Consider the following 236,252-nt stretch of genomic DNA (forward strand, 5'->3'; position numbering starts at 1 on the left):
CGTATGGGGGGCCATTGGATTCGATCTTGCCGAGATTTTTTTTTTCTTTCTCCTCTCTCCCCTACGTACGCTGACGGACTTATCACGAAGCCGTAAAAAAACCACAAGTGCTGGATTTGCTTTTTTCTTAATTGAGATTCAATCATCTATTTTCTTTTAAATCAATTGACAGCCGCATCGGGGGTAATACCAAATTATTTATTACCCAAAGCGGTGTCCCGGATCTCAAAATCTTTTTAGGGGGGGGGGCTCCGGTTCCGCTCCCGTGCCGTCGGCAGGAACGATTCAGGTCCTCGGGTGGCACATGACGGCTCTTGCCAAAGAATTGGGGGTGGAGGCGGGGGTGGGAAAGGACGAGGATGGAGAAGTGAAGACTTCATCTTCAATTACAATCCGAACAAGAGGCGGTGATGGCGATGGCGACGGCGACGGTGAGGATGGAAAGCAGGCGGTGGTTGTGACGAGTCGGCGTGCGTCATCGAGTTTGGGGAGAGAAAGGGCAGGAGAAGGAGAAGACGGTCATGATGAGGATGGAGATGGAGATGGTGATGGAGATGGGAGCGGTGGAAGTGAATTGAAGGATGATGCTGATCAACACGTCTTGACTCTATCGCGGGCAAGGTGCATTGCTCTGGTGGCCACGGTCACTGGCGCTGCGTTTCTCAATGTGAGTGCAAACCTAATACATGACATGGCCTCAACTCCACGGCCTATACTGGGCATCAATCGCTGACCAAATTACAGACCCTCTCCCTCCAGAGCGTCGTCATCATCCTCCCCACCATCGGCCGCCGTCTCTCCATCCCCGAAAGTCGACAGCAATGGATCGTGTCCTCCTACTCCCTTGCCTTTGGCTGCTTCTTGCTGTTCTGGGGCCGCGTCGCTGATTTGTATGGCAAACGTCTCATCTTCATATGGGGTTCCATCTGGGTGACGGCGGTCATGGCGGCGAATCCCTTTGTCCCCAATGAGATTGGCTTCAACTTATTTAGAGGTCTTCACGGCTTGGTAGGTTTTCTTATATTCCGTCTTGGACTTTGAGCACTGCTTACCATCTACGGCAATTTTAGGGATCTGCTGCGAATGTACCCACTGCGATTGGCATCTTGGGTGTCACGTTTCCTCCAGGCAGAGCAAAAAACTATGCCTTTGTTGCATATGGTATGACTACGATTACCTCCTTAAACCATACTTGTATGAGCTGTACTGATCTTATCCAACCGTCTCTCAGGCGCCGGTGCCCCTCTTGGAAGTGTCTTTGGAAACATCCTGTCTGGCTTCATCGCCCAATATGCTGACTGGAAATGGGTTTTCGGGGTCCTCGCCATCATGGGCGCCATCGTTTCCATCTGCGGCATTCTCTTCATTCCTGCTCCTCCGCCGTCAGCGTCCAGCGCCAGCAGAAAAGGCCCGCCTTCGATTGACTGGATCGGTGCTACTCTCATCACTATCGGCCTTCTTGCTCTCACGTTTGCTCTTACCGAGGGCAATGTTGTCGGGTGGAACACCCCCTGGGTCCCCGTCCTCATCGTCCTTTCCATACTGATCATCGCTGCCTTTGTTGTCTGGCAATGGTACTTGGAACGCAGATTAACGTCTGCTAAACAAGAAGAATCGGATGCCGGTGTTCTCGAAGAAGGAAACGCCGTTTCATCGCCGTCAAACTCACGCCGCCCTTTGCCACCAACCTCGTCTCTGACGCCGCCACTCATCAAAGTTTCCATCTTCCGCAATTTCCAATTCAGTGCTGTCATGATCATCATGGGCGTCTTTTTCGCTTCCTTCAACAATTATCTCATCTACGCCACCTACTACTTTCAAGAATACCAGGGCCTATCTCCCCTACAAACCATGCTGCGGTTTATCCCAACGGGTGTGGGCGGCGCACTCGTTGCCATAATCGTCTCTCAGCTCCTCGATCGGGTTCCCACCGTCTTCATCCTCATAACAGGCAATCTGGCCGTCTCAGTCGCATGTCTCCTGTATGCTGTGCCCATTTCCCCGACGACTACGTACTTTGCCTGGGGTCTTCCTGCTATGGTCCTCTCCGTCGTTGGCGCAGACACTACGTGGCCATGCCTTACTCTCTTCACGTCCCGTGCTCTCCCCAGAGAAGATCAAGCCGTTGGTGGTGCGCTCATCAACGCCGTTGGACAATTCGGTCGATCCATCGGCCTCGCAATCAGCACGGCAACTCAAACCGCTGTCATGGCCAACGCCCGTGGCCTCCCCGTCAAGGACGTCGGAAACATAAAGGCGTGGGACCCAGCATCTCTGAAAGGTCTGCGTGCAGCTTCTTGGATGAATTTTGCCTTGGGAATTGCGTCTTTGGTCGTCGTCTTGATAGCCTTTCCGACGCTGGAAATTGTGGGCAAGGCGGAGCCTGCGGCGTTGAAGAAGCAGAGCGAAGGTGTTATTCGTAATAATGGTGACAGGGGGAGCGAAAAGAGGGAGGAAGCTGCTGACTCTGAACGTAACAGGGTATGATTTTTTTTATAGATCTTGGTTTTTCTTTTTACTTCTTTTCCCCTTTCAGCCAATTTTGCATTTTGCATTTTGCATAGAACGATACGCCATAGAGCTTTTAGAGTAGCATGACGAGAGACGAGAGTTACTTCCCCCTTGGAATAAACAGAGGCAGTTACGATTAAAACAGCTGTATATATGAGAGATAAGAATTCTTAATATGCGTCTATGCACTAGTGTCTATTATGATGCCTTATTTGCTGGTATCGTCCCCCTCGTTTCCAACTCTACTTCTTCTGGGTATCATGCTGTGTATCATAAAGGAGCGTAAAAATCAATGAGAATGAGCGACCAGGACAAATGAAATCTTCTCCCCCCAACCCAATGAAATGCTCAAAAAAACCGGTGATAAACGCCCCAAATCACTGCAACGAAATCTCACCTCCGTCTCCCCGACGCCTCCCTCACTGTCTCCTGGAGATGTCAATCTCGATTTGGTCAAAAATGTCCTCCTCCTCCTCCTCCTCCTCTTCGCCTGCATCTAGATCATCGCGATCCCTTGCCATCTTCGCAAGCTTCCTCTTCACGGTAGGATCCTGCTCCATTTCCTGCCACAGCTCAAGGTCCCACTCCTCGGCATTGCCGCCGAGCCGCTTCTTCTGCCATGGAGGCCAGTGCCACAGGCCGGCGACCAGCATGCCGCGCTTGGCGGCCTTGAAAAGCAGTTCAATCATGCCCATGAAGGCGAGCACGATGAAGACGGTGGACCACCACACGGCGTCGGCGCCCCAGAGCTTGGTGAAGGTGTGCCGGATGTCGTAAACGCCGGACGGGGTGGCTCCGTAGACGCCGTCTAGGAAGGCGAGCCATGCGAACCAGCCGGCGGTGGTGATGAAGAAGCAGGCCATGACTACGGCTGACTTGTAGTGAGTTTCAAAGATGCTGTTTGATTGTTAGCAATGTTTCTTTTTGGTGACGCTGGTAGCGAGCGATAAGGGGGGGTAGCAAGTGAAGAGAAGGGATTACTTACAATAACTTCCAGTTGATCCACAAGACACCAACTGTAAACACCAAAGATCCAATGGCATACAAGTTTTCATCTTTGGGAGCGGGCGACACCCATCCATAGCCAGCCCAGATGCCGTTCCAAGTAATCACACCCTCAATGGCAGCGAGCACCATCCATCGCATGTACTTCCAAAAGTTGAGACCCATGTTGCGCTGGCCGTAGATGTAGAGCTCAGGTATAGCCAGCAGGGTTTCTGCGCTGAGATCCTGTTCCCAAATACCCATGCAAATGGTGCACAAGCTGGTAAACAGCGTATTGAAGACGGTCAAACTGGCTGACTGGTAGAGCGAAGTACCAGTATAGCCATTGTATCGCTGATATTGCGCCGCAGGGAGGTAAAAGAACATTTCTTTCCAAAACGTGCAGACGATAAACTTGGCAGTACGGACGTAGTTCCATCTTCCGTGGACGAGGAGCAGCCGCTGCAAGAAACGAAACTGTGCAATGGCGTAATCTGCCACTCGGGCGGCCTGAAGTCCCTCCTTTCCTGAAATGCCAATGCCGACGTGACTGGCCTGGATCATGGCCAGATCGTTTGCGCCGTCTCCAATTGCCAGAGTCAGACCCCGACGATTCTTGCCCCTGTACGACTTGAGTTTGCCTCGGACAGTTTGAACCAGAAGCGCCTTTTGGGCTGGGGATGCGCGGCAGCAAATGACGGAATCCACGAGAAGCATAATGGCAAAGAACTGCATCGACAGGGCTTCCGATTTTTCAACAACCGCCAAGGTTTGACCATCTATGACGACAACACTGTGGACTGAACCGGCGTGTAAATCTTCAGCCATGGCTGAGAGCTGCGTCTCGAGAGATCCCTTTGCGACATCCAGGATGTACAGATCGGAACCGGGGCGGCAAATACGGGCGGAATGGGCAATATTGATGGCCGTTTCTCGCTTGTCTCCTGTCAACATCCAGATCTTGATGTTGGCCCGTCTCAGCCTGTCAATGGTTTCTGGCACGCCCTTTTGCAGCTTGTCCTCGATCGCACTGCCACCAACGAGCTCAAATGCTTGTTCAATCATCTCGCCTGCAGCTTCGATTTTCTCCTGCCGATTGGTAAGACTGGTAGTGGCGTCGTCGTAAAGCTTCTTCCAAGACCTGTACTCTTGTTCTGATACGAATTTCTGGGCGAAGAGAAGAGTTCGAAGACCCTCAGTTGCGAAATCATCAAGGTGCTTGAAACACTTAGTAAACACTTCGGATTCGTCAAAAATCCCGGAATCTTCCAAAAAGGCGAGGCGAGGATCCAGTGGCGGCGGTGCATGAGGCGACATGGGGCTGAGAAGATGGCGATTTGCGATATCAAATGATGCTCCACGTGTATTGACATTGATGGATGGGCGTGGGCGATCCTCGGACCGACGAGTCAGCTTATTGAGCTCGAAAGACCTGCTTCGGTTCATTGACGGCCGGTTTACGCTTCGATCCCTAGTAATGGCAGGATTGCGGCGAACACTCAGACTGGGTCTTCCACCAAAGCTGTTTCGGGGTTCGAGCTGCTCGCTGCGACGGAATCTTTCATGTTCAAGATCAGCGCTCTGGCGAACCTCGGTTGCCTTTTGCATGGCAAGCGAGGACAGCCTCAGGCGAGGCAAGATGGCCGAGTCGGCGCCTTTGCAAATTACTGAGATGCGGCCATCGGGATATCGGACGACAATGGACATCCTCTTCCGGGCACTGCTAAATTCGATAATGTCCAGAATGTCATACTTCAAGCGCTCAACAGTCCCATCGGTCTGAGTCACTTGAAGCGTTATTTGCTTCGAATTTCGTTGAACCACAAAATATCCCATTTCCTGTGCAGCCCTCACCAAGGCGAGTTCATCCGGGGAGGAGGCCTGAAAGTCCATCTTTCCATCTTTATTCTCCGGCAAACATGAGTGGCATAGCGCCATGGCAAGCAGATACTCCTTTGTTTTCCTGGTAAAAGCTGAATGCGGCCGCGATTTCATGTATTCAAGCAAGTCTGAGGTGTTGACATCAGGCTGGATATGGTCAGGGCGGCCCGTTGATCGCCACTGAGATGAAGATCGTCTTCCTCCCATTGACGGTCTTGGAGACATTGGTGTGTCCATAGCCTCAGGGCCGTCCTCGTGGATTACAACAGAGAGACGGTCCCTTCGATAGACTGAAGGGGCCCTGCTTGGGAATTCAACCTCTTTAACAATTGACGAAGCACTATCAGATCCATCCGTCTGTGGTTGCGGTTCCAAATCCATCTCATGAAGCCAAACGGTACCGGCAACGCTGATTTTGCGAAACTTCATGACGTTGTCTGTGAGCGTGCCTGTTTTGTCCGAGAAGATGTATCCGACCTGACCAAGATTTTCGAGGATAGTGTTTGTGTTGCATCGTGCTGGTGTATCCGATTCCTCATCATACATGTCGATATCCGAATTCAAAAGAAGCAATTGTCCAATCTTGACGATTTCCAGACTTACATAAAGAGATAGAGGAATAACGTTGTTGAACATGATAATAAACGCAATGATAATCTCGTGGAAAGGGACGCTAGCATCCTTCAAGTACCAGGAATGTCGCTCGGTGCTCTTTTGCCAGCGAATATAGCCCATTGATACTCCAACAGAAAGAATGACGACGTAAAATGCGAGTGTGATGACAATTCGGTTCACTACCCTCTCCAGAGCAGGCTTCTTCGCCTTTGGGTGCCTGTTTGAGTTCATGCGTAGCTTACACTCCTCTCCAGTGTTGAGCACAATTCCGATGGCACAGGTTGTGTTTCGAAGAACGCTGCCACGATACACTATTTCGCTGAGAGTTAAGGGTACCGCTTTTTCGTTGACGGTTACTTTTCCGTTGAAGTTGAACAGATCCGGGTTTGGGTCCTCGGCGACGAACTCGGCGGCACACTTGGCAATGCCTTCAATGGTGTCACATCCTTCGAGAGCATGGCAGACTTGTTTGCTCTTGAGGTTCGTCTCGCCATCAAGCGCCATAGTATCAACATAGGCCAAATTGTTTTCGCCATCGCTGTAGAGAAGCGCAATATCGGCAGGCACAGGTTCGTCGCGCGAAAGTCGGATGACGTCTCCAACTTTGATATCGGCCCATCTCGTCGGTACCCATCGGACATCTTGAAACTCTTCAGCGGGAACAGCTGGAGGCTCAATGGTCGTTTTCGTATGGAAAGGGTTAAATCGATCCAAAAAGTGGTCTGGCCTAGTCTTTCCAGTGTACTTGTCCTCCTTGCCGAGTACCGTTGCAAAGTTTGCGTTTTCAACCTTGTCCAGCCGGTGTCTTCGATAGTCGTCGTAGCCTTCCTTAAACATGGTCAAGCACACGAAGAAGAGAAGGGGAAGAATCGTCGTATAGGAACCGGTCGTTGAGAGGCCAGGAATCTGCAGCCAACTAATTAGGTACGGAAACGGAAGAAGCAGGGTAACAAGCAGCACATACCATTTGAGGAATTCCAACACATAGGAAATAGAAGTTGCCGACACGGGTAAACTGGAAGAAGAGCTGCTTGGGAACGAAATTCCACAGTGTATAGCGGGAAGTGCGAATGCTGTTGGAGATGTACGCCTGCCCGCGCCGGGTATCGATCAAGGGCTCGTCATTGTCGAGTCGCAAGGGTATCTTCCTGCCATCCTTTGAGGCGGCCAGCTGGCCTCGCTGCAAAATAGGCTCGACGACAGCCTTCTGATAGACCGAATTGGCGGCATTGCGAACGCGCTGGACGACAGAGGTCTTGGTAGGGGGGATTGCAGCTTCGGCGCAGCTTCGAGGGTACTCGGCAAGGCTGCTGGCCTCGTCGGACGGGGTTCGTTTTAGACCATCGGCCATGATGGCGCGATGTGAATTAAAGAGATCGTGGTCAATCCCCAGGAAACCTCCTTTTCCCCCCAGATAATCGATAAGCGAGAGGAGGTTTGCGACGCTAGATCCCGACTCAGTCGACACAAGCAACAGCTGATATTCTCATGCCGAGAAAATGCCCGACTGCGGCTTGGGGACCGGTCACGCAACGAGGTTGTGGTCTGAGCGACGGCTAAAAGAAAATGGGCGTAAAATTCAACACAAGCGCAAGGGCGTGCTCCGTATAACAATAATACCAATATCGGTACCTAACAAGATGGATCCGAACGGGACGCTGTACAGTACAGTACTGTAGTATTTCCTTAACGACTGACGATGGCAAAAATGCCAGACAAAGGACGGATGAGTAGCGATCGAGCGTTTGCCGCAGTAACGAGCGAGATGGGATTTTCCGATACGGCCAGCGTCGTCGCAAAACTCGCGGCGCGGAATACGAAGAATGACAACAATGATTGCACCACGACACCATCTCTGGTGATGGGCTCGTCTTGGTGGCAAAGGCTAGCGACGAGAAGTACAGGGGGCGGGAGACCAGTCCAGTTACAGAGCAGCCGCCACCTCGACGCAAACAGACAGCCGACAGGTTACTGGATGAAGGCCACTAGCACCAGCAGCCACAGGTACTAGCATCCACTGTAAAGGCCCGTCTGGTGGTTGCAGTAGCGTCGCAGGCCCTTCTGAAGGAATTTCCACCACGTGGGGCGCTGGGGCTTATTGGACGGCCCTTTTGGTGACGGCGTGATGCAACATGTCTGGGGGCGATGCAAGGCGGATGTCTTGACTCGGGGGGCTATTTGGAGGCACAGGCAATAGTTTCTCCGTGAGTTTATGCTACTGTACTCGTATAGTACTTACGGAGTAGTCGAGTCCCTATTGCGATGCTATATCGTCGACTAGGAGAAGCAGAGGCCGGATGAAGTTTTAGAGTTTGCAGCATGGAAAACTCCGTGCCTCCGCCTATTTACAGGTACCTAACTAATACCTAGTAATCGGGCCTCGGTTTTTGCTGACGCGTACAGTAACCTCCTCCATCGGCCAACGTCAAACCATGTCTCGTCCCCACAAGTCTCGTGTGTCAGAAACAACTGAACTGCCATGCCAAAACACATGGCGACGAAGTTATGACGGCAAAGTACAAGGTACGGAGTAATTGATCTACACTCGGTGCGCCATCTGGGAACTCATAGTACCTGCCGATCCCTACCATGTACTTGTACAAAGAAACTCAATCCGTCGTCGAAAAGAGTGCTCACTTCACTGTCTCAGCTTCACCGTGCGATCCAGATTTGTCTAAACATGAGATAAATGTATGTATTGTATTACCATGTAACTAATTACCCATCACGTGGATCTGCAAAGACATCAAATTGAAACTTCCAATGGCTCCTGTTTCCAGAAAAATATTGCTTCCATGACGTCACCCATTATACAGTATCAAAAAGGAATGGTGAGAAACTGGCCTGGATGCATGCCGGCTTCGGCATTCATCAAGGTTCTCTTCCGTCCACAATGCACGCAAGCAGCCGACGGGAGGGAGTCTAGATATATAGACCTTCTCCCGCACATTGTTCCAATCATGATGGATGTTATTAGATCTATACAACCTAGGATACCTGTTGCTATAACTAAAGAAACCCACTGCCGGATCGATCGATGCAAAAAGAACCTGCACATTCCGAAATTCAACCCCGATATTGCCCCCTTACTACCATCCAGTAAAAGAGGAAGTCATGTTGTTCTCAAATCTCTAAGTGAAGCGTCAGACAGCGCAAAAAGCAGACTCCAATTCAACTTGCTCAGCCCCAAGGCGGTTATGGTCGCCTCCAGCAACAGTATGAAAAAGTCGATTGTACGACGGCCGTAAAAAGCAATGCAAGATAAACAAATTTGCAGTGTGTCCCCTCAAGAAAAAGCGTGTATCATTTTGTTTGCCCCCAGACGCGAATATTGCCAACCTCTAGACTCTGCTCACACCTGGACTTGCGGGATGTTCTCCATCTTGCCGCCCTCCTCAAGCCATTCCTTCTTGATTAGAGTATCCCGGTACGCAAAGAGAAACTTGTAAGCCGTCTTGACTGTTCCATCGCTCACACCAGTTTGCTTTGCAATAGGAGCCGAGGGGCGTGGCTCCCCCATAAGGTGGCAGGCCATGTAGATGCACGCGGCAGCGACGGACAGCGGTGATCGGCCGGCCAGAGCAGAGATGTCGGTAGCCTGCTCTGCAAGATCCCGAGAGATCTTGGATATCTTCTGCTGGTTCTTGAAGCCCAGCTGGGACACATAACGACCACAGAGATCCTCGGCGCCAACAGACGTGTTTTCGTAGTTGGTGACGGTGTTCAATCCAGTGGCACCCTCGCCCTCAGTGACTTGAATCTTTTGCAGAAAATTCTGTAACTGCTTAAAGACTCTGCCAACCTCCTTCTTACTAACACTAGTTAGGTTGAAGATTTCTCGGAAAGTTCGGGGCACGTTGTTTTGTCGGCACGCGATGAAGATGCACCCGGCAATGACAGCTTCCTGGGGCTTGCCCTTCATGAACTTGTGCTTGTCCACGAGTTTGAAGATGTGCTTGGCAGCATTGGAGACATTCGCTCCCATATTGATAGTCTCGCAAAGGGCAACAATCTCCTTGTACGCCTGCATCAAGCCCTTCTGAGCCTTGTCTGCGTTGGCGTTGTTTTGGGTGCGGGACAGTGCCTTGTGGGCTTTGGATTCGGAAAAGGCGACAGTCGTGGCCAGATGCTGGCCTTCGACAAATTCATCCTGAGGTCCACCAACACGGCTTGGATCATCACCTCCTTGGTCGTCATTGGCAAACGTACGCCACTCAGACCGAGTATCGATGATGCGAGTGCCGACGACAACACCGCAGCTCTGGCAGACCATGTCTCCGCTCGAAAACTCCTCGATCAGATTCGGGGGGTATTCTTTGCAGTCGGGACAGCAGAGCACATTGTTCAGGTCTTCTTGAAACCCAGCTGCATTTGCAGCCGCAGTTCCATTTGCATTTCCGCTCGGCAGCGGTGGTGGAAACATTTTGGACTGGTAGGGCTTCGGCTGGTAGATGTTGCTGATCTCGTCAAAGACTTTTCGTGCTCTCTTCGCTTCCTTTCTTCTTCGCCGCAGTTGCTGCCTCTTCTTCTCTACTGTTATTCTTACGGGGGAGTTTGTTTTGAACGAGGACCCTCTGATCCAGAGTTGATCGTTGAGGACTTGGACAAAAAGCGGTGAATGCAGTTTGACGGTCGCGAGCCCGATGGCTTGAGAGGGAGGGAGACTTTGGCTGTAGCCTCCGACGTGACAGCAGAAACTTTATTCGTCGGCAACTCGACAGAATATCTCCTTCTGCTTGTCCTTAATTAGGGATTTTCTCTTGTAATTTTTATAATTTTTTTTCTTCGTTCGGGGCGCTAGACGCGGCGAACACCGTCGGCTTGCTGAAGACCTGCCGAAGGGCAAGAAGGCAACAAAAGCGCGACGATCTTTTTTTCTTTCTTTTTCTTTTTAACTATGTAAAGGGAGCCTTCTCTTCGGCCCAAAAACACCCTGTAGCGCTCGTGCTGTTGGGTGAGCAGGCGAAAAAAACGTGAAACGGAGATGCGTAATCAAATGGTCTCTGCCGGCCGACTTTTCGGAACCAGTGAAGGCGTCTGAGGTTGTATCGACAAGAAAACTCAGAGCATCGATTAGTCGGCAGAAGAAGCGGCTAGATTTGCTCCTGCGAGCGTGCTGTGAAGAGCAGTGAGCGGCGTGAGGGAGCGTGGTCCAGCTTCTGGCGGCGAGAGAGTGGGAAATAAAGACGTTGTTTGGGAGAAAGTTCAAAATGAGCGGCTGGGTGAGGACGGCCTTGTATTGTATGTCAGGCTGGAACAAACTTGCGGCCTGGTGATTCAGGTGGCGACGGGAATCTTCCAGCGATGACTCAGCAGGTAGCCCTTATGTAACACCGTACGAACTTGAAGATGCTAACTAGACCCATGCTGAAAGAAGCAGACAGACCAATCGGCAGTTTCTGGTCCTGAGTCATAGGCACAGATCGCGGCATCTCTTTGTTCTTTGTTCGTTTTATTCTATTTCAGTTTATCAAGTGTCCAATCACCTGTGCTGAAGCTCATTTCCCTTTCATCTTCATCAATCTTCAGCCCCCGCCAATCGAATCCTTGATACGCAATGGCCTCAAGCGCAGGCGCCGGCCAAGAGGCCCTTCCACCAGTCAATCTCAAGCCTTTGTTGACCAAGCTCTGGCCGACTGACACTGAGGTGACACCTGATGAGATCGCAGATGCAATCTCTCATTTCTTCACAAATCAGGTGACTGAGGCTCAGACAGCGTCTCTTCTTATGGCGCTTCACTTCACAAAGCTCGACTTCAAGGCCGATGTTTTAGAGCGCTGCGCCTATGTCATGCGAAAGGCCGCAGCGCCGATTCCGGTCCAGGAGCTCCAGAGTGTCATCCAGGCGCGGGGAAGAAAAGAGGGCACATACAAAGGCGGCCTGGTAAGATTTTGCAATTCCAATTAATATTAGTTGTGATACATGAGTACTATGTACAAAAAATATTCTAACTATTTCAAACGCAGTGTGACATTGTCGGTACTGGAGGTGACTCCCACGACACCTTCAATGTCAGCACGACTTCATCTATTCTTGCCTCGTCGCTACTCTTGGTCTCCAAGCACGGCAACAAGGCCAGCACGTCAAAATCGGGCAGTGCTGACATGGTCAACTGCATGAAGCCTCGGCCGCCCATTATCAGCGCCGTCAAGCCCGATACCCTGGTCAAGGTCTATTCCAACACAAACTACAGCTTCCTCTTTGCGCCAGTCTTCCACACTGGCATGCGCTACGTGGCGCCTATCCGAAAGCAGCTCCCCTGGAGGACAATTTTCAACAACTTGGGCCCGTTGGCTAACCCAGTCGAAGACGTGCTAGAAGCTCGAGTCATCGGCGTCGGAAGACGGGATCTCGGTCCCGCGTTTGCCGAAGCCTTGAGGGTTGCCGGGTGCAAGAAGGCATTGATTGTCTGCGGAGAGGAGGAGTTGGATGAAATCAGCTGTGCAGGCAATTCGCTCTGCTGGATGTTAAAAGAGAAATCCCCAGGAGGCGAAACCGAAGTCGAGCATTTCAAAGTCCACCCCAATGACTTTGGAATCAGCACCCACGCCCTAAAAGACGTGTCTTCTGGAAAGGAGCCAGAGGAGAATGCCGAGATTCTGGCCCGCATCTTGCAAAACCAGCTTCCCCTGGATGATCCGGTGGTCGAATTCGTGTTGATCAATACTGCAGCCCTTCTTGTAGCATCTGGCATCTGTGAGGCAGATACCAGCGACATGGGCTTTGGCGATGATGGCAATGTCATCAAAGAACGAGGCCCTGGCGGCCAACGTTGGAAGGAAGGTGTACGAAGAGCCAAATGGGCCATCACAAGTGGTGAAGCCTGGAGACAGTGGCAAGCATTTGTCGAAGTCACCAACGAGATTGGTAACTGAGCGCTCTGCAGGACAGGGCGAGAATAGCTTTTTTGTTTTCCGTAGGACCCCATGGCTTGGACATTTGTGTAAAACCAAGAGAAAAGTTCTGTTACATCCCATGACTTGATAGCGATTGTTTTTAAGAACGAGTCCACGACTGGTGTAGTTGATGGGGAGCGCGCGAGTCCCGTTTAACCTCGTACCTCATCGGCAGCGACCTTGTAGATTCGAGGGAAACGACTGAATGTGGCCGGCTAAGGGGGGGTTCTGAGCGCCGGTCGAGCTCGGATGTAGCAAGGCCGAGATGTGCTTGAGATGGCGGACCAGCATCCAGACGATATTCACCAGCGGAGCCATTCGAACCGGTAGAATCCTTTCGTGAGGGCGGTACAGCTGGATTCCTTAAAGCCGGGTGCGTTGCAGCTGGATCCCCTAAAGCTGGATGCGCCACAGCTGGATGAAAGTCGAGCGAGAGGGATTGGTTCTCGTGTAGCCTCGCCTCCCATTCCTTCCAATCTGCCTTGAGGCCGATCAACGATTCCTCATCTCGCGACGGAGGGGGCAGCGGCTCCTCGGTTTCTGCAGTGGTTTCTGCAATGGTTTCTGCAGCGGTTTCTACAGCCGATTCTGTAGCGGGTTCGGCTTCTGTAATGGCTTCTTCTAACGGGTGAGAGACTGGACGGTATAGGAAATGAGACGAGGTGCGGTCCAGCGGATGAGGCGCAGTATAAATCGAGCCAGAGTCCATATTCAACGTCATCATAGAGCTTCGAGTCGCAAGCGATTTCCGAATCATGGCCTGCCTCTGGGCGTCGTCCACCTCGGAAACGGTCGACATGATGCTTTTCCTGTAAGACTCTCGCGTCGTTGTGGCAACTGAGCTTCTCTTTCTCAGCTGGCTGTACTTTTGGCCTTTGCGATGTCTGATCACCAAGAAAGCAATGACTCCGGCAGTGCAAGTTACGCCGACAATAACGCCGACAATGATGTATATCATGGTTGTCTTTGGCAGCTCTCGCCGCGATAGTGTCGTCGGGTGGTCCATGGTGGCGGCTATCTGTGAGACTCGGACGATGAGGTTTAGACGCTGCATACCTGGGTAAAGAGAGTACGGGGGAGGTGAAATTCGAGCAAAGATCCGGAGCGCCGTATATAAGAGTATCCTCGCACAGGAGAGAGTTTATCAAAAAACGGGTCGAATTCGTATCGTGGTGGTACTAGTAGCGCTTTTGCGAACGAGCCACATTCAATTACAGCCGTAACGCCATGGTGTAACGCAAATCATCCAGGCTGGCGGCCGGTTCGATCGCCTGGGCCGTTGGGCGCTGCACAGCCTCGAGACGCTTCCAAAAGGCTTTTGTTATGTCCAGAGTTGACTCGGGAGCAAGGCTGGCGGGAAAGCCTCCAGTTTTGAAGTAACAGAACGAGCAAGCATTTTGCGTCACTGACGGTGAGCTAAGCCGTATTGTGCACTGGCGATATTGGCAGAGCAACAGCGCGGATAATACTATGTATTAATAGAAACAGACACTATGAACGGGGATAGTTGCAGGTACTGTGCAGTATGGGCGGATGGGGGGCGGATACGACGCTTGACGGGCTTTTGCGCGCATCTTGATCATCCCACAGCCAAGTGGAGACGCCCGAGTTGCTGAGCAGCAAGCCCTTGTTATTCTTCCCCAGTAAGCAACTTTGTGCTTCTGCCGCACTGCTTCCTACATACTGTATGTGCATGTAACAACGACTATGGCGGTATCAGTAAGCGCTGCGGCCCGGGGATCATGGTTGCAGAGCCCGTTTGGGAATCGCCTCGCCTGGATGGCGAATAGCCGGCAGGATGTGAGGCGTCCGTGTCACCATAAAGCGTCGAGTTTAGCCTCGAGAGGGCCAAGCGTCACATCAGCAACGGCGGATGCAACGCCGACTGTGTGGCCGTGCTCGCAGCGGTTCTTGATTTGGAATGACCCGGCCAAGGGCTCCCATATTGAGTGTTGGTTGAAGGGAAATGGTTAATTTGGGGTCGAGAGAGAGACAATGGATGGTCCGAGTCGACAATAGAAGATGCCAAGGTCGCATGGACGGCGGGAAATCAATAATTCAAGCTGTTGTTTGCTACGGCAATAAACATTGTGCTGTAATACGAAGTGCTGTACTATTACCTCGTATCAACAGACGGGGGCAATATTTCCTCTCCTGGCAACCGCGAAGATTCGCTAGCCCACATGCAGTTACAAGCAAACCGCTCGCTACTATGTACGCCGTAAAGTCTGAATAAATACTAAGGAGTAGACTACGGAGTAATGATTCAGCAATTATATTCCGTCAATGCCTACCTATCCAAACTATCTTTCCAAGACGGCCCTCCGGCAGCTACTGTAGCTCTTAGGTGAGCCGTCACTTGGCAACCTACGCAATAAGAAACAGGGTGCTGTCGATAGTTTTGTCCGGCGCTTCGTGTCGACACTAGCACCGGTACATGTATCATTACTATCATTACTACCATTATTATCATTACGATCATTACCACAGTTACCAGCTGCGCTAGTCCGTTGATGTATTTCGTGCCTGGAATCGCAGCAGCATGCGCGTGCTCCTATTTATTCTCTCAGATGACTAACTCAAACTCATGATGCCTCGATGGCTGCACTCGCTCCTCAGCCACTAAGCCACATTCGCCCACTAATATGAGCCGAATACAGCCGACCCCAGGGGGGTTTGGCTCAAAACAGCAGTAAATGGGCAATTGCTGGGCGACAAACTCCACCATCAACCAGCTATTCACGATCCATCCCAGGCGATACCGGCCGGTAAATGCACTTGACGACGCCTGATCGGTAGTTGACCTGCTTCTTCTTTTCTCTCCTCCTTCTTTTACTATTCCGATGATACGAAAACTCTCCAAGACGCACCCACCATAATTACATATCACAATGTCCCAGATCCGGGGCAAGGCTGTTTCAGGCCTCGGCAGACTCTCTCGCTTCGGCTCTTCGCCAGCTCAATGGCTTAATTCAGCAGCACATGGCATTCGCCGTTACTCTGCGGCTGCCGTCAGCGGTGCTCCTTTGCCTCTCGAGGGCTATCGAGTGCTAGACATGACTCGAGTATTGGCTGGTGTAAGTTGGCGTCTCACACGTGTGCACTGCATGCATCTACCTGGATGCGTATAAATAGATGCACCCGCAAATGCCTACCTAAGTAACCCCTGGCTAACTTGCTTCAGCCATACTGCACTCAAATTCTGGGAGATCTTGGGTAAGCTTGTCCGACATGACAGTCTGCCTTGTGTGGCCAACATTGACGCATTAGTTTAACGAATTTTCAGCGCTGAAGTCATCAAGATCGAGCATCCAACGCGAGGAGACGATACCAGAGCATGGGGCCCTCCATATGCAAAGTATAAGCCGGAATCTGGGAGAGAAGGTCCCGGTGAATCTGCTTACTTTCTAGGGGTATGAACCAACTTGACGGTTATAGACTTGGACAACTGCCGTGACCAATGGAAGCTAACCTCTTGTAAACTCTCTGTTTTTTATTTTTAGGCAAATCGCAATAAGAAATCTCTGGGACTATCATTTCAGCACCAGGGTGGAGTGGACATCTTGCATAAACTTGCAGCAAAATGCGACATCCTGGTTGAGAACTACCTCCCGGGCACACTGAAGAAGTACTCAATGGACTATGAGACTCTACGAAAGATCAACCCCGGACTCATCTATGCCTCTATTACGGGCTACGGCCAGACGGGGCCTTATTCCAACCGTGCTGGCTACGACGTCATGGTCGAGGCTGAATTTGGCCTGATGCACATCACAGGCTCACGGGATGGCCCGCCAGTCAAAGTGGGCGTCGCTGTCACAGACTTGACCACGGGGCTCTACACCAGCAACAGCATCATGGCAGCACTCTTATCAAGAGCCAGGACTGGAAAGGGCCAACACATTGACGTGGCATTGAGCGACTGTCAAACAGCCACCTTGGCCAACATTGCAAGCAGCAGTCTGATAAGCGGCAAAAAGGACAGCGGCAGATGGGGGACTGCTCATCGTAAGTCAATGGCACTTTACCAGGTTTCAGATTCAAATGTGCTAAAAGCTTCACAGCGTCCATCGTGCCATACAGAGCGTTCAAGACAAAGGACGGAGACATTCTCATTGGCGGTGGCAACGATCGGCTGTTTGGTGTCCTCTGTGACGGCATTGGCAAGCCGCACTGGAAGGACGACGCCAAGTTCAAAACAAATGCCGACCGAGTTGCGCATCGCAACGAACTAGAGGCCGAAATCGAAGCCATCACACAACAACGAACAACGCAGGAGTGGCTCGAGGTATTCGAGGGCTCCGGAATGCCTTACGCCGCTATCAATGATATTCAGGGGACGCTCAACCACAGCCACACCAAGGCTCGTGACATGGTCATTGAGATTGACCACGAATATTGCGGCCCAATCAAAATGGTCAACACGCCTGTGAAATGGTCCGAGACCCAGCCCATTGTCAGGACTCCTCCTCCGGTGCTGGGCCAGCATACAGATGAAATCCTCAGCGAGCATCTCGGATTAAGTGAGGCGGATATTACTGCGCTGAAGGATCAGGGAGTGGTGCGATGAGATGCATGAAAAGTTATGAAAGCCATGAGAATCATATAGGATTGCATTAGACATCACTTAGATTATGAGCGATGAATAAGACTCATTTCTGTACAGGGTATCACGGATTGTTTGCTTGTTTGCCTGTTTGCCTGTTTGTCTGTTTAACATCGGCGAACAAACAATTGTTGGACGAAGTTGTAAGCACGGAGACTTATGAGCGACACTGTGCGCATTAGGTGATGTGCATCATGTGATAGATCACATGATCCCTCCTTCCGTCTTTTCCAGCCTCTCACGCTTTCCGAAAATGGTGCCTTACTGACCATCGTCAGACGTCAATAAACCATTGCAAACATGTTTTAAATTCATCGGGGGGGTTTTTATTTTCCTTTCTCTTTCTCATTAATAAAAATTCTGTGGGTCATTATACGTGCGGGCACACAATTTCTCACTTCGTCTTTGTAAGAGCATGTCATGAGAAGAGCTCTTCTCACTTCATACGCAATAAGCTTATCGCACTATACGGGTAATGCTCAAATCAGAACGCGCAATGGAGACGCCATTATCGAATAATGTTCCAATTGAGTCAAAAGATGAGGATACCAGCATGCGGGATTCACCGGCGGCTGTTATTGTAGAGCCTGGTCCGATTGTCAATGCCGACACTGAGAATGGATGCGCTCCAAGCTCGATACCACGGCCTTCGTATACGCTACAGTTTCCATCCGCGTCGTGGATCCTTGATCTTATTAAGAATGATGAAGAGCCATCAAGCTCAAATCCCTCGAATAAATCAGAGGCGGTTCTACAAACAGAAGATGAAAGGAAGGATGTCCCGAATGGGCCTAATGGCTCAAGCATACGCGACACGCTCACAATGCCCATATCGCCAACTCACCTGCCATTGGGCAGCGCAGCGAATATCATTGCGGCAAATCAGCTTATTGGAATGAAGAGGAAGCGAGAGGATAATGAAGAGGCGGATGATTTCACTCAAAACACAATGTCACTTCCCATACCTGCTCCAACACCAGCGGTAACGCTATCGGTAACGGAGATACCGGGTGCTGTGCGATCAGACATTGAGGCAAAGTGCTCCAAATGTGATGAAAGTTCGTTGGGATCAGACAATCCGTTCATTCCCTGCAGCAGTTGTTCCAGGCTGTGGCACCAAGGGTGTGCATCGTTATTAGTGGAAACGGAGGATATGCAGCAGGCTTCAAGATTCATGTGCCCTTCATGCTTGAGCATGAGTGACAACGATGTGGCGAATCATCGCACGGGATATTCTCAACAGCAAAATGAAATAGAGAGACGGCGAGCAAAGAATTTGGCGGCTCTCCCAGATGACGTCGTTCCACCCAAAGAAGAACTCGTTGGATTTTGGGCAGGGCACGCATCAGACGCGGCAGTAAGTTCAAACTCAAGCATCCATGCCTAGAGAAGCAAACTAGGTGGAACTAATTCAACATCTGCAGTTAACGGAATATTTCTATGGGAAGACAAAAACAGAGGTGTTGAATATTCTATCATTCTGCGATCAGCTAAAGCCACAGTTGCTGGTCGACATCATGGTCTCTGTCGCAAAGAAGCATCCCGATCTACCCATGTTTGACTCTCCAAGTTGGAATGCCAAAGCGATGAGCGCCATTTCAGCCAGGTCAAAGCATTCACATCAGAGCTCTCGATCCGGTACACGGATGCGGCATGGTCACACTGTGCTGGAACCCAGGGTGAAGCACAAACACAAGGCTTCTAAAAAGACAATCAAGATAGCATCAATCCCTAAGGAGGAGGAATCGCCGTTGACGGATTATCGAGATTCTCTTCCGCCCATGTGGCCAAAGGCTGGTGAAGGCCTGTACGCAAAACTTTCTCCAGAGGATGAAGACCGGGCGTTTTTGTTGGATGAGAATGACGAAGAGGCGTTTAGTCATTTTGGGGTGGATAAATTTGGCAAGCAAATTGCGATTCCTGTAAGTGCTTGAACGAACGGGGTTTATCATGGGCTGTTAGGTGTTTCTGTGGGTAATTTAACAGACTGTACTACTATACTACAACGATGCTGTATCAATACAGCAGTTGATCAAGGAGTCATTGTTCAATATAATTAACTATTATCGAAAGTCGGAATATCAAGGGCCAATGAGCAAGGAAAGCAATGCGAAGTCTACTGCATTGATATATTAATCCAAACTAACTATACATTATATTACTAAATACCTCTAAACTCTAGAATAGGATTGCTTCACTCATAAGCACCATCTTGACATTGATCCAATTCCTCTTTTCCCCCGTCAACCAACACCGCGCTCTTTTATGCAAAATATCCATATCGCTCCCGCTCCAAAAGCAGGACTCTATCTACAAACATGCTTCTTCTGAAAGGAACCCAACTGTCAACTCCTCCACTCAACACAACTTGCGGTTGGTAATTTAGCAAGTGTACTTGTACTCGGAGATGAGAGGAGTGTTGAGCTTGAGGCTAGCGCACAGCATGTCCTTGACGACAAGGTGGGTGACGGCCTTGATGGAGCTAATGGAGAGGATAACATCAGGGAGGATGGTGACGCCGACAAGGCCAGAAATGCGGCCACCGAGAGCACCGACGACGTCAATGTAGTTGTGGCAGCCCTTGGTGCTGAAGGAGACGCAGTCGAACTGGCAGGTTCCGAAGCCGAGCAGGCAGGCGGCGGACTGGAGCTGGGCGAAGACACCAGTGGTCAGGGAAACCTCGACATCGGCGGCGACAGCAGCGAGGCCGAAGGCGTTGGTGTTGAAGATGACGACGGCTTCGGCCAGAGTCTCGATGAAGAGCGAGGCGAGGGCGGCCGAGGTGCTGCGGAGGGTGGCGCTGATCTTGGAGGTCAGGGAGATGTCGAGCTCAACATCGAGGTTGATGCCCAGGCCCAGTGCGGAGATCTCAGCTTCGATCTCGGCCTCGGCGCAGAAGGTGAAGGTCTCGATGGTAGCCTGGCACCAGGCGTGTGTGGCATCGTACTTTGTGAACTTGGTGGGCGAGATGGCGCAGAAGGCAGTGAGGGCGACGGTCGAGCCCGAGGCATCGCACTTGGGCAGCGGCCAGGCGCCGACGAGGGCCGAGCCGGAGCACGACTTCTGAGTGGTGTCGTACTTTTGGCCGGGCAGGCACGAGCAGGCCTTTGTCCAGGGGCTGTAGGCCATGGGGGCAGGGCACTTGAAGCCGGCGGCGAGGCTGAGGGCATTGTCAATGTCCGTGGCGGCCTCGGCGAGGATCTTGTTGCCGAGCTGGACGTTGGATGTGTGGGCCGAGCAGGCTGGGCTGGTGACGGAGGCGGCCATGGCGACGGAGGCCAGAGAGGCGACGGTTGCAAGGAAATGCATTGTGAATGTTATTGTAGTGATGATTCAAGCTGAAAGGATTGACTTGGGGTTGTCGAAAGGGATGACTGAAGCTGAAGGCTTTTGTGGGAGTTGTGGGATCTGAGAGAGAGTTGTGGATGAGGATGAGAAGAACAGGACGGGAATGGGAGATGATCAACGGTCCTTATATACACGACAGATATCACGATGATGCTCCTTTTTTCTTTCTTCTTACAGTATAACATGACTCTTCCATCTTGGTGTTGGGCTCCCCTTACTACGGACCCCTAATGGGGCGAAGGCAGACGAGAGATGTCGTTCTAGCGAAGAGAGGCCTTTGCTTCTTTCGCTTGTGTAGTTAGCTTGGCAGTGGCTCTGGATAGAATTGCTGCTAGCACAGTCCGGCAGTTGGGGAGCTTGGTATTGGAGTGCCGGTGACAGGGGGAAGCATGGGTCGGCCGCTGTCAGTTGGGTATTTGCCGAATCCGAGTTGCAGGTATAAGTGTAATGATCATGTGTGGGCGGTGCCGACATGGCATGCGGCTGGTTTGTGCTTTCGGAGGCAGTATGTGAAGAACTTAGATGAGCGGCATTATTCGTCTAGATAGTGTATTGGTTACCTCGATATTCTCTTAGGATTATATTGCATGTTGTATAGAGCATGACAGTGTTGTATTGTTTAATCATCTATATCCACGTATGTCTGCTTGTACTCCTTGTAAAGTATAATGATGATGGTCAGTGTACATGTAGATGGCAATTTGACGTCTCTGTCATGAAAAGACAGTGACAACTCGAGTAGCGTATGAAATTACTCGACACGCGGCTCTGCGTATGAGCCCCCTTCCCCTCCTACTAGGTGTATCCACCGGCTTCTTCTCCCTTTGACCAGCAATCTCGCTCAATACTGAGATGTGATAGACTTGGATAGATGTCTGCTTGGCATCTGTGGTAGTACATGTGCCGGCGTGAAGCTAGGTGTAAGAAGACAAGTCACGTTGAATGCTAGTGGTGTTAGTCTGCCACAATGTCTTGGTTAGCGATTCAGACGCTACATTCAATATAATTGAACGTTTGGGTGCCATTTAGAAGCTGATGCGCTATCATGTCTCAGTTGGACATGACTATCAGAGACATGCATATCGCCGGACTCGTGGCTAGACCTAATAATGCTGCATCTTATTTGATACATATCCACGCAGCTAAACGTGGCGTTGACTTACATCGAAATGAGCCATCAAAGAGGCTCAAAAGCATCCCAGCAAAAAAACGAAAAGAACAGGAAGAGGACCAAAAAAGAACAAGACTGTTTTTCTCCCTTGTCCAGTAACCAGGGTTCTGCCGTGCCCCCTCGCTTGGTTTTTTGGGGCGAAGCGCAAGGGGTCGGGAAAATCGAGGTGTCAAAAAATAAAGCTCCGGACAGGCAATACGGGATTCAAGCACAGAGTTGCGTCCACTATAGTTCCGAAACGGCTCACATACAGCTTGGGTATTACGATGATGGCACATGCACAATATCTCGCTATTGTTTTTTAACCTCTCTCTCGTTTCTATTAATCTCCCTCGGACATGCCCCAACGTACGAGTAATGGCGGTATCGCAACGAGAAATGATGGCTCATGAATACCCACCCCCAAGACGGCAATGTTCGACATGATCAGTTGACTTTCCTCGCACAGACTCTTGGTGAAATCGTGACCGACAAAAGATGAAACTCCATCCCGATGACCCGAATCGCAGATCCCCTCTGTCGCATTACCCAGAGCTTCGATGAAATGACGTGCACAATACCAGCATTAATCATTAGTGCAGTTCCACACATGTAATACAAGACCATCCTCTAATGCTTCAAATCTTGTCTATCAATATATACTCATACAAGCAGCAACGCCACTTACAAGCATCAAACATCATAGAATCAGGTGCTCTATATCCCATCGCTAGCTAACATTTTGATCGACGTTCCCCCTTCGCTTCGTATTCCGCTTCTCCGGTTCCATCCTAGGCCATTTTTAATGACCCCTGTCTGACGTGCTATCACCGAGTTCCCTCTCCCGCACATCCGATTAGGGGATGGATCCTTGTCGAGTCACGTCAAGTTGAGAGCTGGGTTTGGTGTGGGGATATACACAGTAGAAAGAGCTCGAGGGAGAGTTGGGGCTCGTATGGGTAAAAGAGGTTGCTTTTAAATCGAATCAACGTACTATTTGGAATACAAGAATTACGACTAACATTACGGAACGGGTGCGGCGAACCGGACTTTCTGTATTGCCAAGTGTTAAGAGCAAACTTGACTACAGAATAAAAAAAAGCAGACTTTATCTGCATCCATAGCTTCGTTCTCCGCAAATTCTATAACCCAATTTCTGTATATTTATTTCAAGAGCTATGGATTCTAGGGTAACATTTTACCAAAAAGGGTCACACATCTCGGCTCAGACTTGCCTTTAACGACGTCACTGCTACCGACTCTCTAAGAATCAGACAGGTCATGCATCTGGACAAAGGGGTTAGCTGCGGGCAGCAAACACGCAATCGTTCCGTTGATGCGGCCTGTGGCCTTTGTAGCTCGGAAGTATCTGTTTTCATCATCACCGCCGAGACCTGCCCTTTCTGCCTCGTGCTCTCTGCACAAATCCATGCGTCTCCTTGCGTTGGTGTAGTTATGTGTAAACGCAATCATATATACCTCAAGGAAGAAGAAGGGTGGTGCCCTTGACCCTGCCGCTCTCCATCTTGGCAGTTCGCGCTCCAAATTGAATCTAGAAAAAAAAAAGATGATTAGTTACAGTCTGCAGTCCTTGGATACTTCATTGAGCCTGTCACTTACCGCTCGTTTCTTCTCCGTCGCCACAGAGTGCATACCCAGGCTGTCAGCCAAGAGGCGCAGCACCCTCTTCTCGGGCTCCAAATCACATCCAGTCCCCTGGTTGTCAAAGTCGCACTTCTCCCACGCAGGCAGCTCAATCGCCCACTTGACAAGGCTCTCGTCCAGATATGGAAACCTCACCTCTTTGCTCCAATGAGCCATGACCCTGTCGTCTCGCCCCAAGTTCCTCTTGCCCAGTCGGCCGACGTCTAGTTTCAGTTCGTCTATTAGACCTGGATATCCGCTTCGTGTAAAAGCGGTGGCGTGCCGGACATATCCGCCAAAAAGCTCGTCCGCACCAAGCCCCGATAGCAGCACGCGGGCTGTTGTGCTATACGATTCAGCCGCTTCTAACTCCGAGCTCAGCTGTCCCATCCCCTGTCCTCTTGCGGCAAAGTACAAGGCACAAGCAATCGAGAGGTCCATTTCAGTATTATGGGGGTATATGAGGTCTATCAGCTCTGCTCGATGAGCGCACGTCTCCTCATATGGAACATTTACCTAGACATATGGGTTAATATTTGAGATTCACTATTGGCTTCACCTCGCCACCAAGCGTTGCTAATCCTTACAGTAACAAATCGCCACTGTCTTTCTGGACAGACAGTTAGCAGCTCTGCAAATGACTTTCTCCCAGTCACCCTGTCAGGACACAGCTCATATAGCTCAGCGGTGGACAGGTTTTTGTTTTGCGAAGCAATCCTGGGATTCTCAAATGCCACGTTGATAAGATCAATGGCTTGTCCCGGTGGCATGATGTCACTGGCAATTCGGGCCAGAACCGTGCAATCTAGCCCTCCCGAAAACAATACTGCAACTCGCGCATCTGACGTTTCCGCCATTGGCGGTCTCGGAACGTTTAGAACTCTAAACTGGAGCGATTGCATCAAATGGTCCCGTAGCTGTGCTACTGAGATGGACTGGCTGTTCAACGGAGCTGTCGTAGCAGTAGGGATGGCGGCGTTGAAAGTGCCAATACTTGATACCTGATAACATGAGTAGCACGAATTGCGGTTGGCATGTTTTTACTCCTAGTAGCCTGTGAGAGCGCCTCTATGCAAACTTACCAAGTCTTTGTTCTGGTCCCAGTCATGGCGAATGGGCATCAGCTCCTTTGGTGAGCTTTGTCCATCCAGCTGAATAGTATAACAGCCATCTGCTTCAACCTCGGCCCATCCCACAGCAGGGGCTTCTGCTATGCTGGAGAGCAGGAACTCATCTCCCCTTTTCAGCAGCAGTGACCGACGCCCGAGGCGATCTCGCCCATAGTACAGCTTCCTTGCTCTCTTGTCCAGGAAGATGAAGGCAAAAGGTCCCTCGATGGATCGCAGGGCGCCGAGGACACTATCCTCGCTACCAAGGTTACGGCTCGCGGCCGTCAGCAGGGCCAAGACAGCCTCGCCATCGTTGCCCTCGACGGGCTTCCCGCCGAGCTTCCAGGCCTCGCCGTTCCAGCAAAGCACGGATCCGGATTCCGCATCCTCTAAGGGCTGCTTTGCAACATGGTCTCCGCGCAGAGACAGAACCGTCGAGGTCAGGGTCAAGTGAAGAGGGCTCTCGCCTGGACAGAGCTGCACCTCTACGGCTCCAAGATGGTCAGGGCCGCGGTTCCGAAGCCTTCGCTCGAGCGCTGGAGACAACTGGTGGCGACCTGCATCCGCTGATATGGCGGCATGGATGCCGCACATTGTAAGGCGCGTGGGATCTCGATAGTGACAAGGATTAATTCGAATTCGAGTCGCGATAAAACTCGGGCTAAGAGCTACCAAAGGATCGGTTGGTGCGTGCGCCACACACCGCCGCTGGTGCTAACGCTAAGGTGCAGTGGCAGCGCCACACATCCTTGATCCTTCAATATTTCCCCAGCATGTCCTCGATATTGCTTCGACTTCTCTGCTCCAACATTCCAGTCATTGTTGTGCACGATTCTTGGTTCCTGCAGCAATAGCAGCAGTTGGATTGGGTTTGGTTGGGATGAGTAAGCAGTGACATGCTATAATCCTTTACTGCAACTCTATCTTGATGCCTCTTAGTAGCTATGCATAACTCTGATACAAATACATGTACCACGAGATTCGAATACTTGACATGTATTTACCTGCTACATATAGTAGATAGGTAGGTAGCAGCTGGATAGCGTTATTTCCTATTAGTTACTGTCCCGAGCCTCTTCATCTCCTCCTTTTCTCTCAGCACGATAATACCGCCGGCAATCTGTAATGAGGCGTCCTGATGAGCTCCACCACCTTATAGTATCCCAGTGTTCCTTATCTTCTTCCACTACGTACGGCCAGCCCCTAGGAATGAAGCCCCGAGCTCTCATGAAGAACAGATATTGTAGTGAATGTAATCGAATCCGAATCCAAGGAGGGAATTCCACTGCTGGACTCTCCTCTCCCTCCTCAATCCGCATTGCGGTCTCTCGATCCAAGATCCATAACCAGGTCTTCCGGAGGAGCTCATCTGTTGATTTTTTCACAGGGTCAGATTTTTCACGAAGAATCACTTCCGGGGGATCTTCCGGAAGCTCCTCGAGCATTTTCAAGACTCTTTCATCGATGACCAAGCAAGTATCATAGCGGGCGTGTCTCCGGCCCTCGTCCCAATCACACGCATCAAAGTCGATATTAAAAGATTCCACTCGGGAGATGAAATCGAGGGCAACAGGGGTGAAATCCTCGCTCCCTTCCGGCCCAGTGATTACATCTTGAGCGTCTGGGTATTCTTCCACAACTTCATTATACAGTCGCGCCGCGAGATCATCACTAATGTCAGGCCCGGGCGGTGGAATATCTTGTGGACGCGGGGTGCTATATCCTCCTCCATTGTCATAGCGCGACATCCTAGTCTGCCATCTCATCCATTTCTCAAACCGATTCAGGCCCTCGGCGAAACGGGTGTCCGTCCCCTCACCAAAAACGGCACGGTAGATAGTGAAACCCCAGCCAAACGGGATGCGGGGGTCAAAAGCTCTGGGAAGGATGAGTTCGAAGTCCCCTATCAAAGGGTTCTGTGGGTAGGCGTGGATGAACTCCCACGGAATGGGCTCGAAAGTCGGCAAAGGCTTTGATGGTGTCATTTTTCATGAACCAGTGTGATGAAGGAAGCGGATGAAAGGACGGGAGGGAAATGGTGAGGAGTTGTATAAACGAAGAGTATAATATGCACCTCGGCTCTACACGCTGACTCTTCGTTTGTTAGACCCAACATCAATACTCGTACATTACTAGTACCACTCAGGCAGCAGCCTCTGCCAAGAAACGCGCTAGATGAAAAGGGGGGCGGGTACGTGAATTTGTTCTCGCTACAAGCGCACTTTTGATGGCATACAATCACACTTTTGCACGCGAGGACACACGTATGTAGCTCATTCGACAACTACTGCAGGGTCAAAATAGAGAGTGAAATGCTTCATGTTACAGGTATCCACCATTCTACCAAATACAACTGCGTGTATCGTACACCCTCTCCTATCTACAGCTTAGAGGGCGTGCTGGTATTTGCGAGGTACTTCTTCGCCTAGATTCACAACGGATTAGTTTCAAATTTGGCTGAGGGCATATCGACAATGGATGAACAGATGGACCTACCTCGCCAATGGCATCGTACTCTACGTTCCACTTCCAAAACTCCAGACTACTGAATTCGGCATTCTTGTCCGGCACAATCTTCTCCAGCACACTATCGGCGTGCGAGACGCCAATGGCATGCTCCGTCCTTCCTGACAGATGCTTCGTGTTCCATCGCGAAAACGCCTTTACGCGCTCCCCTCTAGGCTTGCAAATAGCCTGCCAGGCATTCACAATCTGCGGCACTGAAGCCGAGGAGACGGCGGAGAAGAGGAACTGCAGCACGCCAATGTCCTCAATAATAGTCGAGTACCCCTGCGCGGCGTTGGGATGCATTGCGTGAGCGGCATCGCCCAACAGCACAATCCTGCCGGCCTGACTCGACCAACGTGGCAGGTCGGGCACTTCGGCGACTCGCCAGCGGTCACAGGTCTTTGCAATGCCTAGAGCCTTGATCATGTCGCTGCATGCATCCTTGAAGAAGCGGCGCACAAACTCAATGTCGCCCTTTTCGTCCCAAAGGCCCTTCTGGTCCGTGTCTCCCTGGATGGCAAACAGAAGACCGATCCTGCCGAACTTGGAGCTATACCGAGTCACGGCAAAGCCGCCTTCACCCTTCCAGGTGGTGATGTTTGAGTTTTCCGTCAGCTTCATCGAGCTCGGGTTATCGGTAAGCTCGGCGGCAGCCATGTCGAAGCTGTAGAAGGTAGTGTGGTCGACAATTGGGTCCCATTTCTCGGCAGGGCCAAGGTCTGATAGCACGGTACGGCGAGTGTGAGACTTGATGCCATCTGCGGCCACGAGAAGATCGCATACAAGCTCCTCTCCGCTCTCCAGCGTCACAGTAGCCTTTGTTTCGTCATCTGAAACTTTTGCCACGTTTGCGCTGCATCTAATCTGTGCTCCGGCTTGAACCGCTTGGTGATGAAGCAGCTTGACAAAGGCCCTTCTGGTGGACCCCAAGTCGGCATGCTCAGGAGCGTCAACGACGGTGGTTCGGATCTCTCCGGTGTTCAGCTCGCGGTAGGTAACGGACGGTGACCTGTCGCAGATTTGTTCCAGGACTGGCTGGAGTCCCCAGCTCTGAATGACCCGGCTTGCGCTTGGCCTGATGCTGATGCCGCCTCCCGTAGGGTTTAGCTTTGGGCTGCGCTCGAGGACTAGGACATCATAGCCGCTCTTTGCAAAGGCATAAGCAGCAGTGAGACCGCCAAGGCCGGCTCCAATGATGATGACCTTCATGGTGAAGATGAGGTTTCAGTGTGGGAATGCGTTCAATGTATGACGGTGTCCAGTTGCGGTGTCTGGAAGAGCTACACCGAGAATTGGAGTTTCGGAACACTGTTAGCGGATACAATGTCCGTATTAGGAAGGCCGTCCAAACGCGTATAGAAACGAAGCCCCTCCGTATTGGAGAGAGTGGTTTACAAAACTTGTTTGCAGTGTCTTTTTACCGTATTCTGCTCGATACTTATATGGAAACCTCATTGCTGGGGTCAGGGTATTCGCCAGCGCGGCTGCTTCCTCGGCTCTCCGTTGCTACGTCGTTTCGTATAATCTCCGTTCATTGTTGATACCCGAGACTCTGACATGAAGCTGGCAAAGCCCAGCTTGAAGCTTATATATGGTTCAAATTTGAGTTTACACCGGCTCTAATGACTTAGCGCTCCTGTGAAGCTGTGGCTTTATAAAAGATCCAACATATCGCGCTCTGTAAGCGAGAATTACCCCAGACAAGACTCAATCCTTTGTACCCTTCATGTGACAGGTGTGGCTTTCAGCCTCGGCAACAGCCTATCCATCCAGACGGAGAGTACAAGGAGAGTACCTGGTAGCCGAGATTACTCATCCAACCAGAGAAACATGGAACTTGGTAAGATGGAACCCTTTAGCAAGTTAGGTAAGCGATGCTGCTGACTGGAGTTGGCATTGAGTTGATGGTTTGCCTCAGAGCAATTACATAAGGGCCAGACACCAGTCATGTCCATGCGCTGCTTTACATGTACACTATCTTAGACAAAATAACCAACCAACAGCGTCCAAGATCTCACGTCAGCGTCTTGCAGCTCTAGCAAGCGTCTTGATTTGTGCGTTAGTTGATTCTACTGCGGTGGCTCGAAATAGCCTCTCTTGACTAAGTGGATTATGGCTGTGCTCAATGCCAGCACCGTAACGGCTAGTCTGGCTCCAAAACGTGCGGCGGCGCTGCATCCCGTCCTATTTTTGGTGCCACTATTTGGGGTTTTTAAGCTTGATAAACCACGCCTAATAATAGCTGGGCACATTTTGGGCATAACGACCAATATCGAAGTCAGATTATAGTTGACAAATGACATTGGGCGTTCTTCAGGCTGGGTGAATATAAAGTACTTGGTTCCTACTTGTGAAGATCTTGATCCCTTTGAGTTATCAGCACTAGCACCCTAACTTCACATCCCCTCCCTTCTCCCAACACGCCTCTCTGAAGCATCCGTTTCTGTATTTCCAAAAAGGCAAAAAAAAAAAAAAAAAAACTACAGTCCAAAATGCGATCTTCAGTCTACGCCGCTGCTTTCTTCTCCCTCGTCACCTTGGGCTTTGCAGCCGAGTGCCACCCCAAAGTTGATCCCATTCCCACCTTTTCCCTCTCCGATGGACGAAACCTGCAGAACGATGTCCACGGCAACCAGTTCCAGCCTCCTTTGGAATTCCCTCTAACCATCGACCCGGCACATACCGCTTCCTTCAGCGTTGGCAGCGCCATTGCCTGTATTGAGAACGCCTATTCGTACGAGAGCACACGTATTGGCCAGACCGACCTAGCCAACGCTATCCAGAACATCATGGACGAGTGTGACAACGGCGATGGTACCACCAAAGGGTAAGTCTGGACGAGTAGACAGGTCTTTTGTAGACCATAGAGCTAATTGGTTTGTTCCTACAGTGGCAAGGTCGACATTATTGGCGATAATGGACTTCCCCTTGAGGTCCTGATTCAGGACCGTTCGCTTGGCTGCGAGAACTAAAGCCAGTTGACGAAAATTTGTATCACGCTATTATACCCTTTTCTTTCTTTCTTTCTTTATGGGATTACATATTCAGCGGTTCTTGTAGCATAGGCGCAGGTGGTCATAGAGCGGGAACCATAAACTTCTATAAAACTTGATTCTCACTACGCCATACCATAAGATGCTTGAGCTTGCCACCGTGACTTTTTGACCCCATTTGTTGCTTTAGCTTTAATACACATCCACAGCTTTCCCATTTCTCATGTTTTCCCTTGCTGCATTCACATCCGCCTTTGTGTGTGTACATGTATAAATACCTGCACGTATATACCAGGTAGGTACATGTATAGTTCTTAGAGCCTACCCTATATAAGTATCTATGTAAGTAGCCATCCCCCCCCGGCCAAACAAAAAGCTAAAAGCGCCCACCAGAACTGCCATCGTTGGTTGAAATGTGAGCTTGAATCGCTCTTCTCATTACGTGAATCATTACATTGACGTAGTTCAAAATCACAAACGAACCATTACTCCTGAAGAAAGAAAAACAACAATAACAGGGAGGTTCGTTCCAGGGGAATCTATTCCTAATTCTTCTCAACCCTTCGGCGTTCTATCAGCAATGGCCTCCACGTCGGTTTAAACTTATGGCTACTTATTACAAACACACTTGATGAAATTGATTGGTTCAGCGAGAGTAACATAGAATCATGCAGCAAGCCTCCCGTCATACTAAAAGGAATGCAAGGTCGAGTGGAGACAATGCCATCCACCGAGTACATGCGTATGCAAGCAATGTCGCGAGGCAGATAAATTGAGCAGCCCGGCTGTCCATTTCGACTTGTTTCTTCTTCTCTTCCTCTCTTCCTCTTCATCACCATCTACAATAAATCTCTCCCGGCAATACAATACGCGTATTAAGCATCATTTCTTTGACAATATCATCTCTGCAATCACTATGGCTGCCAAACCAAACAACCCACAGGCCTTGGCTGAGTTAGCACACAAATATAGGGATCTCGGCAGATGGGCTTCCAATGTTCAAACCCCCCTTGCCATGCGAGTACAAACCATGCAAACTGGCAGAGAAACTCACGACGACGTCGAGTTCAACCCTGAGCAAACCAACTCTCGTCTTTCACAGGGAATGGACTTGGAGACTACAGATGCTGTTGTGTACAGAATGGACAGGCTGGTGCAGGATCTTTTGGCCTCCCGCAAAGATCTGGAGAACGAAAAGAGAAAGACAACGGACAAGGATGTCGAGATCGCTCAATTGAAACAAGAGGTGGCCCATCTCCTGGACAGAGCTCACGAGGAGGGGCAAAAGCGAGAAGCAGCAGAGGCTGAGATGCGGGAACTTGGGCGAATGAGCGTGGTAAGCTCAGTAAACTGCGAGGAAGTGGATGAATTGCGGCGGCTGTTGGTGTTTCACAAGACGAATGGGGAACAGTTGTCGAGGAAGCTCAGGGACTTGCAAGCCACCTACAAGGATCTTGAAGCCCAGCTGCAGGTCACCGAGACGGCGCTTCAGGAGCAGATGTCACTTGTGTCAGGCTTGGGTATATGCGCACACGGAGACAATAGTAGCGACTCCTAGGACCGAAGAAGGCAACGCTAGGGGGTTATGCGGGCTGCAGTTCTTGGTTGGTGGCTGGCAACGATAGCATCTGTTTTACATGCAATGACACACGCGAGGGAGATTTCTACCTGTAGCCAATACCTGTAGCCAATACGAGGACAATGTTATATTCAGCACTTCTGTTACTGAAACGGCGTTGGCCGAATCCATGTAAATTGGCTGAGGCGGCCATGTGAAAAGTTATGGATTGCGGTGATTGGCTGCCTAATGGGAGTCGGGCTGCGTTGAAGGCCTCCCGCAGTATGTCTCGCGGCAGCCATAAAATTGGCCAATTTACCGGATTATTGAGCCCAACCCCTCATCTTCATACGCGAGAGACATTGGGCTTTCCTTTGCATGCAGGGATTGAATTTGTTGAGGGTTGGATGGCTGCAGACTCTGGGAGGCCGACAAAAATCATCCGTTGAGCGGTTAGCTACATGTTCGCTACACGCAACGCACATGAACATCCAACTCCTTGCAATCCCCAAGACATTCCCCAGGCAAATTAATCTTTCATCTTTACTTCCCAGACTTGAGTTCACGGAATTCACACAACCATACGCAAATGTCCGATACACAGTCCCTCTTTTGGATGGACATTCAGCCAAACATGCCGCATGACGATCTCATTCGGGCTCTGATGAAAGAATGCGGTTGCTCTAGGAAGAGAGCTATTACTTTATTAGAGGTACCTATTTATATATGCTGCAAGGTTACCCGTCCTTTTTAGTAATACTTTTGTAGATTTGCAACAATGATGTCGAAGACGCCAAGAGACATCACCAGGTCTTAGAATCGTACACCAAAGACTTGCAAGACGAATCCGCATCATCAACTCCAGTATTATTGGAGTTTGGAAAAAGTGATGATGCGTCCAAGAGTCCGTTACAGTCAAGATCAAATTCTGTCATGTCCCATAGAACATCCTCCGATATGGGATACAAGAGTGAAGCCGAAGAATCCACAGATGATACACATGAGGACAATCATCCTAAAGAATGGGATTTTACTTTGCCTCGTCTGCCTCGGCTGGAAATCTCTACAGAAGACGACTTTAGCCCCGATAGCCTCGCCGCAGCCATCCAGCATGGCGCCACGGCGTCTCGTATTCGAAGCTATTTAACCATCTACGACCCTAGGCTTCTTGGGCAGGATATCAATGCCAACGTCATGGGGTTCCCTCTCATATTCTACGCCGTTGCATCAAATGACGAGGACATGGTACGCCTCTTGACCGAATTTGGGGCGAGTGCGAGTGCAGTATATGAGGCTTCACGAGTCCCTCTTTTGGCCTTTGCCATCATGTGCAGCGAGACGTTGCAGATTGATACTACAAACATGGTCTCCGTCCTTCTTAGCAAGGGTGCTTCCGCTCGTGTTATTCCTATAGACTTATTTACACCATACTTACAGGATGTAATCGCAAGCTCCGAGCATAAGGGCCAGACGCCGACCGATGGCTGTGCAGAAGCTGCCTGGTGCTCCCAGGCCACAAAGGCCAGGCTCTCAAAAAACATCAATCTTACCCAGAGATATTTTCTAGAAAAGTCTACGAAAATGAAGCCTCCTTCAACAAAAAGGCGACAGATTGCGCGCATCAAAAACTGCCAAGAGCTGTTGGGCATCCCGTATTTCCTTGTTGGCCAAACCGTTGCCACGGAGCTCCTTATCCAGAGACTGCTCACCCATCTCATGATGCCTATGAAGCAGCCATTGGTTTTATGCTTTGCTGGCCCCAGCGGCCACGGAAAGACCGAACTGGCACGCCAACTTGGTCATCTTCTATCCCTGGACTTGGAAGTGGTTGATTGCACCACTTTCACTCATGAGATGGAGTTGTTTGGCCCTAGACGACCATTCGTCGGATACGAACAAGGTTCAGCCGTCAATAACTTTCTTGCCAAGAACTCTGGAAAGAAGTGCATTGTTTTCTTGGATGAGTTCGAAAAAACCACAAAGGAAATTCACCAAACTTTGCTGCTTCCATTTGACAACGGTAGGGCAACCAATTGACGGAGATCGATGAAGGAGCTAATGTGCGAGAAAGGCGAATACAGAGACAGACGCAACGGCGACAAGATCAATTGCTTGAATACAATATGGATAATGGCTACGAATGCGCTTGATGATGCCATTCTTGAATTTTATGATCATAACGAAGGAATCGCTGGCGATGACATGGAAGAAAAATCTCGACTACTCAGGAAGCTCAGCCAACAGTTGCAGGAGGGATTTCTCCAGCAATTTGGCGCAAGTCTACCTTCTTTACCCTTCATCAGAGCCCCTTTTTTTCGGATAGCTAACTTAGACTCACAGGCACCTGTGACAGGACGCATCTCGGACTTCATTCCCTTGCTCCCGTTCTCCTCTGGCGAACAAGCCGTCATCACACATAAATGCCTGTTAGGGCTGGCGCAGGAGCTACGTCTGCCGATACAGCTGTCTAAGAGCCCATTGGAACGGCTTATCGGCGATCTCAGACTGCTGATTCGCCGGGATGGTGCTGTTTGCTCGACTCTTGCAAAAGCACACTACCATAATAAGCTGGGGGCGCGTAGTCTCAAGGCAGGCGCGGAAAAGGTGAAGCGAATTGTTCTAGATGCTTACCTTGATGACGACGAGGAGATTGAAGAACAGAATAACTTGCGCGATGTAGTTATTGACGTGGATGGTGGGGAGATTGTTGGCAAGATTCTGCCTACTACGAAGACTGGTGCTTAAGCATGAGAGTACTTCCATTAGATTATCATAATAAGAGCCAACTTGTTTGATTTGCTAATAAAAGAGGCTGGAAGATGATATCATCCTTATTCTTACTGTCACGTCCTGCACTACGCTTTCTTGACTTGATACTTCAAGGTAGCTGTATTATTCAGCTAGCGAGGCGACAAAGCTTGCATACATTCGACAATGCAGCACAAAGTCTGACGTGGCAATAGTAGCTAGTTGAATCAAGAAGCACTCATTCGCGTTGGTTGACGGGAAAAGGCCATGACGTGTCAAAATGTTACACATACCTGTATGTACTGTGGCATACGCATTGAGGCGAGGGGCATTGATGAGGATGCCGGCTAGGCGGTGAAGAATATTGAGCGTGAATGAATGTGCACGATTCAAGTAAGTGAATTCACGTTGTGGTTCTTCAAAGTATGTATTGATAGGGTAGATACCGGGCGTGTCAGATGTTTGCTGGCTACATGCATGTAGTCGTAGCGGCGTTGAAATTGGCCTCATAGACGCCATTTTCCTTTGATTCACTCTCAAGAGACTCACCGATTTCTTCTGTCTTATCGGACACCTACAGTGAAACTCCAGTTACTGTTGTTAGTATCTTTGTATCCGAAGTATGCAGGCCACCAGCAGCCATGGTGGTCTCATGCCATGGTATGAACCCGTCAACATCCCCAACAGAAATTCGGATTCACCCTCTCAAAATCGAACTCGGATTACTGATACATGGTGGCTAATTCGGGAGAAAGCTTTTTTAGGCCGCCGAAAGCGCATAAGTCTAGCGTACATTCACTTCCTGTATGTAGGCATGCGTGTAATGTGGCAGTGGGAGGCCTACGACTGCATTCACAAGCGATGTTAATTTATCTGAGAGTGGGTTGTAGTCTTCAACGGCTCATTATTTTATGTTAAATTGAGCTCAACTGGTAGAAAATTGTTACCACAACTATATATTGTCATACAATTCCCATCTTTTTTCGTTTGAATAGACTGTGCATCTTCTTCAAGCTGCGCAAACCAAATCTTCACGCCATGGAGGACCATGTGGTACCAGCCCTTAGGCGGGCCGCAAGAATTGGTTCCTTGTACGATGCAAGGACCGATAGGTTTCTAAATGCTTCGATTTTATCTCCCGGCCTATCAAATATTTATGTTTCGACACAGCCAACACCTCTGACGGAAATCACCATCTCCAGCTGCGCTTCGTATGGAGATGTATTTAAAGATCTCCATATCGACGAAGCTACTGCAATCAACTTCCTGTCTGGAATTCTTGATCCCCATGGCGCTGCAGTCTTTCTCCGCGACTTTGTGGCAACTAATGGAAGAAAGCGTGCCGCCATTGTTCATCAAGTGTCAACTGTGCGGCAAACGCTGGTCAATTTACCCCAAGCTTTCAATTCGAGCGGCGACTCAACTCCTTTGCAAACCAATGACTGCACTCATGTTGTGATTGGTATCAATTGGGGATTGCAGACAATTGTCGCTGCCAGCTGTCCCGCCTCTAGAAAGTCAGAATGTGAGGAGGCGACTTTTAACAGAGACCTAGAGCTTTTGACATCGTCCATTGAGTCAGGTTATCTTGCACGGCAATCCCCTTCCAGCATGAGCCTTGAAATGGAACTCTGTAACGACCTCATGCTATACAGCGACGTCTTTGAAACAGAGGGCCTCACCATGGAGGATGTGTCTGGAATATGTGATTTCATACGCCTCGTGCCAGCTCATATTCGGCAAGAAAACGGCGGAAAAGGATGGCCAGTCGCATACAGCATGATTCCTGTCACGACACTTTCATACTTCATGCTTCTCCCGCAAGCTTTTCGGTACAGCCTGAGACCAATCCGAATTGACTATCTCACCAACTTCATACAGCTTTTCGACGATTTTGAGGCCTGCGCAGTTAAGCTCCGCAACTACTATACTTACCTGGTAGGCCACCTAACGCATGTAGCCAAAGGTCATGTTGACGAAGTCTTGGCCTCAATCATGTACCTGGAAGACGGTATGAAGTGGATGTCCAACCAGCTTCTTCACCTCTTGCCCGATGTGCGTCGGGGGACGCAAGACCATTCGACTCTCGTTGACTTATATCACCAAATTGCCCTTGCGGAGCCTACACCCAAGCAACTCTCTGCCAATGCTGGACGAGAAACTGACAAGCTCGAGTTCATCGCTAGTGTTGTTGCTCAAGGCGCAAATTACATAGGTCATAATGGACTTTCTCTCGAGACGGTCAAAAGATCTTACGAAAACACTTGCTACTATGTCTTTCACTTTGATTCGGCCGCAATGGAACAAAAGAAAGAATGGAACGACAACTTTACCTTGCTATTGGAATTGCTTGGTCAGCGAGATGATCGGATGCCCGTCTACATCATGGACCATGATGCAGTAGACTCTCAGATGTATGGCGGGATGCCACGAATTTCTCAGTACAAAGGCGAAGATGAGCGTATCCTAGATGTGCTCGAAAACCGCCAGTTCCTCTCCTCGAAATGCTTCGCTCGATGCTCTGGCGACAATATGGATAAAAACAAGTGCCAACGGCCAGTCAAGAGACGTTTTGTCAAGATACCTTGCCCGAATCCGGGATGCGATTCCAATCATTCAGAATGGACTTGCCCACAGTGTCTCACAGCAATCGAATATGGATTCAGTGACGACTTCTTCTACTGTGACTGCGGCCGTGATCTCTTCAGCACCTACGAGTTCAAGTGCAATGACCCCAAGCATGGAGCCGCTTATTACACGTATGATGCGGAAGAGCTTCGCAAACTTTTGGGTAAATTGAGCGAGGCTGATTACATCAATATTCTCATTCTCGGAGAAACGGGTGTGGGAAAGTCAACTTTCATCAACGCCTTTGTCAACTACCTGTCCTACGCTACGTTGGATGAAGCAAAAGAAGCTGACGGGCTCTCTTCCGTCATTCCTTGCTCATTTTCTCTCCAAACAATGGACAGGGAGAATTTAGAAAAGGGCATTCAGGAATATAATGTCAAAGTCGGCGGGCGTGATGATGAAGCAGATGGATCAACAGGGAACTCGGCGACGCAAAAGTCAGCTGTGTACCCGGTCACAATTGGAGCAAGAACATATCGCTTGATTGATACGCCGGGCATCGGAGACACCAGAGGTCTCTCCTACGACAAGGAGAATATGGCCGATATTCTCAAAACGATTAGTTCTTACGACAAGTTACATGGAATCCTGGTGCTTGTCAAGTCTAACAACGCTCGTCTGACTGTTACATTCAGGTTTTGTGTAAAGGAGCTTCTTACTCATCTTCATCGGAGCGCGACCAAGAACATGGCCTTTGGCTTCACTAATACACGGATCTCGAACTATGCGCCCGGAGATACCTTCAAGCCCCTGAAAGCTTTACTTGACGGTCACTCCGACATTCCGATAACTCTTTCAACGTCAACAACTTATTGTTTTGATTCGGAGAGTTTCCGCTACCTCGCAGCCTATAAACAGGGCATTCCGATGACCAACGAAGAAGAGTTTCGCCGAAGCTGGGACCACTCGAGTAAAGAGGCGCATAGACTTCTAAACTATTTTGCATCAACTCCGCCTCATTCCGTCACCAGCACATTGAGTTTGAACGGGGCACGCAAACTAATACTGGAGTTGACAAAGCCCATGGCCAGCATCTCAGATTCTATCAAGAAGAACATCCAACTGTGTGAAAACCAGAGGCTCGAGTTGAATGACACGAAGCTGACCGCTAACAATCTTCGCAAGAGGTTGCGCTTAGAAAGAATTCAGTTCAATGCTAATAAGCTGAGCAGACCTCGCACAGTTTGCAAAAATCTCGACTGCTGTGACTTCAAAGACAGCGGTCTTGATGATGGGGTGGTTGTCACTATCTACAAAACGCACTGTCACCCAGAGTGCTATCTTGGAAATGTCACGGAAGATGTCGTCGCCGATCCTGGTCTCATAAATTGTGCGGCTTTTCAAGGCAAAAACACTTGTCAACTATGCCACCACCGCTGGCAAGAGCATCTGCATGTTCTCTATGAACTCTCTGAGATCAAAGTTCAGGTCACAGATACTGAAATAGAGAGACAGCTAAGGGCCAATGCAGACGACATGACGTTGCGTCAAATTGCCATCGCCAGACTAGACCAAGATATTGAGGAGTTCAACCTGGAACTTGACGAGATTCGACGCGCAGCGGCTCGTTTTTGTCTATTCCTGAGAGAAAACGCCATCACAGTAATCAACGATGCCACTTTGGACTATCTTGACATGCTAATTCAGGACGAAAAGGGAATTATCGAAGCTGGCAGGCAGCGAGGCTTGTCCATGGATTCCAATCAGAAACGCCTCCAGGCCCTGAAAGACGACAGACAGATTCACCTGGAGTTGGTTGAAACGTTCAAGCAGAACATGATTGATCCCACCTGTCCGGAGGATATGCTGCTGGATGAGCAAGGAGTTGACGCCCTGGTGAAAAGGCTGTACGAGCTGAAGCATTTTGGAGCCAACTTGAAGCACATCAAGTATGTCATAGACTCCTCGCTAGAAGAGACGTATCGGGAGCGACCATTTCGCGTACCAACAGTCAGCTCTCGCAAGCACTACGGGAGCGGAACAAGACGCGACGCCACTTACGGCCACACAGCACAAGGATCGAAGAAAACCCATGCTTACAATATGGAACGATCAGGGGAGACTGTTGAGGGCCTTCAAATGGGGCCCTGGTCTGTTGATCCATACCGTACATATGCAAACGCGGCTGCGTCTGGGTTGAGCCATTCGCACAAACGCACAACGCAGTCAATTCTCGGTCACTTTGCCGCACTTTGGAGGAGACGATAATCGGCGGGGGAAAGCGGCGGATTATTATCGTTGTATGGACTGTACTAAGTCAGATTAGCAGGAATAGAGTGTGCGCAATGAGATGTTATCCTGAACTATATGTATAAGCCTACCCAGGCAGCAATGATGTCTGGTGATATTAAGGTGTGCCAGCAGCCGCCATTCTAAATCTGCTCTCCAGGAGCAGATATGCTCTGTCACTTATTACTTGATTACTAATAGCCCGACTTGTAGTCACGAATGAAACAGAGCTTAGCAATAACTATCCAAGGAACGAACTAACATAAACGACAGAGATGTTCGCACAGTCAACCCCAACGAGAGGCCCTGTGAATCAAGCGTACAAACTTCATGAGCCTCTGCTCTTCTATGCTATAATCTTCCCCATCTAAATCTTTGAAACTTTTAATCACAGGGTCTAGAAAATATTCTGCCATCTTCTGCATGTTGTAAGCTGGCGATGATTCCAAAAACCGTGTTCTTTTATCCCAGGTTGTGATTAACTCATTCAGAGTCCCCCGAGTCAATTTTCTCATGAAAGGATATATAGCTCCAGGGAAACCAAAAATTTGAATGGCGGCCTCCATCTCACTCGAGCGTATCATACTGTTCACAGAGGATGACATATGGGCATTCATAATGGTTGCCTTGACAGTGTAAAGGTGCATGGCGGCAACCCCAGCGGCTAAAGCCGTTGACACGCTTGCGTTTGTTTGAAACTTGACGCCTGAAGCACGGCTTGTAATCTCAAGAACTGGATTCGCCTTGGAGCTATTGATCTGTATTTGTTTCATTATGGCATCGGCACCGGGGAAGATGAACCCCTTGTGGGTAGAAACACTGCCATCTGCATGCGCAGCGGCAACAGGAAAGGCGGTGTCTGACCAAGGACGGGTGAAACCACCATATTTTTCGAAAAACTCATTTTGAGTGACCGGGTAAAACATCTGAATTTCATGTACTTCAAGGCCATCCAGAGCGTGATATACTATAGTAAACACAAGCAATCAGTATTGTTCCTAATATCACCGGTATAACAGCTGTATGTGAAGGGGTATGTGACAAGGAGAGGTCTTACAATTGTCGGGAATCCCCTCTTTAGACCAAATATCGGCCATTTTCCATGGCATGCAAATGATGGTTGCCCCATTTTCTACTGCAGCTTTGATGGCCTAATATATTGTCAGTACATGTATTTATTGGGTCACTGGCGCTTATTAAAGCAATCTCGAGTTACCTTTGCAATTATTTTCCTGTCAATATGACCTCCGCTTTCCTTGAGACTTTTCGTCGGGATTCTGATTGGGTAAATCTTGGCCATTGGACACACATGCAAAATCATGTTAGCCATAACTGTGCCGTGGCCCTTCGCTGACGTGGATGGAGGTCGTAATTCTCCTCCCTTTTCAACGGTGTCATAGTCGAAACTTGTTCCAATTAGAACTTGGTTGTGTAGCGTCTCATCCACCATGTCAACACCGTCATCAATCAAGGCCACGACAACATCGTTTCCTGCTAAAGATGATATTTCCTCCTCCTCTTCACTCCCGTTTTTGACCTCCTCTTCACTCCATTTTTTGAAGTTGCCTAATGTGTTCTCCCAGAAAGGTTTCATCGCATTGGCAAATTTGGAGGTAGACACCAGCCACCGTTGAGAGCGATCATCGTCTGCAATTTCTATGATATTCACGCTAATCTCACGAATTTCTGCATGAGTACCACAAGGGTGAGACTTTATAAATCTCTCAAGATCCGCTGAAAGTATGGCTGCGTTTTCAGAACAACTCTCAATATATCGGGTAAGATCGGCTATGGGTATAGAACTACGGGCTTTGGTGGAGTTCTCTTTGAGCTGTTTTTGAAACTTCTCGAGATTCCGGGCCGTTAGATTACCGGGATCAATTTGCTTGCCTTGTCAGCTGGGACTGTTGAAAATTGATTGGCTGGAAGATACATACCTCATTATACTCAGGCGTATACACATGCAATACCTTGAGGTTTGGTAGCATTGGCAAGCCTTCCATCGCGCTCCATGCATCAAGGATGGAAACGTTGCCACTCCATCTTAGCCACAGCTCTTTCAAGGGGTTTTCCTCCGAGGGGTTTCGTGGTGTCACCAATCCCATTTCTTTACTCTCAGGCCATGCATGGAGAAGGATGTCAGGGTTTAGGTCCAACTTCCGCCAATCAAGACGCTCAACCTTGAACTGCCTCAAGCACCACTGAATAACATCAACTACTCGGTAGCTATCACCCCCGCCGACTGATAGTTTTATGATATGACGGACCCCTTTGTTATATAGCCATTCAAAGAAATATTGTATGGCAGGATGAGCGGGAAGCTGCTCTCGATTGTTCTCGGCTTCCCTTATGATGTGGGTCTCGCACTCTTTGAACACCCTAACGCCTGGTGGAAATGTTCCTGGGAGACACGCGCGATAGAGTCCATGGCTGGACTCAGGCACCTCGAACGCCGCATCGGCTTGTGGGAATGTCTCGGGCCGCAACCCGAGTTCAAGTTGGATAGTGCGCTTGGGTATTTTGAACCCTAAGTCGGCTTGTGGAAAGGTTACGGATTGTAGCGTAGTATCGAATTTAAGACCGGTTTTGCTGTCTGCGCCAAAGATTTTGAGGAATCGATCCCAGTCGAGTACAGTTGGCAAGTCATCATAGTTGAAGCTGATTTGGATATCTAGGGACACATGTCAATCTAAGTAAGCATAGATATCCTATGTACATGTAACTTACCATCCTCATTTTCACCATACAGGAAGCGGGTCGTCTTTTCATGATTCCTTGTTCTCATGTAGTGTTGTTTCAGTAGCGATGACATTTCCTGAAACACCGTTTCCATTGATTTCTCTTCATTTCCAGTAGTAAAGTTGCCTCTATCATTGAGTACATTGTTTCTGTCGTCTTTCTGTTGGTTTTGATCAACCGCCTGACATAGTTAGTCACCATTGGTATTCACTCCTGCACAGGGGGCCCGTACCTTTCTTATCTTTTTCTTGGATCTTAGAGTATTCTTGGATCCAATAAACATTTGATAGATCGATTGTCCGTTCATGTTTTGTTGGTCGAGAAATGTCGTCGGAGTTGTTTCAGAGCTCCGCTGAGTAGCGTTTTGGTCCCGATTGATGAGTAGCCTAACGATTTCAAGTCCCTCGGGGGTGCAATACTGATATGCCGCAACATGATGCATCGGGGTATTCCCGATTGTGTCTTTTGCAGCCAATCCTTCATCGCTAGTATGCTCTATAAGCATTCTTACCGTATCGAAATCCAAGTCACGCTTGGTGCCGTGCAGGGAGTTGCTAAAGAGTGTGTGCAGAATTGTCATACCATATTTGTTCTCCTGCAGAATTGCCTTGTCAAGATATTCTTTAATTGTCTTTTTAATTGGCTCTTCTTCGTTTGCATTGTTTTTGTAGGTGGAAAGTATGAAGTGAACAAATTGAAACACAGAATGTCTGGCTGCTAATTGTAGAGGGTTGCATCCTTGTTGCTCTTGGTGAACCAGGAGTTGGGGAAACTTCTCCGCCACCTTTTGAACAAGTGGTTTCAATATGTCGAAATCCGTATCATAGAGTCGAATCTTCTCGACAATCAAGTGGAGCAGGTTTCCCGAATCGCCGCATTTCAGGCTATCTTCACTACTGTGGGCAGCAAGAAATTTGTCGACATCAATATTTTGATGTGCTATCGCTTGGTCCAGAATTTCCTCCATGGTCTGCCACTTCCAATTGCCAGCAGACCGTTTGTTGGTAGGTGCAGGGGTTGATGTTGCAGGTTGCCCAGCAAATCTGAAGATTCTGAGTTCTGCTGAGTCGAAAGAATTGATTTGAACCTACAAAAAGGACATCAAGTTGATCCAGGGGCCATACAACATATTATAGTCGGCCAAGATGCACTGCAATCTATTTTTGCCTTGTGCAGGTATCAGTTTCCGAACCAAAGATCCTAGTAGTATACATGCATGCTCACTTACGCCATTCAACGTTCCAATGGTGGCCTGAAAGAATCTCAAAGAAAGAAAGAAAGAAAGAAAGAAAGAAACCTGGAATGAGCTCAGTGCTGTTGAAACTAGCACTCACTAAAAAGAACAAAGACATGTTTTCATGATTCTTTTAAGGGAAATTGCCATAGTTAGACTCAATGAAGTAACAGTGTTGCTAAATTGATATGTGCCCAAATATTTACTCTCTCGATGCGTTCAAGCCAAGTACAAAGGAATCCCAAGGAATGGCGCGTGGCGCCACTGTGTGAGGCATGAGGCAAGATACCGATTCATCAAAGGAAGTGGAGAAATGGCTAGAGACAGCTCAAAGGAGGTACCACAAGGCCATATCTACTCGTACTGCATGTTCTAAGGTATCTTCTTTACAAATAACTCCTGGAAGCTGGGGAAGGGGGGGGGGGGGTTCTATCTTTCTTTCACATGTACGTGCGTCGGTAAATGTCACTCCCCATGCAGCAGCCAGACGGTGGCCCGATAGGACCCCAAAGGAATTATGGTTCTGCAGTCTTTGAAACAATTACTCACGAAAGGAAAGACTGAGGCGAACAAAACGTGTTCGGTAACCGTTATGCTAGCTTGATTGTGATGAACTGGCATTTTCACCCATGTCAAAAAAAGCGTCACATCACCCAGGCCATTGAACTCTTGTTCGAAGGCTGGAGTCTCGATGTCGGACGGGTCTATTTGATTGGGGCATACAACTGAGCGCCAACAATGCAGCATGGGACCACCACAAAAGAGTTGACGCAAGCATCGATGTTGGCCAAGGAATCAGCACCCATGCGGGCGCCAAGTTGGAGAAGGATATCAGCAAGTATACTTCGGACGCTGCGAAGCTGCATGCTAGCAGACTGATTATTAACAACCTGCCTTCATACCGCAAAGCAAAATGGGCCCTTTTTGAAATCGAGACAACGAGGACCGGTATTCTAGCCTCTCTCAAAGTAGCGGTGCTTGTGTCAATGCCGCAGCGAAACCTATTTCATCGTCGGCCCAGCCGCGAACTCAAGACGGATATCATGACAATACTCGTGACTTGGTTCAAAAGGGAGCCAGAACCAATTGGGTAGCCTTTCAACCAGAGAAATTTGAACAGGATGCGAGTTCAGGCGGCAGGGTAACGTACAGCAACACCGAGCTGGGAATGGAAGACCTCGACAAACTCGGGGGTGTGGCCAGCACCACTTTTATCACCAATGGGCAAAAAAAGCACAAAGGGATTTGAATGTAGATTTTTGTCGCCAAATCTGTGTCCTGATTAAGTTCAAGCTCATCCCGTATGTTGTTTTTCAAGCCGCACAAATCTTGGGCGCATGTACTAGATAATCATTTGAGTTAATGTAATAACGGTGTTACTAAATTTACTTGTGATGAAAGACTGGCTCTCTCCATTAGATCAAAGTCGAATACAAAGGAATCTCAAGGAGTGGCGCGGGCGCCACTTGTGACACGTGGAACAGAGCTCCTGTTCATCAAAGGGAGCAAACAGACAGATGGTCAGACCTAAAAGGAGTTGATTGTCTCCACTAATGGCCTGACTGTTATGTGAGAAATACTTTTTGTAAAGCAGGGATAGTCACAGTCACATGTCTGTGAGTTGGTAAATGCACTCATTCCATGTAACAGTCTGGCGAGTCTGTGACCTTGCGGTCGATGAAGCATAAAAAGAAAAATACTACATAAGCCAAAAAAAAAAAAAATTTTACGACCAAAGCGGTACGGAACGTATTTTATCAACATAAGGTGTGATAAGGGGAAACGTATGGTAAGACAAATCGCCTTCACACAAATCACACGGGCTCAAGCAAAATGGTCGGCTAATGTTTAGATTGAATGCATTTACACTGTAGAAAGTGCAAAGCAGCAACTTTCTGATTCATAGCCATAGAAAATGGTGGACTTCTTTCAAATCATTCCGCACTTTCCTTCCCAGGAGCGAGACTTTTGCCTCGGAGGGGTTGATCCAGGGGGCCTAAAGAGATGCGAATATGTTCACTCAATCAAAGTTGCGGAAACGTGAGATGAACTATGAGAACACCAACGGCACATGGAATTAATACTTTGTATGCAAACATGTAGCTACCTTTTTTCTACCGTGATATAGATCTTCTATTAGGTGCTTTGAATGCAATACTTTTTTATCATAGCGCGACGAATACAACGGGGCAACTCTCCATTGGAGTGGCCACGGCACGTACAACATAGCCGGTACGTGTTGACGCCGTTCATTTATGTGAATGAGAATCTAATTGAAAGAGAGTCCGAACTTGTTCATACATGTGCATTTCAAGGATGAAGACACTTCTTGGGGAGTGATTGTGGTATTTAAATAGCACCACTCTCTGGCCTACGCTTCCCAGAGTGACATCTGCAACTTCCCCATCGACATAGGGAAAATGGAGTTGAATGAATCGTTCTTCGTTGGTGAAGCTTCGGCTCCCATATTGGAAACGAATAGCTCCGCAGAGCCGGAATTTGGAATATCAGAGTTTTGTTCTTCCATCAGAGCAGTAGACCACGAAGATCAGGATGACGATGAAGATGCGATGAGTGTCATTACTACCACAACAGACCGGCTATTGTCTGGAGATCCGCCACCTTATTCAGAACAGCGCACACTTGGCTTAAATATTGTCCGACACCTGGGATGGTCTGGTTCCAAGGTGTATGAATATGAGTGAGTACATGCATTGGATCAGGATGCACCTGGAGCGCAATGGATTGTACTCACCACATGGGGTAGCATTATCACGGTCCACGGGATACGTGATGTTTATAAGACTGCGTGGATCGACAACGATAACAGCTGGTGGGTGAGGAGCAAACTCTTCAACAAGCGATTGGTTAGGCAGATCGATTACTCTTATGAGATCAGCGAGGAGTCAGGCTTGTACACAGAGAATTCCATCCGACGCCACGCTGAAAAACTTATTGCCGCCTACTCAGAAATTCGTGGCGAGCTCGAAGATGTAGATCTGGAGCATTCAAAGGAAGCATCTAAGGAGAGAGCTGACAGCCGAATTGATAGAGTGAAAAATATCGTCCTATTATATGGATCTGCCACGATCTTGGAGGTACGATCGTGAAAGAGGTAATTCCACAACCGCACAGGAGTGGCCTCGGAGGTTCCAAGCTTGCTAACGCATTTTCATCAGGCTCTTTCTTTGGCGATGGCCGACCCCAGCAGATACGGAGAAATAGCCATGTTGACAACATGTATTGTGGGTTGCCAAGAAGCATCTCGAAGCCGATAAAGGACATTGACTCTTCTAACAAAGAATATCTTAGATGTTTTTGGGCACTCCACACCAATGCAAATCTATCAAAGATCTCGAAGATCAGATATTGCAGTTGATACAGTTACCTGGTCCCCATACAATCAAGAATTTCCCGATGGAGAAGGCCAACTGCCTCGCCAGCCAAGTCAACAGAATCAATCAGACCTTCTCTTCCACCAAGCTGATTGATCGTGCCGTCATTTTCAACATTTTCACCCAAACTTCCGACGAGACATCGGACCATGATTGCAGCCTTGCTAATGACCGGGGAAATCATGGTACCCCCAACGCGCTGGAAGTAGTGACTCCTTTCCGCGGCTCTGCGCACTCGATCGGCCTACCCTACGCAGCTGCTGGAGTGTTTGCCTTACGCACAATAGGTCATTTAGACCTCATCAAGGGCGGTACTCAGGATGAAGATTGGCCATCTCAAGTGTCGGCTCTATGTGACACGGCGTACGGCGGTAAGCGCAACTCTTGATGTTACATGCCTACATTATTCACCTTCTAACATTACTTGTGCGGTTCAAGCCTTCAAAATCAACCCACATTTACTCCCGTTGCAGACAAAGTTGCTTTCGATAGCTCCTCCCACGCAGCTATCACAAATATTTTGCGATCAATCAAGCGTTTGGACTGTCGTCCTGGGTCCCATTAAAGAGCGCCAAGTGCTCGAAGAAATCTATTATCCGACGAAAGCCAAAATCATGCACTTGCATAGCAACGGAGATCCAGTAATGAACATTTCCGAGATCTCTCGACGCCTTTGCGCCGGTTATAATGTGACCCACGATAACTGTCGAGAAGGGCATAGATAGACCAACCGGGATAATCATGTACTTTAAGTTCGACTCGTGCGACTCTAGATACAATGGCGTTTCAGCCATGCTGTCGTATTTCATCAACTTCTTAGCTTGGCGCAATTAGTCTCAATTGGAAGTATCTATTTTGGAGGAGTTGAAATTTCTCAATGACACCAAAGCTTGGTCATTGGAAGATCTTTATCACATCTTTTCTATATTGGTAGCTAAATTTCGCAATCGCGAGCTCACCATCTTCATTGGATGTTTTGATCACTGCCCTAAAGACGAACGGAAGTGGTTAATAAACCGCATCTTAGAGGAGAGTAGCTACAGTGATAAGGACTGCAAGGTCATTATATCGACTCCCAACGAAAATGGCCTTGGAGTAGAGCTCAGATATGGGACGGCATACTATAAAGCTGTCAAACAAATCGATTTGCATCATGAGTACCGACCGAGTGTCATGAATTCACTCACTACAGGGCTTCGTTCTTCCTTGAACCACCTGATAGAGAGACGGCCGACCTATGAGAGCTTTCAACCGGAACTTGAGGCTCTTCTCAAAAAATGTAACCGCGCACAACATTTAGGATATATTATCTTGAACTGGCTTGGGAACTACTACGAGGAGGGATCTAGGTATAACATCTCCACAGTATTAAAGAAGCTCCCGCAGGTTACTACGAGAAATGTACTACAGTTGTTTGTTTCTTCGTTGGATCCAAAGGACCAATTGAGGGCCGCGAACATCTTCAATTGGGTTAGATATGCTGCGGAACCGTGGACCCCAAAATCTCTAACCGAGGCGCTTGCCCTGCACCAGTCTTACGGAGAAGACAGAAGACGGCCATTGTATAAAATGCGCAGGCCACAATGCCCCAACGTTGGTACCATGGTTGCTCCTAAGAGGTCTTGACCCTACTTACCAGTGTCGATTTGGAAGTATCCTCCATAAAGCTGCAAGAGAGGGGTTTCCCAGAAACCATCAGCGAATTGCTAAATCAGAGGCTCAAGTCTATCAACCTAAATCTCACATATCGCGATCGCGGAGTAATTGAGTGCGAGAGGGGTCTCACGCCTCTGTGGATTGCTTGCAGAAACTTCAAACCCGAGTGCGTCGAAGTTCTTTTGAATGCTGGCGCAAAGGTTCCATTCCCGCTTCGTCCGAACTGGAGGGATGTTTTTGATGACTTGATGCGCCTGGGAGGAGACTCGGAAAAGGTCACGAGCTGTATCAGGCTGCTGCTCTCGACATCCCATTGTAAGCTTTCGGAACTGGCCGCAGCCAAGATCGATGATGGAGGCGGTACACTACTACACCGCATCAATAGAAAGACGGTAGTATCCGTGGTGCAGCTGCTGCTTGAGATGGGATTATCCGTGGAAACGCAAGACCAGTCTGGATACACGCCTTTGGCCATTGCCATTGCGAGCGGCAATGAAGGAGTGGCCAGGTGCCTCATCGAGCACGGAGCCGCCATCAACACCTTGAGCCCCCAATTCGGTAGCATTTTGCATCTTGCATGCGCCACTGGCTCCTTGGGCTTGGTCAAGCTGCTTCTGAACGCCGGTGCCGACCCAAAGACTGTCCATGCTGACCATGCCGAATCGCTACTCTATACAGCTGTTGGCATACGAGACGGCGTTGCATGCAGCGACATGGTGCGGTACTTGGTAGATGAAGCTAAAGTGCCAATAGATGCATCAGGTGGTCGTTTCCGCTATCCCATCATCCGAGCAGCCATCTTAGCTCAGGGGCTTGCACCTAATAGTATTCGCATTGGTATACTCCAATATCTCATCCGACGCCAGGCCAGACTTGACGTTGCCGACTCTGAGGGGCGTCGTGCTGTGCACATGGCGTCGAAATCGCCGTGGGCAGACAGCCTACGAGCTCTGGTCGAGGCCGGCGCTGCAATAGACGTTCGAGATGATTATGGACGCATGCCAATCCACTTTGCAGCATCAGCAAGACGCAGTGACTGCCTAGAGTATCTCCTCGGCATGTCCAACGACGTCGACGTAAATGTGGCGGATGCTGATAATTGGACGCCACTGCAATGGGCAGCAAAGGCCAGCAGGCCATGTCTTACCATTGTTTCTCAGTTACTCGACAAGGATGCCGATCTATGGCCTAGAGGTCGTGCTTGTGATGACCATAATGGCACAATGTCCTGGTGGTCAGCGTTGAAGCTAGCCAAGTTTACGGACAAGGACAGTGAATTCATTGAGTGCCTCACTCCCAGTAATGGAAGCGACAAGATAAAGCAGTGGGACGTATATTTGCACGAGAGCAGATCCGGGCATCCAAAGTTACTAAGCTGCTGGAGCTGCCTTACGGTAAGTACATGAATTCTTATTCCCAGCATAGAATTAGGTGGTGGAAATACACTGAACCAAAGAGAGATGCTAACGAGTTGATTCTTACTGGATATCGTGGGTTCCTATTGGACACAAACCGGGTGCAACCACAGTATCCGGTACTGCTTCAAGTGCTACGAGCACACAGTCGACAAGTTCTCTTACAAGGTGCATGGGCCATTTTACAAGAGCGAAGAGGACGATGGCGTCGCTGAAAGTAAAGCCAGAGGAGATGCTTGCACAAATGTTGACTACAATTCTTATTTGAACCATGCTTATCTTGAAGAATTTGGCAACAAGACGTTTCATAGAGACCCAGCGTTGAATGCCCAGTAATTGAAGGAGTACCTCGAGATCCCTTGGTATGAACGAAGACAGTGATGGTACCATCACGCAATGGTCTGGTCCTCACTGCTTTTGGTTCCTTGTTGAGCCAATAGGGTGTATTGGCCACCGTTTGGTGAAGAAGGCAAAGTAACACATATTGCGAAACGAAACCCTTTACGTGAAACTACTGAGCCCTGGGAACCCGAGGATGCATGAGCTTTCTTTTCGTTTTGTTTTTATTCATTTTTCTTTTTCTTTTCCTTCCCAGTTTTGTTCACATATTAGTTTAGTCTACTTCTTTTAGTTCTAATTCGTTTAGCCCCCCTTTCATTCGTTGCTGAAGCATGTCCCTCATCAATCTGATCAAATCCTTCCTTGTGATGTACAGCCCTCCCCCTTGCCCCTGTCCAAAGCCATTCAAATTTCCATACACATACTCTGTCACCACGCCGGCAAGTGTCTGCATATCTCGTCCGTTTGACCAGCCTTTTGTTCTAGCTAGCTGAGTAAAAAGACTCATCATTATCATTGATTCGCTGACGTTCGAATCGTCCTCGGATTCCAGAAGCTCGATGTCTTGCTTGGCTATCAGATTGCAGAGATGCTGCAAGGCAGACTCCGGGCTCATGGGAGTGAACATTATCTCCGTGGCGAAGCGGCCCCGTAGTCCGGCATTGACCTTCATGAGATGGTCCATGTCCTGCGTATATCCGGCCATGACAATGACCATTTTACGGTAATAGCGTGGCTTGGTCATGCAATCGACAATCTCTCCAACTGCCTCATTTGTAAAGCTATTTCGGCCACCAGATGCCAGGCGATACGCCTCGTCGATGAACAAGACTTTTCCCAATGACCGTTCAAACAGTTCAACCACCTTTGGACCAGTGTGGCCGACATACTTTCCTATAAGGTGGGTTGCGGAGCACTCAATCACTTCATTGGTGGAGAGAAATCCCATGTCATAAAAGATTTGGCCAATGATGCGAGCAGTGTGCGTTTTTCCAGTGCCCGGAGGACCCTTGAAGATGTACGTGAACGGGATGATGTTTCTAGGATCCTTATTGTTGAGTCTCAGGTTCTCAGCAATGCGCTGGTAGGTCTCGAAGCGCTGGATAGTGTCTTCAAATCCAATAAGTCCGTCAAAGAGCGCCCGGCATCTTTCAGCGGCTGTGGCGCCTCGGTTATATTTGGGATCGAAATCCTCAGGCTGAAGCACAATATCCATCATCTCAACATCCGTTATCTTCGACATCCTCTCCCTGTGCCTGACCTTGGCCTGGTTCAAAAAGTTGACGACATCGCCACCATTACCGAAGTTTGGTCTGTCTCTTGCCCGGCGCAGGAGTTCTGACACAACCTTCATGGCTTCTGGTGAGGCCCTGATTCCGTCTTCCTCCATCTTGAGGTTGAGAATCTCTTGGAGCCGGTTGTCATCATAATCATCGAACCGGAAAGCTTCCTCGAGAGGAAACCGACGTCTCAAACCTGGATTGCACTTTTGGAGCATATTCTCCATCCTATCTGGGTATCCGACGAGGATCACGCAACGATCTTCACCCGGCTTGTTGTGGATCTTGGAGACGAGAATGTCGATACAAGCCAGTCGGAACTCATCAGATTCGTCTGATCCGAGCTCGGCGCCATGGTAAAACATATGCGCGTCGTCTATGATCAAAATCTTACCTTTGGTCGAATCAAGAATGGCGCTGGTCTTGGTCTCTGATTCACCGATGTATTGGCCGATGAAGTCGCCAGGGGTCTTGTAGATGACCTTTCGGCTTGAGACCAACCCAATGTCGGCCAGGATTTGACCGTATAGCTTGGCCACAGTTGTCTTTCCTGTGCCAGGAGGTCCAATGAAAATCCTGTTCAAAGATGTCTTGAGTAGCTTCATGCCGTTAATCTCCCTTTGATAGTTGATTTTTGACCGGCTGAGGAGCTGGTTGACTGCAGTCTTGATATCTTCCAGCCCCGCCATCTTTTGAAGCTCTTTCCATGCCTTGCTCTTCGTTCGGACGTCCTCAGGCTCAGGCCCAATGATGTCCTGCCCAGTCAATAAGTTTTCGTCTGGCAGAGGCTCAGTCCACGAGTCCTCAATCTCTGATAACCTCTGTCGAATGCGGGCAGAGTGCCGCTCAAGTATTTTTCCATATGACAGACGAAGTTCGTGTACGTTTCCGAATCCAGTTTCCTCACGGCCACGGCCTACACGCTGCGCCAATATGCGCGGAAATGGTCCCAGAGGTCCTTGTTCCATTTTGAACGAGTTTTCAGCGACCATTCTAACGAATATTCGTCTGAGCTCATCATCCGTGTAATCTTCGAGCTGCAATTGGCGTGGAAACAGCCACCTAGCGGCTGGAGAACTTCCCAGAACGGCCGGCATGCGATCGAAAGAACCCGAAAGAACAATGACAACTTTCTCAGCAAGGTCTTTCAATATCTCCATTAAGTACGCGCGTGAGTCGCCATCCGCAAATTCCACATCGCTGATATAAAGCACCTAATACAAACTTAGTAAACTGTCGAAGCATCTGGTTTGCGCATAGATATTGACTTACGCCTTTTGCAATAGCGTCTTTGAGTTCTCTCATGTGTGATCTCGAGGTGAGCGTGTGACCTGATTTCTCTACAAAAACATGAGAGCTCGAATCCCGGCCCCAGACCTCGCAGTCACGGAGAAACTCAAAGTAGAGCTTTGCCAAGGATCTCTTTCCTAAAGGTACTAGTCAGTAATTTGCTAACATAGGATGATCCGACATCGTGAGCTTGATTATGTGAGACCGGTGATATTCCATGCTTCAAGATAGTGTTCTCTTTTCACTGAGAGACGGGGTTGCTGTAATAATCAAGGCGAGAGGATAAGCTAGATAGTCGGCTTACCAGTTCCTGGGTTTCCCATTAGCACCAGATTAAGATCCTGTCGTCTCAGACGCCCTTGCCGACTGCGCGACGCATCAATCATGGCTTTCACCTCCAAAAATACCATCTTGGCGGACTCTAGACCAACCATTTCCATGACTTTGTCCAGGGCGTCGCTCTTCCCCCCTAGCCTCTCTTTCTGGCGTATCCAATCTTGTTTTGCAAATGACTCCACTGGGAGTTCGTCAGATGCTGGTGTGTCGTCTAGAGAAGGAATATCGTCAATAGAGCCACGACGAGAGCTTGGCTTATTGTCAAAGGGATTAAAATAAGGCGATGCAGGCAACGCTATGGTGGCAGGATCAACTTCAGGTTCGTTTCCAGGGCTGGATTCAGTCTTTTCTTCAGTCTTATTCTCATTTTCTGATTGTTTTTTATGTGCTTCTTCATCAAATAAAAATGTAATGTCCTCATCATTGTCGGAGTTGGTCTGATCTTCATCTTCTCCAACGACATCTTGAGATTCGGTTTTTGTTGTTTCGATGTCTTTGGCTTCACTTTCCTCGCCATTCGTAGTAATCGCCGACTCTGGTTCAGTTTTAGCAGCAGGCGTCTCATCGACATCTGGGCTTTTTTCACTCTCGTCGACTGGCACTTGTGCAGATGGCTGATCACCCGCTACCGAACAGACATCAGCTACTTTTGGGTCATCCACTTCCGAACAAGTGGATTGTTCTGAAGGAGTGTTGCTTTCATCTGCGTCCTCAGATGAAGTAGTCACAGGAGTCACACACGGGAGCTCGCTGTCCGTATCGTCCTGCACGCTTGCTGTATTATCCGTGTCCTCGACATTTTGGTCTGAAGCCTGGGGTGAGAGAACTTCGTCAATTGCAGCACCTCCTTTAACAAAATTAGAGGCGTCGCTTCTGCATTCCGTGTGTGGCTGTTGGTCAAGGACCTCTCCCACGTTGCCATCCATTGTAGAAGGACCACAGGGAAAGGCTTTGGAATGATGTGCTTCAATTAAGATTCAAATTCAAAATTTACAGATGAGCACAAAGATCATTTATGAACGGGAAAGAAGTAAATAAAAGTACGTAAATTTATACTTCTACTCCCCATCGATGAGTCAATCGGTGTATTAATCCAACTCAAGGGAGCCTGTCAAACAAGTGAGCACTCAAGCTCAAGCATGCCAGTCGTTTGCCCGGATTTAATGAGACTAGTAGCTGCTGCCTAGTTATTTTCTATTCACGTCGCTTCATATAAGATGGATAGTAAATTAGTTATAAGCAAGAGGTGGCTGAGGTAACAAGGATCTCAAGACAGGGCCCAATCACCGCGATCATTAATCTGTGCGGACAGGTGATAGGTGATATTGTGCGACAAATGCGCCACACAGCCTGCCAGCGCATATCAGCTCAATTGGCGTTCTGGGTCGCCAATACTATGCAGTCCTACAAGGGAGGATTCATGTTGGGGGTGCTGATGCCTAAATGACTGAGGAGTGGGCAACCAATCGTCGCTTACTATTCTCCACACGAGGATGAAATAGATGCAGTAGTGATACAAATGAGGCAAGCGAATAATACAAATATTGCACTTGCGGTGCTGATATGAAAATGTTCGAACTTCATTTCCTCCGAGGCACGCCGCATTAAGATGCGCCCCAATCTTTTATCCGCTACATAGCAGGCTGCAGTTCTCTTATCAAAGGCGAATAGAGGCAGCGTGGTATATTATCGCTGACAGTGTCTTCTAACGTCTAACACCAATGCGGCGGGTGATGGGCGAGATCACTCACATCATTACCCCCTCACATTGACAGACAAAACGATTTCAGTTTGAGATCACTCAAGGAGCAATTCCTTTCATCAATGAATTTAAGAATTCCTCTATTTTAGAACAGGATCCAGAAGTGTTATCTTATCTGGATAGTCAAACTCTTGCCTGCTTGATACAATGCATCGTATATTGTAAGGTTTTCAGATCACATAGATTCATATACTTAGTCCCACCGTTACTAAGCAGATGAGAAATGGTTTGTGGATGATATCGAAGCAGCCGATTACTTATGGGGCATTGCGTGTTTTAGAAATATAGTTTCCAAACGCTGTTCTGTGAGATGATTTATGTTAATACACCTTCATGTCGACCACCGAGCGCCATGGTGAAGAAGAGAGCCATCAAAGAGGCAACCTCAATGAGCCCAGTGTATCGTTTTCCTGAACGGATTCGAGGAGGAAATTATTTTCTATCCATTCTTGGAAACAGGCAAAGCCTTGAAAATGATCATAGTTATCCATAATTACCTCCGAGCTGGAACCGGATCTTGATGCACGGCACATCGCACCATGCAGTCTCTGAGCTCCAAACGCTTTTGTGACAAGGCAATAAGCGTTTGAGCGAGCGTACAGGATGTCACAGGTATCTACCAGCTATATATACTATACTTATACGATCGCTATACGGATAATATTTGTCTGCATATCCATTGATAGACCAATTAGGCATCTTACATTAGCAACTTGCCGTCAATCAGCTCGGAAAATCTTAATTAGTGTAGATGTATAAATATTCCATGTCAAATGAGTATATTATCCATAATCTGCATTCTTGATAGGCTTAGTTTGCTCATGAGATTGGCCTCGAATATTATAAAGTGTCAAGCCTGTGATCCATTTCTTGCTTTAAATAGCAATTATTCGTCATCAATGCCTCGTCACATGTCACTTCCCTCAAGTGAACAGCATTGGTAAAATGCACAACGCGAATTTTAGCCAAAACGGCTGGATACTTCTTGCAGCAACCGCCGAATTATCATGTCCTTTTACCCAGATTGCAGACGCACATGTAGCTTTACTCTCTACACAAATAATTCATCTTTCTAGCAAACAATCGGGCCGATCCAAATGCCATTCCTGGAGAAATGCAGACCGATGGCGGGTACTGGTGTGATGAAGTGAGGCAGCAAACGAGCTCGTGAAGAGGTAGCAATATCTCATTTGTGTATATGTGCATTTAGGCAATTATTAAAGCAGATCTAGATGCCCACCCAAATGGATAAGCTAACTCGTAAATCGTATTGCGCCTATAAAGCTTGGCTCTCTGATACAACATGCTGCTTACATGCAGCATCTGATACGAATAGCGCACTCTCGTAACCACCAGTCGCCATCTTTTCAAGATTAATGAAATCATACCATCGGTTACATGGCATTAAAGATCATCGGTATCTAAAAATACCATTGATTGGTAATATGCGTTTAATCCCTTTGTAGAGCCGAGAACATGCTGGGTCCATGCGGAGTTGCATTATTCCTACCGCCCCAGAACAGAATTATATGTAATCAACATGCAATTTCTCCTCGCGGAAATATAACCGTGCAATGTCTTGTGCTTTTGCATCAGATGGTTGGCATAAACAGCGCGGATAAATGGTCCTTAGGCTCAATTTCGAACGTCTTCTCTCGTATCATGCCAAAGGATGCGCGAATATCTGACCAAATTTAAGAAACTACTCGTAAAACACAGCAATTACTCCTGTCTACAATGCCTCCTTCAAAGCAGTAGTTAGAGGTAATCTAGAATAGAAACTTGCTGCGTTTCGGCACCTCGCTAAGACGCAGAGTTTGTTATACTTCGACCTTAAAAGACTTAAGCTTACTGCAACCTTCCTAATCTAGACAATATACATCGGACAGCAAACATCGAAACTCTTCCACCTATCGGCCATGGGTATTCGATATATGGAGAAACCAATATCTGATATGTGTGTCCATTGCATAGTAGATGAAGCCTTTACAAGTTAACATCAAATATATATCTATACATATAAATAGAGAGGCCTACCAATCTGTCTCAATCAACCAATCCATCACTCCATCCCTTCTCATCACCTCTTGAATCAAGGAGCAACAAACCCCATCTCCACCATGCGGTTGACAACAGCAATCTTCACCACCCTTTGCCTCGCCTTCTCCGCGACAGCCGATCAGCGAATCTGCTTCCCCATACCAGGACAACCAGCCACCGTCCCTCAGTCCATCCTTGATCTCGATCCCCAAATCAAGGTCGACTGGGGCAATAAACTCTGCGCCCAGTCCACCTTTCCATCCGAGGCACTACAAATCTCCTACACCGCCCTCGAGGACGGAATCCTAGCAGAAGATGGTCACATCTACGGCGTCGAGCTTGTACGTAACTTATCCATTGGGCAATCGCCGATACCAATACTAACTTCCTGAGTAACAGGCCCTTCGCTTTATTACATCCGAGCTGATCTGCACTGTACGTTTCTCACGTATCTATTGAAGGTCGTGGCTAATACTGACATGTCTTAAAAATGATAGAACCTTGTCAATGCACTTCTCGGTGTCGGAGCTTGCCCAGGCGGTGGTCTTTTTACTCTCAGTGGCCCCTTTGAGCAATGGTCATACCTCGTCGCCCTCAATTAAGTATTTGGTGGACCACAATGTAAATACACGTACAATTGATCCCATTTCTGTGCTACCCGGTGCAAAATCTTTATTTCATCGTTCATATAATGGAATACTGTCGAATAACAAGTTTAGAGACACAAGGTGAAATGCACAGCCAATGAAGCCGTGTACCACTATATTCATCGGCTACATTGCCATACCTTTCTCACCAGTGTTATCATCCAGGTCTGAAAGAACATGTCCATATTATTTCCGCGACGGAGTACGGGGTGTCACTTATCGATCCCGGCTTCACCGGCCCTCCTCCCGGGGGCGAATACAGGGGGGAGCGGCGATGGCGTCCGGGTTTCACAGCATTTTTAACACCTCCCAAGGCCTGGATAGGTGAGCCTAGAACCAACTACAACCCAACATCGTAGCTACAGTTACATGTACATAAGCTGATGCTGCTAAATAGCATTATACCACTAGTGCTCGTGTGCAGTCAATTATGAATTGTGAGAGACATTACAACTTATCGTCTTTTCATGCTGCCAGCGATAGCAAACGGTACAAGGTCGTTATTTCATCGCTTGTAGAACGGAACACAGTCAAACAACAGATGTAGCCGCACAAGGTGGAATGCTCAACTAGTGAAGCCATGTACCACTCACTATCCCTCTACTTACTTCATCAGTCTTGTTTGTTAAATTAGGCAATCCATGTAGCATCTTGCGATCTATATTGATAGGAATTCGTCGACTACCTTGCCGTAATTTCCCGTCAATAGTCTTCATCCAGACCTGGAAGAATATGTCCATGTCTAATTCCACAACGGAGTGTCACTTATCGGGGTTTCGCCTGTCCTCTCCGACGAAGGATGACGGGTAAGGGCGGGTAGGGGCGGGCGTGAAAGTCTTCACAGCAATTTTAACCCCTCCCAAGGCCTAGTAGACGAGGCGAAACCGACCACAATCCAGCATCGTAGTCATAGGTATGCGGATGCTGTTTGACATAGCGCCACTGGTACTCTTGCAGTCAATCGTGAGTTATGAGGCAAGCTATAGCCAAGGGATATGATACATAGTGTTTTTATCTTCAATATCACCGCAAAATGAGGACTGGATTTAAACAGAATCAGTGTAAGTTACAGGTATTTATGCGACGCCAATATCCGCAAACTCCAGCGTACAAGTCCTCACCCATTCCCTAAACCAATCTATACACAAATAGCACAACTTCCTTCAACAAGCAACATCCGATATGGTGTAGTGGCTAACATCGCTCGCTCTCATTAAGACCCGAGCAGCCCTGGGTTCGATTCCCAGTATCGGAGTCCAATTTCTCTTTTTGCCCCTTCCGCCCTCCACCACCTCTCTCTTTTTTTTGCCACCCCCATCCATCTTGGCCTACATTAGCGTTATCTCTCTCCCATCACGCGACGCGATTTGTTCCTATTCGTTCGAAAAAAAGTCTACCACTGACACGGCCTAGATTCTGCGAAAGGGTTATCATCTACTTCACGTCCCCACCACTCAACGAGTCAAGCGACAACCATCCGCTTGATCTCAACATCCGATATGGTGTAGTGGCTAACATCGCTCGCTCTCAACTTCAGTTGAAGATCCGAGCAGCCCTGGGTTCGATTCCCAGTATCGGAGAATTATCTTTTTGGCACCTGAGAACAAGCCAACTGTTTGGGCATATGATAATTATTTTTTTCTACCAAGCATGGAACTACTACACATTCACCAATCACATAAAACATCAAGTCACAATGGCACATACACAGAGAGGTGGGATAAATCTTCTATCATTCTTATAGAGTTGAAAAAAGTCAAACTTTACCCCTGCAAGCCAAATATCAGCGTCTCAAAGGATCGCAGTGCTTGTCAATGTCCATATCCAACCCAGCTGTTTTTCCTCCTCTGCGGCCCGTATGGCCAAACATCCAGCTATGTTTCAGTGATTCCTTCCAACATGAAACACCCACCCAGGTGGAAATGAGAATGAGAATGGAAAAAAAAAGTCAGAAAAAAAATCTTTAATACACAAGGCAATCCTTTTATCATTAAAACTGCCGAACCCTTCTCATAAAGTCGTTAAAAAAACAATAAGTGTAGTGGTGAATGAGTAAAGTGTTGATAACATCTTGTACAATGGCAAAGACGTTGTGGGGATGGTTCTGTCAATCTTTTATTTTGAAGTCTTTAGATGTCAAGGTTGGTCCAATCTATTTGCTGGAAGATGTCTGGCTGAGTGGTTTGAGAGAAGCCAAGATTCGCGCTTGGAATTTCGGTAAATAGGGATTGGAAAACATCCGTCTTGTCCACTGTCGCCGGGAAAAGCTGAAAGTCGGCGCCATCTGCGGCATACGACTCGTCAAAGCCTTCATCAACCTCGCGCAGTGAGGTCGGGGTGTACAGTACTGCATTCTGCTGCGCATTGGGAGAGAACTGCGGTTGGCCCAAGATGGGGACAGTGGCGCAGGGCTGGGGTTGGGCGTGATAGACCGGCATCTGCTGAGGCATCATTTTGCTGTAAACCTGCTCAGGAGTAGGGAGCTGGGCAGGAATCTGTACGTGGGCGGCATAGATATCCTCATCATTAATGATAAAAGTGGAGCCGTTCTGGTAGGGAGGGTACTGCTCGTACGAGGATGTGGCAGAAACGGGAGAGGGGTTCTCCAGGACCAGGTCCATAGCATCAATGGCGTCAGGTTGCACACCGTAAGTGGCGAACCAGTCGGCATTGGTGGGGTAGAGCGGGAAGTCGCCAGTCATGCCCTGATCCTGAGGAGGCGTGGGAACGCTGTAGCTGGGCGTGGTTGAAGGAGTAGAGACGGTGCCAAGAGGAGGGGTCTGCTGGGCAACGGAGCCGTTCTGGCTGGGGGCCTTCTTGCCGTTGGTCTTGGTGCGGACATAGGTCCAGCCGTGAGCCTTCTCCATGTGCTGCTTGCAGTTTGACTCACGCTTCGACTTATACGGGCAAGGCTTGAACAGACACTCAAACATGGCTGGGGCATCCGAGTGCTTGTCATTGATGTGGCGGTCCATTTCCTTCTCAGTGGGCCAGCCATAGTCGTGGTACTTGCAAGTGGGGATGGGGCACTTCCAGGGACGAGAGTGAGTCTTCTCGTGCTTGGTGAGGTCGCAGGGGCGCTTGAACTCCTTGGTGCAGCCAGGCTCGCGGCATTTCTTGGGAGCCAGCTCCTCAGGGCTGGCATTCTTCTTCCGACGGGCCATGGAGCGCATAATCTCCTCCTCGTCCTCGCGCTGCTCGCTCAGGGAGCGCTTGAGCGGCGTAGGGGATTCGGCCATGTCAATTACCTTTCCGGTGGCCATTGAGATGGCAGTGCCGTCCTTCTTGATGCGGACAAGCTCAGCAGGGCGGCCATTCTCAGCGATGCCGCCATAGAGGCGAACCTCGTCAGTTCTTGACGGGGCATTAGCAGGGCTCTCCAAGTCTACGAGAGGTATAAAGCGCGGTACATACTGGTCAATATCCATGTCGTCGGCAAGGCTGCCCTTTTCCTTGATGGCAGCAAGTTGCTTGCCGTACTGGTAGATCTGCTCCTTCAGGTCGATAAAGTATCCGTTAGTGTAAGGTCGGTCGCCGGGGCGAATTTGCTCGCGGTCGGTGAGATATTCGACTGTGGCCTGAATGCAGCGGACGGACGTGAGGCAGAAATCAAGGTATAAGGCGGCGGACTTGGCCTTTTCCTTTTGACGTAACATCCGATAAGCATCACCCCAAACACCATCATCTGTAAGAAGTCGACTTACCGGTGCCATAAAGATCAAGGTCTTCTCAAGATCTCGCAGGCAAATAATTTCCTTGGATCGAATGCGTCGGGGCACATCCAGAACGATAGGCTCAAAGTCCTTGAGCGTAGGCTTCTCCAGTAGGGGGCGGAGAGTGTGTTCGCGGATGCGGTTAACAGCGCGGTGGCTGAGGCTGGGAAGCATCGCGGTAGTGCTCGAGGCGGCCGACCTTGTCAGGGCGGTGGCCTGAGGCTTCTTTGTTGATTCAACGGCAGTCTTGTCATTGTTGGAGACGACTGAGCTGCCAATGCCGCTGTCGGAGGCATGGTTTCTTGTGCGACGAACAGAGCGCGGGCGTAGAACCCGTCGCTCAGACTCGGTTTTGTTCATTGCGGGGTCGACGACCGGAAGGTCGAGGAAGCCGCGAGGGACAGGCAAGCTTGTGTCCCGGAATGTCTTGGCCCGGGGGCTCTTGTCGGACAGCGAGAGGTCTTGAGCTTTGGAGAGGGCCTCGTCGATATCGTTCAGAGTCATAGCAATACGACGGCGGCTTGCGTCGACGACATCATCAAAGTCAGATTGTGACCTCGTAAGCCGAGGAGGGACGAAGTCGTCGTCTGAGGATGAAGCGTTGGGAGATGTAGGAGAGTGGAAGGTGGCACCCTTTCGGAGGACCATGGCCGTCTTAAGAGACAAGCCTTCACAGTCGGCTCCGGTACGAGTCACCGGAGTCCTTCTGCGGGGGTTCGTTGAGAAAGACATGGCTGGCTTAGATCTGGATTGTCTTTTTTTTTTTTTACTTCCCTAGGTGGGGAAGATGTATGAGATATGCCACAAGAGTCCTAACAACGTAGCAACAAGCGGTTAGCTCCCTTGTCGATAGACAGATGTTACAGTGAGGCTCTTTGGGAGGGTCGATAGGTGTGTGAGTCACAGGCCCGAGATAGACGAGGGCTATGCAAACACCGAAAAGGAAACGGCAGATTTTGAGGCGTCAAGGCCAGCAGGGAAGGGGACAGGACAGATATATGAATAAAGAAAAGGGTAGCCCATACCAATTAGCAGGCTCAATGTGTATGGGCGGTCGAAACCCACAGTGCTGAATGGGCAAGCGAACCAGTGGCGGCTGTCAATGGAAAGCAGACAGTGTCCAGACGATCAATCTCGGGCAGAGGCAGGCTCAATTGCACGCTGATGTTTGGAGGCGTAGTTCGCTTCGAGCAGGCTGTGCACGAATGATGCCGGAGGAGGAGCAATAACGTCTTGAGATGAGATCTGATGAGAAAGGAGAGATGCGAAGTAGCCGGAGAGATGCGAAAAAAAAAAGCCTCGACGGAAGACGGGGCGCAAATTGGATATATGAACGCAAGGACTCGGCACAGACGGGGGAGGAGTAGACCAGAGAGGACCCGAGACAGCTCGAGGGAGTGGAATGGAAAGCGGAGAGCCGGGGGGCGTGTGCGCGAGAGAGGAGTGCAAGGTGCAAAGTACGAGCAGCGGTACGAAGAGCAGCAGAGCACAGGCAAGTGACGAGGGAAAACGAGACGACAGGCTCGCTATGTGTATGTGTACCACTCGAGAGGCCGCTGGAAATGCTGAGAAACGAGGTCGAGGGATGAGAAGACGACAAGAAATGCAGCCAGAAGCGGCGTGATTAGAAACCAGGCGGACTCAGCCCACCGCAGGCTGCTGCCTAACAGGCCGGCCTGTTTAGGCATAGCGCGCGTGTGGGCTGAGGCGTAAGCGCTGCGGAGGAGGCGGATCCCTGTCACTGAGGTTGCTGGAGATAGCGAGAGCCGCAACGGGACCTGGAGCACTAACAGAACTCCGCTGGCGCAGCGCCGTCGCAGCGCCATCGATCAGTAGCACGCCTCTAGCGGTGCTGCTGTAGGTGGCTGCCAGTGGCTGCGAGCGGCGTTTTGGGGGCCGGCACCTGCACTGGCGCAAGGGAGCCGGCAGAGGACCGGCTACCCGTGATAGCAGCCCAGGTCTCGCCGCTATCGCGAGAGACAAGACGCCATCTCTGCTCCCGTGTATTCCGGGTCGGAAATCAGCAGCGCAGCAGTGCGACCTTGGCCGTCCGGACGAGTTCCCCGGCTCTCGAGAGCCAGAAAGCCAGACTCGTCTTCCGCCAGTGTATGAGGTCAGTCGGAGCGCGTTGCTAGCAGCTCGTGCTAATTACTGCGCTGACAAAAAGGAGACAATGCTATTATTACTCCCTTGCATCGCGGTACAGTATGTACTCGTACGAGTATTACTGATATTAGTAATTACCTGTCTGTGGGAGACGATAGACAAGTATTATTAACTGCATCCTCTTTCGATCCTGTCTTGTCTGGTCTGGTCTTGTCGTAAACAGCTTCCCAAGAACGCGGGTTGCAATCGCCAGCGCCACAGACGGCGCAGAAGCAAACGAAAACCAGGGACAACCTCTTCCCACTCGTGTGACCGTTGGTGACGTGCCGACAGTGCGAGGTCGAGCACGGCCTTGAGCCTATCGTGGAGCCTCGCGCAGGTGCAGGGGTCAATTCATCTGAGTTGGTCCTTGTCTGGAGTGTGGCTTGCTGCTTCGACCCGCAGAAAAGGGCCAACAATGCCCGCTTGGCTCGTCCTATTGCTTCGCTCGAGGCCCTTGCTTGTTTGCTTCTTCGACTTTTTTTTCTCTTACTTGACTTGTCTGAGCTCTCCCTTGCATCTGCGCCACTGGGATTAGTTCCCCCAATGCTCCCCTGCCAGCGACTGAGCCACCGCTGGAACGATCAAAGTGCATGAAGTGGTTGAATGAGAGGGCGCCATCCGGGGACTTTTTCCTCTGCAAAAGTGGCTCCAAGCAGAGTACAAGCACAAGCAGCGACAGCCAGCAAAGCAGTGCGCTGCATTAGTACCGTGGTGTGTACTACGTACGAGTACATGCAGCATGTAGAGCAACGAGTAAGATTGAATAATGGCAGCGCCCAGTATGGAGAAGAGCAGCTTGAGTGATGTAAATGAGTCCATCTGGCTCTGGAGGCGCGCTATCCGCTTTAGGCAATCACCGAAAATGCCCAAGCGCAGAGACGCCCAGCCCATGGCTCGATGGCCCGCCTATCAGAACGGCCGCCCAAGTTGCGTGCTGCTGGCAGGTTTCTGCGACCTGCTCTTTTGTGTGTGGTTTTTTCTATTTTCTTCATTTTACTTTTTTTCTTTTTTTGCTCATGACGGAACACATCGTTCGGTGGCCACTTTGGGGTGGTTAGTGCCGGCCTGCTGGAGCGGCTCAACCACTGTCCGTGTACTTGGCAAGTCAGGGATGCTTGGTCTCTATTCGTTGATTGTCGTCGCCATCAGGGCCATCCGGGTGTCGAGCCGTAATACCTCTTGGATCTCGGACGCTACAATAAGTACTAAGGTATTACTCGTACATGTTGCAAATGATCCACCCATGTCCATGTCTGTATTCCGTATGTGCGACTCAGTATTGCTGCTTCATCTCCTCCATTCGAGTCACCTACCTGCTGTACAGCACTGCACATGCTCCTACACGTAGATACCTTAAGCACTCCATCCGCATCAACTGATGGGCAGTAATGCATTCATCCTTCCATGCATGGGCCCTGACTCTGGACGCTCTTCCTATCCACAGTCTCACTCATTCACGCTGTCTGTTGGGCTCGCGTAGATGCGGCTCTGTCTCAGCAACCAAGCAAGCACCTGTATGCAGCATCTTGGAAGAGCTCAAATCTCAGGCCCCCCCCTGTGCATCATGTAGGACAGTGACAATGTGCTGTGCTGTGCTGTCTGATGCATGTCAAATCCGGCCAATGCCACATGTTCCTCTCGATCCACACATAGGGCTGGACAACCAAGACGAGGTTGGGAGATGCATCTCTACGGGCTTGACTCATCCCCCTGCCGCCAACCAACGCAGATCGATTCGTCTCGGCCAATGACTTGGCCGCCGGCAGCATCACGGTATCAGGAGCCTGCCTCAGGTATTGGCCGCCGCTTGTCACAAGCGCTGCTGTGCTCTGCTGTCCCATGTCGGTACAACACCCGACATGTACTGTAATGCATACGGGCCCAAAGCATGCGAGAAACAGGCCATCGCTTGCTCCCCCTCCCGTTCCCTTCGGCCTCTCGTTCTGTTAGCACATTCACATTTGATCCATTCTACTGTACTGTACAAACCATGTCCAAGCCACACATGATCTAAAATTCCAAAATCGACCAGGAATAGGCGTGATGGTGCATCTACGAAAGTACCCTTTTTTTACGTCGTCTTCTTTTCCAGCCAATCACACATCTTCATATCGAGCAGCCTGCCAAGGCACCCAAATTTCAGAGCTCCGTACTCCGTATTTGTTCCCAGTATGACAGACGGCAAGATTGGGTCGTTTGAAAAGCGGGGGACTGGGACTTGGCTTGGGTCAAAATCCGGCTGCCTTCACAAGCTTTTGCAGGGGGAGCGCGGCCCCCTTTGACTTGAGTTTGCGGCTCTGCCCAGCGATTTGGGGCCCTTTTGCAGCTCCCACTCTAACGCCATCTGGTGGGCTTGCGTCGGCTGGTGATGCAATCCTGGGGTTTTCGCTCTTGGTATTTACTGGCACAGTCCAGCAGTAACACTCTATTTGCTGGCACTTTTTTTGCTTAGCTTATCGTACCCGAGAAGCGGCAACGTTGACGTTGACGGAATCTGGCGCGCAAGGGGTTGCGTGTCCGCTTCTGTGCGACTCCATTCCTCAGGCAGTCGAATTAAATCTTTGGAAATAGCAGCAGCAGCAGCAGTTATTTCGTCCATATTCACACCCCCCCCTTATACGCAAGGCACCGAAATTATTTCCAGGCAGCTTCAATATTCCTTGAAGGTTTGCGATACGAGAAATGGAACTATTCGAAGCTGAAACCGAAAGATTTTTTTCGTTTCTTCGAGCTGGAGCTGAAGCATCGTGATGCGCCCCTGGTCGCTCTGGCGATCTGGCTAGCCTAACCTACACCGACCCTTGACACTCCCGATGCGATGGATGTGGCTCAAACCGACGTCTATTTTTGGCCGTAGAGGGGTTAAACTGAACCAGAATAGCTTGTAGATGTTGCTTTACACCAACTGTGATCATTTCTTGAATGCTCAAGTAACCTAGACGAACTAGCTCTTTATGGATGACAAACGGTTCAAAACACCAAAGTGCACGCGGAAGCTGTTCACGCGAGGTTCATATATCCAAACCACGATGAATGCATTCATTGACCTATTAATGTCGACAAGGATGAACATCTCCTACATACAATAAAAGTTCAAATTCACTTTCAACTGTTCAGGGCTTCTTCATTACAATCAAGGCACGTTATGATGCAGTTCAACTTCAATATAGGTATCTAAACATGCCTCCCTCTCAGACAAACGTAGATATAAGAGCATTGCGGTTCTGCCATCTCGTAGCCATCTCGTCGTCTAGTGGTGAGCTCGATATATTCAAGTGTCTCCCTGAAACTTTCCCCTATCCCTTTGGAAATATCCGAGCCACAAATGCCTCTATTCAACCGACCCCAGAGGTCTTCCTCATGTCCACCATTGGTTCGACGCCTCTCAACCCTCGTCCGCCGCAGGCTGTCCGTCACCATGCCTGACCGAAAGTCTCCATCTTCATCGGCCGCAACTCTGGATAACAATACATCTTCTACACTAGCAGTCTCAGACGCTGTCCCTCTGGAAGCATCATCCGCCTCCATCTCCAATGACACTCCCACTCAGAGCGTTGACCAAGACACACAGACAAATGCCGTAGAGCTGCATGACGATCCCACCGATGAGGATACCGAATGCCACTCCAGATCCACATCTCCGCCATCTCCATCTCAGCCCTCACCCGCTTTCACCTTCGCAGTCCTCGACGACCCCCCTCCCACCCCCTATTCCCACCCCGATCCCCTTCACCAAGCCATCTACACAACCTACACTCCCATGCCCACTAAAGAAAGACTCCAAAGACGCCAAGAATGCATCTTCCGCCTCCACCGCCTCCACCAAGGCCTCATCCAAGACCCCTTTGGCGAATGGGCCGACCTCGCCCACGGCCTATACGGCGGCACAATCCCCCCCGAATTCTACCTCACCTCCGCCCCCTTCACCCTCTACTCCCTCCGCGGCCGTGTTCGCCTGCGATACATCCGCACCGCCTTCTGCATGCCCATTGACACCACCGTATGCCAGATCGAATCCTTCCTTAGCCGCAACCCTTCCATCGTCCGCTATCTCCTTTTCAACGTTCTGCCTATCCCCGATCATGCTCACAGAGAAAAGTCCTGCAACTACCAGATACACGTAAGCCATCCCACAAGCCAGAAACGCAATAAGCATTTGTTGCACGCTATCAAGCAGCTGGACTGGATCGATGAGACGGTCGACTGGGTGGCCAAACTGGCCCGGACGGAAGACGAGAGGACCTTGTCTACGCTATACAAGGCGAGAGGAGTCGAGATACTGCCAACTGTGTGGAAGAAGATGCTGGAGATGGAGGAGAAGTGGAAGCCAGGTATGGAGTTGTCCAAGTTTCACGCGCGAGTTGTTGCACATATGCAGCGGAATCGTCCAAACAGCCTGCTTAGCAACATCGTCACGCCCCAAGATATTGTGGAAGATTCATAATAAGTTTTCAAATAATGGGCTGTGGAGAAGCAAGTGCTATATCGTTTACAAAAACAATTTGAAAGGGGTAAAATGTTATTATGGAGAAGGTATGATAGCTTGTCATGTAGAGATAGTGTATACTATGTTATGCGCGAACAATATTCAAGAATGCTAGTTGCCATATTGCGTTACATTTCACTTCTAAAGAACCAATTCACAACAGATACCCATCAGCTCAACAGTACTCACACATGAGCCCACCCGTTCTCAACCAAGACCTGCATCTCGTTAATCAAACAAAACTCCCCAGGCTCCCGATTCCCACTCTTCTCCTTCTCCCACCGCCCCACCCGCGAGCTCACCACCCACCTGTCAAAGCTCCATAGCGTCCATCTCCTGATCCTATTCACCCACAGGCCGGTGAAAATATCCCATCCAGACACCCAAGACCTGCCCGGTGGGTGCGTCGCAGCGTAGGCAGGGTAGTTATAGCCGACCCTGACTCGTGGGTTGACATAGACGCCTTTGGACTTGGACAGCGGGTTGTCGGCGTGGATGAGGCAGCATTCGGAGCCTTCCAGGTGGTGAGCGGCGAGGGAGTCGGGGACGGCGCGGAAGCGAAGCTGAGTCGATGATACAAAAGGCTCGGCGGGCATGACGACTACCAGATGTTTAGCTACAATACGGCCAATGGGGTCGACAACCACCAACCTATGCCATTCCAGCAGCTGGTAACGGGAACTGCGTCCATATGGTTCACCAGCGCGTTTCTCGAGTCCCTGGCCTCAAAGTATGGCCACGTCTGCATGTTGTGCGCCCTCCCTTCAATGTCACGCAGAGCAAATGTATCGTAATACAACGGTGGCTTCGAAAAGTCCAGAGAGCAAGCTGCAGCGTAGTTTCCGCGGTTGGTGTCCAGTAACGTCAATACGTCCTCGACCTGTCCACAAGGTTAGTCAATGTGAGCCTGTTCCCCAACCTCTGTCATCTTGATATAATTACCGTAAAGACCACGTCGTTGAGGAACAGCACCTTGTCAAAGGTGATTCCCTTCTTGCTCAGCTCAATCAGGTCCTGTATCGTCTTGTTCCTCAGCTTTGCCAGATAGGGAATCCTTCTCAGTTCCCTCTTCCCCCTCGCTGTATCGATCCACCCTTCCCCTCTGTCCTTTTCGGCCTTGGATATCTCGTCGTAATGTGTCGTATCTGATACCTCGACCCGTCTCGGCACGTTTCTCTTCTCGAGCTCGCTATCCAGGTCTCGCAGCGCCTCCTTGCTGTCGTCCCAGCTGCCGCTCTCGTAAACGCTCACAAACACATTGTCGGCGCCAAACGTCTCCGTAAGCTGAATCACCGCATCGTTCCAGTATTCTTTCAGCACTTTCGCGTTGTTCCAGTGCATGCTCGCAATGTATATCCTCTCGCGTGGTCGCGCAGCCCCTCGGCCGCTGCGTAGGAGATATTCTCGGTCTCCATGGACGATTTTATGGTGGATTCGGAGTACGTCGAGGAAATTGATCATGAGTAGGAGAAATAGCACCACTCTTGTCGTTCGCCAGCGAATCATTCGACGGACATACAGCCTGTTGGCCTCTGAAAGCAGCATCGTTGCCTGCAGACGTGCTGGTCAAAGGTGAAGGAATGACAAACACATGCACGAGATCAGATGCTCGCTAATACAATGAAACAATGGCTATTACGCCAGCCCATCGCGCCAATTCACAGGCGCGACGCGGCGATTGGTTTGTCTAGACTTGCAGCTTGACAAGCTTCCTGATAATGGCAAGTGTAGTTGTAATTGTTGCGAGTTCATGTCAGCGGGATGCTCGTCCCAGCTTACGTAACAAAAGGGTGGACAAAACATCCACTTCATCACATTTCAACTACGTATATCTTTTGCTCAAGCTGCTGTGAGCGGAAAGGAGTTTGTACGTGGTAAAAAAAAAAAAAAGTCCTCTGATTATTCTTATTTAGCAAGGCGGTAGATAATGCGCCTTGTCTTCTTTCTTACCAACTCCATGCTCCTCCCAACTTCCTCCCCTATTATTATACACAGTCAAGCATATTGCATCATATAACAAGCGTCGTTCACATGCTTTTTTACGACAACCGACGACACCTCGCAGGGACCATTCATCGTTTGGCTCCAATTTATCTTCCCCTGAACCAATTGTTCCTCTTCAACATCATGACTAGCCTTTTGAGAGCTGCACCAATTTATTTGGCAAAGTGAAGATCATATCCAAGCCACTTTCTCCGGTTAACTTCGTCGACAGACAGTCCGGGATAACCATATGTCAAAGGCAAGAAGAAGTACCAGCTGGCGGCAGCGACAGTGAGAATCACAAAACAAGCAATCCAGGCACCGGCCATGCTCTTGCCAGCAAACCGCTCACGAGCAGTAATGTGTCTCTTAGGTCCGGAGGCTCTGGGGTTGGTGGCTCGAGAGGGCTCCTCGTCTGCCGGATCTGTGTTGAAGATGAACTCAACAAGGGATCCTGTGACCAGGCAGGACGCCAAATGAGCAGGCAGGTAGTGATGGAGGAAGAGCTGACGTCCCATAAGGAAGAATGGGAAGTAGTGAGTAGCCCAAGCCAGCCAGAAGAAGCCAGTGGAGTTGTACAACCTGGAGCGAGTGCCTTTTATCAAGAGTTAGAGTACCAACACGGGGTTATTGATAACGAGAGAGGGAAGTATAAGAACACTTACGATGGTCCAGGGCATCGATGCCTCGACGCAGAGAGACTTGGTCTGCTCCAATAATACCGGCAAATACAGCCAAAAGACCACTGGCAAGCCACCAGCCAATAGGGTTGCCAACAAAGTAGATTTGCTGTCGCGTATCATTCTGTGTCCAGAAGCTCACACCTCGGAGGAGGAACGGCCAGTGATAAGGCTGGCTGGAGTACGGGTGGCTGCTGGTCAGCTTGTTGTTGTGGTAAAACATGGACCTCTGCAGCTCAAACCACTTGCGGAGGAACGGCAGCGACTTGACCTTGCGCTCCTCCTTTTGGCGACGGGAGTGGTCTTCGGGGAGAGACGGGATGTCTTCGGCAATCCACACGTTGGAGCTCGGAGTGATTTGCTTGTTGCCATTGATTTCCTGCTGCCTGTACGCCCACTCGGGAAGAGGAGTGGTGTGAGTCCACATGGCAACCTTACTGGGGAAGTGAATGAGCTTGAAATGGCTGGCAATAGTCTTGAAGTCTTGGTTGGGCTTGCCTCCCTCGATTCGGATCTCGAAGAGAGTGTCGTTAAGGCGATCACCATATGCTTCTTCAGCAGACACGGCGGTAAATTCCTGGTTGGTGGGATAGTACGGAGAAGCGACATCGTGGGAGAGCAGAATCTTGTCCGTGACGATGTGTCGAAGTCGAACCAACTCTTGGTTCCTTACGATGCGGCCGAGCTTCTGATCGTTGCTGGCGGGGATGATTTGCCAGTAGTTGTTTGTGTCATTGTGGGGGTAGCCAGTGACCTGCTGGCCTTGGCTGGAGATGCGGCCATCATCATATCGCAGAGGATAGGTGTCGAGGTGGCTGTGAAGGTATGCCTTGGTCTCCTTGTGCCTGATGGTGATGGTATCATAGTACTGGATGTCGACAGCGCTTGCCAGCATGACGTTGTCGCTCAAGGTCTCTTGGAACTCTGGAGACATGAAGTCGTCACCAGGACCGGATCGAGTCAAGACGGCAAAGTGCACCTGGAACCAGAAAAGGTAGAACAGGAAGGGAAGGATAATGAGGCCAACGGCGCGGGCTGCAAAGTGCTTTCCAAAGAGCGGGAGGCTGATGGCCCCGCCGGGTCGCCTGATATCCAAAAGCTCCCACAGATCAATGATGACGGCAGAGCCAATGGTGACGAAGGCGAAGAGACCAACATACTTGGTCGAGATATCGCAAGACAGCGCAAAGCCAGTCAGGACAAGCCACTTCCACCACTTCCTGCTAAACGGCTCGTGTCGCAGCTTGTAGAACTTGATGTAGAACAAGAGACTGCAGGCCATGGCGAGCACCAGCGTAGCGTCGAGGAGAATGAGACGAGTCTGGCCAATGTGCGCATTGTCCAAAAGGATCAATCCCGTAGCGACGAGGCAAGCAGGTACACTATAGCCCGATTCCCACATAATCAAATACGTAACAGACACAGTCAATGCGCCAAGGAAGGCGGGCAAGGCTCGGAACGCGACATAGGGGACCTTGTTGGCAATGTAGGAGTCGCCGATGTTTTCGAAGTGGAAGTGGCCGTCATATCCAACAAGCCAGCCAACGAAGGCGAAGAGCAGCTTGGCGAAAGGGGGGTGCACATCGAAGAAGTAGGTTCGCTGAAGGTAGTAGGAGGCAAACTATGGGAGAAGTCAGCTTTGATGCCATTGATTATTGATTATATCAACATGGCATGACGATGACGATTAACCCCTTACCTTTCCAAAGTGCACTTCGTCAAAGACAACCTCGTCGGGGTGGCTGATTCCCCAGAACCGAGTGACGAAGCCGAGGATAGTCACAAGAGTCAGGGCAACCCTGTGCTCAGTTTCGCCTCTTTGGATGTTCTGGCGCGACGATGCTGCCGCCTTGGACAGCTTATCGAGCTCGACCTCGGGGGCAAATGTAGCTTCGGAAACCGGCTGCTTGGACGCAACGTTCCGCTGCCGCAGGCTCGGCGGCTGCGGCGTTGGAGTTCGAGCCATGGCTCTAGGAGGCTTCACAGACGAGCAGTCAGCACTTCTGCAGTGATGCCAGATCTTGGAAACATCAAGAGCTAGGGTCTGTGCAACTTGGCTGCATGTCTCGGCAGCGCAACGAAGTCGAACTTACAAGAATTTCAAACTGGGCTCCGCGCTGGCTTGGAGAGAGAATTGGAGAATTGGAGAATTGAAAAAGGAGTCAATGAGAGAATAGAATGGAAGAGGAGAAGAAAAAAAAGGATTCGCGAGGCGTCGTGCAGCGAGGCCCGGGTGAGATGGTTGAGCCTCCCGTAAGTTGGATTGGACCAAGTCGAGCTGAGGCGAACGTGTCTTTGTTCCCACGACTCGAGGCTGGAGCCACTAAGCTGCAGGGGTTCAGCCACGCCAGTCAATAATACGTAGCAGTGCCTAATAGTTTATGAGCCACCTGGCAATATTGGATTGAGAAGAGATTGATGCAAATTTTCTGCGTTATGATGCGTGTCCTCAATATTTATTCATTTCCGTCAATTATTTCTGTTATAACGGTTAATTAATAGTAAATAGCCAGTACTGGGTAAAATGCACGTTTTCTTGAACACGGTGTGCGTCCATTTGCATCTTCAAGTCTCAGCCCTTTCCCCCCATTCACATGCCGGTTTAACGGGAGCTATTAATATAATACACTGCACTGTATTACGCCGGATTTGGCACTGCGACGCCGCAAAAGGAGAGCTTCAACGGCTGGCCCTATGAAATGATTGAAATGCTGCGTCAGCTCAACATCTGAGACAGTCCGCTATTGGTAGCCAGCAGCCGGTAGCGTTTTATTGCATTTGCGTTGGATTCATATATGTGAAACCAACACAATCATGTCCCTTGTTGGCCATGCTGCGCCCCTCGCTTACTTTGATTTGAGCGAGTTGTTGAAGCTGACAGGAGGGAATGAACATTCAAGTCAAAAAAGGTAGGTAAGCAAGCTCATTACGTAGGGACGCGAGATTATATAGGTATGTTTTCCACAACATTTGCTTGGCACCCTGATTAGACATCTTTTGGACCCTTGACATGGGTATAGATAGATAGATCATTGCGTACTACTATGCTTGATAGAGATCAATGCCATTGAATACAGACTCAAACACGACTGGATGTAATGCCTAATACATCCAACATGCGCCCTACAAACCATAGCGCGCGCCCTACAGCAACAACTGCCGTAGCAAATCATTGGATCATTACTAAGGTGCTCCCAAATGCCTCCACAGCGCCTCTACTTTTTACCTCGTTGGGCTGGTAAAACCCGCCACGTCAATTGAGGGCGGGGAAAGCAGCTGCCGGCCGTCGGAGGGGTCCCGGTCCAAGCTCAGCAAGCTTTACCTACTAAATGAACTCATAAAACAACAGACTTCAAACTCCCATCTTCTTGTAACCTCTCCTCCAGACCCAAGAATCCAGCCCGAATCACCATCTCCTAACAGACTTGTAGGTGCCCATGTCGCTGTCAATCTCCCGCAGCCTTGCCCGGCCCCTAGCTAGAAGCCTAGCTGCGTCTCCTCCAGCCTTGTTCGCTGCAAGACCCAAGTTTACACTCGTCACAGCTTCCGTCAGATCCAAGTCCACAATGGCCGACCAGACTATCGTCTACACCAAGGATGCCCCCTTCCGTAAGTCCAAATCGCCGTCTGCAGCAATCAACCAGTGGAGCTAGGAACTAATCATGGACGCAACATAGCCCTGGGCCCTTATGTAAGTTCTCACATACAGATACTAGACATATAACATGAACAATCATCTCATATGTATAAAACGCAGTCTCAAGCTATCAAGACCCCCGCGGCCATCTACTGCTCAGGCCAGATTCCTCTCACCGCCGAGGGCACCCTGATTGAGGGCACCATTGCCGACAAGACCAAGAAGTGCTGCGAAAACCTCGATGCTGTCCTCAAGGAGGCCGGCTCTTCTCTCTCCAAGGTTGTCAAGACCACCATCTTCATCTCCGACATGGCTCACTTTGCCGTAAGTACCCATTGAAGTCAAAAACACTCCGCATCTCATTGCTCATCGTTTATAGGAAATGAACGGAGAGTACGAGAAGTTCTTCTCTCACAAGCCGGCACGAAGCTGCGTTGCCGTCAAGACGCTCCCCAAGAACGTCGACGTTGAGATTGAGGCCATTGCCCTGCCATAGAGGGCTGTAGAGGGAATGTTGTAAAAGTTTTATATAAATATTTTTACACGCTATTACAACCCAATGAGTTAAATACACCTGCGCCGGTTCTTTATATCTTGACATGCAGCCAGAAGCCCAGTAGCCGCCATGGCCACCTGTAGGTAGCTACCGTATAAAGAAGACGTGCAATGTAATCCCCAACTATCATTAACTCTAAGCGTTCCAAATAACCACTCGTCCGTCAACACCGCTTGCTGGAAGTAGTTGTTAGCCTAGACATCGGGGGGTTAAAGAGGGAGCTAATGTACTTACAGCTAAACTTGGTAACTCTGCCACCGGACACCTCATAGGGTCTAATAGTGGAAATTGTGTTCTGGTGAATCGTCTTCAACTGCGTGTCATCCTTGACTTTTCCCTTGAGGTCCATCTGCCTGAACATGTTCAAGGCAGACTCCTCGCGCTGCTCACCATGACCAGCGCTGCCCTTGGACTCGACAGTCCCAACTAGCTGCCAGCCGCCTTCGCCTCCTTGGAAGCGGAACGCCTCACAATCGTATCCGGCGGCGATAATCTCATCTTCAGCTTTCCAGATCAAGCTCTTGAAGGGAAGAAGCTGGGTGGGAACGCTCAAAACGGCCCTGGGGGGCTGCTCTGGACCACTGGGATAGACAACCGTGATGCTGCTGTCGTGGGCAGCAAATGCAAGGGCATTTCCGCTAGGAGAAAATGACACAGAGTGAACCCAACCAGCAGAGTTGTTCAAGTATTCCCCGCAGACGGTGTTGAAGGGCAATCGCTCGCCCCAGACACCAGGCTCGGGACGCTCGTCAACACCCTTGACGAAGGCCGAGAACACTCGGGCATGAGCATCGGTAGAGCCGGCTGCGAGGAGCACAGAGTTGGGGTGCCAAGCAACGCTGGTGATGGTACTGCGAATCGGCTTCTTCAAGTGCTTCGAAACCCACCAGTCGTTTTCCTCCTCAAAGTAGCAGACCGCAATCACGCGATCGCCGGAGCCTACGGCAAACTTGGTCTCGGAAGGCGACCATCGAACAAACGTGGCGGCGCGGCTGATTCGAAGAAGGACAAGAGTGGGCTTGTATCCGGTAGGAGAGGGCTCCCAGACCAGCGCATTTCGATCTGCGAAGCATCAGTCAGGAGTTCAAAGGAGGCTGGAAAGGAGACACGGCGGGGACGAACCCTGAGAGCAGGACACAATGCGGCCGCTGTTTGGAGCAATGTCGACACTGGTGACGGTCTTGTCGTGGCCCTTGAGCACATCCTTCAGCTTAAACGCATTTCCAACCTTGCCGTACAGCTCGACGGTTGAGTCGCGGGCAACAGCAAGAGTTGCGTGGTCGGCCGAGAAGGAGTGGTCGGCAATGGGGTTGTGGAAGAGGTGGTGGACTTCAGGAGCAGCCATTGTGTCGATAGGAGTAGCTCTCTACTATCGCTGACGAAGAGGGAGAAACTGGAGTTGATTGGGGAAGCTTGCGCGTATGAGTTGGAGAGGTCGAGGTTGTAGCAACGAGATGGCGGGGTGACGTTGCTGCTGCGAGTACGTACATGGCGCCCCTGGCCGTCAGCAAGTGGCAGCCAAAGTCGGGTACCTGGTACTTTAGCAACCAGGAAGCTTGGGCCACACGTCGCTCGCAAGACCAGCGGCCTACTCTAGTACCTAGCAGGGAACCAAAAAAACTCCACGCTCAGATCAATCACATCAATCACCGATACAAACGACGACCCGGCAAATCTCCGACACGACAACGAGCCACAGGAGCGCTGGTTTATATCTCCAGACGACGAGACTTTCTGCCGCCTTCTTTTTGAAGCACTTGGATACGCCTGAATAGCACAATGGCGTCGGCTGTTGCTCCTCGCGGACTCGCGCCAAACGCCTCTCTGCCCGCCAAAGTGCAGCCGATCCCTCCCAACCAGACGTGAGTTGCTCTCTGCACTCCGAATGTATCATGTTGTTAATTAAAAACTGTATAGTCTATATGTAACAAACCTCCCATCAGCCAAGATACAAAAGCCAGACCTGCGAACGGCGCTCTACATGCTCTTCTCGACCTTCGGACCGGTTCTCGACATCGTGGCCCTCAAGACAATGGAGATGCGTGGCCAAGCACACATTGTGTTTCGCGACATCCAGGCTGCGACCCAGGCAATGCGATCATTGGATGGACAGACCTTCTTGGGCCGGCCAATGGTGCGTTTTCTCCCGATTCTACAAGCTCTGTTGACGACTTTGTGATTAACCCGCTCTAGAAAATTCAATACGCCAAATCCAAATCGCATTTCGTGGCCAAGCTCGATGGCACATTCAAGATTCCAACGACAACAGCCGGTGCCACCATTGTGGAGCAGACCGAACTACAGCAGAGCATCTTCAACGCACCGCTACCTGGAACGGCTCCCGAAAAACCCACAGCGCCAGCTGCCACCCAAGCTGTGAAGAATGAGGAAGATGAAAGTCGCGGCCAGAAACGGACTCGCGACGAGGAGGATGAGGAGAGTGAGGAGGACGTGGCCATGGAGGAGGACAGCGATGACGAATGATTTACGCTTGCTCACGACGAGGCCGCCCCAATCAAGGACGAGGGTTCCTCCGTCCAAACAATGCCGTTACTGGGTGGCCATTTCCTTGGGCACCCACAAGCCGACGCAACCCCCTACCAAGCCGAACCAGATCATGAGATAATTCTCCCTTGAACATTGGAAGCTGGATATAGCGTCTCCTAACAGGCACGGATGAAGAAAGAATGAGGGGACCCCGGTGATGGGGTGATGCTATAGGCAAGCTGTTAGTGCGGCCGGACCGACACTAGATTTTTGGATACCATAATTAACTTGTGCAAATAGAAATGAAAACTCACGTCTGCTGAGATGCCTCCGATGCCTCCTACTCCTCGACGGAGACCATCTTTATAGTTGTCAGGAACCAGGCGGCGGAAGACGGTGTCGATATTGAAAGCAGGCTCGTCTGAGGGGAGATCGTGAAGGCTGAACCAGAGGCACGGAACTCTGTATGTGGGGTGTAGGTGTATCTCGTACGCTACATAGCCGAATCCCGGCGTCGCCTTTTGTTGTATGAGGTTCTAAGAAACGTGTGAGCACACTCACGATGTAGCAGCAGCAGTAGTAGCAGTGGTATAAGCCAGCATACCGCATCAGATTCTTCAGCATCAATCATGTCATCGTCTGCCTGAAGAAACCCTTTGTCTGTATTGTGATCTGAAATTGAAAAGCCGCCCAAGTCGAGTGATATGTCTTCTGGGTCTACCGTCTCCTCCAAGGGGCGGATTATCTGAATGTACGTTGTGTATCCACTTGAGGCTGAATATGTAAGATCCAGAGATGTGCACAGTCTGAGCTTCCATTTCTTCCTCATGGGCCCCAGAGTTGCTCTGCAATACTGGCTATCAAAATGATGGCATATCTCGGAGAACTCCTCTGGGCTGAGGAAGGGAAATTCTTTGATGTCCATGTTTCTATACTTGATTTGCTGAGGAAGATATTATACCTGCCCACTCGACAGCTAAGTAAGGTAGGTACTAGGTAGTCAGAATCCAATATTTTATTACTTTACTGGCCACACGCTTGGCAAGAAGTTTACTGTTCCTTTTGACTTCTTCGATGACAAATATTGAACGTAAATGCAGTGATGAGGCTGGAAAGTGGGAGATGTGCAACTAACTTTGAGTCAAATCCCGCTCTTGTCTGAAGTAAAAAATGTGCTAGGGCGCAATGCCGGTGAATACATAACTAGAAGTACTAACTTATCGAAAGAAATGATTGATAATTAAAACGCCTTGTATACGAGATTGTGCTGCTGGGAAACGTGTATAAACTTCGAGACCTGATTTCGAGTTTGCAGTGTGGCACGTCCCCTATAATTCCCTAGCGCAAGTCCACCACGTACTGTAGTTGATACAGAGCGACTATACGGAGTACCTTGCCATACAAAGGGAGGAATGTTATTCCGCGCGTGGGGGATTGACGACCCCCCCCCCCCCAATGACCGCATAGAGCAGTATTCGGGGTAATTGGCTGGGCCCGCATCAGAGCTACCGGCCAGGCGCCGTGATATAATAGCGACAGCTTCTTCCAGATTGTTCTCCCATATCGTCTCAACACAACAGCGAAAATGGCTCCCAAAACACTCATTGCGCCGTCAATCCTGTCGGCTGACTTTGCACAGCTCGGTGCAGAATGTGCTCGCACCATGGAGCAGGGCGCCGACTGGCTGCACGTGGATATCATGTTAGTTATGATCACTGTTGTCAGTATATCAATCGCCTTGAATCGGCTGACCAGTAGACAGGGACGGCCACTTCGTACCAAACATCACATTCGGAGCCCCTGTTGTGGCAAAGGTTCGACCGCACGTCGAGAAGCCGACCCAGCCCGCCGGTCGAGGCACATTCGACTGCCACATGATGATTGCTGAGGTACATCAGATCCTGATTCCGCAATTGACTTATACACAAACAATTCGTATTGGCAAGGATATGGCTTCTTTAGCTTTGCAGCTAACACTGTGCTTCAAAACAACAGCCTAAGAAATGGGTCAAGGAGTTCAAGAACGCCGGCTGCGATCTCTACTGCTTCCACTACGAAGCTGCCTTTTCGTCCGCCGCAGAGTCTCCCGAAGAAACGACCGATAAGAAGACCAGCCCCAAGGAGCTTATCCGATATATCCACGACAACGGACTCCTTGCAGGCATTGCCATCAAGCCTGACACATCCGTTGATGTGCTGTGGGACATTCTCGAGAACCCGGATCCCAAGGAAAGACCCGATGTAAGCTCCATTGCTCGCAACATTCTCCCACAGCTTATTATGGGCTGAGATATCACAACGGAAAGCTAACGTATTTGTCAATGAAGATGGTTCTAGTTATGACAGTTTACCCCGGCTTTGGAGGACAGAAGTTCATGGCCTCGGAGCTGCCCAAGGTGCAGGAGCTGCGAAAGCGATACCCCGAGCTGAACATTGAGGTTGACGGAGGACTCGGCCCCAGCACCATTGACCAAGCCGCCGATGCGGGAGCAAATGTCATTGTTGCAGGCAGCGCCGTCTTTGGAGCCAAGGATCCGGCCGAGGTCATCTCGCTGCTGCGGAGGTCGGTGGACACCAAGGGAGGCAAGCTGTAGAGGGGGCGAGGGTTGGATTTAGAAGATCGAATATCTGCACGAATAGAAATAGCGATTGCTCAGCCGTGCCTGGATCGTCTACAGCATCTATCGTGCATGTCTCAGCTGTGTCTCGCATCTTATATGAATACCTAGGTACATGTACCTATGAATAGAGGCGCTTCATCTTGTGTGGGTCTGGATTCAGCCAATGGCCAGCCACACACTTGGCTGGGATTAAACCTTTGGACTAAATCAACGATACAACCTTATCGATTGGAGGTGACATGTCCTTTTACTGGCATTCAAGGAGCCCGCTCTTAGCCAGGACCCCTAGACGGGCTCGTGTGCGTGACGGGCTATTGCCTCTTTTCTCGGCTTCTTCTTTTGTCGAAGCAGCAGTTTGAATTACGAGCTGTTTCTTTGTTTCTTTTTCTGTGTGTTGGCCGTTCAATCGCTCTCCCTCCGGCAAACACCCCCGGCAAATACGTCTCGCTCCTCCCGTCATGACCCCGTCGACCCAATGATCCGCGACCCGTTCGGCATACACAGCAAAAACGTATTCAAAGCTACAGCGTTGCGAGCGGCGCAGAATATCCGAGAGGCAGCGACGCAGGCGAGCGCAAATGCACTAGAAATGTCCTTTTCTATGCCCAAACACGTGCCCGACTTTGGGGATCCCAGCCGAGCGCTCGAAGACCGCGCCTGGGCCGCTCTGTCGCGGAGAGGCGGTCCAGGAGTCCTCAAGAGCGGCTTGTTCGAGTCGGAGACACTACCTATGTACAAAGACAAGCCGTATGCTTATGCGCCGTCAATGCGACTTCGGCCTTGGTGGCGGCGCAAGAAGGTGCTAGGGGCGATAACGGCAGCGGTGGTGTTTTTGCTATATATCACGGGCTTCTTCTCAGGCCATCCCGAGGCCAAGACTTCTGGCTCGGCATTCTCTTGGTTGCGCCTATCTCAGGACAGAGACCACGTTGATTGGGATGAGCGGCGGCAGAGCGTGGTAGAAGCCTTTGAAGTGAGCTGGGACGCCTATGAACGCTATGCGTGGGGTATGTGATATTGATGGCTCGACATCTACCATGGGAGTGTTCCTGTCTTTTTGCTAATTACTTTGTGTGGCGTCAGGCAAGGATGAGTTTCACCCGGTTTCGAAGACTGGCAGGAATATGGCTGCAAAGGGTCTTGGATGGATCATCATAGACTCTCTGGACACCATGATGCTGATGAACTTGACATCACGCCTGCAACATGCACGAGAATGGCTTTCTACATCATTAACCTGGGAACAAGACCAAGACGTCAACACTTTCGAGACCACCATCCGCATGCTAGGTGGGCTGCTCTCTGCCCATTATCTATCTACCGAATTCCCTACCCTTGCGCCCCTGGCTGAGGATGACGAAGGAGCACCCGGAGAAGATTTATATCTCGAGAAAGCCAGAGATCTGGCCGATAGACTGCTTTCTGCCTTTGAATCCGACTCTGGTATTCCATATGCTAGCGTCAACTTGGCAGAGTACAAGGGCCTCCCATCTCATGCCGACAATGGAGCGTCTTCCACGGCTGAGGCGACGACTCTTCAGCTAGAGTTCAAGTATCTGGCCAAGCTTACTGGCGAAAAGAACTTCTGGGACAAGGTTGAAAAGGTGATGGAAGTTGTCGATGATAATCACCCGGAAGACGGCCTTGTTCCCATCTACATTTACGCGACGTCGGGTGAGTTCCGAGGCGAGAATATTCGACTGGGAAGCAGGGGTGACTCTTATTATGAGTACCTCATCAAGCAATATCTTCAGACGAACAAGCAAGAGCCCATCTACGAAGAGATGTGGGATGAGGCTCTTGCGGGCGTGCGAAAACACCTGGTGACATACACGGAGCCCTCCGGTTTCACCATCATCGCTGAGCGCCCAGACGGCTTGGAGTATCCAATGTCGCCAAAGATGGATCACTTGGTTTGCTTCATGCCAGGCACCATTGCCCTGGCCGCCACCGGTGGCCTCACCGAGGCTGAGGCGCGGAAACTGCCCACCTGGTCCAAGAAGAAGGACAACGACATGCAACTGGCAAGGGAGCTCATGCACACCTGCTGGGGCATGTACAAATACATGAAGACGGGCCTGGCGGCTGAAATCACCTACTTTAACATTCCAAACCCACCGCCGGAGGAATCAGCACCGCATCAAGCGCCAACCGAGTTTGACGAGGATCCTCATGCCAAGTGGCGCAAGGACTTTATTGTCCACTCTAATGATGTGCACAACCTGCAGCGCCCGGAGACGGTCGAGAGTCTGTTCTACATGTGGAGGATAACGGGCGATGTCAAGTACCGCGAATGGGGCTGGGACATGTTCAAGTCATTTGCCAACTATACTGCGGTGGAAGATCAAGGGGGCTTCACGAGTCTGCTCGATGCCAACACCATTCCCCCAACGGTTAAGGACAACATGGAAAGTTTCTGGCTGGTAAGTCGCGTATCTTCTCATCTTTTGTACTCTCCTTTTCTCGTCATGAGTTTATGGTTGCTAACGCGTGCATGCTCTTTGATCAGGCTGAGACACTCAAGTATATGTACCTCCTCTTCTCGCCAAACGACTTGTTGCCGCTGGACAAGATTGTGCTGAACACGGAGGCTCATCCGTTCCCTAGATTTGACATGGGACCGCTGTTCTCCACTGGGTGGAAGAGAAAGCCTCGGGATGCGAGCAGCAAGACGACCAAGACCAAGACGACTGAGCAAAGAGTTGGATGAATTTGAATGAAGCGGGAGTGGCATCAAGGGTATTGAGCTTTCCTACTGCATATTTGGCGTTGCAGCATCGGGTTCATGTTGGTACGGATTCTAGCTTATATAGACGCGATCTCTATAACCTTCCTCGGTATATAAAGCACGACATGTATATGACGTTGATTTAGTATGCTTTGCTTACATGCATTACTCGCCCCAACATGTTGATGACAGCGTCAAGGTAGTAGTATAATCCTGCCAGGGCGATTACAGCAGTCATTTGTACTCGTACTGTACTATCAATGCCTGGACCCTGGAGGATCACAGCAAACGAGGCGGGGGAGCGTTCCTTGCCACGTGGAGGATGCTGACGGCAGGCGTTCTAGGGGTCATGGATCAAGGCCTGTAAGCCCAGACCGTTGGTGGCTTTTGGTCCGTTGAATGATTGCATCAGGCGTTATCGCTTGAGTTTAGCGAGGAGGCGTTTGGATTCTGGGGCGAGTTTTTGAGGCGAGTCAGTGGGGGCTGCTTTCCATTGCTGCTAGTAATCGCAACTAGGACATGACAGTGATGATGATGGTAGATAGTACCTAAAGTACCTATATGTAGATATTTGTTCAAGTTATTGAATACAAGACAGTACCTCTGAATGAAGCCATGTCGACAATCCATACGATGCCATTGTACGTTTTATTGGCATTGACGGCTAAATGATTGCCAGCAACAGCGTGCTGATGAAGCCATTGGCGGCCCCCTTATCGGCGTCTCCACCCCACCTGATTCCAGCGCTCCCCCCGGTTTCGACCCTGGCAGGCAGATGCAACGCCATGCTTCCCCGTTTGCCTGGAGTCACATCGCATCGTGCACGAGCATCAGCTGTTGGCGCTACCAGAAGTCTCTTTTTGCCGTGCATGGACCATGGATGATGGCATTGGGTGGGTGATACGTGATACAGGGCTTCACACAGGCATAGTGCACTGTAGATAGCAGCATGGGAGATGATACGGTAGCGCAGTGCTCGTAACCGGGACTATTTGCAGCAAGTAGTCTACAGTATAGCATTCATTCATTCGCGGTGCCCCCCATCCTTGCAAGCCTCGACTTCGTACGGCGACCGAGGCAGCCAGCGTCGTATCCCGCTGGTTGGGAAGCCCGATTAGCATCAGATCTGCCTGTTGTCCATGCATCCGTCGAGCAGAGGCCGATGCCATGCAGCAGCAGCACAGCAGCTTCAGCCCTACTTTTTGTCGTACTCGTATGGACTTGAAGCAGTACGGAGTACATCTGACGTGTTAGTAGAGCCATTGGCAGGATTATCGGCGCCACGGCCAACGCGGATTTGGTCTCCATCTCTCACCATGTATAGTCCTCGCTCTGGGCCCGTCTACGGTCCACGGCTTGCAGAGTCCTTGTCTCGTCTGCGCCACCCTTGTCCGACAAGATAAAAAAGGCACCACCGTTGAATCCTCTAGCCATTTCCATCAAATGGTTTTATCCACCTGTTGCTCTGTTGCTGCTGCTAGTATTGCCGTCCAGTCCCATTATTACTGTACAGTATTACTAGGTAGGTCGTCGTTCTATTAATTCGAAGCCCCCCAGCGTCAAACTCTCTCTTTTCTTTCTTGTCACTGCTACGCCACCACGCCTTTTGGCCGGGATCTGGAACAACCTTGCCGCTCCATTGGTGACGACAATCCATGCGTGTGACGCTGCCCATGCAGACTCACGCACTCGACTCTTGAGCTTCTGCATCTGCATGTGCATGGCAGGGCAATCCGACACCCTGGCTCTGCGAGTCGGTATATCGAGCCGAGGCGACGACACCCCGAATTAACTCGAGACACACGCCGTTTCCTCCCGCCTCCTCCTCGATCCCGCAACATACCTAGCAAACGACGACGACCGACGACGACCAACGACAACTACTGCTGCTGCTTACTCTAATTACAACACAAAGAGAAACAAACGCTTTGATCGCATCGTCGCCCTCGCCGCAGTCTTATCGATTGCCGGCGACCCGCTCCTCTCCCCTTGCGCGCAAAAGGGCAGAATGGCGCCGCCGCGAGACATTGAGCTCAACCCGTTTGGCAACTACAAAATCAAGGAGGAGTCGCTGACTCACGGAAGCTCCTACAGCATGCGGGAGCCAAACTACGAGGATGATGTCAAGGAGCCGCGCATGGACCGCTTCATCAACAGCTTCAAGCGCGACCCAAACTCAAAGTTCTTCCCCAGCAGAGACCTCGACGACATTGGCCCTCTCGAGAGCGTCAGGAGACACAACAATGGCTCGCCCTTTTACGACCTGCGCCGCGCTGCGCTGGCGACGGCGCATTCCAACGGACTGTCGAGGAAGCTCAAGGGCCGCCACTTGCAGATGATAGCTATAGGGGGCTCCATAGGTGCGCAAAGCATTCCCTCCATCTCAAGTATATACCACTGAGTAACCTTGCTAATCCGCGTCTAGGTACCGGTTTGTTTGTGGCATCCGGCAAAGCGCTGGCTGCGGGCGGCCCAGCGTCCCTGTTGCTGGCTTTCTCCATTGTCGGCGCAATGCTTTACTGCACATGTCAGGCGCTCGGCGAACTCGCCGTCATCTACCCCCTTGCCGGTTCATTCTCTTCGTGGGCCACTCGTTTCCTTGATCCCTCTTGGGGATTTGCCTTGGGTTGGAAGTAGGTGATCCTCCTATGCTTATGATGCTATCCAAAAGGTGCTAACCATCGCCTTTTCCTAGCTACGCCATGCAGTGGCTGACTATCATGCCCTTGGAGATTATTGCGGCATCCCTAACCATTGGATTCTGGGATAGCCATCTCACCAGGGCCATTTTCGTCACTGTATTCCTCGTCACCATCGTCACCATCAACATGTTTGGCGTAAAAGGTTATGGTGAAGCCGAGTTTACGTTTTCCCTGATCAAAATTGTTGCCGTCATCGGCTTCATGTAAGTTGAGCAAAAGCGTGACAGCCCCTCCTATGGTCTATTCTCGCTAATCGGCAATGTCTCAGCCTCCTCGGTATCGTCTTAAACTGCGGCGGGACTCCCACAAGCGGTTACATCGGCGGCAAGTATTGGCACGACCCCGGCGCTTTCAACAACGGCTTCAAGGGCCTCTGCAGCGTCTTCGTTACTGCGGCGTTTGCCTTTACCGGAACCGAACTCGTCGGATTGGCGGCGGCCGAAACAGCAAACCCGAGAAAATCGCTCCCAACAGCCATCAAGCAGGTGTTTTGGCGCATCAGCCTCTTCTACATTGTCGCCCTGACGCTGGTTGGCTTGCTTGTGCCCTACAATGACCCAAAGCTGACTGGCTCCAACAACAACGCGGACGCCCACGCCTCGCCTTTCGTCATTGCCATTACGTCGGCCGGCATCGATGTTCTCCCTTCGGTGATGAACGCCGTTATCCTCGTCGCCGTCCTGTCTGTCGGCAACTCAGCCGTCTTCGGTTCCTCGCGAACCCTCGCCGCCCTCGCCAATCTCGGTCAGGCCCCTGAGATCCTCGGCTACGTCGACCAGCGGGGACGACCCCTCGTTGCCATCCTGGTGGCCGCAGCTTTCGGCCTACTGGCCTACCTCGCCGATCTCAAGCAGCAGAATTCGGTCCTCGACTGGCTCCTGGCCATTTCAGGCCTTTCGTCCATCTTCACTTGGGCTTCCATCTGCCTCTGTCACATCCGCTTCCGACGCACCTGGCATGCCCGTGGCCACCATCCTAGCGACCTCCCCTTCCAGTCCCAGGTCGGCGTCGTGGGCTCCTACATTGGCCTCGGCCTCAACATCGGCGTCCTGGCAGCCCAGTTCTGGGTCGGCGCCTTCCCCATCCGCACAAATAATCAGCCTAACACGCCAGCGTCGCAGGCTGAAAACTTCTTTTTGAAGTGGATGGGCGCACCAATCGTCCTCATCTTCTTCTTGGGCCATAAAATGTACTACCGCACGAGCTACGTGCGCATCAAGGACATGGACATTGATACCGGAAGAAGAGACTTCAATGTCCCCATCCTCGTGCAGCAGGAAAAGGAGGAGTATGAGACTTGGCCGAAGTGGAAGAGAGTCTACAAGTTTTTGTGCTAATATTTTTTTTCTTCTTCTTTCTTTTGCCTCTTTTCTCGCACAATATATACCTACCTATCTGAACCTGAATATGCGGGGACTTGTTTATTCTTGTTCGAGGTTTTCAAAGTTATCTAGCAAGGCGTTTTGGAATTTGTATTAGAAAACCGAAAATATCTTGGTTATACTTTTGAGTATCTATTTGTATCAGATATATTCCGTCAATATTACGATTGTAATCAATACTTAATCCATGCAAATGCCGGCCCGTGACCGAACTACATCAACATTATTATATAGGTGGCTATTAGTAGCGGCTGTCGCAGTATCTTCCTTTATGTAAATATAAGGCCCGGGTTCTGTAAAACCCCAATCGTATGCTCTATCTGACTCTGAGCTTTCTGACATGGAGCAGTCGTGTAGGGCTGAATCAATTTCACAGCATTTTTAAGCCCTCCCCATGGCTTCTGCTTACCCTTCCCCTCTTTCCATTACCAGCCTTTACTTTTTTTCACAGCATCTTTTGCCCTCCTGGGATCTTTGTTCCCTTCTCTCTATTGGTTGTGTATTTTCTTTAAGCTTTCGCCTTCGTCCTCTTTCATTGGCTGCACTTTTATACAACAGCACAAGCCGCTTCATAACAGTGAATCCAGTAAATTTCTTTTAGGATAATATCGCGTTGATAGAATTCTTCAAAATTCTACAAAGACAATCTCGTATATACTTTAATCTGACAATTCAAATCACAAAGTACAATAGCCAGGGCCATCGAAACAGGCGCATACATGGAATGAAACAGCTCAACGAAAGAACAAAAGGGCCCTGACGATAGTCATCACGTATGAAAAAGAAGAAGAAGACAGAGAAACGTCTTAAAGACATGAAATAAGATATATAATATGTAAAAAAGGACTCATGATTCATAAGCTGCGTCCTGCAGGGCATTAAATCATACATACTAGCGCCCATGGGTATCGCAAACTCTTTTGTTTCTCTTTCTCCCACCACACACACACTCCCCCACTCTAACCACTTACAAAAGAAGAATATTCTTGTCGCAGAATCAGAAAAAAGATATGCGAGAATTTACAAGCGGTCCCAGAAGCTGCTCTTCTGCGTGCCGTGGGTCGCTTTCCGAGAAATGAGCTGCTTGTGCGGCTCGGCCGCGTCGTCGCCTCCATACAAAAAGTCTCTCTGGGCACCCTTCTTGCCTCCCATGCCGTCGCCTGCAATGTGAATCTTGGAATCGGGCTGAGGCGCCTTGCCGGGTAGGGCTCTGTTTTCCTTCTGTGCGGCGGGTTGTTCGTCCGAAATAGACCAGCTCGCGTTCATCGTGTTGACGACCTTTTGGAGGCTCTCGGAAACGGCGTGGCGCTCCGCACCGCGAACGGGAGGCTCGTCCGTCATGGTGAAGTGAGGATCAAAGTCCTTGCCGCGGTCCTTGCTGACATTGGTGATGTTGCCCAGGGCACGGTTGGAAGGATCCTCTGCCTCACGGTCAAAGACGTTGTTCTTGAGGCCCTCGCTGCGGATTGCGCCTCTCGTCTTAGTGGCGATGCGTCGCTCCTCGGGAGGAAGTTCTCCGTCGTCCTGCAGCTCGAAATGGGTCTCAGCATCGCGTCGTGCCTTTCCAACCGGGGCCTTGACAGGCTCCGGTGCCTCCCCTGCATCCCAGTTGCGCGCTTCGGGGTTAGTTCCTTGTCCTCGGCCGGCCTTTGCTTTGACAGGGGTGGTGAAGTCGTCAAAAGACCAAGTGCTGTCATGCTTAGACTTGGGTCTCGGGGCTTTAGCGGTGGGCTTTGCCGAGCTGGGGCGGGATTCTTCGCTCTCTTCAGAACCATCGGCCAAGGCGAAGTGCTGGTATTTCGCCGGGTGAGCGCGGATGTATCTCTCAGGCTTCTCGTCGTCGTCAGATTCATCCTCGGGGTGCTGCTGTCCCTCAAAAATGCGAATGGGCTGGACATTCTTGCCGGCATTCATCTTGTGGGGCGACATTGAGCGCCTCTGGTGGTCATCCCAGTGCTGGGGTTCGTCGGTCAAAATGTCGGTAAAGGCACGCTGCTTGGGCTTTGCGCCAGCATAGGGAGAGACAATGCCTGCAGGCTCGGTATTCTCAACATCTTCTCTGGAACCAAAGAGATGCAGAGAAGCATGGGGATCGCGCATAATGTTGGTCGAGCTGTTGCGGTTCTTGGTGTGCCCATTGCTGCTCTGGGCCTGAGTTTGAGCAGGGACAAAGCCGGACGACTTGACGCAAGACTGAATCAAGCTGACCTGTTCCTTGCCGTCTTTGATGGGCCAGTTGCGTCCACTTTTGCCGATGATCTCCAGCTGCTTGAGAAGCGAACCTTGGTCCCACTGCAGGCGGATTTGTGCAATTTTGCCATCTTCATCGAACGACACGATATGCATCTGTTGATTGCGCCAAGAGCAATTGAATTAGCCACGCGACGCAGACTTTGATGTCGGTACCGGGGGAGAGTAGCTAGGCAAAGCGCGACAATGGATATGTTGGATTTGGATACTCACAATGGGCAGAAAAGCCTCGTGATCGGCGATAAAGTTGTCGTCGAGGCCGGGCAGGTACGCCCCGCCACTGGTGACGAACTCGATACAAGTATCGACCTCGACAGCGATGACATTCTGGCCGTCGATGAGGTTGAGGACCTCTTCCTTCTTCTTCTTGACCTGCTTTTGTAGGGTGTTGAGGTGCTTGATGATCTCGGTGGCGCCGACAAAGGACGTGAGCGTCGTCACATAGTGCAGAGAGGCCTTGTCAGCCAGCAGCGACGAGCTGGGCGAGGCCAGGAACTGCTTGTAAGTGGCAGCCATTGGCGCGACGAGAGAGGGAGTCCAGAGAAAAGAGAAAAAGAGGTGAGAGTGTCAAGATGTGATGCGCTCGAGGCAACGATGGTTTGCGCTGGTGGGCTGTGATATGATGCGGTGTCCAGATCCCTCGCGACAAGCACGCTGAGGATGGGAGGGCACTGGAGATGCAAACGAGCGAAGCAGTTGAGATGAGCCGTCAAGGAAAGAAACGAAGCTCTCTTCAGACGGGACAGGTAGGGTACAAGTACGAGTTGAATCTGCACTGCAGACCGGAGGGAACAGATCAAAACAAGCTACCGCTAACTCGGCGGGGGTTGATGTGGCTTGTCTCGATTGAGGAGGACACAATGCGGTTTGGGGTTGAACCAGTGAGGCGCGCCCCAGTCTGCAGCGCTGTTGCTTCTAGGCTTCTAGGGTGAGGCCCCTGTAGAAACGGCTGTAGCAAGTAAATGAAATGAAAGGACGGATGGCGACCGCGATTCTGCGGCAACAAGGGGCCCTCCCAAAGCGTTATCCAGGCCCGGCTTGGGGCTGTTACTCGTACAGTACTTTGGTCTGCGTGGGTGCATGCAGTGGAGTCTTGGTCTACGAGTACTTGTCAATTGATATGGACCCTCGCATATTGAGATGCAAGAATGTCTCTTTACTGTTCTACTGATGCTGGTTGCGGTCTGATACTGCAAGGTACATACATTAGTATCATGGAGATGCTGCTGGCTTGTCCATCTCACTTGTAACTTTGACCGGAGGCGGCTACCTGTACTTCTGGGTACTTTTTCTCTCTGTTTGTACTATCCATATTATTTGTTCTAGGTTCTTTCTGGTCCCGTCTCAACCACTGCTTGAGCCAACGGCGACACGCACAAGGTACTTGCTGCCATAACTCGCAACAAACAACCTGAAGTGCTGCACGGTACCCATGAGGAGGGCTCACGCAGGTACGTAAGTCTACCTGACTCTGCCCGCCGTCTCATTGGTGAATCTGCCGGCGAACCGTGGTCACGGCGCGACTGACGCGCAGCAAAGCGAGGGGCAAAGCGCGGGTTGAATGGAGGGGCAGGTCCCATGCAGGTACCTCGCAATACTTGGACGGGGACTAGCACGTGTGAGGGCGCATTGATCTCACCAGCTCCTTGAATGTGCTCACCACCTCACCTTGGCTGTAAGTGCTGCAATATCAAACAATGGTTGAAATGAATCTTGCCATTGGCGACATCACAGGACCAGCAAGCGGCCTTTCGCTTCGACATCTCCAAGCCAAATCTCCATTCGTATTGCCTCTAACCGCGCATCCGTCACTGAGATGCGAGCCCCATGGGAACAACTGCAATAGACGAGGTTGGCACGGAGCTCCAAGAGGGCCTGAGCTTTAGTACTATGTAGGCTACTGTACGGGTTCGGCAGCTAAAGTTGCTTTCACGACCGACCTTGATCATCATGGTTTGTTTGCTACTAATCTACTAGGTGCTTGGTATGGATGAAGAACCAACTCGGAGTGCTGCTCGTAGGCCATGATCGGTACCTTAGTAGCCACCAGTGTGAGATTCAAGCGCTGTACGAGTACACATGCGTGCTCCTCTCCTGTCATATAATACATACAAACAAACATGAGCGCAGCAGTCCATCTCGATTCCTTTGTACTCCATAATCCCAACTATACCGGACGGAGGACATCAACGCGACAATCACGGTCAAGGTCGGCTCACGATAGGTGCGAAATGCCCATGCCCAGTAATACGGAATATGCGGACCCCTGGCGATGGATCTTCGCTCCACCCGTGTTTCACCTTATCTGCAGCGCCCAAGAAACGCGTCTTGCTGGCTGGCACATTCTAAGCACTACAGGTCAGGACGCATGAATGGATGGAACAGAAAGCAGTTTAGGCTGCATCAATGGGCTGTATCATCGACAATCCGGTGTTGTTGTGGTGGTGGTGGATGTGGCTGCAACGCAAACTCCATGTACTGTAGGTACCTCCTACTACATACGGCCTGTTAATTTGAGTGCCGAACTCCCACTGCCTTTCTCACCACTTCGGAGTTTCGCACCCTGTCTTTGGTGTACAGACCAAGCACAACGCAATCAAAAACTTGTCCCATGCCGCAAACGGCCATGAGAACAAGGGGATCAACCCCCAGCAGACCGTATTTCGCACCAGTACGGAGTACGGAGCGCCTTACGAGAATCAAGACGCGTTTGCATCATATCCGCAAGACGGGTCCCTGCAACTTGGCACTCGGCGCTTGCATCTCTCTTCCATCCATGTACAAACAAGTACGGAGTACATGCCCCATATCGATAGGGCGGCGCCGAGACACCGATGCAGCTGTTGGGTACTACAGATCTCTGTGATTTAGCGCGGGCTGGTTGAATCGCCATGGAGACCAAATTACCTGTACATTGGAGTGTATGGAGTCCTTGTTTTGCGTTTGCATCGCCATGTGAAATGACACATTTAGGCCAGTAAAATAGCCTTTTGTCATTGATAGATTGGATGCTTTTCAGCGCCCGTACACAGGTACAATGCACTTGGCGGTATTTGTTCTCAACACGGCAGGTGTGGCTGAAGCTTGTACAAGCTCCGAGCAAGCCACAGCTCGAGCTTGTAGTGATTGACGTGGCCAGCCGGATGAGGCACTTCGGCATCAGATGTGGCGACTCAGCCCCAGCCAAAAATGCGCAGCGCCACAGCTGGAGCCTACATGTAACCGTTCATCCACAAGCTGACGAATGGTCCAAACGACGTTTCGCAAACAGCCCAAAACACGCATCTCTTGGATCCAGGAGCTTCAAGGAGAGCGCGAGCCTGCTGCATAGCGATTGCCGCGTCATTTCCTCGGCCATTTCCATCGCCGGCTCACACTTTTGGGGCCTAATCAGCGCCATTCGGCCAACCGTTTACACCACGATTAACAAGGCCCCTCCTACAACCACCTCGACAAAGACGTCTAGCTTCATGACATCTCCAAGCAACGCACCGACAATATGATGAGGCTCACAGCCAGGGCCGCGGCGCCGTCATGGCACTTTCTGCTGCTGTCCCTGCTATGGGTTTTGGCGCTCGCAAAGGACGGGCCGAAGCTCTCAGTCACAAAATTCGACCACCCGCCCTTGGGCCTTGCCTACTTCGAAGACAGCGACATTATCGTCTTCCACGATGTCGCTGCAGGCATCATATATCGATCCAGCGATGCCGGTGTCAATTGGGACAAGGTCAAAGCAATTCCCGACGGCGATGCCTTTTTGCTCACTACGCACCCGTACGACTCCAAAGTCGCCTATGCCCTGACGTTGGGCAAGACGCATTATAAGACAGAGGATCAAGGCAAGACCTGGTCCAAATTCGAGACCAAGGCCGTCCCCAGTCGATTTCAGCGCGAGATCTTGGTATTCCACGCAGAAGACCCGAAGCGAGTCATCTTCAACGGCATGGAGTGTGACGGCATCTTTTGCGACGAACAAGCCTCTTATACCATAGACAACTTCAAGTCGGTCGAGCTGCTCCGTGCCTTCACAGCCGGCTGTTGGTGGGCTAAACTATCCCCGGAGTTCACCACCGGCGATAAAGATCTAGATAAGAAGAGAGTGCTCTGCATCATCAAGGATCCTTTTTCCCTCTTTGTGGAAGACCAGCGACTGGTCATCTCTGACGACTTCTTCGCCGTTGTTGACAAGGAGGTGCAAGAATTTGAGCCCAACATGGACACCAACAAGGGAGTGGGCGGCGTGGCGAACGTTGCTGTCGTCAAGAGCTATCTCCTTGTTGCTACCTCGTCCTTCCAGAGTGACGAGATGGCATTGTATGTCTCTGACGACACTCTCAAATGGCACCGCGCCATGTTCCCAACCAGCGACAACCATGACCATTCGCACCAGATCAACCAAGAGGCGTATACTGTTCTAGAAAGTACAAACTACAGTATCCAGATTGACGTCTTGACTTCCTCACCCTCAAATCCCATGGGCGTTCTTTTCACAAGTAACTCCAATGGCACATTTTTCACCGAGAATGTTCCTTACACCAATCGCAACGGCAAAGGACATGTTGACTTCGAGAAAGTCCATGGCATCCAGGGAATATTCATCGTCAATGTGGTAGAGAATGGCGCCGATGTCGACAAGAAGGGCGCCGAAAAACACGTTATTACCCAGATTTCCTTTGATGATGGCAGAACCTTTGAGTCTATTAAGGCCGATGGCGACAGGATCCACCTCCACTCAGTTACCGAACTCGATAACGTCGGGAGGGTCTTCACAAGCCCAGCCCCTGGACTTGTCATGGGCAACGGAAATACGGGCAAGACTCTGGGCAAGTTTGCGGATGCCAACCTGTATGTCTCAGATGATGCCGGCATGACGTGGAAGGAGGCTTTGAAAGGACCTCACAAGTACGAATTTGGTGACCAGGGATCGGTTCTTGTTGCCGTCAAGGATTCCAAAGAGGATGACGTTTCTGAATTTTCGTATTCTCTGGACCATGGTGAGCACTGGGAGTCGGTCGCTTTGCCCAACAAACTCGCCGTCAAACCAGCTATCCTCACAACCACGCAAGATTCGACCAGTCTCAAATTCCTCCTCATCGGCGAGAAGGACAGGGCCTACCATATGATCGTCATTGACTTTGAAGCTCTTAACAAGCGGACTTGCGAGGATAAAGATCTCGAGGACTGGCATGCCCGCGTGGATGATGATGGAAAGCCAACTTGTATCATGGGACACAAACAGACGTACCGCCGCAGAAAGAAGTCGGCCGATTGCTTCATCAAGAGCAACTTCAAGGATCCCGTTGCCACCACTGAGGACTGCGAATGCTCCGATGCTGACTTTGAGTGTGATTACAACTTTAGGAGGGATCCGGATGATAACAAAGTATGCAAACAAGTCGGACCAGTGCCGTCTCCAGACGGTGCCTGCAAAGACAAGTCCGGTAGCTTCAAGGGCTCTTCTGGCTGGCGGCTCATCCCTGGTAACACTTGCAAGCGGACCAAGGGCGAACAGAAAGACGATCCGGTCGAGCGCAAGTGCGAGGATGCCGCCGTTCCAGGACTTCCTCCGGCAACTGGAGATGTGACTCATAAGCAATTCATTTTTGACACCAAGCTTCAAGATTTCCAAAAGATTTACCTTGACAGGAGTGATTCCAGTTCTTCCGACGACGAAACCGTTATTGTCAGACCCGCTGAAGATGAAGGAAACGGCCGATTGAAAATTGAGCAGAAGCTCTGGCTGTCTAGCGACCACGGCAAGAGCTTCAAACGTATCTTGGAGGGCGAGAAAATCCAGGGCATCTATCCCCACCTATACCTCAAGGATCTGGTTTACTTCACTACCGGCAGCGACAAGGTCATTTATTCTCTTGACCGTGGCAAGAGCTTTCACAGCTTCAAAGCACCAACAGACCCTGGTGATAGATTCCCGCTGAGCTTCCATCCGGACAAGAGAGACTGGCTCATCTGGGTTGGTCAGACCTGCGATAAAGTTGGAGGTAAAGAGAGTTGTTTCAACGAGGCATCCATCTCGATTGATCGTGGCGACAACTGGAAGACAATGCTCCGCTTTGCGGAGAGGTGCGAGTTCACCGGTCACTCTGCATACAAATTCCGGTCGCAGAAGCAAGTTGTCTGTCTTGCTAGGGAAGAAGAGAACAATGATGCGCCGTTGACCATCATGACCAGCGACGACTTCTTCCAGGAGGACAAGTCCATCTTCAAGGATTCAGTTACCAATTTCGCAACCATGAACGAATTCATTGTCGTTGCCGGCAGGGACCCAGAAACCGAGGATATGCACGCTCTCGCCAGTTTGGACGGCAAGCACTTTGAGAGAGCTCACTTCCCATACAACTTCCACGAAGGTCACGAGAACGAGTATACGCTACTTGACAGCTCAACCCATGCCATTAACCTGTTCGTTCGTACCGAGAGTGGTGCCGACCGAGAGTATGGCTCAATCATCAAGAGCAATTCCAACGGCACATCATATGTTCTCAGCGCGTCCAACGTCAACTGTAACGAGGAGACGTACGTCGACTTTGAAAAGGTCGCAGGCCTCGAAGGTGTTACTCTGATCAACGTTGTGACAAACACCGAAAAGGGCCAGAAGACAAAGGATCTCCAGACCAAGATCTCTCACAACGACGGCTCCGAATGGGGTTTCTTGGCGCCACCTGCCAAGGATGTGGATGGAAAGGCCTATTCTTGCAGCAGCTCCAAGGGAGATGAGTCGTGTGCCTTGCATCTCCATCACTATACCGAGAGAGATGACAAGCGAAAGACTTTTGCTGCGGCTACTGCCGTTGGTCTCATATTTGGCATTGGCAACGTCGGCTCCAAGCTTGGCGAGATTAAGAACGCGGATACCTTCATGTCAACTGACGGTGGTGTCTCTTGGAAGAATGTCAAGAAGGGCAGCTGGTCATGGCAATATGGAGACCAGGGCTCGATCATCGTCCTGGCGCAAAGGTACACGCGCAACAACCCAGTCAAGACCCGCTACGTCTCGTATTCTACAGACGAAGGCAACACATGGAAGAACTTGGAGTTTGCCGACTCCGACGTGTCACTCCTCGACATTACTACCCTGCGATCTGGCACATCTCGCAACTTTTTGCTTTGGTGCAGATCCGGCCGAGGCAAGCTCTTCTCCGTTAACCTAGACTTCTCCGGTTTGGCCGACAAGCCTTGTGAGCACACCAAAAACAGCGACTCTGATTATTACCTGTGGTCTCCCAAGCACCCCCTGCAGGATGACGATTGTCTCTTTGGACACGTCTCCAAGTACCTACGAAAGAAGACAGATCGGAAGTGCTACAATAAGCAGAATCTCCAGCGAAATTACGAGTACGAAGATTGCGCTTGTAGCCGACGAGACTATGAATGGTAAGGAAAACACATGATTTGTTCATGTTTCATACGAAAGTCATCACATAGCTAACATGTCTGTATTAGTGATTTCAACTTTGAACTAGATAACCATGGACAGTGCCAGCTGGTCAATGGCTTCACCCCCGTCACTGGAAACGAATGGTGTGAAAAGAACCCCAACGCGACGTCGTACTATGAACCGACAGGCTACCGAAGGGTTCCCTTGTCAACTTGTCGCGGCGGCAATGAGCTCGACAAGACGTCAACAGAGCATCCATGCAAGGGCCATGAAGAGGAATTCAAGAAGAAGCACGGCACATCCGGCATCGTCATTTTCTTTGCCGTTGTCATCCCATTTGCTCTGGCCGGCATCATGGGCTGGTACGTCTACCGCAACTGGAACGGCAAGTTTGGACAGATCCGCCTTGGAGAGAACACATCGACCTTCGACAGCGACCAGCCTTGGATCAAGTACCCCATCATCGCCGTGTCCGCCGTCGCCGCAGTGGTGGTCTCCTTGCCCGTCATGGTGTCCAGCTTGGGCCGCTTGGTAGGCAGCTCCCTTGGGCGGTTCGGCCAGAGGAGCGATGGCAGCTGGTTCTCAAGAGGCGCAAGGAGGTTCACGACGCGCGACAGCTTTGCGCGTGGACGGGGAGACTACTCGATTGTGGATGACGAAGGCGAGCTCCTTGGCGAGGAGAGCGACGAGGAAGTGTGAAGGCAAAGGGGATAGAGCGCGAGGGGTAACGGGGTATACGACAAGTGTACGAAATGGGCGGCGTCCGTTGCGGGAACTTTACAAAAAGGATTTTAACCTATGCGGAGGAGAAATGTGTTGGGATTATAGCTGCATGCTGCAATCTCTGTTTTTAATTAGCGAGGTTCCATTGCCATTTTTAGGATATTGTACATGCTATATAAGGGGGAGTTTGCTTCAATGCTTCCTACGAATTCTATGTAAAAATGAGTGGCGTATGAAGCCCATGTATCCTGATGTATGCCGTATGCATAATATCTACACAAAAGTAATGCCTAGCTACCCAACAGAGAGACAGAAGCCTGGATTTTATCCCGTCTATCCATCCACCGCCAAATCACATCGAAGAGGCCTCCCTGATTCTAAATCAAGTGCATCCCAAGCGGCCCAAATACAATTCCCTCTTTATCCAAGACATACATACATACATATATACATTTATAACATACATCCATAAAAGCCCAGTCTCACAATACGATAAAAAGAAAAGAAAAGAAAAGAAATCCCGCATATACACAATCCCGATATTCCAAATGCCCCCCTTCTCTCATCCCTTCAACTGAAGAAAAAAAACCTCCCTTGCATCCCCTCCCCCCCTAAACAACTTGCATCACGACGCCCATCTTCTTACATCCATCCGGCTCAGAGATGTAAATCGCGATCGACCTAGAAAAAAAAAGGGAGAGCATGGGCATTAGCGTAGGGCGCAACATGTACTCGTATGTGATAGATAAGAGAGCGCCAAAGTGCATATGGGCTTCACGCGTGTGTTGCTCGTGTCGCCGTCTCCCTTGCATTGAGCTAGTTCTAGTTCATGTAAATCTCAGAAACGAAACAAGACAGACAGTAGTAAGTGAACTAAACTCTGGACTAAAAAAGAGCATGGGGGGGAGCCATGTATGAGGGAGCAAAAGTCACTTCTACTGCAAGGAGAGAGAGAGAGAGAGAGAGAGAGAGAGAGAGTGTGTGTGTGTGTGTGTGTGAGAGAGAGAGAGAGAGAGAGAAGACAATCAATGTTCGACAACAGCATCAATAATAAGGACACTATATTATATCGGCCCTCACCAAGGGCTTCTCATAACTTTTCAATTCCATCCCATCGCTCGTCAATAACAAGATCTTGGCTCTCGACAAATTGCTTTCCGTCCAAGTAATTCAACCAATCCAATATTCTTAATCCTAAAACGCCAGCCAGAAATAGAACGCTTCTTGTTATGCTAGATAAAATAAAATGAGTGTGTTCGTGACTTTTTTGCAGATTACAGCCAACCAACATTTGGCTCACCCCCGTTATATGTTCTCATACTAAACGACAAAGAGACTGACAAAACTTGTAAGAGAACATATTGTAAATGAAAGACAAACAAAAAAGTCAGGGGTATATGTGATGCATGCTGTATGCTATAATGAGAGATATGGCTTTGGAGGAAATGCAAGTTGTAATGAGGGAATGGGCGAATCAAGATATCCTTGCTTGTCGAATACTTTCTTCGCCCGTAATTGAATAGCTGAGTTAGCGTAGCAAATCCAACGCAGCCAACGAATCGGTGGTAAACCCCCCTCATGACCGGCGGACTCTATTCCAGAAGCGTTTTACCACATTGCCATCATTATTAGCAGCTTCTTGGTCCATAATGGCGAATTGCTTCTCGATATCGTCTTTGGGGTTGGCAGCTCGAGAATATGATCTTGGCTGAGCAGATCCGTCATGCGCGTGCCCCTTAGATGATGGTGGTTTTTGCCAGCCATACATCTGCTCTTCGTCGGCTCGAAGATCAGGTCGGGTCAGTGTCATCCGTAATGTCATCTCGCGGGACGACGCAGGCGCCTGGGCGTAGTCCACCTTGGAAGGCCAGACTCCCTCATGAGGTAGTCGTGGAGAAAGCTCAACAGGTGGCTGATCCAAGCTCTCCGGTGTTCTCGGAGAGACTGTTTCGACGGGTGATGTGGGATCACTGATGAGAGACTCTGCATCATCACCAGCTGAGTTATGCATCTTGTCATAAAACTCTTGGCGTGACCACGAACGACCGTGAGGGGTATCCTTCCCCTGCATGTCGTTGAGAGATGGAAACCCAAATTCAACAGCCTCATCAAACTTGTGCGGGGAAGCAAGGTACACACGGAGCTTCATGCGAGCTTCGGGATCCTGATAGTGAGATGGAGCTGAATCAATCATGCTCGAGTCATCAGGCATTTGGGCCTTATTTGGTGACATTAGAGACAGAGCTCTAGATCTCCGACGGAAGTGGCCAGAGGGGCTTGGTAGAGAAGGTACTACAAATTGCTCGCTCAATGCGGGAGAGGCCATGGTTCCCTTGGTTGCTGGACGGCTTAATTGGGAAGACGGCCGGCCAAAAGAAAGTTTTGAGATAGAAAGGTGGCGAGGAAAAGCCATTCGCTTCTTCTTCCCTTGTTTGGGGCTCGACTGGTAGTCATCCAAACGAAGATCCAACTCATCACTCTCATCAAGCCATCGAAAGCTCTCCATGATTGAATCTGGTGTAGACTCGACGGCAAGAGCCCTTGTGAATTCGTTGTTGGGTGAGCTACTCATGGCGGGATGGAACTCGTGATAGAAGGGTTCGTCCAGATGGCTGCTAACTCTGGGAAATTGTGATTGTCGTTTATTTATCTTGACAAAGGCCTCGTCGGTAGCATCCAGTATGATGCTCTTATGGTGTGAATTGGATGTATTCGATCGTCTCTCTCCGTTGTCTGTAGGTCGTCCGTGAAGCGTATCTGCCTGATTCGGGTATAGTCGAACGGAACTCGATCGAACGCGCGATTGCTGATGGGATCCAGAGATGAAGGGGTCGGAAGCAAGTTCAGACTTGGATCCCGGCTCGCAGATATCTTCCTCGCTTGCAAAAGTCGATATGGAATGGCCGCAGGAGTGATCGGAATGTCCAGCACAACAGGTCTGGGCAAAGCGTAGCCGCTCTAGGGTCGAAAAATACTGGAGCAAAAAAGATAGACGTCAGAATGCTATCGCCCAAGAATAAACCAAGATAAAATAAAACCAAAGGCAACGACAAAAGGGGCGGCCCAAGCAAGTATGTATATAACAGAAATGCTATGGGTGTTATTGAGAAGCTAGTGAGGCGACTACCTAAAAGGCGTATCCGTAGTCGGGTGAAATCAGAGCTGTCCTAGCTCGAATGAGGATGGCATGTCTCAACTTGGGAACGAAGAACCATGGTGGTGGGGAAGCTTGAAATCCAATACGGCCAAAGTAGTGATGCTAGTACAAGTAGCAATACTAGTTGGCTTGGGTGCACTCGCACCTTGATCAGGTGTTGGGGAGGAAAGGGGGTGCTGTACTCGTATGGGTAAATCTGCTTTCGCCCTGCAGACAGACTCCATGCCAGGTACGGAGCACACACACGGCGTTGGATCAAAACACACTGCGGTATCTTTGCTCTCGCCAGGTTCTAACAGCCCAAGACTCCCTCTTCCGGCCCAGTACACGCTGGTTTCATCGTGAACTGGCATTGGTGTGCAGGTGATGATGCCAATATCACAATGGAGCCAAGCGTGACGGTTTTGAGAGGAGCTCACCTGAGCTAAACTGGCAAACGACGACTGATCAAGCCAGCTGCTAGACATGGCTGAAAGCATAATTGAGCGCACCGGAGACGGCTAACAGGCGCCATGGAACCCAATTTGTTGCTCGCGCGGGGCGACACGACACTAGCTGTGCTGGGATGCCAGGGACGGATTCAGCCGTTCCGGCGCCAATGGCTTGTCACCGGAATTAGTGAGTGCAAGACGAATCCGCATTGCATTGCATTGCATATGCATTGCATCGCGTCGTCTAGGCTAAAGCACACGACAGTGAAGGGAACAAGAAGGTGACGGAGAGCGAGGTATCGGGAAGGAGGACGAGAAGACTGCTGCTTGGTCCCAGCCAGCATCCTTTCTGCCAATCCATGCTCTTTTTCGCTTGGTGAATCCCTTGAGACGCAAGACAGAGCTATTCCGACACTCGTCGAGCTTTCCGTCGACCAGGAAACCGTATGTGTGATACAGCCAGTCGACTAGATTGCAATTGCCAGGTCCATCATCCAAGTCAGACAAAGCATGAAACCAGCCACTATTGTTAGGTACTGTACTCTGAAGGCCAGATCCAATCAACACCTTGTGCCGTTGGCCCTGTCTCTCCCTCTCATTTTGCCTTGCACTAGCTTTTTTTGTGCATTCATCTGCGACACAAACTAGCGAGCACAAGAGCCTCTTGAAACCACATGTGCAAACACATGCCTGTGTTGAATGCAGGGCAAAGCCAACGTCGAAAAAAAGAAAATCGGTGTACGAGAACAGCTCCAGGGCTATTTTCCACCGCCCGATGGGTGAATCAAAAGCGACAACAACAGCACGAATGCAAGAGAGAACAGCCACTTACTTTTCTTCGAACTGTGGGCGGTAGTGCTTCGAATTCCTCGCTCGTCAAGCTCGTGGACGACGGTAAACTGCTGTGGCTTTCGGACTGAGGCTGCTGCGACGAACTGTCAGGTCGTGGCAGCTTTTTGGAAGACGAAGGGCTTCGGCTGCGGTCCCTCTGGTGACTCCAGTCTCGCATATGGCTACGGGAAGACACGGGTCGTTGCGAGTCTGGTAGGTGCAGCATCTGCTGTCGCGGATCAATATAGTGGCTCTGGCGGCCTCGATGTCGATATGTCTGAAAACTTGGGTGGCAAGAGGTTATCGTATCCTCATCTTCATCTTCGTCCCGCTGCCCCTGCATAGGCTGCAAGAACTGAGGGGGAAGCTGCTCCTGCCGTGACCGACGCTGGGTAGAAGCTCTCCTTAGACTCATGCCACGTTTCAAAGATTTGGCAGTGTCTGGAAAGGTTATAGATTGAGTGCCAGCAGGCGCCATTGCTGATATGGGAGCCATGACTGCGAGCTTTTGGGAGCCAGGAGCTTAACCAAGTTCCGGCGAGAGAGGGCAAGACGAGAGAGAAGAGCTTCCGTGCTAAGTAATGAAGACACAAGAATTGAGTCAGTGCACGTATGCCTTTACTGTAAGCTTTTGAGATTGGAGATGGAAAATGAGAATTGTCGGAAGCTGCGTGAAGGAGGAGGAAAGAAAGATAGTCGGTTTCCTCGCTGGTTAGAGTGGCATCGCAAGTACTCGTATTAGCATCACCGCACAGAGCGCAAGTATCGACCGTCTAGCCATATCCATGAGCGCCTCCGCGGCCCACGTTGTGTTCCTGGCGTCGGCTGCAACATCCCTGCCGGCCAAGATAGAGAGCTTTGGCCAGCTGGCAGCTCGAGCCATAACCAGCACCAGGGTTCCTCGTTGGAAAAGCCGCTGGCTCCAGAGGGTACGAGCAGCCGTCACATCTGGGGCAGGAACTGCCAGAGCCAGAAACGGCTGGGCGACAGGGGCCAGTGATTTGCAGTGGAGAGGCCGCGAGATTGTGCAGGCTGGGGTTGCGCAATTGTGTGAGTGAAGTGCGGATGGGAGGATGGGATTGGTGGCAGATGGCGGGGGCGGTCAGTGCTAGCAGCAGCGCCTATGTAGAGTGCCCTCTGTATCACGCACCAATGATGGACTCGCCGTCTGGATACACGCTCTGGCTGGCAGTGTGATGGCGCCCATTATCATGCGCCCGCGGAAGTAATGGGGGAGTCACTTGTCACATTCTTTCACCTGACTTGGAGGAGGATGCTGAGGTGCTGTTTCATGCAGCCGAGTGTCGACGCAGTTTGAAGCTCCAGACCCCGGAGAAGGGATTGACAGGAAAGGAACAGCATCACAACCACACTCACCACCAGTGTCGCCATGCGAGTATTACTCTAATCTCTAATCACCACACAAGCACTGACTTGCAGGAGGGAGGCGCCATAGGACGACAAATCGGGTAATCAGAATGCTGGCAAGCGCCAGGGCTCGTGGGCGGCGCCGTGTCCGCTTCAGACCTAGTCCTCCGCACCATCCATGGTATCGCGAGGCTACCGCAAGCCAGAAGCGTGCTTATTTTGGGAGCTCAGGGACCTGGCGGGGGCAGCATGGGAACGTACGAGCAAGCGAAAGTCGTTTGTCGCCAGCCCCTGCAACTTCTTTCTCTCTTTTCGTCAGTCTCCAGGAACCGCCGTTCTATCGACGAAACCCGCTCGGCCTAGACGAGGCTACAACCGCCGCTAGCACGCAGCCCAGCAATCCTTGGTGCACACACGATATCAGGACGGAAATTGACTAGAGATTTAGCCAGTGGCTGAGATGGGCCCCCTTGCCCCTGGCAATGAGCGGGAAGTTGCTGTCAAAATGGTCACAACTACGAGAGGGAATGCTGTGCGACGACACCTTGATATGGCATGATATGATATGCATCCCTTGCGCATCATGGAATTGGATATGGTGAAATTATGCGTTTGCTACTGATCCCTATCACTGCAGATTGTACATTGCAAAATTGCGGATATTTCGCCTCATGGATGATGGAGTGCCATTGTTATTACGTGCTCGCGCGCAACATACCAACAAGTATGAATTGACGTGCGATATGGTTTGCAACGGCTCCTCCAATCCAACTACGCTTCACCATTATACCTTGCCTTTCCCTCCTCGTCCAGATGCTGCCGATCAGTGCCTCTCTCATCATCGCCATGCACGGTGCACCGCACACACCAGTTGCTTCTCTTACCTGAAAGCTCAGCCCATCAGAAGGCCCTGGTTCGGCATTGATGTGGGGGATTAAGCAGTGTACAGTTCGAGCATTGTAGAACATGGGCAAGCATTTCGTACCTGCATGGCAATGCTTAAGACGCGCTGGATTTGAACTGGCCCATCGTCGTCCTCTTTCATTTACTTGCCTAGCTCTGGGCGGTCTACGTGAATATTCACCATCATAGCGTCTATTCAACCCCCGTCCTCTTTGCTACACTGACAGCCATATTCGCAATGCAGTTTCTCCTTTGCTCTTAAAAGAAGAAGAAGGAGGAGGAGAAGGAGAAGAAGAACAAGGGACAGCACTAAAAAGGTGCAGTGGGTTGAGTGCCGGGGTCGTCTCATTTGCTATATTTGTGCTACGAGCACTAGCACACACCACCATCGGTTGCGCCAAATTCGTGCCATGACGAAGCAACCGCGTTAAAAAGACGATCACAATTACAGAGTACGGACTACGGAAGACATCGGTAGCACGTCAATCCAGACTCGTCGATCTATCGGGGATTGGGAGCATGGAACACTCCTTAGGCCTTCCAGAAGTTTATCCCAAGGTCCCTGATTGTCAGATCAGCAGTCGATCAACGGCAACTCTTGTCCTCTATAGTACCGCACTGACGACATCTCATACGTGTGAGACACTACTATTGCCCATATTATCCTCTTGACATGTGCATTAGACCCTTCTCTCCCGTTTCCTTTCCCTTTATCGCTCCGGTACTCCGTATACTAGGGCGATATTATACTCGGTTATAATGGCTTCTCGGCACGTCTATGGAGACCCCGCCCAGGGAGTCTAATGAGGTGCCGCAACTCGACTCGACGCCGGTTACGAACTCCAAGTCGGCGGCATTCATCGTCTATTTAGCGTCTGCGGTCCACTTGGTGGGATACGTGCATGTATGGATCGACTAACAGGGCATTCGGAACGATTTGTCTCTGCATCATGAACACGTGCTTCGGGGAGTGTTGCGTATATTCATTTCCCGCGACACCCCTCAAATAGAAAGTCTCTCATTAAGACGACCCATACGGAGCAGAACTGTCTATCTATAGACAAGACTACATCTAGCTTCGGGGCTCTCGCGAGGCTAGCCTTCGCGTCTTTCGGTACTAACAGTAAATTTCGCGTTTATGTATCGTATATAACCTAGGTAATATTTATGAGAAGCTGATAAGAAAAGGGGTGTGGTTCTCGAAGACCTAAGCTGAGGAATTGCAGTAATCGTCTAAAACACGATAGATGCGTCACAATTCGAATAACGTGAGAGAATTTAAAATATGCAACTAAAATACGATGGGAAACCAGTGAGAATTATAGATAGCTCCTACATAAATGAAATAAACATGAACGAAATTTTTCCTACCGTTGTAAAGTCTTTCAAAATTGCAGAAGCCAAGATATTTCCCATACTAAGCGTCCTTATCATTCATCAAACACTTTTCCCGGATTTAATAACCAACTACATAACGCCATGTCAGTGAATTGAAACCAATGTTAGAGCACAGAAGGAAACGTACTGCGGATCAAGTGTATCCTTCAAAGCCTTCATGACCCCAACTGTTGGCAGACCTAACTCCTTGACAAGACATTCCTAATTGCCTCTTAGTTTGCTGCAGAGAGAAGCTGGATCAAGATGTTACATTACCTTTTTCCCAATACCAATGCCATGCTCGCCCTGCAAGGAATTGTTAGTAGTGCTACAGAAGAATGAAAGAGACGATGCAGTTGACATACTGTTACGGTTCCTTCCATCTCAACTGCCCTCTCTATCATAGTATCAACGCAGTCTTTCACCTTTTCCTTGTCACCGGCCTTGTCAGGGTGGTAGAATAATGCTTGGTGAAAGTTTCCATCTCCCGCGTGTCCTATCACCCCATTCCAGATACCGTAACCAGCTGCCCTAGCCCTGGACTCTTCTGTTCATTATTTAGAGAGATTATAAGTGAAATTAGATACGAGGTGCGATATTGGACTTACCGATTAGATCAGCCATACGGGATATAGGCACCGCAACGTCTGTTGCCCAAAAAACGGAGTCCTTTGGCTTCGCTGCAAAAACCGCGAAAAGGGCGCGTTTTCTGGCTGACCAAAGGGAATCTATTTCTTTTTGCCCACTCACACTCTCAAAAGTTCTAGAACCATGTTTTCGACATATAGCTTGTGCCTCTTTGGCGCTGTCCTTGACGGAGTTCACGGTACCTGAGAACCTAATCCCACATGTTAGACACTTTGCCAACTTCACACAAAGCAGAGGAGGTTTTTCACGTACTTTAGAAACAGAGTTGGGTTTTCGTCCCACATCCTACCTTCGGTTCCTCCATTTTTGTTTATGCTCCGCATTTGCTCTTCGTCCATCAGCTCCAAGGCGATCAAGGGGAGGCCTGAGCGGACCATCGTGGACGCAGCGGCGGCCGCAGCATGGATCGAGCCGAATGCTGCTGTAGCGACACTGAGATTAGTCGGCAGTACGGCTAGCTTGAGCGTGGCTTGAGTGATGATGCCAAGAGTGCCTTCTGATCCGGTGAATAAGGAGTTGAGGTTGTATCCCGCCGACGTCTTCCTTGGTCGTTGCCGTGTTTTGATGATGGTGCCATCGGCCAAGACTACCGTCAAGTTAACGACATAGTCCTTCATCGTGCCGTACCCCATAGCATTGGTTCCGCTGCAGTTGGTGGCCACCATTCCCCCTATGAAGGCGGTTGGACCTGGGTCAGGCGGTAAGAAGAGGCCACTGTCTTTAATCTCTTCATTCAATACCATCCAGTTGACCCCGGCCTGCACGACAATGTCCATATCCTGTGGGTGGAATTCGACAATCTTATTCATCTCACACATATCAATGCATATTCCAGAGAAAGGAGAGCTAAAGCTGCCCTCAACGCTGGATTTGGATCCGAAGGGTGTCATTGGGACTCTGTATTTGGTGCATATCTTTGCGATTGCTGACACTTGCTCTGTCGACTCTGGTCGCACAATGGCAATTGGCCTCTCATCCGTATTTGATGTTGAGAATTCAGAATAGCCGTGGTATTCCAAGTCATCTGGATCGGTGCTCACTGCTTCGTCTCCAAGCTCACGACGAATTTCATCAACGGCCTGTCGATATTTCATTAGCTATCTTGAGACATGCATCTAAATGATATACCCAACCAACTCAACTTACTTTTAGCATTGTCTTCTTATCAGCATACTTGGATCGTAGGTGAGACTGCTTGCTTGTTTCACTCCATCTCGGTGCCGTATTCCCGTTTGGACCAGATGCCGACGAGAGCCTCAGTGTAGACGCTGAGGCGCCTCCAAGCAATAGCCCAACCAGCAAATAGGTTAATGGTCTTTTCTGGTATCCTTGCGATTGTGTAAAAGATGATGTAGCCCGAACACCTTGAAGTAGAGGCCGCAATCGGCGCAGAAGCAATGCACTTGAGGGGATGGGCCTCATGATGAGGTAAGTGTTTCCAAGTGGGATGCCTACAAAGGAAGATCACTACGATTCATACAAAACTGCCACTTTTCACATTGAAGGAAATCGAGACTGAGAATGAACGAAGCAAAAAATTGTGGTTCGGGTGGTAAAATCTTTTGAATAGAAAGCGGCAGCGATTTAAGGCTTAATATTGGGTACCAACTCCTCAATAGTTGATGCGGTACAACCATGCGCAAGCTTACACATTACGTCAACATCTCCAAAGGGGATTTCTAGATAAGATGTTGGTATCAAGGCTCGGAGAAAAGCTATCTTAACTCCAGAAATAATGGTATTACAACATATTACGATTTAATTCCTAATTGAAGCTTATATCAATACAAACCGACTGTTGGGTGTGAGTTTCAACCAGCTTGCTCTAGGGTAGGTCGGTACCTCCTTGTGGGTGTACAAAGTTTCAATCTCAATTATGCCGATATTCATCCGACGCAGCGCCAGCATCGCCTTCATCATTAAACTTCAACCTTCATGTGAGCGTCAGCGCTGCTTATATGCATCTACATGTTGACCGGTTTATTCCACATCCGGGCTTCTGCCTGTTAGAACACCTTTCCATGCCACGCACGTATAATAGACCGTCCGGTGTCCGTGAATCATTGTTACGCCCTCTCAACGCGTCTCCCGCCAACTGTAGGCATTTTGACCGCCCTGAGTCGTAGGCTCTTCACTTGCCTTGGCCTGCGCATACACGCATCGTCCCAATGACGGAGGAAAAAATGCCTCTCATGCTGGATAACACCGTGCCAGTGGATCTAAACGATGTGGACGATCTGTTTGGTGATGGCGTCGGCCTGTCGCTTCCCGATAGATCCCACGACCGGCCGCTGTCACTCAAGGTTGATGACGTGAGAAGCCGTGGCTGCTGCCAGTGCGTATCTGTATATCCCCTCTCCTATTGCTACGTTTATGGCTGACAGAGAGTTTCAGGACTATCGCCTGGTCGAAAAACGGAACAGTTTCAGCTATCACGCCGGACGGCCAGTTCTTGCAGCACCGCTTCTTGCGATGCAACCCAGTCGACGGCAGTTGGGACCTCAGCAAGCCGACGACATGTGAGATTATCAAAGGCTCTCCCGGCATCCCTCTGGTTCACCTGGAGTGGGGTTCAGCAAATGTCCCGGAGCTCGCCGTCATTGATGCGGTGGGAAGAGTTGTTATTGTTAGCTTCTCTATATCTCTTAATCACCCTTTCGTCACGAGGAAGTACGACACCGACTCCATCGATGATGCAAACGCTGTGGTGGGGGCACATTGGCTAGCAGTTGCACCGCAGAGCCAGCAGGTGAGCAAGTCGGATCTCGGTATCAATACACCCAAGGCACTGACTCTGGTGAAAGAAATCCTACAACGTCATGTATGGGCCAGCAACTCGAAATGGCAATTCTTACCAGTATGAGAGCTCGTTTGTCCACGCTGGCGGGCCAAGTCACCCTCATTCATCCAAGAGCGCTTTGTTCTGTGTCACAATCAGCGGCATGTTGAAAATGTTTTGGTCCCAAAACAACAATCGAATGGAGGAGACGACGATGGAGCTTGAGAGTGTAAACTCGCTGGACGAGCTGGTCACGCATGCGGCCCTTGCTTCTGACAAGAGTAAGACTCAAGACTAATTTTCTCTACACTGATTGACGCCTGGTGCTAACAGCATGATAGGATATCTGCTTGTTGCTGTTGCGACCTCATCAAAGCAGCTGAGGCTGCTGAAAATAGAGATTCAATGGGGCGGTCCAGGTTCGCAGCCTGACAAAAACCCTCTACCACAGAACGCTCGATTGAGTCCTTCTCTGGTCGAAAAGCACCTCGCTGCCACAACGTGGCTGCAGACGGGCTCTGGAGATGCCAACAATGACGCTTCCATGGCAGAGCTATCTCACTTGCACGTTCTTCCTTCCATCATTGACAACACAGGCAAGAGCACCGTCTCACCCATGATTGTCGCCATCAGGACGCGCACGCCCACCGCTGGATCCTATCAGACAGCTCAGACCATTATTGATCGTTGGGAGGCGATATCTGAGCAGCGACATAATCTTCACCCGGCTTTTGAGCAGCTGGGAAATCGAAGGAATAGTGAAGTCCCCGAGCAGACGGCCCATACGCGGCTGCGTAAACTGGAGCCAATTACGATTAACAAGGTGTTGATCAACTTTCAGCCCACCCAATTCGGAAAGGTCTTGGTTTTGACCATGTCTGACGGCAGCGTTGAATACCGAGATCGATTCACCTTTGAGGAAATCTATACGGCAGAGGATACTAACAAGGTTATGAATTTACGTCAAGTTGGCTGGACTTTTAGCGACGATGGCCCATGCCAACAGGTTGCTTTTTCCCCAACTCACTGCTCCATGGTCCAGATGTCAGACGAAGGGAAAATCCAATGGTGTAAGCTGCAATACCCGCTTGGAGACATTGGAAATTCCCTCCAAGAGGTCCGTTACGGGGCCACAGTAGCGGGCCTGACGGTGGCGGCGGCATCCGCCTTGTGGCACCAGTCCAATTATGACGACTTACTAGCCATTGTTGCGCCGTATACATCCAAGAGACGGTTTATTCACGATTGGGTCAGTGAAATTATCAAGGTCCTCAAGATTCAAGTCGATTATTCTGAAGAGTTGCACCATGATTTGCTCATGAGGAATACGCCGCTTCAAAGTTGCCTGAGTTTCATGAATAGCCTGGGATTCAAGGGGGAGAATCATCCAAGGACATTTCAGGGCAAGTTCGCCATGATTGACCTTAATGTGCGCAACGTTGTCGTTCTCACCACTCTCGCACTCAACACGCCAGTAACAGTGAGAGAGAAGATGAGTCCTATGGATGAACACGGTAAGTTCTCATCTCTTCGTACCTTGATCAAATGATGATTGCTGTTATACTGACGCGCCGCAACAGAGGTCGTAGAAGCATTAGTTGGTTGCGCCAAGTGGTCTCTGGATCTGCTGTCGTGGCTCACCGACAGCCTATTTTCACTCATGAATGACAGTGAGTTTATCGCGAGGCTAGAGCCCAAGCGCTTTGGGGAGTTGACGCCATTTCTTCAAAAACGAAACGACGTATCGCTGCACCTCTTACTCTCATCATCTAGCAGGAGCTTTCTTATATGTGTTTGCCGTAGGATTGCTCATTTAGAGTCGCTGAGTGAAAGGGCCATTGAATTTTACCGAGGGCAGTCGGCAAATACGGAGCAAACGGGTGTTCCCAAGGCGTCAAACCCTAAGCTCCAGCAGGCATACCAAAAAATGCAGCACATTACAACGTCTAGCCTCGTTAAAGTCGCCGATTTTGAGAAACTGCTCAACGTCCTCGGCGCAGACGTTCGACAAGCATACCAGGCGTTTCTCCCAAACATGATTAAGAACCAAAGCCAGAACATGGCTCCGCAGGGGAAGCAAATCGACATGGCTGTCAAAGCAGCGCAAGTCCAGGTCGAGTTGAGTATGCTTCTGGCCGCAGGGCCACCGGGACCTTTCTTACCCGTTATCAAGAAGTTCTTCAACAAAGACCTCCCTGCATTCAGGAGCATTTGCGATCCTTCAAAGCTCTTCTTCGCGAACTACGATCTTCTCGGTGTTCAGGAAGACGATTCTAGCTTGGGGCGTAACGGTTCAAGGTTTACCTATGTCGATCTGTTCAAACGGGTGGAGATGAAGCTCGGAGCTCAACAGTGGAGGAGATGTACCCGCTGTACCTCGGTGATGGAAGACGTGTTTGGGACTCGTCCTGGATTCATCTTTGTCTTGGGGCAACAACGAAGATGTGCCTGCGGCGGTCTATGGGCATTATTACCAAAGGGAAAACTGATCTTGTAAGGCATGCTATGACCATATAAGGCAACCAGGGCATCGGTATCTTTGATGGGGTTTTGTTTACAGCCGGCCATGGGGAGTAATTCCGCTTAATGGGCGAGCGGAGTCTTGAGCATTGGGACTTGGAGTTTACAGATGGAGTTTTGTCTCTACGTCTACATGGGGTTTGGGCCGAAAGGGAGATTGTTCGCGATAGAATGGATACATATGTATATAATAATACTTGGCTTTCGGGAATGTCCATATGATGTACCCGGAATGCTTTACTAGCTGGCACCTGGCCAATATTGGTGTACGAGTATTACCTTGACTTGATAGTGTATTACCTTGACTTGATAGTATATCCCTTGTGAATGAGTAGAGATTCTACACGGCCCCATTGTAAATACAATCTCTACTCGATATACACACCTACTACATACAAGTAGGTAGTATCCCTAGTAGGGGACTGCTATTCTTCCTCTAATCATCGGCTACTACGGCTTCCGGGCTAAACCAACATGCACACAAGAAATGCCTCTGTACGACTCGCGCACAGGAAAAATGTCCCGCAACTGCCGAGAGGCGCAAGAGGTCATTTCACGAAGGTCGATTTCCCAACGGCGATCTGTGTAATCTACTGCGCATAAAGGCTGGACAAGAACAGGCCTAGCACCACATGCCTGGTGTCACCTCTCTACAGCCCTCTTGGACTAGCCCATGGCTGATTTACAGAGCTAGATGCAAGCTAGACATGATCATCAGGACAGATAAGATGAAAAGGCCAGCTAGAAGAGGAAAGGAGCAGCGGGCGCGCCATCAGTGTGCCCGTTTTGAGTTGGTGATGTGACGGGCTAGATGCCCCTTTTGGAGTGATGGGATTAATTAATGGATGCCTGGGGATGGATGGAATCTGGGGGGGGCCTTAAACTCTCATTTAATCTCACTGGGGCCTTTTTTGGTGTTCGATAGGCTTGTTGCTCGTCACTGGAGATGCTGCTGTTGTTGTGATTTGTTGAGGATGGTTCATGTTGGCTCCAGAGGTAATCTTACTTGGGGTGTTATTTTGCCCAACTTGAACTAAATACTACCATGGCTAAACAATCCCACCTAAGCTCTTGTCAACGGCCAACAGGAGCCGAAGTTTGCGCCATGGCAGGATTGGACGGAAAACACCGCTGCAGGTTGACTTGACGGAGTCCTAGTTGGGCAAATGATGGACGCCCTGGCATGCTGAAGACAGAGCTGAGAACGAGGAAGCATCCGGCCCTTCTCTTGTGTCAAAAGATAGATAGGTAGGTAGATTAACGCATTGACCCTTTTCGTTTAGGGAGGGAGTGTGTCGGGGGACCTGTACGACAATGTATATTCCAAAGCAGAGAGTTTAGTAATAGTTACAGTACAAGCTCTTGTGTGAAGCTGCGTGTGTACGAGTATAGGCTAATCTTAGCATTTGAACATGTAATTAATGCCAACACCATCGACTGAGCTAGGGGGATGAGATCGCGCTGAGGCCACCAGGTGCGCAGTGAGGCGCCTCCAACTTGGGAAGATGGCTTGATGTGCCCTGGTGTATTTTACAGTAGTAGTGGATGCGTTGTGCAAGATGATCAAATTACACCCAATAGATAGTATAACCAGTTCGAAAATGGGATGGGCGGCAAAGCTGGAGTTTGTCCCAGCCAGTCGATTATTTGGCCCGCCACCGAGGTGAGAAGCGAAGGTAGCACTACCACGGGGGCAGCCAATGGAATCGCTTTCCGCGCGCCAACAGGCCAGGTACTGGTACTCGCACTTTCAATACTGGCATTAGCTTGGGGGGAGACCGTTGGATTCCGTTGCTGACGGCTGGCCGCATTAACGCCGGGGGGAAGTTCGCAGGCGAGATAAGGCTCTGGTCCGTGGTGTTTAATGTACCAGATGTATCCTTGATTGTTACTGTCGAACATGCCAACTGATGGCCCAAGAGTCGGTGCCGTATTTAGCACATTCTCCGGGCTGGAGAGAACATTAGAGCTGTCTCGGTACCTGCATCTACAGTAATGCATTGCAGCTAGTGGCTCATGCAAGACAGGGCGCTAAAACACCTGCAAAACTCTGTGTTGCCACTTTGCCTGGACGAGCAAGTACTCGCACCATCAGGGCGTTTAGCAAGGAAACTCGGTGAGATGGGATGGATCAGTTGCATGTCCAATGTCGCTCCTTGATTGTTCGCACGCGCAATCGGCGCAAGGGGCGGCTGAAAAATTGATCCGGCTCGCCTGGCCCCGCCGTGCTGTACCTGTACCTGCACCTGCACCTGTGAAGCTTCAAATTGTATGGAGGTACAGTAAAGTATTGGATGGGCTTTAATCGATGTTTCGCGTCAAGTCAGGGCCACTGGAGAGCCAACTAGCGGCCGCTGTTTCCCCTGGGCCAAGGAGCGCTAGCGCAGGTACCGGGGCGAAAACATGCCCTGGCTAAAGGAGAGGAGCTCGCCAACGAACGTGCGCAATTCGACCTCCTTATTTGCTTCTGCTTGGACATGCGACAAGTGGCATCAGGCTGTGCACTTGGGCCGTGGATTGGGCCAATTGGGCGTTTATTTTTGGCAATCGTCTTGATTGATTGCGCGCTTCTGGCAGCCGAAATGCCCGGTCAGCGCGATCCATTGCTGGCGCATACATGCATGCGCCATCTGATCAGCTGGCATCGTGAAATGACGGGCACGTTGGTTGCTCGCCAATCAGGACTGAGCAGTGATGAGATAGATAGTAGCAGGCCAACGCATGATGAAGAGGCGCTAATGCTCATCCACCCAGATCATTATCATATTGGCCATATCATATTAGTCCATGCAAAAAAAAAGGCCAGACCAGACAGAATCCAGTAACAGGTAAAGTCAATAAAAAACGGTCCGTCCATCTTCATCAGAACCAGGGGGTCCAGTACTGTACTTGTGTACCTGAACAGCCACTAGGCAATCAATTGAAATGCAACCTCCACACCCTCGCCTGCCCCACAGCCTTGGATGTCTTTTTCGAGCCTCGCTTCTCCCCTTTCCCAGCAACTTTTGGCTCACCGTCGCCGACTAATACGGGCCTAACGCCAAATCCCCCCTCTTGCTCCGGGGCCCTACCTCGAGTAGAGTTAGTGGCGCTGCTGTTTTCTTGGAAACGCCGTCTACCTCTCTTCGCCAACCGTCCCTTTCAGTCGATCCGATTCATGGGCAATTTTAACCTGCCACCGGCGTTAAGACTCGTGAGCGTTGCTTCTGGTGGCCGGCACTGCTCTTCGTACAGTACTGTTACTCGTACCTCGCTTGTTGCCCATTCTTCGTATAGTATCTCGTCCGACTGCTAGCGCTCGTACTCGCGGACCCCCCACGACGCAATTCAATATCATGGACGTCGCATCGCAACCTGCCAGCGGGCCCGGAGCCATGGCGTCGATCCTGCCAAACTCTGATACACAATCTGCTTCATCTCAGGCCTCTCCACATCCATCGCCGTTGCGGCATAGCACCACCCACGAGGCATCAGACGAAGACGAAGACGACGACGAGTACTACCGGGAGTATCACCAGGACTACGACCAGGACTACGACCAAGCGTACCACCAAGAGTACCACCAAGAGTACCACCAGGACTATCACCAACAGGAGTACCACCAACAAGAGTACCACCAGGACGACGGCTACCACCAGGACCAAGTCCAAGACCAAGACCACCATCTCCATCTCCAGACCGACAACCACCCCGGAACAACCGTTGCAACCACCACCACCACCAACACTGCCGCTCGTGTTCCTCCGGCTGCCATCCGCACTAGCATCGTTGCCAGTCACAGCCGTTCCCAGACGCTTGACTACGTAGATACTTCTGCTCCCACCCTCATCTCTCCGGTAGTCGCCTCCTCTCTTCCCTTTCGCTTCTCCGGTCCCATCAAGCGGAAGCCCGTGTCCAGCGCCGCGGCGTCGTCCTCGCTTGTCACGCAGTATCTTGCTCAGGGCTCGCCTCAAGTTCACACCACCACCATCGAGCTGCCCAAGCCCGATCACAGATTCGCGCGGTCGCCATCCGTCGATAGTCCCACCTTCTACGAGTACCCTGCCTCTGTCAAGGCCTCGGTACAAGCTCCTCACCAGTGAGTATTTCTCCTCTCTGTCTCTGTCTTTCTCTCCCCTCCCCTCCCTCTTCTCCTCCTTCGCTCTCCTTCGTTTTCTACTACACCCCGCCTTGTCTAGAAGCAGATTCATCGTGCCATTGTCCAAGTAGAGAGTGCAGAATCTAACTCGAATCCCCTTCAGACAATCCCAATCCAGAACAGCGCCGGCGCCAAGCGACGACGAAACAGTTACTGCGTCGGGAAACAATTCCACCCACGGTGGGCCTTCTTCCGCTGAAACAGCTGACACGGAGCTCTCTGATGTCCTGTCAGTGTACGACGATTTGCTCCCGGATCTGACTCCCGACGGCACTCCCGACGGTGCTTCTGTCAAAGCTCACAACCACATCACGGACGCCACCTCCGACGTCGAGTCCATTTACGACGACAACTCGAACCCTCCTCCTTCTCCCCCCATGTTAGCTCCAATCAAGCACGCACCTCCGCATCTACGGCTAGAAAAAGTCGACCCCTCCATCAATACAGGAGAAGGGCCGCAGACATACATAGACGACTCGCCACAGTCAGCCGCAATAGACGGGTCGCCGAAGCTGAACAAACCGCTACCGCGGTCGCCAGGCGCAACCTCTCCATTGGCCTCCATTTTTGGTTGGGGAAATCCTTCACCTTCGGTCACAGACTTCTCCTCCCTCCCCTCCCCGTCTCCTTTGTCACCGACCGCTAAAGGTTCGGCCAATGACAATCGACGATCAACAAACAGTTTATCATCCAGGCACACAAAGTCCAATGCAACAACAACTCTCGCCCAACAACGTCAATCATTCTTCTCCACCCACTCACCACACATCTCCCAAAATACAGCTTTGGTTGACGAGATGGAGGAAGAGCTGAAAGCCATCAGCTCCGAGTTGGCGGCATCTATCCGCCGCGAGATCGACCTGGAAGATCTGGCCGACAGGCTCCAGGAGCAACTCTCCAACGCCCAGCCGGCCGGCAGCAAGAGAACGAGCGACTACTTTTCCGACTCTGGCCATAGCACAGCCAAGCTTGGCGAGCTCGATGTGAGCCGAGACGAAATTGAAAAAGTGCAGAGGAAGTCAGAACAGGAGAGAGCCGAGCTCCGTCTTGAATTGACATCTAAATTGCAAGAAGAGAGGGAAAGGCGAAAAGATCTCGACCAGAAGATTAGGCAGCTCCAAGAGAGAGCATCCGAAGTGGACGTCGTTGAAATCAACAACATCGATGCCAGCGAGCGCATCAAGGAACTGGAAAACACTTGCGAGGAGCTCAGGCGGAAACTGTCTGAGGAGCGCCAATCCAAGGCCAACTTTGAAGACATTCTATCTGCCCTCAAGGGTCAGCTACAGGAAGCCTCTGATGAGCGAGACAACCTCCGCGATGAAGTCGTCCCGGAGCTAAAGGCGCGAGTCGAAGGCCTAGAGGCGGAGGCTGCTGAGTATGCCAATTTGACTTATGAGTCCTCCAGGATGCAGCAGGAACTTCACACTCTGAAGCGCGAGAACAGCTCGCTGCGCAATTCCATGGCTGGCGGCTTGGAAGACCTGCCCTCTAAGCGAATGTCGGTAATAGGCCTATCAGGCCTGTCCGGCCTGGGCGGTTTGTCTAGGTCAAACTCTGTGGGACTCGCGCGTTCAAACTCGGTTGCTAACCCTCGAAACCGGGCCCCTCCCGGAGTTGGTGGTCTTAAAAGAACTGATAGCTTCAAGGCTGCTGCGCAGACCGAATCTCGAGAGACTTTGCTCGAGCGACTGAAAGATGTGGAAGAGCAGCGCGATGCTCTTCACGGCGCTCTCAAAAGTCTCTTGGAACGACACGAGTTCCAAAATCGGGAGTACCAGAAGAAGATTCGCATGTTGGAGAATGAACGCCAGCGACTCACAAACGTGTCGCCAAGAAAAGCTGGCTTTGAAAAGGACATGTCCAAGCTGCGAACCGAGATCAATCTCCTGCGACGACGAGCTGAAGACGCCCTCGAGCAGAAGTGGCAGGTTGAAAAGGGCCTTGGCGGTCTGAAGATTGATCTTGACCGTGCTGAAGAAGAGATTCAGTCTTTGCGTGGTCTCCTCGAGGAGAACGATATTCTGATCCCCCCCTCCCTTGCTCGCCAGAGCAGCTCTAGCGACTCTGCGCGAGAGCCCGTTACGTCCGAGTCTCTTCGAAATGCGTACACCGAGCTGCAAGCCTCGTATGCCGAGTCTCTAGAGCGCATTCGTCAGCTGGAAGCGGACTCTGGCTCTGACGATGAGACCAAAGAGGCCATGGCGCGCCTGGAACAGTCGCTCTCCGCCGCAATTTTAGAGCGTGACGCAGCCAAGAGGCAGATTGACCAGCAAAATATTCAAATCAATGTCCTTGCGGCCAGCGATGCCGGATCAGCTGCAGCCGACAGCACTCTGGCAGAACAACTCAAGGAGTCTGCCGAGCTCATCGAACAGCTCACATCTCAAGTTCGACAGCAGTTGGATACCAACAGCGAGCTGCGAGAGCGTCTGGAAGCTGCCGTCGCCAGGGGAGAGGCTGATCGCAAGACCAACTCTCAGCGCATTTCGGAGCTCCAGGAGCGTCTCCGTGTTCTGGAGGACCAGGTCGTCGCCGCCCAGACCGCGTCTGAGGACCGCGTCGTCCGCCACGAAGAGGAGATTACCAGACTGCGTGAGGCGCACAACGAGCAGCTGCGTCGTCTTCAGGCCGACCCCTCTGGTAGCTCCTCGCAAAAGTCCGGCCCCAAGCCGCTGCTGAGCACTAAGGCCATCCCTGCCAAGAGCCTTGAGGAAGAGGCTGATATGAAGACGCTTCGGGCACGTGTCCTTGAACTTGAAAAGGCTCTTGCGGAAGCCGAGGATGAGATGCAAGAGGTCGTGGCTAGGATGAACATGGCTCAAGTCGAGGTCCTCAACCTCCAGGAAGACCGTGAGGCCGCAGTTCGGGAGACTAGGCGACTTGAAGAACTGCTGAAGAAGGAGCAGTCCAAGGCCAGCTTTGGTGGATTCTTTTCCGCTCGAAGCTGAGAGGCGTGATTTGACAAACGAGTCATGCTAAAGCCGCCCAGCGCTTTTACCATAATATTAATAGAAGAGGTGGAATTAATGGGATACGTCAAACAGCATTCAGCGATTGGAGTTTGCTTCTCATTTTTCTGGGGTTGCTTTGCATCTGCATGATGATGGCATTATACTGACGCCTAATAGAGCCGGCGGATGTGTGGATTTGGTTTTTTTTCTTCTTCTTCTTTCTTCTTCTTCCTTTTCTTTGAACAAGAAGTATTCGAAATTTGCTGGCGTCTCAAGAAGCCATCTAGGAGTCGGGAGTTTTTCTATTTCGCGTGGTTTACTTAAGAACATTCCAAAAAAAGAAGACAGTTTTACACATGTTTTTATATACAGCACAACAACTGTGGATTTTTGGGCACTACAGCCTGGGAAAAGCTTGAAGCAGTCTTGCATTACAAAGCACACCGTTGGAGAAACTGCATGGGGGGGATCTTATTTTGCATACCTATACTATCTGGAAATGCTTCTTCCTAATATTTGTTTTACTACTGTGGATTAAATTGTGGACGTGTATATAGATGCTAGTTTTGCAGTAATAGCAGATTGCAATGTGAATATTATCGATTAACAAAGAGAGAGAGTTTGAATGAGGATACAGTGCTCCTACCTACCTTAATAGATTCCATGTTGTTCACTCCTGCCGACTAAGGTAAGATGTTTAGATGCAGCTTCTACACTTGTAAATCAGCTGGCTTTCTCTCTCTTCTCCTCTCTTCTCTCTTCTCCTCTCCTCTCTTCTCCTCTCTTCTCTTCTTGTCTCCTACTTCTGTTCTCTTCCCATTCAACAACTATCATTTATCCAAATCACATTCCAACTTCAACAACTATCGCTTATCCAAATTATAAATTATCTTGACCAAACATTCTTTCAATCATCGTCACTCACGACCACGTGAAGAGCTTTCAAATATGACATCAGTAGAATTCCATGTTCAATACTGGGTCCTCTCCTTCGTGTCTCTCCTGGCGCAGCCGCTTCGCCCTTTTCTCAAGGAGCTTCTTTCCGCCGATGATGACGCACAGGGCATCTTTGAGCTCGCCGCCTCATTCTACAGCCTCTGGGTTATCCTTTATATGATCGAAATGAGGGCGCGTGCCCTGTACCGACCGGAGGCCCACCCGCCGCACCGTTAGAACCAGCGGCCAGTAAGGAATAGTTAGAAACAGGCACTGGGAGCCTTTGGTCAGTGGCTTTGGTTGGGAAAAGATTGGATCTTTGAAGCGGGAACGGCGCTCATGTGTCTGATTGTGGGAGATTTGGCTTTATGGGCAGGCGGTGTTGCCGAAGAAGGGGTACGGGAGAAGCTTGTGAGGGTGTTGGCAGCGTTTATCTATATTGGAGCAGTTGATCCGGTCTGGAACCTTGTGAGTCCTTGCCCTACTTGAGTCATTGAACATATTGATTTGATCAAATTGTGCTGATACAAGCTTGGAACAACAGCGGCACAACTCTAACATGATGCTATTTGCAAGGGCAACGCCAAAGAGAGTGGCTCGGAATGCGGTGCTTTCGGCTGCTTCCATTGGCGCACTGGGTGCTGCAGTGACATTGGTCGTGTTTGCCTGCACCCGCAAATGGCTGAATGTTATCGAGTTTTGGTTTGGAGCCACGGCTACACCTCACCAGGTCGTTGTCTTGTTATGGCTTCTTGCGCCATTCGCGGACATGGGAGAGACAGTAAGTCGATTTTGATTATGCCGGGTTGAACCAAGGCTGACCTGAGGTGCCTAGCTGTACTATTTGCCCTATTTGCTTTTTGGGGGATACAACTCGAACAATCATTGCGTGTGGCAGGTGATGGCGTATGGACCGCTGTGGAATGCCATGATGCTGGAAAGACTGTGGGCGGTATTCTGGTTCTCGACGATGCTTTGCGGCGTGATGGCTTACGAGGTGGTGAGCGGATTGTTGGGGAATGTGGAAGCGTCTGTTTGGAAGAGCGCTTGGAAGAACATTTGGAGGTGGAATGAGACTTATTTGGTAGCCTAGCCGGGGTTCTGGTGTGTATTGAGGAGGCACATGGCGAATATCACAGCGAGTAACAGCGAATAAAAGCGAATATCATGGATCTGTCGAATGACATGACACTGGATCCGGCTTGACTGTGAAGTTGAGATTGATCCAGTTGTGTGCTGTATATGGATGGCTGAGCGCTAATTAGCAGGCCTTAGGCTCTCATGTGGCTCAACGCTATGGGTGCTGTTGCCTGGACAGCCCGCTATAAGTGATTGACACAGTCAGCAGCTCTACAGCGCTCTCACAAGCATCCATTTATTCCGTGCACAATCAACTTCACTGAAACAGCAACACCATGTGAGTGACTCAACTGTGCAAGCAATAGCCAAAGAGACTCTGTCAACGATTGAAGCTCGAAGCTCTGAGCTGCTTCCATAACAGCAAACCATATCCGCTGCAAAATTATCAAGCCCTGGGTGCATAAGTCTCAAGGACGCCTTGTCTCTTCACGCTCCTTGTTCGCGTGTAATAGCACAGGCACAGGCACAACTGCAAGACCATCTATCTACCTGTTAATCCGCTTCTAAAATGGAAAATATGGAATCCAAGGCGGCCTATTTCAACCAGCTCTCAAGTCTCTCCCATATTAGCAACGGGATGCGCAACGATGATGCTTTCGATGCGCGCGAGGAGAGACAAAGAGAGCTTCATCGGGACTTCTTTCGGCCTGCGCTGAGCTTACATCCCCCTGATCAACAGGGCCAAACCCAAGAAACCGAGCAAAGAGCACTACAAGATCAAAAATCTCGAAAGCAACGAGAGGAATCCCTGCCTAAGAAATCAAATCGGCTGCAGCATCTTACACCCCGAAAGGTCATGGCCGCGCCTCGGCCTGCGTCTGGAAAAGTCATTAAGGGGACTGGACCGCGAAAGCCGAGGCCAAAGGGGCGGCTTGGCGCGCTGCTGGATAATGCGGTAGATGTTGTTCAAGAAACGCCTTCTGTGGACTTAGAAAAGAGAGGTAAGGAGGTGATTGTAGTCGAAGACACTCCTTTGCTCCTTCGGAAGTCGGCGTCGTCGTTGAAGAGACCGTTGGAAAGTGCCTCTGAGGAATCATCATCACCATCTATTAACATCAAGGCTGGGATGGCGACCAAGGCAACGCGCGGCAATAAGAGGGGGCGTATCTCAGCACCAAGCGTGCGGCCCGAGGATGAGCAAATATTCAAGGGCTTGTCGTTCTTTTATGTCCCAGACAATGATATTGCGCCAGCGAGACGGTTGCGGATTAACAGAGCCAAGGAGTTTGGAGCTTCATGGACGAGAGACTTGATGACTGCTACGCATGTCGTGGTGGACAAGAAGCTCGAGTACAAAGATGTTGAGAAGATGTGGCCGAAGGATGGATTTGGGGGCCGGACGCCGCCAAAGGTAGTCACCGAGGACTACCCTCTTGACTGCATCCAGTTTCGTGCCATTGTGGATGCTAGCCAGCGCAAGTATCTTGTAAATGGCCAGCCAGAGGTGGAAGAGAAGGAGCAGGAGAAGGAGCCTGAGCTTCCTACTCCTGCTGTTGATTTCGGAGCTCAAGCGAAATCGAAGTCGAAATCGAAATCGGCAGTGAGCTCACTGCCGCTGAAACCGCAGCATCATAATAAGGGGAAGTGGGATTATGTCCCACGGAAAGGGACGCCTTCACAGAGTGAGGAATCGTCACTGAGCGGTCGCCCGACGAGGAGCAGGACTGGAGCTGTGGCGGTAGATTCTCAGCCTGTTGTGATTGACTTGGACGATGTTGGCGAGCCCAAGAAGGACGTATCAGACGGTGATACGGGAATACAGACCCATAGTCCGTCGAAGGGTAGTGACAAAGCCGGCCATACACCTTTGTTACAAGATGAGTTGTCCGAGTATATATCGATGATGCAAGAGTTTAAAGATTTACCACTGGATGTCGATGAAGAGGAGGATGCTCAATCTACGGCCAACGAATCAGATGCTCAGTTGGATCTCGATCATCGGTCTGGATCAGAGAACGAATCCCAGCGGGCGAGGAGATCATCTAGGCGGGCTCGACCAACCAGCAAAGCAATAGCGTTTGAAGACCGATTCGCGTGTAATAGAGCTGGAAAGAAAGATGCCAACCAAGATAATCCAAACGCACGCACCATTGAGATATTGCAAAAGATGAACGGCTACTATGAGAGAATCAACGACCATTGGCGGACAATAGCCTACCGGAAGGCTATCAGCATTTTGAAGCAGCAGAGCGTCAAGATTACCACCGAAGAAGAAGCATATCGGCTCCCGAGCATTGGTCGCCGGCTAGCACAGAAGATTGAGGAGATTGTCACGACAGATAAGCTACAGAGGCTTGAGTGTGCAGAAGAGGATCCTACAGACCACGCCCTGCAAACGTTTTTAAAGATTTACGGCGTGGGGAATAAGATAGCGGAGCAGTGGATTGCGCAGGGCTGGAGAACGCTCGAGGATGTGAAGCAGCATGCAAAGTTGACACCTAGCCAGAGGGTAGGCATGGAGCATTACGACGACTTGAACACTAGGATACCGCGCATGGAGGTGACCGCGCTGGGTGACATTGTCAAGAAGGCGGCGGCTGAAATCGATGCGGCAGTGCAGCTTATTATTGGAGGCAGCTACCGGCGAGGCGCCGAGAGCTCTCACGACATCGACTTGATTGTGACGAAGCCGGGGACCGAATCTGTGGCAGAGCTCAGGGCGTTTCTGAGCAGACTGATAGACCAACTGGAGAGGGACAAATTCCTGGTAGCTCGTCTGGCGTCGTCTCACGCCGGCGGCGACGGTAGCAAATGGCACGGCTGCTGCGTGCTACCAGAGATCAAGGGCCTCAACGACGACACGGACGAGAAGAATGGCGAGTACCGGCCGATCTGGCGAAGAATCGATTTCCTGCTGGTGCCCGAGGCGGAGCTGGGCGCGGCGCTGATTTACTTCACCGGCAACGACATCTTCAACCGCAGCATGCGGCTTTTGGCGTCCAAGAAGCGCATGCGGCTGAACCAGAGGGGGCTGTACAGAGATGTGCTGAGGGGTCCGAATCGAGCCAAGATCACGGAGGGGGAGCTGGTGGAGAGTAGGGATGAGAAGAGGATATTTGAGATTTTGGGGGTCAAGTGGCGGGAGCCGTGGGAGAGGTGGTGTTGATGTTTGGATACGATGATGCTGGATAAGTACCTAGTATTATATGGTGGGTTGGTGGTTGACATTCTTGAGAGTATTGAACTATATATGGACGGCTAGTTGAATTGTCCAGAGGAGCATTTTAAATGTATAACATGGATCGTTTAATTTTCGGTAGCTGTGATGCAATATGACATGTGGATGGATGACATGCAGTAGCACGCGGAGAGGGAATCACATGTGAAAAAGCAAAATCGTGGGGTAAAGACCTGGAGGTGGCGTCCGGTCGAAACGAGATCCCTCAAAAGGATCAGATCAACTCGACGGAAATCTACCAAGAGCTGAGCTTGCTGAGCTCCAGGCGGGGATTTCCATTTTCCAGCGGTCTCCAGTGGGCAAACTCCAGGGGGACTTCTCGGCGCAGCTCCACGCAGCTCCACCCTCAGCGTCTCCAAAAAGTGACGTATTTGGTCATTGCTTGCTTTCTCCGGGGTTCATAATCGGGTTCCCCATATTTTCTTTATCGCACCAAATCCCGACCCGAGGCTCAAGTCATCAGCAGCCGATCCAAGCCAAGCCGAAACCCTTTTCCTTTCTACATACAAACGTTGAACTCTCTTTCCTCTCCCCAAACCTCGATCTTATTCGCACCGCCAGTCGAAAAATTCCCCAATCTTCTTCCTTCTCTTTTTTTTACTTTGCTATTCTTCCCTTCCCTTGGAAGAGCGCCGCTTGCGGAGATTCTCGCGCCCGACAGATAGTGTCCGTGTTGGTTCATTGACACGGGCGTCGATAGCCGAGGCACCATGGCTGCCTCGTGGATGTTGGAAGAGTGGAAGGTATGGCGATGCGACTCCTCCCCGGGTTTTCGCCTCGGATTGACGCGAGGGGGCAGAAGAAAAGCAAAAGATCAAGGCGACTGACTCTTTGCAATAGGCGTTTCTAGAGGGCATCGTGGTGGACCCGGCGTACCATGACATTTTGTCGCTGCTCAAGACGGCGCGTAACGGCGCAGTCTACGGGACAAAAGTGCGCTTTCCGCACGCGCTGGTGTGAGTATTCATAGTGGTTCATGGAATGCATCTTGACCGAGATTGTGCTAATGCGTGCGATGCGACAGGATGATCTTCCTCTTCCGGTCCGGAACGTACGTATTCCCCTGGCGACAATCCCGATGGCAATGGCGATGGCGAAGCTATACAGACACACGTATATATGTACATCAGGTATTGACTCGAGCTTGAATAATAGGTTCCGAGAAAAGGCGTCATTGGTCTTTCGGGCGACGAAGAAGCACGCCATGAACCTGGCCAGGTTTGCCTCCATATACAAGATCACGATGCTGGCGCTGAAACGCTTTGGATCCACACCAGGCAAAGAGGGTATGCTGCGTTTTCCTCTTTCTTCTCTCTCTCTCTCTCGCTCATATATATCCCAACCTGTCAATTCTCCTACTCACACATTGCCGCGAACAGGCCCCTACGACTCCTTCTTCGCCGGCCTCCTTGGCGGCTACATCGTCTTCGGCCAGCGCTCCAAGCGCTACGGCAAGATCTCGTCCGTCAACCAGCAGATTGTCATCTACATCTTCGCTCGCGTCGCCCTGGCCCTAGCACGCATCGCTATCAAGCCCGGCCACGGCCTGCCCGTCGTGTCGAAGGAGCCGCTGCATTCCCAAATCACCCACTACGCCTGGCCTGCGTTTGCGTCGCTGTCGTGGGGTATGGTCATGCTGCTGTTCAAGTACCACCCGGAAGATCTGCAGTCGAGCCTGCGGAGCAGCATGACTTATATCTACAAGGACTGCGACAACTGGGACTCGCTGAGGACTTTGATCTGGCATAACAAATAGAACACGTGAAGGGGATCGGATCTATTTTAGAGCGTGGTCTTTTCTTGGATTTAAATAGGTATGCTGCCGGCGTTGATGTGCACTGCCATTTGTTCATAATGGTTTATTGGAGGGCGTTTTGCTATATGGGTGTCTCGAGAGTGGTATAGCGGCAACAAATACATGGCATGAGACGGATGAGAGAGAGAGCATTGGACAGGTGTTGGTCTTGGTCTCGGGATTCTTTGCATTATATACACTTGAATGAATCCTAGTTCACCACTTGTAAAGAGCCCCCAATTTTTTTTCGGTGTGCAAGCTGGTATAGATCCATTCAATAGTTGAAATTAGGTGATGGATTATCATACTCATGGGCTTACATCTACAGATGGATCTTCCATCTTTGGTGGTTTTAGCGGTCTTCCGGGAGCTACCCCGCTATAGCTCGGCGCTGCCCCGCCAAAACCACCTTCAATTCAACTTTAGGCAAACATACGCATCGACGCTCCCTCAACACCATCTCCATATACGCCAACCACAATCTCCATCCGCCATGGCACCCAATCCAAAGCTCGCCGCAGCTCTCTCCGCCGCAGAATCAGCCTCTGGCGAAAAGGGCCCCCTCTACGAATCCATCCTCGCCGACATCCAGGCTCTCGCCTCGCCAACCACCGCCGCCGATCTCGATGCCGTCTTCGACTCCTTCTTCGGCCAGAGCCTCGGCCTCGTGGCCTCGCGGTCCTTTCTAACTGCCTTCATCGCCGCGCTCAAGAGCATCGAGAAGGAGAGCCTGTGGATCGAGGTCGGCAACCGCACGCTGAGCAGGCTGGCGGCCCAGCCGTCGTCCTTCTTCGATGCAGCCGCCACCATCTACGAGCTCGTGGCCACGGCCCACGAGAACAACGAGGACTTCCTCGATGCCGCAAAGGCCCTCGCCGAGATTCCGCTGGATAGCTCACAGCGGAAGGTGTCGGACGCGGATAAGGCGCGCGTGTGGGTTCGCATCGTCCGGAACTACCTCGAAGTGGGCGATGACACCGCCGCCGACATGTACATCAACAAGCTCAAGAACATCATGCACACCGTCTCGGACCCGGATCTCAACCTGCACTTCCGCCTCTCGCAGGCCCGCATCCAGGACGCGAAGCGGGACTTCCTCTTTGCCGCCCAGCGGTATCACGAGATCAGCTTCTTCCCCGCCGTCGCCGAGGAGGAGCGCCTTCACACGCTGAGCATGGCCGTCAAATGCGCCATCCTGGCCCCCGCCGGACCCATGAGGAGCCGCATCCTGGGCCGGCTGTACAAGGACGAGAGGTCAGCCCAACTCGAAGAGTTTGGAATCCTGGAGAAGATGTTCCTGGACCGCCTGCTGTCGCCCGCCGAGGTGGACAAGTTTGCCGAGGGCCTGCAGCCCCATCAGCTGGCCACCACGGCCGACGGATCGACCGTTCTCGCAAAGGCCGTCGTGGAGCACAACCTGCTCGGCGTGTCGAGGCTGTACAACAACATCCAGTTTGGTGCCTTGGGCTCCCTGCTCGGCCTGGACGCCGACAAGGCTGAGGAGACGACCGCACGCATGATTGAGCAGGGCCGGCTGGTTGGCCGCATGGACCAGCTCGAGGGCATCGTCCGCTTCGAGGGCGGCGAGGCATCTGGCGAGAAGGGCAGCGGCCGCGCCGAGATTGTCGCAAACAAGGAGATGCGCAGATGGGACGCCAACGTCGAGAGTCTGGCCGAGGAGGTGGAAAACGTCATCAACTCGCTGCAGAAGGAGTTTCCCGTAATGTCTTCCCCTGTTCTCTTCGTCTAGCTTTCCCCCTCTCCATTTTACTAACTTCTATCAATATCGATATAGTCCTTTGTTGCGGCGAATCTTGTGGCCTAAGATTTCCAGTGGGAAATGATTGGAGAGGGCGATGCAAACCGGCACCGGCGTTCACAGGGAGAAATTCATAGGCGTCTGGGATGATTTTAATGTGGCAATGATATGATACAACGATAAAACACCTGCGGGGGCTTCAAATCCCTTCTTTATTTTTCATTCTGTTTCTTCTTCTTTTCCTTTACCCTTTCCTCGCAGGTACGCATTTAGACTACACTCTGTTAAAAAGAGCAAGATGTTATAAAGGTGCTAGCTAGCTACATAGCTAACATTTCAATCCGTGACGTGACTCCCCCCTTGTATATAATCTCGAGATGCTTCTTTCGTTGGGAGGCCGCATGCCGCAGCCAGTCCCAAGAGACACAGGTTGCCCCTTTATGATACGCCCCGTCGATCCCACGTCTTCCATATGCACATCGCTTATTGTACACACATCCGGTTTGTCAAAGGAAGATTTAAAAAAAAAAAAACACAAGTCCCAAGATCCATTCGTCCGTTCACCCATATGCATTATTCATTGTTCATCCCAGTCCACGTCAAAACGCCTTTCTCCCCTTTCCTCTTTAATCCTCAATATCGTCATCACTCAGGACCAGCTTCTGCTTCAGCATGCCTGTAACTGAGCCAGCTTTTATGCCCATCCTCTTCTTCCGGGGAGTGGCCTCTTCAGATGGCTTGTCCGTCGCCCACGTCTCTCCCATAGCGACATCCTCGTCAGCGTCCGACTCATCGTCCGGTGCTACGTTCACGCCAGAGAACGAAACAATTTTGTCGAGGTCTCGCTGCCGCCCCGCCGACCTGCGACCACGAGCAATCTGTGCCATATACGGGAGCCGGTCGAGAAGTAATTCACGGCGAGCCGTGCTGCCGAGTGTAGGTATCGCAGGGCTGTCGCGGGTTTCTTCTTCTTGATGGGCAGCTTTGGACGTAGGCGTTACGCCCGCTTGCTTCTGATTCTGGCCCAAGGTGCCGGAAGGTTGATTGCGGCGAAAGATACTAGCCCCGTCTATGATATTCCTCATCGGAAGTTCGGCTTCGCCCCTGAGAACTTTCCCAGACCAAACATCGATTAGACCTTCAATCTCTTCCTTTGTTCGCCAAAGCTTGAGACTCGTGGGGTAAAACATCTTGAACGCATCGCTGCCCTTCTGCATGGTCCACGTCTTTCTCTTGACGGGGTTGGGTAGGGAGAATAGCATGCCGCGTACTGCAACCTGAAACGTTATTTCATCCTGGCGAAGAACATGGCTTGCCGAATCCCCAAAGTTTCCACTAAACCCGCCCCGTCCACCAAAGAAGACATCTCGGGAAGGACTGAGCAAGTCGGCCAATGAAAGGTACTCAATACATTCGTTGACGTAATCCATGGGAGTCGAAAGATCCATCGGATCTGTGCCTTCGCAGGATAACACGTAATTCTCATGAAGAGCCGAGATGAATGTATGTGTATCGGTACCCGTCTCATCGATTAGTGAATCAACAGACACCAGTGATGCCTTTGGCCGTGAATACTGCGAAAGATAGCTCGGTAGCTTTTCTGCAGGGTCGTTGGATGGCATGTCGTCTCGCTTATTGTAGACTACTTTGCCGACGGCATGGAAGATGCCCAAGCTAGCTTCCCGCTGAGATATTTGTTCGAGGCTCTCTTCTTCACCACGTGTGAGGGCGATGCCATCTTTTGCTCCTTTCTTCTGCTTCGTAAACGTCACCTTGGATCCCCAGTCGGCATCTTGATCTCCTTTTAAGCAGAGAAACTCGAGCGATGATACAGCGCTGCGAATGTCTCCAATCTCACCGAGCCGCTTTAGAACCAGCGGTCCTGGCGTTCGTCTACGCCCCGACTTTCGTGACTCTTTTTGTACAACAAGCTCCAGCGCCTTTGCTAGTAACGAAGGAGCTATCGCGTTGAACTCGATCAGGCCAACCCCCGGATGGCGCAGAATCTCCGGTCCCAGTAGGCGATGGGCAGTCAAGCTATCTGCTGAAGCAGACGTTGTCGTCAGCAGCGTCTCCGAGATAACAATAACAACAGGTGTGATCGGCTCCGTTCGTTTCTGCTGTCCAAAAGTATGTAGGGACGGCGTTTGTGTTGCCAGATACTGGAGGATGGTGCGCCGAAAGGAAGAAAGTGCAGTCGAGCTCCTAGAGAAGGTATTTGGAAACTCTTCAATAAGAATAATCTTCTTCGCATTGTTATTGGGGGGCTGCGAGGCGTTATTTGAGCTCGCCGGTGTGGGTGATGGCTCAGGCTCCTCCAAGTCTAAAGCGCCAAACTTGCCTCCTCGCCCGAGGAAATCCTCAAACTGCGCGGATGCCGACACAAAGCCCGTTGTTGAGTTGCCCGCCGGATTATTCCACTCCAAAATCTCGGATCCCATGTCGTTTGCCAATAGACGAACCGTAGTGGTCTTCCCAGTGCCGGCAGCGCCTTTCAATATCAGCAACCGTTGTCTCATTCGTCCTCCCATGACATCCTCAAGCCACTTCCTAACGTCTGACACCTTTTTCTTGTGTACGGCAAGTTCATCTAGGTTTCGTGGGCCGAATCGTTCTGACCAAGGACGTAAATCATCGTTCAATGTATCTATAGACGCAGGTCGACTGGGCTTGAGGAATCTTTGGCTCATGGTCAACGAGCCACTGGGCGCAGAGTGGGCGACGCCGCTGGCGCCTTTCAATCGCTTCCTCACATGTTGCCCAACCAAGCTGGAAGAGCTTGCTTTGAGCTCTGATATCTCGTCGTCGTCGGAAATAAGGTCGGTAATCGGATCGTCTATCGGTTCCGTCCTTCTGTCGGTTCCCAAGCCAGGTCGTGCCACTTTTTGTGCCTGCTTGGAAAAGAGAGTCTTCAAATCTGCCGTCTTTCCCTTGTCGTCAACTTTGCTCGCGGCTCTGGTCTTCTTAGGGCTGAAGCTCGTGCCATTCTTTAGCGATCGCGACGGCCGAAGAGGGCTGCCGTTGTTGGAGGATTGGCCATTAGTGGTCCTTTTTTTCACAGGAATCGGGGACGCAGTCGGCGCCCGTATCTTTGCCGGTGAGTTTGGAGAAGATAGAAGGAAATTCGTCAAGGTATTGGCCTTTGGCTGCTCGGCTTCATCGTCGGACGCCTCAACGGTATTCCGCCGGCGACGCTTCGCAGGCGGTGCCATTAACGCGACTGAATCATCCGGGCTATGAAGATTCCATACAAGCAGACAGTACGAGGCAGAGCACAAGTCAGAAATCAACTCAGCAGCGGCAATATGGGCGGCTGATATGATATAAGAGTGCAGTATGGGCTTGATATCTGAAGAGAATGGGAAACAATCTTGGGATGCCCAGCTAAACAAGTTGTCCACGTACAGTGCAAAATATTAGTGCTAATCGATTAACACTGTTTTTATCGTTAGGCAGTCGCTACCTAGGCAGCTCAAGCTGAAAAAGCTCAACACCAGGCATCAGCGCTGCGCATCAGAACTTGAATTGTCCATGAGTATGAAAAGGAAGAAAATCAGTTATTCCAGTTATTCCAGTTATTCAAATTTCACGCCTTAGCCTATTAATACTTTGCCACGGCTCGCTCATTACTCCATGCCTCATTTTCCAATCTGCTATCCTACCCAATTAATCAACCAGCAAATAACATTCGCCCACACTAATGAACCCAGCCGTGGAAATTGTCAACAAAAGTCACCGCAGCTCGAAGATAGCGCTCGTGAACATCGCCCCATGTCCGAGCAGCCTCTCTTATGGCTCGTATTGCTGCAGGCAGCAATGTTAGTATCCATTCGCAGCTCTCTATGGCATTGGGGAATGTAGCCGTACCTTTAACAAAGTGTGCGTCCTTTGACCATGCCGAATTCAATGCTTTGTCTTCTACGTATTTCCAGTTCTTTCCCTTCAGGTCACTCTCGACGCTGTCAGGATCTGGCAATGGCCGGCCCTTGATGATGAATACGGCCAACACGAATAGCCACCACTCTCTGACGAGAGTAACGTGATGTTTTGGTGGCAGGAATGGAAGAAGAATCCGTACAGCATGGCTAGTGGTTAGCAGGTGGACGAAGAAGAAGTCATATGCGTGGGTTCCCGGCTTGACGGTAGCCACGAGCAACGCAACGGCTGCCTCTTGGGACAGTTCGAATTGTTTCTTAGGGTCGTCGTCAATATCCCATCCGTTCCAATACTCCAGGAGGAGGGACTCGTTCTTGTCGAGAAACGCTTCCATGTCGCTAAGTGGAAGATCTTCTGGCACTTTGCCGAAACGATTATCCTTGGACATCTGGATCAGGAGATCCAGTGGCGACCGCGACTTCAGCGGAGATGGCTTCGTATACGAGCCATTGTCGAGATACTTGTGGAAAAAGTTGTATTGGACAGAGGTGAGGGCAAGCGCCTCCATGGCAACCTCTTTGCTGTCCACCTCATATGCATAGCCAAGGTGAATGAGCGGATGGCCAACTATCAAGCATTAGCATGTGAGCAGCAGAACGCAAAAGGCGCTTAAAGGAATTCCTACGGCCGCCTATCAAGCCATGAAACAGCGGCTCTTCGCCACTGAACAGAAAATGCTGCAATTCCTGCTTCCAATCGTACGCAAATTCCATGGCAAGCTTATCCTCATAATAATCCACAAAGGCCCGTTGATACTCTTTGTCCCCAAGGAAGTCTCTCCAGTCCTCATCAATCACCTCAGAAGGGGACGGCTCCCAGGGCACCAGGTCTTTGATCTCGTTATTGTAAATGTCATGCAGCTGGTTTTCATTTGCCCCGAGCAGATACGCCGAGCTGAGGATGTGAACATTGTGATTGTCAAACCGGAGGTCATTCCAAAGTATGGCATAGTTTGCATGATTCGCCTTCAATAGGTACTTAAGACAGCGAGCCCGCCTGTCGGCATGAGTTTCAATGTGATGGATTTCCACGGATGGCAAAACAATGGCCTTGGCCATGGGCCTGCCCACGAGCAGGCTCGCACCTGGAATATACGAGAGAATACCAGACATTTCGGAAGTGATTGGGGAAGAAGGAGGAGAAGCAATTTACCGTGCTCTTCTGCGAAGTGATGAGCCCATCAATTGTTGTGTTGGGGCGAAGAATACAACAACAAAGTACTTCCGTGACATGGATCCCATGGAATCGTTCCGCGCAACTAAGATTTGTGGGGATGGCATCATGGTGGAGCTTCTACTGTTGCAGCTGCCGAGCCATTCAGTGACGCAACAAGTCACGCGTCGCGTCTTTTCAAGCCACAGGCGTGAAAATGTTCAGCCTCGGCCTCAGCCTCACCCTTAACCTTGAATCACCTCCAATAATCTTTCTACCAATTCACAACGCAAACAAGAGCCGCGGTTAGCAGAAAGATGCCGGGCTAGCCATGGCGCAATCAGACACCGCCGTTCGCTCCATATATGCCGAGCTGCTCTCAAATATCAGACAAGTGTCAGTTAGAGCCACGCTGTCATCACCATCGGATGCGACGACCAAGGCCGAGATTCTTGATGACGCCCGTCGCATTCAAATTCATCATCAGGGCGAAGTAAGAGCACTAGACCTTCCAGCCAGTGTCCTGGTACGATCTACGATCCCCATTCCAGAGAATTCCTCGCAGGACCTAGCCTGGAGGCTTCCAGTACCAGCCACTGAGACACACCTGACAAGATTCTCTGCCGAGAATCAGTCAGTACCTTGGAGCTCTACGGATGTCAAAATCGGCTCTTGTATCAGCTGCCGGCATTGCAGTCACAATATTGTTCAACCAGGCCGCATAAAGTCATGGAAAGATTTACCCAGCGAGAACTGGGCAGAAATGATGGAGTTCTGGCACTGTCACAAGCCTCATGACCACGAGCATCATGATGGCGAGAATCTGTCCAAGCGCGGCTACGGAGCTAATAGTGCAATTACTGCTCAGCCGGAAGTTGGCTTTGTGGATCTCACCTCCTTTCTGTTCTCTGAGGCGGACTGCGATGGATTATCAGTAAGTATTTACCAGTTCCCCACGAGGCTCTCTGCCTTTTAGAGACGGCGGGGAAAGAGAAGGTGGCCTAGTCGAGTGTACAAATACCTCTCTGTGACCCGGCCACCGATACAATTCCCCAAGAAGAACGCATTGCTTTCCCCAGTTTCATTCTGGGCAACTCTGAGGCGTGTACCCTTCTCTAGCGAGAACGGGTTAAGCATCCGAGGTGTTAAAGCAGTCTCTTACTTTTCATCCAGTTTCCAGAGATGTGGGATTCAGGAGATTAAGGGAGATAAATCTTTAAACTTTGTAGACGTGACTGTGTTAGACATCTTTCGGGCACGTAGGACGGTTCAGCTTACCAGCAGCAGTTTTCGCGCCCTGATTCGGACACCTCCTTCGACACCAGCAAAGAAGCCATTGATGGTACCGATCCAGTGAGACCTTTACGTATATTCTGCAAGACTTGCCGTGCAGAAGTAGGAATATATAATGCCCTGGCAGTATCGGTAACTCTGTTCAAGTGGCAAGTAACGTGCGAAACTGGCTCACCCAGCCAATCCCCGAGCAGCTCAGAGTGCCTAGCAGCCACTCTAATAGCCACCATATCACGGTCGGGCTCATCTAAATCTGTTGTGGCGTCACATACGCTTGATACTACCCCAGAAGGAACACGGTCGGAACTGCCTCAGTCTCTCCACCTCTGGGTGCTCAATGCCAATGTTGTGTATTCTTCCACCATGCGCGAAGGAAGACGGACGGCGATCAAGGTTCTCTATCAAGATATTGATATAGAAGAAGGGAATAAACTTGTGGATTCGATGACCTCAGGTGTCCAGGAGATCAGCTTCCCAGGAGCTGCTATCAGCACAGCTCGTCAAATTCTCCGGGAAAGTAACAGCTTATTGCCCGTCTCTGAGCGGCTATTTCAGCAATGGCATGTTGGTTTACTAGAACGTTGGAAATAGACGAACAATTCATAAATTCCGCCTCTAAGGCTTACGATATCTTAATTCGCATTCTTGACTTAAATTAATTTAGCTTTCGTGAGCCAGAACTGAAGGACCGTGAATCGAGAGCATATACCATGTATTACGCACTGTGCCTTTTCACGCACACGTGCACATTGGCTACAGTGTGCTTTCTATATTGGCACTGACAGTAGGCAGCACTTCTGGTTGGATTATTAACCTTAAACCCGAACCTCCTCCTTTACTTCCTTGTTTATCTCGCAACATTTTCACGCAACACCACATTATCCTTTCGAAATGTGGTAGTCGAGAATTCCGAAGGAAAATTCACAACATCCAATCCTTGGCATTGTCACATGCCTTTGGTTTCAACTTGATGACGATCAACACCGACATCACAATGCTTTCACAACAAGTTACATATATTCCTGTCGGATGTGTTGGAGTTTCACAACACGAAAGCCATGTCAGTGAAGAGGATTGGTTGTCAATAGAACACCGGACATGGAGAAGTTTCTTACGGCATAATGATCCTCTTAGCAATGGCGGGCATGTCGTCCCATCTGATACGCCGTACATCAATCAAGACCTACAGAAGTCGCTCCTCAAGTCTCCAAAGCTTTCACAATTGGGCAAGTTATTTTATGCTCGCTGGTGCAAGCTCGAATTTTGCGTCAGCACCTTGAGCGAACAGCTAGGAATCGTCAGAGTATACTTGCTCCCAGATGATGCTCTGCGCCGCTCGGTAGATCGCTCTGATCCAGGCTTGCAGAAGGCGAGGCTGCAGGTACTTCGCTCTCTCGATTATTCACCATGTGCTTGGAAAGCTATCAGGGAACCGGATCAGTCAGGTCGCCCTATCCTAGAAGATCCCAGCTCCATCGACAATGATAAGAATGTCTCGCTCTTACAACTATTCAACACAATTCCCTCGCCTTGCCCAGACTTGAACGCTGTCGTTGAGCCATACACACAGGATGCAATGTATAATCTCATGGAAAGCAAGGTACCAGGACTCAAAACTGAGTTGTATCCCCACCAAAGGAGATCCGCAGCTTTGATGCTACAGAAGGAGACACAACCCGGTCAGATACTTGACCCTCGACTGCTACATCTAAGAGACACAAGCGGCTCCCATTGGTATATGGATCCAGTAACAGGTGTGGTCCTTCTGGGGCCACAATATTATGATGGAGTTTCTGGGGGGATTCTAGCCGAACAGATGGGATCAGGCAAGACGGCCATTTGTCTTGCGCTGATACTTGCGACGAAGCATTTACCTACAAGCCCCCCTGACTTTTACAAAGCGGGTGAACCGCCAGTCAGATCAAGGATCGCATCTCTCGCCGATATGGCAGCGTCATGTGCCACACGCCATGCCGTTCCCTGGAAATCCCATTTCGAGGCGTGGAAAAATCAGCACGGTTATGAATTCAGCCACTGCAACGACGTTCTTTCAAGAAATTGCGGTTACTATTTTCTCCCTGCTCCAGAGCCCCGTCGCGTTGGACGAAATAAAACTCCATGCCATATGCCACCCAAGCAGATCCATCTGAGTTCGGCATCTGTAGTTATCGTTCCTAACAACCTCGTTGCACAATGGAAACAAGAGATTCACAAACACACCGAAGGGCTCAAGGTACTGATTCTAGGAAGGAAGGATGAAACTCCATCACTTGAAGATATCGTGATGTGTGATATCCTCCTCTTTTCTCAGACAAGATTTGAGATGGTTCACAAACAGTTTGCTGGCGTCGACGGCTCCATCTTCTCATCCATCCACTTCAAGCGATGCATCGTAGATGAAGGACACAAACTTGGCAACTCAAAAATGAGAAACAGAAGCAATCTCTTGATTGGTTTGGATTCAATGCATTTCTCCTCTCGATGGATTGTCACTGGAACTCCCTCTCACGGCTTATATGGAGTGGAACAGTCCAAATCCGCCGCAACACACGCTCACACTCCGAATGGCCAACTTCCGGCTTCTGATAATAATACGAATCAAACCAACAAATCTTCGACTGATGAAAAGAATGATCTCGAGCGGATTGGAGCTATTGCCGCTATGTATTTGAAAGCTCGGCCCTGGGCGAACACGATAATTGAAAGTGGCGATACACTGGCTGACTGGAGCACCTATTTAATGCTCCCAAAGCACAGCCCTAGAAGTCAGGGTCGATGGAATTGTTTGGAATCTACACTCAACTCACTCATTATCCGCCATCGTATATCAGAGATTGGCACCCTTTTGCCGTCTGTGAACGAGAAAGTTATTGTTCTTGACGGTTCGTATCAGGACCAGCTGTCGCTCAACTTGTTTTCTATGATGATAGTATTCAACTCTGTCCAGTCGCAGCGGGAAGACATGGATTACTTTTTCCACCAGAAGCAAAGAAAAGCACTGATACAAATTGTACAAAATTTGAAGCAGGCGAGCTTTTTTGGAGGATCTTTCTTTACTGTTGATGAAATCGCCAAGTCTGTGGAAACCGCCGAGAAATTCTTGGTGGAGCGGAAGGTTCCTATCAGTCCCGAAGATGAGTCGCTACTTCAAGAAGCCATTCAGTTTGGCAATTCGGTAATGAGAAATAATCTAAGAACTCTAACGAACCAATTCCACGAAATGGCCGTGGCGGTTACGGGGTTTCCTGGTAACGCTGGTGAATCTTGGTCCCTTGATGGCGCATCTGCAGAGAACGGCATATGTACTTCTACAAGCATGTTGTTATCCCTTCAGAAGCTAATTTACAATGCGGCTAGAAGTGAGGAGAAGCTAAACTCTCTTTTGAATGGCGAATTGATCTCAGAAGGCACACTCGAACGCACCAAATTGCTAAACGCCGCAGCTCCTGAGAAAGGTTCCAAGTCAAAGGAGAAATCTTCAGAGACACTTGCTGGTAATACTAAATTGGGCGATGATAGCCCGAAGAAGGCACGATCTCATGGTGTTAATGGGATTGAACCAAGGACGCTCGCTGCCGAAAGCTTTGCTGCTCCTCTTGAGCAGACGAAAATAACGGCGACTGTATCCGCAAAACTCTCGTACTTGATTGACAATTTGGTCAAGTATCAGGAAGAGGAGAAGATAATCGTCTTCTACGAGAATGAAAACGTAGCATGGTACTTAGCTAGCATGCTTGATGTGGTTCGTGCTTCATTAGCAAATCCGATGAAGTCGGGAACGCGCTGACTTTTAACAGCTTCAAATTCAACATTTAATTTACGCCAAATCTTTGAAGGCAGAAAGGAGAACGCAATATGTCAATACCTTTAACCACAATGAGAAATTTAGGTGAGTGTCTCTCAATGCCGATTTGCAAGATTTACCGCCTAATCAGACGTAGAGTTCTCCTTATGGATATTTCTCAGGCAGCGTTTGGTCTTGATATGCGAGAGGCGTCTCGAATCTACTTTATCAACCCGGTGTTGAATCCTCAGGTCGAAGCACAGGCAATAGGTCGTGCCCGACGAATCAGTCAGAAGAAACCAGTCTGGGTTGAAACCCTTGTGCTAAAGAATAGCTTGGATGAAGTCATCCTTGAGCGCAAGGGACAAATGACTCAGGCAGAACATCGCCATATTAAATCCATTCTGGATGTGCGTCCGATCTTCAATTGGATCAAGAACACTAGGATTAGCCCAATGGCCTCAAACAACGACAACTACACCTCACAAATGGCTATGCTTCATACTGCACAGGCCGTATTTGGTCGAGGTTTCGGAGTCACAAGCCACCCAGACGATGATATCATTTTAGATGAGAACCGCACGCCGAACAAGATATTGCCGGTGCATCAGAAGAAGAGGCCATATGAGGCTGGTCCAGGAAGCGAAGGAAAGATGGCGGATGAAAGTGCGGCGATATCCAAGCAAGAGGTGATGTCTCAGCCAGCTAGGCGAGTTCGCTTTGCCGTTGACTGGATTTGACTAGAGGAAAGCTTTGTTACACAGCGATGACTCGGGCCGGCTTGCAGGTAGGATTGTGATACCAGCCAACTGCTATTTTTGAATCTGTCGGCATGAACTTGATTTAGGATTAAAAGGGATGGTCTGTGTTATCATAATAGTTTGGCGAATTCCTGTATGTCGCCGATGGTACGGCCATTTACTGAAACTTGCACGCGAGGTGATTCATCTGTCCGCTACCCGAATAGGTTTCACTCTTATTTTTTTCCCTCCTCATTGTTTCTCCTACCCTTCTTTTGGGAGACAACTTTGCAGAAGGGGGTGCAAGTATGCCACTAAAATCATTCATTCAACACTCGCATTCCTGTCATCATACAACGAAATGACGGGCCTCTCTGGTCAGCAAATGAATCCTTGTGTTAGCTGGGAGACGCAGAAGACAGGTGAGATCTGAGCAATCGTCTAAAAAAACGCCTTACTCCAAGCTGAAAGCGATTCCGCCAGGCAGCTAGAAGAATATGATCCTACCTATTACTCACTCATGTCAGCCATGACACACTTCTCCAGGCTGAGACAAACCACGGGATTGGATTGTGCCTCGCGCCGAATAAGAATCTCGAAGAAAAGCGCCGGTGTGCCATAGCCCACGTGTTTAGTGCGCCTCTCGGCTGGGAACCAGTGACAGCCGCACATAAACGCCCTGCGGCTGAATCTGCATCGACGGATTGCTCTCAAGCTGATCCAGGGCACGGGCCTCTGACGGCCAGGCACAGTACTATTACGCAGAATCCAAAGGCGGCGGCGGCTGAGATGGTGAGTCTAGGCCTTCAGCCCCGAATCTAACAGCAATAACGCGCTCTACTCATAGGAGTCGAGAGATTTTGTGTGATTGGGCTCCACCAGATGTGCAAAGGAAGAAGCGAACAGCGAGTATTCGCGAGGCATCCGGGTGGGATGATTTGCTCATACTGTACTGATACGAGTACTCACGACCGTCGACAGCTGGAATTGGCCATCAAATGAATCCCCATCCACCATCGGTTTCTTGTCTTGGAAGTGAGGGCCGGCCAAATCATCCCAAAACTGCCCTGTCAAGGATTTGCTCACTAGTGCTAGTATTGGGCATTTCCCGATCCGGGCAAACACGAATTATCGGCCGCTCCACCCCATGTCTCGGGTGAAAAGGGCAAATTATAAATACGAATAGCGGGCCAGGAAGCAGCTTTCTGTCCTACCCAGCACTGGGATGGGGTGGCTCTTTGATTAATTCCCACAAATTTGCCCCTGGATCGGTGCCTGTACCTGGCTCGGCAGTCGACCCTCAGTCTGCAGCGCGAGCACATGTACCTGCGTCAAAAGTCTCTAAACTAGGGACAGCAAGGGCACTTAGGGCAGTGATTCGTGGAGCTGGCCGTCAGGGTATTAGTCGAAAAAGTAAATAAAAAAAAAAGGAGCTTACCTCTTCGTGGTAGCAGGTGAAGACGAGAGAGAGCCTGGCCTGGGCATTCGTCATGGGTGACCACCCCGGGAGAATCAATCAAAAAGATGTGCTTCTCCGCCCCTTTTGCCCCAGGCTTCGCTACTACTAGCCTGCTCCTCCAAAGCCCTTGAAGGGGACGCTGATCGTTCAGCTGATCGTCCTTACATTTGGAAGCTCGACAAGCGAAACGTGAGAGAGAGAGAGGAAGAGTGAGAAGCAAAAAGAGGTCGAAAGAGGCAAACTACCCCAGAACCAACATTCAGGCTGAATATCACGGGGTTGTTTAATTGCTTTCTCCACGCGTTACTGCTGCTACCTTTTGTACGCATTTTTTTTTTTTCTTGCATGATGAGCTACGTGCTAGATCTTTATGTGCTAAACTACAGCGAGACCCGGCATCATGACTTCGACGGCCACCATTAAGGCCTTTCCTCTCCCACCGGCCTTCACCGCGGCGGATCTTTATTCTATTGATGAGGCTTCGGACGGCAGCGCAGATGCAAAGAGCAATGAGCACGTGTCACGCATGGGTCGAAAGACAAGGGCGGCGAGTCAATCGTCGGCGCATCCAGTGTATCCAGGCCCTCAAAACGCATCAAGATTCCAGGATAGATCTCCGGAATCCTTCCACACGACACTGAAGCGACCCAAGAAGCTAGCAGGCACGTCTGGAAACCCCGGCAGCGGCGGTGGTGGTGTTGGTGGCAGCGGCGGTAACAGCAACTATACGCCGCCGACATCTCCCACAGCTATTGCTCATGAAGGAATCGCGGGTCCGAGGAGGCGGGCGGCTTCAGCAGGGAACAGGATGAACTTGAACACTTTGGAGACGAGCAGCTGGGTGCGCGAAAGTGTCTACCTGTCGTCCCCGATTCGAACTGCCTTCAGGCCTGACCGACAGCCTGGTGAGGTCTTCAGTCTCTTGCCTGGTGAGGTTCTCGACTTGGTCCTCCAGGCATTGAGGAGGTTGCACTTGGATAAGAATAGTGACAGTTGTGCGACGTGTATGATGCGCGATCTATGCAGCGCCGCCCTTTGCAGCAAGAGATGGTATAAGCACGCCCGCGCCGCCTTGTAAGTGGCCCTCTCATGATAGTTCTTTCTATCCTTGCTCTGTCGCACGTCTAATCGTTGAGGGTATACAGATATGAAGACATCCAGCTAGTAGGCTCAGACTCTGCCGCACACAAGAAGAAGTTTAAGCAAAACCAAGGCAACCGTATGGCCATGCTACGACGCACCCTGCGCTCCAACCCAGACATCGCCGTCTTGGTACGCTCGTTGAAAGTTCCACATCCAGAACCGCCGTTGAATTGGTCCGCCTCGAAGGGCATGCAGTGGCTAGAACAATACGAAGACCGCGTGGCCACGCTGATAATGGCTTGTCCGAAGCTGGAAAGGCTGTCGGGCCCAACGCCAAACTACGACCACTCGTTCAAGAAGATCTTCCACGCGTTGTCGACGCGGAAGTCACTAAAGGACATGACTTGGATCATAGATCCTGCATCCGTACCGCCACAGGGGCAGCGTACGGACTCTCCATCTAAACAACGGGTGCAAAGCGGCCCTTCTATGCTGGAGCCATCTCAAGGAGGCGCATTCCTGGGCAACCATCGAAACTGGTCCTCTTTGGCCAGGCTGTCGATACTCTGCGAGCCCGGCGCCACGCTGGCTCCTCATGGGCTCCTATCAAAAACATTAACTTACCTCCCCCAGCTCCAACACCTCCACCTCTGCAATCTCCCTCCCAACGCCTTCAACGATAACAACCTCCTCTCTCTGCCGCCACTCAAGTCCCTGATTCTCTCCCGCATCGTGGGCATTACCTCCAATGGCCTCACATCCTTCGCCACCCGCAGCAACACGTCGCATCTCCAGCGCCTCGAGCTCCGCAACACGCCTCTCACGTCTCTCCCGGCCCTCGCCCGCATCTTCTCCTACCTCCCGGCCCTCAAATACTTTTCTCTCGCGCAATCCTTCCCCCCCGTGATGCCCGAGACCGACTCCTTTGCGCTCTGGATGATGCCCTATCTCGCCTCGTCCACCATCGTCAAGCTCCACTGGGACATCACCAGCCATCCCGCTACCACGAACACCGCAGATGACATCCTCGCCCGTAGCATCGAGGCCGGGGGTTTCCCTGCTCTCACCACACTCCGAACCCCCAACGACCCCGAGGGCCGTTTCCAAGCCCTCTGCCGCCCCGTCGAGCAAGTCTGCCTCCCCAACGACCGCTTCTTCCGCCAACACGGCATCGGCAGCATCCCGGCCTCCGGATCCTTCAGCGCTCCCTCATCACCAATCTCCCCGATCCACAAATCCGCAACGACAATGTCCCTCCCGTCGACCCTCTACGCGCCCCCTTCTCCCGGGACCGACCTCCAAAAGGCCCGTCTCGCCGCCCAGGCGCGCCTCGAGGCCGCTCACGACATCCCGCGCTTCACGTTCAACATCACCGACGACGACGGACTCGTCAACCAGACAATCGGCGTCGTCGGCTTCGTCGGCACCCTGGGCAGCAAGATATCATATCACCTACTGCCCGATGATGGAGCCACGGACGAGCAGGGCGGCCTGGTCGACGTGATTGATCTCGTGGGCGATGGCGGAGAGGCGCTCGCCGGCGGCAGAGAAGGATGCACGGGGCGCTGGAATCAGAAAGAGGGCGAGGTGGCTGACAAGAAGGAGAAAGAGAAGTGGTGGCATACCGAGAGAGGGAGGTGGCGGCGGATTGAAGCCGCTTGATCTATGTTTTATCTTGTTTTGTTTTGTTTTTCTTAACAGAAGCTTTTTTGATTAATGGCAGGGGGGAATTGGGTTTGGCTTCATGAGAAAGAAAGGAGTTCGAGAGCGGTCACGACATCATGACAAGAAACAGTATTAATATCTACGCTCCTTAGATTGAAAACATGTAATCACAATGGAGACGTTCAGTCAAAGATAATCATTCATGTGTATACCATGTGCACAAGTGCAGTATACAGCAAAGCCGATATATTATGCGGTAATAGCAGTAGTAGAAAACAATTACTATGCAATTATGTCTAAAAAAAAAATGTGTCATGATTCATTCATGCTTGCTTGTTGCTCGCTTGCTAGTTCTGCATGCTTGCTTGCCTTGCCCTCCTTCTAACAAATCGTTCTGTTCAGGGCTCTTAAAGCCATTCCCTTGTGGTACCTTGTCCTGACTCTTCGTGGCGTCATGCCAACAGGCGGTATGCCTAATTAAAGAAAATCCAACTCTAATGTGTTTGTAGACTCTTTAAAAAAAGAAAAGAAAGAAAGAAAAAACCGAAAGCGCCGAAATTTCAAGCCTCGAATAACTGAATAAACTTTTTAATGTTCAAATATGTGATGAAAATAAACAAAATAAAGCAGACGAGATTGTCGCAGAAGATGCCTCAGTCATTCGTTAAAAAAGAAGGTGGGAGAAGAAAAGAGAAAAAGGATGAAAATTATGAAGAAAAAAAGGAGAGGAAGGAGGAAATTAAAAGAAAGGCGAAAAGGAGAATCGCGTGTAGAGACTAGAAAAATCTACCCTTCTTCTTGGGAGCAGGCTTTTTCTTCTGTGATTCTCCCAAGATATCATCAAAAGTGGTTCCGGATGTTGCGGCAACTCGGGCGGGAGAGCTCGGTCGCGAGACTCGAGGGGGGTTCATGCCCACGAGATTGCCAACAGACGAGCTCCGATTGGAGATGCGGCTGCTTGGTGGTCGTGGGCCAAGAGAGCTGCTTCGCTGGTGAGCACCAAAGATATTGGGCGGCTCCAGAGGCACAGGCTCCAAGCCCATCATGATGCTAGAGCGGTGTGCAGCGCTCGCGCGGCGAACGCCTGGCGAGAGATTCCGCGGTCGAGGACGCAGCTGGGGCGATCCAGGAGGCGGCGATGGGGTGCTCTGGCCAGAGAGGGCGCCCAATCCGTTGTTGAGGACGCCATCGCTATCCTGGAAAATTGGGCGAGGAGGCTCGAGAGGTTCCAGCGCTGGCTCCTCGAGCGGCGGGGTAGCCGAGTTACCCATTTCCTCCCAAATCTTTGCAGCCAGCCAACAGTGACTTCGGTGATATATGGCTTCCACGCTAAACATGACTGCATCCGCAGAGAGTTCGACGTACCCGCCTCCTCCAGCAACCTCATACCACATTTTTCGGACCTGTTTGTCATCAACCCAAGGGGGGTTGCCAATAGGCGGTTGGCACAGGAAATATTCTACTCCTTCTGCAAACTTGAGATCCGGAGCATCCACGACCAAGGTAGGGAGTGATTGAAGGACAACATAGAGGAAGAGGAAATAGCCAATGCGCTGGTCGGCGAGATCTTGAGCGTTCTTTCCCTTGGCCTCCCGAGCCTCAAACTCCTTGAAGGCATCAAGGAACGGAAGTCGAATGCTACTGGTATCGTAGTTGTAGGAGTTATTCAATACCAGAAGCATTTCCGGCTCCTTGATTTTCTTGTCGAACTTGGCTTGCTCTCTGGGGGAAAGGGTGTTGTATGTCTCGAGAATAGCCGTCATTGATGGAATCAGAGGGAGATCAAATGGAATAGGAGGTAGCACTGGGGGCCTGGAACGGTCAAATTCAGACTCAATGTTGCGGAGAGCCGATGTCATCATCTCGTCAGTTTCGTTAGAAACCGTCGGTACTTCGTCAATGACTCTTGATGTTAGGCTGTTCCGATCCACGAGCAAGTCGTAGAGGGCACAATGGTCTGAATACAAGGTTTTCAGCACAATTCGGTTCAAACCGCTCTCCGCAAACGGATTCTTCTTGCTACTGGCTTTAGGTGGCCAGCTGCCAAATGCCGTCCTGTAGTAGTTCAAGACGAACTGCCTCATCCGGTTAAACGAGTTCCGCCAAATCTTGAAGCGAACATGCTTCAGCTCAGGAATAGAAGACGAATTTGCGATACCCGCAAAGAGAGACGGGAATTCAAACTGCTCGAGATGTTCATTCACATTGTGTTGGCGGTTAACAAGGTCCAGATGAGCCCTTTCTAGGCGCTGGCGGGTGATGGGAGAAACCAGCTGAAATAGGGGCAGGCGGAGATCCATGATGGCTGAGTATTTCCCTGCGGCATGTGCAAAGGCCTCGTTATAGAGCTCGACAGACCGCATACGTTCACCCAGGATAAGGGCCTCCAGTGTCTGTTCTCGGCTATGACGACAGTCTCCAAAACCCAATGACTCCGAGTAGAAGCCAAAGCTCAGGTCGACAGCATTGCCGAAAGAATAGCCATCAGCGCTTGAGAAGCAGAACTCCTGCAGGAGATCCGAAATTTGGAGAAAGGCATGAAACGTCCTCGGCCGTTCTGGTGTTCCCACGAGTGGCTGGCCTGTGAGGAAGGCGAATAGGTTTCGAATTGCAATCAAACGTTCCAGCTCCGCCTTTGAGTTATCCACGGGCACTGTCAACGAAGTTGACGAGGCGTTTGAGGGTGGAGAGGGGAGATAGAGGTGTAGGTAATCCGAAGAGTTATCAAATGGAATCGTTGGAGATGAGACTCGCGAAGCATCATCGGTGCTAAGGCTATCTCTCCCAGTAGAGTTTCTAGCCCTGGCTCTGGAGACCGTCGGAGACTCCAGTTCTGACCGGATAAGTTCGTTGAAAATAAATGAAGAGCTCACAGTAAATTCTGGAACTTTAAAGGACGGTCCGCGCCCGGTAGATTTTGGGTACAAATAAACAAGAACTGCGCCGTTCTCATTCCAGAGTTCAGGAACCTGTGGGTTGTCGCGTTAGCCATTGTCAATCAGTGTTGAATAAAGGGTGTAGCTGTGTTTTATACCTTTTCTCCATTCTTCAGGAAAGCCGGGTTGTATTCCGTTTTGTTATCTTCAGATATGACCCAGGCAGCCAAATTGTTGCCATGGTTGGCGTCCATGGAGTTGGAGCGGGATCTACCAGGCATCCAACTTCGTCGTAGTTTTCTCCTAGTTGGACTCTGGCTAACGCCAGACACGGGGCGTAGGTTTGTGGATGTAGACAACCTTGACCCATCTATGAGTGTAGAGTTGACTCGTGCGGAGACACTTCGTCCTCTGGGCTCAGGCAGAGGGGCCGTCTGTCGAGTTCTCAGACCTTGCATGGGAGGAAGAGAGTCCTTCCGCTCTGAATATGATATGCTCCGCTGTCTGTTTATGTTGATATCGACATTTCCACTTCCATTTGGTGGCAGAGACTGTCTGAAGGGGTTCTCGCTATTCTCGATCGAATTGCGGTTCGAGCCAGCGCTCTCATCAATGGCCCCAAAAGACGATGTCTCTGGCCCGGGCGACGGTGGAGTAGGATCCATAATGACCGGATTGACTCTGAGCTGGGATTCGATTTGGGAGTCAAAATCGAAAGCAGGAATGGCTGGGACCGGTATATCATGGTCAACGACTGGTGTATTCGTTGCGGAATAAACAGAGGGAGAAGGTGGTGTGGGGTCCATGATCTGCGGAGTGACGTCGGCTTCGTCCAGGGGGCTAATGATATCAGACTGTGGCATTACGAGCAGCGATATCTGAGATGACACGGTTGGTGTTTCTGAAGAGGGATAAAACACTTGGGCCTTTGGTGGCATCGGAGGACTGTGTTGCGGGGGCGGAAAGGATGATGTATCAGAGTGCTGGTGGTCTGATTCAAAAAGGGTTGGGCTATCATCGGCCATGCTTGAGGAGCTAGTTGATTCCGCTACCGAGTACAATGGCGGCTGAGGAGGAGGTGGTGGAGGCCCCGACGGGGGTGGAGGAGGAGGATCGAGAGGCGCAGGAGGAGTGTCGAAAGAATTAGCAGGAGAAGGATCAAAAAAATCAGTCGGAGGATCGAATGAAGCAGCAGGGGCCGGTGGTGGAGGCGGAGGCGGCGGTGGTTGTGATGGAGGCGCCATGTTGGCGATGGGCTTCCTCTGAATAGACATGGGACGCTGGTCTGTGGTTTGGATTGTAAGCGACGGAATCAAGGATGAGATTCGAGTGCTCCAAGGTTTAGGCTTCGATTTGGCCCGTGGTCTGGACGAAGGCGGTTCGGGATCAGAGCTCCTCTCGACGACGGGCTCCAAGATCTTTTGCGGCCCGTCAGCCGGCTGCGAAGCCGGGGCCTGGCCATTGTCGCGGAGCGCCTTTCGAACAGACGAGTCGGAATCGGATTTTGGTTTCAATTCGGGGCCATTTTGCGAATGGGATCGGAAGGAGGAAAGAGAAAGAGACGAGGGTAGAAGAGTGGCTCGAAGGGACTTACTCGAAGTCATATTGGGCTGATATGACCTGTCCGTCCGCAGCAAGCAGCTTGCTACGTACGTATCAGAACAGCAGAGGGAGGGCTCTTGTATATATCGAGCGAACAAACGTCAAGTGGAGCGTGCAAGTGGATTTCGATTTGTCGAGCAGGCAGCGCGTGTCAGAGGGATGAGCTGCGGCAGCACAGTACAGTACGTACAGCACTGGGACCAATTCTGAGGCTGGATCTCGAAAGCTCACACCCCCTGTGAGAATATGAACTGCCCGGAAGAGCAAGAGGAGGCGTCTAGTGTGCGAAGCTGTCGGCAAAGACGTCGGAACGAGATTCGACTGGTCCCGGAGGCGCAGAGCAGACAAAGTCCGGAGAGGCGTGCGGAACGGCGTTTTGTCGACAACGTATTACTGACTCCTCGTGGTGTCTGGATCGAGTTGAGCGACGGGGCTTGAGGCTACTTGGTGGGGACCCGATGACGTTTTTTTTCTCTCGGCAAAGGGGAGTCCTTTTTTTGGGTACCTCAGCAGGGACAGGGAGCAGTTCTTGTGGAATCGTGTCTCATCGCTGACTAGCAGAGCCCTTGTCTTCGTATCGACGGTCTTGGGGGGGGAGGACGACAGCAGATGCGCAGCCCAGCCGGTGGCCCAGAGTATGAGTATATATACCGGCGCGAGTAGAGGCCAGAACAGACGCAGCGTTTGGCACGATGGGGCCTCCGTCAAGGCGACGACGATTCGGGGTATATCATGAAATGAGGCGGCTGTTTGCCCGTCATCAGCACCTGCAGCTGATGGGCTCAGTTAGTACAGTCGGGCCCAGAGAGAGGGCTGCAGCACCTGAATTTGCCCCATTGTCAGGAACCCCAGCGCGCACATCTCGGAGACGGCCCACTCCCTGCGTCGCTATTTTTGATCCATGGACGTCAAATAGGGTCCGCCTGGTGGGACACACGGTCCTGTTCAGGGGTGCGTTAATGGGACATGACGCTGAGTTTTGTGCGCCATGATTCGGAGAGAAAAAAATCATGGTTGCACTAGCATTGGACTAGGCAGCTGAACAGCAAATGAGCAGCTGCCCGTGGACTCGCTGCGTTCCTGCCATTGCTAAAAGCTGCCTGTTGTCGGTGTACCAGAGCGGTAGGAGGTACAAGGCGAGGTTGGAGAGGTTGGAGAGGTCGATGTGGTGGCTTCGTGGTGGCTGCACTGCACAAAAATAAGCATTTGATGGATTCACACGCCCGCAGAGGAAAATGACGCCATGCGCGGACCATGACAGGTGCGCTGAGTACTGAGTACTACAAGTTCCAGGTATCACTGATGCATTGGTTACCTCCTGTTTAGGTGTTGACAGTAACACCCGACAGTACCTAGATTCCACCACTGCTACAGTAAATTGCTGAGCTGACCATGATGACTGGTGTAAACCCGTAATAAAATCACACAATGCTCGGCATCCGTATCCCGCATTTCGCAGCAGTAGGTACTCGTACGGTGATTTAGCAGGCACCTTACTGTACGAAGCAGAAGCAAGGTAGCACTGCCAGGTCCCAATACGGACGTGCATTGCTGGCACTCCCAAGGTAAAACCGTCCCAGGGGGCCCGGCAGCATGTACATGTAACCTCAGGCCCCCGTACAGGGCCTCGTCCAGCCAGTACCTGCTTCCAGAGCTGTGCCACGTTCCTTCTGGCAGCTGCTCAGGGTCCAGCTGAAGCATCCCCGTACCTGATGGCAGGTACCACCTCCAAGTACCTCTTACCAGGCATGTACATGGTCAGGAGATTCCTGGTAGGGCTTTAAAATCAGGATCTCCCTCTTCTCCGCTTGCTGCACCCTCCAACGTCAGCCCCCGGCCCTCACACAACATGGTGCGCAGATTTGCATCTTGAACATACGAGCGCCTAATAAAATACGTGCCGACCCTGCTGTGCTGGGATTTGTATTCCGTATACGCGCACTCATGTCCAGATCAAAGGGGGCTGATGCGCGCGCGCATTAGTCGAGTCGTAGGAGTTCTGGAAAAAAGGAGATTAATACCCACGGCTGCGCCAATCTGATTATTTTTCTGCTTCCCTGCGTCGCTGCTGTTCTGATTGAGTTGAGATCCAAGCGTGCAACTACTAACCGAAGGTAGTATTGCTCGGTACTCGCGACCACCGTCAGGATCCATGACTTGGTCCATGCCGGCCTTCGAGAAGAAGCGCCGGGGAGGATGGATACTTCGTACAGTTCACCACTCGAGCAACGAGCACCGTATCACAGCCTCAACACGTGGGCTGTCCCCTCTCGGCACTGCCATTGCCAATAATTATTTATAAAGGTATATCCCATACGGAGTACAAGTATGCACAAGCACCCCATAACGCTTCGTGTCGGCCGCGAGCAGACGGCAAGCCGGAGGTTTTTGGAGCCCCAGAGCGCGCGGCCTGTGCCGTATATCCTTCTTGGAGTCCCTTCAGAGGAGACAGTTGACAGAATAGCGTCGTACTCGTATGCCGTGACGATCATGTTCGTATTTCTCCAGACGTTTGACGTTGCCGCGTGGCTCAGTCACTTGATTTACATGTTTTATCGCCACTACGACTGCTGCACGGTGCCGATTGCAGGAATGCTTCAGGGTTGCATTGCTGGCTCCGTATTCAACAAGCTCTGACAGTCAGTATTCCTACCGGGGGGCACTGTTACGAGCGTTTCCAAAAGACTCAACTGAGCAATTTTTTCTCCCTCCATTTCATAAAAAAAAGGGGTGTGTTTTTGCTCGCTGTTTTTTCCTTTACTGTCTCCCCCTCAACAAACAAACGGCCGAGTATGGGAAACGTCAGGTCTGCGCCACAAAACATTATGGGGACTGCGCCCAAGCCATCAAACCTTGCCCTGATTATTAAGACGACATAGAGACTCTGATTCGAGGATCGCGCGTCTTTTGTTGAAGCTGTGTGTTGCTGATAGCCAGGCGTCAATCTTATTCTTAACCCCGCCTAGTACTTGATGCTATTTATACCGTTGCTTCCAATGCTAGATGAGGTGAGATGGGCGTGAACAACAAAAGGGGTGGGTTCATATATTACCACAGCCGCAGCAACGAAAGAGAAAAACAACACATCGTCCGCCAGCAGTCACGGTTGGGATTGGGCTGTGGACTCTTGTTTTTGCCTCGAGCCGTGTGTCTTTCCGCGCTTTCCAAGTGGAAACACCCGACGACAATAACTGGACACTATGTTACCCGGGACCGGAACTAAAACTGAACTCAATCCGCGCGCACTGGTCATGGACGCGGTTCCAGATAATCCGATTAGTTGGCGCGGCGAACAATTGCCTCAGACTAAGGACAAATCTCTGGCATGTTTTCATTGCACACAAGAGCTAAGAGGGCGGTGCGCGCTACTCTAGTCGTAGTCTGGTTTTGCTAAGAGGTTTTCCGCCGCATTTTGTCAGGGCTCGCTTGAACAAGTTCAGGCTCGCCAACCAAAGGATTAGAGAGCAAGGCGAAGGTTGCTACGCCCGTGGATGTGACGCGTACAACTAGTGGTTGAAACCCACGGGCCATGATCCCAATCATCTTATCCACCGAATAAGCTACAGCGAAGAGCCGTCGTCGAAAAAGCAGCGCCAAAGGGCTGGAGCTCCAGGCAACTCGAGGCTACCTCTCTTCTCCACCATCAACAAATCCATCCCATCCTCTGCATCTACATCTGTCCTTGTACCGGGCCCAGGATACTGGAATCACAAGCCAGACCCACATCTCGAAAATTGCCTAATTCGGTGGAACCGCCTTTCGGCGTCCAATCGATGGTGCAGCGCGTAAACGAGAAAATCCAACGGAATTTATCCTCGCTTGATTAAAAAAACATGGCAAATCCTATGGCAAGCCCGGCGTTTTATTAGAATTCATCTGCAACCTTCTTATTTAGCGCCTACCGAATAGTACGTTTAAGCTCGAGATTCTTGGGAGCGTGTCTGTCCCTGATTCGCAATTTTTTACTCTTGCTTTCTCTCTTCATCTCGTATCCCGCAACAGCCTATGAGCTGGTGGAGATGTAAAAAAAGAAGAATCCCGGCTAAAACAAACACGCTTTATCTTGTTGTCTTTTCCTATCACAGGAATAAAGCTGCAAACGTAGCGTCCCCTGGCCCCCAAAACTTAAACCTACCTGCCTACTAGCACGTCTAGCATCCGCAGTAAGCGATTCAAAACGCCCTTCAAAAATACACGTTTTGCTCAAATGCCCATTTCTATTCTCTTCTTTTTTTTCCGCAGCTGTACACTACTGCAGCCCCGCAACGTCATAAATGCAGGAAGCAGGTAGTATGATAATAAATAATAAAACGCATGCCCCGATCCACACAAGCTACCTAGTATTCTATCTCACCTTACCTTTTAACGCCCTTCTCTCCCCCACCCCGTATCAAACAGACGCCCAAGAGGGCAGATCGTAGATCGACAAATCTGACGCGGGCAAACGCAAATCAGGATTTGCTTTTCCCTGGCCCCAAAAAAACACAAACCACCCCGACCAATCCGGTTTCTAAAGCAGTATAGCGGCCCTCTCTAAGACTCGGGCTAGAGAAAGTAGCACCACATACTCTTACACCTTAGCTCTTTGGCAGGGAGACAAAGTAGCAAGTGGCAGAGCAAGGACCGTAAGTCGTAAACGTCGCCCAAGTCCGTAGGTCATCGGCTCTGTTTTTTTTTTAGAAGCCAAAGAGAGGCCTTGTGCCCAACACCCTCTTTAAGTAGATCGTTCGCCCCCCCGGTTCTCGGCCGTATTCCTTGGAAAAAACATGTTTTTCTTGTGACAGAGTTTTCCCTCTCTCCCTCTGGCAGTTCTCACTGCCTCGTTTCATTTTTTTCATTTCTTTTAAATCGATTCTTCACCATGTTGGACATGTCACTCATCAGCGCCGGGAAACATTTCATGTCAACTCTATCCAGCGTGATCACCGATTGAGCGGCTCTTCCCACGGACGCCCTACCCGACCTCTTCCCGCGCGACGGGAGACAGAGTTTATCAGGACAGAAAAAGAGTTTGGAAACTCCCCAATTGGTGCCCGCAGTCATAAATCAGAGAGCTGAATAACTGGAGAGTCCCCAGGACAAGAGTTCGGCCGATTTTCAGCACCGTCCAACTGGTCCTGCTGTCGTCTGCCCCGCGATCCGAGGTCGAGGAGGAGCATCTGGCCTCGCCTCGCCAATCCGCCCTTCCAATCCGCCCCTGCGCTCCCACAGGCCATCCGAGCAATCTGCTGGACAAAACAGGCCACATCCGGACCAAAATGAGTGTATTCGGCTCTGCCCTCTCCATGGATTCGCACAATCATCCCATTGGAGACGTCCGGAGAGTCTCGCGGGGAGTCACCTGACATTCGCGCTAATGGCCCAAGTCCTGGTCGGTGGTCAAAATCGGTGAAAGTAGGGATTGCCATTGGCCAGAAGAGAGGGGGCCCACAGGCGGATTGACCAATCAAGTCCCCAGCTTTCACCGAGAATGCACATCCGATGGTGGTGTAAGTGGCAGGACGAACCCAGAGTCCCCTTGGATGCCAAATCTATAATTCTCTTGTGTCAGGCAGAGTTCCTGAAGCAGACAAATCTTACACAAAAGACCTGGGACATTGGGCATCTTCACCTTATCGTCCATCTGACAGGAAGCCACCTGCTTCAATTCGTCCTGGTAGCTAGGCAAGGTCCCACTGCGTCCCGTGACTTACACGGATATCAACATGGATTTCCCTCGGGACATGACCCGGATGGAACTTGAAAACCCCCGTCTCTCCCCTTCCCCGGAGCTAGAGGAGCTCTTCCACCAGGTCTTCGACTGGCAAGCCTACTCCGGGGACGCTAAGACATCTGATCCCTCTTCCCATCACCACCTCCGCAAGCAATCCCTTAGCAGGATCATCACCGACATCCCATCCTTCATTAGAGACCTTACTCTTGAGTCCGATAGGGATTTCTTCGACATGCCTTCGTACTCGTCTGACGATGGACTCACGTCTGACTACTCGGCCGGCCAGACTCCCCCGGACCTGGTCCAGGGTGGCAGCACGTCGCCCTCCGACCACTCGGGGTCGTCTCCCTTCCTTGAGCCACTAGACGATGGCCACTACCACCCGGAGGCTTCCCTTAGGGAGGTTCAAGCTCAGGACGATGAGTGGACCTACCCGCAGACGGACTCTTCCAAGGGCATGGTCCAGGGTTACCCCCATCACCTTCAAGGCCTAGATGATCGCCTCAAAAGGGCCGTCGACCAGTCCTCAAAGCTGAAGCGTCGACGATCTGGCAATGACCTAGAGAAGAGACCACGGCAGTTGGTTGACCCCGGCCAGACGGCAGACGTCCGCAAGAGTGGAGCCTGCCTGCCATGCCGTGTGTCTAAGACCCGAGTAAGAAGTCACTGTACCTCCCAGGTCCCCCAATTGAATGACAGGAAAGCTGAGATTATTCTCTCCCAGTGCCATGATAGTGGAGTCTGCCCAACGTGCAGGAAGGCGTTCCCAGACCATTCTCACCTGGCCTGCACTCGCGCCACACCATCCACGTTTTGGCCCGTAATGGGCAAGATCCCCGGTATGTGGCGCACGGCACAATGCAAATTGTGCATCATCTGAACAAGCCGTTGGCTCAGGGTATTAACAGTGCAATTTTTGTGTAGATGTTTGGTCCACCAATCCCAAGGACGAGGAGCAACTTTGCTCCGGCCCACGGTTTTACACTGGAAAGCCCCGAGAGATCTCGGTCTTTTTCACCCCGGACACCAGCCTGCCGGCTCTGCGCGCCACGGTCCAGGCCTACCGGTCGCAGGGGGGCTCTGAGGAGACGGGCAGCCTGACAAAGGCCGACTTCCCTCGGGACTGCGTTCCGAGCCACCAGCTTCTGCAGAGATGGGTTGAGAACCAGATCCAGACTGAGCAGAAGTCCGACTTCCAGCAAGCAGTCCAGAGCTTCGTGCTTGCATACTCGGAAGAGGGCTGGGGACTTCCCAAGGTATGAGCCAATGAAAACCCTTTGGGACTCGTCATCACCGAGCTAACCGCTTCTCGCAGCATGACCTCGTCAACAAAGTCCACAGGATGAACTGCTTCTTCCGCATCTGGAAAGCAAGATCGTTCTGGTGCCTGGACCCAACCAACAAGCTCACAACTCTCCCGCTGTCTGTCCAGGCTCAACTGAGGAACATTGCCCGACGAGCAATTTACTCGCTGGAGCATGACATTCTCAAGGAGATGGACGAGTGCATTGCGCAGCAACTCCCAACAAAGACGCAGGACAGAATCGCCATCTGGGCGAGCATGTGGCTGCTCATTCTCATGTACCGAGAGCTCCTGCAGGGTTTCAAGACCCATATCGGTCGCCTTGCGAGCAACAAGAGCGAGTCCGCCCAGAGCAGTAAGTAACCCCAAAGAAAGATGAAAAAAAAAAAAGAAAGGAAAAGAGTCCCAGCATGAGTACTGACAAGCTTGCTAGTTGCCATTCAGGGACAACTCTATAAGCGTCTCGCGGACAGCTTCTTCCCACTCTTGGTGGTGTTTTACCACTACCAGTTCCGAACAAAGAAAAGCTTGGAGCTGTCGCTGGACTGGCTCAAGTCTCCAACTTACCCTGCTGCGGCATGCCATAGCAGAGCGATCCGCGAGGCTGCCCAGCAACTTCTCGACTCTCGCAAAGAACACTGTAAGTTGGTCCTGGAGAGCCGCACCGCTCGTTGTCGTTTCATTGTAGCCCTGCTAACACCTGTATCAGATCAGAAACTGCAGTCTTCAAAGAGCGAGATTGATCAGCTGCTGTGCGTCTTCGTGGTGAACCACGAGCTGAAGAAGATGAATGCTAGGAAGCGCCCTTCCAAAGCTAAAGGCTCAAAGCACGCAGTCGAGGACGATTGTGATGATGATGCCGAGTAGATGATTTGCCCATTCTATAAGGACATGCTTCATGAGTTACGACTTGATGACAAACAAGAATGCAAATGGAACATTTTGACTAGGAAATGATGAAAAAAAATTGGCGTCCAATGTTTTGGTGTTTGGGGGGAAGGGGTTTACGTCTTCATGATTTTTCTTTCTTTCTTTTGTTTTTGTTTTGTGCTCACCTGGAGAAAAATTGAAAAGTTAGACAGTATGAATGAATCATGATTGAATGACTATTTGTGTTGAGATCGTCTTGGTGGCCTTTGCATTGATCTTAGCCGCAGAGTTGACATGGTCGATGAGATCCTCCCTGTTGACACGTCTGGCAATTTCGCTAGCTAAGCCAATCTTCAACAAAACTTTGTCCTTCTTGCCCTCTCTCTGCTCGACGCGTGACTCGAAGCTGTGTAGGGTTAGACTTTTGGTCATGGAAAAGTCAATGCATGTTTGGGTTTGAAACTTTACCTGATAGCGTCGAACACCTGGCCCGCTTGTTTCGGCATGACGGGGAAGATGGTGGCTAGGACACTTGCGACGGCACCAAGGTACTGGGCCCAGAAAGACGAGCCGGCACCCCTGTCGTCGAGTATGCCCTGCAGGCCCTTGTGCAGCTGGGCATCAAGAGGCCCGAGGCTGCCTCCCCATCTCGCGGCGACGCCAAGGCCAAGGAGCGCGCGGACAAGATGAGTCAGGCCGGGGCAGTCGGTGTCACGAGAGACGGCATCGTGGACGGCAAAGGCGGTATTGGAGTCTGCATCATGGCCGTGGCGGCTCCAGACTTCTCTGATGAAGAGCATGCCCGCACCGGTGTTGAAGATGGTGGGGATGCGGGCGTGGGCGAAATCTGACGGAAGAGATTCTGATAGCTTACTCAGAATGGCTTCAAAGACTTCTTTTTCACCATCTTGTACATTGGCAAGGACGTCAAGAGGATTGCTCTCTCTGATTTCCCGAGGGAGCTTCATCATCAAAGCGCCCTGTCGGTTGGACCCCCCGCAGAATGTGACCCAGCCGAGGTATGGGACAGCCTCGACGAAAGCCTCGACGACGGTAACAATGGCAGGGAACTGGTGTCTGCGTCGCTTGGACAGTCCAAAGATCTTGCCCTCGTAGTTCTGGTTCATGTGCAGCATTCGGGTCGTCTCCTTGAACCGAGAGCCGCGAACAGCATAGGTGTTGGACGACGAGATGGGGTAGGGGCTGATAGGGTCGTCGTGCATCAGCATGCTGCCGTAGCCGCGGAATCCGCCGCCACACATGTAAACATCGACGAGGATCTCTTCCCCCCTCTCGTTTGCATCCTTGATGGCTTGCAGAGCGGGAAACTTGCTACATAGGCTGGCGTATAATTTGCCAAGGCCATCCCTCAGGTTAGCCGTCTCAGTAGCTTGCACATGCTCGGGGTGTTCTTGTAGCACACGCATTAGCTTTGCAGCACCATAAGGCAGACTTCCCCCGGCACGAGCTGCTTCTATTTCGTAGTCTTGAGTGTTAGTGTCCACCCAAGTCATCTGCACGCTTCCGCCTCCAAGGTCAAGGAAGAGAGCACCACCGGGAACGCCTCCGAGGCCGCTCCTCGATCCCATGACGGCACCGAGGAGCGTTTCAACGGGGGGATCAAGGATGGAAACAGTCAGTCCACCAGTGGCCTTTGCGATGGTATCCAACATATCAGGGGCGTTGACAGCCCGACGCATGGCCTCGGTGGCAAGCATCATGATATGTTGGGGAGGGACATCGTGAGAGACAGCAAGGTGATGAAAGCGTGCTATGGCAGAAGACACCGACTCTATGGTTGCGGCAGGAAACACAGGCCCAGAGGGGGACGGCGTCAGGGCATCAAACAGCGAAATGGCCTCTCTTGCAGAGTAAACCGGGGTGAGAAGACGAGTACGGGGAGGTGCCAGGGAGGTGATGCTGAAGCGGATGCCATTGCTGATGCCACTGTCAGTGCCAGTGATTCAACCAGAAGAGCTCCAGGAAACTAACCTGCCCATGTCAACAACGGCGTACAGGTGGTTCTGCTCATCGGGGCGCCATTGGGGGAGCTTCTGGGACAGATTGTCCAGCGTCACAATGTTGGTGGCCGGCATGATGTAATAGCGTCGGCCTTGTTTTCGTAGTCAGAGTCTGATGGCGCCTCCCCGTCAGCAAGTCGGTCAAGAGAATAGAAACAAAAAATCAAATCAGATCACAATGCGTACAGGTGGCAATACAATACGAGCGCTAGCCTCGAGACACCTGTCACAAAGCGAAGGCGATGCACGATCTGGGTCGATCGGTCTGAGGCCCGAATGCGACGGGATTCTGGGTTGGCAAAGGTTGGTTGGAAAAAAACCTGGAATCCATGCTGGCGTGGGGTTTCAGTGGATAGTAGCGGACGGATCCGAATCTCCGACGCCTGGAACGGGTACCTAGCGGAAGGGCACGCGAGACGGGCTAGGGGAGATCTCGAATCTGGAGTCTCGAAACGCTAACTCAACGGCTAGAGTCACGGTTTGCAAGAGGAGGAGAAACGAAGTTTTCTGGCAAGCTCTTTTTTTTTGCAAAGTCGGGGGAGAGGCATAGATGCCCAACAAGACCCCCACCATATATGTATTCGCAGCAAAGCTCATGCACTTCATCTGACATCTGGCGAATAACCCACAGGCCGTGCAGCCTCGACCAATCGATGCCGCCATTCACCTTGCACACAGAGGCATACGTGGAACAGCGTCGTCCTGTCCATGCCGTCGCCCTACATAGACCGTACATGTAGTACCTAGTACGAGTATAGTATCTCGTAACTCGTGCTGCTGCCGTTGCTCCATTCTTCCCATTCCTCCATTCCTCCATTCCCACCTACACGCACATACATGCCCCCCTTCCCCTACACCTGCTTGCTTGGCTTGCCTGCCTCCCACTCAGCGTCAAAGCCCAGCATTGACTCACGCCTGTCTGTCTGCCGCAACATGACGAATGACTGTGGAGCGGCACCTGCGAGGTTGTCACCGGGCGGACGCGGCTGACCCCGTTCCGACGAGACTGATTGGTACGAGGCCACCACCCGGAGACGAGGATGGGAGGACGAGCAGCCCCTTTGAGCTCGACAGACAGGTCCGATGTGAGTTGGATGCACATGTCGGTCGATGGCATCATCTGGGTTTAGTGTGCTCAATCCCCCAGCGGCGTGCATAATCGCAGTGCATCGTGTCTGAGTCTGGCTCGTACAATGAATGCATCTCCCATGTTTTGTACGTGGACGTGCATGCTGTCGGAAGCTTGTCAGCGACTGCAATACCATGACAAGGCCACAGGCACGAGTATAATAAGAAGGCTTGAGACACGTACCACACAGACCTACATGACGGCAATGTACATGTATGGAGCTTCTCAGCACCTGTAGGAACTCATCAATCACCACCTCGTCTGCACCTGTAGCAGCAGCCGCAAGTTGCTATTCGTTCGGCTCCGTGGCCCTAGATGCCGCCTGCGCTGGGGTTACATGAGACAATGCACTCGGGAGTTGTTGTTGGGAAGAAGTGGGAATGAGCAAGCACTCTTCCCCATCTATAGCAATAGGTCGATTCAGAAGCATTTTCAGCCCCAGAGAACAAGTCGTGTGTAATCTCGGGCCCTGCCAATGGCACGGAACCTGCTTCCCCCCACACTGCCGGAACGCAAAGCCGCCTCGTAAATGGTGGTGTCGCTTGGGGACTGTGCTGTACATAGTACAGTTATTCGTAAGGCATGCACCAGTTGGGTATGTGTGTTGTTCGCGCCCACATGGACATACATATGCGTGCTGATAACCCCTCAACGGCAGCATCAGCGCGCTGCAACCAAACCGGTGAGGAGGAGCAGAATGTGCGACAAGGAGAGTAGGCAAGTAGGGTAGGCCAAGGTTGATTTTCTTGATAAAGGATGGGTCATCTTCGGTTGGAGATGGACATACGGAGTGCCTGGTGGTATATAAGAAAAAGACAAGTTCGTATGAGGGAGCTGTCATGGTAGTTGACTTTCCGTTTTGAGTAGGGGGCGATGAGCGATGAGCAGTGTGGCGCGCTGTTTTCTCGCCCAACCTGTCCGTACTTGGGAGGTGGACTTTTGTTGGCTGATGCCCAAGGGCCGCAGGTACTGTACCACCACGAAGATGGCGTCTGTCTGTCTGTCTACGAGTACATGTACTGCTGGCGAAAATATAGTAGTACTTATGAGCAGGTAACAGGGAGCCACTGCTCAAGTAATACCACCTACCTAGGCAATTAGGTATCCCATGATGCCTTAGTACCTAGTAGTAATAGCAACTCTAAAGGCGTGGGCCTCTTAGCCTTCAATCTGCCCCTCGTTCCTCATGGCGATTAAACCATTTGCTACTGATGAATCCGACGCGTCTTGTTCCCTCGAGGTCTGCTCCTGTACTGTACTTGTATTGCAGCACCACATGTGCTTTGTTCCTGTACAGCACCACGGAGGCAAGGCTCCTCAGCAGCCTATCCGAAGCCGCTCTCTCTTTTCAACGTATCAGGGGTCGAGCCCATCTGTCCTCGTCACTGCCCAATCGCTCGCCGCATGTCCGGCACGGTCTCATTGGAGAATCGGGTGCTCAACGTGCGTGCTTCTGACTGGCAGCGATATGCTCCAATCATGAGTGGGCCGGCTGTACCCGCTGTCTCTCTCGCTGCCATTGTATCGTACATGGTCGATATTCGCCGAAGCTCTTGCATGGCGGCTGCGACTCTAATGTGAGGATCCCGGGTTCCCGTCTTAAAGTTAACGTTAATTTCGGTGTCAATGGCAATGGCAGCTAGTCTTGTCAAAAACAAAACACATCCTTGGCCGCATCAATTGACGACGTCTGTCGACTGATCCCTCGCTCCTCGTCTGAGCAACCTGCATCCAATCCCAGCGTCCAATCAGCATTTATGTCCCCATTGGCTATCGGCCGAATGCCATCCCTCGCTTGCTCGCTTAGATGATAGCAGGGCCCCGCTTTTATGATGCACACGTTTTCCCCTCAGACGCGTTTAAACGCGTTCTTTTCGCGAAATTGCACTTTAGCGCGCTGAGCCCAGAATTTTTTCAAGCTCTTGTCCTCGTACTGAGCACAGCCCTTGGGACATTCTGCAACGACAAGTGATCAATCGCAAAGCTGTCGTGGCTGCCATGTCATGGGTGAGAAAAAAGGCCGTCATATCTCTCTTGTTTGGCCCCTTCTTTTTCCCTGGTACGGGCGCAGTACTTGTACATCTGCGCTGGCAATGAACAGCATGCCTGCGTGGGTGGTCTTACAAGCGCCTCCTGTCTCAACAGCCGCGTGCTCTTGTACATGGAATTGTTGCCAAGGTGTGCACACGTGGGATGAGTGCTAAGATGGAAAACATTAGTTCAAGTTGCAGCAATCAGCAGACCAAATATAGTATTCGTAGGTGTAGAATTCCTTCACAGTGCGGCCTTGCCCAGACTCGGGGCTGCGATATCCACTTCCCAGACCCTCGAGACCAGAATTCTAGCTCCCGTACGGAGCAATCCGCGCACTTTACCCTCTCCTGACCTTCCCCTGATGCCGGTAAGGCTTCCGAGCCGTGCCATTGTTAGACGTTTTTGCGGTCCTACTAGCAATCTTTTCCCGGCCTGCTAGAGCGAGGGAAGGGAGGGGCTGCAGAAGCAGACGCAAGAGGCTTCGGAAGGGTAAATCTTGGTCCTTTTCCAGCCGGTCAAGCTTTTTGGTGGCATCCAACTTTTTGGCAGCCAAGCTCCACCCGCTCGCCTTTGCAAGCTCTCGCCGCACTGTCTGCAGTGTGTGACCAACCAAGATCAGCTCCATGCGGGCGTGTGTGCGAGTGCTTCCCAGGACGGTGATAGTGACAGCGGACGAGCCCTAGCAGAAGCAAGCCGTCAAATGTCCCACCCCTGGCCGAAAACACATGACGCGAAAGAGGAGGCACCGTGACCGGCATCAAGACGCTTCAAATCGAGCCGTCCCCCTTTGCGCTAGGCCTGACTTGTCGCTCTCACGCCACGAAGGAGAGCAAGAGGGAAGAGGCCACATGGGACGTCTGGTACGCTGGTACCTATTGAGGAGCGTCGTCGAGCTTGTGAGCTGCGGGAATAGTAGTTGGTTCAAGTATTGTACGAAGTAGCAGCACTAGGAACTAGCTCAGCTCTTTGAACATCCGAATTCGTACTTGCTCGTTTACAACTCCAAGGGGGAGATGGGGCGTGGTCCTTGGGGCTCGTGGTTGTGGTCGACAGACGGTCAACGTGCCATGCCCTTGTAGATCTGGACTCTTGCCGTCCGTCTCCTTGTTTCTTTCCGTACTTTGAAGCGATATTGTTGATACTGTACTTGAATTATAGCACTGTATCCTCCGTGCTCCGGGATCAAAGTCGGGCTCAACGTTCAACCGCCGCATGCTTCAATGCGTTGGACCCTGAGGCAGAATGGCAACTGGCAAGCATCTTGACTTGTGTTTACACACCAACCTATCAATTGATCCTTCAATTTCAGGGTCAACCAGGGCTCTCTTCGCCTCCTAATCGTCCTCAAGACCCTGACTGCTCTCCTTATCACTCACTGGAGCCGACGGTGGCATCGCATCCGTTGGGCCCAAAAATCGCCGGTACGACTTTCGGGGGGCGTGCGTCTGAATCGGCATACAAGTACATGTACCCTGGTGGACGACGTCGAGGGTTCGAATTTTTAGCTCAGTTGAGCTGTACTCGTACCACAAGCTGCGGCGCCCGTACAAGTACACGGTGCGCCGGAAGCAGCAGCAGCTGCTGCAAGTACTGGTACCGCAAACGACGCCCAGAGGGCCCGCGCCACCCGCAGCTTGGCTCCAGCAGGGCCCGCCTCCGCTGGACGGAGGGCTCACAGTGGCTGTTTTTGGCTCTGGGCTGCCCTGTCCGTGGCCCGTCTAGCGGCCCCGTTAGTGGCCTGCGCTGGCCGATGCGCTCTGCTTGCGCTGCACTCCCCACTGCCCTACATACAAACCCAGCACCACCCTGTCGCCCGCTTCTCTCCCCCGTTTCTTCTCCATTCCAAGCACTTTGCGCCGTTGCCTTTGAGCCCGCGATCCCGCCCGTGGGGAGAGGCTGAGTCTGTGATTGCGAACAGCTGCATCGCACTCGCCAGCTGCTGGACCGCCAGCGTTTGCGCCTCAGATCGCCCGTGGACGCTTTCCTTGGTCTCGAAACCCCTTGCCTCGCTTCACCGCACCCGCCAGAGCCACAACAGAAACCAATATCCACACCGCGGCGACCAGGGAAAAGGGACCCAAAGCCCATTCTCGCGCGCCTCCTCAGTCGCGACGACGTTCGCATCAGTTACTGTACATGAGTGCTTCATACTGCTCGACGAAACTCTTCCTGCTGGATCCGCGCCGCTCCTTCGGGCGCATTCGCAATCAGGGCGCATCAGCTCGACGACGCTTCAGACGGAACAACAACAACAATAACAACAATTGCGTTGCTTTTCGCCCAACGCATTTCGACGCAGTCTATTCGCGCTCCTCAACCACGCCCCGTTGCGCAGGACAATTAAAGGAGGAACAAAAGAAACAGAGACAGAATTAGAAAGAAAACATTGGACAAAACAAAACAAAACAAAACAAAACAAAGCGAAACTTGCAACAAGGCGCCATTCCAACCTTTCAAGACATCACAATTACGCTTCGCAGCATTATTGACTCAGTTGGTGTGCGCGCGGCATCGTACATTTAGCGCTGCCTCTCCTCCCTTTTCAAACGCTCCTCGTGCTCGCATCCCTACACGCCAACTCCCGCAATGCCTCCCTTGCAATCTCTCATGGCGCCCAGGACACGGGGGTCTCGCAAGGCTGCTCGAGGTCCTAAAACCCCAGAGCCCTTCGCGACGACTGACATTCGGCCCCCTTCTCCTCCGCGACCGCGATTTCGACTTAGGCGACGTGCTCCCTCGTCCAACCTTAAGGCTCCCACCCAGCAATTCCTCGCGTCCGTCGCGACAGCAGACGTACCCATTCCAAGCATCGAAGAGCCTCGTCTCCTCGACGAAGACATGGTGGATACGCTCAGCACCAGCTTCCCTCAATTCAACCCTTATCACTTATTCCCCGACGACGGCGACTTGCCTCGCGGAAGGACCTCTTCACCTCCCAAGACTCCCGCTCCTCACGCTATCCCCTCTCTATCACCAAAGCGATTTCCCAACTGGTCGCTTGACCAGGCCTATAGCAGCCTTGAGTCGAGCCCAGAATGCGACAGTCGGCCGTCAACGGCGCAGTCGACACAGACAAGCAGCTCGCTCTTTAGCCGCTATTCGCTGAATTCAGACAACCTGAGTCAGTACAGCATTGATGCCGACGACATCGACCAGCTCGGTCCCTCGTCAATAGAAGACGGCAGCAAAACCATCAAACCCATTCGCGCTCCTACCGCCTCTAGCAGGCGCTCGCGCAAAGCCCCTTGGACCAGATCAATGAGCCAACACCTCTGGTCCGTCTACATGACCTATCTACAAGATCCCCACGTCACTCCGTTTCACATCCCCAAGAGTGGCATTCCTCCTCACGGAGTATGTATGCGCGTCGCCAGGGAAGCAAAGCGGAGTTGGAAAGGCCCCAAGTCGCAGCAGGCCGATCATAGCGGAAGTGCGACACCCACCGTTGAAGCGGCGCCGACGTCTTACGTGCAGTGGCCGCACAGCTGCGCAGCGACTCGTGCTCATCTGCGAGAGCTCTGCAAGGCCAGCGCGACCAGTGCTGCACGCAATCATCGCTACATGGGCCGCAATCCTACGCCTTTCGGCAGGACAGCCAATCGCGTCTGGAACCGCCGAATGGCACCAAGCCGCTCTCAGTCCGCTTTCTCTGGAAATGACATGGCCCTGTCCCTGGCGGTCAGCACGTGCGAATCGATGCAGCCTCATGGACCATTGGCTCAGCTTACCGGATCTCAAGATCAGCCATCCATGGAGCTTTTCGCACCGCCAACATTGATAGACGCCGCTGCCCCTGCGCCAGGCTCGGGAGCTGCCGGTGCGGACATTACCCGGCTGGGTTCCCCTTTCGTCGCTAGAAGCTACGGTCCCAGCGCTTCCAATTCGCTTGCAGACAGCTTTGGCATGAGCTTGGAGCCACAGGGCCCAATAAGCAGTTCTGTGGGGACTCGAAGGCGTAGCCTGGGCTCGCCGGCTAGGCTCAGCAACAGCCGGGGCAGCAATCAGAAGCGCAGATCCAAGCAGTCTGTTGCCGTCGAACCCAGGAGGAAGCGTCCTAGTCTCGGCTCGGACTTTTGGGTTGATCCATCCAACGATGGGGCTTCGACTCAAGCCACGCCCTCGGCCGAGTTCAGCTCCACCGCTTCGACCCAACGGGATGCACTTTTCATTCCCCGGACCAACTTGCAAGAGCTCTTTGAGGCATCTCATCCTCGTGCCGCCTCCCCGCCCCCATCATCTTCCTCTTGTCCCGAAGCTGAGAAACTCGACGCGGCCTCAAATGCACCTCAAGGAGCTCCAAGCCTAGGTCCGAGCCTTGCTCCTCCTCTCGCCGGTGCGCCCGTTAGACTCGGCTCTCCGTTCTCCGCAGCCAAGGCGAGCTTCTCCTTCCCGGGCCGGCGGTCGGCAAGCATCTCCACCATCGACTTTAGCATCATTCGTAGGCCGTTTGCTACTGTTCAGCAGCCCATCGAGTCTGAAAGCACGTCTCCAAAGTCGTCTTTACGAAGCCGTCTCGCATACATTGACGAGCGGCTCAAGGACTTTCGCCGCCGCGACCACCCTCGCCGGCGGTCTCAATCGCCCGCCTAACTTTGTTGCTTCTTCTTCCGGTTCCCCCCTCATATTATATACGGGATATTTAATACCTTGAACGGTCTTCGATTCATCGAATCAAGAATCCTTTTTTGTTTTACGATACTCTCAACGCTATATCAACGACCTATGTCCCGCACAATATACGATTTGCAACTTGGGCCTTTTCGCTCAAGATCACACCGCATGTCCACTTAGACGGCAACGAAATTGCTTTTTCTTCTCTCTTTTCGGACCATCATCTGTCTTTGTCTCTCACTATTCTTTTTTTTTTCCCCCTCTTGGAATACGTCTTTTATTTTCCTTGTGATACCCGATATATATCAACCGGTATATATCAGAGTACCGATATCCCGCAAATCTGTTTTGTTTACATCTCAAGCAACAACCCCCTTTTTCAACAAGGGCGACCATCTACAACGAAAATATACCACACGCTCACTTAACGAACTCACTCCTTGACGAATCAAAATGCTTTCTTTTATTGATATGAAGCCCCCGCCCCATTGGAGGAAGTTGTCCTTTTTCGGATCCGAGCGCCTTTTTTTATTTCTCCGAAATTGCTTCCATGGAATGACGTTATGATTGAATGACGGGATACTGAAACCCGATGTGAAACAGTACGGAGCAGTCTCCCACCCCCACAAAAGTGTTGGAATTTTTTCTTGCTATTTTTGTCCTTTCTTCTTCTTTATTCTTTATTTTGCTGCTGAATTTGAGTTCATTTGCAAAGCGACCGGGGGACGTATTTTGTGTCCCACCTCTTTTCTACTTCGTTTCTTTTGACCTTTTTTTTTTTTTTTTCAACTCATTCCCGGTGTTTAATGTCAAATCTTCATTTACTTGATTTTGATGGAAAAACGGACTAGGGGCGATGAGGATTATCATGTACATGGCAGGTTTATCCCTTCAAGGGGAGGGCTAGCTGGTGTTTACTCTTATTTATTTTCACTGTTTTTTCTCGCGAGGGAGGTTTATACAGCCTTTTGAGCTGAGTCTGGCAATTTTTTTCTCTTCTTCTTTTTAGCTTTCAGGCTTGATGATATATGATATAGCATGTTCCAAAAAAAATGAGAAAAAGTACTTCTTTTTTCAACAAGTACCTAATCGCCATGGTGAAACGCAGTAAACAAAAAAAAAAAAACCGCGATGAAAGTATATAAATAGTACCAATTGTACCAACTTGCGATCATTAAATCTCTCTAAAGCGTCTATAGGATATATAATATTTTCAACATGAAAGCGTAAAAACCCCAAACCCATCATTGTTTCATAAATCCACCCATTATTACTCCCGTGATATATAAAACTCCCCCATATGCTCATAATTCCAGAAATCCCTCCCAAAAAACAAGTCGTTTGAAATCGCCTTTCCCACCCTCGCAGCCTCAAAGCTAGCCCGCATCAAAGTCTCCGATTCGCTAGGCGCATAAAACAAAAATAAACCTCAGCTGAGCCTTGCCTTAATATGACCTGTTCAATGGCACCATGACTGCCGATCCACCCAATCATCTGAAACCTGAAGTGCCGAATTGTTTCAGAGTCAACTCCCCATTGAGCCGGCGCCCTTGTATAGGCGAATGGTACGTTGCACCCCATGCAGAAGGAGGGGAAAAAACAACCCCCAAAAGTCGATGCGAAATAATCCATGTATAGCTAGTACTATTGCTTCACTTTGTGCACGCGTATCAGGAAAACTTTGACATTATCGAGCTCGCTATCGAGTGTGGTATGCTTGGCAATTTCTCCTCGTCGTCTCTGCCGCTGTTTCGTGAGAATAGAGACCTTGGCGCATTGCTGCTGCTATCTTGGCGCTTATGCCTCCATCTAGGCCTTGGGAGATCCGGCGCGCTCATCGCTCTGCTTGGTGCCCTGTCCATGGCATGAGGACAATGGCCTTCGCCAACGGCAGACCTATGCGAATGGAAGGAACACTCCCGAAAGCCAAACAGCCGTCTGTTGTTGCCCAGCTGGTTGGCTGAGATGCGGAGCTGTGGGTTCTTGAGCTGGACGTCGTGGCCGGACTCCTTCATGTTTTCCATGTGTTGAGCGTAGTCGGCGGCGAATTCGGGTAGTGACTGGAAAAGCGCATTGAATTGCTGGGGATAGGATGTTGTCAAATCTTGACCCGAAAACTTGGGCTGCCCGCCTACAGCCAGGCAAAAGGCAACCATAGCAACGGCCCATCGACGAAGGCGTATCGACGGCCCTATTTCGCATTCGGTGTAAAGGTAGGCAACCAACTTTGGGGGGACGTCCCAATCGTATTTGAGATAAAGGTCTTGGATGGCATCTATGGAAGCATCCTGTAGATAGCCGAGAGAGAGCTGTGAGGCAAAGAGGTGGAGATGAATGATTGCCCAGTGAATATCGAGGGACTCCTTCTCACCCTTCTTCTGTGCTGAACCGATGACGTCTTCAAGGTATTCGTGAAAGGTTTCTGGAGAGTGTACCCACTCGACGAACAGACCAAACATGGCAGGCGATTCGCTAGGAAGCCATAATGAGACTGTTTGTGAATGGAAAGGATCTTCAATACGCTCTTGGAAAAACGGAGAGACATCGCAGAGTAGCTGGCAGTTGACTTTGAAACGGCGCTTCTTGGGCCCAATGAGGATAGTGGTCAGTCCAGAATTATCTGGCTCTGGTTCGGGCGTCGGTGGTAATTCCTTGTCGAGGGTCTCCCGGCTTATAGTCGAGATCCGCCGATTGGTCGAATCCGGTCTCAAGGTACCGTACATGATATTTTTTCGGGGTGGCCTCGATGTAACGGGGTCAGGTTGATTAGTAGAAGACTGAATATTGTTGTGGATGGCAGTGCAGATGCCTCAATGCAAAGGCGAAGAGAAAAAAAGAGCGAAAGATCAGAGGTGCTGAAAGGGGGGGGGGTACAATCCAATAAGCAGCAGTAAGCTCGTTCCGAGCTCGCACTGGTGTGGGTGGGAACGTTTTATTAAATATATCGAGTCGAAGCGAGAGGAAGCGATGCAATGCTGCGGCTTGGTGAGGGCGACTATAAACAGATCAGGCGCAAACAAGTCGTCAAACACGAGCATCGACACATGTCTCATGAAAATACGCATCAGATGACAGGCGGATTGTATGAAACACTATATATGCCCAGTGTCGAAAACAGACGACATATTTCGGTGATGGCCGTCAATGCCCTACACCTCCCGAGTATACCAAACGGCAGGGCCATCGTGTAACGGTAACAGTGCTGAGAAGATGGTGACCCCCTCCAGGGGTGGCAGCGAATGTGTATACGAGTACGTGTGTGCGTGCGTGCGCCTGTGTGCGTCCGTGAGCAAGTCGACACAGGCTGGCCTTGTCTGGCCTTGCCCCCGGTTTGGGAATCTCCAGCTTAGGTCGGCGTCAGGCTGACCATTAGTCGCGGCAGTTTGTTAGCAAGGCTTAAACGGCCTTGCTACTGAATCTAGGTAATTACCAGCCGGGCACGATGTATTGCAATATTGGTCACACAGGGCGTGGGTGCCCGATTTGGGGGCGACAAGGCATGGTGAGATCCGCGTGATCCTCCACTGGTCCTAGGAGCTGAGCATCGTCCTTGCGGGCTCCATCTGTTTCAACAGACCTCAAACGCAGAGGGCCGTTGCCGCTAGGGAAGCCAGAGGCACCGGTTGGCGTGTGCGCGGTCTCATCCATGCCGCCCAGTGTCTGGATCGCCGCTCCCACTCTTCAGTGCGTTTGGCAGACTCGACGCGGCATTTCCCACAAGTCGACTCGACTCGACGTTGGCGCCGCGCCGGATTCTATTTGTTCAGTTCGTCTCTCTCTTGCTTCGTATTCCACAAACCCCCCTGCTCCTTGTTTTGCATCAGGGCAGCCCGTTTCGGGTCTCTCTCGAGGCCAAGAACAAGTAGCCTTTCACAAGGCATAAGGCAGAGCCAGGTGCGTGCAACAATGCAATCTTAAACCTGCGCAGCTATTGGTTAACAAATGTCAAGAGACCGTTGGATGGGGGCCAGCCTTGCCGTAGCTCCGTATCCCCCCTCGAATCTATTTTTTGCCTCTGGCCACCATCTCATTTCGTTTTCGCTTGCCTCCGGAGTTATGGAGAGTCGGGCATCCGAAGGCGGCCGATCGTGTGGGCGCCTCCAGAGCGTTCAAGCAGGATGATGTAGCACAGTATGACTGAAAATAAAATGACGGGGGAGAATAAAAGAGGATGCGGAAGAGAAGATACACTGCCTGTCCCTGCAGAGAGCAGGTGATCGGCATCATCGAAACGACAAGGCTTGTACCGGTACATGTATGAGTACTTGACATCATCATAGCGGCTGCATAAGGCTCTGAGCCCGCTAGCTATGGGTCAGCCACCCGCTGAAGAGCTCCGACTTTAGCGCCCTTCTGCCCCGAAGAGGATCAGCCCCAGGACCTTCTAGAGCTCCTCTAGAGGGTTCCAAGCTTCCCCTTCTTACAGCTGAAACCCCCGCAGGCTTCGGCTGCACGACCCCACCACGGCAACCCCGTAGTAGCTTCGAGTTGTTGATACCTGGTGATGCTATTAATGGATTGATTGGCATGGACTTCTTACATCAGATTGATGATGCTTGATGTATTCACGGCCATGATCGAGCCCGTCAGTGCTCACAGATGCAGCCTCCCTCTAGATTTAAACGCATCCGATGCCAAAACAGAAGCCAGCCACAAGCCGTTTGTCCACCTGTCTGTAAGACGTCAACACGGCAAACTCGTGGCATGCATCATGCATCAAGCCGCTAATATTATGCTTAACGCTACGATCAAGTGGGCGTCGCTTATAGTCTGGCATAGAACTTTCTAGCCTCAGTCGAGACCTCGTGCAGGTTGAACTTTGTTTTCATTCAAAATATCATACGCTATGAGCGTTTGGTAGTCTACCTTGCCCTCTAGTCCATAATGGGGTTTTGTCCCAAAATTGCTCTCCAAACCACATTAGTATCTTATGCAGATACGTGTTCGCGTTTCCACCATGAATCCTTCCGCCTCAACTTCTAAAACGCCATGCCGTCCCTTGGTTGTTGAAACGATTTACCGAAACCACATGCCTGAGCAGCAAAGTAACGCAAACCAATGCAAAAGAACCCATGCGCCGCTGCAGATGCCTTATCAAGATGCCAAACTCCCCATATCCGGATGGAGGTATATAAAAAAAGAAAAAGAACAAGAAATAAAAAACGTGATGGGTGATGCTGAAAATGCTTCCAAGCAATGATTGCGAAATGCCAATGATCTGTCTCGGACCCCCTCCTCCCGATTAAGACTCGGGTGAAGCAATATCACACCTATGTAACAAGCCAACAAATGAAAGCGACGTTTTCTCATCACCCATATGATCGGTGCTCTCGGCCAGTGCATTCCCCCTTGTCTCAAACCGGCTTGATTCTGGCTGGGATGTCCACGACGTCAGAATCCGTGCCCGTGCCCGTGCTAGTATCGTCATCAATCTGCATGGGATCATCAGGTGTCCCTTGGTATGTCCCATGTGGAACTCCTTGGACAGGTGCTGCTGTTTGGCCATATGCTGGGGCTGGTGGCCGAGAACCCGTCGACGATGCTGTAGGATCAACCAGTTCCGCAGTAGCCGAGGAGGCCGATAGCCCTCCCATTTCAGAGAGGGGAACTCTCGCACGCGGCGATTCCCCAACTTGATTCGTAGCTTGCCTCGCGTGCCCATCATCCATGCGGGCCTTCTTCGCAGAATGGGCATAATCGGGTGAGCTACCATTCCAAGAGCGCTCCACATCTGCGTTGGCACGCCTCTCACGGAGGCGGATTCCATACTTCTTCCTGGTATTGCTCTGTTTCGTATTGTATCGATTCTTGAGCTTAGCCAACTCCTCTTCACGCTTCCCGGGTCGCAACTGCTCTGCTTCTCGCATTAAGCCAAGATAGTAGTCGTCAACTGATTTCATTTCTGCATTAAACTTTATTCGTTGATCTGGCGAAAGCTTTGCGTAGGGGTCGTTGACTGAGGGGCTTGCATTTGGCACAGAGCTCATCGTTCTCCGATTCGGGGTTACGCTTGACTTGATGATAGCAGGCGCGGGATTGGGTGCCTGGCCGGGCGTCATATGATAATTGGGAGCTCCATGGTTGTTGGGTGGCTGATTTGGGGCCATCTTCTGTAATGCCTCTCTTTGTCTTAATAGCTCCATGACATGCAATCTGGTCTCTTCGCTATGCTGTCCACAGACATTGCTCTTTGTGTGATATGCGAGGCCGCCTGGGCTTTCAAATTGGGAGCCGCAATGAACGCACGTATCTACGCCAATTGTCCCGGATGGCTTGGGGATTTGGCACTTGGCCTTTTTCGAATGCTGATTGATTGTGAATAAAAGCATTTCTTTGGCATATGGTTTGGGGAAAGGAACACACTTACATAGCTAAGGGCATCTGCACTGCTGCAAGGACGATGGCAGGTTGCACAATACATTATCCCGGTTGTTTGGTTTGGAATCGGCTGGCTCGCAGCATTTACAGCTGGGATTGCAGCCGTTGGAGACTGAGAAGGAGTAGAAGGTGACTGGAAAGTGATATTCCCATTTAGCATAATGGGGATAGGGTGTTGACTTTGCGGTGCTCGATGTGGCAGCTCAGGCTGCTGTGGGGGTCCTGGACCTAGATGCGGTGGCATCGGAGGTGGGGGGGCGCCGCCATGCATTTGGTGTGGTGGCATTGGTGGTAGCGAAGTAAGCAGAGCAGATATAGATGGGATAACACTTTCGCCTCCCGAGCCGGGTTTCTTCTTGACGACGTCATTGATGTGGTAGCCAAGGCGCTCAGCTCTGGCTAAGGCGTTGATGAGATCTTGCGCGCCGATGGTTTCCAAGCGCGTGGCCATGACCCTGTCTTGGAACTGTATGCCGAGTTTCGGACCAATGAGGTCTGCTATTTCGTCAAGATCCTCGCCGCGAAAGTGGTTGGCGATCTCCCGTTTTGACGACTTGAGCACCTTTTCTCCAAGCTCTTGCATAGTTCGGCTAAGGACTGTAGGATTGGAGTAGCTGATTGCGGCATTTGCCTGGAGGATTCGTTAGAGCGTGGTTCATCCATAACAGAGTGCAAGAGGAACATAAGAGCAATGTAACATTTGACAAAGAGATCCGCGTGTAGAAGTAGAAAGGCGCAACAGACTCAAGGTTACAGAGAGAGGGAAGGGAGAAAAAGAAGAGAGAGCGGGGTTTCGAATAGCATGAGACGAAAATGACAGCACAGCTGGTGGGCTCAGAAGAAGGCGCACACAACTTACTATAAAGCCACAGTGATAATCTGACCCAACCAGACACTTGTGCCAGTTTTCTCGAACCACCTGTCGAACTACCGAGGCATCCGTGTTCTGCACCATGTCCATGAGTGTCTTGTAGGCCCTGGCCTTTTCCTCGCTGGCAGCAGGCTTTGTCGCCGCAGCACCGGGTCGTCGGCCAGGTTGGCCAGGTTGACCTGCTGCCGGCCCGGACAGCGGTGGTGAGACGACATGCTGCTGATAATGGTGATTCGGGACAGCAACTGAGTCGCCTCGCTCAGCCGCTAACCCGCTGCTGGCACTAGTAGATGCGCTCGTACTGCGCGCAAGGGGCGAAGGCACAACGTTTGGCGACGATCCTGCAGGCCTTCCGAGCACAGGAACTGGCGGGGTGCTGTCCGTCACAGCGTTCGCCACGGCGGGCGGCTGGCTCACGGGCCCCATGGCTCCCGCTGGCTGGTCTGCTATCTGGGCTCTGATGGTTGAAATGACGGACGCGATGCCCTCACGCGTCTCGTTGAAGCGTGCCGCAGCTGAAGCTTCTGGATTGAGAAGATCCGAAGTCACAAGTGGAGGAGAGGCCGCCATGGTTGGCGCGCATGGGGGATAGATAAATGGGGGAGACAAAGAAAAAGAAACTAGAGAAGGGGAGGGAAGAAGGAAGAAGAGGAACTCTTGTTATGCACGTCTTTGGAAAATTCACCCAACCAACGCACAAAAAAACTAGTCGCCTGATACTGTTGTTAAAATAACGAAATCTTGCTCGGAACCTAAAGATAGCTAACTCACCCTATGCATGCAGCTCAAAGAAGCTAACCTTCTGTCAAAGTTCACCTTTAGTTCGGAGCAGGGATGCGCTCGGAATTGCCAGCCCACGAACAGAGCGAGAGAGATCGCGGATTCGCTGGTTCTTGCATTTAATCAAATAAAAGGGAAACAAAGAGGCTTAGAGGAGTGGGCCTTATAAGCTATTAGTGCCTGAGAAACTAGGCCGCAATGTGCATCGACTCTATCTATCACTTTTTTAATGAACTCGGGCCCACTTAGAGCTATGCGCTAAGGCCCCCCTATTGCAGACTCGGTTTACCGTATAGAACGAGAACTTATACGATGGAACCAACAACGAGTGGTATTGCTTTGCTAATGTACCAACTAGCTACCGGACAAACGCGCCATTGCTGGTTAGAGGTAGTGATGAGTACCTGCAGTAGGTACCTGCCTACAGCAAGGCTCAGAGAAGAGGAGAGTTGATGCACAAAACCCGCCTTACTGGAATTAATTACAGTAGTGATTGAACGAGTGAATCCATATGAGTCAAGAATGGGTGGAGGACAAGAAACAAAAAGTCAAATAACCCCTGCTTGTACACTACAGCACCTAGTTGGGTAGGCTGCTTTTTAATACCACCCAAGTACGGAGTACATAATACTACCTACTAAGTATGTATGCCCGCTTTGCTGGGTCGAAATCCTACATCGTATTAATAGTATAATATTACTCAGCTCCACCTCGAACCACACTCAGATAGAATGCTGTCACAGCATCTGCAGGAGACTTGCGGATTACTAATTCATTAATTTATTCTCCACGGGGTTTCCTACTCAACTACTTTATTAATGTTTACCGTCTGACATAAGAAAGCTAAAGTGTATCTGTTTAGGGAATATACCAGCACTATTCCATTCGTCTTCGCTTCCCCAGAGTTGCAGCACGACTCGTCATCGGACAATTACATGTATGGTGGACGAGTCAGCCCGTCCCGTCTACAAGGTACCTACCTGGTACCTATAATACTACCTAGGTAGTATGCACTTGCTGGCAATACTACCTAGGTACCTGGTAGTATGCACTTGCTGGCAATACTACCTAGGTACCTAGTATGCACTTGCTGGCAATACTACCTAGGTACATACCTACTAGGTACGTCAATGGTAATAATGCAGCAAGGTGTACATTAGGTACTATTCCAATACGCTTTTTAGGTATTATAGTTTCGTACTCGTATATACTATGTTGATTGCTCATTCATTGCTGCTGTGTAGAAACCTCTTCATGCTGTATAGGTGCTAACTTGCTATGAATACTTGTGTGCGTGCTTACTCTCAACTCCTCACTCTTGCATAGCTGCAAATGCATGTCATCAGTCAATAATAGACCCTTCTCAGCAAAGTCCCCGACCGCGAGCACAGCCAGAAACCATTCCCCATAGAGCCATCAACCGCGAGCAAAGCACAAAGCTCCAGAAACCAGGTTCGCAGCCAGTCCGACAGCATCCTCAAGCGACTCGATCTTGTCCTTCCGAATGCCTCGCCCAGCTTGGTCTTCTTCCTTGACCGGGTCCTCCCATTCTGGTGCTTGTTTCTTGACGCTGGATGTGTATTCGTCCGCCCAAAAGGTAGCCTTGAGCGCTGCCGCGTCCATTCCCCACCTCAGAGATGCTCTCTCCAGGAGGAAATTCACCGACCTCCACCAGTCGCATCGCAGCTTAAGAGGCCGAGTGTACCGTCCCTTACCGCGTTTGTTGAGCATCGCCCGGTGAGGCGCAGGGTAAGCGCCAAAGAAGTCCTCTCGGGCATATCGAGGCAATGCTCGCAGTCGAGACAGGCGCTCCATGATAATTTGCTGGCGTTGATAGACGAGATAAAAGTACCGCTGCTCCCACACATCATTGTTCCATGAGCGCTTGCCATTTCGGACTCTCTGAAGGTACGGATATGTGGGGATCTCAGCCAGTCCAGCATCCATGGCTTGCTGGTGTCGTTCTCGCCAGGCGCGGAAGCCGGCGTCGCTGTGGTGGATCTGCGTCTCAAAAAGAACTATGACATCGTCCAAGTCGCGTAGGAGTCGACCCTCCTGGATGTGATTGTGGCAAGGCAGATTATCCCATGGCCCAAATAGCTTGGTACAGAGGGTATCCTGCGGACCCCATTTGGGATGGACAGGGGGGAGGTTTTCCGTTGTAACGAGACCCGCAGATGGAATGCTCGCTAGGGGCACCGCGGTGCCTTCAGCCTCTTCCGCTTTCATCTCGACGCAGAACTGATAATGAAAGCTAGTTGAATGAGGGTGCAGATATAACGATGTAGGGATCGGGGCTGAAATGGTGTTTATGGATGAAATATACCTGCATCAACATGCACCGAGTACAAGTACTCTGTCAAAAGAAGAGGAAAAGCTCACGAGCCGCATAAAGATGGTTTATATCTGTTTCTTCCGGAGAGGGGGAGGGAGCGAGGGGGAACATCCGGCAATCGAGCAAGTTCTATTCACTAACTTGACTTCTGAACAGCTTTGGCTGCCAACAGGCTGTGCAACCCAGTCAATCCATGCCGAGATGATATAGATGATGGGACAAGAGCCGGGTGGTTTCTTGCCCTTTCGTTGTCTACAGAGCTATGGAGAAGGAGCAAATACTGGCGGCCCCTCTTTGGCAGGCGAGCTCTGATTCACTGCCAAGGAAATGACCAGATGATGTGACTTTGTTTTTCTTAGTGTTGGGTATATTCAATGATTCACCTTGTACGACCATGCCATGACTAGCTACATGTACCAACGAATGGGGGCTCATTCATCTGTTGGTAAATACCTATTCCGGGATCAAACGCCCTTCACTTGGGAGGCACCAAAGTCTAGATTCATGATTCTTGTTTTGATATTATTGGGTATACTACCTAGCCCAGTAGAATTGGCTACCTACTTTACCACTTCCCTAGGTACTACTTGATACCCCGATAGTACCTCGCCAAAGGTTTGTTGATACAATGTAAAACAGGCCCTCCAAACGCCTCATGCTCTCCAGCCATCATTAAAGAATCTAGGTGTAACTTTCCATTAGGGCGTAATCATGTTACTGTTTCCATTAATGAACCTGCAGGTCTAGGAAACAGTATTTTACTCTCCAACGCAGGCAATCATCAACTTCTGATAATCACCAGATGTCTCTCCTCTGATGCGGGCGGCCAGGGGCTTCTTGTATCGATGCAAATAAGCTCCCTTGACGTTTGCAAGCTCGTTCCGATCCCAGTGGAAACGGATGGTTCGGGAGATGAGGAGGTGATCTTTGGTGCCCAAACCAGCCATGGAGTCCTCCAAAAGCTGTGCAGCGTGCATATATTTGTCAACAGCATGGCGAAGCTGAAACAAGAGCGCATCTTTCATGTGGCCAGAGAATTCCTACGGAATATTAGCTCATGCTCAAAGCAACGGAGAGGTTAATAGAATAAACAAACGCAAAGGGGTACTTACACTCTGAATTACGGTATCCAGGTCACGGTTGAACTTTTGCCTGTAGGTATGGGCGATGGCTCGGATCTGGTTGTCGTTTCTGGTACTCAGAATGCTGCAGACCAGAATCTCGTCAGTGCCGACCTTGCCCTCGGTCGACCTGTAGATGTTCATGACGTCCTCTTCCACCTGCTGTGGATTTACTGGTGCTGAGTCCTCGGCCCTATTGGCAGCCAAGACTATCAAGAAGTGTCTCTCCGTCTTCAAGCTCAATTCGCCCTTGACATCGCTCTCCAAGCTTCGTCGGAATGTGTGCTGATACGCGCTCTTGATAGCCTTCAGATCGGCGTTGGATCTCGACAATAGGATATCATTCATGACGACCTCCTTGGTTCCCGGACCAGCCATGGCATCGAATAGATTATGAATATCAGCCAGCAGCGGACCACGGGCGAGCTGCACCAAACCAAATTCGAACCAACTCCTTGTCTCGCTCTTTATGTCCTCTACCAGCCTGCGCTTGAACGTGCGCTCATAGGTTGATCGGATCAGATCAATCTGCAGAGGGTCTTTCCGTGACAGGACATTAATCAGCGTCTTTTCATCCGTTCCAAAGCCCTTCATGGCACCGCGCAAAGCCTGGGCGTCTGCGTTACCATCCCATTGAATGATCTGCGGGGCACCATAGCCAGGAGACGGCGGCGTAGGCTGTACAGGGGGAGCTCCATATGGAGCCGGGGGAGGGGCACCGTAATGCCCTCCGTGCTGCGGAGGAGGAGCCCCATGTTGGGGAGGAGGCGCTCCATATTGTCCTGGAGGAGGCGCTCCGTAGGGTTGTTGGTGTTGAGGAGGAGGGGCCCCGTATTGCTGAGGCGGCGGCTGTCCGTAAGGCGCTTGTGGTGGGGGATACTGGCCTGGAGGGGGCGGGGGAGACTGGTAATATCCTCCTTGCTGAGGGGGAGGATACTGGCCGTATTGCCCTTGCTGAGCTGGCGGGTATTGTCCATGGGGAGGAGGATATTGGCCCTGTTGAGGAGGAGGATACTGGCCATAACCCTGGGGAGGCGGCGGTTCTGCGATGCGTCAGATTGCGATCATGGTGCGAGGCCAGCAAAGGATTGCGCGTCGCCGCCATCGCGCAAAGGCGTGTGACCGGAGACAGCTGTTTTCCACTTTGCAACCGGGAAAAAAAAAATCCATCGGGGAGGCTACTTACGGCCGTAGGGCTGGCCATATCCTTGATAAGACATATTGCAGTGGTTGGTTCCGCGCGGCGAGTTCTGTGATGAAGGCGGAACGGTGGTGACGTCGTGCGTAACAGATGCTGTTAAAGATCAAGTTCCCAGGCGGACGAAGGAACTGGGTGAAATCGGCTTATGTACCTTTTGTGCCGCCTGCCTACAATATGTGCAGGTCCGATCAACTAGCCGCAAAGTTAGCAGCAAAACGTAACGAGCTTGTCGCGCGAAAGATCTGCCTTGCGTGACAATAAGCAAATAAGGTAGAGCCCACAGTTCATCCCTGGTGAGGCATTAGCCCTTATTGGCGAGGAGGAGGGTCGTGGCTGTGTACTTTGGTTCGTTGGACGTCATGCCGCTGTGAGCCTTGCACATCACCTGCCGCCGCCACAGATGCAGATGAAATTGCCGCTGTGCCGGAAGTCGAGTGTTGCATGTTTTGAAATCAGTTGAAATCATTTCAACTATTGGACGTATTCGCTGCGTTATTCCACACTCTGCATCCACTGATTAGTGTTGGTGCTATAATCTCCGTAGCCTGTACGGAGTAGGAAACATGGATGATTCCACAATCAGCACCACTGCAAGAATATGTCCGACTTGCCTGGTGGACCGTCCATCAGCTTACCGGGCTGGTCCTCGCTGCCCGGCACTTCAAATCATCAATTCGACTCCTTTTTAGCAGACAACAACTGATGCAAGGAGATTTTGATAATAAGCTTCTTTTGGCCCTGGTGGGTCGGTTGCTGTGGCATGCAGTCATCAATCAATGCAAGGGACGAGGAGCTTCTGTTTCGCCGTGTGGCGGGCTTTGTTCGACATCGGGACACCGCCACACATGTTGCGCAATGCACCATGGCTGAAAGACTCAAACGCCACAGCCGTGGCTTGGAGATGAATCAAACGTCGTGTCTTTGATGGACAAAGGACCTGGAATGAGCATGGATGGCGTTGACCTGTAGATGCGCAAGGATAAAGATAGCACAGCCGGGAGCCCCAGAAAGTCGAAGCCACAATGTCGCGTACGTATTGCCTCTCCCTTGGCCTGTTCACGTCATGCGACAAGTAATTCAAAGCTTCTTGTAGAGCGGCAGACCTAGAGCGATGGATGGATCAAATGTCAAGCAGCTCAACAGCACAACAAAGTCAAGTTTATGGTATTACTTGTACTCCGTACAGAATACAGTATTGACTCGTGCCCGACATGGAAGTGACTGGGCCCCACAACCTTTATTTTTTAACAACATCCTTGCAACCATTCAAAGGTTGCGGGGTGGCACCACGTTGCCACAGCCATCATAGATTCCAAGGTTGCTGCTTACACACTTCCAAGGTTGCAGGTGGTGAAGAATGTGTAAGCAACGGGGGACTCACGCTGTAACTGTAACAGTGACAGTGCTATCAATGGATTCAATAGTATTTCGGGAGGGCTATCCAGTACCCCCAGCGACTAAGAGTTCCTAAATGTCGTAACAACGAACGTATCTTGATCTTTTATCACCATTACTTACCTATATGGATGCACGGTTCCTGGAGTGTCTGCTACTATCGCTATGATCTGCTACTATCTATCAATATATTCCTCTACCATCTGCCATCACTACTACCCAGGCCGCTTTAAATTCCATTAAGAATGGATCCATGGGATTTGATGCTAAATAGTCACTCCAAGTCCCTATATTTCCCCAAATCTCCTCTCCTCTACAGCAGAGCACTGCCCCACTCTATGGGCTTACTGCTGTACCCTGGCGCTGTCGATTTGGCGGCCCGATCCCGAGACCAGCCTCCGGATTTCCCAGCCACCAGCCATCGCATTTCCAACTGCCTTTATAGAATTCGGCCAAGGTGGCACCGCCCAACATGCTGCTCTCTCCCTTTCCCCTCCTATCACATTCCTCCATCCAGGCAAACCGCTAAGCGATCAAGTACATCATTTTGCTCTGCATTCCTCGTATCTTAGCCGCGTTCAGCCTCCCTGCATGCCTGCCTTATAACAGCTTAAGAAGAGCCAAGAGAGAAGAGAAGCTTCGTCAAGATGCGCGGCGGTGTCTCTTTGATCCTTGCTCTCTCCACGTGCCTCTCCATAACGACTGCTCTTCCTCAACCCGCTCTGGTTCTCCGAGGCTCGCCAGTCAACGACCACAAGAAGCCCAAATACTCTGTTGTGCCGCTTGAACCAGGAGAGGGAGAGCCAGGCGGTGGGAACGGGGGAGGCGACGGTGGAAATAATGGCGGTGGAGGAGGAGGCGGCGGCGGAGGTGGAGGTGGTGATGGTACCGTCACGGTGATTGAGACTGTCGTCAAGACCAAAACACCTGCTACGACGGTCACCCAGATTAAGGCCTCGACGGTCACCCGCACCGTCCCGACGACGGTGTCGATTGTTGACATTACGGCAGATGTGACCAAGACGATTACCGTCACTCCCTCTCCCGCCTCCACCAAACACTCCACCAAACATCGCACAACCACTGCGTCGACGACAGTCACGACTCGACCGTCATTGACGAGCAAAACATCGAAGAGCGCCTCTACCTCGAAAGCTGCTACTTCCAAGGCCGCTACTACATCATCACGAGGCACCACGAGAACAGCGCCCTCGACTTCAGCGTCCCCGGCTTCAACGTCACAGAGCAGCTCTCATCACGCTACCTCTTCGACGCCTCAAAAGACGAGCACGTCCAGTACAACTTCCACCGCAGTAATATACCCAATCCCAACCCTCTCGGCGCAGACCAGCTCTACGACGTCGTCTTCTTCCTGGGCGACCACGACAGCCCTGTCGAGCACTAGCTCTACCTTTACCACTGCCTACACTCCTTCATCTTCTAGCACAAACGACAATGGCCAGTGGCATACTACATACCCTGCCTGGAACGGGACAACCCTGCATCGTTTCAGGTGAAAGACATGATGAAGCAGCGAGATAAGGCTTGTGTCTAACATACAATAACATACAATCGTACATATTGAAACTTCAAGGGACATATCCAGCTTCTATCAAGAAGCACAAGAAGATACAACAAAAATATTCAGGAGCTTAGATTGCGTGGCGTCAAAGTTTCTGGATTTTTCTGCCTTTTTTTTTTTTTTTTCAATCCTGCACTGTTTTCTGTTTACCGAATAATGATAATGCTGCCAAAGATGAATGAAACCGGATGTTTGCTTGGGGAGCCTCACTTTCGCCAAAGAGCAAACTTTCGAAAGAGGTGGCAGGGGTTCTCTCCCGGCTGCTGCAACGCAAACCAAGAGCTGGGGCGCGTTGCCGCTTAACGTACAACTCATGAGACGCTCGACTACAAGTTGGAAATGAGGATGAATCTAGCTTTACGCAACGAGCGAAAGATGGCTATGTAGCGATGGAATTTATGTTTTAGATTGTCGATATTTCTACTATCTATGATGAAACTCAAGTTATAAGCAATCAATGATACCCATTTTCATGTGAAACACGTGAAGCACGTTCAGCTGCCATGGCGCCGATGAAGTTTGTCCCTTGTCAGATCACGGACACCTGCATGCAATCATTTCTTCGCATGCACCCGCCCGAGACAATATTAAGCGCCTCAGCTGATGCAAGACAACAATCTGAGGCTTCAGGGCGAACAATGACAATCATCTCAGGTCATCCACTTTCTTTTCCTCGATCATATTTTCCTGGAGCTTTAAGTACCTAGGTAGGTCAACAACCTACTTCTCTCTCCCCTCTCTCTCCCTTATCCTGCATCTACATCTACTTCTCTTGGAGACTGATAAACTAGATTCTATCTTGTTGATGTGCTATCACGGAGTGTTTGCGTTGAGTTCCTGAATCATATACAATCTGTACGTCTAACCACCAAACTGGCCATCCATTGTGTGTCTAATATTTTCGACTAGAAACGTTCTATTTCCCGACTTTGATACCGTCATTTCACAATCGATTACACCCTAGCAACACATCTCCACTCTAGAATGATGACTTCTCCCTCGAATGACAGCGATGCAAACCTGGAGACTATAGTGGTGGCGTCTTGTCTAGGGGGAGGCATGCTTCTCGCTACAGTTCTCGTCATCACAGTCATGCTTGTGAAGAGGAGGGCACAACGGAGGAAGCTTCAGGAGAGGGATCTCAAGATGGAGGCCATGGAGGCTTGGGCAAGAGGGGTGTGAAGAAGGGGATCATAGAGCAAGGCAGGGATTTCTTTGTTGCGATGGAAAGGCAATCGAGTGAGGCTTTTCGGTTTGATCTTTACGATATTGCATTATAGAGTTACAACAGTACAGCATTTGGCAGCTTGAACAATTGAAGCCATGATTCACCACTTGCTGAGAGTGCATCACGATCGCCATCGATTTTTCACCAGGTCTTCATGTCGCGACCGTCTCGCCCATTCAGAGACAAACCTGTGAAGCTACATGTATTCAGCACATGTACAGCGCTCCAATAGAATACATCCACGTCTAAGCGGACCCCACAAGGCACCGATTCGCTCAAGATGCCTCCTTTCAGACTTTTTGTTGTAGAAAAGCATAATTCCTTTACTTGTACTCCTCGCTCCCAAGGGCGGCGGTATTGAGGCTTTCTATAACTTTGGTGGGCAGAACCGCTTTACATGCAGTGGGAGATAAGACACTCTCTCCGGTGAACACTGAAACTTGCAACCACTCACATACTCACCCTCAACAAACCCTTGCAAACACCATACGAGTACATCTGACTCAAGCAATCATACTTTCTCCCACCAGCATGAAAGATAGTGGACCTTCGGTGCCTCGCTGGGCACTTTTGGCTCCTGCAGCTGCTCCCCCGATTCTCACATTCGACGAACCCTCGTTGGAGCTATTATCTCGCACCGACTCGCACAACAGCTCAGATCCTCGCTCAAATCCTCCGCTGTTACAGCCCGCAGGCGGGATGTGTTCTCCAGAGGGCCAATGGAATTGCATGACAACTTCGTGGCAGCGATGTGCAAGTGGCATGTGGAGCGCCGCTGTTCCATGCGCGACGGGGACGATTTGCCAGCCTTTTGGATTAACGGATTTCATTACCATTGAGCACGAGGCGAGTGCCAGCGACAGTCAGCCAGATAATGGCCATGCGAGTGATGGCAGGGCTGGCGATGGTCATGATAGGAGCGGAAAGAAGAGCCTTGGCCTCAGAAACTCACCTAGCCTGGTCTTGCTCGTTGGGGCACTGTTAACGGGAGTTTCCTGGGGGTTTCTGGCATGAATCGAGACTGGCAGACTTGATGATAAACGGGCTAAATTTAGCCATGATAAAAGAACGTGAAGACGAACTCAGCTAGCTTCGACGGAGAGGGGAAAGAGAGCGGCGGTAAAATATCCGCCACAGATTCCATGCTTCAGGCTGTGTGCATTCGGCATATTTACCGGTGGGAAGGGTGTATTTTTAGATACAGATTGAAATGATACCAGCAAAATAATAAATGGAATACCGCAACGATTATACATTAAAAAGAGTGAATTACTCTACATGAAGCTATGAACCCTAAAGAGACACCAATATACGAAAGAGACAGATGTGTACGGAGTTCGCGCACGCTTGAAGCTCAAACTCCGCACGCTATGTATAACTTCGTGATTACATAGGTATTCCCACTTCCAGTACCTCGTCCGCCTCATGAAACTCGGCCAAGTGGTATCGAAAACATGTACTCCGTACTTGTACAATATAGACGAAGTGGGCTTAGCCGGCCATGCTTTGCAAACTACTCGTAACTTGACGTATCTGCGCGAAGCAAACTTGCATCCACGTTGCAATAGTTGCGCGATGGAAGCGGAAGCGGATCCGCATGAAATCCTGTTGGCGCCCGCTGCTCGACTCCTCTTTTTGGCTGGTAATCGGGAGTCTATAATCCCCCCCTTTCCTTTTCAAAATCCTCGGCCATTAAGCTTGGGAAAAGAATCTTTGCTGGTTCAGCTGCAAAACAGGGAAATATGGGGTCAAAGGGAACCATTATCGTAACGGGGGCCAACGGCGGACTTGGCTCCGCCATTGTGCAGAACATCCTCGGCACTCCGGATCTGGCCTCCAACTACACCGGCGTGTACGCGGTGCGAAAGGTCGCGACCGCGGCACAGCTCCAGGCGGCTCTGTCCCGGGCCCCGTCAAATCACAAGCACGAGGCGGTTGACCTCGACCTGGGCTCGGTGGAAGATGTCAGAAAGGTGGCCACGGACATCAACGCAAAGGTGGCCAAGGGCGAGTTGCCCAAGATCCGGGCCCTGATTCTAAATGCTGGATATCAAGATCACACGGATATTGTAAGTTCGACTCCATTGTCAATCCTGTAGTAGTCAGCTTGGCATCATCGTTCGGTTATTGAGGCGGCATGTTCCAGGTTATAAGTAAGGATGGCTTCGAAATGTCATGGCAGGTCAACTTCCTCTCCAATCTGATCCTGGCGTTGCTCCTCCTCCAGAGTATGGATGAGCAAGAGGGTCGCATACTCGTCATTGGCAGCTGGGCCCATAAGTAAGCATAAAACAAACCACACACAAAAAAAGAATCACAAGAGAAACCCCAAAGCTAAAAGAGCTCTGCAGCATTGACGACAAGCGCAACGACGTAATGACCGCATACAAGGATCCCAGATATACAACTTTGTATCCGGGCGTGGATGCTCTCGCCAAGGGTGAATGGAGCAGACCGGAAGAAGACCCAACGACCAACTCGGGCTTTCGTCGATACGGGGCCAGCAAGCTATGCGTCATAATGCTGTGGTGAGAAATACAATTGTTCTTTTTTTCCCTTTGAGATCCCAAGGAGTCCACAACTAACAATGCTCTTGCAGCGAGGAATTAGCAAACCGCATTGCAAAGGACCCCAAACTGAGCAACATCTCCCTCATCGACTTGGACCCTGGCGGCATGCCCACCGGCATTGCTCGCAGAGGGGGTTTCCTCCTGAGCTTCGTCGTGATGAAGCTCGTTTTGCCCACCGTCGCCAACGTCAGCGTATGGATGAGCCCCAACGGCATGCTTAGGACTGCACGGAAGAGCGCTGCAGATGTCATCAGAGCTTGCTTCGAGCTCGAGGCTCACCGCGGCGAGGCATTGCATTTGGACGGCTCGGCGACTGGGCTGGAGATTGCCAAGGAGGCGAAAGATGAGGCGAAGAGAAAGGAGGTGTGGGAGTATGGCTTGAAGGCGGCGCACATTGAAGAAGGGGATACAGTTTTGGTGGATTGGAAATAAGTCATCAAGGGTTGAAGGAGATACGTATCTAGTCACAGACAAGCTTTGAACAATTTCTACGAGGCAAGATTAATATACGCACGGTATGTAATTCAACAAAGGAGTGATGATTGCGAGCTCAACCTTGCTCCCCAATGTTAGTGCTATATTAAAATCTCATATAATCCCTGATGGAGGACAGTACAGTATGAGATGAGATGGTTGAACATATTCACAAAAGGCCGGCCCGCCCTCAGATCTCTCCCTTCCATAGGTGGAGATTATCCATGTATTCGATCATCATCCTGTATTGGTCCTAAGAATCTACCAATAGGGGAATCTCCTATTCGATCGGATCCGTCTTCTCCTTCTGGAAACTCGAGACCGAATATTCAAAAAATCGATGCGCGATTTCGACCGGGACCCCCCTTGCGTCTGAGGTAAGGCACTAGGACATGAAACAGACGCCGTCATTTTCAAAAGACGAGATGGGAAATGGCGCTAAGAATAGAGGCGAGTAAGATTCCATCCGGGGCATCGATCTGTGCTCCAAGCCCCATACAGTGGGGAGTCGAAGCTGTGATGCTCCGAATCAGTGTTTGGATTAGACGATATTGAGAGGCACTCCATATGTGATATAAGTCAGTGGACCACTAATACCATCATCACACACACTCTGGTCTACTCGTACACTCATCACCTTGTCAAGTAGAGCAGTCCTTCGGCTCAGACAAGACGTCGTAACACCAAAGCAGGAAATGGCCTGTTCTGTTGGCCCCTAGATGGGCCATCGACCAGATGTTTCACGTTTCTTAAGCAGCCCGCTTGCGATATCCGATTGGAGCAGCAATAACCTCAAGGATTCGAGAAAATAGGGAGCCCCCACATCGAGCCGTCCAGCGCAGTGTCGCCGTTTCAATCGCATCTGGACCAGCACTCGCACTCGCAGCTCCTTGCTCTGTGCGCCGTTCGTGGTTACATTCGATGCAGTGTCTCGCTGGCTAAATGCCACTCTTAACTTGCAGCAGCCACTCAATTGGCGCCGAAACGCATCTGTGACAGAGTCCGCCGTGGGGCCTCCTTGCTGCTTGAGCTGCCACCAGCGCGTCAATTGGTTGGCGGACGAGGTTGCCGCTAGCGATGCCCTCGCCGCGGATCGAGGCGTTTGCCTGGCTGATGATGACGATGATGGCGGCAGCTATCTATCAGGTGGGCATATAGTCAACTTACTCGTATGCTTTCTAAGGGTTCCATTCCTCGATTCGTCTCTGTTAAAAGATGAGGACCGCCGATCTGGTGGGAGAAGAGGAAGGTCAGCTGTGCCATCTTAGCAGCCTCTTGTCTGTGTCAAGTAAAGAGCAGCTTCATTTTACAGCACGCCGTCTGACACGCACCTTGCCTGCCATCGAACTTTAATTTCCTCTCCGGAGCTGCCATCGCATCCGCACAGTCTTTTTCTCCGACAAGCTGCTGCATCTTCGTTGATTCCGTTTCATTTCCTGTCTTCAGCTCACGAGACTACGACCTACTGTACTGCATGTGCAGTAAATCATCGCACCAGCTGCGCATTCCTGCCTGCTGCGATCGGATTCACGGCTAGACAGGAGCTGAGACCTGTCTGACACAAGGCGCTGCGAACGAGCACCTGCTGCTCGCAGCCAGTGCGCCTCTGGCAGCTCCAACGGGCACTAAAGCAGCGCGGCCCCCCGCTAAAGCTCCTGCAGCGCATCCCCTGGAAAGCCGTGCATCCAAAAATACAGCGTCAATCAGCCAACCCAAGCCATCAATATGTGGGACCGCGCCCGAACCTCTGCCACAGCGGGTCTGGACAGGCTGCATCGGCCCTCTCGCCGGCACCTTAAAGACGGCCCCAGCTCAGACAAGCCAGAGATTTATCTGTTCGAGTACCCTGTCAATGCTCTGGGCATCGCCATCTCCAGACCTCACGGACACCAGAAGCCGCAGAGACCAGCGAGGCCAGAGACGCTGCAGAATCGGCATCTATTTGACGAGTACGACGATAACGACGACGCTGCTGCTGCTGCTGCATCCCCCCCGGGAATTGGAGCTGGAATGTATGTATTATTAGTTGACATCTCCCCCCAAATTATCACCACCTGCAGCTGGAATTGGCTGTGGATGCGTCATGCAAATGTTATTCTCTCCTCCTGTGCTGCGTTGCCACCTTGTTTTGCTGCGTCATTCGCCCGAGAGCACATGCCGGTTCTTTGGTGAAGGGCACAGCCTCGAGCAAATGCGCGTCAAACAAGGAAACAAAGGAAAAAACAAGGCCCATCTTGCATCGGGCTATTTCCCCCATCGCCGTTGGCTGGTCGCATGATGCTGCTACTACAACCCGCCGGCTCGCGCTATCTGCACTGCCCACTGCCTGTTGCTCTGCCCATTTGGTTGAAATAGCCAACAAACGGCTTGCGGCTGACGTGATTGTCCTTTCCACAGAATTAGATTCCCGACGGACGATCCTGCTGGTTTTGCGGAAACATCGTCGCGTATTGCTTTTGAGCCGCCACCGAGGAATCCTAAACGACTATTGCGAGTGCGACAAGACTCGAAGGATCTCGAGCCTCAGATTGTAACCGATTCGGAATCCACCTCTACTAGTGACGGAGACGGATACTCTTCGTCCCCGGCCTCCAATTTCAAGCTGGCTTCGGCATACTCAAGGCGGCGCCTCCCAGCGCTCGACCAAATCTCCCCTCCAAGCTCACCAGAATTCGGCGCTTTCAAGAATGAGTAAGTGCTTTGCATCAATGCCGACGCTTTGAACTCTTCATCCTTTTATCCGCTCCCTTTGATCAAGGAACTCGGGCCTTGCGAGTTTCAATCGCGTTTCAATAGCTGTACTGACAAAGCATTGCCCGTGCAGCGCGCCCGTCTCTCCTCTCGACGACGATGACGCCGACTTCCCTCGAGAGTATCCTTTTAATGGACGGCAACCCACCCAGCCGTTCGCGACACAGCGCCAGATGAGCCATGTTCCCGTTCCCGTACATCAATATACGGCCTACCAACCAGCTGCGAACGTAAACGACGCATCTTTTGAGAACCCAAGAAGCCTCGCAGACGTGCCGGTACCAATGCCGCAAGGCGCATTGCCACGGAGTAGCAAAATGCGCATAAAGGTGCCGCATGACAGTTCAGTTGCACAGCGATTCCGCTTTCTCACCAAGGGCAAGTCGGAACCATCAGAGGTTCTGGCCGATCGACCAAGGCAGGGCGATCCAGGAGCGCCATCGGTTAACATTCCCCGGAGGAGCAGCAAGCGTGCAAGCCGCGCCCACAACGGTCTTCGAAACATATCAGCTCCCCTTCCGGCTATCCAGTCGGCTACTGAGTTGGAAACACCTCCGCGCCAACAAGCGACCACAGACCGCGACTTTCTTCCGTCTACATTTCCTCAAAGGCCACAGAACACGACCACACCAGCATCCAAGGTTGCATCGTACAATGCCAATGTCAATGCTGTCGGTAATGCGCTTCCTACGCCGCCTAATCAAGAGTACCCAACTCCACCATCTATACAGTCAGCTCGAGCAGAGTCGCCTGCCGGTCCAGAGTTGACTCCTACTGGGCCTCGGATCATTAAGAGGAAGCCGCCGCAAACCCATCAAGCCCAACCTTCAGTACCCTCCAACATGTCAAATTCGAGCCAGGCCTACATGAATCCTCCTCCTCGGAGAGCCTCGGCCGCAGCCATCACTGGACTGCGCGAAGCGGCCCCTAAGCGTGCCAATACCGGCGAAGCGTGGGAGCAGCCTCCCTCGCGCTTTGGTGTCACCACTTACATTTCAACGAACGGGGGGGCTCCTCGACAGGTTTCTGGGGATCAGATGCCCGCGAACATGCCGGCCACCGTTCCGATTGTGAGCCGTCCGGGTCCATTTGCGAAGCGGGACATTGCCCATGATCCTCCTACCAACCATACGATAACGATCGCTAAGCAAAGGGCATACATGTCTAGCCCATATGGGGCCGATACCCAGGCCGCGGTGTCGAGTGAGGTATCTCTTAGTGGGCCGGACCGCGCCCGTGCCGGCAGCAATGCGGAGTCCACTCGCCGAAGCTCCATTCTGTCAACTGCCAAGCCGCTTCCGCCTGCACCTCCGGAGTTGGCATCGGCACCCGATGACAGAATCGCGCAACTAAATGCCACCCTCTCGGCATTGGCTCACCGCAGGGTCAACATCAACAAAAGTATCCAGCAGATGACAGAGCTGATGCCGCGAGATAATCTAATGGCCAGCACAGAGGTGCTCCGAAAGAGGGAGGTTGAGAAGCAGAAAGTAGAGGGACTGAAACAGGAGCTGGCTGAGATTCAGCACGAAGAGTACGATCTTGGCTTGAAGCTGCATAGAGCTTACAAGCGCCAGGAAAAGGATGCAGAATATGAGGTAACTGGTCTATGGGTGAGAAGGATTACAAGCTGATTGGCGACATGACTTGCTGGTGCTGAGCCTGGCGCTGAAAATTGTTTGCTGGTTTTCTTTATTTTTCTTTGCTGGTCAAGAAACTTGGGTCATGTACGAGTATGGGTTGAAAAGAGCATAGTCTGGCGTATCATAAGGATATAGGGTCTAATTATGAGAGTTGCTTGTATCATTTTTCCTATCTATCTATACTGCGGCCACTTACAAGTGCTTATCTCAGCCTGGAGAGCATCCAAAATATGAAGAGTAAACACACAAAGAGAGCATACAGCTCGCCGATGGACAGCACTATCGTCCAGAAGATGAAGTGCAGGGTGAAGATGGCAATGGCGGGGGCGTATAGATTGCCGAGGATTACGAGGTAGGAGGACATCCGACAGAATGGCTCGAGCTTGCGCCTGATAATGAGGATAAGGCGGATACGTATGATGTATAAATCCAGAGTTTTTTGTTCATAAAGGGATATGACGATGTCGAGGAGCGGTGGGTAGAGGCTATAGAAGCGTAGGGTATACAGCATGAAGAGTTGCGGAAACTCATATAGTCGAAAGGGGCTCTCATGGAGATGAAGGAAAGCGAGTGCAGAGGACGTCCAATCTTGTCGAAGCCGGGGTATTTTCTCGGGCGGAAGCGAGTATGGAATTAGATCGTCAACAGGATCAGCCGAGGTGTCTGTAAAGTGATGTACCACAAAATCGATCTCGGTTTCGGTGAGATGGTCTTTATCTCGATTCTTGTCTTGGGAAGACTCTTCAAATTGAGCTATATGAGTGGCAAGATTCCGTACACTAAGATGGACAGACTTTGCAACCTGTGCGTAAAGTGATAGAAGCACCCGTTTCACGCACCATGCGTATTTGGCGAGGTAATGTAGCAAGTATATCGCTGCGAGGAGGACGTGGGCGAATACGATGAGCGCGAAGTCTTGTATGAGGGACCAAGACGATGTGCCGTGGGCGAGGAGGTGGCATGACAGCGTGTAGAGGAGGAAGAGCTTGGATGTTGTTGTTGACGGCGGGAAGTGGGCTGGGCAGAGACGGTAGAGGAGGATGAGGAGGAGGAAGGGGGTGAGGTGGATGAGGAGGGACATTGTGTGTTTGTTTGGGGAGGGGGAAGGAGTTTGAGGGTTTGTATCATGGTTGGTTTTTGATATGCTTGTGTTAATATATATTTCAAATTGTGTGTATATGGTTGATGGAGGCTGTGAACAAAGATGTTATTGAACGGGTGTTGAAAATATTGGCTACAGGGTAGGTATTTGATCTGTATGGCTGTTCAAGAAGGTCTACTAAGAGTTTGGTCGCGAACAACAGGGTGAAAGACGAAAATGCGACTACCCGCGAAACAGAACAAAACATAAACACGTGCACGTGCAATTACAAGATGAGCTTGTTTGAAAAAACAAAAGATTAAATGTATTCATATAGCCCATGTGGGCCGCGCCTCTTTATTCTCGTCAATCGCCTTGAGGATATACACAGCTCGATACTAAAAGGGTGTATAGCATGCAACAATAAGATCCTAAAACAGTAAACCATCAGACTCAATGATATATATGTACATGACAAAGAAAAAATGCTTTCATCCCATCCTCCATTCTTCTCTATGACCTTCCGCTTCATCCCATTGCTTCTACGTAACCTGGCGTCTATCTAACCCCCGTTCCCTCCATCTACTGCTCCAGCCAGTCAAGGACAACCCTGGTGAAGTTGCTGGGGGCAGAGATCTGGGGAGCGTGACCCAGAGTAGGGAACTGGTACAGAGTGCAGTCGGGGATGGTGTCGCAGACCTGGGGGCCAATGACGCTAATGTGGCCGAGGTTGGCGGCAACCTCCGGGGGAGACCAGTTGGCGCCGATGGCGACCTTGTCCTGGTCACCGATGATGAGCAGAGTCTTGGAGACAACGTCCTTGAAGTACTGGACGACGGGCGAGGTCAGCACCATGTCGACGATCTGGCCCTGGTTCTTGATGAACTGGGCGCGCTTGGAGCCGAAGTAGACGTTGGTAAGCATGGTGACCCAGATGGTGTAAGAGTCGTCCCACTGGCCGGCATAGTAGATTGACTGCTCGTAGCCCTTGAGAGCGGCAAAGGTCTGGGCAGCCTCGGCGGCGATGTCGGTGTCGATGGACACGTAGGGCACGCCCTTCTCGACGTAGTCCTCCAGACCAACGGGGTCAACCAGAACCAGGCGGTCGATGGTGTTGGGGTACTGCAGAGCGAAGCGGGTGCTGAGCATGCCGCCGACGGAGTGGCCGATCAGGGTGATGTTGCCGATTCCCAGCGTGTTGAGAAGGCCGCGGGTGTTCCAGGCCAGCTGGTTAAGGCTGAACTGGTAGCTCTCGGGCTTAGAGCTCTTGCACCAGCCGACCTGGTCCGGCGCAATGACGCGGTATCCGGCGCCGGCGAGGGCAACGATGGTGGAGTTCCAGGTGGCGCCGCAGAAGTTCTTGCCGTGAAGAAGAACCGCCGTCTGGCCGTTGGGGGCGCACGTGGGCTTGACGTCCATGAAGGCCATCTGCAGCTTCTGCTGCTGGCTGGTGAAGGTGAAGACGTTGACGGGGTAGGGATAGGTGAAGTTGGAGCCGTTGAGGTCGAAGGGGAACGGGCCCTTGGAGACGGAGCCCGTGGCAGCCTCTCCCTGAGCAAAGGCGAGGCCGGCGGCCGAGAGGAGGCCAGCGGCGAGAGTAGAGAACTTCATGATGGCTAGGAGGGAGGGAGGAAGAGAGGGTTGAGAGAAAGTCTGTTTGTCTTGACTTGAGGCGAGTTATTATTCTCGACGCAGACTCAACGCAAAAAAAGAAACAAAACAGGAGGGGGACAAGAGGCCTTTAAAACAAGCCATCGCCAGCTCTAAGCCAGGGGAGGGCTTGCGATTGCGCGTGGCAAGCGGAGAAAGGTTCGTGGAATCGGACAGGGCTTCGACGAGGCTTGATGAGGCTTTGACGAATTCAATCAATCTTGGAGAACCCACAGGTACCGCTTTTGTAGCGAGCACCGGCGACCAAAGGTACTCGCCAGGTACCCTTCAGCAACAGCAACACCTCACGCTTCCCATTGTGCGCGCAACTTGGAGGCCAAGAAGGCAAAGCGGGCGACAGACCGTCTTCTCCATTCTGATGACCAACAGCTAAACGGCTATGGAGAAGCAATCTATGCCTTCCATTAGCGGCATGCGCCTGGTTCAAGTTGTCTGCATTTAATTACCTCGACATGGCTAGCAGCCCCCCTTCTCCGCGGCAGCGCCAGCCGAATTGCAGCCACCGCAATCTTAGTGCGCGGTACCATCGCGGTACCAGGGGCGATACCTGGGGCGGTACCTGCAGCACCCCGACACGATACCTGCGGTTAATTTTCCTATTGCGTGCCCCTCCGTCGGCACGAGACGCAGTTGGCCCTTGATTCGCTGCTTGGGGGCTTGGCTAATCCAAGGGGAGGGAACAGTTTGCGTGCAGACGGCATCTTGGATGCAACTTCAATCATATATTTCGTACCGGCAGATCCTCAGGCTCGCTGCAAGGGGCAGTAATCCCCATATGGCAATGTAAACAGGCGACGAACCAACAGCAGCAATGAAGAATGATACGAGAGCACTCTTGAGCACAGCTGCTCATGCTGGGTACCCCGGAAAGCCCTGCGGCGTCTCCTAGCCTACTACATGCGAGCTTTGCAACCGGAATGTCGCTGCCATGCCCTTCATTACTGTATACGTCGACGGGCAACTCAGCTCGAAGCCAGGGCATTGGATTGGGCCATATCCACCTCTATGTCCGGAAATATCGATTCAATCTCATGCCGTAATGCCATGGCCACGTTTTTCAACCGCTACTGTCCGCTTTGCCCATTGTGGTTCGTTCAGCGACGCAATGGATCCGGGCTAGCCAGAGGCCCTGCTGCTTCTAGCACGAGTAGGATTATTGATATCATATCCCAAACCAGCCTCGTCAATGGGCTTCCAGACGAATCCCCAGTCCCGAGTGCCACGTTTTTCATCGGTTAATCAATCTTTCTATACTCCGTATGGATGGAAGCATGGACGACTGCTGCCAGCACCCCAGAAAATGGCTGTTTTTGGCCAGCCATGCAGACCGACCTTGTCCAATCATGCCGTGTCCTACACCGTGTCCCGGCCGAGTTTACCGTCCTCACCGCAGGAGCTGAGAGGGCTAGCACCTCGTGTCCCATTCAGCGGACTGCTCTTCGATGTCTTCTAGCGTCTTGGCATCAGTTGAGTGACCTTCTTGCTGCCTCCTGTAGGCCATACCGTCCAATGGATCTAGAGCTGATGGGGGCTTTTTTGGGGCTTCGACAGCGCCGGACCCGTTACTTCTCCTCTGGAAAGCTTCAACTTGCGGCCATGAAAGAGGAAATCATACTATCAACTGTGGGTGAAAGCTGAGGAATTATGAGATGAGATAGAAAAGACAAACTATTACTTTCTAGCTCCTCGTTAAGCACTCTCCTGACCAGCCTTCAATGCAGGCCGCGGAACATGACCTCAACTCGCGGTGAGAAAAAAAAGAGAGAGAAGTAGAGAGGGAAAGGGGAGAGGGAGAGAGAAGGAGAAGAAGACGCATGGAATTTCTCTCCCTCTCTTGTTGGCCAGTTCGACGACCATAGTGTTGGAGATGATCTTCATCTTGCGTACCATGGCAGCTGTCAAGGCTCCGTGAAGAGGCGGCATGACGCACGTCTCACATGAAACCTCACTCTCCATGCGGCTTTTAGGCCTTCTTTTCATTCTTCTTTTCTTCACAAGGTTCATTTTTGTGCCCGTTTATGCGCGTCCGCTTGGCAGGCGCGCTTACCCAGGCATTGCCAGAAAATAAAACGAATATGCGACGGAAGTGGATTGTGGATTTAACCGACCCAAGACTTACCCACTGCCAATTCATTAACAGCATGGCCAGGTCCATTCCCCACGGCAGAGCCGGCAAACTTGTCAGGGCCAGCATTCTGGGACCAGACGGCTGTCACGGCACATTTGGACTTTGCACCGCGCACGCAGCGCCACGGGGGGATTTAATGGGCTTGGAGGCGTCGAAAAGTCTTTGGCCTCTGTGGCTCGGACTCCTTTTTCTCGCCATTCCAACTAGCATTTAGCAGCCGACGTCCGGAGTTGAAAAAGACGCGGGAGCCGACGATGGAGAGGCTTGCCGTTGAGCGGGAGCTATCCTTTCGTCGCACGGATGGATGAAGATTGAAAGGATGTCGAAGTGGCAGAGCGGCCAGCAAACCCGTCTGATGGGCGCAAGGCGTCCATTCGTACTTATACCTCTCTTCTCTTCTCCCTGGAGCGCCGATCGATGATGTATTTGGTCTGTCCGGTTCCCCAGAGCGATCAGCGCTGGATCCATGCATGACACGCATCTGGGACATCTCGCACCATCAGATAACCTGAGCTGTTCGTTGAGCGAGCAGGTCGACTGAGAGATTTCCCTTTTCCCTCTCGGCCATCTACCGGGCTGCCCCTCGTTACCAGCCGGTGTTAGTACGGCGACAGTGAGCCAGTGAGGCCAAAACCAGGCGATGGCTTGCGCTCTGGTGCTGACAAGTACGGCGTGCTTGCCCAATCCAGACACCGGCAAAAAGCTGGGCGCAGGCACTAGGAGGAGTCGTCGACGCAGGGTTTCGATTGACGACATGTCGTTCGCCTCTTGACGCTTGCATGGAGGAGTAGTGAGGGGCCAGCATTCCGGGATACCCTGGACGCCGGAGCCTTAGTAAGGCGCCACAGAGGCGCTGTCGTATTGCAGAAACACTAAAATCGCCCGGTGGCTCCCCGAGGTACTTGGAGGTACCTGGGCCGCTGGCCAGTGCTTATCAGCCTGGACGGTACCAGGCATGGTACCGTGCGCGCAGGCATTTAGCAGAGGACGGCTGGTGCGCGGCATGAATCTTTCAGCAGCGACCTGAAATGCCAAGACAGCGCATTCTGCCCATCCACGGCGAAAACCTCAGTGATTGTCGCGAGTGATGATTTTTTGCGTATCGTTCAATTACAGTTTTGCTTCTTTTTAAGCGTTGCCAATAAACTGACTCAAGATGTCACGATCCGATTGATCTGCGGGAGATCGTGGCGGCCCTCCCGCCCGCCAGCTTTTATCGAGGACTGAAGCCGCCGGCGGAGAACTAAGGCGATGGCTCGACAATAATTCGCAGCCACACAGAGCCAAAGAGCCACTTTGCCGGCCAGAGGATACAAAAGCAGAACCTCTCCCTTCTACCATATATATTATGCTTTTACTTTTATTTTTAACCCTCTTGATCGTCTGGTGGTTGATGCGTCCATCAATATTTTGTAACGTAACAGATACGTACACACGCGTAAATATCTCTGTAGCATATCAAGTGTCTAATATGCCGCAGATCTTGGCCGTTTCCAACTTCTGATCGGCGCGCCCCAGGTACCGATAGATTAAGGCACGACTGAGAGCTTTGACGGATACGAGAAGCAGGTGTTGATCTAGATAACATGTCGTCAAGATAAAGTACTGCAAGAATTGTTGTCCCAACCAACAACACACCATTTGACACTACCGAATCTGCAGCGTAGACAAACGGCAATAAAACCAACAGCAAATGCCGCTATCTCCGCTGGAGATATAGTGACACCCAACATGTTATTTCCCAATACACTGGTAAACTTCCCCAGAAAGCACCAGCAAAATTGCTGCTTACTTGTTCGTCGCATCGACATCGCAAAGGATCTGGCCAATCGACGCACAGCCGGCCCGATGACAAGCTACATCCAGCAATTGCGCACCACCATTCCTGTTTGACAGCTGCCGTAAGCGTGCCAAATGGTGACGATCGCAGAGATTAGATTGCACTGGCTCTCAGTCTGACCGAACGGCGGCTCCTGGTCCGGATAAATCAGCCATGCACAGCCTCCCCCATGTCTTTGGAGCCCTCCTCCTTTGCTCCTTTCCGGGTTGCCACTCGCACGACCGTTTTGATTGTTTACTCTTATCTCGACAGGGACTTTGCCCTCTGGTGCTGCTGGGGCGGAAGTACATACCGTGCTGAATTGTGCTCGTACTATGTAGTTGTGGCTTCATCCTAGTAAGGTACCTGCATACGCAAATACGGTTGACCGGCTGCAGTACTACCTGGTACTCTGATTTGTCCCTGTATTTCTCCTGCTCCGTGGAAGCTGAAAAGAAGCGCCCGCCGCCACCGAATGATCCTTTCAGCCACTCGCACTACAGGCCGTCTCATGTCATGCAAGGCAAGGCAAGGTACTGAGTTAATGCAATGCAACAGTTGTTCCTTGGAACTACAGCGTCCTGTAACTGCTAGCAGCCTGCTAAGCTGTCTCAACCTGAAAGCGTTGAGAAGATGACCAGGTACCTTTTTGCCGTCCATGACGCAGACTCCACCCACAAACACTGGGGGCGCTTTCCCGATTGTCTATCCAGGTCCGTTGGCGGCGCCGCACTAGTCCGCTCCGGGACTGGCGCGTTCATGCCCTTTTTCGGTCGTCTCGGGCCAGCTTCCCATGACTCCCATGAGCGCCAATCCATGTATGAGGCCATGCGAAAGTGAATCCACCATCAGACAATCTCTCAACAGAGGCGCGAGCCGCGCCGGGAAGAGGAGCCCGAGAGGAGCCTGCGAGGTGCCTAAGAGGAGCCCTAGGGGAGTCCGCGAAGAGCCCGTGAGGAGTCTGCCCCTAACGATGGGCTGCTCGTATTTTTGCTGCTCGTCTCGTGGGCTGGAGGGGGATCGCCAAGGCAGAGCACCCAGATGAAGCATCACCTATTTCTGGATACCTCTGCTCCGTATTACTGCTGCAACTGCTAACATAGCAATGGCCGGCCGGTGTCTACAGCGTCTCAACGGGCACGGCTCCGAGATGGACATGGAGAAATACAACAAAAGACACATGTCAATGACAGCTTGGCAAAAGATCCCTTCCCCCCAAAACGACTGAAACCCGAATGGCTTCGGCGCTAAGCAAGCCATTCTACAAGCCGTACCCACGCACACAGCAACGACAGATTATGTTTACATGCAAGTACGAGTACTTGTGCTCGTCCTATGCGTGTTGAGTATGAGGCAGCATGGCGCGCGAGCGGATTCTCCCGCCTTGTCCCGGCAAACACAGCTCGCCTCTCTCTCGTCCCATCCCACTTTTGTCTAGACCAGACACCCCCCGAAACCATGCTCAATGTATTGCCCTGGCAAGCGAAGAGCAAATGTCTGCCATTTCTCGCTGGGGGGGATCGTGGCTTGACAGGGCCCTCGCTTTGGTGGCATCGACTTCGGGAGCCACTCCTGTCCCTCGGCGCCGCTGATGAAACGCCTAACCTCTAGCATCCAAGTGCAGCTTTTATTCCGGTGCAATCTCCTTCTCGGACATGCTGCAGTTAGACGTAAGAGCCAAACTCTGTTAGCGGTAGCTTCTTTATAAGGCTAAACAGTCCTGCCGTGCGAGGTACCTCATGGCCCCGTTCGCTGGTGCATGAACACTGTTGCATTCCTTACTCTAGACAATCGTGGGGAAAGATATAGAGACGGCTGGTTCCCCTCCGACCCTCCCTTTTTGATATCTCGTCTCCTCTCGTCTCGTCGGCTTTTATATCGCTGATCTTCAACTGCCGGGACCCTTCGTATACGACTGACAGCGACTGAGCGATGGCCTTCCTCACTCCAGAAGCGGCCGCTGAGAGCCATGCCGACCTAGTCCGGATTCCGAGCATTGTCTTCTTCGTCGTCACGCCCATATTCGTCTTCATCAGATTCTGGAATCGTATTTCGAGGAGATCAGGGCTGGGTTGGGACGATGGCACCATCGCTGTGTCCTTTGTATGGATTTCCCCCCTCCTATTGATTGGGTTGTCCTGAGATGGGAAACTAACGCACAGCTTTTTAAAAATTAGGTTTGTACCCTCTTGGTGCAGATATTTATGATGATTTCATGCAATTATGGGTTCGGCAAACACATTGCGTCCTTGTCACCTCACGACAAACTAGAAGCCCTCAAGGTATGTCTCAGTTACTTGCTCTACTCTATGGTTTTCATTTAGTGGTTGATGTTCACACATATGCTGTTGGAACAGTGGTTTTACGTTGCACAAATCTTCTACAAGTTGACCATCAACCTGACCAAAATGTCGATTGTTCTCTTGTATCTGCGAATTTTCGTCCAAAAGTGGTTCCGCATCTCGTGCTACATCCTCTTGGGCATCGTCACTGCATACTGCATTGCTAGTACGTCGACTTCCATCTGGCAATGCAACCCTATTCGAGGAGCTTGGGACAAGTCCGTGAAACCCACATGTATCAGCTTGACCATGAACTGGTACGCCAACGCTGGCTACTCCATTGCCACGGATGTTTTAATTCTGTTGCTCCCCATGCAGCCCATCTGGGCGAGCAAGCTGCCCGTCAACCAAAAGAGAGCTCTGATGTTTGTCTTTGCTCTTGGTAGTTTGTGAGTTTTTTTTTTTTTTTGTCAAGGAATTAGGTTGCATTGCTAACAATTACAGCGTTACCGTTACATCCATTCTGCGTGCTACCACTCTCAACTTCTCGACGACCAGCCCTGATACGACTTGTGAGCCCCCTACCCCGCCCCTTTCTTGCCCTTGAACGAAGCATTCATGCTAACTCACTCGCCAGTCGATATCACCTCTACGCTGTGGACCATCATCGAAGAAAACGTCGCCATTATCTGTGCCTGCTTGCCCATGTGCCGCATTGTCCTGGCCTTCCTCTTCCCCAAGATTTTCGGCGGCAACACCACCAAGGGATCCACTGGAGCCTCGGGCGGCCTGGGATCTGAGAACCACCACAACAAATACGGATATGCTCGTTCTCAATCTCCTACGCGCCGCCAAAGCTGGAAGCCTTATTCCGGACCGGGCGGTGATGGCGTCAGTCGCAGCACTGCTGCTCACCAGAGCGACGACACAAGCGAAGAATTCATCCTCACGACAGTACAAAGACATGGGTCAACGGATGACAACGACGGCGCCATTAGAAAGACTACGAAGTACGAAGTGTCATACGAAAATTGAGTAATATAAAAACTAGAAATCTGTTATGATTATTCTTGGCGACTACGGAGTACCTGCTCAAGTTTTATAAAAGTTAGGAGGGATTTTGGGTGCCAGGCTTAATACTTGGTTCCTTTTGAGGACAGCTTCTGCATTGCAGCGTTGGAGACTGGTTCTCTCCTCTTTTCCCTTTGTTATTTTTTTGTCTTGCTCTTCAATTCTGTTTTCTCAAAATTTCATCTTTTTTGCTTTGTATACAACAATAGTACCTACTTGCCCCGTATAGGACTCTGGAGGCGATTTACGATGACACGCAACTTGGGACAGGGCTTTTTTGCTTTTACCTTGCCCCCTGTATATATTGTTTTCTTTCCCCTTTGTCTATAAGAGCTATAAGAGATACCAGTTACATGATTGAGCGTTTTATCTGTCACCAATCCTGGTTGAGCAATATTTGGCATGTAACACACTTATATCAACATGCTTCCCCCTCTGACAACTCAGAAAATGTTGTTCTATTCGTATCTAGCGTCATGCATGCCCAGGCCAGGTACACATCTGTACCTATTTCTCATGTAACCTTGATTCCAGGGGTGCGGCCCCGGCCCATGCAATGTACCTTTGGTACTCCGGACCTTACAGGCATCCCCTGCTCTGGAAGAAGAGCCCTGGCTTCCTCTCCGATTTAGCCACATGGTGCAATTTTTTTTTCCCTCACACGACTTTCGGAGTCCACGGCCATGCTTGTTTCTAGTAGCTGTAATAGTAGTAGAGAGTTCTTAGAGGGATTTAGGCCTAAACAGAAAATTCCGGATATGTATCCGTGACAAACGAGGTGACCTAAGTCCCCGGCTTCAGAAGAAAATACACGTAGAGCACAAGAAAACAGCAGAATGCCATAAAAAAACGCTGATCCGGCGTGCGCCGACCCATGTCAGGCATTGCCCCTTGGAGTTTGTTTCTCCCCTTTTTTTCGTCTGTCCTTCTGCATTCGCCGCTGGGCTGTTTATCCATTCGGCGGTGCAGTAGTCCCAGGGACGGGATTCTCGGTGCAATACTATATCGGCGGCCCAGGTTTGACATGATGGTGTGCAGCCGGGGATCGGGGAACCTGTTCCACCTTGAGCCGAGGGATGAAGGATGGGTGGGACTTTTTTTTTTTTCTTCTTCTTTTTGGAGAGACCAGGTTTTTATTGCTAAGCGAAGCGAGCCGCGTGGTTTGCAAGGGAGGAATCATTCGTATGGATACTAGGGGGGAAATTGGAGATGAGTGGTAGAAAGACTTGGATAGAGATGTACAAGTATGTGATTGTTTTGGGATTGTTTTGCTGATAACATTCGACGTTTATTTTTTTTTGGCCCCAGTTAATGAGAGGGTGCATGGCGAGGGAACGTATCATAAACGCTAGCTGGGTGTGAAGTGATCAAATGTCGGTTCCTTGTATGTAAGCATCTACTAAATATGCAGGCTGCTGTTTGCTTTTTGTTTGCTTGTTTGCATACTAAAATATCTTACATGTAATATATTCTAGGTAGAAAGGAATAAAAAAAAGGGGGAGACAACAAAGCGTACCCTACCTGTGCTCGCAAAACAAGAGAATAATAAAAATCAAGGAAAAAGAAGCCAAGTACTACTAACAATAAGATGCTACTTGGTATCCCGTATAAGGAACATTAGCTAGCGCCCAGCAGCCCTCGAGCTAGATCCAACGTACCGTAGCATTCGTAATGTTTATTGTAACCGAGATGCTTACGGGAGATCTCAAAAGCGAGCCAAATACGGGGTAGAGGGAGGGGACAAAAAAAAAAAGAGAGAGGTTCGTTCTCTTGGTTTGAGCGCTTCCTTTCGGCAATTACTCGCTGACACCCGCTAGCTAAGGCCCCCAAATGATGCTAGTTGTGAAGTAGTTTGAACTGAAGCTGGAGTTACATGCGGAGAAGGTTATTCGCTAGTAAGAATTTGCGACCTTGAAGTAAGCACCATATAAAACATGCTACATACGCGGGAGACGGGACGAAGATGAGGGCGAAACAGCCGCGGTTTCTTGCGCATGCGACACGTCCTTTCTCTCTTTTCTTTTTCTTCCTGCGTGAGAATGTCATCTAGCGTCACACACTGGAAGAGATGGTGGCCTGATGGGGAACAGAAAGGTCGCAGGAAGAAAAAACAGGGTCTTTGGTCTGGTCTTTGGGTCTACATTAGTGCTTCGACAAGGGGGGTTCATGCAACCGCGTAACCATTGCCGCCGCGAGAGTGCATCTCTGGGTTTGGCTATTAAGTGAATGAGTTGCCTACTTGCATATACCCCGTATTCTCCGTGTTGAGATGGCCTGGGATATTTCGTAGCGTAGCGTAAGATGTGACAAGTAAGAGTACTCGTACGAGCAGCATAATGCAAGTTCGCTCATGCCCGGGGTATTCGCTATTCGCACACCAAGTAAAGCCCCCTCCTCGTTATAAGCAACACGGAGCATCATCAATGCACTAACATGCAACTGCCTGGCCAAAGCTTGTCGTGCCGGGCCTCTGGGCCCAAGGTCATCACGGGCCATGCCAGTGGGTAAGCCTCCAGATTGGGAGTACGACCGTTGACGTTCTCGAACATGCGTGACCAATTCGGCATGTCGGCTGATGAATCTGGAAAGGCGATTTTGATGAGTGAGCCCTATCGCCAAATAGGGGTTGCAAGGCATATGGGCAGAGATGACTGTTATATTGGCCGATGTGGGAGAGATAGGGTATTACTAAGTGTTCCCCGGATACACGTGTTGGGAGGTTGTTATTTGCTCTACTATTTACAAAGATATACTCCTATCCCGTGTAATACACATACAGTATGCCAAAGATGAAATCAAAGCTGCCAATCCTTTGCACTCTGTGGCCAGAGTTTTTATTTTACAACGTTTTTTTGGTGTCAAGTTCCCACAAGAGAAACCCGCAATACCCCGCCAAAGCTCTCTCAACTCATGCCCTCCATAAACTCGACTCGGTCAAGCAGCATCTGCCGGTATCCCATATACTCCTTGAGCCCTTCCCACTCTGGACCCATCTCCTCGCCGTGTCTCCAGGGCTCCTTGAAGCCCCATGCGCACGCCACCTTATCCAGAGCCGCTCTCTCCTCCTCCCTCAGCCATCGATACCGTAGCGGTGTTCCGGGCGTCCAAGTCACTCGCTTCATCTGGTCTTTGTTGCTAAGCTTGGCAATCATGCCCAAAGATCCAATCACAAGAAAGTAGCCCGAGATACCCGCAACACCAATTCCCGTAGCAGTGCTTATATCCATGGTGTTTTGCCAATACGCAGCGTAGGCTGTCGATAGACCAAAGATGCCGAATGGGAGGGTGGCGAGACCGATGACGGGAGCGGTACCGTGCTTGATCAGCTTCTGGCGCTTGAAGGCCGAGAGGCTATATGAAGACTCAATGATTCCGAGGGCTGAATCCAGATTCTTGGCATCAATTGCAGTCTGCAAAGCCATATCGGCAATAGCGGGCTCAATAGCTCGAGCAGCCGCATTGGGGTTTTGCTTCAGGTACGCAATCTGGCCGTTTTTGACAAAAGGCTTAGGCTTCTTTGCGTAGAGCTCAAAGACGGCGGGTAGTGACTCTGGCTGGCCGAGCTGTGATTGAATGGCGACGTAGAGCTCTAGGAATTCCGGTGTCATCTCGACATTTGGGTTCGAGATGATGGTGTATGCTGCGTGAGAAATCCGACTGGTTGCATCCACCAACTTGGCATCTACGGGGATTCTAGCACCCGTTCGCTCGGCTCCCAGAGATACCAGCTTTGAGGCTGAAGCCTTGAACTGCGCCTCTGCCCGCTTCAACTGGGGATGGAGTGCTGCTGCGGCCCGTAGACACGACTGCAGTGCGGCAGCAGTCAGCTGCTTCGCCGGGATGCCGTCGACTGAGAGGAACTTGTTACAACTATCCTCCGCCAGATTGGCCAATTGCGATGCATCCGTCAGCGGCCGTGGTGTTGATGCTGACACAGCCTTCTCATTTGCTTCCGCGCCCGCTTCAACATCTGCCCTTGAGGCCGAGACAGATGTGGCCCATCTCGCGGGCGTTGACCTCCAGACTGAGCTTTGAACAATCTGGCGGGGAGCTGCGGATAGTATGCGGCCGGTGAAGGGCTGCCTTGATGCTTGAACCGGCAATGACGCACAAGAATGGCATATAAAGCCAACCTGCCGAGGGTTTGCTCGCCGCATATTGAGTAAGGGAATGCGATATAATTGGCAGACAGAGAGGGGATGTGGATGAGACAAAAGGCGGCCAATTGCCAATGCAAGCCGGCGCGTGTGACTTTTGTATCGTCGTGCTTCAAGCTGGGCTTTGCGGCTTGGCCAGACCAAAGTCGCTACAGAGAAAGCGAGGGCAATGGCGGCAAGGCGGAAAAGTCGAGGCGAGGTTTTGGAGGTTGGAGTTTTTGGCACAAAATCATCGCATGCAAGGCTGTGATTGGCTCCACACTTTGGCTGGAGAAAGTGACATTGGCGCAGTACATGAGCGAGATGAAGCAGCACTGACTGGCTGACGGGTTTCTTTGTGCGACGGCAATCACATGAATCAAAACAAAGGCCAAAAAAAAGGAAAAAGGAAGCCCCAATGCTGATCCTGATGCCAATCCTTTTGGGTGCTATTCCATCTCATGGCCTGTATTTTCTCTTCACTCTCCAATACAATGGAACATTCTGGCTGCTAAAATTAATCCAACCATCCCCCCCCAAGCCTGTCAAGCCGTGAGGCTTTGCCAAAAGTGGGGCCCTGATTGGTTCTCCTCGAACTCCGTTTGCTGCAACTTCGTAAGCCTGATGACGAAACGTCCAGGCTGCCAGAGACGAGCCTTTGCCTCTGCCACAACACCGGCATCGCCATCTTCCCAACTGTGCAATTCGCCCGAGACACCTCTTCTCTTGGATACCCGCCTTTCGGGGTCTTGATCCGGCTGCGCGACTGTCCACCAACCGACCCTTGGGCCCTGCACGAGACCCTGAGACGCCTCTCCCAGCCTCTCCGCGCAGCGACAACCCGAGACTGACACCAAACATACACCCGACATCACGACTCTTGGTCACAAGCTGCCATGCCTCCTCCTCCTCCGCCGCCTCCTCCTCCGTTGCCTGGGGCTGGAGGAGTCCCCCCTCCTCCGCCTCCTCCCCCTCCAGGAGGACTCCCAGGCGGTTTACCAAGCCGTCCACCGCCAAGTTCAGGAGGCCGAGTGCGTATCACCACGACGGAGATTTTGGGTGAAACCGTGTGACTGACTCTCTTCTCAGAATGCTCTGCTTGCCGACATCAACAAAGGCAGATCCCTTAAAAAGACCGTCACCAACGATCGCTCGGCCCCGGTTGTTGGCAAGGTGTCATCCTCATCAGGCCCTGCCATAGGCGGCGCCCCTCCCGTCCCTGGCCTCGGCCTGGCGCCGCCTGTCCCCGGAAATCGAACGCGAAGCAACAGCGAGCACAACTCTGCGGCGCAAGACATACGCCCAGCCGACTCAGCGCCGCAGTTGGCGGGTCTGTTTGCCGGCGGCATACCGAAGCTGAAGAAGCGGGGAGGGAACATTGATACGGGAGCTGGCGCAGATGCCTCGTTTGCCTCGGATTCGGAGAAAGCGCCATCGCATTCGGCGCCCCATGTCCCGACCTTTGCCGCACCGAAACCTCCAGCACCTCCAGCACCGCCGGCCGATGCTGCGCCAGCTATTCCTGGAATTCCTGGACGAGGACCTCCCATACCTCCCCCCGGCATCCCAGCCTTGAAGAAGACCAAAGGACCGCCGCCGCCGATTGGAAAGAAGCCGCCGCCGCTCCCAACATCTCGCAAGCCCTCATCCAGAGCTACGCCGCCTCCGGCTCCCCCTCCGCCGGCCCCAGCTTCGGCTGCTCCAGTTCCCGCAGCGGCCCCTCCTCCTCCTCCGCCGCCGCCAGCATCCTCAGCACCGGCTCCCTTTGCACTACCTCCTCCGCCTCCTCCTCCTCCAGCAACTTCGGCCCCTGTACTGCCCGGAGCACCACCGCCCCCTCCGCCCTCATTTGCACCTCCGCTACCCTCGCCATCCTCAGCTCCTCGAGCTCAACCACCGCCGCCACCTCCAGCTCCTCCCGGAGCGGCCCCTTCTCCTCCCCCGGCACCACCAGCGCCTCCAGCGCCTCCAGCTTCGGCTCCGGCGCCGCCTTTTTCCAACGGTCCCCCCGCGCGAGCCAGAGGATCGTCTCTTCGCCATACCATGCTCGATCCCAGCACATTTACCTTGACTGCGAATGGTGGCAGCTCATCAGTGAGCCTACCGTCCAAGACGACCAATCACTCACGGGCACCAAGCCAAGGCGGTGCGCGGATCATGATCAACGACACGAGATGGCACTTTAAGGATGAGAACCTTTTCCCGAAGCCTCGGGATTTTGTTGGTGGTGTAAGGAGATATAGGGCAGGCAGAGGGAGCAGTGTGCCGCTTGATTTGAGCGTGTTGAATTAGGCCAATAGATGATGATATCAGTTTGATTTTTCGGGGATATATATCTTGTGACTAGTGAAGAATGATATGGAATACCAATGCGACAGTACCCCCAATCTATATATACACACCCCTTTATATATATTTCATCAAGACCTTGTCCCTTTTATCTGAGTGAGATCCATTTTTCAAGACTAGACCGTGGACGAAAACCACTATACTGTTGCGGATAGAGTCTTGGCAGACCTGACCACGCTTCTCATAAAAGAGGCTGCATCAAACACTCTACCAATATTCAAAGACCTGTTCTTGGAAACCTTCGTTTGTTGTGTATTGTACAAAGTATCTATATAACCAATCCTCGCTTTTTCTGTTGATACATTTTCCTTTTCCTTTTTTTTTTTACATCGACTTCAGGTAATTCGACTCCTTGATTGTGGCCCTCCTCTCCTTGCGCATGGCCTTCCTCAGCTCCTCCCGCTTGTCCGCCGCGGCAATGTTGTCGAGGACGCTGCCGTTCTGCTGGCCGGGCAAGTTGATGGACTGCTTCTGCAGCGGCACCTTGGGCGCGAGGGCCTCGAGGTTGCCTTCGGCGAGGAGCTTGGCCTCGAGGGCCTTCTGGCGCTTGGCGGCGAGTTTTCGCTGTTTCTTGGATTTTGCTAGAAAAGAGAATCAAATTTCCATTAGCCACAGTTTCTTCCGTTTTGTGTGTTTTGTCCTAAGTTGGTTGGGTTGAGGTGGTACGACGTACAGAACTCGTCACCGAGGTTGTCGTCTTCGGCATCGGCCTTCTTCATGACGTCCAGGCACGACCACAGCCACTCCGGGTAGTCCTCATCCTTCATGGCGACGGGGTCTTGCCCGCCCTTTGTGTAGTTGAGCCCATTGAGCACGGTTCCCTCTGGGCAGATGGATCTTGAAGTGGGCGTGGGCTTTGCTGCTTCGCCGGCGTCGACGACGGGCGTGGAGAGCTGGGGCTCGGCTGAGTAGAATCGCAGCGACGATGAGAATTGCCGTGAAAAGGGCAATTGACGGCGCGCGACAGTGGCGCGCAGGCACCGGGTGCAGAACATTGTTGAGGGTGGGGAGGTTTGATATGTGCGAGGTTGTCGCTGGGTGAGGCGAGGCTCTATTGGTGCTTGGAGAAATTTTGGGTATGCGTTTGGTTGGTGGGGTGGCCAATGGGATTGATTGACCGCAGAAGCTCTGGACTTGCTCTCAGCCTCATCCTTTTTAAACCGACCAGCTTTGATGGATTGAGGGCAACTTTGGAGTTAATTCAGCATTGGCAGTTTTCTATAGTTTCTTTTGTATTCAAATTTAATTCCGTTGCTTCCTGATATATACACTGGCAGAGCGTTCGGCCTCTGCGCTCAATATCATGGCTGTGGTTCTAAACCATGGCTCTACCCCATCCCAGACAGGCCCTCAGCCGGTTGATTCGGCCGCCCAATAACTCAAAAATACTATGACACATGTTCAAACACTTGGCTTCATCGGATTCATGAGAATCGTCCCTGGTTCAGCTTGGCAATCTTGTCGCTTGTGTGCACCTTGCGCTCCAAATCAAACTCCTGGTCCTTCTTCTCCAGGTAGTTCTGCTGGATGAACTTGGTTCCCTTAATCTTGTTCGCCGAGAGCAATTGCAGGTATTTTTCTGTTTTTTTCAAAGCAATGAGTCTTTAATGTCTTTCTCCAAGAACAAAAGCATCAAGTATTCGCCTATGCGCTTCCCAAAACTCACCTCTCAAATGGCCGCAGTTCTCCAAGTGGTTGACTCCCTCTCGGACATAGCACTTGCCCAATTCCTCGCCAACAATGCGAGTCATCATGGCGCCAACCCATTGTTCCCGAATGATGGCATCCTCGGCAGCCTTGAAAGCCTTGGTATCGTCAAAGTCGACGCCGTTGAATGTGGGGGCCACCGTGGGCTTCTGGCTCTTGAAGAGCTCGGACTCGGGTGTCGGCATGTTGCAGAGGTGGCTGGGCTGTAAAGGTTCGAAAGGGATGCGGCTGGGCGAGGCCGAATGGTCGAGGGCTGAGGCAACGGAAGCTCGAATATCTCCTGATGCTTGAGCACCTTTGCATGCCTACCTTACCAGGGCAGGCCGCTATGCGATTAGCCTGCTTGAGACTTTCGCTGCTGGCCTCAGGCATCAACTTCTAGCCACACAAGGCTGCGGGTGCGCGTGTGGGGAAAGCCAATGACGAGCTATGCCATTCGCGCCCACCGCCTTTGGTAAGCCCACTATTCTGCCGGACAAGAAGAAAAAAATTCTGAAAAAAGTTGGGTGCAGCACGCGAAGGCCCCAACCACCCCAAGGTTTAAAAGCTTGCGACGCTGCTGCTGCTTGCATTTCTTTCTCTCCTACATCCACCTTTGAGACAAGAAAATTTTCAGTCTTGTGTCTTCATCTCTTCCTTGCACCCTTTCTTGTCACTTCTTTTCAATCCAATTAATCTAATACCCTTTCACAATGGCCAAGTCCACCAAGGTCACCAAGAAGGCTGTTGCCGCTGAGCCTGTCAAGGCCGTCGCTAAGGCCACCACTCCCAAGAAGACTGCCAAGGAGGAGCCCTCCAAGAAGTCAAAGAAGAAGGCTGAGCCCGAATCCTCTGACGAGTCTTCCGAGGAGGAGGAGGAGGACTCCGACTCTGCCAGCGAGAGCGAGTCTGAGTCTGAGTCCGAATCTGAGTCTGAGGAGGAGACCACCAAGAAGCCTGCCAAGAAGGAGGCCAAGAAGCCTGCTGCCAAGGAGGAGTCCGAGTCCGAGTCCGAGTCCGAGTCTGATGACTCTGAGTCCGATGAGGAGGAGACCAAGAAGCCTGCCGTGAACGGTAAGGCCAAGGCTGAGGAGTCTGAGGACTCCGAGTCCGACTCTGATGAGGAGAGCGACGATGAGGAGAAGCCTGCTGCCAAGGTTAGTTACTACTGCTACCACACATTCACTTCGCTGTCTTGAACTTTGACTGACCTTTCCCTTTCCTTAGGACTCCAAGTCTGATGACAGCGATGACTCTGAGGAGGACTCGGACGACTCTTCTGATGAGGAGGAGGAGAAGAAGGCTGAGCCTTCCAAGAAGCGCAAGGCCGATGAGGAGATCGATACCTCTGCCAAGAAGACCAAGCTGGACAGCAACGCTGCCCCTACCCTCTTCGCCGGCAGCCTGGCTTGGAGCGTTGATGACAATGCCCTCTACCAGGCTTTCGAGTCTTTCGACGGCCTTGTTGGTGCCCGTGTTGTCACCGAGAAGGGCACTGGCCGCAGCCGTGGTTTCGGTTATGTTGACTTCAAGGATGCTGAGTCTGCTCAAGTTGCCTACGAGGCCATGCAGGGCCAGGATGTTGGTGGCCGTAACATCAACCTCGACTATGCCAACGCCCGCCCCGAGGGTTCCAACCCTCAGGACCGCGCTGCCGACCGCGCCAAGAAGCACGGCGACACCCTCAGCGCCGAGAGCGACACCCTGTTCGTCGGCAACCTGCCCTTCGACACCGATCAGGATACCGTTACCGAGTTCTTCAACGAGGTTGCGGCTGTCACTAGCGTTCGACTGCCCACCGACCCGTAAGTTTGCCCTGTGGCTTGAAAGAGTCTACCTTACTCTCTACCTTTGCCATGCTAACACATCTTTTCTACAGTGATAGCGGTAACTTGAAGGGCTTTGGCTATGTCACCTTTGGCTCTGTTGAGGATGCCAAGGCTGCCCTTGAGGCCAAGAACGGTGCTACCATTGGCAACGGCAGATTCGCCCGCAGCCTGCGACTTGACTTCTCTAGCCCCCGTCCTCAGGGAGGAGCTGGTGGTGGCCGTGGCGGCTTCGGTGGCGGCCGTGGTGGTCCTCGCGGAGGCGGTCGTGGTGGCCGCGGTGGCCGTGGTGGTTTCGGCGGTGGCCGTGGCGGTAACTTTAGTGCTGTCAACCGCACCAAGCCCGCTGGCACCAAGATCTCCTTCGACTAAGAAGGCTTCGTCCGATATGGGTTTAATATATATCGCGGGTTGTGGGTATTTGGGGTTTCGGTTACAATCTACGTTTGGCTTTTTGAGACTTAGTGGGCTTTGGGCAACGCTCTTTGGTAATAGAGCGCAGATGAACGCTGGGGGCTTTGGCACTTGGTAATCTGTGGGCTCATCGCTTTGCTTCTCATGAGAAGCATGGTGAATATGGCATAGTTGGGCTTTTTGACGTCGGCAGCAATGACGGTTCCACCGTCGGCGCTTTGTACAAACCAGTGGGCTTCTGAGGGATTTGAGGGCTTAATCTTGGGTTCTTTTGTTGACGGCCACTATGGGGCATAGACGAAAGAACCAACTTTGATGGCTGCGAATACTTCTGAGGGACCTGGGGGCTTTTGCAAATGCAAATACTTGATACGTGGGCTGCACTTGAGGGCTCGTACTGCATGTACGAGCCCAACCTTTGCTTAACTCGTTATAAGGTAAAAACCCCCAGATGTACACCGATATAATTCTTGCTCCAAGAGACTGGTAAGTCTCCGCCCACGACGTTTGCATTGCATTGTAAAAATAGGCGTTTGCTCTGGAAAAGTTTTTCATCTTTCTTTCTCCTTTACTAGACATGATGTAGCTCTGTAGAATCTGAGTATAAGAAATACAAATGTCTGTCCGATTGATTCAACTTGCTATATGCGCTCTTTTTGCTTCGCCTGTGAAATGCAGACACGATGAACGATGCCCGGCATCCAGTTGCGATTGGCCCTTGTCCTGGATGACAGATGACCTATCACCTTGATGCGACAAGGCTGAGCAAATCCGGTGGCGCGCCATCACCGTGTGACAAACGCCATTCCTCTCCCTGGATTTGACAACATGCCACACCCTGTCGTTTGCTATCAGGGAGCCTGAGCACGATGCAGGTGATTGGACAGTCTGCGCACAGTGGCTGTTTGCAGGATCTCTCGTCTGACTGTACCGTGGCGGATCAGTGCCCGTTTCGAAAGAAGATAGCCTCCAGACAGACACAGCGAGAAGAACCGAGTAAGCGATCAGATCGGACATGCACAGTCGCATTCGTATCTCGCAAAGTGGTTTGCATGAAAAAGAGGGACCGCAAATGAATATGTGCGTACGAGTACAGCGAGACAATAAGAGCACTATATTGGAGAATGTAGCGCAGTCGATGTACGCGTAACATGGAATTCTGTATACCCACCGTTTGCAAATTCCCCGGTATTTTGCAAACCCCTCGTCTGGATTGCCATTTTTGCTTCAACTTGTTTCAAAAGTGATACGACAAGTCGGGAGACCGTCAAGCCAGTTTTATCAAGTTGCAAGGGAGGCCATCCATTACGTCTTTGGCTGCTCATGCGGGCTCTGGCTGGTTTAGGCAAAGCCCCCGCCCTGTGCTCATGACCTGGGCTGGCTGGGCTTATACCACTAAAGGGCCTGGGAGAGCCTTGTGAGTTTGGGGGAATGTCTCCGCGTGCTGCGAGGTAGTGGTACTTGCACGGTCACGCACACCGCCCGTCGCGCCAATGCTGGGGGACTTGGGGTACTGTGCGCGCGACACTGTACTTTGGGTAAGTGTCTCTGGCAGAGTGCATCATTGCCGGAGACGTTGATCATCTGGTTTCTTGTCTTGATTGGGTGAATACTGCTACAGGGAGATTTGAGATTTGGGCTTGTTACTGTTGATTGGGCAGATACGGAGTAGAGATGAAAATGAATGTACTTAGCTGCAGCAGGAAAACTTGTTGGGTAACTCTGTTTCAAGGTTCATCTCGGAGTACCTAATGCTGGATTCTGCATTTTGCCTGTTCTCCCCCCTGGCGTTTCGATACTTTAGCAATAATAGTCCCCCAAACAAAAAGCTAATTCCGCTTAAGAGAAGCCATTTCTTCATCTTGACCGGCCCTCCGCAGCTTGTCTCGGCCGTCTTCGTCTTGTTGCCAGATTACATAACGCCGCTCTCATCCATGTTCCCCTAGATCTCGTCATTTGTGGTAGTGACGCAATTGGCCAGCGCGTGATGCGCCTGCGCACTGTCCCAGCCAATCTTGCCAAAGTACCGGTACAAGCGCTATCACAGGTACTGCTGACTGGCCGTCGTTTATCGTCATGCAGCAGCCTTTAGTCCAGACAGGCCATCCATCTAGCGAGACATCTCGGCCCAACCTCTCAACAGAACGCTCTCTATCTCCGACTCTGGCCATCTTTCCTCATTTCCCTTCGCCCACCTCGACGGTATTTACGACTCCTTCTCCCATCTGTGGATTTATCGCGGCCTGTCGATATTTGTAGCGGCGTCGTGGTGAAGAGACTGCGCGCGTGCGATTTCTGGCCGATTTGCGACCGGGTGGGTCGCGGTCACCGATAAGGAGTGCAGGACTACAGGGAATAGCATCTATTGTCAGTGTGTCGAGGCCGAACAGCGTCGTTGGCCTGGGATATTTTAGGTGTCGATACTTCATACTCTCACAAAACCGAAACGATGACCCATCAGTCGCCATTTGATGAGCAGGCGGGCCCCAGTGGGCAGCGAACCGTCAGTATGCCAAACGTTCTGCCAGGCTCGAGTCTTCACCAACGCCGCTATGATGGTTCGTCATCACCAGTGACATCTCTCGACGACCGTAGTCCATCTCCGCTAACAGCAGCAGAAAACACCGATTCATGGGTCGAGGTTGCGTCGCAGCCATCGTCTTCGTCGCTCTCCAGCATCGGCGATGAAATAGTGACAACTGGCTTGCGGGTTGGAAACTCTTACAGTCGCCGCCGGCGAGTGCAGGCATCCGCAAGATCCGTACCGCGTATACAGACCACCATCCCTATTACGGGGACCAGCAGCCAAGATGAATATGATGAAAGCGACAGCGAGGAAGACCATGTCCTCTCCAGCTCGACCGAGAACATGCAGCCGTCGCCAGAAGAGGATATGGAGGATTCTGACGGGGAGTCTGATGGAGATGAAGGCACGGCTTTAGGGGGAGCTCAAAACCAAACCGCCTTTCGGCCACAACCTAATGCATTCTCCCACCCTCCATCGCACCAGAGAAGTTACTCGTCAAATGCAGCCATGTCTCCGCATCCCCACGGGGACTTCACACGGCCATCCTTCTCTCAGCGCTCGCATACGAGAGTTCAGCGTGGGCCTAGCTTTATGTCACCATCGGTTCGAGAAGATAACGACGCAGCCCTCCGCGCATCCCTGACCACTCTCCTGTCATGCGCTGCCGCAGCTAGAGGTCTGCCTAAGAGCAAGGAGGAAACTGAGGCGCAGCGAGCTGCACAATCTGGAATCGGGCCTAGCAGCCAGCCCATGGAACTCCGATTCGTCCCAGAAACAGAGCTGGAGGATGAATCTGAGAAACCTCAGCTGGCCCCAGCAGCAGCCGCAGCGGCCCCAGCCAAACGTGAACAGGCTTCTCCGGCTAGATCATCCTCGCGGACTCGTGCACCCTCCGAGAAGACGAAACGGGTTGTATCAACAGCCCGAAACCCTCGAGCGATTAAGAAGAAGAAGACGGCAACTGCAGCCGTCGTTGCGGAGGAGACCCTCATTTCCCCAACTCTCCTGACCTGGGTTGTCAGTGCCGGAGTCGTCGTGCTCGTATCCGTAGTTGGCTTTGGAGCTGGCTATGTGATTGGGCGTGAAGTCGGCCGTCAGGAAGGCTTGGCAGCGAGCGTTGGCAGCGTCAACGACACTGCTTCTTCCAGCCGTGATGTGATTCGCTCGTCCAGCAGCGGCCTGAGACGATTCAAATGGGGTGCCGTGGGAAGAAGCATTGTCGCTCAAGCGTAAATGCGTCGACCCCCGTTGTTATATTTACTCCTCTTTCGGTGATCCTTTGAGTGACGCAGTGATACCTTGAAGTTTGAGACCGATATGGCAGCATACAGATACCACATACATGATGTTCTAATTTAGCAGCTGGCTTCTTTTTTCCCCTTTTAAGCAAAGGACGGCGGGTAGGGTTTGGCGTTTGACAAAGGACCTGACTTGGACATGAACTGGCTCACAGGTTGCGGACGGAAGACACTAGGGCAGCGTTTGCTTTGCTTTGACTTTTGCTTGGATTTCCTTGTTCATTTTGCGTGTATTTCCTCTCTGCCTTCTTTTTGTCGTTATCATGCGCGCAGATATGCATTTACCCGTGTATCAATCTGCATCTAACGGATGATGACTTAGATTTAGGCTGCAATCGGGTCTACATTTTGGGCACTCGCTGTTGCGACGATGTAGCTCGGTAGATACTCACTTCTATTCTTGACAACACACCATTCAATACTATTTCTATGGGTTGCTTCCAATCAAGAACTGTTGCATACCACAACGGGAACGTGCTAATGCATCTCGCAACCGAGTCTTGCCGTTGGTCATTGATAGATCTAGGAGATTGTTCGATACTGTGGAGGTTATGAAGGGGCATCACACCACCGTTTACAGTAGTTTTTCTTCTCCTCCAAGAGCCAGAGTTCTGGACATGGAGGATAGATAGCAGCCAATTGAATTCGTTTCTTTATCCCGAAATTGCATACCTATACGTGTATTTGGAGGCCTGCATCACACCTTCTTGCTTGGTGTTGTCATCAGCGTAATACTTTAAAAAGAAGACAGAAACGTATTCGCATTCGCCCACAACCCACATCGAGTAAGGCTATCGAAAACATCAGCAATTCGGTACACGTATAAGAAAAAAGACAGCAGAATCGCGCACAGAGCCGAATACGAGACCCACCGATATCCCGTTTTCCAGGCGGTCTGTGCTTTCCATGCATGTACGCAGTGCATTTACGCAGTAGTATAACCTGCCATCACAGGCGCTCTGATTGGCCCATCTACCACACTTGCCTCGTGGGGGACGAGACGAGCCCCACTCGAGGTGCGATGCCCCCCTGGATCTGGCCTTTGGCAGCGAAAAAAAGGCAAAAAATATGCGAGTTTGGCTGCCAAAGCCAATTTGAGCCAATCTTGATAGAGCCAAAGGGCCACTGATTAAGGCTCACTTTGGGCTGACTTATCGCACCATGGTGGTGCCGTAGCTGCACTTCCTCCATCTCTTCTCTCCCTCCTTTCTTTTCCTCAGATCGAGGCTTTTGCTCCCTGTTGATAAAAAGGACGGGGCCGGCAGTCTCTCGTCATTTTCCTTCGTTTGCTCCAGAGCGGCAGACAAGTTTTCTTTCTTTGGGCTCCCTACCATCTCGACAATTCCCAGTCTGCCACCTAATCCCCAACGATGGGCGTCCTCCAAGATGCCCTCAGCCATCCGGCTGCGCAGCTCTACTTTCAGCAGGGCATTGGCGCGCAAGTCGCCATTGCCGTTGCTGGCTTTCTCGCCGTCGCCGTCTTCTTCAATGTCGCCCAGCAATTGCTCTTCACGAACCCCTCCGACCCGCCTATGGTTTTCCACTGGTTCCCCTTTATTGGCAGCACCGTGATCTACGGCATGGATCCCCCCAAGTTCTTCCGTGAGAATCGTGCCAAGGTAGGCAAAGACACATCTGTTTACAATCGGCCTAGAAGACATGGCTAACACTCAACTGGCAGTATGGCGACGTCTTTACCTTTGTTCTGCTCGGCAAGAAGACGACCGTGGCGGTGGGCCCTGCTGGAAACGACTTTATCCTCAATGGCAAGCTCAAGGATGTCAACGCCGAGGAGATTTACAGTGTCTTGACTACTCCCGTCTTCGGACGAGATGTCGTCTATGACTGCCCCAATGCCAAGCTGATGGAGCAGAAGAAGGTGAGTTTGAACTTGTCCATAGTCGCATATCAAGACGAGCCTTTGAATCAGCTGCTAACATGAAACTCAAGTTCATGAAAATCGCTCTTACGACCGAAGCTTTCAAGACCTACGTTCCCATCATCTCCCACGAGGTTACATCATACTACAAGCGCGACTCCGCCTTCAAGGGCAAGTCTGGAATTGTCGACATCCCCAAGAAGATGGCCGAGATTACAATCTTCACTGCTTCCCACGCCCTCCAGGGCAGCCTCATCCGCAGCAAGTTTGACGAGTCACTGGCTGATTTGTACCACGACCTTGACATGGGCTTCACCTCGATCAACTTTGTGCTTCACTGGGCTCCTCTCCCCTGGAACCGCAAGCGCGACCACGCTCAGCGCACCGTTGCCAAGATCTACATCGACACCATCAAGGAGCGACGAGCCCTCGGCGACGCTGACAAGGAACTTGACATCCTGAAGCACCTCATGAAGTCAGAGTACAAGGACGGTACCCCCGTTCCTGACCACGAGATCGCCCACATGATGATTGCCCTGCTCATGGCTGGTCAGCACTCTTCATCCTCCACCAGCTCCTGGATCATGCTCCATCTTGCTCAATACCCCCAGGTTGTCGAGGATCTCTACAAGGAACAAATCAAGGTCCTGGGTGCCGATCTGCCTCCCCTGCAGTACGAGGATCTTGCCAAGCTCCCCCTACACCAAGCTATTGTCAAGGAGACTCTCCGTATCAACGCTCCTATCCACTCTATCATGCGCAAGGTCAAGCAGCCGATGCCCGTCCCTGGTACCAAATATGTCATCCCCACGTCTCACGTCCTTCTCTCTGCTCCTGGTGTCAGTGGCTCCGACCCTGCCTACTTCCCTAACCCTGAAAAGTGGGATCCTTACCGCTGGCTGCCTGGCTCTCCCAACGCTCCCCTGATGGTCCGAAGCGAGGAGGAGGAAGAAAAGGTCGACTATGGTTACGGTATTGTCAGCAAGGGTGCGGCTTCTCCTTACCTTCCCTTTGGTGCCGGCCGTCATCGATGCATTGGCGAGCACTTTGCCAATCTTCAGCTGCAGACCATCATTGCCGAGACGGTGCGCCTGTTCAAGCTGAGCAACGTGGATGGCAGCAACAACATTGTCGGCACAGACTATGCTTCTCTATTCTCTCGACCTCTTGAGCCTGCCAAGATTCGATGGGAGCGGAGAGATTAAGATGTCGACGTCTTGAAGGAGAAAGTGGACGGGTTAAGAGGCAAGCAAAAATTACACCCCAGTTTTTGAGTTGGGTTGGATGCGTACTGTACATGATATCTTACGTCGGAGTTTTTGGGATGCTTGGGAGGAAACAATAAACGCATGATGGTAATGGCTACATCATGACTGGAATAACTACTACCTATAATAACGCCAGTAGAGCTTTGAATAGAGCTAGACGAAATAAAGAAAGACCACTTAGAAGCTTTGCTATAAAAAGTCCTCATTATATCACATGCTCTCTCCCAAATAGACAAAACAAGTTGCCCCGAATCGGAAAGACTGTTCTGACGCCCCGATCTCCATCCAAATCGGTCTTGGGGCCGAAGGTGAGACGTAGCCCGCCCGGCAAAGCCGCCATATCCGGTCCAGACCACGGGGGCTCGGCATCTAGATCTCGGTAAGGCAGATTGACAGAAATAGCCACGTTCGCTAATAAAAGCCCCTAGGTTCGCATGGGCTCACCTCGACGCCTTTTTAAGTTCTCTCCATCACACCACGGCCACATCTTTTATTATGGAGAGAAGCAGCCCCTGGGAGCTAGCTTGCCGTCCGCTCGGGTCACCCTTTAAGCCAGCCTGTCCCAGCACGTAAACCGCGTACCTTTCTGTTCAGTCTCGTCGTCGTCGTCATAGCCATAGTCGCTGCTCATCGAGGTGTCATAGTCTTATTCTCGTCTTTCTGCTCGTTTTAGAAGCTCGCATTCATTTTTCTCTCGAGTGTCGTTGTTTGCTCATAAGGTTGGCGACATGGCCCATCAGCACGGCCCCTATGTTCGACTCTGGGGCATCCGTCCGTCACAGCTCCCCTCAGAGACCGCGTCAGCCAACGATCTAGCTCCGCTGCTTCAATCCATATTAAACGAGGCAGTTCCTTTTGTCAGCACCGTGCCACCGCAATCATCATCTTCGTCATCATCATCCTCGTCGGGTAAATCCAACCAAGGAAACGGAGATGGGCCATGGAAGGCCAAGGGATGCAGGGCGTTTCACCACTCAGCCGCGCCAGTGCACATGTTTGAGCGAGTCGTCTCAGCTGAAGAGCTGAAGACGATAGCCAAGGACGAGAACCTCCCGCAGGCGAGCAACGGCTCAAAATTCAAGCCGGAAACCTGGAGTCTGAGACGCAGCGTTCACGAGGAGGCGAAGAAGGCTGGGACCGCCGATTGGGAGGAGTGGGTGCGGTGTTTCAAAGACGGCCATGCGGACGCGGAGATGAAGTTTACTCCCACAGTCATGAGCCACATGCTGAAGAAGCAGTGGGACTGCACGGGGGTGGAGGTCACGCTGGGAGGCGACGTGTACGAGGATTTCACGCTGAAGCTGGAGGAGTCTGTGCACAAAATGCCTGCACCGCTCAACAACCGCGTGTTTCCCGTGCTGCAAGTGACGGCGGCGGTACGAGGGCGGCGCGAGTTCATCGTTGTTCAGATAGCGGCGGTGCCAGAGTCTCTCAGCAGCGAAGAGCCAAGGTCGGACGGCGCCCTAAGAGGCACGTACACGAGCATTGAGCGCTTCAAGGAGGTGGACGAGCAGGGGAATGTCGAGTGGCTGATGGGAACCGTGTCGGATGCGAGAGGCGTGCTGCCGGCGTGGATTCAGAAGATGGCGGTTCCGGGGCAGATTGCCAAAGACGTGGACATGTTTCTGGAGTGGATTGCGAGACAGCGAGAGGGAAAATAGACGATGGTGTTTTCTTTTCTTCTTTTCTTCTTTTCTTGTGATGACAGAGATGATTGATTGACTATGTTGAGGTGTTGATGTTGCATGGAAGAATCGGCGTTGAAGTGAAGAGCGCAGTTGCTATATACCTACTCAGTATCTTTCTATAAACATCTTATCTAATAGCGAATTGAAATTCCATTTTAATAGCTTGCGCTATTGCCGTTTTGGGATATTTTTCAGTGATGTGTGGAGGGAAGGAAGACACAGGTGCCTTCCCACTTGTCCATCTTTACAGCTTGAGAAGGAAGTGTCAGGCCCTTGTACCATTCACAATCATCTTCCCTCTTTTCTGCTTGTTTCTGCTTTTCATAATTACCAACTATCTCTATGATTTAACCTAGAAATCTCATTAGACAAAAGCCAAGTCTTCGAGAAAAGGCCAGCATGAGGACTAGGGGCCGTTCCGTCCCAGCAACGGCATTACCGAACGAACCCAGCCGCAGATCAAGCAACAACAACGCCATAACTACAGCTATAGTACCGTCTTCCTCATACATTTCGTCGATCGCCTTAAACAACTCCATTGCTACTTGCAGCGACCCCAAGGACCTCTCTAACGCAGATGTCCTAGCGCGCATGACCATTGAGCTCAACATGCGTGCCGTAGGCAACCAGGCAGAGCGTCTGGAAAAGGACCTCAGCACACTCATGATGCGCGCCAAAGAAGACAAGTCATTCCGAGAAAGACACGAGGCGAGGCTGCAGAACATATTTCGGGAGATACTCGCGGTGAAGCAGCGCATGGGAGAGATTCAGGGGCCGGAGTGGAGTGGCAACGGCAAGGTCGATCTTGAAGAATGTAAAAAGGGGATGGATGAGTCTGCCGAGCTGTTTAGGAAGGAATTGGGGGAGCTTAAGGGCATGGTTAGTGACATCTCGAGTACGGTGGACAAACTCCCGACGGCGGAGGAGGCAGAAGCTTTGATGAGGCGCACTCAAGCCTCAGCATTGGCAACAGTGGGCAGCGAGATTCAAACAAGATCAAAGACCAGGAAGCCATTATCTGAGCCTAGTAAGTATTTTAATCATTCTTCATTGCGCTACATATTTGTCTTTCCAATATGTACTTAGTACTCACAACTTGTTCCAAGAAACAGCGAGGAGTCAAGTCTCCATCAAGCAGCGTATTGGCGACGCCATCGGCTCAACCCGCCGCTGGAACAGAGACCACAAAACAACCAAGCTCAGCGACGCCATCTTCATAGCCAATTATCTCAGACAGCAGTCCAAACGAGACCCACCAATGGCAGTCTACATCCAGAGATCGATCCTGCGGCATGTCAATCGCAGTGGCGGCCAAAAGGCGCAGGCTCGTCCCAAGAACCTCGAGCAGTTTTGCCAGACCTTGGTGTGGAGGGATGTTATCGAGACGGCGGAAAATGTGTTGGTGAGGAATACAGCGCGGACTGCGAAAGCTTTGGAGGAGCGGATGAGCTTTTCTTGACAAATGCGGGTTGCATATACGGTTGAGATGTAGTGAGAAATATCCAGGTCTCGGCGTCTTTCGGATGAGCAAGACCTTCGATGCCCAACATTTATTTGTTGTAATTCAATTCCAGTTGCACGATACAAACACGACGTCATTCATCTCTTGTTCACGTATAGTTTGATAATGTCTATTGCAGTCGCTTATTGGCATCTAGCCTCCAAGATGTAGAAGAAAAAAGGCTATACCAATCCTAATCGCTGACTCCATATCGGAATGAATCATCAAGCGAAGAAAGCGAGTTAAAATACATTACAACGCCATCCCAGCCGCCATTCCTTGCATGTTATGTCATTCTCTCCCTTTTAACCAGTCCGTAAACTCCTTGCCAGACGAACGGCACCAAAAAAAAAAGGTACCAAAGAAAATAAAAACTGATTGAAACCCTCTCTGAGCTAGAGGACGATTATGATGTAATTAGAGTATTGATGAAGCGCGCCAATAAAAGAAACCTTGGGAGATATGACCAAGAACTCTTTAGTCGTCGGCCTCGATACCAATAGAAGATTGCTTGAGCGCAATCTCCGATTTGAGCTGCTTGATCTGGTTTTCAAGACGAGTCCTGAGAATCTTGTTCTGCGTCCTTTCAAAGTCGGCCACACGGGCAGCGAGCTGCTTCTTGAGATCGTTGATGATGTCCTTGACGCCCTGTTCTTCATCACGTTGGGCACGCGCATCTTCATCGAGGTCGTCATCATCATCGTCGTCATCGTCATCGTCATCATCGTCGTCAGATTCACTTTCCTCGATACTTTGCTGCAGGGCTGCCGAGGCCGAAGGGGTTCCAGCGAGTGCAGCTGTGGGGGTCTGAGTGTCCATGGCGGTAGCAGGGGTTTCGGCCATGAGCTCGTCGGCAAAGGCAGCTTCCAGGTCGGCCTCGAGATCGAAATCGTTTTCTTCCTCGACGCCCATAGACATGTGCGATTGGCCGAAATAGCCCATGCTATCATCCATCTCGCCTTCAGCGTCCTCCTCTCCGTCTTCATCGACCCCGTTTTCACGCTCATCAACCCATTCCCATTTCGTGGAGGCGCACTTAGCGTCCTCGGTGAGAAGCCGTTCGACTTCCGCTTCCTTGTCCTCGATTTCTTTGCGGCTGATGGTTTTGGCGAATCGTCGGTTCACGCAATCGTGCATCGGTGGTGTCAGGCCGTGCGGCCATTTGAAGTTCGAATCAATGATGCTAGGCAAAGGTACGTGTCTTGCTTCCTCCTCACTCTTAACAGCCTGGAATGCAAAGAGCATCTGGCAGATGTCTGCCGACTTCATCAATGACTTGCGGTCCCACGTCTTCATCGACTCCGTAATGGTGGGTAGATCGACCATGACAGCTGCGAAGCACTGGCCCTTGACAGCCACGACTCCGCGCCGAGAGTCCTCTTCGAAGAATCTCATGTAAATATCAGCGCCCCCAGCCGCCTTGGGCAGCCCAATCTTGCCGTTCTCCATACACGTGCGCACATAGTCGGCGTGCTCGCCAGGCAACATGCGCAGGACAAACTGCTCTTCGATTGCCGGGTCAACTTCGTTGTCGCTGGCCTCAGAGTCATAGCCATCGCCGGGGGGGTGCACAGGCGGACGACCACGAGGCTTGAGCACCAATTGAGTAAGCCCAGCCTTGGATCCCACCTTGACCTTTGTTCCGCCGCCACCTCCTCCGACCTTGACGATGGGCTTGATCTTGATTTTTGTGGCTGGCGGAGGGCCATTGCCCACGGTGCCTGCCGTGCTTCCACGTAGCGGCGCCTCGTCTTCGTCGTCGCTAAGCGATCGCTTCTTGCTTTCGATGAGCTTCTGACTCGGTTTCGCTTGTCGGCCCGCCTTTGTCGTCACCACTGGCGGTAGCCCTTTGTCCTTGTCCTTCTCTTTCTCCTTCTTGGTCTCTTTATCTCTGCCCAGGTCCTTCATCACCACATCCTTGTTCGCTGATGCTACCGCCGGCGTTGGCGGCTGCGAAGAGCTGATCTTGAGCTTCACCTTGCGCGGACCTTCGCCGGGCGTTGTCAGAGGCGCGTGCGCAGATGAAGAGGTCCCTCCAGGCGTCACTGCAGCATCTCCGATGAAGGACGACGAGCGGCTCACGTTGAGCTTGAGCCGCGGCTTCGGGGGTGGTGCAGGAGCCGCGCTGGCGTCGCCTCCGGGACTAGGCGCTGACATGGTTGTGGTCTGAGGGCGAGAAATTCGATGGTGATGCCTTTATGACGTCGTTGAAAATGGTAAAGATGGTCGAAAGGGAAACAGGTGGATGCTGTAGTTGTTTGCTCTGGTTGTGGTTGATTGGGGAAAGAAAAGGATTAGTTAGCAGTGCTGCGAATTGAAGTTCACAGAAGCTTTATCGCGGGAAGAAGCCGCGCTCAGGCAGTAGCCTCGCAGAGAAATGTGGGGCCTACAACGCGCTACTTGATTGTGGCAACTTCAATATAAACCAAAGAACAATAAATTATACAATTATAATACAGGTGGCTTTTAGTTGAGTACTGAGGAGGCACTGTTATAATTTATAAATATCAAAATCCCTCTTCGGTTTTATATTAGTTGGTTGTTATCTGCTCCTCTAAAATTAATGTAACAAGCACAAAGTCCTTCCTCTTTTACTACTACTCTTACGAGTATGTTAATGATCTACATACCGTACGGGAAATAAGAGGTTCATTTATTAATCGATATATGAGATACGCTCTGTAACCTGCAGCCAACGAGGCGTTTGCCTTCCACAGTATTCCTAGCTTACTGCTCCATCCGCGTGTTATGCAATAAGAATCTCTGCTTCATCCTTCCAAAGATGCTCTCGAGACTCTTTCCACGTCAGTTGGTTGCCTTGATATAACTCGGCGAGTTTCAGTTCAAAGAACCCGCAGCGCTCAAACTCATCATCATGCGTGTTCTTGAGGACGAGCCCGTAACTCTTATATCTGTGATACTCTGATATTACCTCCAACAGCCAAACCGACTGCACTGCCACGTTATAGTCCCATTTGATACTGATCGAAAGCTGCCCTCCATTGCGCACGTCTTTTGCCGTATTGCCATCGCCATCCCTAAGGATTTCCAAGATGGATCCTCTTACGCGCAGGCGTAAATCTTGATCTTGTGCTTTGGGAAAGTGAATGACATTGAGGTTGTAATCTCTCGGGTCGCCTGCCCTACAAAATAGAGTAGAAGTTGGGTATGTAACTGGTCCAAGCAATGACAGCCAAGACCAAGACGGTCCACATCGATCTTCAATCTGGGGATTGTCTTTAGACCATAGAAGCAGTCGAATAACCTCACTTTCCCAGATCCCCCAGCAATATTGGGTCGTAGGCCACACTACATGTGCAGATAACATTTTGCTGGTCTCAGCGAAAGCTTGCAGCCTATCCAATTCGCGAGAACGGCCACCCTCAAGGTTTGAATAATCGCACACCTCATCCATCCAGTCACGCATCGTCCAATCCAGCTCCACTCCCGGAGAAGGTACCTGAGCTGGCTCGGAGCCGTCGTGACGTGGCCGCGTGAATTCGGGTTCTGGGCTCTTTTGTGAGCGAGTTCCTCCATGAACGTCCCAGCGCTCTGGACATGTCCAAATTGTTTGTCTCGAGCCAAAGATCAGTTTGCGCACTGGTAGCTTCTTCTCCTGATGCGTCCATATCCGCGTATCTCCAGGCTCGATCCCGTTGCGTAGCTCATTTTCACATAAGATGACGGTTGCTCGAGTGACCCCTTCTGGAAGGCTCTGTTGATACGGGATCTCGTATACAGCTCCGTAGGCTTGCGCGGCATCTCGAGGATGCAAGAAGCCTTCACCACCATGTGCAGCCCTTGCCGCTGAAATCGTAACATCAGATCTCTGATAAAATTGGGGCATATCTCCCACCTCTCGTTTCATCTCATCTTTATCATCTTGGACAATACAGAGAGCATCAATCCAAAGATAGCTGTACCCAAGTTGCCGCGTCACCGTAACGACGTCTCGGATGGTCTGGGGCATCTTCGACAACTGCATGCCCTTCTTCATTCTTGATCGCAGATTCCGCCTTTTCAATTTTGAATCAGCTATGGCAGAGCTCTTCTTTTCGCCCCATACATAACTAGCAATTGCATACTTGTCCATGCCTGGTAACTTTGCCTCTCGCAGATACAAGGTAGACGCTCCCGGTGGGCCAACCTCAATTAGACGGCATGGCATCTTCAATTTCCGCCGCGAGTCGAGGATCTTTCGGCATTTTTCGTGGTTCTCTCGGCAGTGCCGCAGTCGGCGTTTGATCCACTCAAAGCTCTCGTCAGATGCAGGACGCAGATTGAACGGCCGATCCGCCGCACGCATCTGAAGCGGAGGTCCAACTTCTTTTTGCCATGGTTAACACGAAAATGTCCAAATTGTGTATGGATGGGTGTATGTTGGTACCATTTATGATCTCAACCGTCTGAAGCTCATATAACCAATCAATGTCTGTACCGCACTCTCCTCGGCATTTCCATTCAAACTCGAGTCCAAGGAAGTCTCGATCGTCGCGCATGATACCGCTCTCGAGCATCAATGGCTGGCATGTTGAGGGATGTTGTGATTTAAATCGATGCAAGAGGCTTTCCAGCAACGTGCAGCCCAGTCTGGCTCCTCGTTGGACCTGTTGATAGCCAAGTCGCCTGAGCTTTGTGAAACAGTATTGGCCGTCATATGTAATGCTAAGCTGCTTGCAATAGCGACAAGAATGTGACTGAGGGTAAGCCATCTTCTTTGCTCGCCTGGTGTGGCTTCCCATTCAACTGAGTGTTGCGGGTGTCGATGAATGTGAGAAAAACAGGCTCCTAATTGAGTTGGGCAGCAATCTGTAAGCTGCCTGGTTATATGCAGCCTGATTGGTATGCATTATTGTGCCTTGGCAAGGCTTCCCGGGATTCAATAGGGCCACGCGTCAGTACAAGGCTTAGACCATCTGCATGTACTTTCCTCAGGACACGGGATTCAAATGCAAAAGAGAGCCCAGATATTCCCTGCGCTTATACCATCTGTTCGATTCAATATTCATCTGCAACAACTTTTTATGAATAAATTCTGTCCCAAGACCAGCAACAAAAATATAAAACATCAAGAAGAGTAGTAAAAAGGGAAAACAGTCATGCTCGCTTCATCAAAATCATGTCCCCAAACGCCGTGCAATGCTCATCCCACCACTATACAACAGCAGACCAACAACAAACGTCTGCATAGATGCCCAAAATAGCACTCTTTTAGATGTAAAAATGAGATGTATTCCCACAAGTGAGGGCCACGGATCAGTTCATCCATCCCCACGGGTAATTTCCATCAATGTTGACCCAACCTCCCTTTTCAATCCCATCTTCCCATCCCATCATCACTCCCAACATCTTGCAACCCATAGAACTAACAGTGCACACGACCTTGTCACTTGCTCCCGCAAGAACTGCCAGGTCAAGCATATATGCCCTGCCCATGTAACTGCGCAGCTGAATCGTCTGCTCAGAAGGCGGTTCTACCCGCCCCGCCGGCGCTCCATTTGCATGGCCGTTGTGCTTCCTGCCGAATCCCAGATTCCAGAACATGGGCGCAAAAAACCCGCCTTCCCATCCCAAGGTTTCATCCTCGAAATGATGAAGCACATTCGGGTTGACCTCTTCCCGCGGAGTGGCTTCTTTGGAGGCCAGGCGGATACGCTCTTGCGCCAACATGGCGTCGGAGAAGTCGGGCTGCTTATAGACATCAGGGTCGTCAGAGGCGATGATGGTGATGGATTTATTCGTGAGTAGCGCCTGGTCCTCAGGGCTATAGTACGCGCCTACCAGCTCCTGGACCTTGCTGAGAAACACCTCGGATGGGATATAAGTGTTGCGATATTGGTATTCGAGAGGGTGTGAATCGCCACGCCGAACATGGAGCCCTACGATGGGGACACGTGGGACTGCCGAATCTCTTTCCATTGCCTCCTTCTTCAGATGCTGCACACGATTGTGGGCATACTCTTGGTCATCGGAGTTGAGCTTGAAGAGTGCTTCGTATCCAGATCTTGCAAGCCCCATCAGATCTCGAAGGTTGTTGCTGGTTCCTGCGGCGCGGTGGTACTTCGCCATCAAAGCCGGGAAAACGTCTTTGAGCGTGGTGCCAGTGACGACTAGATGCTTTGCCTGTGCAGGGCAAGGAAGCATCCGGTGCCGCGGGGGAGGCCGGCAGTCTGGCAGCGGCGGTGCTTTGAAGATATCGGTATACTTGCCATAGGCCCAACGAGAATCGTCAATGAAAAAGGCCCTGCCATCTTGTTTTGCCAGGCCGTAAAGCATCCACATGCCCATGACAGCAGTGCCCAGCCCAGCATCTGAGCTCTCCAACACATAGGTGACGGAAGATTGGCAAAGAGGTAGTGCGGCCATGGACTCCCAGTTCAATCCAACAAAGTGCCCAGATTTTTGGGCAGCGTCTCCCTGTGCAACCGGAGGAAGCAGCCCATACAGCTCAGCCTCATACACGTCGACAAAATACTCGTCTACGGCGTCGTAGTGAAGCTTGTCTTCGTCGGATAAGGGGGCTTTGCCACGGAGCTCCCTCGTGTGAGCCGAGACTTCGCGGCATTTGCTTCCCATTCCATCGTACTCCTCCACCGTCAGAGGGAAGTCATAATGGTGCGGAATAGACACGGTCCACTTGGACTGAGAGTGACTATGGCTGACCACTATGGGCGTTGGAAAGTCCGGTATCGCATCCTGCCCAACCATTTCGAACTCTTCAGTCGTGAAATGAGGCCATACTGCAATGATGGACTCTTTGTTTCTAAATGCAAGGCGAGCAAAGTATAGTGTAGTGAAAAGCGTGGTAAGATAAAGCAAATATCGCAGCACCCGGCTTGGTCGAGCAATTAAGGCTTTTGCGGGCGACTTCTTTGGTCGCGGCACCAGTGCCGGAAGACTGGGCGAGGGAGGAGGAGAGAAGAGAAGGTGGTTGAAGTTGAACCGAGCCGAAGTCGATGAGAGCGGTGCTTTCTCATAGTTGTTGTATGAAGCATTTCGGCGGAGGTTGAGCCTTGGAGGCGCAATCATGACCTTGGTGTGAGTCGAGAGATCCAGTGGAGGAACCATGGTGATGCCTGTTAAGTGAAATCCACTTGGTAACAAATGACTAATACATGAAATTGAAATAAGAAATAAGAAAAAAATATGTAAGAGAAGGCGAGAAAGAATAAGGGCGGATCAGTATCTCCAGTCGATGCCAACGCCAAGAGAGAGTGTATCCAGCGTCAGAGACGACTCGATATGCAAACACAAGAGCGGACCACTGGGGATAAGAAGCAGGAGTATCGGTAATAAAATAAGAAAAAGAGGGCGGCAGAGACGGACCAGCCCAAGATCAGGCTCTCTCAGCCGCGGGCACCCTTTTGTAATAACAAGGAGGCGAGGCGTGTAGTATTCCAATAAAGTTTTCCCCCACACAGCGTTAGGCAAAAGGATGAGCACCCTAGCAGACACCGCCGATCATCATGGGGACCAAAAAGGGCCTGATAAAAAAGCACTTCCGAGGCTGTCTCTGTGTGCGCTGAGCAGCTGATGGCGTGTGTGACTTGTTCCTATCACGGCTCGAGGGCCACGTCGATCCCGCCAGTGGCACCCGAAGCGGAATGAGAAGCGAGGAAGAAAGAAACACAAGGGCACGGAAGGGGGGGGAAGGGAGAGAATGAAGACGGGAAGCGGAAAAGATTGACGTCAACGCCAATGGGATGGCTGATGGCCAACAGAATGATGTTGAAGGAGAGTTGAAGGGGAAACCCGGCGAGTGGCGAGAAGATGGTAGGTATAGTTACGATGGGTTCCCCGAATCGACGGGGATCGTGGGATGTATCGACCAGCGAACTTCGTAGGGGGGGTATAAGCAATGGACGTATATGCTCCCCGCCAAGGGACAACAGCCAAACAGAAATGAAGTAAAATAAGAAAATAAAATAAAACAGCACAATAGAGACGGGCCAGCTTCCGGCCTGTCCTGTGCAGTGGGCGGCTGGTCAAACGCTTGCAGCTCTCGGGAGGCCGGTCTCTTTGACTAGCATCGACAGGGTCCCCGGCGTCTTGTTCAACAGTGGGGAGAGGCTTGATGTCATGTCTCTAGATCCTGGTCGACTGGGTACATACGAGTGCCAGTAAAGAGAGAGAGAGAGAGATGCAGTAGACTAACACTAGAGAGCTTCCCAAGGCGGCAGGCAGGAAAATGCTAGGGACGGGCGAGCCGCCACAAAAAGTGTTTCCGAATCGTGAAATCGTCCGACGCCCCAGCCTAAATGAAACAAAGCTGGCGAGTAGCAGTAACAGGATGTATCAGAAGAAAAAGAAGAAGAAAGAAGAGGCTCGATGCATTGATTGGAAGCGCAAAGAAAGAGAAGAAGAAGAAGAAGAAGAAACAGCGAGAGCACCGCGCATTGTGTCACCCTCTCACCATTGTTTCCATTCCCGATCCACCAGCAAACACTCTTGGTGTTATTCAAATGGGCCACCAGGGGGTTCCAGCCAGAGACACAGTCCACAAAGCGATCCCGGTTACGGACATCCGCTCTCTAGTGCTTTTTTGCACTCTTTTTCTTTCTTCTTGTTTTCTAGCGGGCGCTTAAAAGACAGCTGAAAAGCAAGGGGAGGAAGCACAGCGAACATGAAAAATGAAGAAAAAAAGGAAATGGTGATAGTCGTCTGCAACTGCAACTGACCAGGGGGGGTGGCGAGCTGGCGTCATACCTCGCCCGGGTTTGTAAGAAACGGACTTGAAACCGAGGATTCTGTTGGTCTACAGCGACTCTTTGCGCTTATTAGGCAGTATCGCGTGTTTCAGAATGTCAACCAGCACCTTGCCTGATCCACCCTAGGCCGCATGACTTGTGCACGACGAGAAAAAGAACAAGGCAAAATCATCCAATGAAAATATCGAGTTGCTTGTTCTTATGCTTATTCTCCTTGTTGTCCTCCGTATTTCCCACTGCCCTCCTAAGAATAAAAACCTACGCTTGCAGTGAGCAGCGTCCAACACCATCGTAAACCAGCTATTTTCAGCTATTTTCAGCTAAGTACCTACTGCAGGTCCATTCACTAATGCATCTCGTGAGCTTCTTCCTCACCATCCTCCTCCAAAAACCTTCATCCCATCCAAGAAAACATTGACCACTAAACTTCTCCTATTCTCCCCCCAAAACCTTCTATCCCTCCAAAACACATGCAGCCACAAAGGATCTTTTTTTCTCTTCCCACACTTGGTTAAAATAGGCACCTCGGTTCCTCCCTACGCTGGCCCACACATGCACATATAAGAATCTCCCACTTTTTAATCTATCTGACGCTCGCCATTCGGCCCATCCCAATCTCCATGTTATTAGATGCCACCTTGAGATAAATCACACCAATATTGATACGAACATCGAATCTTATATTTCGTATGTCTAACGTACTCATACCTGTAGCATCCGCTTTTCTCGGGTGCTCATTCGGTCGTCTCCGAAAGTTCCAATCCACTCATTCTTCCCTTGTTCCTTGCTTCTTCCTCTTTTGTTCTGTCAGATTCTAGCGAGTAGAAATGCCTGGTGACAAGCATCCTATACACAGCAGCCGGCTAGATAGATATACAGTGTTAGATATCCAGTTAGAATGAGTAAGCCTCGTCTGTAGTTCATCCCATTTATTCCCCATCATGGTGTTATATCATAGGTCACCTTCAATTGTATACACCTATGTTCGTTCCATCTATTACTCGTACTTGCACATATTAAGCATCTTCACGCTTGCTCCAAAGTCCATAGCAGAAAATCATCATATAACGATGTTGTTCTTTTTAAATCATAGCTTGCGCTTCGCATAAACTAGAATCTTCGCTAGAGCAAGCAAACAAAAAAAGAGAGAGAGAAACGTTTGAAGCTGACAAAGAAGAAAAACCACAATGCCTGTCCACCCGAGGCTTCTTTTGCCCATTTTGAAATCATATACTCGCCCAAATGCAAAACCCTAACCAGGCAAGAGAACGGAGCTGGATTTCAAACCCAAGGCTCCCTTCTCTGCCATACTCTGCAGCTTCTTCTGCCGCTACGAAACATCAAGACGCGAATCGCGCATAAGGGGGTATTCTCACACCAGCAACGAACCTTCTCCAATCCACACCAAAACCTGTAAGCGACTCGGAATGCTGCATCATGAATCAAAACAAGAACCCCACTCGTCTTGGCCCCTTTTTGCAGAGCAAACAAGAAACAAACTCAAAAGCTCGGGTATAACATGAAAAACAAACAAACGCGATAGGGAAAAAAAAAGTTAACAAATTTGGGCTCCCATGCCTGAACTCCTTGTCCCACCAAAGATTTTCGCAAATAACTCTCATCACATTGCAGTCTTGGATTGCAACTAAAAGACTCCGGCTCTTGGCCATGCCCTTTCCTCTCGTCCTCTTACCCTTTTACTCTCGGGCCATCATGATGCAGCTTCAACAGCAGCACTGCGCTCTCCAATGGGTGTTGGTACGCGCCGCAATGGTGGGAGCTCGCTGGGTGGCTCGCCTAATGACTCCAACCGGTGGCTAGGCGCCAGTCGTACACTCCCCCGAACACCTCTAATGATCTGGCCGTTGTCGACTCGGTCTTGAATCATTTCCTCGAGCATATTGTTCATCTCATCGATACTCTTCGTCCTCCTCTTTGATTCTTTGATCGTAGGACTCCAGGGAGGGAGGCTGCTCCGGATTCCATCTTGTGACTGGGGCGATCGAGGTTCCGTCATTGCGTCGGCATTGTCCCGCGACCGAGCTGCGCTTCTCAAGGCAGCCAGCATCCGATCCTTGTCGTCCAACCTGGCTCGCAGATCGGCAATCTCGGCGTCCTTCTCCTTCAGCAAGGCAGCTACGCTATGGTCCTCGCCCACCATGATGCCCTTTGTGGGTACCGAGAAGCCAGACGATGTCCTAGAAGAGCTGGCTCGGCGGGCTTGGAGCAGCCTTTTTTCAAGCGTCGAGATGTACCGGGTTTTGTCCGCGAGATCAGCTTGCAGTGCTCGGTTCTGCGCAGTCAGAGAGGCCATCCCATCCCCATTCTCGCCGACGCTATCCTCCTCTGCGTCGATAATCTCAGCAGCCTCGCCCGACGACATTCGTTTGGCCCCATAGCTGGACCTCCGGCCAATGGTAGAATTTGACGCTACCGATGCCGTCCGCTCCAAAGGTGACCTTATTGAGATGGCAACCGACGATCGAGCTGACCCCGCCACCAGCGAAATCTGTGAATATCGTGCAAGTGCACTCATGGTGCCATTCGAGTTGACACCGGCTGACTTGGAGCTGAGAATCAGGCGGTTGAGATGATCAATCCGTTCTTTCAGTGCCGTCCTTGCAAGTTGCATTTCCAAGATTTGCTCCTCGTGCCGTTCAGCCATCTGCACCGTCTGAGCACGGTCGTGCTCAACAAGCTCCTTGATCTCTTCGTCATTTTTCTTATTGGCCTGGGTCTCCAGCTGCTGTTTCAACTCCTGGATCTCCATACGATAACGCTCCAAAAGCACCCGTGCAGCACCATCGCCTCCAGCGCCCAGCGCTTCTTCGGCTCTCTTGGCGTGACTGACAATACTGTTCTTTGCACGTGACGCGAACTTGAGGGTATTCAGAGTTTCTATGGTGTGATTGGCAGCAGTGGCCGCGGTTCCAGTCACTCCAAGCGCAGCCGTACAAAGAATACTGACAAGAGAGTTACCAGAGAGAGCTCCCTGAAGCAGACGTGTCAGTTTGCTGTCTCGGTAAGGCAGATGTTTGCCATCTTTATCTCCACCCTTGTCCTTCCATTCGGAGAGCTTTGCAATGACCGTTCCGAGAGTGAGAAGACTTTTGTTGATGTGTGCACCCTCTTGTCTTCGCTCCTTTGACTCTGCAGCCTTTTCTGAGCCGGCAAGATCGATCAAGCTCAAAGTAGAGACTCGAACACCTCCGGGCACGATGGCTGATCGCTTGTTGTCGCCAGGGTTGGCACTGCCCGGCATTCGCTCTCGACTTTCAACAATGATTTGGACGACGGCGTGACTTCGAGAACTTCGAGCATTGAACTGCGTGCTGGCTGTTCGGCGGGCTTGGTCACCTCGAGCTATAACTCGAAGCAGCTGCGTGGGACTCTGAACGATTTCCTCTTTCAGAGGGGTGGCGTAGACGCCACGCTTGCTGTCTTCTCGCAGCTTGATTTCCTCTTGAGGAGCCCCAGCGCCACCGGCAGAGGCCATGCTCAATAAATCGTGAATTTTTTCGTTATAAATTTCAAGGTAGCTCACTCTCAGCAAGAACTCGCGGGAGGGTGTTTCGCGAATGTAAGAAAAAATATCCGTAATGGCTAGCGGGATGACACCAGGTGAAGATGCCGTTCCTTGCATGGAAAACGTCTTGCCAGTTCCAGTCTGGCCGTAGGCAAACACCGTACCATGGTAACCTTCCATAACTCTCCGGACGAGGCGCTTGGCCATGTGGTCGTAGACGCGGGCGTTATTATCATGGGTCGTAAAGACATTGTCTGGAGGAATTAAGTCAACACGTCTCTTGAATTGAAGATGGGGGACTTGGATGGCATACCATAGTAATAATCGCCTCCTTCTTTTCCTTTGTATCCGATCAGAGATCTTCGACCATCGACCATCCATTCTCCGTCAGCGTGGTTGTCGTTTGTTGCATCTGGTCGCACTCGGACGCTAACGATAACGTTGCCCTTTACCTCAGTAGTCGACGCTCGTTTTTCAGAGGCGCTGCCGGACGCGTCGGCGGAGTCCTCATATGTCGTCGCTGATGTGGAATAGGAGCCCTGAGCAGAGGAACTTCGGCTGTGAGGAGGGGATGATACACTGATGACACCATCAGACATACGGACGCTGCTTATGAATTTTCCTTCGGCACTGCCATTTAACAAACTCGGTGTAGGCGTTGGATTGTTACTACTGGCTACGGAGTCTCTAGCGGACTTCGGTTTTCGCGCAGAGCGAGCTTTGTCGCCGCCTGCCAGAGGGCTGGATGGCATGCTGCCGAATCGATTGTCGCCCTTGGGAGGTTTCGGAAATGAATTGATGCTAACAGCTTTTCGGAGAGTCTGGCCAGCTTTCGGTACGGGGGGAACAGCGCCGTTGGAGGGAGCGGGAGATGCTGAGGAGGGTGCTCGTAAACCACTTCGAGGCGCATTTGGCGTCTTTGGGCTGGGGATGGCGGCTATGCTCTTTCGACTCTTGGGTACGGAAAGACTGGGAAGAGAGGTGTCCGAGGGCCCCATCGAGGGGCGAGGGCGCGGAAGAGCGGTCGCCATACTGCCTTCCGGTGCGGTATAAGAAGCGCAGTGGGTATAAGAATTATGCTCGGTGGCTGCGCGTTATGGCTTGTGCGTAGTGCTTTGTGCCCTCAAAGGCTTCGGCCGTCCATGAACGGCAGATGCGTTGGGCCAGATTTCGAACGGTAAAGGCAATGCAGCGCTATCGGGTGCTTTGGGCAGACAGGCCGCAAGAATGGAGACAAAATAGCCCGGCCGACGGGGGGGAGTAAATTACTCAATATCACAGGCGAAACAGCGGTACCTGGTAAATATGATCATGTTAGCAATGCTGCCTGCAGCGAGTGGCCTGCTTATCTTCTGTCGATGTGGAAGCCCATAGGGCGAGTTGGTATGTCGCTGAGGATAGGGGGTCGAGAGGCATCCACGATGGAGGGGGGGTTCATACCGCTCTCTCCCACAAGAATGTCTGGAGAAGTCTTTGCGTGGTCTGTAGCGAACAAAGGCGAAGCGGAGCAACTGGGTCTCAAATCCCAGCTAGAGATATCCCAACTACGCTGAACGAGATCCGCCTCGTGAAAAAAAACAGAGAGCAAAAAACAAAAGAAAAAAAAACGAAAAACAGGCGAGGGTTTCTTGTCGTCGCTCGGTGGCCAACAGAAGAGCGGTGGATTTTCCTTTTTTTCCCTTTGGGGAATACTAATAAGATTTGATGACTGATGGACCTGCCGATAAAGTACCGCCGGGGGTGGCAACGGTCAAAACAAGAGCCGCAGGCAGACACTCGAAGCTACAGCGAATCGGTGACAAAAACCTCCCAGACGGGCTCTGTGTTCGGAAGAAAGAAAGAAGATGTAAGCAGCTATGGGCTTATGGGGGAGCGATCGTGGGCGCTGGCGTCTAGTTGAAGGACGATGTGCGCAAAGAGTTGCAAAGTCACGGGAATGGGCGCGCGGACAAGGGCGATTGCAGGGACGGCCTTTGGGGGACGCAGCGGGAGATCGATGAGGACAAGGGCCAGTGGTCTAGCTGTGCTGACGTCGCATATTCGTACAAGTACGACAAAAAGAGACGAGAAAAGATGGCAGGAAAGGCGAAATGAATGGAATGCGATTCCAGAGTGGGCGAAGGAGAGTGTGGAGTTTTTGCAATGGAAGACTTTGCAAGAGACAGAGTGTCTCGCCCAAGGCACATGGGCAAACTATCGATAGGTAGGTGAGATTTGACTGAAGTGGCTGCGTCCAGTCCGAAGCACACACAGCGGTACATATGCATGTACATGTATGGAGCGCATCACATCCCAAGAACCGCATAGGTGAGCAGGTACTACATGCATACGGCACTAAGAGAGACGTGAAATTGGGCCGCGGGGGTGATGAAGGGCGCTCCAAGGTGATTGCCGTAATTTAGCAGCGAGCCCAATCCTGGAGGTTTTTGCTACTCGTGCTGCTCGCACCAGCAGTAGCAGCACCAGCACCAGCAGCAACAACAACACTAAAACTGGTTGGTTGAGCAATGGCAACTCGCAGTGGTACGAAGCAACATCGAACTAAGCTTGGCCGGACAGCTGCCTCTTCAGCCGGCAGCTTGGATTAGAGTGGGCAAGTCCGGGCTAGCGCGACGATTGGTCCCCTGGGCGCCGCCCTGGCTGTGGCGCCACTTGGCGCTAGGGCTTTAGCGCTCTAGCGCCGCTCCAGCAGCAAGGACCCCCTGTGTCGCCAGCCACTGCAGTCATTGTGCTGTGCGGTGCGGTGCTGTGAGCCCGGAACCTGCGAACGCCGCTGCAGAAGGACACTGAGTACATCTTTGCTGCAGGGCGCTGCAGTGGAAATACAGCACGCGCTACCCCGCTGCAGCTGCATTGCAATGTGCGCGCTGCACTCGCTGAACCTCCAATCAGAGCCGGCTTCGGTGTTGAAGTTGCAGCCACGGGTACGCGCATTACTGTCTGTACAGCACCTCCACGCTCACACAAAGGTACAACACGTCCAAGCTGCAGGTACCTCCCGTCCTGGGGAACATTCAACGCCATCACCCGTCGCGTCGGTCCTCCACACGAGGCTATCCGTTAATATGCACACGGGCCACTCCTTACTCACAGCACCATCTCTCTAACACGACGTTGCTTCACCTTGTCGGTTCCCTTTATTTGCCCGATATCAAAGTCCATGCAGATAAAGAGCAATAATCATGCGATATTGTTGGCTTTGGAGCAAGACATATCGCATCAGCATTCCACCATCTCCCTTTCTCCTCAACCTGCATAAAGAGGGAAAAAAGAATAAAAAGAAAAACCCCTCATCCACATCTCCCTCTACCAATGTTCTTCCTTCTCTCCTCTCCCAACAACTAATACTGTACTCACTCGTCCAGTTGCCAGCTCCCCTTCCGTCTAAGCCGCAAGGGCCAATTTCAAAAGCCTGTCCTCGCCATGCCCGATTCCCCGAGAATGGCACCAAAAATCAGGGGAGGATCCCGGGACTACGCTGAAGAGGCCCAAGTTCCCTTTTTAGCTCCCTAGACATTCTCTTTAGCGTCAACGGGCCCTCGTAACCAGTCTATATTAGTATCGCAAGTGTTGGCCAGTTGGTGGAATACTCGTACAACATGAGAGACTGGTTGAATCCCGTTCAGCCACCGAGGGCGTCGTTTGCGCATGGCCGGCCACGCGGGATCCAAGTTGAGGCAAGGGATTCCAAGTCTTGTCTTCATCGCCAAAGCCATTGTCCATGTTCCAGCCCGTCCCCTGGTGAAACATGCAGTGCTGCTGGACAGCTCGTGTCTGTGATGTGATGTGATTCCGACGACAGAGATTCGAGTCATGCAGGCACCATCTGCAAGGCCTCCGGCAATTGACCGCATTAGCACATGCGTCCGTTGCTGCCCGGCCTGTACGACATCTGGATGCAGTAAAACGCTTCCCAGGGTGTCGAGATAATTTCTGATATGGACGGATGCTAGGACCACCTTGGTATGGATCTTCGAAGTGATGTGAGCCCTGCTCTAGCAATAAGCTGTGACTCCGACCATGTATACAGACTACAGACACGGCTCCATCCATCCAGCCAGCGTCAATGGATTTCCATCAGCCACAAAACGGATAGAGAGAGAGAGAGAGATAACACAGCTTCGAAATCACTAATTCGCAACCCTCAATGGCCATCGTGGCGTCAAGCTGTGCACTTCAGCTCTCTCGCTAAACCCGATGACGGGCGTTTTTCTCTCCTTCGCTCAATTTCTTATTCTCAGCCCCTGTTCGTCGCGCTGCTCAAGCCAACAAAGCGACGCGTCTGCAAAGCACAAGTCCAGACTCCAAATGTGATCAGTCACACCAGCTCCAGTCCGGGGCTCCAGCATTCTCATCCTTCGAAACAAGGCAAAAGCAAGTATAGACTCGGCGACGCCTTTTTTTTAATGAGCCATGCTTCGAAATCTCAAATTGCACGTGGGAATACATGCTGTTTTCTCGTGATGCTTCTATAAATGCATCTTGCACCACACAACTTGAAACACTCTAGAATCACTGGGATTCCTGTTTCGGAAAGCTTGGACCGTTGTCCGGAATTATGTATTCATGCCCCCAAGATTAGAGTGCGTATTAATACGGCTCCAGATGTTGGACGATTGCGCTTTGCACAAATCAAGGTGAACCCCTGGCCCATGCTCCGTCGCTTGGGCAATCATCATCATAGGTGCTTCTCCAGACCGTGCCGTGATGGCGATTTGCATCAAGTCTGCTGCTAGTCAGACGGCAACACGCCACCATGAGAAATTCTGACATTTCCGTGGCTCCGCCCTGTCTTTCATGCACGGGACAGGGGCTGTTCGGGAGGCAGATGTCACTCAGAGGT

At 51.1% G+C, this 236,252-nt stretch overlaps 73 protein-coding genes across 73 annotated transcripts; 39 read left to right on the forward strand and 34 right to left on the reverse strand.

Moving 5' to 3' along the window:
* Positions 1-304: 304 nt before the first annotated feature.
* On the forward strand, positions 305-2,649 carry TRIVIDRAFT_75898 (uncharacterized protein; the record flags this gene model as incomplete). Its single annotated transcript, XM_014096161.1, has 5 exons — positions 305-667; positions 745-1,008; positions 1,071-1,161; positions 1,232-1,624; positions 1,718-2,649. The coding sequence occupies 5 exons, from the start codon at positions 305-307 to the stop codon at positions 2,485-2,487; spliced, it is 1,881 nt and encodes a 626-aa protein (XP_013951636.1).
* A 281-nt stretch (positions 2,650-2,930) lies between these two features.
* Positions 2,931-7,342, reverse strand: TRIVIDRAFT_57317 (uncharacterized protein; the record flags this gene model as incomplete). Its single annotated transcript, XM_014096162.1, has 3 exons — positions 2,931-3,260; positions 3,529-6,897; positions 6,956-7,342. The coding sequence occupies 3 exons, from the start codon at positions 7,340-7,342 to the stop codon at positions 2,931-2,933; spliced, it is 4,086 nt and encodes a 1,361-aa protein (XP_013951637.1).
* A 1,606-nt stretch (positions 7,343-8,948) lies between these two features.
* On the reverse strand, positions 8,949-10,720 carry TRIVIDRAFT_182873 (uncharacterized protein; the record flags this gene model as incomplete). The annotated part of the gene is made up of 1 exon (XM_014096163.1): positions 8,949-10,720. The coding sequence occupies one exon, from the start codon at positions 10,412-10,414 to the stop codon at positions 9,344-9,346; it is 1,071 nt and encodes a 356-aa protein (XP_013951638.1).
* Positions 10,721-11,387: 667 nt separating this feature from the next.
* On the forward strand, positions 11,388-12,960 carry TRIVIDRAFT_111487 (uncharacterized protein; the record flags this gene model as incomplete). Its single annotated transcript, XM_014096164.1, has 2 exons — positions 11,388-11,875; positions 11,959-12,960. 2 exons carry the CDS (start codon positions 11,549-11,551, stop codon positions 12,865-12,867), a joined length of 1,236 nt encoding a protein of 411 aa, XP_013951639.1.
* A 28-nt stretch (positions 12,961-12,988) lies between these two features.
* On the reverse strand, positions 12,989-13,894 carry TRIVIDRAFT_66355 (uncharacterized protein; the record flags this gene model as incomplete). The annotated part of the gene is made up of 1 exon (XM_014096165.1): positions 12,989-13,894. The coding sequence occupies one exon, from the start codon at positions 13,892-13,894 to the stop codon at positions 12,989-12,991; it is 906 nt and encodes a 301-aa protein (XP_013951640.1).
* Positions 13,895-15,779: 1,885 nt separating this feature from the next.
* On the forward strand, positions 15,780-17,458 carry TRIVIDRAFT_57321 (uncharacterized protein; the record flags this gene model as incomplete). Its single annotated transcript, XM_014096166.1, has 5 exons — positions 15,780-15,965; positions 16,073-16,104; positions 16,175-16,301; positions 16,392-16,896; positions 16,953-17,458. The coding sequence occupies 5 exons, from the start codon at positions 15,780-15,782 to the stop codon at positions 17,456-17,458; spliced, it is 1,356 nt and encodes a 451-aa protein (XP_013951641.1).
* Positions 17,459-17,990: 532 nt separating this feature from the next.
* Positions 17,991-20,911, forward strand: TRIVIDRAFT_210345 (uncharacterized protein; the record flags this gene model as incomplete). The annotated part of the gene is made up of 3 exons (XM_014096167.1): positions 17,991-18,851; positions 18,919-19,416; positions 19,682-20,911. The coding sequence occupies 3 exons, from the start codon at positions 17,991-17,993 to the stop codon at positions 19,823-19,825; spliced, it is 1,503 nt and encodes a 500-aa protein (XP_013951642.1).
* Positions 19,611-20,911, reverse strand: TRIVIDRAFT_216779 (uncharacterized protein; the record flags this gene model as incomplete). The annotated part of the gene is made up of 1 exon (XM_014096168.1): positions 19,611-20,911. One exon carries the CDS (start codon positions 20,801-20,803, stop codon positions 19,877-19,879), a length of 927 nt encoding a protein of 308 aa, XP_013951643.1.
* Positions 20,912-23,472: 2,561 nt separating this feature from the next.
* TRIVIDRAFT_43236 (uncharacterized protein) lies at positions 23,473-25,339 on the reverse strand (the record flags this gene model as incomplete). Its single annotated transcript, XM_014096169.1, has 4 exons — positions 23,473-23,544; positions 23,613-24,152; positions 24,224-24,637; positions 24,719-25,339. The coding sequence occupies 4 exons, from the start codon at positions 25,337-25,339 to the stop codon at positions 23,473-23,475; spliced, it is 1,647 nt and encodes a 548-aa protein (XP_013951644.1).
* A 164-nt stretch (positions 25,340-25,503) lies between these two features.
* On the reverse strand, positions 25,504-28,462 carry TRIVIDRAFT_210347 (uncharacterized protein; the record flags this gene model as incomplete). Its single annotated transcript, XM_014096170.1, has 2 exons — positions 25,504-26,715; positions 27,242-28,462. The coding sequence occupies 2 exons, from the start codon at positions 28,460-28,462 to the stop codon at positions 25,801-25,803; spliced, it is 2,136 nt and encodes a 711-aa protein (XP_013951645.1).
* Positions 28,463-29,745: 1,283 nt separating this feature from the next.
* Positions 29,746-30,225, forward strand: TRIVIDRAFT_66361 (uncharacterized protein; the record flags this gene model as incomplete). Its single annotated transcript, XM_014096530.1, has 2 exons — positions 29,746-30,080; positions 30,144-30,225. 2 exons carry the CDS (start codon positions 29,746-29,748, stop codon positions 30,223-30,225), a joined length of 417 nt encoding a protein of 138 aa, XP_013952005.1.
* Positions 30,226-31,162: 937 nt separating this feature from the next.
* On the forward strand, positions 31,163-31,804 carry TRIVIDRAFT_66362 (uncharacterized protein; the record flags this gene model as incomplete). Its single annotated transcript, XM_014096171.1, has 1 exon — positions 31,163-31,804. The coding sequence occupies one exon, from the start codon at positions 31,163-31,165 to the stop codon at positions 31,802-31,804; it is 642 nt and encodes a 213-aa protein (XP_013951646.1).
* Positions 31,805-32,761: 957 nt separating this feature from the next.
* Positions 32,762-34,549, forward strand: TRIVIDRAFT_160288 (uncharacterized protein; the record flags this gene model as incomplete). The annotated part of the gene is made up of 3 exons (XM_014096172.1): positions 32,762-33,824; positions 33,876-34,082; positions 34,137-34,549. 3 exons carry the CDS (start codon positions 32,762-32,764, stop codon positions 34,547-34,549), a joined length of 1,683 nt encoding a protein of 560 aa, XP_013951647.1.
* A 1,059-nt stretch (positions 34,550-35,608) lies between these two features.
* On the forward strand, positions 35,609-39,127 carry TRIVIDRAFT_20473 (uncharacterized protein; the record flags this gene model as incomplete). Its single annotated transcript, XM_014096173.1, has 1 exon — positions 35,609-39,127. A coding segment is annotated over one exon (3,519 nt), but the record flags the coding sequence as incomplete, so codon positions are not given.
* Positions 39,128-39,699: 572 nt separating this feature from the next.
* TRIVIDRAFT_226405 (uncharacterized protein) lies at positions 39,700-43,118 on the reverse strand (the record flags this gene model as incomplete). The annotated part of the gene is made up of 6 exons (XM_014096174.1): positions 39,700-40,379; positions 40,470-40,563; positions 40,629-41,297; positions 41,350-42,083; positions 42,140-42,332; positions 42,384-43,118. 6 exons carry the CDS (start codon positions 43,116-43,118, stop codon positions 39,700-39,702), a joined length of 3,105 nt encoding a protein of 1,034 aa, XP_013951649.1.
* Positions 43,119-45,805: 2,687 nt separating this feature from the next.
* TRIVIDRAFT_66366 (uncharacterized protein) lies at positions 45,806-47,505 on the forward strand (the record flags this gene model as incomplete). The annotated part of the gene is made up of 4 exons (XM_014096175.1): positions 45,806-46,086; positions 46,153-46,483; positions 46,698-47,151; positions 47,219-47,505. 4 exons carry the CDS (start codon positions 45,806-45,808, stop codon positions 47,503-47,505), a joined length of 1,353 nt encoding a protein of 450 aa, XP_013951650.1.
* A 1,179-nt stretch (positions 47,506-48,684) lies between these two features.
* TRIVIDRAFT_43490 (uncharacterized protein) lies at positions 48,685-49,068 on the forward strand (the record flags this gene model as incomplete). The annotated part of the gene is made up of 1 exon (XM_014096176.1): positions 48,685-49,068. A coding segment is annotated over one exon (384 nt), but the record flags the coding sequence as incomplete, so codon positions are not given.
* Positions 49,069-50,437: 1,369 nt separating this feature from the next.
* On the reverse strand, positions 50,438-52,567 carry TRIVIDRAFT_182880 (uncharacterized protein; the record flags this gene model as incomplete). The annotated part of the gene is made up of 1 exon (XM_014096177.1): positions 50,438-52,567. One exon carries the CDS (start codon positions 52,565-52,567, stop codon positions 50,465-50,467), a length of 2,103 nt encoding a protein of 700 aa, XP_013951652.1.
* Positions 52,568-56,978: 4,411 nt separating this feature from the next.
* Positions 56,979-57,500, forward strand: TRIVIDRAFT_43201 (uncharacterized protein; the record flags this gene model as incomplete). Its single annotated transcript, XM_014096528.1, has 3 exons — positions 56,979-57,239; positions 57,298-57,333; positions 57,396-57,500. 3 exons carry the CDS (start codon positions 56,979-56,981, stop codon positions 57,498-57,500), a joined length of 402 nt encoding a protein of 133 aa, XP_013952003.1.
* Positions 57,501-59,261: 1,761 nt separating this feature from the next.
* Positions 59,262-61,990, reverse strand: TRIVIDRAFT_88565 (uncharacterized protein; the record flags this gene model as incomplete). Its single annotated transcript, XM_014096178.1, has 3 exons — positions 59,262-60,899; positions 60,960-61,186; positions 61,250-61,990. The coding sequence occupies 3 exons, from the start codon at positions 61,988-61,990 to the stop codon at positions 59,675-59,677; spliced, it is 2,193 nt and encodes a 730-aa protein (XP_013951653.1).
* A 4,834-nt stretch (positions 61,991-66,824) lies between these two features.
* Positions 66,825-67,850, forward strand: TRIVIDRAFT_205207 (uncharacterized protein; the record flags this gene model as incomplete). Its single annotated transcript, XM_014096179.1, has 1 exon — positions 66,825-67,850. One exon carries the CDS (start codon positions 66,825-66,827, stop codon positions 67,848-67,850), a length of 1,026 nt encoding a protein of 341 aa, XP_013951654.1.
* Positions 67,851-68,077: 227 nt separating this feature from the next.
* TRIVIDRAFT_57327 (glycosyltransferase family 69 protein) lies at positions 68,078-69,437 on the reverse strand (the record flags this gene model as incomplete). Its single annotated transcript, XM_014096180.1, has 3 exons — positions 68,078-68,493; positions 68,544-68,772; positions 68,835-69,437. 3 exons carry the CDS (start codon positions 69,435-69,437, stop codon positions 68,078-68,080), a joined length of 1,248 nt encoding a protein of 415 aa, XP_013951655.1.
* Positions 69,438-70,048: 611 nt separating this feature from the next.
* TRIVIDRAFT_66373 (glycosyltransferase family 39 protein) lies at positions 70,049-72,521 on the reverse strand (the record flags this gene model as incomplete). The annotated part of the gene is made up of 3 exons (XM_014096181.1): positions 70,049-70,470; positions 70,541-72,176; positions 72,255-72,521. The coding sequence occupies 3 exons, from the start codon at positions 72,519-72,521 to the stop codon at positions 70,049-70,051; spliced, it is 2,325 nt and encodes a 774-aa protein (XP_013951656.1).
* A 1,403-nt stretch (positions 72,522-73,924) lies between these two features.
* TRIVIDRAFT_80565 (uncharacterized protein) lies at positions 73,925-74,783 on the forward strand (the record flags this gene model as incomplete). The annotated part of the gene is made up of 5 exons (XM_014096182.1): positions 73,925-73,982; positions 74,099-74,164; positions 74,233-74,246; positions 74,313-74,516; positions 74,572-74,783. The coding sequence occupies 4 exons, from the start codon at positions 74,122-74,124 to the stop codon at positions 74,686-74,688; spliced, it is 378 nt and encodes a 125-aa protein (XP_013951657.1).
* Positions 74,784-74,883: 100 nt separating this feature from the next.
* TRIVIDRAFT_43277 (uncharacterized protein) lies at positions 74,884-76,093 on the reverse strand (the record flags this gene model as incomplete). Its single annotated transcript, XM_014096183.1, has 3 exons — positions 74,884-74,924; positions 74,983-75,810; positions 75,871-76,093. 3 exons carry the CDS (start codon positions 76,091-76,093, stop codon positions 74,884-74,886), a joined length of 1,092 nt encoding a protein of 363 aa, XP_013951658.1.
* Positions 76,094-76,527: 434 nt separating this feature from the next.
* TRIVIDRAFT_194675 (uncharacterized protein) lies at positions 76,528-77,232 on the forward strand (the record flags this gene model as incomplete). The annotated part of the gene is made up of 3 exons (XM_014096184.1): positions 76,528-76,610; positions 76,666-76,882; positions 76,942-77,232. 3 exons carry the CDS (start codon positions 76,528-76,530, stop codon positions 77,230-77,232), a joined length of 591 nt encoding a protein of 196 aa, XP_013951659.1.
* Positions 77,233-77,298: 66 nt separating this feature from the next.
* TRIVIDRAFT_42741 (uncharacterized protein) lies at positions 77,299-78,160 on the reverse strand (the record flags this gene model as incomplete). Its single annotated transcript, XM_014096185.1, has 3 exons — positions 77,299-77,463; positions 77,580-77,771; positions 77,840-78,160. The coding sequence occupies 3 exons, from the start codon at positions 78,158-78,160 to the stop codon at positions 77,299-77,301; spliced, it is 678 nt and encodes a 225-aa protein (XP_013951660.1).
* A 660-nt stretch (positions 78,161-78,820) lies between these two features.
* TRIVIDRAFT_80566 (uncharacterized protein) lies at positions 78,821-79,979 on the forward strand (the record flags this gene model as incomplete). The annotated part of the gene is made up of 4 exons (XM_014096186.1): positions 78,821-78,936; positions 78,998-79,124; positions 79,231-79,476; positions 79,563-79,979. 4 exons carry the CDS (start codon positions 78,821-78,823, stop codon positions 79,827-79,829), a joined length of 756 nt encoding a protein of 251 aa, XP_013951661.1.
* Positions 79,980-80,331: 352 nt separating this feature from the next.
* TRIVIDRAFT_82921 (glycoside hydrolase family 47 protein) lies at positions 80,332-82,702 on the forward strand (the record flags this gene model as incomplete). The annotated part of the gene is made up of 4 exons (XM_014096187.1): positions 80,332-80,539; positions 80,597-80,863; positions 80,940-82,279; positions 82,366-82,702. The coding sequence occupies 4 exons, from the start codon at positions 80,332-80,334 to the stop codon at positions 82,564-82,566; spliced, it is 2,016 nt and encodes a 671-aa protein (XP_013951662.1).
* A 2,019-nt stretch (positions 82,703-84,721) lies between these two features.
* On the forward strand, positions 84,722-86,623 carry TRIVIDRAFT_43260 (uncharacterized protein; the record flags this gene model as incomplete). Its single annotated transcript, XM_014096188.1, has 4 exons — positions 84,722-84,944; positions 85,010-85,217; positions 85,280-85,489; positions 85,555-86,623. The coding sequence occupies 4 exons, from the start codon at positions 84,722-84,724 to the stop codon at positions 86,621-86,623; spliced, it is 1,710 nt and encodes a 569-aa protein (XP_013951663.1).
* Positions 86,624-87,468: 845 nt separating this feature from the next.
* Positions 87,469-89,637, reverse strand: TRIVIDRAFT_75917 (uncharacterized protein; the record flags this gene model as incomplete). Its single annotated transcript, XM_014096189.1, has 2 exons — positions 87,469-89,014; positions 89,132-89,637. 2 exons carry the CDS (start codon positions 89,432-89,434, stop codon positions 87,689-87,691), a joined length of 1,629 nt encoding a protein of 542 aa, XP_013951664.1.
* A 2,783-nt stretch (positions 89,638-92,420) lies between these two features.
* On the forward strand, positions 92,421-97,013 carry TRIVIDRAFT_42850 (uncharacterized protein; the record flags this gene model as incomplete). Its single annotated transcript, XM_014096190.1, has 2 exons — positions 92,421-96,310; positions 96,380-97,013. 2 exons carry the CDS (start codon positions 92,421-92,423, stop codon positions 97,011-97,013), a joined length of 4,524 nt encoding a protein of 1,507 aa, XP_013951665.1.
* Positions 97,014-98,613: 1,600 nt separating this feature from the next.
* On the reverse strand, positions 98,614-101,952 carry TRIVIDRAFT_11872 (uncharacterized protein; the record flags this gene model as incomplete). The annotated part of the gene is made up of 2 exons (XM_014096124.2): positions 98,614-100,011; positions 101,458-101,952. The coding sequence occupies 2 exons, from the start codon at positions 101,950-101,952 to the stop codon at positions 98,614-98,616; spliced, it is 1,893 nt and encodes a 630-aa protein (XP_013951599.1).
* Positions 101,953-105,157: 3,205 nt separating this feature from the next.
* On the reverse strand, positions 105,158-106,846 carry TRIVIDRAFT_43109 (uncharacterized protein; the record flags this gene model as incomplete). Its single annotated transcript, XM_014096191.1, has 6 exons — positions 105,158-105,194; positions 105,253-105,326; positions 105,381-105,410; positions 105,470-105,651; positions 105,713-105,942; positions 106,005-106,846. The coding sequence occupies 6 exons, from the start codon at positions 106,844-106,846 to the stop codon at positions 105,158-105,160; spliced, it is 1,395 nt and encodes a 464-aa protein (XP_013951666.1).
* A 1,725-nt stretch (positions 106,847-108,571) lies between these two features.
* Positions 108,572-111,028, forward strand: TRIVIDRAFT_42833 (uncharacterized protein; the record flags this gene model as incomplete). The annotated part of the gene is made up of 3 exons (XM_014096192.1): positions 108,572-108,812; positions 108,873-110,045; positions 110,112-111,028. 3 exons carry the CDS (start codon positions 108,572-108,574, stop codon positions 111,026-111,028), a joined length of 2,331 nt encoding a protein of 776 aa, XP_013951667.1.
* Positions 111,029-114,911: 3,883 nt separating this feature from the next.
* TRIVIDRAFT_132435 (uncharacterized protein) lies at positions 114,912-118,104 on the forward strand (the record flags this gene model as incomplete). The annotated part of the gene is made up of 2 exons (XM_014096193.1): positions 114,912-115,100; positions 115,270-118,104. Coding segments are annotated over 2 exons (3,024 nt in total), but the record flags the coding sequence as incomplete, so codon positions are not given.
* A 987-nt stretch (positions 118,105-119,091) lies between these two features.
* TRIVIDRAFT_226427 (uncharacterized protein) lies at positions 119,092-120,172 on the forward strand (the record flags this gene model as incomplete). Its single annotated transcript, XM_014096194.1, has 4 exons — positions 119,092-119,311; positions 119,390-119,547; positions 119,624-119,860; positions 119,915-120,172. 4 exons carry the CDS (start codon positions 119,092-119,094, stop codon positions 120,170-120,172), a joined length of 873 nt encoding a protein of 290 aa, XP_013951669.1.
* Positions 120,173-121,285: 1,113 nt separating this feature from the next.
* Positions 121,286-123,325, forward strand: TRIVIDRAFT_57340 (uncharacterized protein; the record flags this gene model as incomplete). Its single annotated transcript, XM_014096195.1, has 3 exons — positions 121,286-121,841; positions 121,962-122,986; positions 123,032-123,325. 3 exons carry the CDS (start codon positions 121,286-121,288, stop codon positions 123,323-123,325), a joined length of 1,875 nt encoding a protein of 624 aa, XP_013951670.1.
* A 615-nt stretch (positions 123,326-123,940) lies between these two features.
* On the forward strand, positions 123,941-125,414 carry TRIVIDRAFT_88582 (uncharacterized protein; the record flags this gene model as incomplete). The annotated part of the gene is made up of 5 exons (XM_014096196.1): positions 123,941-124,140; positions 124,238-124,353; positions 124,422-124,448; positions 124,553-124,683; positions 124,777-125,414. 5 exons carry the CDS (start codon positions 124,108-124,110, stop codon positions 125,151-125,153), a joined length of 684 nt encoding a protein of 227 aa, XP_013951671.1.
* Positions 125,415-125,685: 271 nt separating this feature from the next.
* Positions 125,686-127,017, forward strand: TRIVIDRAFT_43091 (uncharacterized protein; the record flags this gene model as incomplete). The annotated part of the gene is made up of 2 exons (XM_014096197.1): positions 125,686-126,912; positions 126,988-127,017. The coding sequence occupies 2 exons, from the start codon at positions 125,686-125,688 to the stop codon at positions 127,015-127,017; spliced, it is 1,257 nt and encodes a 418-aa protein (XP_013951672.1).
* A 560-nt stretch (positions 127,018-127,577) lies between these two features.
* On the reverse strand, positions 127,578-130,163 carry TRIVIDRAFT_42692 (uncharacterized protein; the record flags this gene model as incomplete). The annotated part of the gene is made up of 1 exon (XM_014096198.1): positions 127,578-130,163. One exon carries the CDS (start codon positions 130,161-130,163, stop codon positions 127,578-127,580), a length of 2,586 nt encoding a protein of 861 aa, XP_013951673.1.
* A 485-nt stretch (positions 130,164-130,648) lies between these two features.
* TRIVIDRAFT_57344 (uncharacterized protein) lies at positions 130,649-131,999 on the reverse strand (the record flags this gene model as incomplete). Its single annotated transcript, XM_014096199.1, has 3 exons — positions 130,649-130,755; positions 130,819-131,454; positions 131,486-131,999. The coding sequence occupies 3 exons, from the start codon at positions 131,997-131,999 to the stop codon at positions 130,649-130,651; spliced, it is 1,257 nt and encodes a 418-aa protein (XP_013951674.1).
* Positions 132,000-132,370: 371 nt separating this feature from the next.
* TRIVIDRAFT_43194 (uncharacterized protein) lies at positions 132,371-133,923 on the forward strand (the record flags this gene model as incomplete). The annotated part of the gene is made up of 2 exons (XM_014096200.1): positions 132,371-132,973; positions 133,327-133,923. The coding sequence occupies 2 exons, from the start codon at positions 132,371-132,373 to the stop codon at positions 133,921-133,923; spliced, it is 1,200 nt and encodes a 399-aa protein (XP_013951675.1).
* A 403-nt stretch (positions 133,924-134,326) lies between these two features.
* Positions 134,327-137,856, forward strand: TRIVIDRAFT_43225 (uncharacterized protein; the record flags this gene model as incomplete). The annotated part of the gene is made up of 2 exons (XM_014096201.1): positions 134,327-137,074; positions 137,299-137,856. 2 exons carry the CDS (start codon positions 134,327-134,329, stop codon positions 137,854-137,856), a joined length of 3,306 nt encoding a protein of 1,101 aa, XP_013951676.1.
* Positions 137,857-140,219: 2,363 nt separating this feature from the next.
* TRIVIDRAFT_132999 (uncharacterized protein) lies at positions 140,220-142,045 on the forward strand (the record flags this gene model as incomplete). Its single annotated transcript, XM_014096202.1, has 2 exons — positions 140,220-140,389; positions 140,461-142,045. Coding segments are annotated over 2 exons (1,755 nt in total), but the record flags the coding sequence as incomplete, so codon positions are not given.
* Positions 142,046-142,839: 794 nt separating this feature from the next.
* On the reverse strand, positions 142,840-146,303 carry TRIVIDRAFT_112703 (uncharacterized protein; the record flags this gene model as incomplete). Its single annotated transcript, XM_014096203.2, has 3 exons — positions 142,840-145,032; positions 145,098-145,505; positions 145,692-146,303. Coding segments are annotated over 3 exons (3,213 nt in total), but the record flags the coding sequence as incomplete, so codon positions are not given.
* Positions 146,304-152,246: 5,943 nt separating this feature from the next.
* Positions 152,247-154,424, forward strand: TRIVIDRAFT_57348 (uncharacterized protein; the record flags this gene model as incomplete). Its single annotated transcript, XM_014096204.1, has 6 exons — positions 152,247-152,909; positions 152,979-153,093; positions 153,179-153,510; positions 153,570-153,855; positions 153,973-154,197; positions 154,267-154,424. 6 exons carry the CDS (start codon positions 152,247-152,249, stop codon positions 154,422-154,424), a joined length of 1,779 nt encoding a protein of 592 aa, XP_013951679.1.
* Positions 154,425-154,633: 209 nt separating this feature from the next.
* Positions 154,634-156,523, reverse strand: TRIVIDRAFT_88583 (uncharacterized protein; the record flags this gene model as incomplete). The annotated part of the gene is made up of 3 exons (XM_014096205.1): positions 154,634-154,833; positions 154,896-156,365; positions 156,420-156,523. The coding sequence occupies 3 exons, from the start codon at positions 156,521-156,523 to the stop codon at positions 154,650-154,652; spliced, it is 1,758 nt and encodes a 585-aa protein (XP_013951680.1).
* A 5,674-nt stretch (positions 156,524-162,197) lies between these two features.
* Positions 162,198-164,201, forward strand: TRIVIDRAFT_43320 (uncharacterized protein; the record flags this gene model as incomplete). The annotated part of the gene is made up of 2 exons (XM_014096206.1): positions 162,198-163,824; positions 163,906-164,201. 2 exons carry the CDS (start codon positions 162,198-162,200, stop codon positions 164,199-164,201), a joined length of 1,923 nt encoding a protein of 640 aa, XP_013951681.1.
* Positions 164,202-165,396: 1,195 nt separating this feature from the next.
* On the reverse strand, positions 165,397-166,945 carry TRIVIDRAFT_194696 (uncharacterized protein; the record flags this gene model as incomplete). Its single annotated transcript, XM_014096207.1, has 2 exons — positions 165,397-165,415; positions 165,990-166,945. The coding sequence occupies 2 exons, from the start codon at positions 166,943-166,945 to the stop codon at positions 165,397-165,399; spliced, it is 975 nt and encodes a 324-aa protein (XP_013951682.1).
* A 2,084-nt stretch (positions 166,946-169,029) lies between these two features.
* On the reverse strand, positions 169,030-171,588 carry TRIVIDRAFT_173145 (uncharacterized protein; the record flags this gene model as incomplete). The annotated part of the gene is made up of 4 exons (XM_014096208.1): positions 169,030-170,527; positions 170,590-170,674; positions 170,735-171,231; positions 171,460-171,588. 4 exons carry the CDS (start codon positions 171,559-171,561, stop codon positions 169,577-169,579), a joined length of 1,635 nt encoding a protein of 544 aa, XP_013951683.1.
* Positions 171,589-173,066: 1,478 nt separating this feature from the next.
* Positions 173,067-174,480, reverse strand: TRIVIDRAFT_66401 (uncharacterized protein; the record flags this gene model as incomplete). Its single annotated transcript, XM_014096209.1, has 5 exons — positions 173,067-173,097; positions 173,292-173,319; positions 173,367-173,427; positions 173,554-173,577; positions 173,701-174,480. 5 exons carry the CDS (start codon positions 174,478-174,480, stop codon positions 173,067-173,069), a joined length of 924 nt encoding a protein of 307 aa, XP_013951684.1.
* A 604-nt stretch (positions 174,481-175,084) lies between these two features.
* TRIVIDRAFT_88587 (uncharacterized protein) lies at positions 175,085-176,990 on the reverse strand (the record flags this gene model as incomplete). Its single annotated transcript, XM_014096525.1, has 3 exons — positions 175,085-175,626; positions 175,699-176,750; positions 176,894-176,990. The coding sequence occupies 3 exons, from the start codon at positions 176,925-176,927 to the stop codon at positions 175,345-175,347; spliced, it is 1,368 nt and encodes a 455-aa protein (XP_013952000.1).
* A 1,960-nt stretch (positions 176,991-178,950) lies between these two features.
* Positions 178,951-180,337, forward strand: TRIVIDRAFT_231844 (uncharacterized protein; the record flags this gene model as incomplete). Its single annotated transcript, XM_014096210.1, has 1 exon — positions 178,951-180,337. One exon carries the CDS (start codon positions 178,951-178,953, stop codon positions 179,818-179,820), a length of 870 nt encoding a protein of 289 aa, XP_013951685.1.
* Positions 180,338-181,644: 1,307 nt separating this feature from the next.
* On the forward strand, positions 181,645-182,127 carry TRIVIDRAFT_43445 (uncharacterized protein; the record flags this gene model as incomplete). Its single annotated transcript, XM_014096211.1, has 1 exon — positions 181,645-182,127. One exon carries the CDS (start codon positions 181,645-181,647, stop codon positions 182,125-182,127), a length of 483 nt encoding a protein of 160 aa, XP_013951686.1.
* A 728-nt stretch (positions 182,128-182,855) lies between these two features.
* Positions 182,856-184,115, forward strand: TRIVIDRAFT_226446 (uncharacterized protein; the record flags this gene model as incomplete). The annotated part of the gene is made up of 4 exons (XM_014096212.1): positions 182,856-183,182; positions 183,260-183,393; positions 183,465-183,638; positions 183,713-184,115. 4 exons carry the CDS (start codon positions 182,856-182,858, stop codon positions 184,113-184,115), a joined length of 1,038 nt encoding a protein of 345 aa, XP_013951687.1.
* Positions 184,116-184,872: 757 nt separating this feature from the next.
* Positions 184,873-185,570, reverse strand: TRIVIDRAFT_66405 (uncharacterized protein; the record flags this gene model as incomplete). The annotated part of the gene is made up of 3 exons (XM_014096213.1): positions 184,873-185,292; positions 185,325-185,436; positions 185,494-185,570. 3 exons carry the CDS (start codon positions 185,568-185,570, stop codon positions 184,873-184,875), a joined length of 609 nt encoding a protein of 202 aa, XP_013951688.1.
* A 2,374-nt stretch (positions 185,571-187,944) lies between these two features.
* TRIVIDRAFT_216786 (uncharacterized protein) lies at positions 187,945-188,722 on the forward strand (the record flags this gene model as incomplete). Its single annotated transcript, XM_014096214.1, has 1 exon — positions 187,945-188,722. A coding segment is annotated over one exon (598 nt), but the record flags the coding sequence as incomplete, so codon positions are not given.
* A 31-nt stretch (positions 188,723-188,753) lies between these two features.
* On the reverse strand, positions 188,754-189,632 carry TRIVIDRAFT_226448 (uncharacterized protein; the record flags this gene model as incomplete). Its single annotated transcript, XM_014096215.1, has 1 exon — positions 188,754-189,632. The coding sequence occupies one exon, from the start codon at positions 189,630-189,632 to the stop codon at positions 188,754-188,756; it is 879 nt and encodes a 292-aa protein (XP_013951690.1).
* A 582-nt stretch (positions 189,633-190,214) lies between these two features.
* Positions 190,215-191,243, reverse strand: TRIVIDRAFT_66408 (uncharacterized protein; the record flags this gene model as incomplete). The annotated part of the gene is made up of 1 exon (XM_014096216.1): positions 190,215-191,243. The coding sequence occupies one exon, from the start codon at positions 191,241-191,243 to the stop codon at positions 190,215-190,217; it is 1,029 nt and encodes a 342-aa protein (XP_013951691.1).
* A 5,939-nt stretch (positions 191,244-197,182) lies between these two features.
* On the forward strand, positions 197,183-198,567 carry TRIVIDRAFT_57355 (putative PTH11-type G-protein coupled receptor protein; the record flags this gene model as incomplete). Its single annotated transcript, XM_014096217.1, has 5 exons — positions 197,183-197,353; positions 197,428-197,532; positions 197,608-197,981; positions 198,037-198,104; positions 198,170-198,567. 5 exons carry the CDS (start codon positions 197,183-197,185, stop codon positions 198,565-198,567), a joined length of 1,116 nt encoding a protein of 371 aa, XP_013951692.1.
* A 2,730-nt stretch (positions 198,568-201,297) lies between these two features.
* On the reverse strand, positions 201,298-202,971 carry TRIVIDRAFT_82927 (uncharacterized protein; the record flags this gene model as incomplete). The annotated part of the gene is made up of 1 exon (XM_014096218.1): positions 201,298-202,971. The coding sequence occupies one exon, from the start codon at positions 202,758-202,760 to the stop codon at positions 201,507-201,509; it is 1,254 nt and encodes a 417-aa protein (XP_013951693.1).
* Positions 202,972-203,462: 491 nt separating this feature from the next.
* Positions 203,463-205,161, forward strand: TRIVIDRAFT_80575 (uncharacterized protein; the record flags this gene model as incomplete). Its single annotated transcript, XM_014096219.1, has 2 exons — positions 203,463-203,770; positions 203,829-205,161. The coding sequence occupies 2 exons, from the start codon at positions 203,636-203,638 to the stop codon at positions 205,029-205,031; spliced, it is 1,338 nt and encodes a 445-aa protein (XP_013951694.1).
* Positions 205,162-205,412: 251 nt separating this feature from the next.
* TRIVIDRAFT_121034 (uncharacterized protein) lies at positions 205,413-206,083 on the reverse strand (the record flags this gene model as incomplete). Its single annotated transcript, XM_014096220.2, has 2 exons — positions 205,413-205,669; positions 205,762-206,083. 2 exons carry the CDS (start codon positions 206,081-206,083, stop codon positions 205,413-205,415), a joined length of 579 nt encoding a protein of 192 aa, XP_013951695.1.
* Positions 206,084-206,360: 277 nt separating this feature from the next.
* TRIVIDRAFT_92581 (uncharacterized protein) lies at positions 206,361-206,995 on the reverse strand (the record flags this gene model as incomplete). The annotated part of the gene is given in 3 exon segments (XM_014096221.1): positions 206,361-206,398; positions 206,416-206,667; positions 206,755-206,995. The coding sequence occupies 2 exon segments, from the start codon at positions 206,978-206,980 to the stop codon at positions 206,513-206,515; spliced, it is 381 nt and encodes a 126-aa protein (XP_013951696.1).
* A 1,165-nt stretch (positions 206,996-208,160) lies between these two features.
* Positions 208,161-208,972, forward strand: TRIVIDRAFT_43079 (uncharacterized protein; the record flags this gene model as incomplete). The annotated part of the gene is made up of 2 exons (XM_014096222.1): positions 208,161-208,579; positions 208,654-208,972. Coding segments are annotated over 2 exons (738 nt in total), but the record flags the coding sequence as incomplete, so codon positions are not given.
* Positions 208,973-211,523: 2,551 nt separating this feature from the next.
* TRIVIDRAFT_160665 (uncharacterized protein) lies at positions 211,524-212,774 on the forward strand (the record flags this gene model as incomplete). Its single annotated transcript, XM_014096223.1, has 1 exon — positions 211,524-212,774. One exon carries the CDS (start codon positions 211,524-211,526, stop codon positions 212,772-212,774), a length of 1,251 nt encoding a protein of 416 aa, XP_013951698.1.
* A 1,318-nt stretch (positions 212,775-214,092) lies between these two features.
* TRIVIDRAFT_75938 (uncharacterized protein) lies at positions 214,093-216,177 on the forward strand (the record flags this gene model as incomplete). The annotated part of the gene is made up of 3 exons (XM_014096224.1): positions 214,093-214,458; positions 214,521-214,718; positions 214,790-216,177. The coding sequence occupies 3 exons, from the start codon at positions 214,210-214,212 to the stop codon at positions 215,921-215,923; spliced, it is 1,581 nt and encodes a 526-aa protein (XP_013951699.1).
* A 537-nt stretch (positions 216,178-216,714) lies between these two features.
* On the forward strand, positions 216,715-219,133 carry TRIVIDRAFT_57363 (uncharacterized protein; the record flags this gene model as incomplete). Its single annotated transcript, XM_014096225.1, has 3 exons — positions 216,715-217,616; positions 218,226-218,701; positions 218,781-219,133. 3 exons carry the CDS (start codon positions 216,715-216,717, stop codon positions 219,131-219,133), a joined length of 1,731 nt encoding a protein of 576 aa, XP_013951700.1.
* Positions 219,134-219,342: 209 nt separating this feature from the next.
* Positions 219,343-221,432, reverse strand: TRIVIDRAFT_210364 (uncharacterized protein; the record flags this gene model as incomplete). Its single annotated transcript, XM_014096226.1, has 1 exon — positions 219,343-221,432. The coding sequence occupies one exon, from the start codon at positions 221,330-221,332 to the stop codon at positions 219,653-219,655; it is 1,680 nt and encodes a 559-aa protein (XP_013951701.1).
* A 489-nt stretch (positions 221,433-221,921) lies between these two features.
* Positions 221,922-223,887, reverse strand: TRIVIDRAFT_66419 (uncharacterized protein; the record flags this gene model as incomplete). Its single annotated transcript, XM_014096227.1, has 2 exons — positions 221,922-223,501; positions 223,563-223,887. The coding sequence occupies 2 exons, from the start codon at positions 223,885-223,887 to the stop codon at positions 221,922-221,924; spliced, it is 1,905 nt and encodes a 634-aa protein (XP_013951702.1).
* A 544-nt stretch (positions 223,888-224,431) lies between these two features.
* On the reverse strand, positions 224,432-226,243 carry TRIVIDRAFT_57365 (uncharacterized protein; the record flags this gene model as incomplete). Its single annotated transcript, XM_014096228.1, has 1 exon — positions 224,432-226,243. One exon carries the CDS (start codon positions 226,241-226,243, stop codon positions 224,432-224,434), a length of 1,812 nt encoding a protein of 603 aa, XP_013951703.1.
* Positions 226,244-229,705: 3,462 nt separating this feature from the next.
* Positions 229,706-232,419, reverse strand: TRIVIDRAFT_132705 (uncharacterized protein; the record flags this gene model as incomplete). Its single annotated transcript, XM_014096229.1, has 2 exons — positions 229,706-231,663; positions 231,723-232,419. Coding segments are annotated over 2 exons (2,655 nt in total), but the record flags the coding sequence as incomplete, so codon positions are not given.
* Positions 232,420-236,252: the final 3,833 nt, after the last annotated feature.

This window comes from Trichoderma virens (genome assembly GCF_000170995.1).
Source record: "Trichoderma virens Gv29-8 chromosome Unknown TRIVIscaffold_88, whole genome shotgun sequence".
In the NCBI taxonomy this organism is placed as follows: Eukaryota; Fungi; Ascomycota; class Sordariomycetes; order Hypocreales; family Hypocreaceae; genus Trichoderma; species Trichoderma virens.